Here is a 239,283-nt window from a genome sequence, read left to right as displayed (position 1 = left end):
AATTACTTTAAGAAAAATCGGGGTCCCTGGGTGGCTCAGTTGGTTAAGTGTCCACCTTCAACTCAGGTCATTATCTCGCAGTTTGTGAGTTCGAGTCCTGCATCGGGCTCTGTGCTGACACCTCAGAGCCTGGCGCCTGCTTCGGATTCTGTGTCTCCCTCTTTCTTTGTCCCTCTTCTGCTCATGCTCTGTCTCTCTCTCTCTGTCTTTTAAAAATAAATAACTGGTAAAAAAAAGATAAGTAAAAAATTTTTAAAAAATCATTCATACCCTTTACTTTTCTACTGCAGAAAATCTCAAAATCGAGGGCATTTTTGTTTTTAATTCTTCTTTCTTCCCAGCCTTACTGTTTCTTATCTCATGTACTCTTTCAGACTTGATTTTGTGGGAGTCTCCCATTGTAAAGAGAAACAAACCACTAGTTTATGGATCTACTAGAAGCACCAACTATTGAAACAAACCTCATCTGTCTTGCTGTTTTAAAATTGGTTAATCTGATATAGGAGGTATTTTTCCACCACCAAAAATCTAATGCAGGCCTATACTTGATCTATTGTTGTCCTGTCTGGCTCCCTTTTATCTTGCTTCATCTTGGTTGTGTTTTTTTTTCCTTAAGAGTCCCAAATTCCATGCGTTTCTTGGCATGTCCCCACAGGGCATAGCTAATGCTTGCATTGTCCACTTACAATAAACTTCATGTTACTTTGAAACTCACCCAATAATTCTTTGAATATTTTACTCTATTCTTGGTTCCCCCCCAATCTGTCCAAAAATTTTATTCAGCAATTTTGCATACTTCTCCCAATCTTCAAGGGTAATTCTCCCAGCTGATCCTACTATGCCCTCTTTGCACCTTTAACTCTGTCTCTAGTGGAGGACACAGGGTGGGTCTTTCCAGATGACTGTCTGAGACCTCACCTCTCTTCCTTTGTCAGATTTATTTGGGCTCCAATCACTATTTACGCTTTGTTGTAAAACACTTTCCCTTTTGTGTCTCTCTAGTTTGCCCTCTATCTTCTTAAAAAATCTTCCTTCAGTTTAATTAACTTGCTTTCCTTTATTTTATTCTCCTTCTTATTATTTTATTTATTTTTTTTAATTTAAATCCAAGTTCACATATAGTGCAATAATGATTTCAAGAATAGAATTTAGTGATTCATCACTTCCATACAACACCCAGTGCTCATCCCAACAAGTGCCCTCCTTTTTTTAAAAAAAAATTATGTTTGTTTATTTCTGAGACTGAGACAGAGCATGAGTGGGGGAGGGGCAGAGAGAGAGGGAGACACAGAATCAGAAGCAGGTTCTAGGCTGTGAGTTGTCAGCACAGAGCCTGATGGGGGGCTCAAACTCACAAACCATGAGATCATGACCTGAGCCGAGGTTGGTCACTCAACCGACTGAGCCACCCAGGTGCCCCACCCATTTAGCCCATCTTCCCACCCAATACCCCTCCAGCAACCCTCAGTTTGTTTTCTGTACTTAAGAGTCTCTTATGGTTTGTCTCCCTCTGTTTTTATATTATTTTGCTTCTCTTCCCCTATGTTCATCTGTTTTATTTCTTAAATTCCACATATGAGTGAAATCATATATTTGTCTCTCTCTGACTCACTTATTTTGCTCAGCATAATACACTCTAGTTCCATCCACATTGTTGCAAATGGCAAGATTTCATTCTTTTTGATCACTGAGTAATAGTCCATTGAATACACATACCACATCGTCTTTATTCATTTGTCAGTGGATATTTGGGCTCTTTCCATAATTCATTTTTCTGCTGATTTCTGTTCTGATAGCAAGTTAGTCAGACTACTGGTCTGAAATCTGTGTGTGGTGTTTATGTTAAAGACATATCCATAAATTCTTATTTTGTTGCACTCCTATTGGTGCATTTTAAAACTCAGGATTAGATAGTACATTTTTCTACTCTGCCTTGCTTTCTGAAAATGTATAGTTCCTGTTATTTTATGTTTGCTTCTATTATTTGTAAAGATATTCCCAATTTTCCCCACTTAGTACCTTCTTTTCCTAACTCCTTTCACTTCTTTTCTTTTTCTTTCACTATATTATTGTACACTTCCTCTCCATTTTCAGTAGACAGTTTTACTTTCTTTGTCATCTATTTCAATTATGACTTATTAATTGTACCTTGACTCAGCTGAAATGATATTTCTTTATTTCCAAACATGAAATATTTATTTCCCTGTTACATTTTTGTTATTGACTTCCAGGGTAATTGAATTATGATTGTAGTATATTATTATTAAAAAAAATTGTGTTTAAAAAATTTTAAGAAATCTTTATTTTTGAGAGATAGAGAGAGAGAGAGAGACAGACAGACAGAGTGTGGGTAGAGAGGAACAGAGAGAGAGGGAGACATAGAATCCAAAGCAGACTCCAGGCTCTGAGCTGTTAGCACAGAACCCAACATGGGGCTCAAACTCGTGAGCTGTGAGATCATGACCTGAGCCAAAGTCTGACATTTAATCGACTCAGTCACCCAGGCATCCCTGATCATAGTATATTATTTATATGACTTCAAACTTTTGCAATTATCTGAGAGTTATTTGAAGGCCAAGTCATAGAAGTTTATGTAAATGACTGATGTATTTGAGAGAATGTAGTTTGCAGTGTTTGTGCAGTGTTCGATATTCCTCCATTAGGTCAGGTTTGTAGGGTGTGCTATTCAGTATTTTATTTTATTTTATTTTATTTTATTTTATTTTGTTATGTTTACATTTATTTATTTTGAGAGAGAGAGAGAGAGAGCACAAGCAGGGAAGGGGCAGAGAGAGAGAGTGAGGGAGAGAGAGAATCCCAAGCAAGCTCTGCACAACCAGTGCAGACCCCAACGTGGGGCTCGAACTCACCAACCATGAGATCATGACCTGAGCAGAAGTCAGATGCTTAACTGACTGAGACACCCAGGAGTCCCTATTCGGTGTTTTATAGTCTCTTTTCTTTTTATCTGTATTCTATCAGATACTGAAAAAAGTGTGTTAAAAATTTTTCCATTTTGATTATGGATGGTTAACTCTCTCTTATAGTTGTGTACAACTTTCCTGTCTCTAGTTTGTGGTTATATTAATAGAAAAATATTTAAAATTGTTTTTGATATTTTGATATATGAATTGTATTTGATATTTTTGATATATGACATATTAAACCTTTTATTTTTATAAATAAAATTCTTCTCCAGAATCTTCAGTGTAATTTTATATAGAAGTGGTAAAAGTGGACATCCTTTTCTTTTTAATGATCTTAGGGAGAAGGTATTCTTTTACCATTAATTATATTAGCTATTTTTTTAACTCTTTTTAAAGTTCATTTATTTATTTTGAGAGCGAGAGCACAAGCAGGGTAGGGGCAGAGAGAGAGGGGAGAGAGAGAATCCCAAGCAGGTATGGAGCCCAATGCAGGGCTCGAACTCATGAACTATGAGGTCATGACCTAAGCTGAAGGCAGATGCTTAACCAACTGAGCCACCCAGGTGTCCCCAGCTGTGTGGTTTTGTAGATGACTTATCAGGTTGAGAATGTTGCTTTTATTTCTGATTTACTGAGTGTTTCATTATGAGAGAGTATTGGATTTTAGCAAATGATTTGTCTATTCTGTGTGTGTCTATTGACATGATTGTGTAGGTTTGGCCCTGCTAGTCCATAATACGGTGTTTCATGTTGATTGATTTTCATGTTAAATGAACCTTGAATTCCTCAGATAAATCTCATTTGGTCGTGTTGTATAATCTTTATGAATTTCTGGATTATTTGGTAATTTTTTTTGAGGATTTTTGCATCTATATTCATTTTGATATATTAATATGTAGTCTTTTTTCTTGTGATGTGTCTGAGTTTTGTTATTAGGGTAATACTGGCCTCACGGAATGAATGACTTGAAAAGTGTTCCCTCCTGTTCTATTCTTCGGAAGAGTTTGTGAAGGATTGGTGTTAATTCTTTAGATGCTTGGTAGAATTCGCCAATGAATCTATTTAATTTCTGGCTTGTGTGTAGTGTGTGTGTGTGTGTGTGTGTGTGTGTGAGTTAGTGTTGGGGGAAGTTTTTTTTTTTAATTACCTATTAAATATTTTTACTTGTGATATGACTATTCAGAGCTTCTTTTCTTCTTGAATCTGTTTTAATAGCTCATGTGTTTCTGGAAATTCATCCACCTCATTTAGATTATCTAATTTTTTGGCAAGTAATTGTTATAGCATTTTGAGGGGAAATTCTTTTTATTTCTGTAAGATCAGTAGTGATGTTCTTAATCTCATTCTTTATTTTAGTAAATTGAGTATTTTCTCTTTTTTTCTTTGTCAATCTACTTAAAGGTGTGTCAATTTTGTTGATCTTTTCAAAGAATCAACTTTTGGTTTATTGGTATTCTCTGTTGTTTTTCTTTTCTTTTTTATTTAATATTTATTTTTGAGAAAGAGAAAAGAGTTTGTGTGCACACATGCGAGTGGGGGAGAGACAGAGAGAGAGAGAGAGAGAGAGAATCGCAAGAAGGCTCCATGCTGCCAGCACAGAGCCCTATGTGGGGCTTGATCCCATGAACCATGAGATTATGACCCGAGCTGAAATTAAGAATTGGACACTTAACTGACTGAGCCACTCAGGCACCCCTCTTCTGTTTTTCTGTTGTCTATTTCATTTGTTTCCACACTAAGTTTTCTTGCTTCCTTCCTTTTGCTTATGTTTTTTTGGTTTATTCTCCTTTCCTAGTTTCTTAAGGTGGAAGATTAGGTTCTTAATTTGAGTTTTTTCTTCTTTCTTAAATGTAGATGTCTATAGCTAATAATTTCTCTGTAGGCATTGCTTTAACTGTATTGCATGATTTTTGGTGCAATGTATTTTTGTATTGATCTATCTCTCCGGGGCAAAGATGATCTGCCTTTTCATGAGGCTAATCAAAATTACAGATGGTTTCTGACTTATTATGACTCGACTTAGGATTTTTTGGCTTTATGATGGTGTGAAAGTGATATACATTCAGTAGAAACTGTACTTCAAATTTTGAATTTGAATCTTTTCCTGGGATAGCGATATGTGGTATGATCCTCTCTGGTGATGCCAGGCAGCAGCCTCAGCAGCTCCTGGTCAGCCACGTGACCATGAGGGAAACAACTGGTACACCGGCCAACCACTCTGTAGCCGCACAACCATTCTGTTGTTCACTGTTAGTACCGCATTCAATAAATTGCATGAGATATTCAATACTCGCTTTTAAAATAGGCTTTGTGTTAGGTGATTTTGCCCAACTGTAGGCGAATGTAAGCGTTCTGATCACATTTAAGGTAGGCTAGGTAAGTTGTGATGTGTTCAGTAGGGTAGGAGTATTAAATGCATTTTGACTTATGATATTTTTCACTTATGATGAGTTCGTCAGGATGTAAGCCCATTGTAAGTAAAGGAAGAGCTGTACTCATTCTAGCCTGCATCTGCCTCTCACTCTCGGGTGATGCTCTCTTTCTCCAGTTTTTTTCTGACATTCTCTTTTTAAATTGGTCCTGTCAGCTTGGGTGTGTCCAGGCTCTACATGTGCAGGGATGGGAAAAACTTGTCTTGCTTGAGTTTGAACACCACACATCAGCTTTCAGTTTGAGGACCACCCTCTTACCTTAACACTTCTTTTTCCAGGTTCCTGGTGTATGAATTTCTGATGCATTGACTAACTCCAAAACATTTTTTTTCTTTGATTAGTATCATCCATTTAACATTCCTCTCTCCTTTTATGAAAGAATGTAGGAAAAGAGTAATTCAAACCTCAACTTCTTTTCTAAACAATTCAGAAGCCACAGAAGCTGTGGCCTCCAGGCAAGGTCTCAAACTAACCCAAACCATATTATTTTTAACCCCATTGCTTGAAATATCAGTGAAGTCTGGATATGATGCCAGATTGTTTCTATCATAGTTTATGAAGATCATCCTTAATAGAAAAGTAATGGAATATAAATATTTTAAATAATTAAAGAGTAAAATAATAGAAAGTCTTAACATTCCAACTGCTGTTTTTCAGTGCCATTTTCAAATTCAGTAAAATAGATCTCCCTGCAAATGGTGAAGCTTATACATGTCTCAAAGACATTTAATCCAAATAATATTCTGTTTCACTTGGCCTTGTATAAACAAAGGTTTAAAAAGATATGATGTTATGTATACTTTGGCAATGAAATTTTCAGGAATCTATTTAATATCTGATTCAAATAGAGAAGCATTTCTTAGGCTCTGTCTTTAAACAAAAGATTTTTTTCTTTTTTAAAATTATTATTATTATTTTGAGAGAAAGAGAGAGAGAATGGGGGAGGGGCAGAGGGAGAGAGGGAATCTCAAGCAGGCTCCACTGCCAGCATGGAGCCTGACGCAGGGCTCAATCTCACGGCCATGAGATTATGACCTGAGCTGAAATCAAGAGTTGGACACTCAACTGACTGAGCCACCCAGGCGCCCCCAATAGATTTTTGTATCTAATTTGTATAAATCTCAGTTACCTGGGCCAGGATTGTCACAAAGGAAAATGATTTTAGTATACGTTTAAAAAGAGTTCATTGAAAATATGAATTTATGAACCAGTATTGGAATTAACTTATTTTCCCCATAATTAGCCCTTTTTTCATTATTCTCAAATATACAATAGGTATTATTTAATATTTCAAAGTGGAGAGACTAGAGACTATTTCTTTAATAGTAAGAAGCAGTATACTCCTTAGATGCAGTTTGCATGGTGTGACCTGACCCCTTTCCTCACCTGACATGTGTACACCTTGGGTAACTCACTTAGCTTTCCTGTGCCTAGGTTTCCTTGTTAACAAATTGGGTAAGTGAACTGTAATCCACTTTATAGTGTTGATGTGAGTGTTAAGAGAGTTAATACACATTAAGCATTTAGAACAGCTCTTTGTGCATAGTAAGCATTAAGTATTACCTGTTATGGTGATTAATGGAAAGAACATTTTATTAACCTTATTGTTTCATACAAGCAAGTAATTATTACTGTAATAAAAGTAAGTAAAAAACGGTTATGTTCCCAGAGCCATAGGTCTCAGACTTTTTTGGTGTAGTGACTTTTCTGCCACTCACCACCCCTCCCAACCTGGTAAGCTACTAAAGCTTTCACTGTGTTAGCTTTTCCATTCACAAAAGTGGATGTCACTTCTAAGTAGTGTCCACATAGAAGGCTGTTTGGGGGACCAGTTAAGTGGATATGTCAAACTCTCAGGAGAGGCTATGGTGTACCTTAAGCATACAAATATGAATCATCCCACATCTCTGTCACCATCATTGTAAAAGTCCTTATGTCTCTTTTCATCTGAATTTTGTCTCTTTTGGATCCATTTCAATATGAAACAGAACTCAGGGATATATCTTATGCTTTCTTCCCAACTCTATAAATTTTTTGCACTAATATGACAGAATACTTTATTAAAAGTAACTGAACTTTTTTTTTTCTCTTTTACAGTTTGGTGAAGTCAAAGGTAAAATTCAAAAATTTTTGGCCAATACTCCTTCTGATTTTCAAGATTGGGTCTCTAAAATGTATAAACAAACAAACAAACAAACAAACCATTAAGTATGGAGAACAAACTGATGGTTACCAGAGGGAAGGTGGGTGGGAGGTTGGGTGAAATAGGTGATGGGGATTAAGGAGGGCACTTGTGATGAGCACCAGGTGTTGTATGGAAGTGTTGAATCACTATATTATATACCTGAAACTAATATTACACTGTATGTTAACTCACTGGAACTTGAATACAAACTTAAAAAAATATTTTTAAATGTAAAACAACTAAAACCAAACCAAACCAACAACAACAACAAACTTCTGCCTATTCTAGGACATAAGAGAAGGGTTTCAGAGTTTAGAGTAATATAATAATGTTATCCATCTTTCACATATTATGCCAAGTCCTTTAAAATGTTGTTTCATTTAATCCTTATAGCAATCTTATGGAGTAGGTTCTATTATTCCCATGTATTAATGAATATACTGAGTCAGAGAATGATTAAATAAGTAAGATAATTTGCCCAAAGTGACACCACTATTAAAAGAATGTTTTTTTTATTTATTTTTGAGAGAAAGAGAGAGACAAAGCATGAGCAGGGAGAGGCAGAGAGAGAGGGAGACACAGAATCCAAAGCAGGCTCCAGGCTCTGAGCTATCAGCACAGAGCCTGATGCGGGGCTCAAACCCATAAAACGTGAGATCATGACCTGAGCCGAAGTCAGTTGCTTAACTGACTGAGCCACCCAGGTGCCCCCAGAGTGACACCATTATTAAATGCTTGAGCCACAGAACTCGAAACCAGGAAGTCTGGTTCTCAAACATGGACTCAAAATGCTATGATTTGGAGGGAGAAGGATTTAATTTATTTATTTTTAAAGAATTCAATGTTTTATATATCCATATATTTAATTTTTTAAAAAGTAATCTCTCCACCTAACATGGGGCTTGAACTCACTACCCTGAGATCAAGAGTCACATGCCTTCCCAGCTGAGCCTGCCAGGCACCCTGGGAAAAAGGATTTTAAAATCCTCCTTTGATCTTTTCTGATAATTGCTTTTTCTCTATGCATTCTTCCTTTTCTTAGGACAATATAATCAGATAGCCCTAAAGTAGGGGCAGACACCATGTGATATTTTGTAAAACAAGCAGTTTTCTGGAATTTTTATGTGTGTAGAGGAATTTGTATGTCAATTAATGTCTTTTTAATCCTGCATACAATTTTTTTTCAAATATTCCCACATTCTTTATACAACTATAAATAGAAATTTATTTATGTAGTCAATTAAAATTTCCAAATATTTTAACATAGACTGTAATCATAATGTTTTCGTAAGTCTAACACAGCAAATTTTCTTAAATGTTTTAAAGTCTTTTTAAAATGAGCATAAAGCAACACAGTGATTATAAACAAATTGTTTCTTTATTCTTATATACAAACCAGTTTTTAAATTATTAATATCATGACTCAGAATTGAGCATTATCTTTTTTCTCTTACAGAAAGGATCTGGTCTGTGCAAGCTAGAGAATTCTTCAGTTTCAACCTTTCTCCCTCATCCATTTGAACACTTTTGTCAGAATAAGAGTTTTGCTCCTTCAGATTTTCTCAACTTTAAAAAATAGAGTTTTCTCTGATAAATTATCTGTCCACTTAACAAGGTAAACCTAAGTTTTATACTTTCAGTGCCTCTCAGAGGTGAACAATATTACCTGAGTCTAAAGATCCATTTAAAAGTAAATTCAATTTAATGGGGATCCTGGGTGGCTCTGTTGGTTAAGCATCCGACTCTTGGTTTCAGCTCAGGTCATGATCTCAGTTTGTGGCTTCACAAACCCTGCGTCAGGCTCTGTGCTGACAGTGTGGAACCTGCTTGGGATTCTCCCTCTGTCTCTGCCCCTCCTTTGTTCACACACCGGCATGCTCTCCCTCTCTCTCAAAATAAATAAACATTAAAAAAAAGTAAATTCAATTTACAACTTACTGTTATTGCAGGTAAAGAAGTACCAACTTTCCACATATTTGAAAATATAATTCTGTTGGCATTCCATACTTAAAGCTGTTTCCCCCCTTTCTTTTGCTATTCTTTTTAATAAGTGCCACAGGTCTCCTGTGGAGACCACATGTGCAATCCTCAGAACTGTGGAAGTTTCCATTCCCAGTCACAGGGTCTGTTCCTTTTCAGAGTTTATGTGGCTACATAAACCAGTCAGAAGCTGACTGCAATGCTCAAGATTACTGAAAACATCTTTTCTCGGTCTCTGAAGAGTCTGCTAATGGGTTCTGTGGTCTCTTATACAGAACCAAGTGTAGTTATCAGGAAATGCCAATGATCAAAACTACAGAAACAAGCAGAGACCCCAAATAAGTACTTGATATAAAAATAGATACAGATAAGGATGTACATGTTGATAGTTATGGATCACAGCTTTCCAACCTTGGCACTCTTGATACTTTGGACTGGACAATTCTTCATTGTGAAGGTCAGTCTTGTGCACCATAGATGTACAGAGGCATCCCTGGCCCTGGCCTCTACCTACTAGATGCTGGTAGCACCCTTCCCACATTATCACGGCCAAAAATGTCTCCATCCCAACATTGCCAAGGGTCACCTGGAGAACAAAATCTCCTTGGTTGAAAGCCCCTGATATATCATAATCCAAATGTATGTTACTGTGCAGAGAATCAGACCCAAGTAGAAGCTTTTTAAAAAGCTCGTCTTACCTTGACATGGCTGACTGGAAATGGAAAGTAGAGGATTTTCCATGCACTTCTTGCCATTTTGCCTACTTTTGCAATTCACTACCACATCTAGTGGTATTTCACTCTTATTGCTGTTTTTTGTTTGTTTGGTTTTTCAACAGGTGACTGTTAAACGTAGAAAATGGCTAGCATATAAATTTTATTAGCCTGGATGTTTTCCATTAAATTTGGCAGAATTCTAACTCAAATGGTCTAATAAACAGTGAATTAATTTGCTCAAAAACGGAAAAGTTCAAAGGTAGATCTACAGAAATAGATCCAGAGACTTACATGATCCCATTAGGACACAGTCTCTAAAACATTTCTGAGTTCTGCTTTCTCTGTGTTAGTTCTTTCTCAACTCTGTCCCTGTGGTAGTAAGATGGACACTAATATCTTTAGAGGTACACTCTACTAGTTCAAGTTTGGTACAAAAACATCTTCCATTTCCTAATAATTAAAAAAAATCCTAAAATAGAATCTTATTGGCTCTGATTGGCTTGGGTTGGGCCAGGTGCCTATTCCTGAATCAATCACTGTAGTAAGGGAGCCACAGTGTTCTGATTGCCCATGCTTAGTCCATGAGCTTAATCCTGGAATGGGGTGGAGTCAGCTTCATCTGAGTTACATGGACAGATACTAAAGGAGGGTTGGCTCTCACTATGCCAGGACCAGAAGAAGGGGAATTAGAGGCTGGGACAGAAAAAAAAAAAAACAAAACAAAAACAACCCACATGTCCATTCTAAGTGTGCTCATTGGGAATGCCAACAAGAAGATTCTGTCATGTTTTGGTTCATAGGTTGGAAAATATGATGTATAGTTCAAGACTATTCTTATCAGTTCATCCCAATAGACAGTGCAAGTCGTGGAAATTCTCAGATTTTGATATATTGTCCTCTCTTAGCTTTAATTTATAGTGTACTTGGAAGTCTCTATCTATGTATTTTCATTGGCATCTTAATAAGTACAATTTGAGGGGCGCCTGGGTGGCTTGGTCGGTTAAGCGTCCGACTTCGGCTCAGGTCATGATCTCACGGTCTGTGAGTTCGAGCCCCGCGTCAGGCTCTGTGCTGACAGCTCAGAGCCTGGAGCCTGTTTCGGATTCTGTGCCTCCCTCTCTCTCTGCCCCTCCCCTGTTCATGCTCTGTCTCTCTCTGTCTCAAAAATAAATAAATGTTAAAAAAAAATTAAAAAAAAATAAGTACAATTTGATTAGAAGGGTTGGATGTTTTCTTTGAAAGAAAGATGTTATTTCTTTATGCCATGAAGATATCTATGGCACATTGTACTGTTGTAAATGTTAAAGCACCACATAGTTTATTGATAACTTGATAACTTTTATCTGACTGATAAAGTTGATTTCAATGTTGTTTTAAGCTTAATATGTGTAACTACTTTCTCAGTAGTTTCCCTACATTTAAAGGATATGAGAATCAGCGTTAGACATATTCAGAAGAGAACATTTTGATAATTTTATTTTCTGAGATAGTTGATGATATTTTATATGCCAGCTCTAAGGGGAAATAATTGACAATACTTTTGTAAGGAAGAAGACTTTAAAAAATCTGCTTCATTGTGTGAGAAAGTTAATTCAACTTAGGAAAAGGCAGAGGCGCCTGGGTGGCTGGTCGGTTAAGCGTCCGACTTTGGCTCAGGTCATGATCTCACGGTCCGTGAGTTCGAGCCCCGTTCGAGCCCCGTTCGAGCCCCGTTCGAGCCCCGTTCGAGCCCCGTTCGAGCCCCGTGTCGGGCTCTGTGCTGACAGCTCAGAGCCTGGAGCCTGTTTCAGAATCTGTGTCTCCCTCTCTCTCTGCTCCTCCCCTGTTCATGCTCTGTCTCTCTCTGTCACAAAAATAAATAAACATTAAAAAAAAAACTTAGTAAAAGTAACATTTAGTACCCAGTTGTATATGCTTTTGCTTTTATATCTACATAACGGGAAATGCATGCTGCATGAGAAAGATAAAAAAATTGTATATACTATTTCTTCCATTGTATTTTTTCCCCTCTTTATCATTTTGGGGGGAGAAAAACAAGTGAGCAAGGGGCAGAGACAGAGAAAGAGAGAGGGAGAAGCGGGGCTCACCTGAAGTGGGGCTCAAGCTCACCAGAAATGGGGCTTGAGCTCACCTGATATGGAATTTGAATTCACAAACCAAACCATGAGATCATGACCTGAGCCAGGTACTTAAACAACGATTGAGCCACCCAGGCACCTTCCCTCTTTATCCTGTCTTTCCTTTTCAACTCTATTTCCTCTCACTTTTTACACTATATTATACTTTTATCCTAAGTTGTACTTTTCCTCTCTTTTCAGTCTGGTCCCTTTGGGTTAGTTTCTTTAGCTCTTAATAGTTATTGAACAGCCTGCAATGATTTTACCTAGTTTTTATATAGATGAGAAATCACTATAGTTTTTAAAATTCTATCACTTACAAAATTTTAATCTTCTCATCATTTCTCTTTATAAGCCTATAGAGAAAGGTTTTTCACTAGCAAATAATCTCATGCAGAATTAAGCTTTCTCTGGTGGAGACTACTAATTGTCTACAAGAGTCTGTTCTGTTCTTTATAACAATTATTGCTGGATACAAGGCTAGAGCACTCTGGCATAATAAAAAGCACATGGAGATAGGATCTAAAACAAAGTTTTATTTTAAAATTTATTTTTGTTATAACAATTAAATTTTACATACAGTAAATTTTACACTTCTGGGTGTATAGTTCTATGAGTTGTGAAATACACGTAGAATCATATAATCACCACAATTACGGTCAAGATACATAACATTTTCATCATCCAAAAAAAGTTTCTCATGCTACTCTTCTATATTCAACCCATTTCTTGTCCCAACTCTGGCAACCACTGATAGGTTCTCTACTCCTGTAGCTCTGGCTTTCCCACCATGTCATGTATTTGGAATTACTTGGTATGCAACTTCTTGAGTATGGCTTTTTAAACTTAGCATGATAGGGGCACCTAGGTGGTTTAATTGGTTAAATGTCTGACTTCAGCTCAGGTCATGATCTCGTGGTTTGTGGGTTTGAGCCTCTCATAGGGCTCTGTGCTGACAGCTCAGAGCCGGGAGCCTGCTTTGAATTCTGTGTCTCCCTTTCTGTGTGCCCCTCCCTTGCTTGTGTGCTCTCTCTCTCTCTCTCTCAAAAATAAATAAACTTAAAAAAAATTAAAAAAGATAACCTTAGCATGATACATTTGAGATACATTTCTGTTGTGTATCAGTGGCTCTTTTTTTAAAAAAAAGTTGCTGAGCAATATTCCCTTTTATGGATGTATGAGAGTTTATCACTCACCAGTTAAAAGATATTTGGATTGTTTCTAGTTTGGGGCAATTATAAGTTAAGCTGTTATAAATATGGAGGTACACATTTTTGACTGAACATAAGTTTTTATTTTTCTTGAGTAACTACCTAGAAATGGGATTGCTGATTCATATAATAATTGGATATTTAGCTTTATAAGAAATTGCAAACTGCTTTCCCAAGTGACGTTTTGTGTTCCCATCAGTCATGTATGAAAGCTTTATTTGCTTTGCATCCTCACCAGCATTTAGAGTTGTTAATGGCTTTAAATTTAATTATGCTATTTCAATAGTTGTGTAGTGATATTCACTATAGTTTTAAATAATTACTCATTATTCATGATGAATATAGATGAAAAGCATCTATTTAGGTAGTTATTTTTCATTTGTGTATCTATTTTGTTCAAGTGTCTGTTGAAGTCTTTCATGCTTTTTTTTTTTACTGAGAGATTAATTTTCTTATTGTTGAGTTGAAAGTTTTTTATTCTAGATACAAGTCCTTTGTCATACAAATGTGATTTGTAAATATTTTCATCAAGTCTGTGGTTTCCAATTTCATTCTCTTAATGTGTCTTTCAGACCAAAATATTTTAAATTCAATGAAATCCAATTCATCAATTAAAAAAAACTTTTTTTTTAATTGCTTGTGCTTTTAGTGTCATATCTAAGAAATCTTTGCCTAACTTGAGGTCATAAAGGTTTCCCCCTATGTTATATTTTAAATTTTGTATACTTTTATGTTTTATCTTTAGGATTAATTTGAGCTAATTTTTGTCTTAGGTATAACGTATGTGTTGAGGTTTTTTTTTTTTTTGCATACGGAAATACAATTTTTCCAGTACCATTTGTTGGAACCTCCATTTTTGCTCCACTAAATTGACATTACATCTTTGTAAAACATTATTGTTTATATTTTTGTGGGTCTATTTGTGGGCTCCCTATCCTATTTCCACTAATATATAGGCCTATCCTTTAATAACTGTAGCTTTCATAACTGTAGCTTTATATTAGGTTTTGGAATCAGGTAATATGATCCTTAATATTTTGTCTTTTTTTTTTTCAAATTGTTTGACTATTCTAGTTCCTTTGCCTTTCTATATACATTTCAGAATCAATTTGTTTATATTTATATAAAATGGTCCTGGGAATTTTTGAGAGGGAATTACTTTAAATTTGTAGATAAATTTTGGGAGAATTAGCAATTTAACAATGTTGATTCCTACAGTCTATGGACATAGTATATCTCTATACCACAGTAAACCAACATTTATTTAGGTCTTTTTTAATTTCTTTCATCAATATTTAATATTTTTCAGTATACTGATCCTGCACATATCTTACTAGGTTTATATTTACTTCATTTATTTTTTGGTGTTATTTTATTTTTTTAAAGTTTATTTATTTATTTTAAGAGAGAGAGAGAGAGATATTGAGAGAGACCAAGTATGAGTGGGGGAGGGGCAGAAAGAGAGGGAAAGTGGGAGAGAGAGAATCCCAAGCAGACACCACATTGTCAGTGCTGGGCTCAATCCCATTAACTGAGATCATAATAACCTAAGCCAAAATCAAGAGTCAGACACTTAACCAACTGAGCCACCCAGGCACCTCTTAGTGTTATTTTAAATGACACGTTTTCCTCTCAATCTTGATTTCTAATTGTTTATTGCTAGTATACAGAAATATAGAGCATTTTTATAGTTTCCTTTGTTTTTTTTTTTTCATAGATAGTACATGTCATCCGGAAATAGAGACAGTTTTATTTGTTTGTTTCCAATCTGTAGGCTGCTTATTCTTTTCTTCCTTTATTACACTAGCTAAGACTTCTAGTATGATACTGAGTAGGAGGGGTGGAAGCAGACATTCTTGCCTGATTACTGATTTCAGCAGCAAAATTTTTGATTTTTTATTAGTAAGTCTTATGTGGGATGTAGGGTTTGGGGAAGTATTTTTGTAGATTTTATTATCATGGGAAAAGCATTCAATCTTTCATCTTAAATGTGATGTGATTTTTTGTAGATGCCTTTTATTAGGCTACCTAAGTTTGTATTTCTAATTTGCTATAAGATTTGTATCATGAGTAGCTATTGAATTTTGTAAGTTGTTTTTTATTCATCTATTGAGATGACTATGTAGTTTTTCTTCTGTTAATATTGTGCAGTACGTTAATTGATTTTACATTAAAACAGCACAGAATTTGTAGAAAAATACCCACTTGATTATGATTATTATGATCCTTTTAACGTGTTGCAGATTCTATTTGCTAATATTTTGTTGAAAAAATATGTTAATATTCATGAAGAATAGTTTTCTATTCTTTTTAGTTTTTATAGCATCTGTGTCTGGTTTTGGTATTAGAATAATGCTGCTCTCATAAAATAAGGTGAGAAGTGTTCCTTCCTATTCTATTTTCTTGAAGAGATTATGTAGAATTGGTATTATTTATTCTTTGAATGTTGGTACAATTTGCCCAACACTCTGGGCATGGAGTTTTTATTTGATCTCTGTGTTCTTAAGTGAATTTTGGCAGTTCCTTCAAAGAATTATTCAGATTAATTTAAAGAATTATTCTATTTTATCCACATTTTCGTATTAAAGGCATAGAGAAATTGGTAGCATTCTTATTATCTTTTCAATGTTTATATGGTCTGTAGTGATAGCCCTTAATTCTTTTGGATATAGTAATGTGTGTCTTCTGTCTTTTTATCCTTACCAATCTGTGAGAGTTTTATCAATTTTATTAACCTATTCAAATAATGGCTTTTGGTTTAATTTATTTTCACCATTTTTAAAATTTCAGTGTCATTGATTTTATTCTTATTTTTGTTAACTTCCTTCCTTTCACTCACTTTGGTTTCAATTTACTCTTCATTTTCTAGTTTCTTAAGATAGAGTCACAAATGGTTGATTTGAGATCTTTTTTTCTTTTCTAGTACAACTTTTTAAAAATGTTTACTTATTTAGAGAGACACACAGAGAGAGAGAATGCATGGGGGAGGGGAGCAGAGGGAAACGGAGAGAGAGAATCCCAAGCAGGCTCTCAGCTGTCAGTACAGAGCCTGACACTGGGCACGATCCCATAAACTGTGAGACCCCGACTTAAGCTGAAATCAAGATTTGGATGTTTAACCTACTGAGCTACCCAGGAACCCCATCGGATACAACTTTTTAATGATATCTTTATCTCTCTATATCTATATCTATATCTATATCATCTATATCTATATCTATATCATCTATATCTATATCTACATCATCTATATCTATATATCTCCATATCCCCTAGTCACTGATTTAGCTTCCTGCTACAAATTTTGATATATTACTTTAATTTTTATTCAGTTTAAATGAGTGTCTGACTTTCCCACTACTTCCTGTTTGATCCATGTGGCATTTAGAAGCAAGTTGCTTAATTTTCACTTATTTGGATATTTTCCATATATATCTTTCTATTATTGACTTACAACTTAATTCTGATATAGCCAGAGAAATAATTTGGATAATATAATTTCTTCCAAGTATTTTAAGGTTTGTTTTATGGCCAAATACATGGTTTGTCTTGGTGAATGTTCCTGTAAACTGGAAACAAATGTGTACTCTGTTTGTTGGGTAGGATATTCTATATTCTATAAATATCTATAAATGTCAACTAGGTCATTAGTTCCTAGTGTTGCTCACATCTTCTATATCCTTGTGGTTTGATGGTCTTCTTGTTCTGTCAGTTACTAAGAGGACTCTAAGTCTCCAGGTATTGTGGATTTATTTCTCTTTAAGCTGTATTAGTATTTGATTCATATATTTTGAAATTCTACTGTAGAGTGCACACAAATTTAAGATTGTTATATATTTTTGGAGAACTAATCTTTTATAATTATCTATGGATAGAAATCCACACTTCTAATATATTTCATAATATCTTCTTTATTATGAAATATACTTTATCCCATATTAATATAATAACTCCAGTTTTTTTATTGATTAATAATTGCATGGCATATTTTTCCCCTCCTCTACTTTTCACATATCTATACTGTTGTAGTTAAAGTGAATTTCTTGTAGATGGCATATACTTGGGCCTCATTTTTTAATTTAATCTGAAATTCCTTGTTTTCTTAATTAATGTGATTAGGTTATTTATATTTGATACAAATATTAATCTGCCTGGGGTTCAATCTATCATTTTATTATTTTTTCTCTCTGTTTCTAATTTTTTGCCTTTGTTTGGATTGTTTGATTTTTTAAAATATTTCATGCATTTCATATTATTGGTTTATTGACTATATATATATATATATATATATACTGTGTGTGTGTGTGTGTGTGTGTGTGTGTATACATGTGCACACATGCTGTAGGGATTACAATATACTAACCTTTCAGAATCTACTTAGAGTTAATATTTTGCTACTTCGAACAAAATTTAGAAACCTCTTTATCTTCTTCCTTTTGTGTTATAGTTGTCATATTTTAAATATAAATAACTGAAAACCCACATCAGAGAATGTTATAATTTTCACTTTCTTTTTTTTAAATTAAAAAAAATGTGTATTCATTTTTCAGAGAGAGAGAGAGAGAGAGAGAGAGAGAGAATGAGTGGGGCAGGGGCAGAGAGAGAGGAAGACAGAATCCAAAGCAGCTTCAGGCTCTGAGCTGTCAGCACGGAGCCTCACGTGGGGTTTGAAACCACAGACTGTGAGATCATGACCTGAGCCTCAGTTGGCTGCTTAACCAACTGAGCCACCCAGGCACCTCTATAATTTTCACTTTCAATGACTGTACATATTTAAAGAACTTAGGAGAAGACTCTAGATAATTAGGCACATTTTCTTGGATCTGGGTATTTCAAGTAATTTTAGATTGTATCCTGGACATTTTGATAGAATGATATGAACACTGAGTTCTGTTAAAATTCTCTGGAGAAAGTTTATTGTTTTGTTTTGAAAGACAGGGTTTCTTTGGTTATAAGACAAGATGGAGTAGACAAACTTTTCCTTAGTTTTTCCAATAAGTACAGCTAAAAATCCTGGACAAAATATATAAAGCAAACTTAGAATACTTTAGAAGGTAGAGAGAAGGTGAAAAATTAGGGACTTGGAACATATCGAAAATCTGGCAGGGTTCCTCTTTGCTGATTTTGTTGCTGTTGAGGATTTATATACCCTGAACTGGATGCTGAAGAGGCAAACTGGAAACACTAATGGGCATAGACAAAAAAAAAAAAAAAAAAAAAAGCCCCAAGGAAAACTGTCTCTCTAGCTAAAGGAACAGAAAAGTGGCAGATTAGCAAGAAAGAAATCTTTTAGATGTTAACCACACTAATTCAACCATTACAACCTGGAATAAATAGTGGTTACATCCTCTTTAGCAAAGGCGGAGTGAAGCGGCTAGATTTTCCCTTCATCCAGCTGTGATGACACCCTTCCCGTACCCTCTGTTTTGGTGTCAATGGAGAACACTAGGGGAGCCTGACTTCCATCTCCGCCTGGGGGGTTGTGGAAAAGTTCTTCTTCTCATCCACTAGCACGGTGTCAGAAAAGATCTCCTAATTCAGAAGATTTAGACAAGAGTCTCATAACAATACTCAAAATGTCCAGGATACTGTCAAAATCACTCATCATACCAAGAATCAGGAAAATCTTAACTTGAATGAGAAAAGACAATTAATCAATGCCAATACTCAGGTGATACAGATGTTGGAATTATCTGACAAGGAATTTAAAGCAGTCATCATAAAAAGCCTTCAACAAACAATTATAAGCATATTTGAAATAAATGAAAAAAAAAGAAAATCTCAGAGAAATACAACATTTAAATAATGATCTATTTTTCTGGTCCTCTGGCAAGACAAAGAGGATTTCTCTTTGAGTTTTTGTTACTTGTGCCTACTGTGCAGTAGGTCACCCTTGGGTTAAAGTAGGGTGACAAAAGAGGGAGAAAGATCAGAAAACTCACTGCATTACTGGTCATCATAAAAGTTTTAATTTCTTTTCCTAATCTGCCTGCTGTTATTTAATTTTCAGACCTCTCAGGTGGTGCTTTTTGTATCATCCAGAGTTGTAATTAGGTAATAGTAGACTGACTCCATCTTGACCAGCATGAAAATCTAACAGAATTTTGGAGTTAGGGTAGTTGCCAACCCACCCTGGGTTCAAAGTAGTGAAAGGTCTGTGACAGACTACCAGGGACAATTCTTATCAATGGGATTTGGATGTTAAAACTTTGACTCTTAAGGGATTGGGAAAATTCATGAAGAAGGAAAAACAAAATAAGGAAGAAATGGCCAGAAATACAATCCCTTGGTTATAATAAGCTGCCTTAGTAAAAGTGAAGTTACTGATGGGGCCAGGGAAAAATAACATCAGACCACTTAAAGTTAAAACAGGCATTTTGAAACAAAAGGAAACTGTGTTCACTTTGCACATTGCTAGCTGGAAGGAAGAAAAACTTCAGCACAAGTGACCACCTGGCCTAAAGGGTCTTGTTAAATTCACTTTATTTACTTTGGCATGAATAAATTTAAATTCCATAATACTGATAAGGAGTGGAAGAAGAATGAGGTAGAGCAGAGTGCTGAGTTTATTCCATTTGTTAAGGTGGTGAAGGAAAAGATGATCAACTTGTATCCCCCAAGGGGATACAACGATATATGCTATGTTTAAATTGAATAGCCTTGGAGTGATGGAATTGTAACATCTGGGTGCACAATGTACTTCAATACCTGCTATCTAGTGGAGGATAATGTCAGGAGACCAAAAGCGAGTCTTTAGAGGTATGGTAAAGTTGCGATGTTAAGTACTAGGGTTACGGCAAAACCATTGTTTGGAGAGTGAGAAAAGTAAACAACAACCACAACAAAACTAATAAAAAAAAAAACCCAAATGCAAAAACTTGCAATGGCATTTTCTATACCCAAGTGCATAGGTGAAATAAATGTGATTATGAATGGAAGGCTTTGCCATTACTGGCAATCCTACCTCTTGCTTGATTTTAATTGGTTATATTAATTAGGAATTTTTAGATTTGCCTAAACTCTCCTCCATCTCTGGCCTGTGAAAAAAAAGTGGGTGACTCATGGAAACTAGCTGCTGTTTGTTGTGCTTCCATCAAGTAATTCTACTGATAATTCCCAACATGTCAGATGTGGGGAGAGTTGTTCAAGAAATCCAATAAGCTAAGATGACTGGCATGCTATGATAGTCTTGGTTAATGCTTTCTTTTATGTCCCAGTCTTAGAAGCAACTCAGGCAAAATTCCCTTTTTCATGAGAATGACTGATATACATTCACCATCCTTTCCTAAGGGTAGCTGAATTCTCCCGTGTATGTTGACAACCTGGCAAGGTGAGGTTTAAACTCAGTCACAGTCAAATGCAAGTTAATATAAGCATCAATGATAGCATAGAAGTTTTCCTCTCAGAGAAGGAAGCCCAGATTTGAGAATAACACTGGTACGTGTGACTAGTTGAAGTTGGTTAATCTGTCTGGCTAAAATACAGGGCTAATCAATTGGCTAAACATTTGAGAATGACTTGGGTTGGAGGCCATGAGAGACAGTCCACACGAGGCAGGAATTACACGGATATATTTGCGAAGCCCTGCTAATAAGAAAGAGACACAATAATTTGTGGAGAATTTTGGCTATGGGGAACACATACACTGTTTCTGGGAATCTTGTTAGCCCTAATACATTGGCAAGAAAAAAAAATCTGAATTTGAATGAGATCAAAACAACAACAAGAAACAGGCTTTGAGAAGCTTGCAGAAGCTGTAGCCCAAAACAGTACCATTTGGGTTGGCCTTATGCACAAATTATTTTGGAGGTTTTTACTATCTAGACACATGCAGACTGGAGTCTCTTGCAGAATTCCTTAACGCTATCCTCTCCTCCCAAATGGTAATTTTGGAATATTGGATTTATAGTTACATGATGCCAAGAAGAGATTTAGCCCCTTTGATAAATAATTACTGGCCTCTTACTGGGATTTAGTGGAGATGCTCCCATTAATCAGGGCTTTAAAATGACTCTGAGAGGTCCCTGGATGGTTCAGTTGGTTAAGCATTCTACTTTTGGTTTAGGCTCAGGTCATGATCTCACATCTTTGTGAGTTCTATCCCTGCACTGGGCTCTGCACTGGTGGTGTGGAGCCTGCTTGAGATTCTCTCTCTCTCTCTCTCTCTCTCTCTCTCTCTCTCCCCCTGCCTCTCCCCCACTCATGCTGTCTTTGTCTCTCTCAAAATAGGTAAATAAATACATTTAAAAAATTACAAAAAAAAAAAGATTCTGAGATTCAAAGCACCTTTATGTCTTGGGTAATGTCAGATTCATTTCCCATAAGGAAGGAGTATTTCAGAAGAGTTCAGTGTTAAAATGGAAATGGTATATAGATATGGGAGCACCCCACTGTCTGTGGCCCTGAAGATGTATAGTGTATCCATATCTATATTGCTGCCCTGCCCTTAGAACTAACAATAGGAGCTTCCAAAAGTGGCAACTCTTAGTGTTGAATGGTTTGAATGATAGGTTTTTCTCCTTGGTAAAGCAGAATTAATTTCCTGGTTTACTGATGAAAGTTCCCAAATTGAGAATGAAATACAGTCTAAAAGTTTGCCCCATTTAATCACTGGGTCATAAAACCTTGGCTGAAGAAGCAACAGTAAGTTTGAATAGTGGTCAAAATGTAGGATGGCGTATCCATAGTACTGCAAGAATTTGACCTTGCCAAGGTCTTGACAACACTTTATGCAGAATGCACTCATGAAAATACCTGTAGGAATTCCAGTGGTGAATTGAAGTGGGCTATGTAGATGCCAACCAGAAAGGCTCAGCTGATGGCTCACAAGGGGACCAGAATGTAGAGGTTGTCCCTGTCCAGCCCCTGGAAATAACTACCCAGTTACTTGAACTGAGCAGCATGAAAATGCTTACACTATGAAATACTGGGTGGAAAAAATGGCACATTCCTTTGCTTCCTGTTGAAGCTTCTAATGAGGTAAAAGATGGTACAGATGTCAACAAGGAAAGAACCATCTGAAGATAGCTTTGGGTAAGAGTTTCTGAAGAGTCAGCATTTAGCTGGCAAGTGAATACATAGGGCTCTCACTAGTAGTCCCAGCTGGTTTCAAATGGGTCCTGCCTCGAGTAGACATGTAATCTACTTTGGTCTGTGCTTACCTGGTGACCTAAGCCGTGAGAATACCATTTATGGTATGGACCATCAGGTGGTACATTAATTGGTTCCCCAGGTTTCATTGGATCAAGGTGTGCACTGGGCTGCTAGCAATGTACAAAACTGGACTACAAAGAGTAATAATGAATGAATGGACAGATACCATTGACCACACACAAAGTAAAATTTTGTTGAGAACTGGAATGAGCAATTAAAACATCTATCAGTACCCTGGGGAATGATACGGCAGGAAAAATGGCTGACTCACTTTGGTGAATGTATCTTTCATCTGCCAATATGGGTAGTAACGGGTGACACTTTTGGACAGGTTCTGGAATGTGGAATCGGCAACAAAGGAGTGGAGTTTGATGCAATCGTAATAATCCTGCATTCTTCCTGTCTCACAAAGTTTTTCTTTGTTTTTCTATATTCTGATTTGCTGGCTCTGGGACTGCCCTTGTGTGTCTGGAGAAAGATACAGTATTCAGAACACTATTTTAATTTCTCTGAATTTGACTCAGTGCTGTCTCACTGGTTAGTAGTAGAAATAGTCTCATCATCCTTAACCTTGCTAACCCTAGTCCTGTTTTCTGGGCAGACTCTGGTAAAGCTATGCCTACTCTGTGGTTGGGCAGAGACTCTGACCTGGGAAGGCTGAAACAAGGTAATAAACGGAAACTGTGGGAAAGGAGTGTGTAACTGGGTAATGATGCTAGGAAAGGGCACCATCACTGCTTGAGAGACTCTCTGCACCAGAGAATCATACTTTTAGCTGTTTCAGATGTGGTGTTGAATCATAGCCAATGTGGGGTAAAGCCCCCGATTTTTCCCTTGGAAAGGGGAACTGGATTAAAGCCATACTACAAGATTCACCCAAAGAATATACTTGGGAAATTTAGAGAAAAGATATTAATCAGCATCTCGTGATGACTCATTTGAATAAGAGCAGGTTGCAATTGCCATTATGGGTAATGTTATGTCAGTTGTGTTAATTGTGCTGGTTCTTTTGCAGCTTCTAGAGAAAACCTATCATTGAACTGGAGCATACATTACAGATTTGGCATCTGTAGCTGATTTGGTGCCTTGCTGTGAACTAAGATGACAGCCTGTTAAGGCAATTGGGCATGATGGGAGATAATTTGCAGCATCACTGCCTTCCTTGCATGTCAGGGTCTACTTTGCTCTTCTGACAATACCAGATGTGAATGCAGATAGAGTGCTATACAGGTTTGTTTTGATGGAATCAGGATGGTGCCCCAAAAAGTGAATATTGGCTTGATCAGATGATCAGACCGTTCATTCCTTGAACTTCAAGAAGAAAAATTGCACACAATGGCAACATTTGTTGTGCCTTAAGTAATATTGGCCACAATGTACTAAGAGGGACTTGTGGGTCTTGGGAGTTGCACTTGGCTTGTGAAGGCAAGTGGAGGTAGTTCTTGTGGAGGCTTATCATCATGATAGGACAGACCTGTTAAGCCAGAAAAGGTAAGTAGTGGGACTACTGCAGGCTTGGCAGTTGGTCTGAAAGGATGAAGCAATATGAGAATGGACTTTACTTATTGCTAAATCGATGGGGGATCAGTCTTGTTACCAGCTCTGTGGGAAGGCATGAACCTTGACATGTTGCTTTCAGTAGAATCTGATATACATAAAAGGATAGTGTCCAGGTGCAATGGAGGCTTTGTCTTAAAGAGTTCATGTCTGGGAAAACTATGGTCAGCCTGAACTGGCAAGATGTCACTAGTAAGTGTGATCTTTATTTTGGTTCCGTCACACCTACATTGCCACCGATTAAAAGAGGTGTTTATATTCCCCATAATTGGTTGGGTTTGACAAATTAAGGATCACTGCTTACCAAGCAGAAAAGCCTAAATCTTTTGAATCAGAATCTGCATTTTAAGAGACCCCTAGATGAATCACATGTACATCAAAATTTGAGAGACACTGAAATGGGCTTTCTCTATCCTTCTCATGTTGTAGGATTGCCTATTTCTTTCAGTGGATCTGGAAGAATAATTAGGAACCTTACCCGGTTTTAGTATTTTCAGATATATAATCTTGCATTAAAGAGATTTTTCAAATGCCATGTTTTATCCAGAACTGCTAGGCTAAGTTTTCGTTGCTCCATTTGCACTCAAACATTTCTATCATTAGGTGGTAGGGTGTTTGTTTTAATAAGTACAGTAGGAGGTACATCTAGATCCCCATTCTAGCCTCTTTGGCCTCACCTTTCTCAATCTCATTGTCATTTTGCAATTTGTATAAGAGTTCTACTGCAAAGCAGAACCAGTAGTGTGAGTGTGTGAGTATGTACATGTGTATGTTTATACACATACATACATATCTATATGTATACACACACTCCATACATACACACACACACATATATATATCTATTATGAGGAATTGGCTCAAGTCATTATGGAGCTGAGAAGTTCACTATCTGTAGTCTGGGGAGCCAGGAAAGCCAGTGGTTATAATTCTAGTCCAAGTCTAAAGCCTTGAGAATGAGGGGAGATGAAGGTATAAATTCCAGTCCAAGGCAGGAGAAGACCAATGTTTCAGCTTAAGCAGACATGCAGGGAGAAAAGAGAGGCAAGTTCCTCCTTCCTCTGTTTTTTGTTCTGTTGAGGCCCCAGGATGATTGCATGATACCTACACACTTTGGGGACGACTATATACTGAGTTGGATGCTAATCTCATCCTGAAACACCCTCACGGACACACCCAGAAATAATGTTTAATCTGGGAATCCTGGGGTACAGTCAAGTTGACAAATAAAATTAATCATTACCTGTGTAAAGAAATTTTTTCTTTGTTTCTTGTCTTTACTATGTTTACCACTCTGATTCTAAGTCCAGGTGGTATGTATATAATTGTAGAATTCTATAACTAGAAAGACCTTTAAAATTCTCAAGCATTAATTCTTTGATTTCAGAAGAGAGAAACGTGTGGCCCAGAAAGATTTGGTGAGTTTGTGATCACGGTGGGTAGAATTTGGTATAGTGTATATAATGACATTAAGAAAAAAATGAATGTATTACGCCAGATGAAGCGGGCATTTAGTCTCCACTGGGTCCCATAAAATAGATTAATTTACAAAATGCATAAAGAATTTATTTGAACATGGCCCAGTGGTAAAACCACACCCACAGGATTCAGTCCAAGTTTGCTTCTTTATATTTCTACGGATAAGAACAAAGATATATGGGTATGGAAGAGCAGTGAATTTCTTGGCTTTAGACTGTGAATTTGGGAATACAGACTTGTCTTGATAAATTTTTTTTTCATGTTCCACTGGCACTTTGTATAATGTAAAAGTCTGTTTCATGATACACTAGTAGCGTATGGATAGGCATAGTCACGAAATACAGCTTTATCTCCACTAACACACAAAAGACTGGCTGGTGCTAAAAAGGATGGAGCCTATAAACACTGTGCGAACAGGGACTGTGTCTGTCTTGTTTCATAGCTTTATTTTTATATCTGCCATAGTGGTTTGGCTGTAAAAGATGGCCTTCTATTTGTATTTGATTGGTGTCTGCTCTTAAGCAGTTTAAAATCTAATGAAAAGGCAAATCATATAAATTTCATAGGCTGATAAGAAAAAAAGTGAAAATTCAAGCCAGCTTGCTATAGTTCTTGAAGCAATGCTAAATGAAGTTTGTAGATATTGGCGTAAAAGCATAAAGGGAAAGATGACTATGACCTGGAATGTTGTGGAGGAAAAATAAACATTTATGAAAAGGATGAAATTTCGAAGATGGGTGAGATCTGGATAGGCAGAGGACGTGACATAGAATTTCAAACAAAGGGGCTCACATGAATGAAGCCAGCACAAGAAAGGTAAGGGACATGGAGCAGAATGACTTGGTGGGAGGCGATCATTTAAATGGGGATATAAGTCTGAAAATAAATGTTGTGGTGAGACTATGGTGCATCCTGCCTGCTAGGCTATGGATTTTAGACACATATGTATGTAACCGGGAGTCCTTTTTTCACTGCAGGATGATACAATTAAGTTTTGTAGAGAGGTTAATATGGCATGATGCACAAGATGGATGAGTGAGAGGATTGCAGGCAGAGAATGATAGGACACACACACAAAAAAAATCAGAAGCAGAATTGAGATGGTAGCAAAAAGGGAAATTGGATTCTAAAGACACACAAAGAAAAAATTGGCAGAATTTAGTACTAATTAGTTGGCATAAATTCTCTAATACTTCATTCTTTCTATCTATAAGCTAGAATTTTCTTAATTTAAAGATGGATGTTTACCATGCATAAATTTAATCAATAATTATTCTTTTCAGTGTAAAAATGTTAACTCACTTTTATTAAGAAATTTCTGAATATATATGGGAAGAATAATACCTCAAGTCCCTTCAGTTCTGTTGCATAGGGTTACTCCCCATAAAAAAAAACCCCTATGTTTAAAAAGTTTGGTAAGATATTTTCTAGGCAGATCTTGAATGAGAATAAAATGATGTAAGTTGTTTAACTTCTACATGCTTCAAATAGCTATTTTGAAAGATGGGAATAGAGATATGTAATAGACCAGAGAATTGTTTTAAGGATTACATGAGTTAAAATGTGTTAAGTGCCATACGTAGTATCTCAGTAAATGCTAGGTCACCTTCTCCTACTTGTTTTCCTCCTTATATTTAATGCATCTGAAATGCTTTGTTTTGAAATCATGGAAACTGTTGCTATATGTTAATATGGCCATTTCTCCCTAGAACTATAGTTTACTAAACCTATATTTTTTGAAATGATTAAATATCAGCCACTGATATTTTGATATTCCAAACAGGCCATGACCAATCCTCCTTGGATCACCTCAAAAACATGTTCCATATGAGGGAAGAGACATTCTTATGCACCATCGATCATGTCTTTAGTCAATACTTTATTCCTTTGCCTTCAGTGACACTCTACTCTACTCTGGATTTTCATTCCACCTCTTGGGGCCAAGCCTTTTCCAGCCCTTTTACATACTCATCCTCTTTTATTTGCCTACCTGTAGTTAGTATTCATAGCTCACTCCTAGGCACTATTTTCTCCTTCCTGTGTTTTTCTCTACTAAGCAATTTCATCTATGTCACCATCTATAGGTCTGTGACTTCCAAATATATATCATGCTCAAATCTCTCCACTTAGTTCTGGATACAAATAGATCCCTGTCTTGATGATGTCTGAAAGGCACCTCAAATCCACATGTCTAACACAAAATGCAGGTCCTCAGACCCAAATTTTTCCTCTTCTACTGTTTGCTGTCTTTAGGAATAGCACCTCCTATAATTTAGCCAGAATCTATGAGTTACCCTCAATACGTACATTTCCTTCATGTCTTTTTTCAAATTCATCTCCAACTCCTATAAACTTTATCCCCTAAGTGTTTATTTAATCAAATTTTTTATTTTCTTATTTTTTTTAAAGTTTATTTATTTATTTTGAGAAAGAGAGAGAACATGAGTAAAGGAGAGGCAGAGAGAGGGAGAGACAGAATCCCAAGCAGGCTCTGCGCTGTCAGTGAAGAGCTAGACTCAGGGTTTGAACTCACAAACTGTGAGATTATGATCTGAGCCAAGATCAAGAGTTGGACACTTAACCAACGGAGCCACCCAGGCACCCCAATCAATTTTCTTTTCTTAATCTCTACTGGAAGCATCCTAGACTTAATCATCTTGCTGAATGTCCTTTGGCTCCCTCCTATTTGTTTTCTTTCTTTTTAAAAAAAATTATTTTTCATTTTAAAAAATAAATAAGCACATTTAAAAAAGTCAGGTAGTAGCTTAAAACAGTAAGCAAATAAATAGATACATAAATAAACAGGTAAATAGTGTTCCCTGCTCCATCTTTTATTCCCTATTCCATAGAGGCAATAACTTTCAGTTCTTTTTGTTGTTTCTTTAGGTTGTTACTCCATAATTCGTTGTTAATGTTTATTTATTATTACTTAATAATTATTAAAAATAATAATTATTATTTTTGAGAGAGAGAGAGAGAGAAAGAGAGCATGCACGCATGCTCGCATGAATGGGGGAGGGGCAGAGGAGAGAGGGAGAGAGAATCCCAAGCAGGCTTTGTGAGCTGTCAGCACAGAGCACTATGTGGGCTCAATTCCACAAACCATGAGATCATGACCTGAATCAAAATCAACAGTCAGACACTTAACCGACTGAGCTACCCGGGCGCCCCACTCTATAATTCTAAATACTGTGCTTATGTTGCCTTTTCTTAATCTTAAAAAAAAAGTTATGTGTTGTATTCTTTCTAAGGAAAATGAAGACTTTGTTATCTTATATGCCCCCCCCATCTTACCCCATCTTACTCAGTATCATTGTATCACGTTTTTGTTAAATTAGTATATATTATTTATGTTATTAAGAATATGGATTGAATGTATCAGAATATTTCTTTCCTTGCACAACTTTTTGTTTTATTTGGAGTTAGTTATTGCCTCAGTTTTACTTTGGTTTAGTCTTCTATATTCCTATTAATATTTCATCTGCAAACTAAAATAAGTGTCTATTTTCAACACATTCACACATACTGGGTGGTCTCTTGGTTTCATTCTGGGAGAACTCCTTTCTCAGGTCCTCTGTTTTCCTGCTCCAATATAGATTTGTTCCTCTTTTTTCTCCTCTTTTTCAGCAATTTATATGGCTTCATTTTTTTCTCCCCTCTTTTCCACTCTTAGCATATCAATTATACTTATTTCTAACAATTCTTAATGGCTACTGCAAAGATTACAGTATACATTTTTAGTTTAAGTCCACCTTCAGATAATGCTATACTGCTTCATGTGTAGTGCAGGTAACTTATAGCAGAGTATTTATAATTCCTCCTTCCTGACCCTTACAGTATTTCAGTCACTTATTTCACTTATCTATAAGCTATAATCACTCTCTATATTATTACTATTATTTTAAGCAATTATCTCTTAGATGCATTAAGAATAAGAAAAATAAAAGATTTTTATTGTACCTTCATTAATTCCTTTTCTGATGCTGTTCCTTTATTTAGCCCTGAGTTTTTTATCTAAACCATTTCTGTCTCTCAAAAAACTTCTTTTAACATTTTTTTGTAGGGTAGATATGCTGTTGATAGATTCTCCCAGTTTTGCCTGGGAAAGTCTCTATTTCTCCTTCACTTTTGAGAGATATTTTCACTGGACATAGAATTTTAAGTTGGTGATTTCTTTTCTCTCAGCACTTTAAATATTTCACTCCACTATCTTCTTGCTGAAATGGCTTCTGATGAGAAGTCAGTTATAATTCATTTTTTTTCTCTCTGTGAATAAGGTGATTTCACTCCCTGCCTCGCCCCAGCTTCTTTCAAGATTTTCTCTTTGTCTTTGGTTTCTGTTGTTTGTGACATGCCCAAGTATCATTTTTGGTATTTATCTTTCTTGGTGTCCTCTGAGATTCCTAGATTTGTAGTTTGGTGTCTGTCATTATTTTTGGAAAATTCTCAACTATTATTCTTTAAATATTTTTTGTTCCTTTCTCTCTTTTTTTCTTTCTGTTATTCCAATTACATGTATGTTACACCTTTTGAAATTGTCCCACAAGTTAACTTGGGGAATTTCTATTGACATATATTCAAGCTTGCTGATTCTTTCTCAGCAATACCCTGTCACTGATGAATTCTTCAAAGTGATTCTTCATTTTTATTGTAGTAATTTTATTTCTCACACTTTAATTTGATTTTTTATTAGATTTGATTTATTAGATTTGATTTTATTTATCTCTCTACTTATTAACACTCTGTTCTTGCATATAGTCTATTTTTTCATTAGAGCCTTTATACCTTAATCATAGTGATTTTAATTTCCCTGTCTAATAATTCCAACACCTGGATCATTGTTCTATGCTGTGTCTGGTTCTGATGCTTGCTTTGTCTCTTTATGCTGTTTGACTTTTTTTTCTTGTCTTGTAGCATGCCTTATCATTTTTATGTTGAAAGCCAGATGTGATGTATTAGATAATAGAAACAGAGATAAATAAGCCTTTAGTATGAATTTTTGTGCTAATTTGGCTAGGAGTTTGGCTGTGTTTAATGTTTTCATATCTAAAAGCTCTGGAGGCTTCAAAATTCTCTAATATCATTGATTTTGTCTTATTATTGACTTTGAGCTTCCATAAGTACTTCTCAGAGAGAATCTGTGTCTTGTAACTCTTTTAGATGTAATCTACTAATGTTCTATTGGAGCCCTATTAATGTGGTGGTAAGATATGGGACAGGGAAAGTGTTCTATTATCTTATGAAATTTCAGTCTTTCAGAGGCCCTGTGTCCCTAGGCTGTGCACTTCGCAAGTATACCATCGGTTTTGTTTTTGTTTTTGTTTTCCCCACGTTAGGTGAGACAGGAAGACCATTGGGGATTGAAGTGAGAGAAATACCCTTCTTTCAGATAGGATAAGGCTATCATAAGGTCTTTTTCCTTGGAAAGTAGGAATTTATTATGGAGAATCCTTTTTTTTTTGACTGCCAAAGACTTATTTGTAGTGTTTTCTCCATTTAAGTGCATTTAGCATTAAATTAATTACCAATGACTATCTCTGATTCATGTAAGAGAATTCCAAAACACACTTTGCTACAAATCCTAGGATAGCACATACAATTTCTACCTGAAGAATAAAATTCTGCTGACAGATTAAGGGAAGAAGCAGGAAAGACTGCATATAATGCATAAGGACCCTAAAGATGTGTAGAAGTACATCTGGTGGATGAAGGGAAAATATATCCTAGGCATTGCAAAGGCCCAGGGCCCATTAAGAGGTTTCAAGGAAGTTGGTTTTGCTGGAGCTTAAAAGGCAAGACTGTTAACAGCTAAGGGCTTAGATCCTGGTGATTGTGGTAAAAATATATAATAAATGATAAGTTGCTTCTTAGAGAATTTAAATGAAATTATCTATGTCAAATGCTTAATAACTTCCCTGGCACAGCTTAGACTCTCAATATATTGTAGCTCCTTTCCTCTATCTTCCAATTCATACCTAATTCTTTTAAAATATACATGGGTTTGAATAAACATACTTATCTTTTAATTCACTCATGTCACAACTCAAAAATGGCAGAGGTGACTGGGGCCAAATATTATAGCAGCCTCTTAAAAATGTCTACTAAGATCTAAACCCTCAAGTGTACATTAAGCAGCTCTGGAATTTATTCTGAAATTTAGATTTCAAGATCACCCCCTCCAAGAGTCAGAATTTCTGGGGGTAAGTCAGCCCCAGGAACTGGCAGAATACAAGCTCCCCAATAAATTGCTAACATGTGGCCAGGTCTGAGAATCACAGCTGCTGCAGCACCAGGGTTTATAAAAGAGCCCCCGGTTGTGGGACACTGCACCCACATTGGCTACAAATTAAAAATATATATATTTGTTAAGGTTATTTTTTAATTTTTTTTTTTACATTTATTTATTTTTGAGAGACAGGGAGAGACAGAGCACAAGTGGGAGAGGGGCAGAGACAGAAGGAGACACAGAATCCGAAGCAGGCTTCAGGCTCTGAGCAGACAGCACAGAGCCCGATGTGGGGCTTGAACTCACAAACTGTGAGATCATGACCTGATCTGCCGAAGTCAGACGCTTAACCGACTGAGCCACCCAGGCACCCTTATTTTTTATTTTGAGTTAAAATTTACATTCCATAAAATCAGAATGAAGTTTTAAGTTCACCCAGTTTTGGCAAACAAATCCTGTGTTACCTGTACTCCATCAACATAGGGGACAGCTCCATTACCCTAGAAATATTCTGATGCTGCTTCCTAGTCGACCCCTACGCGCTGGTCCCCAACGAGTGATAAAAATCTCTTCTGATTTTTATCACTAATGATTAGTTTTGCCTGTTTTAGAACTTTGCATAAAGGAAATCACACAATACATACTATTTTGTGTGTGTTTTCTTTCACACAATGTGATTTCTGTAAGAGTTATTCATGTTACTTAATATATCTATAGTTTATTCCTTTTTATTGTTGAGTAAGATTTCATTATACAAAGATACTGTAATTTGTTTATTCATTTTCTCATTGATGGACATTTGGACATTTCCAGTCTTGTGTTTTTATGAATAAAGTTACTACAGACATTCTTGTAAAAGTATTTTGTTGACCTATGTTTTTGTTTCTCTTGAGTAAATATTTTTGAGTGGGTTTGGTGAGCCATAGGGTAAGTATAGGTTTGACTTCATAAGAAACTGCCAAACCTCTTGCTATTGACTTTTTTTCCCTTAAATTTTTATTTAAATTCTAGTTAGTTAACATATAGTGTAATGTTGGTTTCAGGAGTATTGAGATGAATTTAGTGATTCATCACTTACATATAACACCCAGTACTCAACACGACAAGTGCCCTTCTTAATAATATGGAGAATCTTTGGCCATATTTCACAACGGTTACTCTTTCTCTATCCCTGCTAGAGCACCAAGAGGATCTTTCTCAGCTTTTCACCCTGAAAACCTGGTGGGATTCCTGGAGATAAAACTCATGAAAATATGGATGCCTACTTGACTCCCAGGAGTTTCTCATCCCTATGCCAGTTCACACTCAGCCTCCAGCAATTCCATTGTTACCAATTCCAAATCATCATTGAGCTGTTCCCGCCAATTTATGGCTCCAGCAGGGTGTAGAAATGCCAGTTTGGGAAAATTTTTCATTAAAAATTTTGATGGCCTAACTCCATTTTCTTATAGTTTCCAGTGTTGCTTTTGATCCATCTAACATCATTATTATTTCTACTTCTTTGTAGGTGTGTGTTTTTAAATCTTTCACAAGTTTTTCTTTTTTTTTCTCTAAAATTTCTCTGTTGTATACTTTGGTATCAGTCTTTTTTATTCACTTTATTGAGCCCTTAATGGATTCATTAATTTTAGGATTGTTTTTTAGCATGGCTTTGAAAATTTTCCTCTTTCTGTTGTTTTCCCCTATTGGATTCCTATTAGTTGGATGTTTATTTTTCTGTTTGAGTCTGTAATTTATTATCTTAAAAACACCCTCTTTTATCTTATTGACCTACTTTCTGGGGTACTTCCTCAACTATATATTTCAACTCTTCCATGAATTGTGAATTTGTGTGTTTACTATATTTTTAATTTTAAAGGACTTTATTTTTGGTTGTCTGAATATTCCTTGTGTTCTTGGTTCACGGATTACCTCTTATTTCTGTAAAAGTATTCATCACATCTTTTAATGAAGATTTCTTGTGTTTTCTGCATTATTCCCCCCACACCACGCTGCCCTCCCAGTTTTCCTGTGTGTGTTTCTTGTTTGCTTGTTTTGTCTCTGTGTTCCTGTTGGAGATTCTCTTCAAATGCATGGGGATCCTGACTCTTATATCTAAGAATGAAGCTAAAAAAGAGGATAGAAGTTCTGTGTGAATAGAGCTTATCAATTGGTGGGCTTCCTCGTAGGGTATTGGTCAAGGATATTGCTGTCTGATTGGAGACCTGCAAATATCAAAATCTGTAGGTCATCTTACTAGTACTGTCCAATTTCTCTAGAGAAGTAACCTTGTGTTTTAAGCCAATTTGGAGACAAGATCTAGAGGCTTCACTGCTCCTTTTCTTTTTAGTTTATTTATTTTTTGAGAGAGAGAGTCCACGCATGTGAGTGGGAGAGGGGCAGAGAGATAGGGAGAAAGAAAATCCCAAGCAGGCTCTGCGTTATTAGTGCAGAGCCTGACAAGGGGCTTGATCCCACGAACCATGAGATCATCACCTGAGCTTAAATCAAGGGTCAATGCTTAACCAACTGAGCCACCCAGGTGCCTTTCACTGCTCTTTTTAAAGACTTTCAAACAAACCTCTTATTTGGTTTCACCTATCACTTCCGCCTCCAGGAGTACCAGGTGCCTCTAATTTCTGAGCCTTTCAAGATTACGATAGTGCAATTTAGCTTGAATCTTGTTGGCTTCTGTCTATACACCCCACCCTGTGCCAACACACACACACACACACACACACACACACACACACACACACACACAGTCACTTGAAGGTTCAGAGCTTCCTACATTCTGATTCATCAGTTATCACTTGTTCAATTGTTTACCTGATTGTAAACTTTTTGACATCATTTGTCTGCTTTTGTATCTCTTCCTATTCTGTCATTCTTTTGAGTTTATGCCTCTTTTATTCCTTTACTATTCTTTTAGTGGGGTCACAAAAGGGAGTGGAAATAAGCAAATACATTTATTTAAACAAACTATATTTATAGCTCTTTTCATTCTACAAGCCTATTTGCTTTGGTGTTGTAACTGGCTATGAAAAAGCCATGTTTTTATGCTTTTGTACCTCCATTCCAAGCCATTCTGACAAGAAAAACTTGAGAGGGTCAGAAGAAAGGATGACATTAATTTTTTTAAATTGTCCAATCATTGACAATTCTTTAATTGACAATATTTAATCTTTTAATGAGAGATTTCTACGTGACTCTTGATATTCGTCTTCATACCCGTTAGCATCCAAGCTGACTTGTAAATTGGTTGTGTCCCAATCACTCTGATCATCTTCCCACATCTTGGTGTCTCTTGACTTCTCAATGAGAGTTTCTCTTTTTCCTCTTTTCTCCATGGCTTCAATTCTGTGGTGGTTTTTATCACTTATACTGGCTTCCACTACAATGCTGATGTCACAAAAGTGCCTCCCATCATGTTTACTTATGGCATAAAATAGCTTTACACATCATGTTTACTGGTTCAGTAAATAAACATTTATAGAATTTTAAAAGTAGTTTAGGTCCTGAGTAGACCCTGTTGTGTACTCAGATGCAGACATAGAAAATAATACATAAGCTACCTACTAAAAGTCATTTGGATCAAGAGCACAGGCTTATCGTTTGATATACAAGGCCAAATACTCTTACTGCCCAGTTGTTGGGACAAAGTTACATATGAAAAATGCTAGTGGTACAACATATCTAAATGTCTTATTACTTTTTGGAGCCAGCAAATACTATAGATGTTCAGAGCAGTAGGTCAAAGGGAATAGGAGAAGAAGCCACAAACATTTACTGAATTCCTATCCCAGGAAGTGTATATTTTAGGTGGTCTGGGAACACATATTGAGGGCAAAATTTTTAGCCATTTCGGTTGGCTTTTAATGATGCATTGGATTTGTATGAAAGGAGAAAAAAGACATCCCATGCAAGAAGGAGGTGGACCCTACAATACAGTGCTGAAGTGATCCCTGTGTGACTTGGAAGGGTGAGGGCTAAGCCTGTCTAGATTTGGTGGTCATGTTAAGGAAAAACAGGGAATGAGGTTGGATTGTAGGGTTAGGCAAGAGACAACAAAGGTAAGAGAATCTTGGTTTTCAGAAGAAGGAAAAAGAGCACATTGCATCACAGAAGTCTCTCAATATGACAGAACTTTGATGCATTTCCATGATGTTGAATGAGGAAACATTTACATAGCCCCTTCATAACTGCAGTGTCTTAGTTTGGGTAGTTGGCTTATTTATTTGCTATTTGCTCTGCAAGTATCTCTTTTACTTGGGATTGGTTGTGTTCTATTTACATTGTAGGAAAAAAGACGGCAAGTGATTTATCCATAGTTACGGCAACTCTGGGAAAGATCCCTCGCCTTTTCAGAACAGAAGAAGGTGGGTTGGTTACTTTGCAGGACTTCAGGTGATCTTCATTTCAAACAATCTTTATTAGGCTCCACTATGGTAAGATATAACGTTGGAATTTCGTAGCTCCCGTCGCTAATGATTTACCTAAATAACAGAGATTCCTGGGGTATGCCCGGTCGTGGAGGGTAATTCTCCTAAGAGGCCTTAGTCGTGTTGGAATATTGAGACTATAGTGGTTGTTTGGTCATTTTTGGTAAATAACTTTACATCAACTTCTCAACTTTCAGCTCTCAGTGGAGAAAGATGCTGGAGAAAGATACCGGGTCACTTAGCAGCCCTGGAGATTGTGCTGGGGTGCTGCAACCTGGTCAGCTGAGCAAACGGTGCTTTAGCCCTAGATTCTGGTTTCCTGATGACTAAGCTGACCCGGTTAGTAGGCTGCTGGGTTTCTTTGTCCCTGCACACTTTCTGCTTGATGAGATGCCTAAGCAAATGGAATCGGCAACCGCTAGGAGGTACCCGAGCTGTGCGTCGGCCGCCAAGGCGAGCTGAAATGGCTAACCGTGGGTCCCTCAGCTAGTGGCGCTTGTCCAAGGTCGGGCTTGCGATTAGCTTATGGGTGGAGAGAGGAAGAGGTCTAAGAACAAACGGCCCTTTAATCTAAATGGCAGAGGAGATGAACGCGCCTCCGAGGCATTATCAAGTCCCGAGGTCTGCGAGCTTGGGCACCAGCTGCCTGCACATCTGGATGCAGCATTGCCTTTCCCTGCAGGGCGGAGTCGAGGCGGAGGATCCCGGTGTGCACGCACCTCCCCGTGCGCGCGCGTGCGGGTCCGTGAGCATCGGAGTGAGTGTATCTGAGTGTGTGCGTGTGTGTGTGTGTGTGTGCGCGCGCGCGCGTGCGCCGGCTGGAGCCGGGGCGCCGGAATCGGGTAATGGGGGTGGGGGCCCAGGAAGGAATAAATCTCCGCCGGCCTCCTCGCGCCTCACTGCGGGTTAATAACCAACCGGTTGTAGAGAGACTAGGGTGACGGTGGCGGAGTGATAGCCCCGGCGCGCCGGCCGCGTGCAGAAGGGTCAGGTTATCAGCCAGTCTCTGCCACACTCAAATATATACATACATTGGGAGTGGGAGGTTATTTTTTATTGTTTGCCTCTATCTCCAGAGAACAAGGGAGGGAGGGAGAGGCGCGCGCTCCAGGCGAGCGTCGCGGATCTGAACGGGTCGAAGGAGGCAAATTTGCGGGTGGGGGAGGGCGGGGGAGACCTTGATTTCCACCAATCCCCGGGCGTTTGTCTGCGAAGTCCGGGGCGCAGCGGAAGGCTGCGGCGCGCCGCTGAATTAACTGATGAGAGCGAGTTCTTTTCTTCTCCGGGAGGGGTGGGGAGCGAGGGTCCTGGCGGGCAAGGCGGAGAAGCCCGGGGCAGGATAGCGGTCCCGGGCCGCGGTGGAAATTTCCAAGGACTTGGCGCGGCGCGGGGAGCGTGTCTGGGGGGTGCCTGGCGGTGAAGCAGCACGGGAGGCGGGGAGAGGCGGCGAAGGGCGCCAGAGCATCTCTCAGAAGCGGACGACGCGGGCCAGTAGTCTGGGAGGGAGCCGAGCCTCTCCCCGGACCCGCGCCGAGGGCGACAGTGATGCTGCAGAACCGGCGGGAGCGACTCGCCGCGGCCGCTCTCTGCGCTCTCCGAGACCCCAGCGCCCGCCTTCTGCAGGGGAAGCGACCATGACCGTAGCTCGTGATTCGCCCCCCGGCCACTTCCCCTAGAAAGAAACCATTGAAAAAGTTGCATTTAAAAAAATCCTTGCGCTGACCTGTGGGGCCGTGGGGGCCGAAGAAACGTGCGTGCCAGTGCAAGCCAGAAAGCGGAAGGTGTGTGTGCATGGGGGGCCGGCGGTGGGGGGACCCTCCGCTGCCACTTTGCCTAACGCTGTGCTGAAGCCGCCCCCTCGGGACCCCGGGGCTGCGATGAGCCCCTGCGGGCGGGCCCGGCGACACACGTCCAGAGGGGCCATGGCAGTACTGGCGTGGAAGTTCCCGAGGACCCGGCTGCCGGTGGGAGCCAGTGCCCTTTGCGTCGTGGTCCTCTGTTGGCTCTACGTCTTCCCAGTCTACCGACTGCCCAACGAGAAGGAGATCGTACAAGGGGTGCTGCAACAGGGCACGGCGTGGAGAAGGAACCAGACAGCAGCGAGAGTCTTCAGGTACTCCTCCCCTTGCAGCTCCTCCCCGCTCGTGTCCTTTACTCCCGGTGCGCCGAGGACAGGGTCACTGGCTAGGAGTGCCTTGCAGAGGCAACTCTTTCATCCAGTCCTTCTTATCCTACCTCCTTTCTTTGCCATTTCTAAACCTGAAGACTTTAGTCAGGGGTCCTTACACCCCTGACCCCAAGAGATGTGCAGACACCTGCTTTGCCCATGTAAAGCCTGAAGCGTTTCTTCCCCAGCCTGAGTTATAGTCAACGATTTGCAGATAACTGGTGGGAAGGAGAATCCAGGCTAACTTTGTCCTTTGTACTTAATGAGAATTTAGCTCTTGGGCGCTGCAGATGTTTGAAACTATAGATAACTAGAAGCAGCTAAGAGGCATCTTCCTGAGGTTAGGTGAGTGGTTGGTAACAAATCACTAATGAGGGAGTGATGGACAAATCTTGGGCAGGAAAAACATGGACACCTAGCCAGGATCCCGCTGCTTTGTGCAGTGTGCCAGTGACAAAACAGAGAGCCCTTACTGATGCCCTATTAAGAGCTGGGTACTGTGCAATTTTTATTGAAACCTCAACAACTTTCTAATAACAGATATTATTATTCCCATCTTACAAACCACAAACTGAGTCTTCAGAAGGAGGAGTTACTTCCCCAAGGTCATGTCCCTTTGATGTGTGGGAGCTGGAATTTTCATCACATAAGGCTCTACAGCTCTCAGCTCTATTTTTTTTTTTTTTCTTTTTCTTGTGACTTAGACATCTTGTGGATGCCTTCTGGAGGATGGGAGTTGGGCGTTAGGTAGAGACTTGAAGTCAGAAAACAAACAAAAAAAATGCAAGCCAGGTTGGAAATCAGAACTCTGAAGATCGCTCAGAGGTTGTAGTTTCCCTTCCTTTCTGGGAATTTCAGCTGAAGTGTCTAAAAATAAGTCCTTGGCAGCAGGGGTTGTGTAGTTAGATTGGAGGGAAGGCAGTGCGGCTTCCTCTTCCTCTCCACATTTCTGGGTGTGTTGAGGGGACACACCACTGTCAAGAGCCCCTTTCCCCTTCAGCCCCCAGGGCTGAGAAGGCTGAAGCTCTTCCTGAGAGTGTAGTGGTCTGGCTGGAGAGTACTTTCCTTTGACCTGCCTAAGATTTTTCCAAAGCAGTATATGGGCAGCCTAGAGCCAACTGAAACATTTTCACTACCGTTGGTTACAAATGTTCAGAAACATCTATAAATTTCAAAAAACTTTTTAAACATATGGTTTCTTTCTTCTCTGGCCTGCTTCTGGAAAGAAGGTCAAAGAGATAATAGCCAATTCTTTTAGAGGAAGGCAGCTGAATTCTTTAAACTGGGAGGGAAGACTTTCCTTCCCTCTCTTTAGAATTCAGCTATCATTAAGTTTAAAAATAACCTTACACCCCTGAAAAGTTTATAAGGGCTAATTTTCTCTTGCCTTCACAGTATTGATTGTTCGACTCAAAGGCACCCAAAGGGTATAGCATCCGGCAACTCTTTTCTCCAAAGACAGAAAGCACTTTCATTCCAAGAAATATAAGGAAATGAGTTAAGAACTTCCCATTGGTTTGCAATGAAAGAGTCCATTTTTTTGGATAGGAGGAGGAATAATGAAGCTCTTTTAGAGAATACATTTCTTTTGCAGGACATACTCAAGTGGAAAATGCTTCATATTCTGAGAAACACAGGCTGATCGTTTCTGAGACGCATTTGTCCCTTGCTGTCAGTAGCCTGGGGTAATCAGTGTGTTTAGCTGTCATTGAGTCTAGCCTCTGTGTGCTGAGAATTACTAATTGAAGTCCATACACTGTAAAAAACTGCTTTACCACATATCCCTCAAGATGAATGTCTGTAAAACTGTGTAAGAGGCCCCGTTGCTTATTGAAAAGAGTTTGGGCTTTGGAGTAGAATTCTAGACTAGTAGAATTTCTAGACTGAGTATGCCATGACTAGATAGATAAGCAGCAGAGTATCCTTGGCAAGCTGCTCTCTTTGAGTCTTAGTTTCCTTATTTATAAAAGGGGATAATAACATTTACTCTGCAGGGTTGGTATAGGTTTAAATAAAAAAAAACCTGACGCACATTTACCCAGTCAATGGAATTATTATAATTGTCATGAATTACACCTTTTTGTATATGTTACAAGTTAAATAAAGACTGCTGGGAAGCTCATAAGAATTTGAAGCGTTTCACCTGCCAAATTTGCAGAGAAACATTACTGGTCAATATTTTGCTCCTACTGCCCTCTTCTTTACACTGAAGCTAATAATTAGGGACAAGGAGTTTTGAAAGATAAAGGTATCCTGGTTTGTTAGGTCAAAAATTTTTTTGTACTCTGCATGCTTAATAAAATCCATTAAAAAAATGGGTGGTTAGTATGTGGGCAGTACTGTATGTTTTTAAAATATTAGATAGGTAAGCCAGAGGCCTTTATGATGTTAAGAGGACACAATTTTTGCAAACAGGTGTCTGTGTTTTCCAGTCTAAAACATCTTCTGCATGGATAGAAATATATGTACACAAATGTACTGTATGCACTTAAGTATGGAGATAGTATATTTATTTATGAACCGTGGAATGATGTTATGTATATGTATAAAGTCATACACATATTCATATATACATCATATATACATACATACAAATCATTGCAATCAGTCAGTTGACCAACATTTAATGAATGACTACTGTGCACCAGATATCAGGCCCTGGAGGATAGCAGTGAACAGGATTGCTTTCTCTGAGACAGCTTACCTCCTACTAGGGGTTGATTGACAAAAACGAATGAGTAAAGCAATAGGATGATTTAAAGTTCTGTTAAATGCTATGAGGACAAAGGAAAGTGTTTCATTATGCTCTAATTAGAGCATTTCATTAAGCATTAGAATTTCACATTACATTTTGTCCTCTGCGCTTTCATTTACTTTTGTGATTTTCTTCTCTTGGCTCAGACTTCAAGTATGACTTCTTAGCGGGTGGGGGTGGGGGGGAACCTTGGCAGATCGCATAGGTCAAGGCAGGAAGAAAGTAACAAAGCTGCAAGAGTTTTGAACTAGATGGGACGTTTTTGTAACCTCCACATGGTAACAGAAAGTTTAAGGGATCAATTGGCCCTATCATAGAAATATTGGAGACTTTCTTTGCAACTCTTGTTGCTTCAGGATGAGTAGCCAAGTAGTAGCCAAAGTGGCATTTGTCTCTTCCATCAGGGCCTTACCCACTTGATTTGCTTCTCAGAAAGAAACTTCAGCTCACAATTTACGTGACAGACTTTATCCTTGGCATCAGACATGGTAACGACGACAACAACAGTAAAACCAACAAATTATTAAGAGCTTATAATGTGCATTGCACTGTGCAATGTGCTTTAAATGTACTGTCTCATTTAATTCTCCTAACAATCTTGTATAAATGGATACATTATCATCCACATTTATAAAGAGGAACATGCCCATGTCCCTGGCATCAAGGAATTTGCCATAATCCTAGGGACAGGCATATTTGTGTATAATTAATTAACCAACTGGACATAGGGACATCAAAGAGAGGCAGCACAGTGGAGAGAAAAATTTACGGATTCGGGAGCTGAAAGAACGTGGTTGGAATTTCAGCTGATTTCCTTTTTGGTTGTTCGATCATTGGTAAATTCAACTTAAAGAGCTTCAGACTCCCCATTGTAAAATAGGTTTGTAATACTTTCTTACAAGTTTGCAGTGAAAATTACATGGTCGCATTTAGAAAGTACCTAGAATGCTGCTTGCCACATACCTCTGTTTGTACATGGTTGTTATAACAATCAAGCAAAGTACTGGGGAAGTTCATGGAAACATGGCTTTTAATTCTGCTGGAAGGAGGGAAATCAGAGAAGAGATGGTGTTTGCACTAAGCCTTGAAGGATGGTGAAATAGGGTAAGAGTAAGAGGTGAGGGCAGAAGGATATTCTAGGCAGGGAAGCAGCAAAGGCCGAAGCAGGAGGTGTGGAAATGCTTGCTGTGCTTCCTGTATAAAAAGGTATTAATTTTCCCACAGAGAATGTAGTAGGAAGGTAGACTGGGAGGTGGGTGGAAGCCAGGTCACAATCTCTGAATGGGCTTAAGGTGTGGTTTATGAAAAATGAACAAACATCCGGTATCCAAGAGCATTGGATGTGTCAGCTCTGAGCAGAGTTGGCACATCGCTGTTACTGGTGGATTGGGGGATAGAGGATAATACACGCATGTGCCTTGAACATTCTGTATATTCACTGGGTGCTAACCATTACTCTAAGCCATGATGTTCCTCTTTCCTTTCCCAAATTCTGAACCAAATACTACTCTAAGCACGTCTAGCTTTGTGTGCCAACTTTTCTGTCTGTATTTTTGAATCTGTGTATCCCAGAAGCTTCAGATATTTCTACAGCTGCTCTGGTGGCCACAGAACAGCACTGGGGGTGGAGGGGGTGGGAGGCAGGTACAGCCATCTGTATATATGGGATGTAAGGTTTATGTTTGCTAAATGGGACATTTATGGAATTCACTTTATTTTTTAAAAAAAATTTTAATGTTTATATTTAAGAGAAAGAGAGAAAGAGAGAGAATGTGTGTGTGAGCAGGAGAGGGGCAGAGAGAGAGAAAGAGAGAGAGAGAATCCGAAGTAGGTTTCATGCTGTCAATGCAAAGCCCAACACCGAACATGGGGCTTGAACCTACCAACCATGAAATCATGACCTTAGCCAAAGTCGGACACTCAACTGACTGAGCCACCCAGGTGCCCTGGGATTCACTTTAAAAGTAGTTTAAGAAAAAATAGTTTGGGGCACCAACTTCGGCTCATGTAATGATCTCACGGTTTGTGAGTTCAAGTCCTGCTCTGTACTGACAGCTTCAAGCCTGGAGCCTCCTTTGGATTCTGTGTCTCCCTCTCTCTCTGCCCCTCCCCTGCTCAGGCTCTGTCTCTCTCAGTCTCTCTCTCTGTCTCTGTCTCTCAAAAATAAATAAAACACTAAAAATAAAAAGAAAGAAAAAGATAGTTTAATAAATTTTGGTGCTTAAAATAAACTTCAATTATGTTGTGGATTTACAAATGTGAAAAAAAGTCATTAGCAATAACTTGCAATAGCAAAAATAAATCATGAGCTCTGACTGGATGCATACAATATACCAGGCCCAGTTCTCAGGGCTTATATTTCTTATCTTTTGTTCTCGTAGCTACTTTACAAAGTAGGTATTTGTATGTTCTTTGTGCTATGGATGAGGAAACACAGATTCAGATAGGTCCATTCACAAAATGATGGGTCAGTTTTCCAACCCAGAGCTATCTGACTCTAAGCCTTATGCTCGTTCCCTGACAATGTTAGATAAATGGGGCACTGCAACCCATATCCCTTATGATCTGGCCATGCTTACTTCTCCAACATCATGTTTCATCAACGTTCCTCTTATAGTATAGTAATGCTGGTAAGGGGTATGGTTCCTTGTAACAAGTCAGGCTATGTTGATCTTACTGGTGTCATTCACTCTGACTGGAATGCCTTTCCTTCAAGGCCACAACTCCTTGTCCTTCATCTGGCCAATCCTTACTCACTTCTTGACAGTGCATTTACTGGTTAACAGCAAAGGTCCCAAAGTGACCTTTGTGCTGAAATTCTGATTCCACCATTTGCCGTGTTCCTGAGCAAGTCCACCCTCACTGTTCGTTTCCTTATCTGTACAGTGTGGCTTCTTGTAAAATTGCTGTGAGCATTAGGATAGATAATGCATTGAAAAATGCTTTTGGCATATAATTAGTGCTTAGTCCATATCCGCTCTCATCAAGGTAGCCTCTCTTGCTCCTTTTTTCCTCTCCAGGTTGCGTTAAAAGCTTCTCATTTCTGTTTTTTTTTTAAATGCCTTGTACATATTATTGCATTTCTTTCATTTTTCAAAAAATATTTACTACGATGTGTCTACCATTATTACCATATAAGATGCTGGAACTATAACTATAGTTCTATAGGTATAGAACTATAAGAATTTCAAGAAATACTTTCTTGAAGCTTATGAGCTACTGAGGGGAGACATAATTAATACATAGATATACAAGTATCTGGTAGTGACAGGGTGCATTTTAGTGGTGCTGTATTAGAAGTATCAGTTTATTTGTCTTCCATTTCTGCTTGCTCATTGATATTTGCATTCCTAGAGCTGAACACAGTTCCTGGCTCACTAATTTTCATTGAGTTATTGTGTGAATGAACGTTTCAGCAAGGTGTGAGACCCGGTAGCTAATCAGTCAGTCAGTTAACAAATACTTAATGAGGTCCAATATTCTGCTTGGCTGTGTGGGGATCAAAGGAGGAAATGACATCCTCTCTATTCTGAAAGAGTTCTTACTCTAGAGTAGAGTTTTCTAGTCTCAGCACTACTCACATTTTGGGCTAGATAATTCTTTGTTGCAGAGGGCTGTCCTGTACATTGCAGAGCACATAGCAACATCCATGGCCTCTGTCCACTAAATGAAACAACTAGATATGTCTCCAGATTTAGCAAAATGTCTCTTGGGGGGAGAAATTGCCCCTGTGTGAGAATTACTGCTTTAGAGAAACAAAACCAACCTAGTTCATAGGACTTTTAAAAATCCCAGAAAACATGCAACGAATAGCTAAATCTGGAAACTGCAAACCATAAACACTTTGGCTACTGGAAAAGGAGTGGATGAATTGTACTTTGGTGGATGTCTAGGTCTTGGTTAAAGGAGGGGAGTGAGGGGATGCCTTTGGGGAAGCTTACTTTAAGTAGCTGTCTCTATTGAAAGCTTATGTGAGAGCTGGCTAGGGTTCTCACTAGTGCCTCGCTTAGACTCTGGCAGGAGGAGCCACGGGGGTCTCACTCTGTTCCTCCTTTGGTCTCAGCCCTTTGCAAAGGGGCAAGGCCAGAGGGGGACTTTGTCGACCCCGTGATTTACATTTGAGGCAGGAATTCCCTGCCCAAATGACCGAAGCCCACTTCCACAGCCTACCTGCCTGCTTGGGTTGTTTCTCCATCCCTCATCCTCAGGGTGGCTTTTTCCATTGCTGTGTGCACTCCTAGGCCCAAGGGATGGCCAAGGAGCAGCTCCTTGTGGGAGGCAGAGGCTGTGGAAGGAACTTGGAAATGGGACTGGGGGTTTGCATGTCCCAGTATCAAACTTGCTGGAGTTTGAGAAGCCTAAATTTACACCTGGCATTCCAGTTGGTTATGCGGGTATATTTGTTCAGGGCAAAGGATAGGAGGATAGAACATATTTTTTATCTGTTGATTTTATTATAGCTTTTAAATATTTAGATACATTTGTGCTTTTGTCCTCTGCCTTGCAAACTGATGTGTTTTTTTGCAACTTGGAAGTCTATTAGTCTTCATTTCAGAGAGAGTATCTAGAGAGCTAGTTGGATCAATTGAATAGTTGTATATGTTAGTGTAGGCTGTGGCCAGTTTGTCTTTTGACAAAGTTGGGTTAGGAAGCCAGAGCTGGTGTATTGAATTAAGAACATACAGATTCTAACCTACTGAATGAGAAGGTACAAGCCACCCATGTGGGGGGCGGAGGGCAGCAGGTAGTTCCCTTGGCATCCCAGCTCCCACTCTGGGAAAAGGAAACCCATTCAGGGTCATTTTGATTGAGTATGCAGTTTCAACCCCCCCCCCCCCCCCCGCAAAGGAAGTAGAGTCACAATATTGACCAGATCCTAGAATGGAGGGGGTAGAATGAGCTGGGGGAAGGGCAGTCCTCTGTCCCAGGGCATGAATGAGCCGGAGATTTTGAGTAGGATAGCGAGCACGTGTTACTTGTAAGGTGGCTGGAACAGAAGTCACTAACATTTTCTGGGCTTAACTCTAAGTGGTTATTTTTAAAGGTTCCCCAGGAAAAAGTAAAGCAGGAACTTATGGCGGGAATTCTAAACTTAAGTTCTTATCTAAATGTCCAGACTGTGGGTGTTAAGCAGGGTTATCGTACTGTAAAATGCTCAGGCAGGAACTCTGAAAAACAATTTTTTTTTCTCATCATAGTTGTAAGTCATCTTGGAAATGATGTTGACTATGTATAATTAATCCATTTTCTCTGAGTTGATAGATTCCTAGTAAACTATAGTACTTTTTAGTTCTTCATTCTATTTTGGCTCTATCAGGAGTTGTGTGACCTTGTGCAAGCTGCTTAACCTCTCTGTCCCTTTGTTTTGTTATCTGAAAAGTGGTATAGGATGTGCTCATCTACTTCATAGGTTTATGAGGATAATTGAAGTAATGAGTGTAGAATCCATAACCCTCCTCACCTGCCTGGGTGAGATGACAGGATGCTTATTCCCACCTAGAAAGAGTCCAGACTTTGGGGCCCCAGAGAATCAGGATTTGATCCTAGTTCTGTCATTTATTTCTTAGCTTTGTGACCTTGAAAAATTTACCTGGCCTCTCTCAGCCTTAGCTGTGGATGGCAGTACTTACCTTAAGAGGATTAGGTGTTGAATTATTGCTAATTATTAAGCCATAATAATGAGAAAAGCTGCTTCCTGGGACATATCTTATGCCTATTACTTGCACTTTCAGTAATGGAATATCTAATGAAATGTGACCCTATGACACAGCGTCTTCTTTCATAGAATTAGCGCTAAGGATGCTGTAACATGGCCAGTAGAATTTTAAGGAAGAGCACAGAGCCCAGCCATAAATCCCCTATTCATTCATTCATTCATTCATTCACTCATCCACATTTACTAAATGCCTGTTGTGCACCACATTGGTGTTGAGAAACAGTGGTTAAAGTTAAGACATGGTTCCTGATTTTATAAAATTTAGTCTGGTCTAGTGTCATTAGTCAAGTTAGTAAGAAATTGAGTAATGTGGTGTTCCAAGGGTTGTGGTTGGTCTGTTTCAGATATTTATGCTGAGTTTCAAAGTGATTGATTTTTCTCCCTTTCTGTTGGACTGTCTTCTAGCTATGGCATTGTGTGAAAGGGAAGCAGCCAAGACCAGGGGAGCTGTGTCACTCCTTTAATTAGGTGCCAGGAGGAAGCTGCAGTGAATTCAGAGTTACACATTCTTTATTGTTCAGGGCTTACGTAGCAGAGTACCAGAGCTTTCCAAGTGAGTGTAATGAGAACAGGCTTTTTGGGAACAAATTACTTATTTCAATTATTGGTACAGCAAATATATACAGGACTTTATGTACTCTGTGCTTATTTAAAAAACTTATAGTGTTCCTTATTTGTCTGATTTTGGAAGTAATAGATACGTACTGTAGAAAAACTTTAAGTGTAGTAAAAAGGAGAAAAAAAACCACTCACAATTCCCTCCCTCAGAAGTACTTCATTATGAACCCGGTTTCTTTTGTGCATAGTTGTTTGCATATGTGTATTACATAATTGTGTATGCTTTGTATATTTAGTTTTATATTCCCCTTTATCCACTCAGTGTTATATCTTTGACATTTTCTCATATAATTAAAAGCTTGTGAGAAAATTGCTTTATGATTTTCATTTTGGGCAAACATTATTTACTGTGAGTTTCTTATTTTTTAAATTAATTAATTAATTTTTGGAAAGAGAATTCATGCACACGCTGAGGAGGGACAGAGATGGAGAGAGAAAATTTTTTTTTAATTAAAAATATATTTGTTTTAACGTTTATTAATTTTTGAGAGGCAGAGAGAGAGGGGGACACAGAATCCAAAGCACGCCCCAGGTTCTGAGCGGTCAGCACAGAGCCTGACGCAAGGCTCGAACCCACTAATGCGGCCCGAACCCACTAACCGCGAGATCATGACCTGAGCTGAAGTCAGACACTCAACCCACTGAGCCACCCAGGTGCTTCCAGAGAGACAAAAATTTTAAGCAGGTGCCATGCTGGGCATGGAGCCCAACGTGGGCTCCTCACAACTGTGAGGTCATGACCTGAGCCATGACCTGAGCTGAAATCAAGTCAGATACTTAAGGAGCTGAACCACCCAGGCGCCCCTGCTGTGAGCTTTTTAAATGTTACCATATCGGAAGAAATTACTTTCTTCAAAAGGATCCTTTTCAAGGATATCAAATTTGCATATTAGATTTTTTCTTTAAATATTTCTTCATATAGATTTGGTAAATCCTGAGCATGTGAAATGAAAAAGCTTCTTTAAACAGTTCTGCTTTCTCAAGTTTGACATTTAAATGATAAAAGCAACAATATTTTCATTTGTAAAAGTGATTGACATTTAATCACCTAGGGACACACATTGCTAATATTTTCGTGTATATTTTCCTAGACTATTCAATGCTTCTCTGTGTGTTTATAAAACAGGAATATAATGAGGGTACCTGGTTGGCTCAGTTGGTTAAGCATCCAACGTCAGTTCAGGTCATGATCTCATGGTTTGTAGATTCAAGCCCTGCATTGGGCTCTGTACTGACTGCTCGGAGCCTGGAGCCTGCTTTGGATTCTGTGTTCTCTCCCTCTCTCTCTCTCTGCTCCTCCCCAGCTTGGACTCTGTCTCTCTTTCTCAAAAATAAATAAAAACATTAAAAAATATATAATGAATCTGACAGTGTGTTGTGAATTTTTTAAATAGCAATATATGTAGAGCTACAGCATCTCTTTTTGATGGCTGAGATTTTCTTTTGTTCGGATAGTTAAGATTTATTTAATCCACTGTTGCTGTATATTTATGTTGTTGCAATTTCTCACCTTTGTATATAATGCTGTAAGGAACATTCTTGTGTATACATCTTAAACATTTAATGTTTATTTTCTTAGTATAAATTTCTGAAAGTAGTTTCTTGACTTCCCCCCACCACCCCGACATCAATTCTTATAACTGGCTTCTTTGGTTGTTCATAGAAAATCTTCAACTTCGGCTAAGGGCAGATTTGAGTTTTCCTCCATTTCAATGTGGACGGTTATTGCATCAATAGAAAGCGTACAATGATTGTGAACATTTAGTGATGCAGTTCTCCTTAGGGAATTTTCAAGAGGTGAAGGCAACTAGGAAGGGTTCCCATAGAACCGGGTATGAATGGTGGCAGTCCACTCATCGAGCACTATGGAGACCGCTCTATGAGGAATCATTTAGTGCACTGGAACATGTGCCTTCCTCCATCACAGTTATTCTCTTCATGACCATACAGTTGATAACTAGCTCTGTGTTTCATTTTTGTTTAAAAAATGCCTTTATGGGACAATTTATACTATTTTTCTAGGATTTAAGCAGTTAAAAACTATAATTGAGAAAGGAAAATTAATTTTTCCTTATGATGAGGTAGAGATTTCAAGGAAAAGGATTGATGTCTTAAATAAAAAAATAAAACAGATGTTATGACTTATTTTAAGAGTCATTTTCCTATTTACTAAAATTAAAGTCTTGGGCTTGAAATTGGAGCAGATTGTATCCCCCTGGGATATGAGGAATAAGGGTGCAGTAAAAAGGCACAAAAACCCCATGATGATATTTTGTTGGGTTGGTTTTGGAAGTTGAGTGTTGGCAATCGATTGTGTTGACATTGGACTAAATCATCTCTGTCCTCTGTCCTTCTCCTCTCTTGCACCTATTTGAAGCGGCTATACATACTGTTGCTTTGGTGCTTTAGGGTCAGAGACAGAGTCTTGTTTATATTCGTTGGTCTCTGATCCTTCCTCACATTCTTTACTGTCTAACCAGTATTTCTTTTATGAATGAAAACGTTAGATTGCTTGCAAGGCCTGTAGGTGGCTGTATGAATACCTTTAAAAGGAGTTTCATTTATTGCCTAATATTGAGACTCCATGCTGTCAATATTCACTACCAATCATTAATTAACTCCTTACTCATTCCTTTGTTCAACAAATAACTATTTAGTGCCTTCTTTATGCCTGGCACTGCAGCTAGATGCTGAGAATAAAGTAGTTAGCCAGGAAGACAGGGGCCTTCCCCTCCTAGAATGTGTAAGCACACAGCATACATTATAGAAAGAACAATGATATTCTCCAAAAAATCTCTCAACTCCTTTTTATGGAGGAAAAACAAGCCCAGGTTTAACTTCACTTGCAGAATTTAGCTGTGTCTGTATTTGGGCCAAAGTCCCTCTTCTCATCCACTCTGGCTTTGGCCTGCATCGTGATTGTGAGGTCAGAGGCCTCTGTACAGTTATAATATCTGTATAATATCTTTTGAATCTGGTTAACCTATGCAGCATGTGACATGTAAAGAGAGAAAAAGCCCTTTAAAAAATTGCTAAAAGATACACAAGTCTATGGGGGAAAGCAAAACTCAATTACTGGGAGAATGAGGCTGGCTGACTTGGCTGGGGATTGTTCACTTTGTTAGCAACTGATCTTGACTAAGGAGCCACCCTACCATAACAAAGAAGAAGAGAGGGAGTTTGACAGGAAGGGGAGGGGCTGGAAATAGAATTTGGGGTAAAAACACGGTCATTTTATTTTTTCCTAATAACTGCTCCAACCATGCCGTGGTAGGCCTAACTCCTGACCCCACTCCCTGCTCCGCTTAGCTGGCTCTAATGAGTCTTTGGCCAACATGGCCAAATTTTATCAATTTTTATTCATCCTGACTATTGGGACAGTCAATTCTGGTACTTAGCTCAGTTTTGCTTAGTTTAAAGCACAATGAAAACTCTTGTGTCTGCCATCTTTGCCTGCTTTGGCTTTTCCTGAACCTGGAGCAGGTGTAGTAGAAGCATGAAGGGCATTTTCTGAAGCAGAGTCCCACTCTTCCCCATTGGGCAGGGAGGACATGAATAGTCACAGTCCTTTTTCTGTTGATTATTGTGGCTTCTCAGGTGAACCCTGACAGGCTGCCCACATCTCTTCTAAGGGCAAACTGGCCTGGTTCCTTCACCTGGTGTGCAGCCTTCATAGGTGAAATACTGGTAAACACTCCATCCTCTAGCAGCTCCCCATTCTTGCCACACCAAAGGGATTTTTACAGCCCACCGCCTCTCAGCCTAACCATCTCTTTCCATTTCTGTTTCCTTTTTTCCAGCATTGATCTTTTTTTAAATTTATTTTTTTTATGTTTTATTTATTTTTGAGACAAAGAGAGACAGAGCATGAATGGGGAGAGGCAGAGAGAGAGGGAGACACAGAATCTGAAGCAGACTCCAGCCTCTGAGCTGTCAGCACAGAGCCTGACGCGGGGCTTGAACCCACGAACCGTGAGATCATGACCTGAGCTGAAGTCAGGCGCTCAACTAACCGAGCCACCCAGGTGCCCCTCCAGCATTGATCTTAAAAATAAAAGTTATTTTACTAGCAAAAATGGGTTTATTCAGGAATAACGAAGAATTGCAATTTGGGGAAAGAAAGGTGTGGCTAAAACCATAGGCTAGGCCAACCAAGGAGAGGAACATTATTTTATGGAGAAGGAGAAAGTTGAGAGGGTTGTTCTGAAGGAAAGCCCATTGGAGAAAGGCAGGCAATCAGGGTGATGATGATTTCTCATTGGTTGAGTTGCAAGGGTAGTTGATTTCTTGTAAGAGATGCAATGTACATCTTTTCTTGTTGGGGACTGTCATTGATGATTCTTCCCTCTTGATCATTCTTCTGTTTGGGCTTGGGGGGGGATAGGGGGTGGGGGGTGGGGGGGTGGGGAGGGGGAGGGTGGTCTGTAGTTGATAATTCCTGAGGTAGAGTAGTATGGTGTGAGGGCTCCCCCTTCTGGCCCCTCGACTCCATTGTAGTGAGGTTTCCCTTTGTTAATTTTCACACTAATAGTGCAGGGTGAGGACAGCATGAGAGCAAGGGTGCAGTAATCAATTCAAGAGTAAAATGCCTGTTTCTCTTTATTGCATATTCTCATTATCTTTACAAGTGATTATTTTTGAGCTCCTCACCCCTCTTCTTCCTTTGTTGGCAGGGAGGGAAAGCACATCCACAAGGGTGGAGAGGCAATAGTGGCATGAAAAAACATGGCCCATACTCCCAAGTTTGTGCCTTTCTCCTGGTCTTTCCCCAGTTTGAGTCAGCTGTGTGCTTCTTGGTCTGGTATCATTTAGAAAACCTGTAGAGAGGTGGCTGGCTTCAACTTCTGACAGTTTTCTGAACCTAAAACATAGAATAATTAGCACATGTTGGTCTTAGTTTTGGCTTCTGACCATAATCCCCAGATAAGAAAGAAAAAGCTCATATTTTGTTTTACTTATTTCCTGGATAAGTTTTCGTGTCCTCACAAAATTCAATCATGCAGTTTCTTAAAGGATCCCTGTGGGCTCCAGAAATAGGGAAATGCTCGGTTGGGTCAGGTCTTTCATCTTGAGCAGGTGATCAAGGTTTCTTATCACAAACAAGGCGCTCAAGACCCTCCAACCCCCGGTTTTGGGGTCTTGCCACAAATGTCTCCAATTGTCACCATGCCATTTAGAGTCACTCTTCTACTGCCAATTCTTCCTCATTTCATTTTCTCTCTGCTCAGAAAGCTTGGGGGGCAGAATGCCCAGTATGCTGGCTAAGCAGACTCCAGCTGGGGATGGTCAGGTACTCCCAGTCTTGATTTTCTTGGGTGCTTCCTCCTCTTTAGAAAAGGGGAGAAGCCCCACTCCTCAACAGATTCCTCTCACTCCCAGTTTCTCTCTCTGTTGACCAGGGTTGGGGTGTGGTTGTGGTGGTGGGGCTGGATTCAAATCACCACCCCCCCCCACCCAAACTCTGCTAGGGGGCAGACCACGACCACGTTTCCAGTGGCCCTCTAAACTCAAGGCGGGGTTCTTAGCAGCTGTGTCTCAAGTTTTGGACTTCAACTATGATTGCAGCACACAATCCCACTGAACATTCTGTTACAAAATGAAAGAACCAATAAGGAAGCCAGGAGATTGCTCCTAGTGTATCAGATTTCAAGATTTGTAACTTTTAAGCAGTCTAAAACAATTCTCTGGGCTTTAGAATAGAGATGAACTATGGAAACTTAAGTTCATATTTAATGAACATTTGTCAAGCACCAATGATGTGCAAGTACAATGCTAGATGCTTTCATGTACAATATAGCAGTCCATCTAACTCTGGATTTTAAAATCAGATCCATTTTTTTTAGGCAATAATGATGATATTTTTAATGGTACAGTTGTTATTTGTTTTGTATCTGCCATATGCCAGGCACTATTTTAAGCATTTTACAGTCTTATCGTTTAGCTTCACAAATACTCTGAGGGAGATATTATTATCCTGATTTTACAAAGAATCAGTCTGTGAGTAATTATTTCCTTAAGGCCATTTAGATTGTAGGTGGTGCTGACAGCTAGCATTTAATGAGTGCTTTCTATGTGTCAGACCCTCTTTTAAGTACTTTATGTATGTTAACATCATGATAGTAGCCCTGTAAGATAATCCTTTCCCCCCAAAACCACACAAATTTATTATCTTATATTTCTGTAGGATTGAAGTTTGCCATAAGTCTCAGAGGGTTAAAATCAAAGTATAAGCAAGCTTCATTCCTTTCTGGAGGCTCTAGAAGAGGATCCATTTCCTTCGTCATCCAGCTTATTGGCAGAATTCACTTCCTTGGGATTGTATGACAGAGGTGGCCGTCTTCTGGCCAGCTGCTAATTGAAGGCTGGCCTCAGCTTCTAGAGGCCACCCTCATTTCTTGTCTCATGTTTCCTTTCCTCCTCCTTATATGCCTTCAAGAGCAAGTTGGGTCTTTTTTTTTTCTTTTTTTTAAAGACTTAATTTTTCTAGAGGAGTTTTAGGTTCACAGAAAAATTAAGAAGAAGATATGGGGATTTCTTGTATACTCCTAGTCCCACGCATGCGTGGCCACCCCCATTATCAACACCTCCTCCAGAATGCTACCTTTGATACATTTGATGAACCTACATTGACACATTGTAATCACCCAAAGTCTATAGTTCATCTTAGTGTTCACTCTTTCTTTGTGTTGTTCATTCTGAGGGTTTGAACAAATGTGTAATGACATGTATCCATAATTACAGTAACATACAAAGTGGTTGCATTGCCCTAAAAATCCACTGTGCCCCACCTTTTTATTCCTCCTTTCTCTCTCAACTCTGGCAACTACTGATCTTTTTACTGTTGCCATGGTTTTGCCTTTTCCAGAACATCATATAGTATGTAGCCTTTTCAGATTGGCTTTTTTCTCTTAGACTGGCTTTTTTTCTCTTAGCATTTATATTTCCTCCATGTTTTCTCATGGTTTGATAACTTACTTCTTTTTAGTGATGAATAATAATCCATTGTTTGTATGTACCACAGTTTCTTTATCCATTCAACTACTGAAGGGTGTGTTGGTTGCTTCCAAGTTTTGGAAGTTATGAATTACAAAAACAACCACAAATGGTTTGGCTCCACAGACTTACAGCATTGGCACACTGACTCAATAAATGTTAAATAGCTGGATACATGTCTGAGTGAATATATAGCTGAATAAACAGTTGAGGTTGGTTCCTTGGAGGAGGGAAAATAGATGGTAATAATCTTTGTGTCAGTGGTGTGATACTTGGCCCAACTGAATTCCTTACAGAAAGAGTAGGAATGTCTACCCCTAGGCCTCAAGAGTTTCTGACAAGTCTTTTGTATGTGTGCTTCCAATGGATGGTTCAGAAGAATCATTGAAATAGATTAGGTATGGAAAGGAAGGAGGAAGGAAATAAGTAATGGGGGAGAAGAAGGAAAGGGTGAAGGTGAAGGAAAAGGTTTAGAAAAGGAAGGAAAAGCAATTCACATTCTATTGATGGTAAAGTCTTCCACTTGTCTGTGATATTTTCTGTGATCTGTTTCTGATATGTGGTATCTGTTAGGCAATCACTGATATTTATGATTAAAAAAAAGCTACTATGGGGGCACCTGGGTGGCTCAGTCCATTAAGTGCCCGACTCTTGGTTTTGGCTCAGTTCATGGTCTCATAGTTTGTGAGTTTGACCCTGTATCTGGGCTGTGTCAGTGCAGAGCCCGCTTGGGATTCTCTCTCTCTCTCCTTCTCTCCTCCTCCCCTGCTCACTTTCTCTCTCCCTCTTTCTCTCTCAAAATAAATAAATAAACTTAAAAAAAGTTACTCTGAACCTGCGTGTGCATGTTTTTTATGGACATGTTTTCAACTCCTTTAGGTAAATACCATAGAGCATGACTGTGGATTGTATGATAACAGTATGTTTAATTTTGTAAGCAATTGCCAAACTGTCTTCCAGAGTAGCATACCATTTTGCATTCCCACCAGCAATGAATGAGAGTTCTTGTTGCTCCTTGCCAGCATTTAGTGTTGTCAGTGTTCTGGATTCTGGCCATTCTAATAGATGTGTAGTTGTATCTTATTGTTTTAATTTGCATTTCCCTGATGACATATGATGTGGAGCATCTTTTCATATGCTTATTTGCCCTCTGGTGAGGTGTCTGTTAAGGCCTTTAGCCAATTTAAATAAAATGAGATATAGTTGACATACAATGTTATATTATTTTCAGGTGTACAACATAATGATTTGATATTTGTATATTTTGCAAAATGATCACTAAGGTTAAGTCCAGTTAATATCCGTCACCACACAGTTACAAAAAATTTTTTTTTTTTACTTGTAATGAAACCTTTAAGATTTACTCTCTTAGCAACTTTTCAACATACAATGCAGTATTAGGAACTACAGTCATGGTGTTGTATGTCACATCCCCAGACTTATTTATTTTATGACTGCAGGTTTGTACCTTTTGAACATGTCCACTCATTTTGCATACCCCTCACTTCTGTTCTTTGTATATATGATTTTGGTGGGGTTTTTTTGGGGGAGGGCCATTTTTAAACTGGATTGTTTGTTTTCTTATTGTTGAATTTTAAGTGTTCTTTGTATATTTTGAATAACAATCCTTTATCTCCTGTGTCTTTGCAGATATTTTCTCCCAGTCTGTGGCTTGTCCTCTCATCCTCTTAACATTGTCTTTCATAGAGCAGAAGTTACACATTTTAATGGAGTCCAGTTTAGCACTTAGTTCTTTCATAGATTGTGCCTTTGCTATTGCATCTAAAATGTCATTGCCATACCTGAGGTCATTTAGGTTTTCTCCTATGTTGTCTTTTAGGAGTTTTATAGTTTCTGTATTTTACATTTAGGTCTATGATCCATTTTGAGTTAATTCTTGTGAAGGGTGTAAGATCTGTGTCTAGATTAATTTTTTTTTTTTTTTTGCATGTGGATGTCCAGTTGTTCTAGCACCATTTGTTGAAAAGACTGAAGTAGTCCTATTTTATTGATGGAGAAATGGAAACAAAAAGAACTCAAGGACGTCACTAAAGATTATGCAGTTAGGAAATGGTCTTTCTGGCTCTTGGGCTCATGGGCTTTAAGTAAGGCTCCAGGGCTTCTTACTACACCAGACTGTCCCTTTGCAGTCACACCAACATTGACATGCAGGGCTTCAGGTTAAAGCCTGATGCCTCCTTATATTGCAGTGTCTTAATACAAAGGAAAGAATCCCAAATAGGAAAATTTCAGTTTATGAAGGTGAATTAATGCTTTGTTTGACTATTGTTAATATCCAAGACTGTTTTTTCTACTCCTCAAGGATCCTGCAAATAAAGCAGTGGGCTCAAGTCATGGGCAAGGTGTTTCTTTCTTCTTCTCTCTACCTGGCATCTCTGATTCATCCCAGTGGCTTAATTGTAGAATTTTTTTTTCTTTTTTCTTTTTTGGCTCTCCTGTCTAGCTGTCATAGCCTACTTGGTTATCTCCCATTTATATCTGTGAGATGGATGCCAAGAAACATATCAACTATGCCGTTGTTGGGGGGACTAAAACCTATTCAACTGTGAGAAACAGGAGTGGAATAGCCACTGTGTGGAGACTTATCTGTGTCACCTAAAAAAGGAAGTATTCTTTCTTTTCTCTCCATTGCTGAAATCCCCAGAGACTTTTCTTTTGAACTTAGTCACTGTCACTGAAATGGAATTTATGTGACAATATTTTGAGTTATTATGAAAAATAATCTAGAGGTCTAATTTCTGTTTTTTGAAAATTCTTTATAAGGTAATGCGTTTTTATTGTCAACATTGAAACTTTATATAAGTATATATTAAACAAGCATAAAAGTCTTCTCAATCCCATTCCCTATAGGTAAACAGTGTTAATGTTTTGATACTGTCATTATTCCAGGACAATAGGCATAAGCTAGGACTATTTCAAACAAACCAGGGCATATAATTCCCCTCCTGCATATGAGTTTTTATATCTTTATCTATAGAAACATCTGGTTACACTCCATGTATGTATTACATAGAGTGATAGCTTCTAATATGGCTCCTAACAATCCCCACCTCCTGGTATTCACGTGTCATCCTCTTCCCTTTGAGTGTAAGCTAGGTTTAGTGACTTCTAGAATAGAATAGAATACTGTGGAAGTGATGGTATGTCACTTCTGAGATTAGATTATAAAGATGGTGGCTTCCATTTTGGGTGCTCTCTTTCTCTGTTGGGTCATTTGTTCTGGCCTGCTGCCATGTTGTGAGGACACTCAGGCAATATATGGAACTGAGGCAAGGCACTGGTAAGGAACATGTGGTAAGGAACTGAGGTATTTGGTCAATAGCCAACAAGGAACCAAGGCCATAACCAACCACATCAATGAACTGAGAAGTGGATCGTTCAGCTTTAGTTGACTCTAGCCCCCAATCAACAGCCTGACTACAAGTTTATGACAGACCCTGAGCCAGAACCACCTAGCTAAGACACTCCTGATCCTTAGAAACTGTTTTAAAAAGTAAGTGTTGCTTGAAGCTGCTGAATTTTGGAGTAATTTATTAGATAGTAATAGATAACTAACATTTATTAAGTAATAAATCACATAAAAATCATTTGTGACAATATTCTCTTTTTCCTACCCACAACATATGGGTCAATGGATACCTCCTTTAGTATGTGTGGTACAAAGTAAAATTATTTCATTTAAAAAATGTGGAGAAAATATGAAATTCCAGTTTAGGGTTGACCATCATATATTTTTTTTCCTTTTCTTTAAATGAAAAATGACTTAACAAACATCCTGGAAGTATGTTTTTCTGCTTCTGCAATTATCTCTACAGGATAGCTTCTTAAAGGGAAAACTTCAGGGTCATGAAGCAACACATTTAATTTTAAATTGATATTTATGAATTGTCTTTTATTTGAAGTCATCTGTTTTGTGACTAAGAGCCTACTGGCCTTTCCAGTACTGAGTATAATTAACCTTAAAATGTTTTGTTAATGTATAGGTGAAAAATTATAATTTTAATTTGTGAGACTGAGATTCATTTTACTTTTTTATTATTATTCCTGACAGTTTCCTCTCCTATGAAGGGTACCTCTAGGTCTTTTGCCTGTTTTCTTCTTGACTTGCTCATCTCATCCTTTTTGGGTTTCAACCCAATGTGTCTTTATTAAAACACTGTAGCTCTTTGCCATATCTGTTGCACATATTTTTCCCAGTTTGTCTTTTGAATTACTTATGTTTATGTTTAAAATTTTTTCCTGTGGAAATTTTAAAAATAATCAGGTAATCAACTTCATCAGTTTTTTTTTCTTTTTTGGCTTTTGAACCTTTATGTCATGATTCCTGTAGCCCAAGGTATTTTCATCTAGTATTTTTATGATTTAGCTTTTTTGTGTGTGTGTTAAAATTTCTGACCTATCTTTGATTTATTTTAGTATAATCAAGTAGAGATCAAGTATTTTCCCTATATGTTCTAGCCTCATTACCCAACAACAAAAACAAAAATCTTACCTCCTTCCACCGATTTGAAATGTCAAGTTTATCCATTCTAGATAATCCTATCTGTTTGGGTCTGTTTTGGAAATCCCACTTTTCTTCCATAGCTTTATCTGATTAGTTTTGTTCTACAGCCATACTGTGTCAATTACTGTAGCTTTATGGTATATTTTAACATCTCATAAATCATTTTTTTTTGCCAGAGTTTTCTTTGTACTTCTTTCATATTTTTCTCCTAGGAACAATTGAGATTGCTCTTCAAGTTAAAATGATTTCTGTTGATATTTTTATTTGAATTTCATTAATTGATACATTATTACAAAATTAAAACTTTCTATCCAAGAACAAGATATATTTACTTATATGTTCAATCCTTATTTTATTTCCCTAAACAGAGTATATAGTTTTTTCTTTTAGATTCTGCACATTTCTTTTATTTACTTATTTGTTTATTTATTTACATCCAAGTTAGTTAGCGTATAGTGCCGTAATGATTTCAGGAGTAGATTCCAGTGATTCATCCCCTGTGTATAATACCCAGTGTTCATCCCAACAAGTGTCTTCCTTAATGCCCCTTACCCATTTAACCCATCCCCCTACCCATAGCCCCTCCAGGAATCTTCAGTTTGTTCTCTGTACTTAAGAGTCTCTTATGTTTTGTCCCCCTCCCTATTTTTATATTATTTTTGCTTCCCTTCCCTTATCATCTGTTTTATATCTTAAATTCCACATATGAGTGAAGTCTTTCTTCATATGATATTTGTCTTTCTCTGGCTGATTTCACTTAGCATAATACCCTCTAGTTCCATCCATATAGTATTCTGCACATTTCTTATTGCAATTACTCCTAGATATTTTGTTTTTGATGCTTCTATTTTTGTACCAAGAAGCATCTTGTTTTCAGAATTATTTTTGTGATTATTGTTTATATATAGGAATATTACTAATTTTTGTTCATAGCAACTCATCTTATTTAAGTTTCTTAGTGTGTTTTTTTCCAGTTTGTTCTCTTGGGTTTTCCAAATATGCACTTTCATATTTATGTATCTTACACATAACAATAATCTGTTCTGTTTTCTAGTATTTACTTCTTGCGTCTTGTAGTCTTTAATGGGCATGATTTCAGTGTTTCCTCAATGAATTCAATACTGGGTTTCTTTTGCCTTCCTCTTCTCTGTCTCTCTTCTGTTGAATCTTCTCTTCAGTTTCTGGTTCTGTGTCTTGGGCAAGTTACTGACATGAAGAAAAGTGGAGCTTGGAAAGGTAGAGAGTGACTGAGCCAGTATGCAAACTTAGGAGTCACTAACTTCAGGGCTCATACTCATCTATTTTCTTTCCTTCCTTCCTTCCTTCCTTCCTTCCTTCCTTCCTTCCTTCCTTCCTTCCCTTTCCCCTCCTTCCTTTTCTCCTCCCTACCTTTTCCCTTCTTTCTTTCTTCCTTCCTTCCATCCTTTTCTCCTCCCTACCTCTTTCTTTCTTTCTTTCTTTCTTTCTTTCTTTCTTTCTTTCTTCCCCTTTTCCTTCGCACTCCTTCCTTTTATTCTTCCTTCTCTTTCTCCTTCCCTCCTTATTCCCTCCCTCTCTTCATTTCTCTCCTTGCTTATTATTTATGGATCCTCTAAATCTAGTCACCAAATCTCATCCCAGAGTTTTAGTAGTTGTGATAGAAATCCCATCCTATTTTAGTAGTTGTGGTAGAAATCTGCAATTGATATAATAAACATTCAGATATACCATTTTGGCGATTGGAAACAAGGTATGATGGATGTCTGACTTTAAGAACAATGGATTCCATTATATAACTGCCTGTCTGTGAGAGAATTTTTTTTGTGGAGGTGAGGGTCTTCTTGAATTGGTTTGTTTGTTTGCCCTAACTGCTTTCATGTTTTCCACATTGTTCAGACTTCTTAATTTCTCTCATTGCTTCAAGAACTCTTGCTGCATATTCTCTTGTCCTTCACTACTGTAAGGTCCTCAGTTTGACAGGAAACACAGCTCACTGTGAGAGGCTTAAGTCAAATGAAATAGTTTCTGGAAATGTCATTATTTTAGGAAGGAGCACAGGAGGAAGGGAAGGAAAATAGTTTAGATTCTTGTGGGGAAAAAAAGAAAGCAAAAGTTAAAGGAAAAGTTCTCTTCACAAGAGAGGAAACGGTGATAGGTTTAAAAAACTGGTATGTGTTAATTTTGTTATATTTTCTTTGCATGAATCTTTCTTCAGAGAAAGATTGGCTATTCTAAACTAAGTCTTGTTAGTGGGGCATAGGTCTTTCTTGAGTGGTTGGGATGGGGATATACAAAAAGTAAGAAAAATGACAAAAATAGAAACCTCTTACTTGCAAGTGATAGAATTTACAACTCTGCTTAGCACATCTTTTTTTATTCAAGAAAGCATTGTTAAGTTCCTACTGTGTTGATAGCTTTGAGAAGAGGATACAAAGAAAGGGTAAGGCATTGTCTCTGACCTTCAGGTGCTTTTAGCCAGTGGGTCAGATGAGTAATGGTACTTGGGAGTAGAGAAGAGCTCTCTGCTTGTTCCTGAGGGATGGGTGGGGTTTGAATCAGCTAAGAAACAATGATGGCACATTCTGAGCCTGGGAAAGAGAGCATGAGAAATGGTTTTGTTTGTATGTTGGCGCAGAATGGCTGGCTTCAGCAGATTTATGCCAGTGTGAGAACGAAAGAAAAGATTGAGCAGTTAGGATGAGGTTCAGTGATAGTTCGCGAACTACTGGAAGTTCTTTTGCATGGAAGTAACTGTGATTGGGGCACAGATCTGATAGTGGCGTGGGGCAGATTGGCAGAGGCAGAAAAGGGGGTTGGGACACAGTCATGCCAAGAGTCCCATCTAAGCACAGACAATGGGACTCGCATACACCGGGCAGATCTAAGAGACTCAACAGAAAACCCTCCAGACTAAAAATGAGTTAGTAGAGTTAATGGTAAAGAAGGAAGATACATAATAAATACGGTTTGAGCCTCAAGTGCTACTATTCAAAACTGGACTGATGGGCAAATTTGACATTATCTATGTATTCTCGTCCTGAGTCATAGAATCTGGGCTGAATTTTTTTTTTCCTGCCAGTTGAGAAAGTTACCATTTTATTTTTTATCCTTAAAGTTTTTTTCCAGTTGCTAGATGGGATTCTTGATGTGTTCCCATAGCACTTTTGTCTCTTATGTGTTGAGTTATCTTCAAGTGATCCCTCCGGTAAGATGGTCCAGTGAGTGAAAAGCCAAAGCTATCACCATGATGGCATAAACTGTGGAAGAGGTTAAAAGCCGGTCAGAAGACATACTGGCTGGCTTCCTTCTCTCTCTTTGATAAATGGGATAACCCTATTTGAGGGTTCTTTGATGACTGAAGATCTATAATGAATGCTAGTAGGAATGAGCATGGAGGAGGGAAAGGCAGGGTGTAAGGCTAGGCTACTTTGTCAGTTCCTCTGTTCTGGCCCGTTTTGCAGTGGATGTTTGTGCACCTGGTGGGATTGAGCTAGTAGGCGTCTGGTTAGATGGCAGAGGCATACTCCCTAACATACATATTCTCTTCCTTTATTCTTTCTCAGATAAACTAACTCAGTGCTGTGAGGACCACAAAGTGCCCTGCAATGAACTCAAACACAGACACATAGACACATGGAGCAAATACAACCAGAATTTATTTTCAATAGAAAAACATTAAAAAAAATGAAAATCTCTAAATTTGCATTCTAAGCAAATACTAAGATGTACACAGAGCATATCTGCTTATGCCATGTTATCTGCTTGCCAACTGATCAGCCCATATGGCCCAGGACACCTTCCCACTGGCACCACATGCCTTTGGCTCCGTGGACATCCTAACATATTCTAGATATAAAAGCACCTGTGTGAGAGCTCAAAGTATACTTACCATAAAAATGGTCAAATTGAGCTTATGCATAAATTAATTAATTTTGGTACAAAACTGGTATAATTTTGTGTATATTCCAGTGATTCTATTTTGTTGTTGAACGTTAAGGGTATTTATTTGGCTTAGTTGTCTAAGTTCACTGAAATAGGATGACATTTATGGACAAGTGGTTACTCAAACCCTTTGGCACAGGCTGGAATTCTCTTCTTATTTTCAGCTTCCTTGGATATTATCCCATTTCTATCCTGATGCTTTCTGTGTAGAAATAACTCCCCCAGCATGTGTTCTGTGCTTTGCCTATTTTCTTTGTGGACAACCTCAAGCATGTTTACTTGATGGCTTTAATGCACTGAGTTTTCTTGTCCTTCTGTATCACCTAGTGTTACTTTATGTTGGAAAATGAATTCCAATAAAATAATAATAATAATAATAATAATAATAATAATAATGGCTAACTTTGAGCAATGTGACAGGTTCTATACAAAGGGACTTGTATACATGGTTTTATTTAATTTTCTCTGCTAACCTATGAGACAGATACTATCTCACTCTTATTTCCAGTTGAGAAAACTGAAGCTTAAAGAGTTTATGGGAACCTACCCAAGGTCTCTTATGTATTAAGAGATAGGACCAGAATTCAAAATCAGGGTAGCGTGCTTCCAAAGCTTACTAACCACGGGCTATTACTCTACCAGCACATTTATGTATGACTCATATTTTAACTGTAATTAATGCAGCTAGGTCTCAAATATAATAGTTGTTTGAAATTTATAGCATAAAAAATTGTCAATGTAAATACTCATCTCTACATGCCAAATGATTCGTCCAGTGATGCACAGGAAACTAAAGCTGTTTGCTAAATCAATTAAAAGTTGTGAGTAAAACTCTTAGAGAACCTAAGCAGTGCAAAGAATATGGGATGCTCGGTTTAGCAGTTTTTTGAATTTGCCCATATTGACTACAGCGCTTTTGAGAAATTCAAGTATCAGGGGTGCCTGGGTGGCTCAGTCGGTTAAGCTTCTGACTGTTTTGGCTCAGGTCATGTCACCATTCCTGAGTTTGACTCCCACATCAGGGTCTGTGCTGACAGTGCGGAGGCTGCTTGGCATTTTCTCTCTCTCACTCTCTGTCTCTCTGCCGCTCCCGTGTTCTGTCTCTGTCTCTCTGTCTCTGTCTCTCAAAATAAATAAATAAATAAACTTAAAAAAGGAAAATCAAATATCAAAAAATTTTCTTTTTTAATTTGCTTTTTTTCCTCCCATTTCCATGATGCCCTTACACCAGATACAAACATAGTCTGCTTTTTGGTTAATTCCACAATGACTAAGGTAATTTATATTTACAAACAAGAGCAGTAGCAATTGAAAATTACAGCCAATTCCCCACAACACTGATGATGTACTGATAAAACATGTCCTTCCTAACAATTGTGGGAATTTCAAAACTGCATGTGTCAGGCACAAAGGAAGCATTGTTACACAGCCAAGTGTTGCACTGCGGCCAGGCTTCTTTGTAGAATGTTGAATGACATCCTTGGTAAACTCTAAAAGTGTGGTGATTCTGGTTCTTGAATACTAAGTTTTAATAGCTCTTAAAAATGAATGTAGTAGATTGTTGGTAGTCAGCCTTTTGTCACAAATAAACATCAAATCTGAGAGCCGTGCCATTCATCGATTATAACTCAAGAAGTGTCTGACTGTCTTCATCCCTTCATGCCCTGTCAGTAGGACCTGTTGGTCCAGTATCCTGGCCAGAAGCAATCAGGAAAATAGAGCAGGATGGGGGCTTTTAAACTGATTGGTTATATTTATTTAGAGGAAAAGGAGGATCTTATTAACATTCACCCATTACCTTTAGAGTGTACATTGTAATTTATGGAGTATTTCCTCAACTGATCTTGATTTTTATTTAAGGACTTAAAAGTAGGTGTCAGGTGGTTACCTGCATCAGCATTTTACAAACAAGCACCAGAGAAAGAGGGTAAGTGACTTGCCTGGCATCACATTTGCTAACTCCTCACTCTTTTGAATGTCACTCTCTGCCATTTTGCCTATGGGATAAAGTCTAACCTTCTTAACTAGCCATATAAAGCCCTTCATAATCTGTTCCTTGCCTACTTTCTAAATTTAATCTCTTGTGCAAACTATGGCGTATTTATTTTCCACATGTATTCTGCATTTCTAATCATGCCAAGTACTTGTGGCTCTGTCAATTGTGTTCGGGATTTCCCACATTTAGGATTTAATGGGCTAGAAAATCACCAAATGAATTAATAAATAAATGGACAGTTCTGATAATTTGATATTTGGCAATTAAGGAAATTATAAAATACCACAGTTTCATTAAAGACTTTACGTGTTAACCTCAAGATATAGAAAGCACACAATCCCAGGGAAATGAAAGGGCTGCTAATTAAAAATAAAATATACAAGCCTCACTGACTGCTTACATTTTCCCCTTTTTGCCAGAGACTACTGAAAAAATTGTTCGGGACTGGCACTGGCCTGTGGTGTTTGGGAACTTTGTGCCTTTGTACATACAAGCTGTTTTCTCTGTCAGGAATTCTCTACTTTTCCCACGCCACTAGCCTTTGGCCTGTCTGACTAAATCCTCTTAGGCCTTCAATTCTCAGTTTACATGTTGACCTTAGAAAATCTTTTCCCATCTCCCTCCACCTGTTCTCTCCCACCCCACCCCACCCACCCCTCCAGTTATCTCTTCGTAGTGGCATTCTCTGCATCTTCTTCCATGCCCTGAGAAACTGTGCTGGGTTTATTTACTGCTCTTTTGCCATAAGACATGAGATTCTAGAAGGCAGAGACTGCATCTTATTCAACCCCATTCCTAAAGTTTAGCACATGGTCTTTTGTACACATTCAGTGTGTAGTAAGTACTTAACAGATGAATTAATGAATGAGGGAATGAATGAATAACACCTGTGTACCCTTCATGCCATTTGTTTGTGTCTTGTACATCTCCTGTGGCCTGCAGTTTTAAGTGTAGAGGATTTCTTCAAACAAACACAAACACTCATTGAATTGAATTAATTTATGGGTTTTGACCTCACCAGTTCTTTTATTTTTCTTTGTCAAGGAAAACTAATTATGTTCTCCATTATCAGAGTGTCTGGGAACAGTCTGCAGCTGCTGTCTGAAATATCTTCATGGGCATTAATGCTTCTCTCAGCTCTTCTGGTCAGTTTGTGTTTTTCTTTTCATCTGTTCACTTCTGCTTCATGATGTTGATGATCACATTTAAATTTATTATTATGGCAAAGGAATGTTGTGTCATGCTATAAAGTATATATGGAGAATATTCAGCATTTTTTGTAGTCTGATTTTTCTAGATCTACAGAGGTTTAGATGCTTTGCCTTGTCATTGTTGTTGTTTTTATCCTTCTCCTTCTCCATAATCTATACACCCAACATGGGGCTTGAACTCACCAACCTGAGATCAAGAGTCACATGCTCTACGGACTGAGCCAGCCGGACACCCCTTTATTATTGTTATTTAAAAAAATTGTTTCAAAACAGCTTTGTTTTTGCCTTTTAAAAAGTTTTGTCAAAACAACTTACCCAGAAAAGATAGCAATAGCTTATCGTAAGATTCAGTAGTGATACGAGCACTCTCATTTGAGGGCATGTGATCTCTAAGCAATATAAGTTACCAGGTTGAGCATTTTCCAGCTCACAAGATAACTGTGATTTACATTATTTCACTGACCCTTGCTCAGTCACAAGGGAACTACTTTTTTGCCTTTCTCACAGAGATGCCTCCTGTAGACAGGGAAGGGCTGAGATCTCTTCTCTAAGGTTGTACAGCCAACCTTAGAAGCCTAAGCTTCAGTCTGGGCTTGGATCTATACCTTGGAAGAAATATTAGCTTCTCTTCTTGAGGCTTACTGTTCCTTTGCCTTCCCTAACATTCCCTTTTTTAAATGAAAATAACTCATGTTTATAATAATAATAATAATAACCACAACTACTTATGAACACTTCTATGTACGAGGTACTTTATACACTTTATTTACAACACTTTCAACTTATTTTGTCCCCATTTTATAAATGAGAAAGCTTAAAACCAAAAGGTTAAGAGGTTTGGCCTAAGCCATACAGCATTAAGTGGCAGAGTTAAAGCTGTGTGACCCTAAAGTCTCTGGTCTTTCTGTTATACCATGCTGCCTTACTCATCAGGTGACCTGGATCATAGCTATATGGTTTTGTGCTGCTGCTTAACTCCTGTAAAGAGAAATAAAATACCTGACTCATGGGACTGTTTTGAGAACTAAATGGGATAGCATATATATGAAAGGTCCTGGGATAGTGTCTTGTGTATTATACGAACTAAGTATTTTTCTTAATTTTTTCTTTTTCCTCTGTGTTGTTCTTTCTCCATTGACCCAACCCTATTCTCCAACCCCAAATTTAGCTATCTCCTGATGGTCCATCGTACATCTATTCTCTTTTGTATTTCTCTGGAGATGTTAGTTCTCTTGGGTTGAGTATAAGGAATGTGGCTGTGACTCAATCTTTCATTATTATTAGAATAAAAAATGTTGGGAACTAAAGTTTGAGCCTTGGCACATAACCACATTTAGGCAAGGGGAAGAAGTGCTGTTTTGTTAGGAAAGAGAGAAAAGGCAAATGGAGAGGAGGTGGCTGGGTATGTTGATACATTGCCATAGATATCCAGGGAGGAAAAGTTTGTAGGAAGGAAGGATTTGATCAACAATGTCAAATGCCAGAGTGTTCAGGATGAATAAGAAGTGAGGAAAGGCCATTTGATTTGATTTGGTCATTTGGATGTATTTGAAGTCCTTGGAAAGGGCAATTTCAGGATGGGAGATAGGAAAATGAAAATGTTGATGAAGAAATACAGGCAGTAGTGTTTTGATGTGTTTGGTTTGTAAGAATTCTCAGAGAAAATGTAGCATGTTTAAAGATGTAGCATATTTGAGGGGATTTTCCTTTAACTTAGGATAAATATAAGTATTTTTATGAACAGAAGTTAAGGATTCAGTTAAGAAGGAGACTTGGAAGACTCCATCTCCTCCTGAGGCACTGCTTCTAGTAATTCATTTAAACTGCCTTTCTGCTTCTGGGAAACCCTGCCCAAGATAATTGATGATGCAAAAGGATCTTTCTTTTCATTCTGGCTTTTCCGTGTCCAAAGATGGCAGTGTATGAACTTGCCTCCTCTCATGGACACACCAAATCTACAGATATATATGGATCATTTCTCTCTGAAAAAGATCTGAAAAGAGATGAACTGTTTCTCCATAACGAAAATAAAAAGACCAGTAAGACAGGTCTTGGAACACCCTTAAAATGGGGATATATCAAGAATGTCAGGTGGTTTAGACAATCACAAAGGTTTGAGAGACAAGTAGGAGCTAGGGCAAGGTTGAATGAGAAAGTTCATCACCTACACAGGTCCACTTCAAGAATGAGAGAGGTAGCTGTTTTACTTAATACATAGAAGAAAACACAGAGAATCGAGTAGAATGAGGAAAAAGAGAAGTATGTTCCCAATGAAAGAATAAGATCAAAACTTCAGAAAAATACCTTAATGATGTGGAGATAAGTAGATAATTCAAAGTAATAGTGATAAAGATGCTCACCAACCTCAAGAGAATGGATACACATGGTGAAAATTTCAACACACATAGAAAATATAAGAAAGTATCAAGCAGAAGTCACAGAGCATAAGAATAAAGTAACTAAACTAAAAAAATACACTCAAAGGGTTCAATTGCAGACTGGACAAGAAGAATGGATAAGTTAGCTAGAAGACAAAGCAATGGAACTTATCCAGAGGGAGCAGCAAAAAGAAAAAGAATTTTAAAAAATGACACTAACTTAAGGGACCTCTGAGATAATATCAAGTGGAATAACATTCACATTATAGGGGTCCCTGAAGGAGAAGAAAGAGAAAGAGGAGAAAACTTATCTGAAGAAACAATGGATGAAAACATCTCTAATCTAAGAAAGGAAACAGATGTGTAGGCCCAGGAATACCAGAGAATTCCAAATAAGATGAACTCAAAGAGATCCATATCAAGACACATTATAATTAATGTGTCAGACATTAAAGATAGAGAATCTTAAAAACAGCAAGAGAAAAATAAGTTGTTACTTATAAGGGGAACTCCATAAGGCTATCAGCACATTATTTAGCAGAAATTTTGCAGGCTAGAAGGGAGTGGCATGACATATTCAAAGTGCTGAAAGGAAAACAACCCTTCTAACCAAGAATACTCTACCCAGCTGTATTATTATTCATAATTGAAGGAGAAATAGTGTTTCAGACAGGTAAAAGCTAAAGTCGTTCATAACTGCTTTGGTTCATAAACCAACCTTACAGGAAATGTTAACACACCCACAACTAGCATCATACTCAATGGTGAAAAGCCAAAAGATTTTCTAAGATCAGAAACAGACAAGGATGCCCATGTTTGTCACTTATATTCAACATAGTATTGGAAGTCCTAGCTGCAGCAATTAGGCAAGAAAAGGAAAAGTCAACCAAAAAAAAAAAAAAAAGGAAAAGAAAAGAAAACAGCATCCAATTTTGAGAGGAAGTAAAACTGTCACTATTTGCAGATGACATGATACTATATACAGAGAACCCTAAAGACTTCATGAAAAACTGTTAGAGCTAATAAATGAAAGTCAGGATAAAAGATTACTATATGAAAGTCTGTTGTATTTGTGTACACAAATAATGAACTATCAGAAAGAGAAATTAAGGAAACAAATCCATTTACAATCACTTAAAAAAGAATAAAATACCTAAGAATAAAATTTAACCAAGGAGGTGAAAGAACTGTGTATTGAAAACTATAAGACAGTGATGAAGGAAGTAGAAGACACATCTAAATGAAAATATATTTCATGCTAATGCATTTTAAGAGTTACTATTATTAAAATGTCCATATTATTCAAAGCAAGCTACAGATTCAGTGCAATCCCTATCAACATTACAGTGGCATTTTTTTTCACAGAAGTAGAACAAAGAATTCTGAAATTTACATGGAACCGCTAAACACTCTGAACAGCCAAAACAATCTTGAGAAAGAAGAACAAAACCAAAAGTATCATGCTCCCTGATTTCAAACTATATTACACAGCTCTGATATTAGCATAAAAAGAGACACATAAATCAATGGAACAGAATAGAGAACTCAGAAATAAACCACACATTTTTGTTCAAGTAATTTAAGACAAAGGAGGCAAGAATTATACAATGGGGAAAGGACAATCTCTCCAATAAATGGTGCTGGAAAAACTGAACAGCTACATGCAAAAGAATGAAACTGGACTACTGTCTTGCACCACACACAAAAATTAACTTGAAATGGGTTAAAAATTTGAATATAAGACCTGAAACCATAAAATTCTTACCCAAAAACCATAGGCAGTGAGCTCCTTGACATCAGTCTTAGTAGTGCTTTTTGGATCTGACTCCAAAGGCAAGGGAAACGAAAGCAAAAATAAGCAAATAGAACTACATCAAACTAAAAAGCTTCTGCACAGTGAAGGAAACCATCAAGAAAATGAAAAGGCAGTCTACTGAATAGGAGAAGATATTTGCAAATCACATATCCAACAAGTGGTTAATATCCAAAATATATTAAGAATGCATACAACTCAGTAAAGAAAAAACTGATGAAAAAAAGGGCAGAGAACCTGAATATACATTTTTCCAAAGAATACACACAGATGGCTAACAGGCCCTTGAAAAGATGTTCAACATCACTAATCATCAGGGAAATGCTAATCAAACAGTAATCAGGTATCACCTTACACTTGTCAGAACGGCTGTTGTCAACAAGACAAGAAATAACAAGTGTTGGTGAAGATGTAGAGAAAAGAGAACCTTCATGCACTGTTAATGGAATGTAAATTGGTACAGCCACTGTGGAAAACAGTCTGGAGGTTCCTCAGAAAGTTAAAAGTAGAACTATACTATGATCTAGCAGTTTCCCTACTGGGTGTCTATCAGAAGAAATGAAAACACTAATTCAAAAAGGTATATGCACTCCTTTGTTCATTGCAGCATTTTCACAACAGCCAAGATATGGAAATAACCTGTGTCCATTGATGGATGAGTGGATAAAGAAGATATGGTATATATTTATGACAGAATAAAACTCAGACATAAAAAAAATGATATCTTTCCATTTGTGACAACATGGATAGACCTTGAGGGTATATGCTAAGTGACATGTCAGAGAAAAAGAAATACTGCATGATTTCACTTGTATGTAGAAATAAAGAACCAAAACAAACAAGCAAAACAAAACAAAACCCAGACTTGTAGATGCAGAGAACAGATTGGTGGTTGCTAAAATGTAGGGTGGTTGGAGGTGGGAGGGCAAAATGGATGAAGGGGATCAAGAGGTCTGAATTTACAGGGATGCCTGGGTGGCTCAGTTGGTTAAGTGTCCGACTTCAGCTCAGGTCATGATGTCATGGTTTGTGAGTTTGAGCCCCACGTTGGGCTCTGTGCTAACAGCTCAGAGCCTGGAGCCTGCTGCGGATTCTGTGTCTCCTCCTTTCTCTGCCCTTCCCATGCTCATGTTCTGTCTCTGTCTCTCAATAATAAATAAATGTTAAAAAAAAAATTAAAGAAAAAGAAGTCCAAATTTACAGATACAAAATAATAAGCCATGGGGCTCTAATGTACAGCATGGGGAATATGGTCAATAATCTCGTATTAACTTTGTATGCTGACAGATGGTAACTAGACTTACTATGCTGATCATTTCACAGTGTATACGAATGTCAAATTACTCTGTTATACAACTGAAACTAATATAATATTGTATGTAATTATACCTCAGTAAAAGAGAAGAAAAAGGAGACTCAAAGGTGGTGGAAAGGAGGGATAATTTTAATGTATATAAATTTTGAAGAAATCCTGAGAATATAACATCAAGATCACAAGGAGAAAAATCACTAATTACATTTTTCTCTATGTGGTTTTATTTTTTGTTAAGTTTTAATTTCATCTTTATGCTTTTTAATATTTTTCAAATTTTCTATACCAAGTATCTATTACTTTTTATTTTTAATAGCTCTTAAATGTCAGATTTAAAATGATAAAGTAAAATAAGTTCACAGCACTAAAAAGTTATAGAAATACATAAGATGAAAAAATAAGATGAAAATAAAAGTCCCCACATACCCTAATTCTCCATTTCCATTCTTTAAAGCAACCATCATCAAAATGACTCTTGGTAGTACAAGTATGTTTTAAAATCAGAAAACATTATCAAACAATCAGTTAAAGAAGTTAAATTTGAAAAAAAAAAATAATACTGCCTGGCTTCTGATTTCCTAACCCCTCTTGAAAAACTAATAAAATTGTGAGAGAGGACTATAAATAAGAATAAGCTTGTAAAAATGAAGAGAGTGGAAGAGAAGACAATAGCAGAGAAAAGACATCAACAAAATTTTAGGAGATGAAAAGCAGATGTCTCAGTGATATCTGACCAGGAGAGTGCTGAAATCTAAAACTTGAGTGCCTGCAGCTGGGGAAGGCAGCAAGAAGGAAGCCAGTTCATGTTGCAGGATTCCCGAAAGACTCAGCAATTACAGGTGAGTGCTGATGACACTAAAAATGGGAGGATTGGTTGGAAGTGTTCCAGATCTCCTTTTAACCCCAAACACAAGAAGTTGCCCTTGCCCATCTGTGAGAAGACTGGGGATGAAACAGAGACTCTGGACTTGGGACATTGGATGAAAACAAGGGAATTAAGAGAAAGGTTGTGTTACGAAGAGTGAGATCTCAGCTGTACCTTTTCACTTAGCTCCCAGAATGTTATCACCTCAGCTTATACCTAAGCAAGAAATTGGCAAGTTCCTCTCTAGGGAAACAGAAAAAGCTGGATACTGACATTTGGGGTTCCTCCCATGAAGTGTCTAGGTCGCAGCCGGATCACACTCTGATGAGGCCTAGCAGTTGGTAATCACTACCCAAGTATAAAGAACTTTCATTCAGTTGAATGTACCTCATTCTTAAATGTAACCAGGCAGCTATGGATCTGTATATATTTCTAGAAAGCCTCTAACATGAAAGAGAGCAAAATAAACCAATAGAAAAAACATACACCAAAAGATGATTGCAGGAAGCAAATAAACACATAACAAATGTTCTAGCTTTGACTCCCACAAAAAAATACATTGCATTTACAAAGATTAAAAAGCTATGAAATAAAACTTTTTGAAGATAAAAAAGAACTTTTTTATATTAAAAATGTGGTGATTAAAAGATCAGTAGATGAATTTGTAATACAGTGTTTAGGAAATCATTCCCCCAAAAGTAGAAAAGAAAAATAAGGAAGTGAAAAATGGAAAAAAAAAAAAACATGAGAAGTCTGGATAATAGGAATTCCAGGAAGAGAAGTATAAAAGAAAGGGAGGGTAGACGTTATTAAAGAAATAACAGAAGGCTGTTTCCAGAACTGAAGGATCTATTCATGGTTGCAAGGGACCACCAAGTGTCTGGCAAAATAAATGCAAAAAGACCTATCTAAATGCATATCATTGTGAAATTTCAGAATCCCTCATTTAAGGTCTTAAAATCTTTCAAAGACGAGAAATGATTACAATAAAATGATTAGATATGAATGATACTAGATTTCTCAACTAAAATAGTGGAAGCTAGGAAACAATGGGTAACACCTTCAAATCTGAAAAAAAAATTATTTCTGAACTATGATTTTGTACCCAGCCAAACTAAGAATTGTTTTCAATATTCAAAGGCTCATAAAATGTATTTTGCTTTCACATTTTCTCAAGAGGGAAAAAGAGTATATGCTACACTACAATGAGGAAGTAACAAAGGGAAAAAATGGATAAAGAAAACTGGGTAATAGAAGGCAGAGAAGAGGTGAATGCAATTCCCAAGATGACCAGTGTTTATCCATGCTGGAGAGGAAATGGCACAAGGCTCTGGAAGAGATGTTTCCAAGAAAAAAAATGGAACAGATTGATTTCCTGATGTATTTGACCACGCTGAGAAAATGTTATAGTTCTTTGAAGAATTAGAAGGGGAATTATTGGAAGGTACATGATACATGAAGCAAATGAAAAAAGTTAGGCAATAACTAGCTCCAGGAAGAGCAAATTTTAAAAAGCCTGCAAGAAAGAAAATTGAGTGATCGTATACTGCAGGACTCAGCTCTTAAATTATACTTAGAGATTCATAATGCTATAATAATACTGCTTTAACTGAAAATTTTTATGTAATTCTGTAAGGAATGTGGGGTGAAGAAAAGTCTGCGTATGTCCATTTGGGGTAGGATTAGAAAGTGATATCTTCATCTTCCCTAGTAGTAAGCCATATGAGAGTATAAAAAATTGGAAAATAAAAATAGTATTTGAATAATCAAAATATGAAAACTATAGCCTTTTTGGTCTAGATATGGGGGTGGGGAATATGAAAGAGAACTCTTGTTTTTGTTGCCTTAGAGTACTTTAAACTCTGTACATACTTTGCTTTGCTAAAAATAAAGATTTTTAAAAAGATGGTGTGTAACATCTTTTTTGAGCAAGAGAACGCTATTAGTATATACCCTTTAATTCAGGAAATACTTTAAAAAATTTATCCCAGGAAAACAATTGTGGGTGTGTCCACAAATCTAAGCATGAGAATATTTACCACAGAGTTGTTTGTAGCATCAATAAACTATAAATAGATTAAATTCCCACTTTAAGAGGGTGAGCACTGAACCCATCTTGTTTAGTGCTGTATCTTGTTTAGTATCTTGGGTTTCTGGGATTGTATCTGACATATACTAGGTACTCAATAAATATTTGTTGAATATTTACTAAGGAAATAGTTGAATTAATTCATAGGAAAAATGCACAAAAAACAATCTGTTAACACTGGTTACCTCTGTGTGGAGGAATTATCTGTTATATTTATTTTTGCCTATTTTTCTAATTTGTATTTTTGAAAATTTCTAAAATAACATTTTAAAGTTATAAATTTCTAAAATAAAAAAAAGATACACTAAAATTTTAAAAGTAACCATTTATAAAGAGGAGAAGGTTGACAGTCCATGGAGTTCAGGCTGAGATTGTCTTAAAACTGAACATTCTGATGATTCAGACCAAAGTACCTCTTAATGGGTCAAAATAACTCTCATTCTTTGGTAAGTGGAAGCATACATTTAAAAATTTTTTTTAATGTTTATTTATTTTTGACAGAGAGAGAGAGACAGAGCATAAGCTGGGGAGGGGCAGAGAGAGAGGGAGACAAAGAATCTGAAGCAGGCTCCAGACTCTGAGCGGTCATCACAGAGTCCGACGTGAGTCAAACTCTGTCGACTTTGTGAGAGTCAAACTCACAAACTGCAAGATCATGACCCGAGCTGAAGTCGGACATTGAACCAACTGAACCACCCAGGCGCCCCCAATTTACTTTAATTTTAATTTTATTATTTATTTGATTGAGAGAGAGAGAGAGGGAGAGAGAGAGAATCCTAAGCAAGCCCTGCACTGTCAGAGCAGAGCCCGATGTGGGGCTCGAACTCTGGAACCACGAGATCATGACCTGAGCTGAAATCAAGAGTCAGATGCTCAACTGACTGAGCCACCCACGCACCCCTGGAAACATACATTTTTATGTAATTAGAAAAAAAATCTTCCTGACACTAAATTCAAGGAAGAAGTTATGTAGATGAACAAGATCATAGGAACATAATAGACGTTATCTTCAACTTCAGTTTTACAGAAAATCGAATGTTATTCTTGATGTAGCTCTTTCTTACATTGACCCTCGAAAAAAAGCATAACTTTGTAATGTAACTTGGTGAAGGTATTTCTGCAGAATGGTTAATTAAGTGAGAGATGTCTCAATTTTCACATGGATTACAGTTCCAAAAGTGTTTTTAAGTCCAAAATGACCAGTTTTTAACCCTTTGTTCCCCAGTACATTTCTACCAAATACAGTGTTGGTCTGTCCCTCTGCTTTTTGTTTTATAGCCAATTCAGTACATTTTCTCCAAATGTATTGAAGAAATTTGTATTCATTGAAGGATTTTGAGGCCCCAAGCACTTTCCTTCACGATCTCCTCAGACATTGTGAAGGAGTCCTTAGTAGGTCATCCCTAAACACTTGCCCTGGTACCCTCTAATGGGTAGGTTCAGAGTGGTCTTGAACGAAGGCAAGCATCCCTGGCTTGCGGCACATTTTCATCAGCAGCAGTTGAACATCTCCTTTAAATTTTTTTCAGAATGCCTTACTATTACCCTAAACTATCATGGGGTTAGTAGACATTTGACATCTGTGCTTCTTCTTTGGCATTGAGTCACACATTTCTGACTTTGCCAGTTGGATGCACTCTTGTTAACCCCTAAGCCCTGAATATATCATAGTAGGTTTATTTGGTCTCTACTTTTCAGCCCCTGCTTATCCTTTATCCACAAACTAAAAAAAATTCCATTTCATCTATTATTTTCTTTCTCTTTTGCCAATTGTTGTTTCTTTCTTTATTCGCTCTTTGTCAAATGACTCCTCTCATCTATACTTGTAATATCCTTTATTCTCTCATTGCTTTCAGTTTTAAAAAATCATCTCTACTTTTGTTTCCATTTCCAAGCCTACGCTTCTCCTGAATTGTTGCTGTCACCTCTCTCAATACCTCTGTACTTTTCTGTCCTGATGGGGGTCAATGATATTCACAAAACAATAGAAAACTAAATACAAATGTAGTGAACATAGCAACAAGGTGAGGAGTAATGGATGGATGCGATGAAAATGCCTGCCTGATTGTTTTCACAATATGCTGGTGGTGAGGAGACAACGTTTGATCTGGAAAATCTCTTTGTCCTCATTTATGAAAGGTTATAGGATATTTGAAAATAGTTACTTTATGTAATGCGAATAGCTGACTTTCTCGTCACTTGACTTGATATAGAGAAAGAATATAAAGAATCTAGCTCCTTGTAGAAAATCAGTTAACAAACATATCCTTTCATCTCTCCCAAATACTCATTCTTTTTACAGCATAGTTGATGGGAACTAGATGACAGTCAAAGGTTGTTGACAACCTGAAATGCTTATATTCTGTGCTGAGCAAAGTAAGACCCATATGTTTTAGAGAAGGAGGTGGCACCATTAATATTCTGTTAAGAAAATTGAGAATCCCTGGCTTGTGTTGTTACACAAACTTCCATCCTGTGGAAATGGGTCATAGCACAAAGCCAAAATTTTTCTCAGAAAATAAATTTGAATCTGTTCAAATACTGGCACAGTTACTCAGAGAAATAACAGAAGTGTGTGCCATAAGTCATAAGAAGAGACAATTACAGTCTAGAAAAATGTCAGGACAAATGCTCCAGTCCTGCATCTAGTAGGCAAGCAGAGCTGAGGTGAATTCAGGGAATTTGACTCCTGAACTTCACCCTCTAGAGTTTACTGTTCCCCTGGTTATCTTAACATTTGTTGATTTCGTTCCCAAGTTTAGAAAACTCTATATAATTTGGTAAACTTATAAGCAGTTTCTGTTGCCTGTGTCTCCTTTTCATTTGCTTTGCCTTCCAATAATGTCTGCTCATCTTTCACAGAAATAATGACTTAGGTGTCATTAGAACAAGAAAAGATGTTTCTGAATAGAGTTCTTATATTTAATACATAATGTCTGGCTTCCTAGTGCAGTTGAGGAGCACCATTGACCATGATTACATAAAGAAATCCCTGCTGCATTCCACCCTGCTGTGTAAACCTGTACATTAGAGATACAGACCAATTATAAATCAGTTTAATCTGTAATTTGGGGCATTTGCTCCTTGCGCAAGTTTAAAACTCAGTGAGTATAGAGGTTTATATGTGAACTGGCATCTCTGATCTGAACCTCATTTTCAGAACCCTGTGTTCTTCTGGACAACTGCCCAGCTACCATCCTGAGTGGACACACACCTGTCCCTTCCTATGCTCCTTCCCAGCCCCCCAAAAGTGAATCATTATATTTCTCCTTTTAGACTTCAGGCCACTGAAAACATACCATCCAAATTTGGTGCATATTCACTTAGCTATTTTGCTGTGATCCTGTTAATAGAGTAAGAGAGAAATAATTTTATTCATAAAGATTAAACATATATAACAAGAAAATATCTTTGTCTTTCAAATCTCTACATTTTTCAAAAGAGGAAAAATATCTGAAAAGGGTATGTATAATGGTTTGTGTAGTGTATAATGTATAATGATTAGAGGGGAGTGAAAACTGAAGAGCCCACGGGTGAAATTGCTCTGGGTAAGAGAGAGATGTGATGGAGAGAGGGTGGCTGGGGCATGGTGAGAGGGAGGGATAGGATTGTGTCTGGGGAGAGACAGGCATCCACTGGAAAATATATGAAGTTTCTGTGGTGTGGTGACCCTGCCCCCTCCATGACAACTTCAGTAAAATCCAAATGTCTTTGTATGGTTTTGGAATTGGATTTATTCTCAAGGATCTGTGCTCGGTGCCACAAGAAGGTTGGTGGTGTGGGTAAAAACCACAGAGATACAACCATTCATGATCCCCTCCCCCTGACATGTCAGCCCCATGCTCTCTTCCAGCTTCACTGGTTTCCTCCATGTTGTTTGAATATACCAAGTACTCCTGCCTGAAGACCTTTGTGCTTGCTGTTGGCTCTACCTGAATGCTCTTTCCCCACATATCCACATGGTTTACATCCTCACCTCCTTCTGGTCTTTACTCAGTTGTCACCTAGTGAGGACTTACTCGGCCTCCTGTTGATAAGACATATTTTATCTTGTTTGTCTGACTTCTTCATTAGAATTTGAGAGGGCAAGGTATTCCCTGTCCCCACTCCCCAATCTGTCCTTAGTGCCTAGAATAACACTGGACAAATAGAAAGTACTCAGTAAATATTTGTTGAGTAAATCAAATAATGCCTGCTATCCAAAGGAGCCCAGTTACTTCAGTAAGCAGCAAACAGCTGATTCTCAAAATATATTAGAATCTTTTTAGCTATATAGACAAGTAAGCATAAGTAGGAAGACTGACGAAAAGCATTTATTGAAATCTTCCTGGAAAAAATTGATGTTTTTTAAATTCAAATAATGATGTGTACATGTTAAGTACATTACAAAACAAACATATTAGGGAAAACCAGATCATCTTTGAAATATTTGTTTTAAAAGTTCTTCCTTTAAGTGTGCTCTTCCTGTTTTAGAGAAATGCAAATTACACATGGCAGTAATCTGACTTTCTTTGGAACACTTTTCTTTTATTACGCAGTCATTTCAAATGTGAAGAATAAAATGCTGCTAAATAAAAGATTATTTGCTGTCTTAAGTGGTACACAAGAGCTGTTTTTCTCTGTTTTTGTCACCCTGGCAAATTATCTACAAGATTGGTCTTTGAAGAGACTTTTTATTATATCGGTAGAAAGCATTATTTTAAGCAATAACCTAATGAAAGTATTTCTCCTCCACACCATTCAAGACAATTTTTACAGAAAAATAAGATGAATACAAATCTCTACCATATATTGAGGGTGTTTTTTGAATCTCTTAGGTCAATGATAACAGCTGTTGCAGGGACCATGTTGTGAACATGCCTTTGTCCCAGAGAGGGGGCTGTCCACACTTGCTTCCCCCCTCCTGATGTGGGCAAGGCTCTGCTGCTTGTCCACTTCAGAGCAACTGACTGCTACAGGTTCTTGTTCTGTGTCCTGAACCCTTCCGTCACAGTGACTCCTGACTTTTAAATTTGGTTCAAAACATATAATTTAAGACAAAGATTCCTTTAATTTGAGGGGTGGGGGATAGTTTTATGATGGCTCAATAATAATCGTTTCCATAATCGTTGTGAAATCTGCCATTTACTTACTTAGAATGCCAGATTTCTGTAGGTCACCAGATTTTTCACTTAAAGAAAAGCTCTGTTTTTATTTGATGCTGTTTAGCTTCTAGACTTTAAAATTTTTTTTTAATGTTTATCTATTTTTGAGAGAGAGAGAGAGGGAGAGAGCACAAGTTGGGGAGAGGCAGAGAGAGAGGGAGACACAGAATCTGAAGCAGGCTCCAGGCTCTGAGCTGTCAGCACAGAGCCTGACACGAGGCTCAGATCCACGAACTGTGAGATCATGACCTGAGCCGAAGTTGGACACTTAACCGACTGAGCCACCCAGGCACCCCTAGCTTCTAGTCTTAATAGAGTGAACATATAACTTATCATCCAAATATGGACATGCTTAGGAATGGAAGGGAGGTAACCATAAATAATTATATCTGGAAAACAATCAACCTAAGATTGTGTGAGGCAAGCTGAGTATTATGGTTCCTAACTATGAAGGATAATAAAATGAATACTTATTGAAACCATGAAATGTGCTAAGTGCTATATACATTTAAGTATATGAAATATATATATATATATACACAAAAATGTATATAATCTCAATTTTTGTTTTTGAGAGAGAGAGAGGAGAGAGTGTGAGCAGGGCAGTAACAGACGGAGAGGGAGCAAGAACATTTTAAGCTGGCTCCACACCCAGTGCAGAGCCCAATGTGGGGCTCTATCTCACGACCTTGAGATCATGAGCTTGATATACCAAAATGAAGAGTCGGTTGCTTAATCAACTGAGCCACCCAGCTGCCCCTATAATCTCAATTTCAAAACCATCCTGTGATGTGGAACTTGAGCACATACTCAACCAAGAATCTGAGGCTCTGTGACACTAACGCCAAGAGTTAACATATAATAGTCTAAAAGGAATTTTAGGAACCCGACTCAGGACAGTTTACAATAAGGACTATTGATTTAGCTGTCTGGAGAAAATGCATTGGATACATTTTTGGCCAAAAGCCAGATGTTAAAATCAATAATTGGCTGAAATCAGATAGCACTAGAACAGAAGGCACTTTCTGAAGACAAGATTAAATCGGAAGCCTTATCAAATATTTTAAAAGTCAAATTTTGAAAGTTTGACACTATCATGAAGGAAAACAGAATTTATCAGCACCATCAACTGGTGTGCTGCTCTTGTGGTCCCTGTGTGGCAGGTCAGCAATCCTAAAGGGACACTTAATTTAATCAGACTAACATTTAGTGCACAGTGTAAGGAACTTGGGATTCACCACTCAGTACATCTCAGAAATATTGGACCTGTTATTATTGAGAAATGTTTACTAGTCTATAGCAATTATTTTGACAAGCTTTTGTTTTTTTGGTCTCCATAGACTAAAACCATAAGGAATTGATTTCAATTTGAATTTTGGCTAGTGAGAACAAAACGTGCATTGAGATTCTCTAGTTTCTCTAACATTTTCTTCTTCTCCCCCTACTTTTTTTTATTCATTCAATCAACATTTATTAAGCATCTTTTCAGTGTATTAGCCATCATTTCGGGAGATGGGGATACAACATCATGAAGATGATAGTCTCCCCCCACCTCCCCCATGGAGTTTACATTCTGGGACTTGGGGAGACAGACAATCAAAACTTTAAACATATAACATATAAATAGTGTTATGTATTTATATGTAATAGAAGAAAACGGTAAGAGGGATATGAAGAATTCTCTGTCATGACTGGGTCATGATGATTTCTCATGATGTTAGTTTGGACTTTTTCTTTCTCATGGAATTTTATAGGGGCAGATTTGACATTTAATACCTCATAATAAGATACAAAGAGTTCCCAACTAGGATTTTTTTCTTGAATAACTCATTTTTGAAGTGGAATTAACTGAAAATTACATGTAGCTCTTAAAGATTAGTTTAATATTTTGAATGTTAGCACATCAACTATTCTACAAAGATTTGAATTATCATATAATATCAACTGTTACTCTGCATTACATTATTATTTAAAATTTCATCAAGATTTGTTGGCTGAAAAATGGTATAGTATTTTTCCTGAAGTTATCTTCCAAACATACTTTCTCTTAACATATCCTTTCACTGACAGTTTGCTCTCCTATGTAGTCAATAATCCTTCATAATTTCAAGGTGCATAAATTAATAACTTTCACAATTAATTTATTATCACAGCATTTTATTCTTACAGTAATAAAGATACATTTAAATTTCACCTGACTGATAGAATTTCAACTTTTAAAGCAAATAAAGAGGGGTGCCTGGGCGGCTCATTTGGTTAAGCATCTGACTTCGGTTCGGTAATGATCTCATGGTTTGTGAGTTTGAGCTCTGCATCAGGCTCTGTGCTGACAACTCAGAGCCTGGAGCCTGCTTCGGATTCTGTGTCTCCCTCTCTCTCTCTGACCCTCCCCCCTACATGCTCTGTCTCTCTCTGTCTGTCAAAAAATAAATAAATGTTAAAAAAAATTTTAAAACAAATAGAGATTTTCACTCTGGTTACTACTAAGTTGCTCATCAGAATTTTATTTACTATATTTTTTTTATTTTTATTTTTTTTAGAGAGAGGGGGAGAGAGCATGACCGGGGGAAGAGCAGAGGGAGAAGGGAAGAGAGAATCTTAGGTAGGCTCCATGCCCATCTTGGAGCCTGAAGTGGAGCTTGATCTCACGATTGTGACATCATGACATGAGCTGAAATCAAGAGTTGGACACTTAACTCACTGAGCCACCCAGGGGCCCCTTGTTTTTATTTTTTTATTTCAGTATAATTGACATGCAACGTTACATTAGTTTTGGGTGTACAACGTGGCGATTCAGCAACTCTGTATGTTATGGTATGATCACCACAAGTGTAGCTACCATCTCTTGTCAATTGTATGCTATTATACCATTGACTGTATTCCCTCAGCTGTACCTTTTGCTTATCAGAATTTTAAATTGCATATTTATTTATAAACAATAAACTCTAATGACACTTCTGTGTGTGTTGCTCACATCAATACCCTGTTTAGGTACGATGGTGATGCCACACACACACATTCAGGGATGCCGAAATGGCATTGAATTGGATGCTTGACTACTTGACTATTCAGCCTTTGAATAGCTAGCTGAATATAAAGCTGAAGTGTAGCAGCAGATTTTAGCCAAACAGTGAAACAGTAGTAGAACTCTCATCCCTACTTTCTCAAATGCAGTCACTCTTTGGAAGGGGCCTAGTAGGGACAGTCATTGGAGTGACAGCTTCCCAGCCTTCTTATCTCTGGTGACTAAAGTGTTAAATGTGGAATCTGAGAGAGTCTCAGCAAGGTTCATTTTGGTACTGGGCATTATTAACTGAGTGGGTGGGTTTTCACCCTTATTCTTCTGTTGAGTTTCCCCAGAACCTCAGTCTTCCTGCTCGATAGACACAATAAGTGAATGTGGTCTTCTTGGTGTAGTTGATATGCATGGCTTTCATGAGGAGGCATGAGAACCTGAGTGAGTTTTTAGCAGGTGGTTCCCGGGCTTCATATTTACCTTCATGGTGCAACTTGGAATCATTTGCTATGAACTCAGCTGAAGCTTGAGCTAGAATAATAAAAAGCATTTAAATTTTGGCTGCACTACTCAACTTACACTCAACCAAAACTTAATAATCTGCAAATTTAAACTTGAACATAAAAATGGATTTACTTTTGCTTTTTTGTCCCTGTGACTTTATTGTCTGTGGCAAAACAGAAGCAAATACTAAGGAGCATCCATGCAAAACATGAGAAAGGGGATGGGAACCAAATTTGCTAAAAATTCTAAAAGCTGGTGTATGTCTTCTTTCCAGGATCACCTGCAGGTTGGATGGAGGTAAAATTCAATATTCAACTGTCAACAATTTCTTAGAGGTAGTGGAGTTAATGTTTGTGTTGTATACTCTGATGAAGGAATGCATCTTGCTGTCTCATATCTCTATAGCAGCTCCCCTGCTCAGACGAGTTGCTTCCTTCTTCTTCCTGCCAGCTCCTCCAGTGCTGGAAATCTCAGAGTAGGAAATTCGTTCTGGAACTCTGAGTGTGACTTCATGCTCTTCTCTTTTTTTATTAAAATTTTTTTTTATGTTTATTTATTTGTTTATTTAGAGAGAGACAGAAAGAGAGAAAGAGAGAGAGAGAGAGAGAGAGAGAGGAGGGGCAGAGAGAGAAAAGGAGAGAGAATCCCAAGCAGGCTCCATGCTGTTAGCACAGAGCCTGACACAAGGATTGAACTCACGAACTGCGAGATCATGACCTGCAGTGGAATCAAGAGTCAGATGCTTAACTGACTGAGCCACCCAGGTGCCCCCAGGTCCTCCTCCTTTTGAACAGCCTCAGCCATCTGTGCACATCTGTAGTGGTGCCAGTTACACCCACCTGCCTTCATAAGTAGTGACTTGCTTGTTGGTTGCCACCTCTTGTGCATGTTCTCTGAAGACGGGTCTGATTTTTAATTCAATTTTATATCCCGAGCACTCAGCACAGTGTTACGTGAGAACTCGGTAAAAGTCATTACTACTGTGGCTACTATTACTATTGCTGGTTGTACTTACTGTTTCTACCACTGTTGTTGCTGCAGCTGCTGTTATAACCAGTGTTAGCTGGTGAGCTAGCGGCACCCTCTCAGGCCTGGAGAGTGCATGCACTTTCACATTTTGATCGCTTTTTGTCCACCCTCCAGAGACAGGCATGGCAAGGGAGGAAGATAGGGAGGCTTTCTGCATGAAGGGAAAAGTCTGAAAGTTCATGATAGGAAAAGCACTCCCATATTGCAAATGGCAATATGAATATTACAAATTTACTATAGCTCTTGGATTTTTAAAAATATTTGTGCACTTGTGACACTTTCATTTTCTGTTGAGTATTTGGTTCTCCCACGGAAGGTATGATTGCTCTGACCATGGTGATGCTGTAGGAGGAGATGTAAATTTGAGCCCATCTAACACACGTTTTATCAACAATGAAGCAAACATTTATTCACCTGATGAACTTGAACAAGTCTTTTGGCCTGAGCTTCAGTTTCATTAGAAATTTAAGATAATGTAATCAACTCTGTCTTGGTGTTTTTGAGGATGAAAAGAGGAAACCAATGTGAAAGGGAAATATAAACTGCCAGGTTCTAGACATAATGAGGTGTTATTATATGGCTGTGGCTGATCTTTCCTCTGAATTTCCAGTAGCACTTTGTACTGAATGGCAAGTTTAGTTGGTTTGGAGGGGAGAGCTATGGTCTGGTTGGACGTACCAGATATGAGGTTAAAACAAAACAAAACAAAACAAAACAGGGAGCAAACCATCCCCACCATTCCACTAGTTATGTGACCCAGGATAGATTTCTGAAAAAAGGATCTTAAGGCTATTTAGCTCAAGGTCATTCACTGTGAGGATGAAGTGGAAAAATACCTCTAAAGACACTGAGTACATTGAAGGTGGTTGGCTGGTGTTTACAAAGTATTCCTTCAGGGCAGCGAAAAGTAAAGGTGAATCAAAAAGGTTCTGAGCAGACAGCACACAGAGGGAAAAGCCTAACTCGGACTACTGGTGTGACCTGAGCAAGTTCTGTTCTGGCCATAATCCCATTTCCTCAGATATGAATTGGGTGTAATAATAATAGTTTCCTTAATTATCTCTTAGGGTTATTGTAAAAACTAAAAGTGGCAATATAACACTAGACTCAAAGGTTTAGTTTATTCACCCCACAAAGTTTAGAGTTATGCCTATGATAATTCTCCTTATTTCCAAAAATAATCTTAACCCGTCTAGTTTATGTTGACTGAATATAATGCCTAGGATGCTCTTTTGACAAAATGCTGGCAAGTCATCATGCACTTGACTGCCTCCATTCAGGCCACCTTTTGGGTGGTGAAACATTGATAAAAATTAATGATGATGGAGGAGGAAAGGAAAGAGGCACAGCTGGTGAGACAAATTCTAGCAACTTTGCTAAGATGAAGGCTTTGTTCCTGAGCCCCTCTCCATTGTCTTTTCTATGGAAACCTTGGTGAGGAGGAAGCCAACCAGAGTGCTGGAGAAAACACCATGTGGTAGGGAGAGCATCATGGCCCTGGCTGAGGAGGCCGGCCACGGACACCGACTCTGTGTATTCATTTCTACAATGAAGTTGGGACCGTGTAATAACAACATGTATTGAAATTGTACTGTGTGTGCCACAGGGACATTCTCAGTGAATTCTCAGAAACAATCTCTGAGGCCGGTTGCGAATCCCAGGATGTTCTCCAGTTACGGACTAAGTACGTGGCAGAGCCAGGATTTGAACCCAAGTACTCCACATTACCTTCCCCTTTCAGCTGTAAGCTTCTATACGGTGGTGCCAAAGATGTTTGAGCAAGCAGGTCTGTGTGGGAGCACCACTCAGAAGTGGTTTATGTTAGCAGTTTGTTTTACTGGTCCTTCCAAAGGTAGGGCTGGGGAATAAGCTCTTTTCTCCTGAGAGCTCAGGGAGTAAACGGAGTTGGTTTCTGTCAGGTTTTTAAGCAGAGGGAAGTAAATATTGGCTTGTAGAGTGGTAACAGGGCTTCCATCTGAGGGGCCAGCAGAGGAGCAGCCTGTGAACCAGCTCAGAAAAGTGAGGTGACCCAGGAGACCCTGGTGTTGCAGATGCTAAGGGAGTAGGGATCCCTTCCCAAAGGCCACAGTGCTCCACTGTGTCCAGTACTGCTAAGCTGTCAGACCAGACAAGAGCTGAAACGACCAACAAGATTTTCTGGTTAGAACACAGGTGGCTTTGCCAGCATTTGAAACACATCTTTCATCTCATTCTGTTTCTATTTAGAAGGGTTTTTCCTGCAGAGGTTGTTCTTTTATTTTGTCTCCAGTTTTGGGGAGTGTACCCTCTTTGGGGCCACTGTGTGCATCCCCTACTTCATATAGCACACGTAAAGTCCCTTGTTGCTGAACTCAATCCCCCGAATGTCAAGTCACCATAAAGATGCATTTCTGCTCCAGATCCATAGCCCAACAGTCTCCAAAAGACCATCCAGATCTTTTCTGGACCTGGATGTTTAAGTCAGTCAACAAATCTGCAATTACAATGATCATTTTTGCCTTTAGACATATTTTAGCTGCATCTGAAAGCTAATGGATTTTCTTTCTTAAACTTTTTTTTTTTTTTTGTATTTTGAAATATTCCAGTCATGCATTTTGATGGCTGGAAGAGTGAAGTAATAGTAATCTAATCACCCTGGAGACACAGATGCTTTTGTGAGCTGGCACCGAGGTAAGGCTGCACATCTCTGTGGGAATGACAAGTGAATGAGTCTGCCGCTCACTGAACCTGCTGTTCTTTTCTCTCTCTGTTTTCTCTCCTAGGAAACAGATGGAAGACTGCTGTGACCCCGCCCATCTCTTTGCTATGACTAAAATGAATTCCCCCATGGGGAAGAGCATGTGGTATGATGGGGAGTTTTTATACTCATTCACCATTGACAATTCAACTTATTCTCTCTTCCCCCAGGTTAGTATAGAGTTTGTTGCCTTTTAATATAGTTTCCTGTATGTCTTGATATCATAGGGAAAAGATCGTTGAGTTTGCCTCACTTATCGGATCTCCTTCTTTTCAGCCCCTTTCTTCTCTTCTTCATTATAAATGTTTTTCTTTATAGCTGTCACATTTTTGGTGAAGAAATCACAAAACATTTTCATGGAAAGGCAGAAGTAGGCTATTACAGAGTAATAGTTTTCCTAGCCCTTCTGATTTGGGTCATATGAGACTGAAGAAAGCAAGCAGAGAAGGAAGCAAAGTCAGGAATTGTGGAATTCTAGTGTTTTGAGGTTGGCTGTGGAATGATCTTGAAGATTTGCAATATTGGAATGTTTTCTTAGGACTGGCATTATTCTCAGGGACTGGGGACCATATGCTCCCCAGCAGAAGGAGTCTGCTTCTTAGAGCTCTTGGATCTTAACCCTGTGGTCAGACACTGCTCTGAAGTGGAGGTGGTGGAAATGGAGAGAAGGAATTCAACCACGTTTGAAGTGGTCTAAATGAAGCCTTGTTTATGTAAGGTTTTTCTTCTTTGTTTCCTGAGCATTCCAATCAAATGCTTTACTAAAATGTATCAGTGAAAGGGAAAAATAGAGAAATCTTTATTTCTAGAGAGCCCTAGTTGGAGGAGGGGGGCGGTGGTTCTTAGGTGAAACCACCATTAGGGAGAAATCGAGAAATGAAGCTTGCCCCCCCCCCAAGTCTTCAATCTATTCTTGGTTTGGCCAGATGATTATGCAGAAAGGGAATTCACCATGAGAATTGGAAAACAGGGCTGAAACTTTCATGTATCTGTATTAATAGCAAAGAGTCTTCAAAGGAGGGATCCCATAAAGCTGAGGCACAGGCTCTACCAGACCCAAAGACACACTCTGTATGAAATAGCCCATCTCTGCTAGCTCATCTGTAAGTGTTTTAGTCTAACTTAATGGTTTTAGTGTCTAATGATAAGTTTTTTTAAAATGTTTTTTTAAAGTAGGAAATAGAAAGTTGAATATATTGCCATCATCCATGTGCTTTCTTTCTCTTCTTTATTTGCTCTTGGGAGTCTTCTTAGTGTCAAAGGAAATGACTAAGAGTCGTAAAATGTGATATTGAATTTCTTCTCCATTTCTAACTACCTAAAGGCCTTGCTAAGTCACCTAACTCTTCTGAGACTCAGCTTTCTCATCTGTACAGTGGGAAGAGCAGTACCTATCCTAACACCTCAGAGTTGGGGTCAGGATCAGTTTAGATAATGCATGTCCATGTACTTGGAAACCACAAAGCACATGTAAACATTAGGTGTTAATGTTGTCCTGGTTCATATCATTGCATCTTCAGACTGCGAAATGAAGGATATAATTGCATTAGTCAGCGTTTAAGGCAGGGAATGGAAATCTTCCTAGGTATTTTTAGCAGAAAGATATTTCTTATTGGAAATTAGGTGCTTAAAAAAGCATCAGAAGAATGGAGAAGTGGGAGTCAAGAGGTGGGTCCTGGAATTACTTAGTTCAAGAATTTACCACCATAACTGTGGTTTAGAGATTAGAAGGTCCCAGCTGCCGCTGCCATTGCCATTAACATGGTCACAACTGTCTGTGACAGAAACAGTAAGATGGGTTCTGATTCATCTTCTCTTTCCAAATATCCCTCAAGTGCATCTAGTGGGTAAGATTAGTTTGCATCTGGAACATTAATTGCAACAAAGTCCAGGAGAGGCAGTTTTTAAAACAATCAAGCTTCAGCCAGAAGCTAGAAGAAAGATGGAAGAGGGGTGAAGAAGCCAATCCACAGTATCCTTTATGTACAAAACCTGATATCAGCTTGCCATGAATTGAAAAAGATAAGGAAGCAATCTTCTTTAACAGCTCATCAAATAGAAAAATTTTAAAAGAAATCCAAAATAGTCTTTTTATACATGAGGGCTTTCAGTCATCCCAACTGACTTCTAACTTTGTGCTAGCAAATAGATTAGAAGAAAGGAGATGATTAAAGAAATACAAACTAGCCTCCCATCTTATCTGTCAATTGCAGCAGGAAGATAGCAGGAAACATTTGCTTTTTAAAGTGTGTGCACATGAATTCTGTGCCTCTTTATGCTGGTTGCAAGACCAAGAAACCATCCCTGAATAATAAGGAAAAATGCTTTTTTTTTTAGGAAGCAGACGTCATTACATCATTGTGTGTTTGCACAGTCATTACAAGGGCTAAACTAATTCAACGAGAAGATTTTTTTTAAGTTACTGAGATTCTCAAATTACTAATTTATAGAAATCCTGGAAGATCAGTTTGCATCAATAAAAAGGATGATGTATATCCCTGTGCCCTCACTCCATTATTATTTCTTAGTGAAATTGTTCTACTTTGTTGAAGCTAAGTTACCAGTTAATTGATAAGCTTCATTCATATTCCAGTGGGAAGAAAGTTGCGTGTGCTGGTTAAGCAGAAATGCAGCTGAGTGGGCTCAGCTCGATTTGTCAGTTGAACGAAGCATTGCTTCTTTCCCTGAATTTCAGCAAAATAATGCCAAATCACTCACTCTCTAACTCAGATGTATAATTTTATATCAATATGCTAATTTTTTAAAAAGTTTATTTATTTTGAGAGAGAGAGAACAAGCAGGGGAGGGGCAGAGAGAGAGAGAGAGAGAAAGAGGAAGAGAGAGAGTCCCAAGCAGGCTCTGTACCATCAGCGCAGAGCCCAGTGCTGGGCTCGAACTCACAAACCATGAGATCATGACCTGAGCCAAAATCAAGAGTCAGACCCTTAACTGACTGAGCCACCTCTGCTCCCCTTAATGTGCTAATTTCAATTATATATTATACTTTTCTCCTAAATGCACATATGTATTATCCATCATAATTGTTATTATTCCTTCGCCTACCTTTATCCACTGTTTTTTTGCTGTTGCTGTGGTTGTTGCCAAGATGCACTACAAGATCTTATGTGTGGTATGCAAAGTTAGCAGGTCCTGAATCAAGGCTGGAGGATCCAGGCAGCGTCTTATTGAGATCCAGTGTGCTTTGAGACGCCATATTGAATCTTCTTGATTACAATTAGTTGTTTCTTTTTTAAAAATTTTATTTATTTATTTATTTATTTATTTATTTATTTATTTATTTTGAAAGGGAGAGAGAGAGAGCAAGCAGGAGAGGGGCAGAGAGAGGGAGGGACAACCCAAGCAGGGTTCGCACTGTCAGTGCAGAGCCCAATGTGGGCTCGATCTCTTGAACTGTGAGATCATGACCTGAGCCAAAATCTAGAGTTGGATTCTTAACCAACTGAGACACCCAGGTGCCCCATACAATTAGTTGTTTCTTATTTGGACCTCCCACAACTTCCTGTAGTTTTATTATCAAATTCATTCAAATCCACCTCATACTTATCTACATAACTATATATCTACATATTACAGTTTTCTAAAAGCCCTTATCTGCTGATTTCAATACCATTTTGTGAGCTTTTGAGTAGCAAGAGTAGTTTTTTAGTTTTGGGCCTAGTGTGGTGCTTCCCACTTGATATAGATACTCATTTCCAGCTCCTCGTGTTTGCCTAGGACTCTTTGCCTTTGTCTCACTTGGGGTGATTCACTGCAGTGCCCTTGTTTGAACAATTGGAGACCAAGCAGGACATTTTGATGCAGCTATTTCCAAATGACTCTATAAATGTATTTTGGTGAAATGTTTGTTGAATATTATTAGGCTTAAAGGGCTTAATTTTAACCCTTACATAGGTTTTTCTAGAATATTCTGTGTCTTTGTGTATGTGTGTGTGTGTGCGTGTGTGTGTTTGGAGGGGACAGTGTGATGGTAAGTGTTCCCACTTTGAGAATACCCATATCCCTTGGGTCCCCATTTCCTTCCTGCTTTGCCAAACACTGTCTCTTTTAAGCATGCATGGTCCCATGTGTGTAAATATTGCCTAAATAAATACTATTTTGACCTAAAACATATTTATGCCCAGAAAAAAGCATAAATTTCCTTGGAAATGAGCAAAGGAGCAGCAGGAATGTTAGAAACCACAACTGTGCAGTTATAATCTGAAAAATATTTCCTTTTGGTATAATAAAAACATGGTCAGCTCACCATTCTCTTATATCGTGCTGAATAGTCATGTGATATAAATCACAAACCAGACTGGCCATTTTTTCTTAGAATATCCACCCAAAGCCATTTGTAAAGAATCACAAAGCATCATTAATACACCCCAGCCAGACACTCATTTCCAGCTCTTCTGGTTGCCATAAGCTCTCTGACATGTTCCATTCAGCCTGGACCCACATTGCCCTTGGCCCGTGGGAAACTCAGCAGGACATTCTGAATTAGTTTTGTCCAAATGGCTTTGTATTTGTTAAAATGAAAATACACATTTCCCCCCTCTTCACAGTAATGTGCTTAATAGAATCATCTAAGCTCTTGGATATCCCTGACTCTCACAGTAATATTTTTTCCTCCTAATGAAATTTGGATTATACTGTATAATCTACAGCATTTAGTAACTTGACTTTTCTACTTATCAATATTATTGTGATAATTTTCCAAACACATACCTTTTTGACTGGAAGGAAACTAAGGAGACTAATGTTTGGTGGGCATAGATCTTTGCCAAGTCTGTGTTGGGTTCCTGTTGTCAGGCTTACTTTTGGCTCCTTTATAACAGAAATCTGACACAGAGGCTTAATTGAATAGGTGTTCATTTATCTCCAAAAATAAGGAATTAGCAGATGAGTAGTTGAGGGCCAAGTGATGGCTGTATGATGCCATTGAGCTCCCAGGCTCCTATCTTGATGCTTGAACATCCTTAGCTGATAGCCAAGGGACCTTCCAGTTTTGGTCCAGGATCCCAGTAGGAAGAAGGAGGAAAGAGAAGAGGAAATATGGACATACCCTGCTGATGTGTCAGTGGTCAGGATTAAATCATGTGGGCATGTCTAGTTGCAAGAGAGGCTGCTGGGAATTTCAGTATTTCAGCTCTAGGCAAATGCACTACATGTGCTGACCTATCCTGTCTCATGTTATCTCATGCTATCCTAATAGAAGCTCTGTATGGATGTTATTATTATCTGCATTTCATGGGTGAAACAGACTGAAAAGGGTTAATAAGCTTACTGAAGTTTCCAGACCTGGTAGGTGGAAAAACCAGGATCTGGAACCTGGCCTATATGATCTCAAACCTTTCATCATTTATTATCTTGCTTGTTTGTTTTTATTTTCTTAAAAAGACATCGGTTCTAGTGAATTAGTTGTTCATTTTTATCACCCAGCCACCTTGAAACCATTTAATGGTTTTTCACTTCTGTTGTATGAACACTCTTAGAGGAAATGGAGAAATTTCTTTTGCGGGTATTTGAGAGAAGAAAATAGAGTGTAGATATGCAGACTGCGAGGTCCTATATGGTACTCTAGCTTCCCTCTGAAACTAGTTTCCACTCTAGAACTGTAGTTTCCTTTTGACTTTGAGCTCCCTAGTGCTCTACAAAGAAAGGAGAAATAAGACCAGTTACATTATTTTTATTTCTATGAAGTGGAAACTCCAACATGTGTATGTGGAGGCTTCCCACATTACCAGGCAATTCTCAGACACCAGCTGGGTGTCTTCCAATTTGGATCAATTCTGACATGATCTGCCCAGACATAACATCACGTTCCACAGACAAAGGTCTCAGTCCCACAAGACCAGCCTGTCCTTCAGACCCCAATTTCCAAGTCCAAATTGTTACCTGTGCTTCTGACTGAATGGCTACAAATCACATTTTCCCACGACCCCCTCCCTGAGTTTGATTAATTTGCCAGAACAGCTCACAGAACTCAGAAAATCAGTTTACTCACTAGATTACCTGTTTACTACAAAGGATATTAAAGGGTACGAATCAACTAACTGCCATATGAAGAGATACATAGGGTGATGTCTCCAACAAAGGAGCTTCTGTTCTTGTGACACTTGGGGCCCTGCCTGGTGGCAGGTGGAGGAGTTCTACTTCATCAACCAGAAGCTCTCTGAACCCCATCCTTTTGGGGTTTAGTAGAGGCTTCATTACATAGACGTGATTGATGAAATGATTGACCATTGGTGACTGATCCAACCTCTAGCCTCTCTCCCTTCCCCAGAAATCTGGGCGTGGGTCTGAAAGTTCCACTCCTCTATTCATGGTTGGTTCTCTGGCAGCCATCCCTCATCCTTAGGTGCTTTCTAAAAGTCACCTCATTAACATAAACACAGTTGTGGTGGAAAGGGGCTTGTTATGAGTAACAAGCAATCCATTCATCTTTATGGCTCTGAAAGGATTTCGGGAACTGAGGGCAAGAGACCAAATATTAGGGTAACAGGTGCTGCCAATGCTCTTACCACTCAGGAGATTCCAAGCTTTTTGGGAACTGTGAGTTAGGACCTGTAGATGAAGAAATATGTATGAGAAATATTTTTGGTCATCTGAATGATGAAATATATATATTTCTCATAAATCACAATATTGCATCTGTAATAGAGAAATCCAGGTTCTCAAAGGGAAGCAAGTTATTCCTTGAACAATCCTGCTTTATTACAGGAATCCAGAACTTGATCCCACTACCATTAAATAGTTCAGATCATTTATTCTGTTGCTCCTGGCCGAGTGCCAGCATTACAGAACTGTGTAAGGGAATGGAATTCAAAGATCTGGGTTCTAGACCTGGCTTTTATATGATATTTATGATTCCAGACAAGTCATGTAACTGTTGCCAGCCTCCATTTTGTTCAGTTCAAGACATAAATAATACCTGGTCTTCATACATCAGTGTTATTACGAAAAGGTTAAAATGAGATTATGGCTGTAAAAGTGCTTTGTAATGAGGGCTCTCTACAAACATATGATAATGTTACTGTTACTGTCTGCTAGAGCATTTATGGCATGCAAGCATTTCTTTGGCATTTTGGTAATACTGGAAACGAATGAAAGGACAAAACACAACTAGAAAAGGAGTCGAGTTAATTTTCCAGTCTGGTGAGTAGTTAGATAAATCTGTTGCATTGGGGATTTAGAGATATACAAAGTAGTAATGGAGATTGCTACAGACTCTACCTGTTGTACATCTGCATCATTATATTTGGATACTAATTATGATAAGCAGTGTGAGATAAATCATTACTTTTTAGTGAGTTAAGGTTGGATATCTAAACAATGGGTTCATATCCAGTGTTCCTCCAATTGCTCTGTAATTGAAGAGATAAGGAGAGTGAAGAGTCACGGGACTTCCGAGTAGCTCTTATCTTTGTAGGGAAGGAAAGCAAATGATTAGAAGTGAGGTCATGGAGTTGCCCCACAGCGTAGCTTGAAGGTAAACTCTAAGTTTCCTTGTTTTTCAAATGTAGAAATAATTACAAATTTAGACCTTTATTCAATGACAATTCACAGGCTGTCTATGGTTGAGAACAAAATGAAAATTAAATGTCAGGAATGGTCTATTGTGCCAGGGTGCAGGCCTTTCTAAAATATTTGCCAGTGTGCACAGTTTAGCACAGTGACTGATTATGGCTCAGTCTTCTAGCTTCCTGGGAACAACTGAAAAGGATGCATGACACCAATTACCACTGAGTCAAATCTCATTCAGTAGGTCTGATGGGAATGATAACTTTTTTCAGGAGGTGTTAATATTCCCTATAACATTTTCTTCTTAGGTTTGGTGACGTGACAGAGTGTTTTCCTGCAGAAAAAGCTTGTATATCCTTTTTTTTTTCCAGTTGGTTTCTTCATCTTGGTCCTTCTTATAGGCAAAGGTCCAGCTGTAGAAGGGAAAACCATCCTATTTTGGTTTAGTTCTGAGCATCTGCATACCAGTAGGCCTCTGTTTCATTTCTACTATTGATATGTTTATTTGTGCTTCTTAATTATATTTAAGTCATCTCTTAAATGCATAAAGATACATTTGATTAACTTATCAAGAGGTATTATATCAACACTGACCTTCTCTGGCTTAATTAATTTGGTCAGGGAATGACAAGACACCAGTGAGTACAGAGAACATTTTATTAATGTTTATATCTGTTCAATTCGCTCTCTCTTTTGCTAATTGGCCTGTAATTTTCACATGGGAGATAGCACAATATTGTCATCATCCCTCATGGCCTGACTAATAATATTCTGTGATCTGCATGGTTCTGGACTTCTGGGTAGACTTGCTAACCAGGATGGGAGAAGAGGTGGGGGTGAGGATAGCAATGGACTTGAAGTTCCCACCTTCTAGGCTGGAGGTTTAGGTAACTGGCAGCTTCTAAGAGGTAATCGCCAGAAGAAGGCAGGACCCACCCTTCTAGAGGCTTTGGAATGGATCACTTAGTCAAGGCAGCCACTCAAGGGAATAAGCTGGGGATCCCCAGCATTGGGGTCAAAATTAGGGACTATTTTTTGAGAACAGGCTGAAACATGGTTCTGGGACTGCACATGAGCTGGGCCCTGATAATCTGGAAAGGCAACCTGAGGCAGTGTTTTGAAAATAAGACAGAAGCCAAGTTCCCAGAGCCACACCTCAAAGTCTAGGTTTGAAGACCACAAGCATAACTTGATGGAGATTTCCACAGCTGTGTCTGACCACTTTGCCAAACCATTCCCCTAATGGCCAGGATTGACCCGCATTTCCCTGGGCTCAGGCTAAATCTACAGATTTGCTGTTTTCTGATTTTCTGTCTGTTTTCAGACAGAAACATTAAATTGTCTCCCATGCTTAGCTCTTTGGAAACTGCAGAATGGAGGGAGCAGAAGCTAAGTGAAGGAGAGAATCTGGGCAGATTGTCAATTAAGACATTCTGTCCGCAGGCTTGTTAGAAAAATAGGTGGGCAGATAAGCGTGGTGGAGACATGTAGTAGGTGAGATGGGGTGTGGCTCACTTATGCTTTCTGTAAAGGAAACGGTGTGCTTTTGGGGGATAACCAACATTTTATACCTGAAAACTATTATGTCTAGGACTATTCCCCCTAAATATTTTTTTCTATCTACCCAGCCTTGGGAGTTTTAGCTCTTTGCTAAGAAAAAAAGAAAAGGTGCTGAGAAAAAGCCAATTGCAAATCAAATGTATTTAAAAATCCTTTTTAAAAAAAGTTTTTATTTATTTATTTTGTGAGAAACAGAGACAGTGTGAGTGGGGCAGAGAGAGAGAGAGAGGGAGAGAATCCTAGGCCGATGCCACACTGTCAGTGCAGAGCCTGATGTGGGGTTCAAACTCATGAAACCATGAGATCATGACCTGAGCAGAAACCAAGAGTTGGACACTTAGCCCACTGAGCCACCCAGGCACCCCTAAAAATCTTTTTGTCTGAGGTGTTTTGCTACTACTAAAGCACTGGCTAACAGTTTCTTATAAAATATGCATAATCTAATTATTTTGCTTAAATTTTTCTTTCCCTAGGGTTCAGTCTAATCCGATTTTATATACATTTTGCATCTAATCACCTGTTAAAATGATAACTTATTCACAAAGTATTGGAATTCTGAAATCATAATTTAAATTTACCAATTGTTTCTTTTTGTTATAGCCCGACTTAAACTTTGAGGGCAACACACAAGGTCAATAGGAGCTGAAATAACTACAGTTGTCAGGTACTTCCAGATACCTGAAATGAGGATTGTTGGAGGGTTTCTTCAAATACAAAGGCCTGTGATATTAAGGGACCTAGGAAAAAATATAGTACTTCTGTATGACCCATTAAATGTAGAACAAATCAGGAATCTACAAAATAAGTCAGAGTTGAAATTTTATGTAAAATAAGGCTTTGATGCATCAGAAATTTCCTTTCACAATGGACTTACCACCTTCATGAAAATGGAGACCAGCAAAACTATGCTTTCCTAAAATTTTGATAATTCTCTATAAAATAAATTTTCAACCATTCCTTCAGGTATTTATTGAGCAACTACTGCTGGGTGCTAAGGGCTGTGCTAGTTCCTGAGGAAATAATGGTAAAATGGAGTAAAAACAGACTCAATTCCTTCTCCCACTGGGTATTATCTTCAGTGGCCTAGAGCGTCCCTACCTGTCACATGGTCAGAATTCAACTCCAGCCCTCCCCATCCTGCTTTTTTTCTCTATTGTCTGTCCCAGATAGTGACACTATAACCCACTCAGTCACTTAAGCTGGACACCTGGGGCTTAAGTTTGAATCTATCCTCTGTACTAAACCACCATTCAGATCCAATTTTATTTTATAAATATTTCATGAATTTTCTCCTTCTTTTCTTATCTCTCTACCACCATGTTTGAGGTTTATCAACATTATATGGACTAATTCAAGAACTCTCTAATAGTTTCACTGTTACGAACTTGCCTCACTGCAACATCCTTCACCCTACTGCCAACACTGTGGTTATAAAATGTAAGTCTGTTTACCTCTGTTGTGTCACTCCTCACTGTCCACCATGGATGCAAGAGCACGTGGCCGAACAACACGCTCCCCAAACCTGCCGGAACAGTCTTTACTGGAGAAAACTCATGGAGAAGGTGAAGTAGCAACTAGCAGATACTCTGTTGCCTTTTTATGATCAGAAATGATGAAATTCTAGGTGTTCTAGACTCCAGGAAAGGGAAACTGAAACAGGGTTGGGCTTTTTAGTTGTCCAATTAAGAATGGATGCACTAACCCCTCCACTGGTGTAATTCAAAGACTGGTGTGATATAATAGTATTGAGATATGGTGGAACCTTGGCTTTAACCTGATTTATCAGCTCAGTGTCCATGGGTAATGAATGGAAAGCTGTCTGGAGCCATGACTGGCAGTATGGGAACAAACCTTGCAGATGCAGCTTGACCAGAAGAGGATGTATCAATCAGCTCATGGTTGGATAAGATCTATCCTCTTTCCTGGCATGATAGGAATACTGAGATCCCAGCCTTGCTGTTGGCCAGGATTGTGGGACTTCAGCACCGGGCCACTGCTGGTTTCCATAGAATTTTACTGGAGGCCACTTCCTTTTCTGGACTGTAGCCAATCAGTCTTGGGCAAGTTAACCTTCTTGTTTAGCACATATAGCACGAAGTTCAAACTTTGTAGGATGGCACATAGGACCTTCACGATCTGAACTCTCAGAGAATGTAAGATAATTTAAATTTATTAATTGCCGCCACCTTCTTTCTCCTGCTCCTCATTACTTTATACTCTGTAATTACCAAGTGACTTACATTTCCCAGAACAAGTTGTGCTTTTTCAATTCCTTTTCACATTTGCACATGCTGTTTCCCCCGTGCAGAATGCCCTTCCTTTCCTTGTCTATCTGATGAATTCTTATTTATCTTCTAAGATCCAGCTAAAGCATCTTAATGTACATAAAACCTTCCAAGTTCTCTCTCCTAAATCTCTCATGCCTTGCCATGTTGATTAAAAATCTGTTCTTTTTAACCCCCATAATTTGTATATATCTCTGTGACTGTACTACCAAATAACAATTATTTGTTCACATTCTTTCTGCTCAGCCGACTGTGAGCCCCTTGAGGACAGAACATTGACAGTGCCTGGCACATAGTATAGCAGGTGATAAACGAAAACGTGCTGAATGAACAATAGAATGGATGGCTAATCTTTCAAAACTTTTTCTACCACACGCATCAGTCTATTTCTTTGGGAGGGAGGTGCTCCTGGCCAAAATGACCCAGGACCAGTTGCTCACAGGCAACAGCATTAGAAGAGGGGGAGGGTCTGGTATTAATAGTAATGCAGGGTGTTGGATGGCGTGTCAAAATGACAGTTCTGTTGGTGCTCAGAACTTCATCCTAATCTTGATATGACAAGTTCATACAGTTTTAAAGTTAAGCTACAGCTTTGGTGTTAGATATGTAGTTACTTTGTTTTTGTTTTGTTATTCTTATACACTGTAAAAACATATATATTTTTTATTATTTATTTTTATGATGAGGTTTTGTCTCTATCATCTGTCTATCTATCTATCTATTTATCTATCTATCTATCTATCTATCTATCATCTATCTGTCTATTTTGAGAAAGAGAACACCAGCAGGGTAGGGACAGAAAGAGAGGGAGAGAGAATTCCAAACAGGCTCCACACTGTCAACACAGAGCCTGCCTGACGCAGGGCTTGAACTCATGAACAGTGAGATCATGACCTAAGCCGAGATTGAGATCAAGAGTCAGACACTTAACTGACTGAGCCACCCACGCGCCCCTATTTTATCTCTCTATCTCTCTATCTATCTATCTATCTATCTATCTATCTATTTAGGTGGTTTCAAGTTTTTATTTAAATTCCAGTTAGTTAACATATAGTGTATTATTGGTTTCAGGAGTAGAATTTACTGATTCATTACTTATCATATAATGCCTAGTGCTCATCACAAGTGCTCTCCTTAATAGTCATCACCTATTTCAGCCATCTCCCACCCACCTCCCCTCTGTCAACCCTCAGTTCTCTATAGTTAAGAGTCTGTTTTATGGCTTTCCCCCCTTTATGTTCATCTGTTTTATTTCTTAAATTCCACATATGAGTGAAATCATTTGGTATTTGTCTTCCTCTGACTGACTTATTTTACTTAGAATAATACTCTAGCTCAATCCACATCATTGCAAATGGCAAGATTTCTTTTTTTATGGCTAATATTTCATTATATAAATATACCACATTTTCTTTATCCATTCATCAGTTGATAGACATTTGGGCTCTTTTCCATAATTTTGCTACTGTTGATAATGCTACGATCAACACTGGGGTGCATGTATCCCTTCGAATTAGTATTTTTGTATCCTTTGGGTAAATATCTAGTAGTGTAATTGCTGGATCATCGGGAAAACATATATTATTAAGAAATTGTTATTGAATAAAGCTGAAGGACATTTTGAAGTTTGTGAAGATCATTTCTTTCTCTTTCTTGTATCTATTATTTTCCCCCATTGCCTCTACCATCCTATTTTAGGTGACAATGACCTCTTATAATTTTGCAATAGACTCTTATTGGCCTTCTTGTATCTAATCTGGCTTCCTCTCCAGTCCATTTCCACACTGTAGCCTTTGCATTTTAAAATACAAATCAGATAATGCCATCACTTTGCTCAAAACCCTTGATTAGCTTCCCATTGATTTCAGAATGAGACTATCTCCTCAAGGCCCACGAGGCTCTTCCTGATCTGGTCCCTGCCTGCAGCTCCAGCATGCAATTCCACAGTGTACCCTGTCACTCTTTACACTTTGTCTTGATTCAGCTCCTTATAAACACTAGACTCTTTTTCTCTAGAGCTTTTCAACACACTGTCTCTTTTTCTGGGAGATGCTTGTCTCCTTCTACCTGGTTCACTTATGTTAATCCCTTAGATCTCTTTGAGTATAATTTTCTCAGAGGGACCTTCCTCCTAAGCACCAGATACCTCTCATTTGCAACTTTATATTCAGTTTAAGTATTTGATTCAAGGTTCTCTCTTTCTTTCCCTCTCTCACTAGCTGGGAAGCTCCCCAAGAACAGTGTTTAATTTGGGGGGATAGGGAGCTGTCGGATTTCAATTATTAACCTAATACCTGGGGCATAATGGAGATTGTAAATTTTAGTGGAATGAATGAATGAATTATTGAATGGGATGATTGGTTTTGCTATATAAAATCCCTAGCTGTAATTCTGATAGATGTTTTGGTATAAGTATAGAGGCTTGGAGTGCATTATCGGAGAGTGGAGTGGAAAATCCCACATTGTAAGCAATCTGCTCTGGGAAAACTTAGAATAACTGTCTTAGACTGGACCTTAAGAGAAGACTGTGGAGATGGTCCAACAGGGTTACAGTGAGCCCCTTTTATTACTGCAGTTGTTTGCCCTTGTGTAGTTATTTATCAATGCAGGGTCCCAGGTATGAGACACCACAGCGGAGAAATTGCTGCTCTTTCTGGAGATTTAAAATCACTATCAGAGATTTCAACTTGGCTAGTCTCTGCCCTGTCTAGTTGGAACTAAATGGTGGAAGCAGTGATGGAGCTGAGAGCTAGGGTGACTTCTGGGTCTCCTCCCTGTCATGAGTTGGCACCCCCAGACTCCAGGCCCTGTATTGAAGCCATGGTGCTCTCTGTATTCCTCAGTCTTTTACCCATCAGATATCCCTGCACTAATTTCCCCACAAAATGAATGTGTGGGATTTGTATTTTGAAATCATGGCTATTATAATACCACCATCTTTTAAATTAAAATACTGCTTCCCTGCTTGTTTTTAAGTTATCTTGGCTCAGCTACCAAAGGAAAACATTTTTTAGTCTTTGTAGCACTATGGGAGCCAATAGGTTTAGGAAACAGGCCAATTAATATGGCTTCCAAACAACCTCTTGCCAGAGGCAGTAATAGTTCTTTAACCTCTTAGAAATCTAAAGAAGAAAAAAATTTCAGTCAGATTATAGTTGCTAGATTACTATGCAGTGTAGGCAGTTGGAACAATCATCCTTTGACTTAAAAACTCCGTGACTTTTCTGGAAATTAGTAAAGGATATAAATTAATTCTCTAAGACTTCTTTTTTTCACATCATAATCACATTTCATGGAAATGGCCTTGTAATAACAGAAGTAGTGAAATGCTGTGCAATATTCAGAAGGAAGAATGGAACAGGTCAAAAATTAAAAGTAAATGACAATCATAAATTATTTATTTATTTATTTATTTATTTATTTATTTATTTAAAAAAAAGAGAGCACAAATAGGGGAGGGGCAGAGGGAGAGGGAGAGAGAGAGAATCTTAAGCAGTCTCCATGCCCAATGCAGAGCCTAACTTGGGGCTCGATCTCACAACTATAAGATTGTGACCTGAGTCAAAATCAAGAGTCTGATGCTTAACCAACTGACTCACCCTGGAGCACAGATAATCATTACATTCTTAAGACATTTTGTAACTTTATTGCTGACCATTTCCATAATGGACAAGTAAAGGCAAGGAAAGAATTAGAAGATTAAAATGATTTATGTTTAGGGAAATAAATAGTGGTAAGGATTTTTAAGATGTGAGATGCATGAAGTAAGGGCTGGGAAATTTTGTTGGAAAAAGGCAAACTATTAACATATTAATAAAAATAATTGTAATAAAGTGTCATAGATAGTGTCATGTCCTTAAAAAAAGTGTCTGAAGGAAACACAAATTTTGTGTTTTAAGTTGTGTTGAATCATGGGAATCTTGGTGAATCACGTTTCCATAGGATTGAGAGCAGCTGTGAGTGGAACGGTGGAGGTGGGTATATAGTGAATGGGGGCAGGATGGGCAGATGTGGGAAGAGGGAACTGGAAAAATAACAGAAAACAAGGAAGAGAGTAGAGCAATCTGGTTATTGGAGTTTTCATGCTTTAAAGTATACTGGTTAGCTATGTCAGTAGCTAATATTTACTGAATGATTTCTAAATGCCGGGCTTGACATTTTTTATAATTATCCCTTATTTAATTCTCTTAATACCTCCATGGAGGTAGTTTCTTGTATTTACCCTCATTATAATGAAGAGAAATCTGAGGCTAAAAGAGGTTCAGTAACCATCTTAAGGTCACCTGGTTAGTAAGTGGCAGAATCTCTGACTATATAATTTGTATGCTTCACTGATATGTCCTCCATGACTTGAGAGCTCTTTTCACGACCTGGGCACTTAGAGGATGACTGACAAATGATTTGGTGTATTATGTTATGTGTATAAATATGGAGTCTATATTGTTATTGTTCCATCTGCAAAGTGCTTGAGAAGTGTTGAGGATTAAATTGGCCAACCCCGAACTTTCTATTGCCAGTTCCTCCTTGGGGCTTGGCATTACACTTAGTACACTTGAAAGGAAATCATTCCAGCCTCCAAAATCACCCTGTGAATGTACATTTTTTTTCTCACTGCGTCAGTTATGGGATATGTGAGCCAAATGGTCCGTCAAAGCTACTGCCGTCAGAACAATGAAAGCTTCATTTACTTGAGAATCCTACTGGTAAGTGCAAAAGAGAAAAAAGAAATCTATGTATCTATGGGAAATGTAGACATCATGGACTTACGTCCATGTGAAAGGCTACCAAAATTCCAAGACAGACAGGGTGGCTACAAAGAATGGATGCAAATGAATATGGCCAAATAAATAGAAAAAAAGATATTTAAAAAATTTTAATTAGGCTTTTAATTTTAATTCCAGTATAGGTAACATACAGTGTTATATTGGTCTCAGATATGCAACAATTCTTACTCAGTGCTCATCAAGCTAAGAGTACTGTTAACCCCCTTCACCTATTTTACCCCTCCCCCCAACCCACCTGCTCTCTGGTAATTCTATAATTAAGTCTGTTTTCTGTTCTTTTTTTTTTTTTCCTTTTTTTTGGTTTGTTTCTTAAATTCCACATATTAGTGAAATCATATGGTATTTGTGGGTTTTTTTGACTAGCTTACTTCACTTAACATTATATTCTCTAGCTCCATCCATGTTATTTCAAATGGCAAGATTTCATTCTCTTTTATGGATGAATAATATTCCCTTACATATATATATACCACATGTTCTTTATCTATTCATCTGCTGCTAGACACTTGGGCTGCTTCCATAATTTGCCTACTGTAAATAATGCACAATATATGTAGGGGTGTATATATCCTTTTGAATTAGTGTTTTTGTATTCTTTGGTAAATACTCAGTAGTGCAATTACTGGATCTAGGGTAGTTTTATTTTTACTTTAATTTATTTTAGAAACCTCCATACTGTTTTCAAGAGTGGGTGCACCAGTTTGCATTTCCACCAACAGTGCATGAGGAGTGTTCCTTTTTCTCCACATCATTGTCAACATTTGCTGTTTCTTGTGTGTGTGTGTGTGTGTGTGTGTGTGTGTGTGTGTGTGTGTGTTTTATTTTAGACATTCTGACAGGTGTGAGGTGATATCTCATTGTAGTTGTGATTTGTATTTCCCTGATGATGAGTGATGTTGAGCATCTTTTCATGTGTCTGTTGGCCATCTGTATATCTTCTTTGGAAATATATGTATTCCTGTCTTCTATTTTTCAATTGGATCATTTGTTTTTCGGTGTTAAGTTTTATAAGATTTTTTTATATATTTTGGATACTAACTCTTTATTGGATATGTCATTTCCAAATATCTTCTCCTGTTCCATAGCTTGTCTGTTAGTTTTGTTGATTGTTCCCTTCACTGTGCAGAAGCTTTTTATTTTGATGTAGTCCCAATAGTTTATTTTTGCTTTTATTTCCCTTACCTCAGGAGACACATTTAGAGAAATATTACTATGGCCAATGTCATAGAAATTACTGCCTGTGCTCTTTTCTAGAATTTTTATGGTTTCAGGTCTCACATTTAGGTTCTTAATCTATTTTGAGTTTATTTTTGTGTATGGTGTAAGAAAGTGGTCCCATTTCATTCTTTTGCATGTAGCTCTCCAGTTTTCCCAACACCATTTGTTGAAGAGACAGTCTTTTATCTATTGCATATTCCTTCCTGTTTTGTCAAAGGAAAGAGATATTTTAATGACCTTTCAAAGATGTTTCAATTCACTAATTATTGTCTTATGACAAGCACATATATGAATGGATATAAACTGCTTGAAACTATTATGCTAAGCAAAGTCAGTCAGTCAGAGAAAGACAAGTACCATATAATTTCCCTCATATGTAGAATTCAAGAAACAAAGCATTTTATTTATTTATTATTTTATATTTTATTTTATTTTTATTTTTAGAGAGAGAGAGGGAGAGAGCATGAGTGGAGGAGGGACAGAGGGAGAGGGAGAGAGAATCCCAAATAAGCTCCACACTCAGTGTGGAGCCCGACACTGGGCCAGATCCCATGACCCTGGGATCATGACCTGAGCTGAAATCAAGAATCAGATGCTCAACCAACTGAACCACCCAGGCACCCCAAAGCATTTTTATTTTAAGTTAGAAATAATAAAGTTCATTTAATAGTTAATTCAGTTTCTAAATATGTAACATTATAGGTAAGATGTCTAAGAAATATTAATAAAAATCAAATATATCAGAGAAAATTAAATTAAAGAGGGGGTTCATTACATTTTTGTAATTTGATTAGGTTGTGTGGGTATACTCTAAAGCTATAGTTTTTCTATAGTTTGCCAAGGACTTACTATGTGCCAGAATTTTTGCTATATGTTGTGCATGCATTATCATAGAAGGCTTGTATTATTGCCCCCATTTTACATGTAGAAACTGAGTCTGTGACGTGTTAAGTGACTTGTTCATATCTCCTAGCTAAAAATTGGTTCTAAACTGTGATTCCAAGCTGAGTCAGAATTTGTGCTCAGACCTGTTGAAGCCAAACTCTGTGAATTTACCCATTGAAACCACACTGCTTTTCCTCTCAGATTAAATAATACATCATAGAATGATTACAACACAATAAAGTTTCTCCCCTGTATGTCTGAAATAGCTGTGTGAGTATATAAGGAGATTTCCATTGTTTTTCTTATGTACTCACCTGCTAACTTTTATTGATATGACCCAGGTTGTTCAAGGTAGCCAGATATAGAGGTTGAGACAAACATGCTCTCAGGCACAGTGGGGCCAGTGAACCTGGTACAGTTTTTCTGGTAAGTAATTTAGTTAGGTGTATCAAAGGACTTAAATATGTGCTTATTATCTGACCCAGCAATTCTACATTTAAGGATTTATCTTAAGGATATAATTGGACAAGTGCTCAAGGTTATATGTGTCAGGTCAGTGACAGCATGAGGAATCCTATGTGGAATGGGCTAGGAAAAAACAATTTCATTGAAAGGTGGACTTGAAGAGGCTTCTTGCACGATGCTTTACATAAAATTAAGCAAGCTTTACTGTCCCGACCAAAGGAAAAAATAGAGTGGGCTGGTCCTGCCTTCCATCTTCACCCTCCTGGATTTGCCACAATTCAAAGACGTTTATAGCAGCATTATTTAACATGGTGAAAAATTGGAAACAACCTAAACTTTTTACAGTAAGGAATTGGTTAAGTTTTGAACCATCTATCCAGTCAAATAGTACACTGGCATTAAAATAAGAATAATGGAAAGATGTCCATAATACTTTATTAAACAGCATAAGTAAGATGATCCCATTTTGGCTAAAAAACAACTGTTGTGGCGTCTGGGTGACTTGGTCGGTCAACTGTCTGACTCTTGATTTCGTCTCAGGTCGTGATGTCTCGGTTTGTGAGCTCGACCCCCACATCCGGCTCTGTGCTGACAGCAGGGAGCCTGCTTGGGATTCTCTGTCTTTCTCTCTGTCCCTCCCCCATTTGTGCGTGCGCTCTCTCTCTCTCTTGCTCGCTCTCTCTCTCAATATAAATAAATAAACTTAAAAAAAAAAGGAAAACAAACAACTGTTTAGGATGAGAGGTCTCAGTCATAGAGGGCTGAGAAATCACTGTGGGTAATATCTGAGTCTCAATGATATTTTGAATGGAGATTAGGGGACTTCAAAAACCTGTGGTTTGCCTTCTGTCTCTTGGAATCATGAATTTTCACAAACTGCCTTAAAAAAGGACCTGTTATTTCATGTGGACCTGGCAAGAAGAGAATCTTTCACCATCTTGGGCTAAAAATTCCTTAAAAGGTGCATTTTCCTACATCTTTCTTAATAATTTAAGATTTACACTCATCTCTAACCTCCCACTCTGAATACATGTAAGATGGCTAGGACCCTGCCTGGGTTCTAGAGTTTAAAATACTAGAGTCAAGTGTGGCTCTCAAATGTATTTTGTTCAGCTTTTATGGTTTAAAAAATTATTAGAAGCATATTGCCAACATTAAAAATGAGGTTTCACATAGAATTTAGTATTACTTAGAGAAAAAAAATTAGAATATCTAGCAGCACTAGGTCCTATGCCCATCAACAGACTATGAGCTATGATCTTTTTGGTTTTGTCACATGTCCTTTGTTTGCCCCAGTCCCTAGCACTCCCTGTTGTATTCCTTCTGCTCCACTTATGCTCCCTGTTTGCATTCTGTAGGCATTTGATTTTGGAACTCCGTGTGACAGACTCTATTAGCTCAGCTGTGTATCCTTAACCTTTATACCAGTGGTCTGAAAAAGTTAACAGATTTGCTTCATTGGCTTATATTCCTGGCATTTCTGGGTGAATCAATCAATTAATCAAAACACCTGTGGACTTACTGTGTCCAGCACATAATGTTGGAGCTTTAGATTTTATAAGACATGATTTATACCCTTGAGGGGCTTATTCTCCACTTCTGGAGGGTGAGCATATATACAAAATGGGTAGCAAATAGTACTAAATGCCAAGTGTCTAGAGTGTTGGGTTAAAGGGAGTGACATTGGTGTAGGGTTTTTTGTTTTTCTTTTTTTTTTTTGTGGCAGTGGGTAGGATTGTGGATGTTGATCCCAGAAGATAAGGAAATAAGGTAGGTCAGGGAAAGTTCTGGAGAAGGAAGACTTCAGGTTGTATTTGAGACTTGGTAGGATCTGGCGGGTCACAGACCTTATTGTGCACACAAATTGTGTAGGGCAACTTCAGCCTCCCACGGTCTACTCACAGTTGAAGTAGAACCAAGGATATGCATCTTTACTATGCATTTTAGGGTGATTCTGATATACGTGGGTAACACTATAAAAAAGGGGAGAAGATGACTCAAGCAGATAGGGTAAAATAAGCAGAGGTAAGAGTATGAGTGGAGAACTTAGAGGCTATGAAATACAGCTGATTGGAGGCTTATCTGGGCTAGTTCTGGGATATGATTAAGGGAGAGATGCCAGGAAAGAAGGAATGATTTAGAAACAGCTTCTTTTCCTTTTTCTCACAAGAAAGAATGACAGATACTTTTTCTTATAAAGTTGGGAGGGGAGAAAGCAGAAGGAGCCAGTTATTCTCAAAGAAAATATTCTCTGGTTGATTGCTTCATTTTTCCCCCCATGGAATAGTTATATATGAGACAATGCTAGGTTTGTTTGTTTTTTTAATTAATACTTTAATAGTTAATTAGCCAGCAACTGATCCTGGTCCTGTTGTTCAGGTACTTTATCGAATTGGATTAACAGTTTAACACTCTGCTGCATTACTGAGTAATTGTAGACTATTTATAGTTGAAAACAAAATAGATGTCTTAATTCAAACCATCTTTTAGTGTAACAAACACTAAGCTGGGGGTCAGAGTTTTTGCCCCAGTACTTCATAGTGACTAGTATATGGCTGGTTGGAGCTCAGTAAATACTAGCCACATGTCCTTACCTGAAATGTGCTTGATATTTGTAGTTCTTCATTTTGGGGGCAGGGATAGGGAGAAAGAGTTTGATTAGGTTAGTAGTTTTCTGCACCATCAAATTCCTTCGGGTGTCTAAGTGTCACTTTCAGAAATAAGAGAAAAACCAAGAAGGATGCCCACCTCAACCTCAAAAGGTCTTCTATTTTATTTTTCTATTTTTGTTTTTTAATGGAGATTTTCTGCATAAGATCTTATTTAAAAAACAGCAGAAGACTTCCACTGTGAAACAGACAAAATAACATCAACAATAAGTTTGAAAGTCTCTGAAGTATTAAAGAAATGATTTGATTCAATTTCATATATATTTATAAGCTGCTGTGCACAGCTTTAACATATAATTCTCATGACTCATTGAGCATAAATGAATTCTAATGTTCCTCCGATCTGTTTCAATTTTTGAGCAATCCTTGAACTTACAGGGGATCTTATTGGACATAATACCTGCAGTCACTTCATAGGTCTTAAGGGTGAAAAATGACTTGGCAGGTAGATAGTAGGGTAGGGAGAGTGGGGGGAAGAAGGGGAGGAGGCATTGTAGCAGCCTCAACCAACAGAGGGAGACAGGAAATTCAGGCTGTGTTGGAAGAGAACCACAGTAAGTAAAGTGATGTGGAGGGAATATGGAGTGTGAATATAGATGACGTGGTGAGAAAAAAGAAAGAACAGGGAGTTTGGGTTGTTTGTTGGTGGGTCCTGAGTGCCTCAGTGAAGATCTCAAATGTTTTGGTGTGTGGTTGAGGGGCAAACATAGTACATTTTGTACATTTTTCTTTTGTAGGGGAGCGACTTGCATTAGATTTTGTTTATTTAAAGATTTATTGAGGGATAACTGATACAGAAAGGACTGCACATAGTTAATGTGTATAATTTCATGTGTGTGAAGATGTACAAACACCTGTGACACCATCACTTTTGTTTTGGAGAAAAACTAGCATGTAAGAGGAAAGGATAGATGATGGGCCAGAACTAGAAGCTGACTGACAGTCATGAGCCATTTAAACAATTTTGCAATGAAGGTGTAAGGAGAACAGAATAGTCTCTGCAGAGGTAAGTGATAGGGTGATGATATTGAGAGAGGAGCAACAGTGAGTTCAAGATTTCTAGGCTGTCTTGCTGAGAAAATGTTGGTCCATTAAAAATAAAATAACAGTATCGATCACTTACTTTGTGCCAGACATAACTCATTTAATCCTCACAACAACTGTCTGGGGTGGGTACCATTATTACGAATGAGAACGCCAAGGCACCGAGGTTAAGTAAGTCACCAGTGGTGCTAGAAGGAACATTAAGTCAGGGCTTGGATGCAGGCAGGTAGACTCGAGGGCAATGCTCGTCCACAGGAAGATGCACTGTATTTACAGAGAAAGATTCTTGAGGTGGTACCTCTACATCGGGATTTGAGAATGCAAGGTGCGGTAACGGCATGAAGCTTGAAGGTTCCTGCTGCTGCTGCTGCTGCTGCTGCCATTTTTTGCTCTTCTTAGAATCACTGGCCGCTACCTTTGAAATATTGGCCTTGCCCTTCATAGTCCTTTCCTTTCCACCACAAAAAAATCTCCCAGGTCTGAGAACTTTTGAAATGTGGCCAACCTCTGGCCTAAAGGAGAGGTACGGCCTTCCTCACTGCTTTGGCATTCATGGGTCAGAAACAACGTTGGTAACAAATTTCAATTAACTGGGAGTTGATTATGAATCATTTAATAAATCTACCGAATGGTCCCATGAACTGATGTAATATTTGACTCCAAGAGGTTGTATCCCGACTACAGATTATATGTGAAAAATGCATAATACTCTCTGAAATGCGTGTTATTCTTTATAATGGATTGAATCAAAAATTTTACTGGAGAAATAGTACCCAACATATAAATATATCACGTCATTCAATTTCCAGAGATGCATCCTGTGTAGAAAGAATATTAACACTGAGTTTATCTTTTTTAAAATCACAATTTTATTAATGGAATAAGGAATACAAATCTTAGCGGCAGCTTTCTGGAAATTCACTTTCATGTAATTGAAGGATGATGAATCTTCTTTGTGTGGCGTGGATATGGAAATATTCTATAATTAGTACTTATATGTCCCCAGGCAAGGTTTTGGATAATGGTTTTAAAGGGTTCAATAATTAAATGTCTGTAATGAGAAGAATTAGTCTCTGAAATAAATTGACTAATCACTAGATATTTTCATCATAAAAAAATGCTTACACATGCAAAGTAAGAAAACAAAAGAAATTTTAATTTGGACTTCCAAGGGGCTGGTTAAATGACTGAAAAAACAAATACATATTTGTTTTTTTGCTGGAAAGGAACAAAGCTGCTTTTGATTCAGCTGCATCTTGTAATTATTTTGCTTGTTAGTTGGGTACTATGCTTACTAGGAATTCACTTATGGGAAGTTGTCAATCCTTAGTTGAAATAATAAAGTGGGGTACAGATAGATGTGCATCTGAAGAATATTGTTGGAGGGTTGGGGGCTTAATTGATGCACTGGTTAGAATGTAATTAGGTCCTTGAGCGGGCAGTGCAATTAAATATGTCAAGGAGGGCATAATTAGATGGGTGGCTGAATGGTGTAATTACATTCATAAGAGGGGGGCTGTAATTAGATGTAAGACAGGGGGTGTATTTAGATGCCTAAGTTGAGGATATAATTAACATATGGGTGAGAAATTAAATTATGTGTGTGGGTGAAGCATAATTATGTGTGGGAGTCCATGTGGGTATGTGGGTGAGGGTACATAGAAATGAATGGGTTGGGCTACAATTAGAAGTGCAAGTTCATGTTCTAATGGACAAAACCTTGAGATTTTCATCAATAAGGCAAGCATATGTTTTGACATCATGACTAATAGCAGCTGGCATATAGTGACAGCCTTTCAGGCCTCTTTGAAGGCTTGCAAATCAGAATCTATGCTTTTCTATTAAGACTTGAGACCCACATCTAACACTGACAGTGATTCCTCTTCTTAATAGTGGCACTTGGTGGTGTTCTGAATACTAAATGGTCTGGTAATTTTTCTAGCTTTAAAACACAACTGCAGACATGGGAGACTTGCTCCCCCTTCCTATCAAAGACAAGAGTTTGGAGGGAGTAGCAGCACAAAACAAACAGGCAAAAAATTTTCCTTTGAATTATGAAGTACGAAAATAAAAGTCCAGCTCTTTTAGCTAAGAGTATCAGCATACAGTTACATGTGTAACAAAATAAGCAAAATTTAGCTTGATAGCCTCACTTTTTTGTTATAAAATATTTATTCAGAAATATTTATGGAATTCTCCCCTCCCAACCCTGCCCCCCAAGTGTAAGCAACCAAGCAAGCAATGTCGGTTACAGGTGAAACAGGATCAGGAAGTGGTAGACAGAAGACAGAGGAGGAAGAATCTAGAGGAAGGTAGGTACAAAAGTTATTTGGCTTGTCTGGAAACTAACACTGAAGCAGTGAGTTATGGTGAGAATTATAATAGTAATCTGATATATTTTGTATTACATTTAAAACAATGGAGTATTTTGTTGCCATCTTCAAAAGCAAGAGAGTATTTAAAAATACTAGCTTGTTGCTTAGATAAATTCTTGAAATTAAAGCTATTTAATTGACCATTAGTTTGCTTAATGTGGTTCAATCTGTTACTCAATTCTCATAATTCTGGGTACTGCACAGCCTCCTCTTGTTTGTTCAGAGCTTAGGTTGTGTCTAGCAGAGCTCCTCTATGGACAGAATTGTCAACCTTAAAAATAAAGTAGCCAGTTATTTTATAAACAAAATGAGTCTATTTGGGAACAGCAGAGCAACTGCAGTTTGGGACATGCAAACTTTAATGAACTATAGACAGGTCTGGAGAACAAAGAGGGTTTTGCTTTTAGAGAGATAAGGGAGGAGTTGAGCCGGGGGGGGGGGGGGGGGGGGCGGTGGTTGGTTTTGAATGAGAGTTCATTGGAGGAAAAGGAGAGTGTTCATGGTTGTGGTGACTTCTCATTGGCTAAGATGTAGCAGTTCTCATTGGCTGGGCTGTTGCTGGGCTAGAACAAAATCTTCTTCCTCCTGCTGGGGTAGTAACATAAGCTTTCTCCTGCCAAGATATGTAAAGTAAGCTGCAATTAGTGGTACATGCTTGAGAGCTCTTTCTTCAGGACTTCTGGACTCTGTTTTGAAGGAGGTTTTCCTTTATTTATTTTCACAGAATCCAAGTGGGTCCACTACGGGCTTTTAAACTTTTTGGCCCCCTGGTGCTCCCAAGAAGCAGATTTAAGGTTAGTTAGTTATTATAACTTGGATGTAGGGACATTACAGCCTGCCCCCAATATCTGATCTTGCCCTACAGTGGTTCTATGGAACAATTTTTATTCTTTGATTTTTATTTTGTATCTATGCAGGATGCTAATTTTTTACATTGTAGACATGCCTCAAAGATAGCCTCTCTCAAAGACCATTGTAACAATTTGTATCAGAGGTGTTCTTGCCAAAATGTTGCATATTCCTGTAAAAATAGTTACTGCAGCATTGTTTAATCCAGTTCTCTATCTACTAAGTGCTTTACATTTTTTTTTTCCTCTGAGTACCTCCTACCTCATCCCCTCCCAGCAAGACAAGCTCAGACTCTAACATGGTTAGTGACTGATGGTGATTAACTCAGTTCCTCATAGAGATAGTGTAATTATCATTCAAGACATCTAGTGGGATATAAGATGAGTAGGCACAGAGTGTCCTCATGTTAGTGATTAAAGTCACTGGCCCTTACTGCTTTGTTGTCTTGTGTGGATTGCACATGAAGAGGAAGAAGTGAGGCATCTGGCTTTGGAAATGACTCTGGTAAATAATGCTTCATTCACTTAATTATAAAAACCATTCTGGGATGCTCTAGAGCTATTTACATAAGGCACAAAAAAACATGGTTTAAATTCTTCAGATCTTAACAGCATTCTTCCAGAAGTCATATTGTAAGCCAGGAATAATTTAGCAGGTAGCATTTGTAATTTGTTTCTGAAAAAGTCTTTGAGCCTGTAACAAATCTTTTCACCTTCATTCATGCCATAAAACATTAAAGACCTAATTTTTGCCCTTTTTTTTTCTTTCAACTTTCCTAAGATTATCTAATAGGCCAGAAATTTGAACTACTTTTCTTTTTTTTAAATTTAATTTTATTTTTTATTTTTTTAAAATTTACATCCCAATTAGTTAGTATATAGTGAAGCAATGATTTCAGTAGATTCCTTAATGCCCCTTACCCATTTAGTCCATCCCCCCTCTCACAACCCCTCTAGTAACCCTCAGTTTGTTCTCCATTTATGAGTCTCTTTTGTTTTGTCCCCCTCCCTGTTTTTATATTATTTTTGTTTCCCTTCCCTTATGTTCATCTGTTTTGTCTCTTAAAGTCCTCATATGAGTGAAGTCATGATTTTTGTCTTTCTCTGAATGACTAATTTCACTTAGCATAATATCCTCCAGTTCCATCCACGTGGTTGCAAATGGCAAGATTTCATTCTTTTTGTTTGCTGGGTAATACTCCATTGTATATATATACCGCTTCTTCTTTATCCATTCATCTATCAGTGGACATTTGGGCTCTTTCCATACTTTGGCTATTGTTGATGGTGCTGCTATAAACATGGGGGTGCATGTGTCCCTTCGAAACAGCACACCTGTATCCCGTGGATAAATGCCTAGTAGTGCAATTGCTAGGTTGTAGAGTAGTTCTATTTTTCGTTTTTTAAGGAACCTCCATACTGTTTTCCAGAGTGACTACACCAGCTTGCATTCCCACCAGCAATGCAAAAGAGATCCTCTTTCTCTACATCCTCGCCAACCTCTGTTGTTGCTGAGTTGTTAATGTTAGCCATTCTGACAAGTGTAAGGTGGTATCTCTTTGTGGTTTTGATTTGTATTTCCCTGATGATGAGTGATGTTGAGCATTTTTTCATGTGTCGGTTGGCAATCTGGATGTCTTCTTTGGAGAAGTGTCTATTCATGTCTTTTGCCCATTTCTTCACTGGATTATTTCTTTTTTGGGTGTTGAGTTTGGTAAGTTCTTTGTAGATTTTGGATACTAACCCTTTATCTGATATGTCATTTGCAAATATCTTCTCCCATTCTGTCGGTTGCCTTTTAGTTTTGCTGATTGTTTCCTTCGCTGTGCAGAAGGTTTTTATTTTGATGAGGTCCCAGTAGTTCATTTTTGCTTTTGTTTCCCTTGCTTCTGGGGACGTGTTGAGTAAGAAGTTGCTGAGGCCAAGATCAAAGAGGTTTTTGCCTGCTTTCTCCTCGAGGATATTGATGGCTTCCTGTCTTACATTGAGGTCTTTCATCCATTTTGAGTTTATTTTTGTGTATGGTGTAAGAAAGTGGTCCAGGTTCATTCTTCTGCATGTTGCTGTCCAGTTTTCCCGGCACCACTTGCTGAAGAGACTGTCTTTATTCCATTGGGTATTCTTTCCTGCTTTGTCAAAGATTAGTTGCCCATACGTTTGTGGGTCCATTTCTGGGTTCTTTATTCTATTCTATTGATCTGAGTGTCTATTCTTGTGCCAATACCATACTGTCTTGATGATTATAGCTTTGTAGTATAGCTTGAAGTCTGGGATTGTGATGCCTCCTGCTTTGGTTTTCTTTTTCAAGATTGCTTTGGCTATTCAGGGTCTTTTCTGGTTCCATACAAATTTTAAGATTATTTGTTCTAGCTCTGTGAAGAATGCTGGTGTTACTTTGATAAGGATCGCATTGAATATGTAGATTGCTTTGGGTGGTATCAACATTTTAATGATATTTGTTCTTCCAATCCAGGAGCATGGAACGTTTTTCCATTTTGTGTCTTCTTCAATTTCTTTCATAAGCTTTCTATAGTTTTCAGCGTATAGATTTTTCACATCTTTGGTTAGATTTATTCCTAGGTATTTTATGGTTTTTGGTGCAACTGTAAATGGGATCAATTCCTTGATTTCTTGATTCCTTCATTGTTGGTGTATAGGAATGCAACCAATTTCTGTGTGTTGATTTTATATCCTGCAGCTTTGCTGAATTCATGAACCAGTTCTAGCAGTTTTTTGGTGGAATCTTTTGGGTTTTCCGTATAGAGTATCATGTCATCTGTGAAGAGTGAAAGTTTGGCCTCCTCCTGGCTGATTTGGACACCTTTTATTTCTTCGTGTTGTCTGATTGCAGAGGCTAGATTTGAAGTCTCAGTGTCACTTCCTCATAAACATTTCCTGTAACCTTATAGCACTCTGTGCTTTCCTATCATACTTGTTAAATTCTGTTTTTCCCATTAGCATGTTAGCTCCATGAGTGGGGTATATGTCTGTTTTGCTCACCAGCACATTCTCAGCATTCACAACAGCTTCTGGTTCATAGTATTTGTTCAACAAATAGTTGTTGAGTGAAAAGACAAGTTAGATATCAGGTCTATTTAAGAAGAGATACAGGGTCGCCTGGGTGTCTCAGTCAGTTGAGCGTCTGACTCTTGATTTCACTGAGGTCATTATCTTGTGATTCTTGGGATCAAGTTCCATGTTGTGCTCTGCGCTGAGAGTGCAGAGCTTTCTTGGGATTCTCCTACTCCCTCTCTCTCTCCGCTCCTCCCCCACTCACGTTCGCTGTCATGTATGCTCTCTCTGTCTTTCTAAATAAATAAATAAATAAATAAACATGTAAAAAAAAAAAAAAAGAAGAGGCACAGGTAATGTAGGCCATGGGCCATAATAAAGGTAAGAGATATCTCAAAAAACAAAATTTGGAATGTCTTTATTAATTGACTCTTAGAAAATTGCAGATCCATGTTCTTGAAGTTTGGAGATTAAATTATATATCCATTATGACATTAAGAAAGTTCCATTTTAGGCGAGGTACTGCTGAAATAGATTAGGTGTTCAACAAAAATCTGATTAAATAATCAACATACTAAATGAATTGTTGATTATCTGCTCCATGCTTGGTTGGGATATAAAGTGTTGAGCAAAAAAGATTGCTAACTTGTAACAATTCACACACAAAAATGTACATTTAAAAGCTCATTGATTGATAGAAGTAGTACATATATTCAAAGGCCAATCAAAAAATATTTTGTTCAAGTCTATATAACTCTTTGAAATTGAAGGTATTTCATACAAAGATAAACTATATATTATAGTGGTCTAGCAATATAATGGTACATTTTTTCCCCAGAGCATTTAATTTTTTTAGTATACAATAATGTACTAAGGCTATGTATAGGACTTCAGAGTTTCCTGATGATGTTCAATGCCTCACATTATTTTAATTCTCACAGTCATACTGGGAGAGAAATGGGATTGGTATGACCATGCCTGACTTACAGTGAGGCACTGGGAATTTGAGGGGACGGGCAATCCAGAATCTGAATTCCAGACAGTTAATATAATATAGTCATTAAGAAGATGGCCATTAATTGATGGTACAGTGATAAGCAAAAAGCTTTGGACAAAGATCCTTCAGGTGAATTAGTGGTCCAGCAATATTTTGAACTCATCCATGTGGTTGATCTGCCTAATCCATCCTTTCATTTAGAGTAGTATTTTGTTGTTGTTGTTGTTTGTTTTTTTAATTGATGTACAGTTGACACACAGTGTTACATTAGTTTCAAGGACATAACATAGTGATTCCACAAGTCTAAACATTATGCTATGATCACTGTGAGTCCCTCTACAATGCTATTGCCATCTGTCCCTAATCAACGCTATTACAGTACCATTCACTATATTCCCTATGTTGGATCTTTTATTCCTATGACTTATTCATCCCATAACTGGAAGCCTGTATCTCCCAGTCTTCTTCACCAATTTTGCTTATCCCCCAACCTTCCTTCCCTTTGGCAACCATCACTTTCTTGTCTGTATTTATGGATCTGTTTCTGCTTTTTGTTTGTTGGTTTATGTAGTTTGTTTTGTTTTTTAGATTTCGCATATAAGTGAAATCATATGATATTTGTCTTTCTCCATCTGACTTATTTCATTTAACATACACTTTCTAAGTCCATCCATATTGTCACAAATGGCAAGATCTCATTCTTTTTTTATGGCTGAGTAATACTCTGTTGTGTATATATATATATATATGTACATATATATATATACACACACACACACACATACATACATATACATATATACATACATACATATACACACACACATATATATACATACATATATATATATATATACATATATATATGTATGTATATATATATATATACATACACCATGACTTTTTTATCCATTCATATATTGCTGGAAATGGAGTAGTATTTTTTAAGGTTAGCAGGAGGAGCCGTATACTATATTCTCAGATCCAGTGGACATTTTATGTCAGGGATGCAAGGAGATAACGTTTGAAAAGAAAGGAGGAAATGCCGTAATAAAAAAAATACTTGCCAAAATAGTAATATTCATCTTGAAATGTATGACCAAAAGTTCTTTCTATGTACCGTACTCCAAAAGGAGTACATCGTGTTCACATATCCTTCTGGTAAGCACTGACCATTGCCAAAGTTTAGATATTCTGTACCTAAAATAGCATAATGACATTATTATCTCAGTTAAAAAAAATTCCACAGTATTTTCTCAATTAAGTTTTTCCTTTCTGTAAAGTTTTGGTGAGCTGTTACTGTTCACTCATGTATTACCAGTGCCCAGAAGAGTATGCACTTAGGCACTTGAGAAATATTTATTGAAATGAAATTGCTGGTGTGAGGGCTAGTAGTTGACCAAATGAAGAAGTGGCAAGCAAATATTAACAGAAACAAATAAACGGCTCCCCCCATCCCTGGGCTTCTGTTCAAGAACTTTGAAAATTTTTTTTATAGTACACGAATATAATAGTTACATTTTCTAATTGTTAAGATAGAGTTCGATAAAGAACTATTTTCTTGTGTTCCCCCAAACCCATGGAATCTCAGTATTCTGTGGCTTGGACAAATCAGTGAACTGTGCTGGGAGGAGGAATGGGATGGAAGAAGAAGGGGAGGAAGATGAGTGGGTCACCGAACCAGTAGTTTGATGAGATGCTTCATGTACATCATCTCACCTACTCCCGTGCAATATTATCCCTCTTCTCTGAAGAGGGAACACTGAGGGGTTGGACAGCCTGCCCTACCATCGCACAATCCCACAAACTGGAAGTGAGGAGGTTGGTGGCACCTAACTTTATGCTGTGGCAACTATTGCTGCTGCTTCTGTGCCCACATTCTTAACCGGAAGCCTGGAGTTGCCAGTTGATCTGGTTCAAAAACTCTAACAACAATGAGGGGGGTTTAAGCTGGTTTTTGCAGGCAAACTAAATATTAGCTGAGCATGAATGAGCTCACACTTTTCAAATAAACTATGTACAAATAGATATGCAAATAAACATGTATAACCCTCTGAACTCAGATCAGGCTTTCTATCTACACTGCTGAACCAAATCTATCCTTGTTAAGGTTACCAAGTGACCTCCATGTTGCTAAATCCAGAGGGCAACTTTCAGCTGTTGTCTTACTTTATCTATTTGTTAATCTACCTATTTATTATCAGAGATCTATTGCAAGATCTATCTTACATTATCTTACTTTTTTTTTGTTAATCTACCTATTTATTATTACAAATCTATTGCATTTGCTGCAATTTTTTCCTTTTATTTTTTGACACTTTTTTTTTACTTGTCTTCCAAGATACCACACTTTTCCTGTGTTTTTTTTTCCTCCCATTTTATTGGCTACTCCTTAGTCTCCTTTACTGATTTCTCTTCAGTCTCCTGACTTCTTGTTGGAATGTCCCAGGATTCAGGTCTTTGACCTTTTCTATCTTCTGTCTACACTTCTTCACCATCTAGTCTCCTACCTTTAGCTACATACTGTATGCTGAGCGCTCCCGGCTGTCTTTGTCCAGGAAAGACCAGTTCCCTGACTGTACTCTCATATTTCAATTGCCTACTTGACACTGCCATTTAAATGCCTAAAGGGGGTGGCGCATGGGTGGCTCAGTCAGTTTAGTATCTGACTCCCCATCTCGGTTCAGGTCATGATCCCAGGGTCATGGGATCGAGCCCTACATCCAACTCTATGGTGACCATGGAGTGTGCTTAAGATTCTCTCTCTCTCTGCTCCTGCCCCCACTCTAAAATTAAAAACAAATTCCTAAAGGGGATTTCATACTTGACATATTTAAAATTGAACTCCAGATCATTCTCCTCAAAACCTGCTCCTTTGTAATCTTCTATACCTCAACAAATGGCAAGTCCTTCTTTACAGCTGTTCTAGCCAAAACCCTTGGCATCATTCTTGATCCCTCTTTTTCTGTTACTCTAATTCTGTTACATCAGCAAATTCTGTCAGCTCTCCCTCCAAAATATCTTCAGAATCTGCTCACTTCTCATCATCCCTACTGCCATCACCCTAGTCCAAGCTACCAGAATCTCTAGTCTACTGTTACAGGAGACTCCTGACTGGTCCCTTTCTTTCTGCTCATGACATCTCATAGTCTGTTCATGCAGAGGCAGAGTGGTTGTTCCAAAATATGGCCTAGCATCATTTCTTTGCTTGCCCTGCATTGACTTGATTTTCATCTTAGAATAAAACCTAGTCTTTGTCATACCCTTCAAAACCCTACAGAAGTTATTCCCTAACCTCCCCATGAGTTAACTCTCTGATTTCCTTTCCCACTTCTTTGTCCCTTGCTTACTCATCTCCAGACAATGGGGTCTTTGCTCTTCCTTTTGTACTCCAGGAGGGGTACAAATAGATATGCAAATAATAATATACATATTATATATGTATATTATGTATATTATGATGGCAGAACTCAGTTTTTCTGGGGGATGATAGGACATGTAGACCTTCCTCAAGGTCTACATCAGCGGTTCCCTCCAGATATATCTGTAATGCTCACTACCTCATCTTCAGGGATTTGCTTACATGTCTCCTTTGAGTTCTTCCCCAACCACCCTATTTAAATTGCAGTTCTTCAAAAGCATTTCTTGATTGTCTCATGCCAATGATTTGTTTCTCTCCACAGTCCGTGTCACCGTCTGACATACTGTTCATTTTACTCGTTTGACTTCACTTATTATCTGTTTACCCTCTAGAATGTAAGCTCCATAGGAACAGAGGTTATTACTTATGTCCTGTCACCCAGAATAGTGCCTGGAACATACATAGTAGGTACTCAGTAAATACTTGTGGAATAAATGAATACCTGATTTGAGCATAATTGCTTAAATCTACTCCCAACATATTATAGATCTAACCAATGTATTTCTAATGTTGACTTCAAATGCTCCTCAGGAATGACTGAGAAAAATTGCACGTATCATCCTGGAACAATCTGGAAGTGTTAGAGTTCTGGTCTTTGTCTGTCCTTCCTCTCTGTATCCTGCTCTGGGGTTCTGTGGACTGTTCTCTGTTGCAGTCATGTAGCGAGTTCTTAATTGTGTGCTGGCAAATACTTGGACTTTACAGTTTAAGTACTGTATCTTTATGAACTATATTTTCATAGCTCTGGCTGTTCCTTTTACATACCAGAAATAGAGGAAGTAAATTTTTTTCTTGTGCTGCATGAAGTGCCTACCTCAGTTTCACATAGACGCCTGGGATTTTATTTTTCTGACTTAATTACTTTATGCCTATGTGAAGCCCTTTTATATTCATGTATTTATTCCACTTACTCTCTTGGTATAGTCCATATTATTTGCTTTGAATTCACCCAAAATGGCCTACTTAATATCAGAATAGTTATTTTATGCACCAGTTATGTAGATGTGAGGTCTTCCCCCAAAGAACTCCAACCACTAGGCATTGTTTTAGTAAGCAGGAGATCATTTTCCTGGGGCTTCTTCCTGACCCAGCTAAAAGACACTGGATGACGCATTTCACTTTCAGGGGCTATTGCTAGGTTTTGAAAGTCCCTCATACTATAAATAGCATGTCAGGGAACACTCAGGTACACTGAACATTTTCTTTACATTCTACTTCAATGTTTGCAGGAGGAAAGTCACATGCCGTCTGGTTTGCACAGTCATTTGTCCCTTAGTGCCTCCCAGGTTCTAGACAGACCCACCCAAAGTGTACATTTTCTCATAAACACAGCATGTGCTTTCAGCATACTTTGTGCCTTTGTTTATACTGCTTTCTCTGCCTGGCAAAATCCTATTCATCCTGTAAGATTCATCTCAAGTGAGAAAGCCTTCCCTGAGTTGGCTTGGCAGAAATTTGCCTTTTTCCTCCTGTGTGGGATTCTCCATAGCATTTAGAGCATACTTCTTCTACAACAATTTCAGCATTACGTTAGGGTCTGTTACATAATTTTTTATGTTCACAGTCTCCCTACATCCCAGGCTGTGAGTCTGAGGCCTGTGATTTTTTGTATCTTTGTATTTACCCTGGACAGTTAGCATAAGAAGCACTGAGCAACATTTGTGGAGGGAATTGAGGATTGTAGGAATTAATGAAATTGCACTCAGATAGGGGGATAGAATTCATTTGAGTTTGTTCCCAGTTTAATGCCATTAAAAATAGACCTGGATTTTTCTATTTTCCCTAGGAAACACGATGTACATGGTCAATTTGATACAAAATATGTTATATTTAAAAACACTTCAGGGAATCAAAGTTCCTTTTTCTTTCTTTCTTTCTTTCTTTCTTTCTTTCTTCTTTCTTTCTTTCTTTCTTTCCTTTCTTTCTTTTAGTTTCAAAGGAACAGGCTAGTGGATTCTTTACAAACTTCTTGGCATCTTTCTTTCCACATGCTCTTTTGCTCTGCCCAGTCTTCAATCAAATTCCTCCAATGGATCTGCTGTAAACAATGATTTTGTGAGCAGTTGTGTGTTCTCTGCAGTGAAAACCCGCCTTGTTTTCTGTTGCTAGGCAACCCCATTCCAGCTGCCCTTGAAGAAATGCGCGGTGGTGGGAAATGGTGGGATTCTGAAGAAGAGTGGCTGTGGCCGTCAAATAGATGAAGCAAATTTTGTCATGCGGTAAGAGAGAGCACCCACAGCGCGGCCTCTGCCTTCTCCCCTTTTCCCCACACCTCCCACAAGCCCTGGGGCCTTTCAAAACTAGTCACTTGTGATTAATCAATTGTAACTGCTCTTTAGCTTCCCTTCAAGTTCATGTACAAGTGAATTTAGGAGAGGGCTGGGGAGCAGGGGAACATGCCCCAAGAAAGTACAAAGCCAAGAAGGGTTCAGAGGTCATGGGGAAACCCAAAAGTAGAAACACTGAGCTTTTGTGTTAGATTATACAGTCAGGTGACAAAAACTTTAAAAATTGATTTAAAAATTGACTGTGAATATACATTTTCATTTATTCATTACACTCTACACCATTTTCTTCTCTGTTTTTCACAAAAAATGTAAGTAGCCAGTGGGATTTGAAGAGGGATCTGATGATGTGTGTTTGGCTAGGAACACTGGAAGGAAGGAGGGGTCATAACTTTTGTGCAGGGAGGAAGCTTGGTAAAGGGACTGAGTGGTGACATGTCACTTCGAGGGGAAAATAGGAGGCTTCTACAGGGCCATGTAAAAGAATTGCTAAGATGCAGCCAGCCAGGGCTAGAGACCATCAACCTGTAGTGGTGCCAACCTGCACTTGTGGGTGATTTTGACCAGGAGTGAAGACAGCAAGTGATTGGATTAACATGAGTTTGCAATTGTGTGGTTGAGAGGGAGGAAGAATGGGGAGTGACAACATGGAGGATCCTGGCTAGAGAAAGTGTGAGGTGACACACCTTGAAGTCTGGGCTGGTTAGCAAGTGGGCTTTGAGGAGCATGATCAAGAGACGAAAGGCACCAAACGGGGCCAAAGGACAGGGTCATTCAGAGCCCCAAGGGAGTGGGTGGTGGCAAAGATGAAGGAGAGATGGAATCATAAGAACCGATGTCAAAGAGTGGCCCACTGGAGTATATGATGGCAGAACTCAGTTTGTCTGGGGGATGATAGGACATGTGGCAGAAAAAGAAGACACATGTAACTGCAGACGTGTAGGAACTTTGAAGCTGTATTGTGGAGATTCTTTCAGGTGGACCCCAAAGCCCAAAGTCTCCCTGAAGTAGGAATAACTATGACCCATGTGCCAGAGGGCTCCAGGGCCAGGAAGATGGAGGCCTACAGCAACACAGAGGGAAGGAAGAAGCTGAGTAAAGGAAGGGGAACAGTGGCATGGGATTTGGTTTTTGTGTTCATGTTTAAGGGTAAATAAATAATGGTCTAGAAATGGTCAAAGGTGGCTAAGAGTACACTAAACCACCTCTGAGCTCAATGGAATAGGGGAGAGTGAAAGCACTCCTTGTGAGTATTTCAGGGGAAGCCATGTACCTGGGGGAGGGCCAAGCTCCCACTCAGAGAACGAGAGTTGGGCTTCTTAGAAGAACTTTTTATCTTTGGTGAAGCCTGTAGCACAGTGGGGAGATTCTTCTATATCTGTCTTTCCTTCATGGATGTGCCCTGCCATAGTTTTTCCAGTGTAGGACTATGTTTTCCTCTCCATTGCAATTATTATTATTATTGCAATATATATAAACAATAAGAAAATGTAGAAAATAATAATGTAGTTCTCATAATTCAAGTCAATACAGCATCTATTTATTGAGCTCCTGCTTTGTTTGGGCCTTAGCTGGGTCTAGAAACAGTACGTTAAACAATTCTGCCTTGGGGGCACCGGGGTGGCTCCATTGTGTAAGTATCCAACTCTTGATTTCAGCTCAGGTCTTGATCTCACGGTTTGTGGGTTCCAGCCCCACATTGTGGCATGGAGCCTGCTTGGAATTCTCTCTCTCCCTCTCTCTCTGCCTCTCCCCTACTCTCTCTCTCCCTCTCTCTCAAAATAAAGAAATACTCATTAAAAACATTAAAAACAAAACCAAAACTATTCTGTCTTTTATTTAGAACCTAGAGATGTGCTAGGGCTCTGATAGGGGTAATTCAGAGACAGAGGGTGAGGGATCAGGAACCTTCTGGTAAGTGGTGTGTGGAGTGAGCCCTCTCTCCATTTCACCCTGGGGACAGGAAGAGCCTTTCTGAGGCTTTAATGTGGAAAAGATGCCAAATGCTGCCACAGTGCAGTGAGATGAGGCTGGAGAGATATTTATGCTATGGGAGTGGCCACTGTTTAGGTTGATGGGAAGAGCAAAGGCCCTGGGGCCAAACTCAGGTACCCACTTCAATGCACTGGCATTCGGGAGAGGCTGAGGAGCCAGCAAAGAGCACAGTGGGGAAGAGGGAGGACAAGCCCTTGCCACAAACTAGCTCTGTGACCTACTGCACATCATTTTTCCTTGCTGGGGCTCAGTTTGCCAGTCTTTATGAGGGAGTTGGAGTGGACAATTCCTCAAGCCTTTCCACTGTGGAAACTGGTTCTATCTGTGATTATATGAATAGCATGTAATTGTAACAGTTTGTGTAGTCTAGTTTAGATTTTCAGCTTCCTCTTGAGTATGTTTATTTGCTCTTTCCAAAAACTATGTAAGGAACAAGGAGGAGTGGTTATTATACTCACAGATTCAGGGAATTTAAGTGATTTCAAGAGGACTTAGTATAATCTGGCAGGAGGCAGTAACATAAATTTATTTTTATATTATTCCTAAGTGTGTATATGTGTGTGTCACTACATTTAGGAAGATGCATATTTTAAACTTAACGTGTTGAAGACTAGACCTAAGCATTTTAGGAGGTTATCTATATTTATTTATTGTAAATAAACAAGACTAAGACTGCATTATAGGCCATCAACATTGCTGTATTCAAATTCAGAATTAATGAGTGTTTGTGGTTAGGGTGCATAGCCCAGCATTAAGCATAATGTTCATAGAGTAATGGGAGAGGTGAGGACTAAGAATTCAAAGAGTTAGAGTGATGTGTGCATGTGCCTTTGATTTAATTTCAAGAATAGCACCATTTTCTTTTTTTAAATTGAACTATAATTAACATTAGTTTTAGGTGTACAACATAATGATTTGTTATTTGTATGCGCTGAAACAATCACCACAATAAGTCTCATTTCCCCATTACCATATAAAATTACATAATATGCAATAGGGTAATTATTGACTATAGTCATCATGCTCTATGTTACTCCCATGACTTATTTATTTTCTGACTGGAGATTTGTATTTCCTGACCCCCTGTTCCCATTTCTCCCACTCCCATCCCTGTCCCCTCTAATAACACCAATCTGTTTTCTCCATCTATGAATTTTGTTTTGTTTTGTTTGTTTTGTGTTTTTGATTCCACATATAAGTGAAATCACAAAGCATTTGTCTTTCTCTGTGACTTAGTTCACTTATGGTAATACTCTCAAGGTCTATCTGTGTTTTGACAAATGGCAAGATTTCATTCTTTTTTATAACTGAGTAGTATTCCATTGTATGTATATACCTCATCATCTTTATCCTTTCATCCATTTTTTAAAGTTTTTATGTACTTATTTTTGTGAGAGAGGGAGAGACAGAGAGTGAGAGAGAACAGGGAAGGCGCAGAGAGAGAGAGGGAGAGAGAGAATCTCAAGCAGGCTCCATGTTGTCAGCGCAGATCCCACAAACTGTGAGATCATCACTTGAGCCAAGATCAAGAGTCAGATGCTTAACCAACTGAGCACCCAGGCGTCGCTATCCTTTCATCCACTGATGGACACTCTATGTCTTTTGATTGGAGAATTTAGTCCACTTATATTTAAACTAAGTATAGGTAGGTATGTACTTTTGTCATTTAGTTCATTGTTTTCTGGCTTTTTCTAGTTCCTCTTTGTTTCTTCTTTTGTACTCTCCCCCATATGGTTTGATACCTTTCTTCAGTGTTATGTTCCAATTCCATTCTTATTATCTTTTGTATATCTACTGTAAGTTTTTGCTTTGTGGCTACCATGAGGCTTACATATATCAGCCTATATATTTAGACTAGCCTATTTTAAGTTGATAGTAAGTTAAGTTTGAATACATACTAAAACCATACATTTTTAGTCCTCTGTCCGTGTTTTGTTTTTGATGTCATGTTTTACATCCTTTTATTTTGTGTATCCTTTAACTAATTATTGTAATTATAATTATTTTTACTCGTTTTATATTTTAACCTTCATGGTAACTTTGTAAATGATTAGTCCATTACCTTTATTATATATTTGCCTTTACCAATGAAAATTTCACTTTCATATGTTTTCTTGTTATTAATAAGTGCCCTTTCTCTTCAGTTTAAAGAAGTTCCTTAAATTTTTTTTAATGTTTATTCATTTTTGAGAGATACAGAGATACAGGGCATGAGCAGGGGAGGAGCAGAGAGAGAGGGAGACACAGAATCCGAAGCAGGTTCCAGGCTCTGAGCTGTCAGCACAGAGCGTGAGGTGGGGATCGAACCCATGAACCATGAGATCATGACCTGAGCCAACGTCAGACACTTAACTGAGCCATACAGGTGCCCTAAAGAAGTTCCTTTAATGTTTCTTGTAAGGCCAGTTTGGTGGTGTTCCTTTAGTTTTTGCTTGTCTGGAAAGCCCTCTATCTCTCCTTCAATTGAATGATAACCTTGCCAGGTACAGTCTTCCTGATTGGCAGTTTTTTGCTTTCCATACCTAGAATATATCATGCCATTTCCTTCTGATCTGCAAGGTTTCTGCTAAAGTCTGAATATAGTCTTAAGAGGGTTTCCTTATATATATTAAGTTGTTTTTCTCTTGCTGCTTTAAGATTCTATCTTTAACTTTGATATTTTTTAAACGTTTATTTATTTATTTTGAAAGAGAGAGAGAGAGAGAGAGACCAGGGAAAGGACACAGGAAGAGAGAGAGAGGGAATCCCAAGCAGGCTCTGCTCTGTTAGCATAGAGCCCAAAACAAGGCTCGATCCCACAAACCATGAGATCATGACCTGAGCCAAAATCAAGAGTTGGGTGCTTAACTGACTGAGCCACCCAGCACTCCTAACTTTTGACATTTTAACTATAATGTGTCCTCGTGTGGGTCTCTAGATGTATCTTTTTTTTTTTTTTTAAACTCTCTGGACTTTCTAAATCTGAATGTCTATTTCATTCCCCAGGTTAGGGAAGTTTTCAGTAATCATTTCTTCAAGTAAATTTTCTGTCCCTTTCTCTTCTCCTCCTGGTATCCCCCATATTATGCAAATGTTGATCTACTTGATGTTGTCCCAGAGGTTCTTAAACTATCTTCACTTCAAAGTTCTTTTTTTCTTTTTTTCTTTTTGCTGCTTTGTTTGGGTGAGTTCCAATGTCCTGCCTTCCAGATGACTGATACTTTCTTCTATTTCATCTACTCTGCTGTTGAAACCCTCTAGTGTATTTTTCAGTTCAGTTATTGTATTTTTCTACTCTATGACTTCTGTTTGGTATTTTCTTTTTTAAAAATTTTTAAATGTTTATTTATTTTGTGAGAGAGATAGAGAGAGAGAGAGAGAGAGAGAGAGAGAGAGAGAGAGCAAGTGGGGCAGGGGCAGAGAGAGAGGGAGAGAGTGAATCCCAAGCAGGTTCCATGCTGCCAGCGCAGAGCCCGGACATGGGGCTCAGTCCAACAGATGGTGAGATCATGACCTGAGCCAATATCAAGAGTCAGATGCTTAACTGACTGAGCCACCCAGGTGCCCCTGTTTGGTACTTTCTTATATTTTATATCTGTTTGTTGAAATTCTTTCTGTGTTCATCCACTCTCCTGAGATTGGTGAGCATCTTTGTGATCATTACTTTGAACTCTATCAGGTAAATTACTTATCTCCATTTCATTAAGATTTTGTTCTGGGGTTTTATCTTGTTCTTTCAACTGAAGAATATACCGCTTTTCCTCATTTTGCTTGACACTCTGTGTTTGTGTCTATGTATTATGTCAAACAGTTATGTGTCCCGGTCCTCAAAGAATGGTTACAGGAAGATGGGGATCTGTTTTAGTTTGCTGTCTGTTCAGTGACCTGGGGTTGGTTGCCTGCCAGGAACTGTTTCTCTAATTGTTTAAGACCTGTGGGGCCCAGATACACAAGTTCCCCTTGGCCCAGAGCCAGGTGTTTGAGGGGCATCCTTTGTGTGTCCTGCATGCAGCTGCTGACTTTGGAGACACGGGTCTACAAGACAGCGCCAGACTGGAGCATGTCCTTCCACAGGCTTTGGCAGGGCAGAGAACAATAGGATTCATGCCTGCTAAGTTTGGAATTTTATATCAAAGGAGGGAATTGGAGCACCAGTTCAGGGAAAGTGGTGCCGGCAAGGTAGGAGAGTGCAAAAATAACCCGTGGAATCACCTCCATTTCTAGAGAGAGTTCCAACAGACCCTTGCCCTTCTGGCAGATGCTTTAAGATTAGCCCGTGCATTTCATTCACATATGGTCAAGGTGCTTTTCAACTTGCCATTTTCATGCTGATTCCCAGGGTAAATGAGTCTGTGCACGAGCCCTTTTAAGATGGGAGTCTTAGTTTCCTATAGTCCTTTGGGTCTTCTGGGTATAAGCCATGCTTGTTTTCAAAGCCAGACATTTTGGGGCCTCGTCTCTCTGATGCAGGTCCCAGGGGTTGGGGTGCATGATCTGGGGCTCAAGTACTTTTCTCCTTAGGGATATGCTCTATAATTGCTATAATGCTATAGCAATTGGTGTGCCCAGGGGAGGAGATGAGTATGGGGTCTTCCTATGACACCGTCTTGAACACCTGCAAAGAATAGGGCCATTTTCATAATGCACTTAAATTCTTTAAAAGCCTCATTTATGGTTTATAATATGAGAGTAATTAAAGGTTGACAATCTGTTTATAAATTATTCTTATTTGACCATTTATGGATCTACTTAGAAATGGTTGCTTCACGCACAATTTTTGGGCACCCTGAGAAAATTGAGGTAGTATCATACATTCAAAATTAAATATTTAGTGAGTACATGTGATTAGAAAGCATGTAGTATGTCCGGTATTAGACTATAGGGTGCAGGGACAGTTACAGTGAGAGAACAGATCCAAAAACAGCCTTACCTGCACACAGGGATATACCACATTACTTCAAAGTGTTTTTTCAGTATTAGGATATAACAATATCACACTTTTCTTCGCTTAGGTATTTTCAAGTGCATTTTTAAAATTTTACTTTATTTGTTACTTTTTAACGTTTGAATTTAAATTCTGGTTAGTTAACATATAGTGTAATATTGGATTCAGGAGTAGAATTTAGTTATTCATTACTTATATGTATCACCCAGTGCTTATCACAAGTGCCCTCTTCAAGTACATTTTCTAATGCTAAAAATTTATTTCTTGTTTTTCTTTTTTTTTTTAATTTTTTTTAAACGTTTATTTATTTTTGAGACAGAGAGAGACAGAGCATGAGCAGGGGACGGGCAGAGAGAGAGGGAGACACAGAATCTGAAACAGGCTCCAGGCTCTGAGCAGTCAGCACAGAGCCCGACGCGGGGATCAAACTCATGGACCACGAGATCATGACCTGAGCCCAAGTTGGACGCTTAACCGACTGAGCCACCCAGGCGCCCCTATTTCTTGTTTTTCAAAGTAAATGTTTGCTCTATAACCCAATACAACACTTAAAAAATAATATTGTTGAATAAAATTTATCTGGAAGGTCTGGAAGCCAGAGGTAATGGTAATTGCATCTTGGAGATGATTTGGGTGGCTCAGAGATACAAGTGAGGGTAACATAATTTTGGTACCTTGGAATTAGGCTCAAATGTGTATTTTGCATACTTAATTATGTATAACATTTTTTAAAGTTTTTATTTAAACTCCAGTTAGTTAACATACATTATAATACTAGTTTCAGGTGTACAATATAGTGATTCAATACTTCCTCACAATACCTGGTGCTCATCACAACAAGTGCCTTCCTTAATCCCCATGGCCTATTCAGCCCATTCCCACACACACTTCTCTAGTAACCATCAGTTTGTTCGATGTAGTTAAGAGTCTGTTTCCTGGTTTGTGTCTCTCTCTTTTCCCCCTATGCTCGATTGTTTTGTTTCCTAAATTCCACATATGAGTGAAATCATATGGTATTTCTCTTTATTTGACTCACTTATTTCATCAGCACAATACTCTTTAGCTCCATCCTCATCACTGCAAATGGCAAGATTTCATTCTTTTTTATGGCTGAGTAATATTCCATTATGTATATGATTACCACTTCTTTATCTGATCATCAGTTGATGGACACTTGGGTTGTTTTCATAGTTTGGCTATTGTTGTAGATAATGCATAACAAACATCAGGGTGTATCCCTTTGAACTAGTGTGTTTGTATTCTTTGAGTAAGTACCTTGCAGTTCAATTGCTGGATGATAGGGTAGTTCAATTTTTAACTTTTTAAGGTAACTCCATATTGTTTTCCAGAGTGACTGTACCAGTTTGCATTCCTACAAACAGTGCAAGAGAGTTCCCCTTTTTCCTCATCCTCGCCAACACCTGTTATTTCTTGTGTTGTTTTTAGCCATTCTCACAGGTGTCAGGTGATATCTCATTGTAGTTTTGATTTTTATTTCCCTGATGATGAATGATATGTATGAAATTTTAAAAGTACTTTTATGATTTTTTTCTGTTTAAAGATTCCTCTTCACCAAACCCAACCACTTTACTCCCCAATTCAAAGAATATTCATTTCTCATCAATTCTGTGGTCAATCTTTCAGGATCATGAGCACGGTTACCAAGACACATTAGCCATTAATATCTGTTAATTGTGCCAACAAACAATAATACAAATTTTGAAACACTTTTACACAATTAAGCCTTATTAGAAACAATTTGTATTAAATATGCCTTCTTTGTAAATCTATGTAATTATCAATTTAGGAATTGAGGAGCTAAAGTTACAGTGTGCTTTTTCTAAGAAAAGAGCTATAAGGAAGTGCCACAGACATTTGCACTTGAAGAGGAAGTTTACCCAGAAGAACTTAAGGCAGATACTTACACCAAAATACAGTGTCATTATTTTCCAGAAATGCATGTTAAAAGGTTATCTTAATTGTTTTAAGCATTTCCCTGTGTGGTAGGATTTGACAATCAGTATCCGGGAGTTTTTCTTGAGCTTTTACTATGTGACAGAAGGTATAAAGGAACCCAGACATAGGAGCCATGGGTCAACCTACGGGAATTAAATACTGCTATGTGTCATTAATAATGTCAAAACAAGTTGGCTGAACTCCCCAGCGGTATTCAGAGGTTACAGTTTTTCTATAACATGTTTGATTCTAAAATGTTATCAAGATCAAATCTTCCTTACGAGATAAATGCCCAAATTCTAGCTTATGTTTTATCCTTGAAATCACCTTCATCTTTGCAAAGGTCAGTTAAATCTCAAGATCATAGCACCATTGCTGGATGAGCCTGGTTGGTAATGCTTAAGCTCATTCCCCCACAAGGGTTCTCAGAAACCACACGAGATGTGGTATGACCACTAGGCTCTAGACATCTCAAGAGGAGGCCCTGTGACTTGGCTTCCCCTTCACCCGCTTACAGTGACCATTGTGTTTGTTCTCAGTGGGCACTCAGCAAAAGTCACCAACTGCCTGACCAATTAATCTGTGGGTAGCTGCCTGAAAACCCAATATCTCATTACTGCAGAGCAGATGAAAGGAACATTCCAAATCAACTGAGACAAGTTCCACCCAGGATGCCCTGATGTGGTAGGAGTCACAGAGCAAATACAAGATAACATCAAGGAACTTGAGCTGATCAGCTGAGTGGGTGCATGGACAATTCCATGCCCTGGGGAAATTTGTAGGGCAAATTTAGTAGTTGGGGGAATGGCAGAGCTCTTGTTCACTACAAACACATGAAGTTTTAGTTTGTTGAAATAGTGACAAGTTAGACATGCCCTGATGTGGTAGGAGTCAAGTTAGAGCCATGGGTGGAGAGGAGAAAGTAGGACGAGTAATAAAAGAAATGTAAAGTACAGATTCATTTAGGGTCTTCATAAATAATATGTATATATTTAGTTATATGTATATATACTTCTGATACATGATATTTTTTAGTTTTTACAATGTGTGAGGTATCAAGCTAGGGACTTCTTACACATTTTTTACTGTAATCCTTAGAACAGCCTCATTAGAAAGGAAAAGCCATTATCCTCATTTTGTGTAATGGGGAAACTGAGGCCAGGCAGATGAATTAACTTGCCTAATGTTCCCCTGGTAGAAAGCCATGGAATTTGGATATGCAGTTGCCATATTTTCCATTGTAAACATTCATAAGACATTGTGGCCAAGGAAAGCAGCCAGCGCTGCTGGGGTGGTGTGTGTGTGTGTGTGTGTGTGTGTGTGTGTGTGTGGTGAGGAAGGGGAGTTATTTTTGTCACCAGGAAACCGTCACCTGTACTCTTTCCCTTGGCTGAACTGGGACAGTGGAGAATCAGTGCATTTCTTTAGATAACAAATCACTATGTGTTCACCAGTAGTCAACACATGCGTTGGGCGTATATTGATTTAGATGGCAGAGTTTGCTCTGAATGTACATTGTAAAATTTAGAATTTGGGAAAATAAAGAAAAACCATAAGCAAATACAATTCTTACCTGTGTCTTGAGGTTTTGGGGTATACAGAGAACACTGTAGTCCTGTGTCCTTCATGTACCACACCCTCTTGAGTTCCAGTTTCAAGCCTAATAATTCCTGTCCTACCGCCTCAAAAATATTTTGAATGGAATAGTTAATGTCTCTTTTTTAATAGATCACTTAACTCTCTAGCTGACATTTTCTTTCTTCTAAACAGGACTAGTTTTTATGACTGCACTTTGAAGATGGTTATAGTTAGTCATCTAATGACTATTAAAAGGGAGAGGTGATAAAAATGATTATTTTTGAACTGAGCTAGACCTAGTAAAATTCCCATTTGTCATGAAAACAGACTTGATTTAAAAGTTTGTAAATCATTCTAAAATGTTTTTGTTTCTCTAGATGCAATCTTCCTCCTTTGTCAAGTGAATACACTAAAGATGTTGGATCCAAAAGTCATTTAGTGACAGCTAACCCCAGCATAATTCGGCAAAGGTAAGAGTTTATGACTTTTGTTTGTGAGGAACTAAAGAGGAAGGCCTTTGAAGTATTTAACATCTTAAAGACAGTGAACATAATTTAGTTTGAGAAATAAAGAAGAAACCCATCTGGACAGGCAGGAAAAATGAAGGAGAGAATTGTAAATAAACTAAGCAGGATTATGGGAATCTAAACACTATTTTATGCTTCTTCTGGGACTCCGTTTCTTTCCTTTAGAGGTGGTAGAAATAACATGAAAATTCATTGTTTTGCTCAAAAGAAGCAGTAGCCTGCTTACTCATTCCTACTACTCTCCAACTTCTTGGCTTTTGTCCCAACTCGTTGATTGGCATTGATTGGTGAACTGAGTTAATATTGGTTTTGTTAAAGAATAAAAACAAAAAATGACCAACCTACTGTACATGTATGCATGAACATAATAATATTGTTAGAATGCACAGGAATTTTTAATCATGTGATGATCTTATACTATGTTACAATCAATCAGATTTAGGAACTCAGATGGAAAATTCTTGCTCCCAAATCAATTCTAGAGATCTTGACAGCTGCTGTGGAAGCTTCGGTGGGTTGGTCTCTAGTTGATGAAGCCGGTCAGTACACTATGGGCTGTTTCTCCAAGGATTATTCATTATAGAGAATGACTCAATCCCTGTGAAAAGAGGAATCCAACATTGCCTCATATTCTCCCATACAGAAAACTAGCAATTAGGACTGAAATACCCAGATGTTGTGGGCTCAGCCAGTTGTAATCTAAAGGAGTCCTATCCAAGTGACTAGCACCTGTGTGTCACTTTATAAGCAATGCTGCACCTGCTTGTTTGGGTTTAACAGTAAGCATTCTCACACAATAGATCTTTAGAAATACAACCCAACAATTTTTAATTTTGACAGATACTGTGAAATCACCCTTCTAAAATGTACCATTTACTTTCTCTTTTGTAAACGATAAGACTACCTGTTTCCCAATACTAAAAACGACATTATGTACTATTCATCTTCTAAGTTTTTGGCAGTTTGTTAGGTGGGAGATGATATATTACTTTTTACTTAATATGCATTTTTCTGAATACAACAAAGGCTGAGTGGGTATTGATTATTAGTATTTCCTCTGTGAATTGCCTGCTTGTATTTTTTGCTCGTTTTGTGTGATTTTTCTTTTAAAAAATATTTTCCTGTTGATTTATAGGAATGGTTTGTATGATCGATATTAACTATTTATATTATAGATATGTTTGCCGTATATGTAGCAAATATTTCCTTCTAGCGTATCATAGATCTTTTAACTTATGTCCTTTCAAAATTTACCACGTTTTATGCAATGAAATTTCCTTTTCCTTTATGGCTTTATTTTTAAATCTTTCTTTGGATGATCCTCCTTATCCACATCCCCTCCATAAAAAAATATTATCTTGTATTTTTCTAGTGCATTTATAGTTTCATTTTTCATATTTAAGAAATTCAATCCATGTGAATATTTATTTTTATAACAATACTTTTATTGTCTTTCAATAAAATAAATATATGTATAGGAGGACACATAATTATGGTAGCAAAAATAAGGTTAGAGAAGATAGCATTATTGATTTCTTTAAAAGAAATTCTCAGCAAGGAACTCTGCTGTAGCCTTTGTTAGGATATATTGTTTAGAGTGCATTCTTATCTTTTAAAAAACAGTTTTATTGAGGTATAATTGCAGGTATAACGCATGGTTAATGTATATAATTTGATGATTTTGGGCATATGCATACACTAATGATACTTACTACCACACTCAAGGTACTAAACATATCTATCACCTCCAAAAGTTTCCTTGGGCTTCTGTTTTGTGTGTGTGTGTGTGTGGTAAGAATGCATAACATGAGATTTGACTTCTTCACAAATTGTTGTTCAGTGGATATAAAGTGCATTCTTCTTGACTGCACCCAGAACAAAGAGATTAGTTAGGACAGTTGAGACGCGAGGTTAGAAAGGGCTTTGCAGGAAGTCACGCTTACCTTCTGAGTGCTTTGTTATGGGCTCAGAGAAGAGAAGTTGTTCTAATATGGCAGCAGAGTGTATTGGATGTTCAAATTCACTGCTATTGTTCGCTTCCTTTCTTTGCTGAGTTTTGTAGGTAGATGACAGCAAGGATCTGTTCATGGGGTTACCCCTTCATCAACATACTGCTTCTAATTCCTTGGGCCTCAAATAGTTTTGTTTAAATATCCTTTAAAAGTATTTTAAAAATCCATCATTGTTTCCTTGATCATTTTTAAGTTATCTAATTTTTTGGCATAAGGTTATATTTCACCAAGTATGTACTTTCAGTGTATTCTATATTGTGCATATGCTTTAAATATATATTGCCAAGTCTCAGAAATGCAGATACAGCTCTTTGGATGTTACCTGCCCTTCTAACAAAGTCAGTGTTCTTTGTTGAAGTAATTCAGAAGTCAAATTGTCTTTCTGTAAGAAAAAGGCTGACCACCTTTTAATTCAAGTAGGTGTTAAAATGTAACCCATATAATCATCTTACTTCTGAATTCTAATTACTCAACATAGAAGTAAGGTATGGGGATTGCCAGTAGTTTATCCTCTGGATAAGATGAAGTATAGCTTCTTTGTATTTCTTATAAGGATCTTTTTGTTCTTTCTCAAGGGACACTCCCTCAGAAACTGTATCTTGGAAATGTTTCTTTGTTTGCCTGCCTGAGTGGTTTTTACCCTCTGAGACAATGCATCATTGTAATATTTGGGTGATAGGAGGTGTGCCTTTTGTGAAGTGGAGAAGGGAGAATTATGAAAGTAGAGCCTGGAAAAAAGATTGTTGCCTAGGCTGTTGGATTTGTCTCGAGCAAATAAGTTTTAGGAAAGGATATATGTGGAAGTGGAACTTGGAAATTCACAGGGGAAGAGGAGATAAAAATGCAAGCTTCACAAGAACAATGCTGCCAGGGTGTTCATTCAACAAATACTATCTAACTTGAATGACACATGGCTGAAGTTCCCACCCTGGAGTTGCTGACAGTCAGCAGATATTCCCATGATCCTATTGAATGGTCTGTTGAAGAGTTTTAGGGGTTCCCTGAACCCCTTCTGAAATTTATACAAAACTTTCATGTATGTGCACATATTTTTTTTATCAGATTTTCCATAGTTTCCATTACTCACAAATATTTAAAATTTACTTGGCCTAGCCTGAGTCATTCTACAGTAACATGATGTAAAAATAGAGATGAGACTTCTCAAAGCTTGTTTCAATACAGTTTGTTCAGTAGAGTTGAAAACTCAATTAGCCATTTACCTGCAACAGGAGTTCAGTATGTATTTGGGAAAATGATTATTATACATAAAAACTGGAACTTAATTGATTGTCTTATTATGACATTAAGAATTCATTTGTAAACTTTGAAGCTCTAACTTGGGAAATGATTATTTGCAGCCACTAACAAAGAGCATCAGGATCCTGAGTGTGTGTGTGTTTCCAGGTAGGCATATGAGAGGCGGTAGTACAGGTGTGAGCAGCTTGGAGTCAAGAATCTTTCACCTTGCTCTTTAGACCCTCGCATGTTGTTTAGCATTCAAGACATGCAGAGTAAATGTTTGTGGAATGAATGAATAAGTGAATATATTTTAAAAATCTCGTGAAACCAAATTTTACAAATCAAATTTGAATGTGGTTTGATTTATCTTATAAAAAGAGATTTTGGGGGGACACCTGGGTGGCTCAGTTGGTTAAGTGTCTGACTCTAGATTTCTGTGAAGGTCATGATTTCATGGTTGGTGAGATTGAGCCCCGCATTGGGCTCTGTACTAACAACAGGCTAAAGGAGCCTGCTTGGGATTCTCTCCCTCCCTCTCTCTCTCTCCTCCTCCCTGGCTCTCTCTCTCTCTTTCTCTCTCTCAAAATAAATAAGCTTATTTTTAAAGAAAATATTTTGTTTTGGTGTCGGTTAAAATATTTATGATCTTAAGATGAGGAGATGAATTTTTTAGTAACAGATATTTCAAAATAGTATTAGTGGAATACTTAACTGGGAAGACTTATTTACTCTTTTTTTAAAAAAGTTGACATGAATTAGGAAATAAAATCTTTAGAACAAATGGAGTATAACTGAATGGTGGAATTAGCTTTTTAAAATTTGTACATGCTTAACTTTTAATTCATTAGGAGGACTTGATATGAGACCCCAATATTTATTGTGAGGTTCTTAATATCATATAAAGCCTGGGTAATCTCTTTCCATACAAGTGGAAGAGACTTCATCCAATGGTTATTGCCTCTGCTTTTGCTAAAGACAATTGGGAGTGTAGCAATATTAGCAGGGAGAACAATTCTTGTTTTATTTCTGTACTTTTAAAAAATAATTTGAGCATAGAGGAAAATAACTTTGCTCTAAAGAAGATTATAGCAGTTTCTCTTTAAAATTCTATATGACTCATGTCTCAGATTGTGTTCCTGAAACTTCCATATCTGTTCTGCCGGATGACTTCTTTTTTCTTTTCTCTCCAAACTCAGAGCAGCTTATCAGTGTTTGCATCAAGGCTTGGCAGTCACTGATAGCCGCTCAGTCTAACGTCTGTCATGATAGAAGAGCATTAAAAAGCAGATACTAAAACTGGAACTAGAGAGAGTAGAAGACACAGCAGAGATGCTTCTAAAAGGGTAGAGATCTTTATGAAGTTTGTGTCTGGGAGGCAATATTACATACATAATGGCGAGGAACACAAGTTTGGCTTTCAACCGATCTGTGTTCAAATTCTGGTGCCAGTACTGACGAGTGCTTCTACTTGCTGGCTATGTAACGTTAGTTCCTTAACCTCCCATCTGTCAAGTGAGAATAAAATTGTCTTGACGATAGTGAGAGATACAAATGAGGTAATAAAACTGTGTCCGGTAGAAGCTGTTCTGGCTGATAGCCACTATAGCTATTCGGGAGGACTCTCCTGATGGAATACATTTTGTTCTTGGATAAAACATTTTCAAATGTATTATTGGGTTCATCAAATTTAGGGACTCTCCAAGGGTATCTGCACACCTCTCCCCAAACAAACAAACAAACAAAACCCCACAAAATAGAAAATTAGGGAACTAAAACTAACTATGAGATATAAAATTCTGATCTCAATGCTGAGAGCTGGAGATCAAGCCCAGGACCTACTATGCTCCTGTGTGTCCCACATTAAAGCCCTGTTAAGGGATTTAATGTGATCCCATGTCCTTAGCAGCCCCTAGCTTCCAACAGAAGCACATATTTCTTCTGGAAGAAAACTCTTGGAATTCCCATATATCACTTTCAAATAAATATAAGCTCATGTAGCAAACACTGAAATGCACACAGGCCATTAAAATTGAGAGTCCTCAGAGGCAAAGAGCAAATGACAAATTACAAATACAAATGCCTGAGAATATACTGGAATTGTCGAATGCAGTATATAACTAAGAATGAAATTTTTATAGAACAAAAGGAATAAGCCAATAAGAGAATATCAAAATTAACTACGTAACCCTGAACAAGAGCCAAGTAGAACATTTAGAAATGAAAAGTATGATTGTTGAAATGAATACACATCAGATTAGACATAGCTGAAGGAGAATTGGTGAGCTGGAGTCTAGGATGGAGAAAATATGGAGGCAGGATAACCAAATGTGGAGAATAGAATGAGAAGGGACTACATTAGAGTTGTGGAATTATAAAATAGAGGTAAAGATTGAGACTTTTTTAGAATTAAAAAATAATGTAATCCATAAATACAGGAAACACGAAGCATCAAACACAGTCAATTAACTTTTTTAAAAAATGCAAACCTAGACCATTTTAGTAAAACTGAACTAAAGGTAACAAGAAACTGTAAAAAGCTGCCAGGTAGAAAAGACAGATAACCTGTAAAAGAATGGTAATCAATTAAAAAGCAAACGTCCTCAAATAGTAGAAATGGAAGTGAGAAAGCACTGGAAAAGTACCTTCAAAGCACTGAAAGGAGAAACGATCAACATAGAGATGAGTACTCAGCAAATTATTTTTCAAAAGAAAAAAAGCATTTTCTGAAAAACCGACAAGGAGAGTATTTATCACCAGTACACTTTCACTAAAAGAAATTCTAAAGAATGTATCTCAGGAAAAAAAGAATGTTCCTTCAGAAGAAAAAGCTGGTATGCAAAGAAATCGGTAAGCATATGAAAACGAATCTAAACAAACCTCATGTGCATAAAATAATAATTATACATTGTCTTTGCATACAATTTTGGTTGATGGTGTCAAAACAAAAGATACAACAAAAGTACTGGAAAATAACATCACATAAATTGGGAATGTGAGATCACAGTTGAAGTGTTTTAAAACTCTTGTTTCAGTTTTACTGCACAATAACACATCGCTTTTCATAGCTTAAACAGCAACAATCATTTTCAGTGTGTTTCACAGTTTCTGTGGGTCAGGAGTTTGGGAAGGACTAGGCTGTGCAGATCTGGCTCATGGCCTCTCACCCAGTGGCTGGAGTTGAAATGGCAAAGGATTGGGGAGCAGCTGGGACATCTCTCTTTCTCCCTATAGTCTTAGGGCTCACTATGGGGTCTCTCTTCATGGGCTAATTTGGACTCCCTCACAGCATGACAGCCTCAGGACAGATGGACTGTTTACATGGTAGCTGGCTTCCCCCAAAGCTAGTATCCAAAGAGAACAAAGTGGAAACGCGTGGCATTTTAAAAATTTAAATTAAAAAAAATTTTTTTTAATGTTTATTATTTTTGAGAGAGAGAGAGAGAGAGAGAGAGAGAGAGAGAGAGACAGAGAGCAAGCAGGGAAAGGGCAGAGAGAGAAGGAGACACAGAAACGGAAGCAAGCTCCAGGCTCTGAGCTGTCAGCACACAGCCCGATGCGGGGCTCGAACTCACAGACCACGAGATCATGACCTGAGCTGTAGTTGGCTGCCCAACCGTCTGAGCCACCCAGGCGCCCCTAAATTTAAATTTAAATTTATTTTTAAATGTTTATTTATTTTGGGGGGGAGAGGCAGGAAGAGAGGGAGACAGAGGATCCAAAGTAGGCTCTGTGCTGACAGCAGTGAGCCTGATGAGGGGCTCAAACTCACAAACTGTGCGACCATGACCTGAGCTGAAGTCAGACACTTAACCGACTGAGCCACACAGACCCCCAGAAGCACATGACATTTTTATAACCTCACATCAGAAGTGGCTTCTTAGTTCCCTTAGTGTCAATTCTATCATACTCTTGTTTGAAGCAATAACAGGCCCACCAGGTTCAAGGGGGAGGAGTCCTAGCACAGATCCACCTCTTGTTAGCAGGAATATCAAAGTCACATTGTTAGAAGAGTATGTATGATAGGAGACATTGTCATGATCACCTTTAGAAAATATAATCTGCTACAATCTTCCCTTACGCCTAACAATTCATATCCTTCGAACTTTCAAAATAAACTCAGCTCCCCCGGAGGATCCCCCAAGACTCATCCCATGACAGTATCGACTTAAAGTCCCAGGATCTCCGTAGAAGTAGCAACAAGAACAGGAACCAGAAAAGCATAACCTAAAACCAAAAAATACAGCAGAGGGGATTAAAAAGGCGAATGCAGATTTTTTTGAAATGTCTGAAGTGAATTTTTGAAAAGGTGGTAAATGAAAATTATTTTAAAATAGCCTTTTCATTATTTTTCTACAAACCCATTCTAAAAACAAAGGGAAAACTCCTGCTGTATACAAATATACATATCATGCTATGGATAATTTGAAAACAATGACACTCTTTAAACATACAAAAATTCACCAGTGTTTCTGTAACTTACCATATGTCTGTACTGATGGAATAGTATGCAAGGAAATTTAGAAATAACATTCATGAATCATTTTTTTTGCTGACTTTAAAAAATGTTAATTCTTTTAAGAATTAGTTGCTTTTTATACAGTTATACAAAGTTCCTAATGTTTCTTTGGCAATGGGATGTAATGGAATTTTACAACTATATAAAAAATTACCTTTGCTTAAGAAACAGTATTTGCTGTGTGCACATAGTTGACTGACAAAATTATCTACCATCCAGTTCATGAATAATTTTAATAAATAGCAAATGCTCATGTTAGAGTATTAGGTGAAAAAATAAGTATATAAACATGTATATGCTTTAATTATATAAAGTTATATGCATAGAAAATCTCTAAGGAATAAGTCAACATTTTCAAAATTTGCTGCAAGAGTTGATAATAGGAAAGAATCATTAAAAAAGCAGGCTTTGTGGGGCACCTGGATGGCTCAGTCGGTTAAGCATCCGACTTTGGCTCAGGTCATGATCTCAGGGCTCCTAAGTTTGAGGCCCATGTTGTGTTGGGCTCTGTGCTGAAGGCTCGGAGCCTGCAGTCTGCTTCGGATTCTGTGATTGTGTCTCCTCTCTCTCTGCCCCTCTCCCATTCACACTCTGTCTCTCTCTCAAGAATAAATAAACATTTAAAAAATTTTTAAAAACAAGCTTTGTTATTTTATATTTTCTCTTAATAAGAACTCATTTTGATGATACAGCCTCCCTGTGAGTTAGAAGGGCAGACTATATGAATAAAACCCCGATTTGTGTGTATGTGTTCTTGTCCCTCCAGATCCAAGTGATATTAGCTTGGACCTCACATTTTGTGTGCTGAATTTAGAAAGTCAGAACGTTCTCTGGTCTTTCTAGTAACATTTTCCTGGGGGCAGTGGAAGTGAGCATGGCACCAGGAACCCAACCCCTGAGGCAGAGTAGTTATTATGTCAGTGTCCATTTATTTCCTCCCTTCCCTCCCACTCTGTGATCTTCCAATCCTTTAGCATTAAATAGCAGGTCAGAGCAAATGTTACTCTAAAAGCATTAATTCATCATTAGTAAATAGATTTTAGAGTAGCCTAAATTCTCCTGGCAATTTCATGCAGGTCCATGGAGAGAGAATAGGTTGCATGCCAGTGATGAAACATTAGGGGGTGCCTCAGCAAAAGTAGCAGTTTAAGAATCTTTACACTGGATCTATATTGACATGTAACATATTGAGACTACTGTACCAAAAATTTGTACCCCTCCCAACCTTCTTTTTAATATTTACTTCAGTTGCATATTTTTGGTGTTCAGCAGAATGTCAGTGAGTTTCAGTTGGAGTGGAAGGAAAGGAGAAATTGAAGGCAGATTACTGGAAAGACAGCGTTGGCCGTATGGTCTGAGATAAGTTACTTAACCACTTTGCATATAGCATGGCAGGAAAAATGTTAACAGCACCAGAATTTTGTTTAGAAAGTGTGTTGTGTATGAAACTCTTTATTGCTAATTTCTGGGAGTTAGGGAGGATGTGGTATTGATTCCAGAGTTGAATATGAGTAGTAGAAAAGTATAGAGCCATTGGGATGAGCCAGAAGAGAGGAGAAAAAGAAATAAAGAAGGGCTAGAAAAAGGAGAGGTGGTAAGGAGCAGGAGAGAAATCTTTGGGAACCTTAGGCACGTTGTCTAGGAAAGAACTGAAATATCTAAAACCAATTATAAATTGTTTTTCAGAAACTATGTGTCCTGATATTATTTCCCCGTGACCTTCCCTCTCACCTTCTTTTACTCTTCAGATTTCTGATACACCTATGCATTTGTGTGTGTATAAATGGTGGAGGCACTGTTTCATCTGGAATCAACATGATTTGTGCTCTGAATAATGGCACTTAGGGGCAGAAAATGTAACTTGAAAATGTGACTTTACTAGGAATATTCAGATTGAAATTCTGGGAAGTGCTACACTTTTATTGACTGCATGCCCCCTTTGAAATGTAGAGACACCCTCTTGACTCACAAAGGTATTTCCTTAGAGCTAAGGTATTTGTGCCCCAGCTTAATTGTGGGAGGCAACCTTAAATGTAAAGTCTGAAACTGGCTAATTACCTTACCAAACTCCATACGTGCTAAGAGCTTCTTTGGACAAGACGGTGGGGGTCCATCTGTGAAGAATTCTATTTCATGGAGTTGATTATATATTCAGTGATTTAAGATTTTTCAGCTATTAATGAATTTTACTAATTAACCTCACCAAAAAAGGGTAAAATAGTAATAATTATTAGTATGTATATGAATATTTCTATAGTCTCTGTGAAAATTACTTTATTGTTAAATTTATATTTGTAATTAATTTTACTGGAGCATATGAACTACGTGGGTTAAATAGAATATAGTTTTGGAAATTATTAATTATAATTGTATCTGATTATATATTGGTTAAAATCAGTTACATATTCTTATTGAAAAATGCTTACTTCTTAACTTGAATTATAAAAACATGTCTCTTTAAGTTTCTATTATTAAATTGCTTTAATTTTTCAATAGAAAGATTTTTTTAAGATTTAATTTTTTTAAGTGTTTATTATTTTTTTTATGTTTATTTTTATTTATTTATTTATTTTTTGAGAGACAGAGTGCAAGGAGGGGAGGAGAAGAGAGAGAGGGAGACACAGAATCAGAAGCAGGCTCCAAGCTCCAAGCTGTCAGCATGTTAAGTGTTTATTTTTGAGAGAAAGAGAGAGCATGTGAACAGGGGAGGGGCAGAGAGTGCGGGATACAGAGACTCTGAAGCAGGCTCCACACTGATAGCAGAGAGCCCAATGTGGGGCTCAAACCCACAAACTGCAGGATTATGACCTGAGCCAAAGTCAGATACTTAACCAACTAAGCCACCCAGGCACTCCTAGAAAGACTTTTTTTAAATCAGAGTTTTACTGTTTGGCTAGATCTCTAAGTCATGATATGCACTTTGACTTAAGTTTCCATTATTAACTTTCCTATCTGGCTCTCTATATGACACAGTGACACACGTCTGCACACATAGCAACAACCAAGGAGGAGAGCATCTTAGAACTCAGAGTTGTGGTATAAATAATGGACAGAAGCAGAATATAAATTGACAGGACAGATGGCATATTTGATAAATACTATTGTTAAGTACTAATGAAGGGAAAGGCAGAAGGAAGGGATACCATACCCACAAAATACAATTACATATTTTATTGATTATGAGACGTACAATTTTTTTATATTTTAGTATTTGTGAGGCAGAGCTGCCTTTTATAGCCTCTGTTGACCTGGCAGAAGCTGAAACATAGTTGATGCTACCTGAGCAAGGAGGACCTTGGTCATAGATGCTCTCATTCTGTCATCTCATTGATGTCTGTGCATTGTTAGTACTGTATATATAGAGTTTGTTTGGCATTTAAAATATCTCTATTTTGTATTTAAAAAAACATGGAGGGGCGCCTGGGTGGCTCTGTCGGTTGAGTGTCCAACTTTGGCTCAGGTCATGATCTCACGGTTCGTGATTTCAGCCGCACCTGGGGCTCTGCACTGTGAGGAACCTGCTTGGGATTCTCTCCCTCTCTCTCTGCCCCTCCCCCACTCATGCTTTCTCATCTCTCTCTCTCAAAATAAATAAGTAAACTTAAAAAAAAGACATAGAAACAGAACAGAAGGGTGCCAGTTTGATTTGTAACTGAATTATTATTTCAGAGAAATCATGGAGGCAATTCTATATTTTCTTATAAAGCAGCAGAATAAGAGGGGAGAAAATACCCACAAGTAGATGCAAGTGTATTAGAAGCAGTTACTAAGATGGATGTAAAATGATCTTGTGTGTCACACGCCAAAGGGTGCAAGTGAACGCAGGAAAAATCTTTCAGTTCCTTAGAATCCACGATGGAGGTCAAAACACGTACAGGCTGGTACAGGACTATCTGTAGCACTATTGGAAAAAACATTGAGTCCTAGTTTTACGGGCAGTGTTCTTCTTTTCTGTATCATCGGTAAATAATATGACTGCATCTTATATGGGATGAAATAAAATTTCTTTTAAATATACACGACCTGCCTGTTACTCAGAAATTAAGGTGATCAGTTAGAAAAGAAAAGGGCACCTCTTTGGAGGAAGAGGCCATGTGAAAGGGAGAATAGCAAGTGGTGTGTAAATGTTAGGTACATACAACTGGTGAAGGAGAGGCAAGTGACATAGGTAGTCACACCGCTCTGATTTTTCGGCGAGAACGTTTGTGACAGACAAGTTAAGTGATGTGCTTCGGTCAGATATTAAGTGGCAGAACTGGCTTGGAGGTAGGGCTTTGGATTCTCTTTTCTTGGGAAGTCTTTGGAGAGACACCACCTAGGGGTTTATAGTTGGTATCGCAGCTTAGATAGTTCTGAATATGCGACAAGAGAAAACTCTACGAGGTCCATAAATGACTTTACCATTTATTAAAAAGAAAAGGGAGGATTTATTGATTTAGAAATAATTGGGTGAAACTCCTGAGAAGGCAAAAAAAAAAAAGAATGATTTCTGACTTCATAACACTATATCACAAAGCTTCTTCCTGCAACAGGAGATATGAAACAGTAAAAGAATACATGTTCAATAAATGTTTCAAAAAAACACCACAGGAAGCCACAAGATTACTACTTAAACATGATGAACCAGCAGGAAAAAGACCACAGGCCACTACAAGTTAATACAGGAAGCTTTTTGATGAAGGCATAATTCACAATATCTCCTATTTCCAGTTGTTTTTTGGAGCTATGTAAAACAGAAGCACCTCCTCGCAAAATAACTGCTTGTAGTGGTAGCTTTAACCCCTAACCATTTCCCATCTGGATAAAAGGCAAGTACTTGTTTCCAGGATAAATTGTGGTTACCCCTTACCAGGTTCTCTGCTTCTGTAACCTTCCACGCTTTTATAATCAATTCTCACAGCTAAATTATCTTGTGATATTTTAACTGTGAGATATTCTTTAAATTCTTCAAATTACACTCCTTCAAAGGGGCTGAGTCATCGTCCTCTCTTTCAAGCCACCTCTCCAATGTCATGGGGCCCCTCCTCCTATAGACTACTCCTGCCATTTCTCCACTGGTGTGGACCTCCACTCTTCTTCATAAGCTTCCACATGAGGCTTATGACCCACACTCTCAGCTTGGTGGCTTTTTTTCTTCATATTGGAATAGTTTCTGCTCTTTATTGCTGCCGTCACCTGCTGTTAGATGTGTTTACAATCCAAAGAGATGGCAATCTGCTGGCTCTTTCATATACCACCGAGAATTGCCCACCAATGGATAGGCAATCCCATAGCATTTCTCAACTCCATTTACTTGCCCACTTCCAGACGACTGTACCATATCTTCCCCTTCCTCAGACTCCCAACACCTCCTCCTCATCCATCTCTTCCAGGTTCTAACCTTGCTTTCTACTTCCCTGAGAAAACAGAAGTGATAAGAAGGAAGCCTGCTCTCACCCCAGCATCCTGGTTCCCCGTATGAATGCAAGACAGTTACTACATGTCTTGTTTCTTCTCCTTTTAAATGTACCTCTTTGTAGTAAAACTTCTAAAATCTTACCCAGTTGTTTAAATGGCATTCAGCAGTATCAACAATGAATTCCAGTCCTGGAATCTTCTTATATGTTCTAATATCTACCTGATGCAAGGTTGTTATCCTAGAATCTTCCTTTACCATCATACTAGGGATTCCTTTCACTTTTACCCGTTTTGGATCTCCTAATTCACAAAACCTGTGTCATCTTCTTTCTTGGATTATGGTTTTCATCTTGGTGGTGCCAATTCTCTGATAGCTTCCCAGGAAGGTATAAGGAAATTAAAAATTGGGGCACCTTGAATGTCTGAAATTATCTTTATTCTACTCATACTTGATTGGTATTTTTAGTAGGATTTTATTTTTAGTTTGGAAATCCTTTTCCTTTAGCATTTTGAAGACATTTCTCCAGTGTTTTCTAGATTCCAGTGTTGTTTTTGAGAAAACAGATGTCATTTTGATCCCTGATGTTTTGGATATGACCTGGATTTCTGTTTCTTCCTGCATTCCAAACTGGTCTTCTCTTTACTCCCACCCACATACCCTTCCCCTTAACCATCCATCTCAGTATTTTGAAATTTTATAATGGTGTGCCTTATTATTGGCCTGATTTATTCATTGTGCTGGTACTCACTGGATCTTTTCAATCTGCAAGTTCATGTCCTCCCACTTCAGAAAAAAAACGTAAGTTATTTCTTTAACTCCACATTGTCAACTGCAATGGTCAATTTTCAGTTCTCACCGTACTTTACCTGTTAGCTCCACATGATACATTTGATCCTTCTCTCTTTCTTGATTCACTTTTCTAACTTAGCCTCCAAGTCAATACTCCTGATTCTCCTGCTGTTTCAAAAACCATTACCCCTTGGTAGATTTGCTGGCTTCTTCTCATCTCTTAAACCTGTAAACATTGGAGTGATCCAGGAATCTATCCTCTTAACTTCTCTTTTTCTCTGTTTATTCATTTTCTACAGGATTTCTTCTGGTCTCACGGCTTCAAATGCTATCTATTATCTGATGACTCCTAAATTTGTACTGCATCTAGGATCTGTGTAATTATTCTCCAGACTCATATGCCCAACTCTAAGCATGGCTAATCCATTCGGATATCTAATATGAATATGAAACTATCAGTGCAGAACTCCTAAATCCCCCCCTCTAAAGCCCATGTGTTCTGTCATTTTCCCCATCTCAAAAAGTGGAAAGTCTATTTTTCCAGTTTCTCAGTTCAAACACCCTGGAGTCCTCCTTGGCTTATCTTTTTTCTCACACCTCGCATTTGATTAAATCCACTGCCAGATTATGAGGAAACTACTTTCAAGCATTGTAGCCATTCCTTCACCTTCTCCACTGCCACTACCCTGGTCCAAGCCTCCATCATTTCTCTCCTGAATTATTGCATTAGTCACCCAACAAATTTTTATGCCTCCACCCTTAGTACTTGTGCCATTTAGTAGCTTATCTCTCAGCTACATCCCACTTTTCTATAATCTGGTGATGCTAGAACCAAGACTCTATGATTCACACTTTTCCTTTGCCAGCTGATTCCCTATGAAGCTTCACAATAGGAGGCACTAGACAGAGGCTGGAGAAGGAAGAGGGCCCTTTGTCCTCCCTGTTGGCATCCTGTGGGTTTCCGGTCTCCTTGTGGCTCCTGTGACTGTCGCCCTAGCAGCAGCTCTTTTCCAGAGCAGTAGCTGATTCCAGTTGGCTGTTTTTTTCCAACACTTTCAAACCAGTCGACACACAGATAAAACTCTTACTTTGACTTTTAATCATTTGGCATTTGTAGTACCACAGCAACCCAATCTGAACATTATAGCCTGTTACATTAGCACAAAGTGGAAGAATTAGTTTATATGTGGCCATCTCAAACCCTTATGCTTCCTTCCTCTTTTTTCAGGCATTCTCTTCCCACATGAGCTTGGTTTTCTCCCTTGAATTTTTGGTTTAGACCATAACAATTATTTTTTGTGATACTCTGCAGCTCAGGGGGAAAAATGGCAAATATTAATTAATGTGATCAATTGTTTATCTCTTACCTGTCCAGGTGTGAATGTGTTAATGACAGGGCTGGTGATGGACCAGTTGGAATGTCAGGTCACATCCCCAGCAGGGCATGGGGTCTTTGGAAAAGCATATGCAGTATTATAGTCTAATTATATATTTAAATATTTATATTTGAAAAATTTAAGACATTTCCCTATTACTTTTGCAATTCAAATTATAGGAAGCCCAACCTCAGCAACATTTTTTTTTCAGTTGTTTGGGATTTGTAGGAGATCTGTGATTCTTTTTTTTTTTAATGTTTTATTTATTTTTGAGAGACACATACACACACAGAGTGTGAGAAGGGGAGGGGGCACACAGAGGGAAACACAGAATATGAAGCAGGCTCCAGGTTTTGAATGGTCAGCACAGAGCCCAATGTGGGGCTCGAACTCACGAACCCATGAATTCATGACCTGAGCAGAAGTCAGACGCTTGACCGACTGAACCACCCAGGCACCCTGAAGATCTGTGATTCTTAAGAGGGGTCACACACACCTTGGGAAGAACATGAGAATCTGGAAAGGCAGTGACGCAAGGGATCTTAATGCTTGTTAAAGAGAAATTTGGGTTAAAAAAATTGAGAAATTCTGCTTTGCAATGGCCTTCTCCCCTACTTTGGTACCCTTCCTCCTGTTTCAGGTGATGTGATGTTCATTGGTTGCAAGAGTCCAATTCAGATCTTCTCAGTGCCCAGTCCTTATCTTTTCTGCTTAAGATGATAACAAATCACTTGATGAGCAGATCTTTTTTAAAGTATTCATTGGTGATAATGTGCTATTGCCCCCCCCCCCCAACAGTGGTTTTACTGGGACTACCTGGAGGAAACTAAGTGCATTAGCAAATTAGAAAAATTATTTACCTAAGGAACTGCAGACACACTGACTATCTTGGGGAGTGGGTGTTGGGAGGCATTTTAGGCAAAGACTTAGAAAGGAATCTTTCAGTGTTGCTTCTGCCACAACATTTGTATGGCTGGTTATTCCTAGGGCTTATCCTGCTGCCACAAGATTAATGACAGCTTTCAGAAAACTAATGGGAAACAGACTCTATTTTTCAGAATTGCAAGTCCCACCTACTTCTGTCCGCTAACACCAGAGGCTCTTAGAAGGTTGTCTGCTTCTTGGGATTCCGTCTCAGCTCATCGTCCCAGCAAATTTTGTGAAGTAAATAGGCTGCATTTTTTCAAATATTTGCTGGCTAATACCTGTGCCTAATATCAGTAAAAAGTCAGGAAGGCAGAAGAATTTCCATAACACAAATTCTCATTAGATGGAAAAGTTTTCTGATTAGCAGCATTGTGTTACTGTGCAAGAGCTTTCAGTTATTGTTTAAACACATTTCTTCTTATTAACCAAATGTTTGCATATAGAGATTTAAAGCCCTAGCAGATTGAAACTAGGGGTTATTAGTATTTATACTTCTTGAACTCTGCCGCATTTAACACTGCTGTTTTTGGCTTCCTTGAAAGTCTTTTCTCCCTTGCTTCCCAACATACCTCTTTTGTTAGCTTCCTTTGCTGGTTTTTCTTTCATCTATCCCCTTAATGTTGGTGTTCCCCACTGTTACTTCTCAGCTCTCTTTTTTCTTGTGTTGGCTTTCCCTTGGGGAAAACAAGCATGGCCTTTATCCTCAGTCATAACCACCAGTAGTGCAGATCTGTCCTGGGCCTTGGTTCACCTCTGTGCTTCAGATAGCCTTGTGTCTACCGGGTGTCTCCATTTAGAAGCTCCTCAGTTCCAGTATGTCCCCAAAGTGAAATAATTATCATTCTCATCGAATCTCCCTTGTCCTCTAACGGTGATTAGCACCATCCATCCAGTCAGAGGCAACTGACTTTCAAGTCACCCTCGCACCTCTTCATTCCATCATCTGTATCTACTCAACTGTCAATATAACGTTGACATTATTCATTCCCTTTTGTACTGTCTCTTTATTTCCACTGTCATGCCCTTGCCCTTCTTCAGGCCATAACTTAACAATTCTTTGCCAGAGGTCAAATGGTGTCCTAGGATCTTCCTTCAATGTATTTTCCCCCTACAGTACAGATTTGTCTTCTCAAATCCAAAATTAAAATTTTGCCTGGCTCCCCATTACTTTCTAAATAAGTGTCAGTTCATCACCATCACCACCATCCCTGCTGCCCTCTCGTTTGCCTCAAACTCCAGCATCACTCACCACTCCCCAAAGATTGTGCTCACCATGACCTCTGCATATATGTGATACCTTCTGCCTAAATTGCCCTCTTCATTGTCCCTTATTAGGCTTAGCTCTCAAAATGCTAGACTCTACCTTTTTTATTTTTATGTTTGACACTGAGTCAGCCTTCAGCAAGTAACTGGGTTAATATGTCCCATTCTGGTGAAATGCTCTATCCCAACTTTTAAATTAAATCACCATAAAAAAATGACCAAAAAATCACAAGAGGACTAACAAATAAGGATAAGAGAAAATCAGACGCTAGAATCTGCAGGGAATTTCCACTAACTGCAGTGAGGAGGGAGTTGAGTTGAGAGTCATAATCCTAAACTAAGACTGCTGAACCAGAATAGCACAGAAATCTGGGAAGAAGATGGGAAAAGACTATGAGTCAACCCCACTCTATCCACTGGCAAAGAAACACAGAAAATCCCAAAGCCATGTCAACTCTTCTTAGCTTGATAGTGTCATGCCTTTCCTTCTCCCCATCAGCTCTTCTCTGTCTTCATCCACTTGGGTACCCTACTTCACAATATATACAACTGCCATGGGTAGAGAGTGACAGAGAGAGGCAGTGGTACTTTGCATACTAAGATGTGTAAGAACTTCAGGAAGATGTTCAAGGAGGAAAGATGTGAGGAAGAGCCCTAAGAATAGTCTAGCTGGCGGTGCAATTTTTACCTCCATCACTGGCTGAAGAAGAACTGAAGCCTACGTATGATTCCCCAGGAATCAGACCAGTTGGAGTAAAAGATCCTCCCTCGATCCAGCAGAAACATGAAATGAATGCTTGTAAGACACTGGAAATCAGGCTCAGAGCTCAGCACTTCAGTGTTCTTTGTAGGTCTAGATCCAAGAGAGAAAATGTAGAATCCCCTACCTGATCAGTAACTGCAGGGTAGAGGACACCATGCATCCATTCTGTAGCCAAATATTATTATTATTCTGGATCAGCTTTTATGGTTGTGTGTGTGTGTGTGTGTGTGTGTGTTGTGTGTGTGTGTGTTTGGGGGTAGGTGGGTGTGGATGTGTGTTTACTGTTTAAGAAAAATAATTTTAAAAATTTCGTATAGATCACCCAAACACTTTGCATCACAAGGGAAAGCAATTTAAAGACCCAGAGGAAAAAATACACAAATAAAAATTCTTTTCCAGAGGGAATAAAAGAAAAACTTCCAAAGTCTTAGCTTGATATATTCAATATGAATTGACCTATTCAGGGCAAGTATGTTGAGGAGAAGAGAGAATGAGCTGAAAGTGGCGATGAAGAGGGAGATGACTGGAAGCAGGCAGAATTGCAAAGAAAACACTCAATGTCACACTGGACACAGAAAAGAGCAGAATTAGAGTGCAGAAAGTGAAGTTTGCAATATTTCAACTTTAAGAATGTAGAGGGAAAAAAACGCAAAAATGGATATAACAAGACATAAGATTGAGAAAAAGAAAGGAGATCCAACCTATGGGTTACAGGTTTTCCTAAGAAAAATCAAGAAGGAAAAATTAAGCACTCATGAGACCCAATTTAAAAGAATATTAAAAAACTTAAAAAAATTTTTGAAACAGGATCTGAAACAGGTCCATAGATTAAAATCACCTGTCACATTCCAGGTCAGATTAATGGGAAAAAGACCCCCACTAGACATATTCTAACAACATTTTTACATTTAAAGTATAACAAGAAAAAATTCTACAGGTATTCTGTTAGAAAAACATGGTTTACTTATAAAGGAGTAAGAATCAAAGTGGCTTCAGACTTTTCACATCATTAAATTTCAACAGAAATGTCACAGTAGCTATAAAGATTTGAGGAGCCAAATTCTCTATTGAGCCAAGTTGTCATTTATATACAATACAAGGGTTCACAAAATACATTTCTCAAATACCCTTCTTGAATTACTTGGATATTAAAATGCTTTAATATATTAAAGTACAGCTATACTATATAGCTAAGAGGCAACTATTCAAGAATAAGAAATTTGCAGTATAAGATACTAATAGTAATATTTAGAAGTGATTAAAAATGCAGAAACTGAAACAGTGATGTGCTGGTAAATGTTTTAAAACCAGCTCTAGGGGTGGAGAAGAAAGACCTGATTTGTAGTTTGATGACATCTATGGAGTGAGTACTGCCATCAGGGCTGACTTCAGACTACCAACGTGATGTCAGCGTGGAGTTGGGAAGAAATGTGCACAATGGACTTTCACGTGCCTTTAGGAGCCGGCTTCAGTTGGACCAGTTTCACAATTTTGGGGAAAACACTTTTAAATTTCATCTCCGACCATATACCAAAATCAATTATAAACTCATTGTATTAGCTTCTTGGGGCTGCTACAACATATTCCTGGGTGGTTTAAATCAACAGAGATTTGCTGTTTTAGAGCTCTGGAGGTTCAGCCTGGAATCAAGGTATTGGTAAGGGCATGCTCTTTCTGTGTCTCTAGGGAAATGTCCTTCCTTGCCTCTTCCTAGCATCTGGTGGTAGCCAGCCATCCTTGGTATTTCTTGGTTTATAGACTCATTACTTCAACCTCTGACCCCATTGTTTTTTATTTTTATTTTATTATGTAAATCCAAGTTAGTTAACATATAGTGTAATTATGATTTCAGGAATGGGATTTAGTGATTCATCACTTACATATAACACCCAGTGCTCATCCCAACAAGTGTCTCCTTAATGCTCCTCACCCATTTAGCCCATCCCTCCACCCAACACCCACCCCATCAGCAGCTCTCTGTTCTCTGTGTTTAAGAGTCTCTTATGGTTTGTCTCCCTCTCTGTTTATATCTTATTTTTGCTTCCCTTCTCCTATGTTCATGTGTTTCGTTTCTTAAATTCCATATATGAGTGAAATCATATATTTGTCTTTCTCTGACTGACTTATTTTGCTCAGCTAACACACTCTATTCCATCCATGTTGTTGCAAATTCTGCCTCCATTGTTACATGGCGTTCTGTCTCTCTGTGTCTGTATGTGCCTGTTTTCTCTTCTTATGAGGATACCAATCAATGGATTAGGCCACATCCTAATATGCTATGACCTAATTTCAGTCTAACTAATTGCATCACAAAAACCCTATTTCCAAAGAAGGTCACATTCTAAAGTTGTGAGTGGACATGTATTTGGGAGTGTGGGGGTGGGGGTGGGGTTACACACTTTTCAACCCAGTATAAGGATTAACACAAAATGTAAGAAACCACACAAAAAATAGCATTGATTGAATACTTATTTTTTTATGAGGATGCACTACTTTCTCCTGGAAGAAATCATAGGAAGATGTTTCATACATTTGAGTCCAGAAATTTTTAATTTCTTCTTGTCAAAAACATGAACAAAAGTGAAAATCCAACAGTTATTTGGGAAAAACTCATCAGATATAAAACTAAAAGGGTAAATGTCTTTCATATATAAAGATAGTATATAAATAGATATAAAATTACAGTCTCAGGAGATAATTGGATATAAAGGTGGAAAAGTCACAAAGAAAAAATACAGATGGCTCCTGAAATTAGTAAGTGTTCAACCGTATTAATAACTAAATACATTTACATTAAAACAGCAGCACACTATCTATTTTTAACTATTGAAGTGGCAAAAATAAAGAGAAAAGATAATAATGATGGTGTATAGTCTCACGGGGGAATAATGGGGGAATGAATTAGTGCAACCTTTCTTCTAGAAAAAGAAAAGAATTGACATGTATCAAGAACCTTAATAATGTTCCTGCCTTTTGAATTAGTAATAACATCTCTAAAAGTCAGTCTGAAAGTAATAATCTTCAAATGTATAAAGCATAATGAAGTAGAAGTCAAACAAAGTATCAAAGAATTCAGTATCATCTTGAACAATTACAAGTGCTCTATTGTTGAGGATTTATTGCAGAGAATGTAATCCATTCTAGCTGGTTTAAGCATTAAGGGATTTATTTGAATAGATTTTGAGTTGTCAGGGAGGGTGATGAAACATGAGGGAATGGAGAACAACTCCAAAGCCCCCTGCAACAGAACTGGCTGCAGTGGAGAGAGTGCAGAATCAGGAAGCCCCTGTCACCCTGGGGGGCCCCACTCCAGCGGCTGGCCCCAGACTTCTGCTACTTTAGTCAGAATCTGACTTCACAAATGGACCCCATCTCTGTCTTCACTTAACTCCGTTCAGAATTCAAGACACATAGGTATCTCATTGGCCGAACCTACATCAAAGCTGGAACCCTAGCTGTAAAGAAGTCTGGGAAATGCAGTTTTAGCTTTCCAGCTTCTGAATAGAGGAAGATACAGAAGGGGGTTGGAATGGATATTGTGTGGTCCAATCCACATATTTGCCGCACTCTAAACCCTCAAAATAAAGGAAGTGCATTCAATGGCTTTAGATGACTTTGGAAATACTCTGCTTAATTTTTTTATTAAAAAACCCCCAGGAAATAGAAGCATATATAATGTACGATCTTAATTATGTGAAAAGTATTTGGAGACAGAACACTAGAGAAATATGCCAATGTGTTAAAATGTGCATGAGACTATGGGAGATTTTCTTTTACTTAAGTGTACCTTTTACTTTTTCTACAGTGATCATAAAATAATTTTATAATCCTCATCCTCCATTGAAACAAGCAGACAAATGTTTGTTAACTAAATGCAGGAGTTAGTGACACAAATGGACAAAAAATAAATATCCATTGTTATTTAGTTTGTGGTTTGAGTGTTTATAAAGAAATCCAGAAAAAGCTTGTTAATTTCCCTTTAAACTTGGCTTTTTTACAGCAGTCATGAGTTGTGGCTGCTTATAGAATAGTACAGATAACACAGTTTAGCCATTTAGGTATAAATTTAGGTGTGTATATATTTGTCTTATGTAATAAATAAGTAAATAAATATTTATATATAATATTTAAATATTTATGTTCAAGTACATAACTTTTGGTGATGAATCACTAAGTTCTAGTCCTGAAATCATTATTATACTATATGTTATCTAACTTGGATTTAAATAAATTAAAAAAAAAACCCTGAAGTATATAACTTTTGTATTTGGTTCATTAGAGAAACAGGACAATAGGAGATACAGACCTATCTATCTAAATTTTTATATAAAGAGGTTTACTATAAGGAATTGGCTCGTGCAATTAGGGAAAGTGGGAAGTCCCAGCATCTTTTGTCTGCAAGCTGGAGGAGACCCAGGAAGGCTGGTAGTGTAGTTCCAGTCCGTGTCTGAAGGGCTAAGAACCAGGAAAACTCATGGTATAAGGTCAAATCCAAATTCAAAGGCCTGAGAACTGATGGTGTAAATCCTGGTCTGAAAGTGAAGACTGATATCTCTTCTCAAGCAGTCAGGCAGAGCCAAAATTCTCCCTTCTTCTGAATTTTTGTTCTACTCAGACCCTCAAGGGTGGATAATACCAACCCACTTTGGAGCTGTCTATCTGCTTTATTTAGTCTATCATTCCAGATGCTAATCTCATCTGGAAACACCCTCACAGATACACCCAGAAGTAATATTTAAACAAATATCCAGGCATCCTGTGACCCAGTCAAGTTGACCCATACAATGAACCATCAAAATATACAGAACCTTTTTTCATATTAATATATAAACTAATTTATCAATAATAAATACATAAATAAGTATAATAATTGCTTGCAAAAATATTAGGCTCAGAAATACAATGTGTATGGTCTTTTCCTAGTTAACTAGCAGTAGTATTATTTTTCTTTCAAAAGTGCTGCCTTTAATTAAAATTCTATTGGTATTTTGAATGGATAATTTTTACTATTTATCAACTGTAACAAAAATCGTAAGTTCTTCAGTGTCTTTTCTTTCTCTTCCTTTGAATATTAGAGGTTTTGTTTTTGGAAAATTAAAGCTTTTCTAATGTAAATCAGTTCCTGGAATAAAACTATCCAAGTAGAACAAAAAGGGTTGTTTTTTTTTTTGTACAATTCTCCTTTGTACAGAGGAAGCTTCTGTTACTAAACATCTATCTTTATCCTGCTTTCCAGCTCAGCATACGATGTAGAGTAAGACTTACCTCAGAGATTCTGACTTAACTGCCTTACCTCATTACAGGAGACCTCTTTCAGGGAGATGCTAAAAGGTATAGACTAACATATGAAAATAAAATGAACCCAATAACAGATATAAATTAAACTAACTTTTTCCTCCAAATTCATTCTTAATATAAATATATTTGGTCTCTTATCCTCGCACATTGAGATTATAGGGCAGACTGTTAATGATTACAATTATGCGATGTTCTGGTTTTTTTTTAACTTTCTCATTTTTTGAACAGTGGGTGAAGAATGGTGGTATTAACCATATTTTAGAGAGATAGAAGAATTATTGGTAAAACTTGTTACTCAAAATTCTTGATTAGCACAGGCAGTGACAAAAGACAAAAATGGAAGAAACTGCTATTTGCCCTGCATCTAATATAGGTGTAAATAGTGAAAATGGTTTACTTTAAAGCTGTCATAATTCACTAACACGTGAATCACAACATGAAATGAAAATAGATGTTCTCTTTGCAACAACTTGTAATATAATTAACTCTTAGGCTCTGTTTTTACCTCGCCACAGAATCAACTGTTTTTGCAGCTTACTGAGGTTTTGTTTGAGGCTGTTTGCAGTTCATGATTTGAAAGAACTGGAGGTGAGATGAAATGAGTGTATAATTAGTTCTTGAAGTTGAAGACAAAGTGTGAGACACACCTTCTCACCTCCTCTTCTTTGTTATTTTATTCATCTTGCTATTTCTCTCCATCTTTGTTCAACATGGCAGATAAATAATGGGATCAGTACTAGGGAAGGAAGTGATTTTTGTTCTTTTCTCTCTTTGTATCTCAAACTCTATGTCACACAAGCTTTTGATTGCCTGATGTTGTCTTTCCATTTTTTTTTGGCAATATTTTTTTTATTCCCCTCCTCTTCTTCTTGCCTTCCCCCCCCCCCCATTCTTCTGTCCTCTGTGTCTTTTTCCTTTATTCCCCCATTTGCCCTCATTCTTTTTCTTCTTTTTTCTAAGTGATGGTATAAAGTGACCATATTAATAGCATGGATTAGCAGCGTGTGTGTCTGAAAGGACTGTGTACTTCTCCAGGAAGACTGGCATCTTGAGTAAAATCCAGTTTGATGCTGAGAGGTAAATTAAAAAGGGCTGAAGATAGTTGTGCCCAGGGGCGGGCTTGAGATAATATCTCCTCTCCAGTTCTCCATAGCCTGCATGTGATATTTTGGGAATCATGCCATTTCCATATTTCCAGTAGGATGATACAAAAACACTAGAAGTACTAAGAGAAGCCCAAGGTTGCAAAAAGGCAAGTATGGATTATTAGGACACCAGAAAGAACCACAGACTTGAGTAGTGGACACCAGCTTGGTGTCCAAAAGAACCAAAAGTACCAGCTACACCTCACAAACATCAGCTCTATACCCCAAGGACCAGATAAAGATCACACCTTAGAGACAGCTGAAGGATCCACCATTTCTGAGGATCTAGAAGGGGGAGCAGCAGGGAGAGACCTTCTGGGAGGGGAAAACCAGCTCTGAAGGAATTTTGCGTTTTATTTTATTATTTTTTTTTAAAATGTTTGTTTATTTATTTTGAGAGAGAGAGCACAAGTGGAGGAGAGGTAGAGAAAGAGGGAGAGAGAGAATCCCAAGCAATCCCACAACCCATGAGACCATGATCTGAGCTGAAATTGAAAATCAGACACCTAACCAACTGAGCCACCCAGGGGCCCTGGAATTTTGCATTTTAAATGGATAGAGTATTTACCCAAAGACTGATTTACTTCCAGAGACACTGAGTTACTTTTAATTGATAAATCTAAGGTAATTGATAAATCTTACTAAGCCATTAGTAAGAATGGGAGCCTCAGAACAAAGTGAAGGCAAGGCAGGGGGTGGGAGGAGCTAGACTTTCCTGAATTGTGTGCAGACTTCAATCCTGATGTTAGAGGTGTATGTTAAAGATGGAAATAATTGTGTTAATAAAGGTCAATTCTGAATGGTGAAATGGTTGTGTGATTATTGTTTCATTTTTTCTTCCCTATCTCTATCATTCGACATACATTTATTGAACATTTACTATGTGTCAAACACATAGTGCTCATCTTTGTGTTCATCTGTATTTCCTAATTTATGTACAATTATACAATTACTATGATTTGATTTTGTAAAGAGGAAAAAATAAAATTAAACATTATTTTAAAATAAGGTCTATCTGATTCTCCTATTGTGGCATTTGAATGATACATGTCCCACTATGTGAATTGTAAACCAGGTCTTGGAATTGACTTCTGTTTCTAAATATATGTTTCAAGATTGGTTAACTATAAAATCCAAGCTTTTCAGGAATCATTTTGTAGAGCTTATACAGAGCTTAGTTCCCATGTAAACCTTTCATTCACAATTTTAGACCTACCATGTTGTGAATATATACAAACCTGCATTCTGTTTGGATCTTCAGAAGTAGAACAAGCTTGCCAGTAGCATCATACCCTAGGATACCAAATGATCATTCCCAAAATGGATTAGCCCAAAATGGATTAGAAGGGTTCATGTGGAAGTCAAATCTGGTAGTTGATTCTGTTTTTGAAAAAAATAATCTCTGTCTATAGGAGAGAGATTTACCACGCCAAAAACAATGTATCCATGCAGATGGATCACAGACACCCTGACATGGCTGTGACAGCCTGCAAAAGTAGACTTTGCCATTTAGAAGTGGCACATAGTATGAGATATTTCCCTTTGCTTTCCCACAGCTATCAAATACATTCTCTAGTAGCTCTTGCTCTTTGTAAACGATTGATTAATGATGATTTCATTTTTAAAATTTCTCATTAAGAAGCTCCCCAGATTAGTTGCATCTTTTGGCTTGAAATAGCAAGCATTCAGTTTGCCAAATCATCCAGCTAAAGGTTGGGTGGGTGAAACATTGTCTTCTTTTATTTCTTCAGATTTAGTCACGGGCTGTACAGTGATATCAAATGTCCTTGCCCTCAATGCTGTGCTGACTCTTTTGTGTAGCTGACCACCTCCTCACTCCTATAGATACTGAGGGGAGAAGGATCCCTGCCTTCACACTCTTCCTGCATTTCCATTTTGAGATGAGTTTATGTCACAAAAAAGTAATTCAGCTTATTTTCTAATATTTGAATTGAGAAATAATCAAGGAAATAGACTCTAACTCTACAAATACAATAAAATGAATATGCTATGTTATTTAGATTTATGACAAAGATTTTATTGGCAAAAATTTTTAATTAAATATGAATTGAATAATGGAATCTATCATTAATTACATGCGATAACTAAAACAAATGTGAAATATATTTAAAATGTTCATGCAAATGCAAATGGTTCCATTAATTACTTTAACAATTACGTTATGGAGGACAAATTCTTTATGGTAAAATAGAGATGATGCATTTTATACTATTTTGGAGAGATCTCATTCTCTTATATTTAGCTTTTTTCTTTTTGACTATGGAAAAGAGAGATTCTTTGATATTCTTCCTACTCTAAATAAATCTCTGATAAACTATGTGAAATTGACCATTTTCACTGACCCCACATTTATTCTTTCTTTGTTATTTCTAAGTGTTCAGTGACAGTTTGGAATATCAGTAATATATTTAGATTTTTCCACAAAAGAATGAAAAATGACAAGTGAACATATGATTACATGTACCTCAGTATTCCAAAAATGTCTGTGCACACACATACTAGCCATATCCTGCCTAGGAAGTGGCTAACTTGCTTGCTTGGAGCTGGTGTTTATTTTTCTAGAGGTTTTTTAAAGCATAGTTTTCTCATCACTTGTCCTTGCAAAGAGAAGAGGAATAATGATGATGATTATGTGATGGTGATGTTAGTGATGATGATGGTGATAGTGATGGTGATGATGATCATGATGAAAGCTAAAAATTAAAAGAATTTTTGTGTGCCAGGCACTATTCTAAGTGCATCACACATAAGAACTCACATAGTCCTCACAGTGACCCTGTAACTAGGTGTTCTTATTATCTCTATATTTTCAGATGAGAAAATTGAGTCATAAAAAGATGGAGTATCTTGCTTAAGATTGCACAGTTTTCCTGTGGAAGAGACTGAATATTCTTTTCAAAGTACCTTCTCTATAATTGGAAGGTTACATGTGAGACCATCATCTATATTAGAAATTTTTTTAAAGATACAATTATGTAAAAACCAATGGGCTTCTAAAATCATTCTATTTTTTTAAAATATAAGATTATTGCTTTGTGCCAACATTGTCATAATTGTTTTTACTTAAATGGTGATATTCCGCCAATTAGAATATAACTCACGTAATTTTATATGTCTCAAAATGAATCAATAGCTGCTTTTAAAGTTCAGTGTGGCTTTTATTTTATACTAATATTTACAGAAATAAATATAATTGCTATTATAAGAAGAACTACAAAGGGTGAAATCATAAAAGAACACTTATGGTCAGAAAAACAGCAAGCACAATTTTATTTGTTCTAGAAAAAAATGAGATTTTTCTAAATGATTCCTGAGATTAAAAATGATTATATGATTCTAGGAGGGTTGATGTTTGTCAGAAATACCATATTCTGTTTACAGGAAGATGAACTGGTGTCTAATGAGAGATGTGTATTTAAGAATGCTATTCAGTTTCTAATTATCCATTTTCTGGTTTAAGGCAAGGGAATAATTTGCATAAAAACCAGTGAAAGAAAATGTTGACGGATATGAATGCAATCAAAAGTATCTTTTATATTATCTTTGTATTCTTGATGGAGAGAATTTTGTGCTTTTTTCTATTGCATATTTTGGAATGAATTAAATGCATTTTGTGACAAAGATGCAAAAATGCTTAGAACTTCATTCATTCCTGTATGTATTTATTCATTACACAATGAATGGCTACACTATGTCAGGCATAATATTAGGGAACACAAAAATAAAGAACATTAGCCTTTTCTGAAGGAATTCAGTAAAGGAGCCAAGATAATTAAAGAGATGATTTCATAACAAGGTGATAAGTACCTTGATAAAAATGAAATGCTAAAACAATACAAGTTAGGTACCTAACCCAGGCGTGGTGCCATGGAAAACTTTCTGAAACAGATGCCATGAGCTGAGTCCTGAAAGATTACTGACTTAGCGGGGCAAAGGTGGTGTTCACACCAGACAGAAAAAGTAGCATGTACAATGGCTTAGAGGCATGAGTGGGCATGACCTGTTTGAGGAACATCAAGTAATTAGGTGTGGCAAGGGTAGAGAGTACTGATGAGCAATCAAAAAGAGAGGCTGGGGTTGTAGGCAGGATTATGTCACGAAAGGTTTTGAGTATCCAGATTGCTCAGACAAGCTGAGGACAAGCCATAGAAAAACTGCCTTTTAATGGGTAGTGATGCAATCAAATTGGGACTTGAAACAATTACGTGGGAGCCTTGAGAAGTATGTTTTAGAAACTGAGAGATTAGTTTGGATGCTGTTGTTATGACACACAGGAAGGTTGATGATCTGAAATAAAACCGTGGCACTGAAGATATGTATTAGTTAGGGTGGGCTAACTGCTGTAACAAACTACCCCAAACCATCATGGCTAAATACAATGAAGTATTCTCATTCACATACAGTGAGGGTGTATGGGCAAGGGAAAGAGTTTTGCTTCATGCTGTTATTTACAAACTCAGACTTCTTCCATCTTGTGGTTCCACCATTTTTCTAGGACTGTAGAATCCTTGACTGTACCCTCTTTATTTTGTGTTGCTGACAGAGGAAGGACTAGAGCAAATATTGAATATCAGGGGGAAATTGTAGGGTCCAGGCTGGAAGTGTCCTACAGTGACTGTCCAGAACTTAGTCACATGGCTCTACCTAACCACAAGGGAATCTGGGAAGTAGTCCTTGTGCATGCCTTGGAAGAAAACAAACTGGGTTTGGTGAGCACGTGCCAATATTTAACTGTTTTTGACCTGTAGAATTGCCATTTCGTGTGGTTCAGTCTGTAAGTACTAGGACTGAGAAATGGGAAAGTAGAATCAAGATGTTATAACAGGGAAACTTAGTAATGAACTGGGTGTACAAACTTCAGGAAAGGGAAGACTCGTAGCTGGGTTGAATCATTGGTGGATGGTTGTTCTATTTGTTCAGACTGTGGTTGTTACAAAAGATACTGGAGGGAAGAGGATGAGTTTAAGATACTTCCCACTGTTCTCCCTAGCACCTGCTCGCTTATTTTTGTAAGACTTCTGCTAAAATATAACTCTGAATAGCAGTATCCCCCACCCTCTCGTTTCCTATCACTCTGTTTGATTTTCTTCATGGCATTCCCCACATATTGTCCTTTTTGTTGTTGTTGTTTATTGGCTGTCTGTTATTACCCAAATGAAAGCTATAAGAGAACAGAGACTGTATCTGTATTTTTCACTGCTACTTCCCACAGTGTGTAGAACAATGCCTGGCACATGATTGGTATAAAATAAATCGTTATTGAGTGTGTCATTGAATCAAAATGGAAATGGCCAGAAGTCTGTTGTCATAATAAGTGTTAATATTTTTTGAGTGCTTACAAAGGGACAGATACTGTTCTAAATACTATTCAAGTACCAATTCAATTCCCATGAACTAGATACAACTAGTGTCTCCTCTATTTTACAGATGAGGAAACTGAGTACATCCAGCCTAAGAAACTTGACCAAACTCATATTAGTAAATATCAGAGATGAGATTCAAATCTGGGTAGGTGTTAGGGCTTCAGAATTTTAACCATGATGCTATTCTGCCATGAACGTTAAATAGCTAGACTGGACATGGAAATTAGGAAGCCATTAGTATGAATTTAGATGTGAATAGAGATCAGCCTGTCCTTGAGATTTTTTAAAAAATTGACTTGGAACTCTTATTCTGTGTCTGCCAAAACATTCAATGTTCTCTGTAATATTTCAGGAATTTTCATTAGCTTATATTTACATCATCATTGTTTATTCCAGTTACTGTTTCTTTGAATTGCCTTCAGCTTACTTGTCTCCTCATCTCATCTCCTGTGACTGTTCCCCTCTGTCTGCTCCACACCAAGGCAGACATAGATTAAAACTCCCTCTCCTTGATTTACCCAGAATACCATTTCTAAAGGCATTATGGATATGTAGCAAACTTTATAGAAGGTTTGAGGTAAGAGGGGAGTCACTGAAAAACATCAAGCAAAGAATATAAAAAGTGCACATCAGGCATCCCTGTTCTTAAAAATGTTTACCACCCTGTCACTGAGAATGTCCCACTTGTGTGCCATCTAAGTCTAACTTCCCAGGGTGTCATTACTCCTCATTCTTTTCTCTCCTTCTCCCTTCATCTCACCCTTCAGTTCTCCCTGCCTCCAAATTCCTGTTAACAACTTATGCAGAAGAGGTTGCTTATCACTTATTTCCTTTTCTGCTCCCAGGATGTGCTCTTAGGATTTCACCATCAACACATCAAGCAACATCTACACCTAAACAAAGAGAATTCTTTTTCCCCAAGGAACTCTGGTATTTGTTGTTAAAATATTGTCCACCCCACTACCAGTATGAGTCCCAGTGTAGGTAATGAAAGTGAACAAATCTCGCAGAGGGTACGGGACAATTAAGAGAAGAAGAATTCAGCTATGAATGGAAAGAAAGAAGTCAGGAAGTAGCTATAAAAAGGAGTACTTTTAAGGAAATTTTTGTCTGTTGCTAGTTTTTTATTTCTGGTTAGGGAGACTTGGGCAAGTGCCCATGTTGGGGAAAGGGCCAAGGAGAGGGAGTGGATGAAGGTACAGGGAATAAAAAAGGATAAAGTGATCTCTGAAGGTGCGAAGGGGTGAATCCCAGATCACAGGTAAATGAATTTATACAAGACAGGAGAGGTCTGTCTTCCCATCAGAGAAAAGCTACACAGTACAATTGAAAGAGTGTTGAATAGAGACTCAGATTGAGCTGAGCTGGAATCCAGAATCTACATTCTGCATTGGAGCTATGAAACTTTGCTAGAGTACTTAACCACTCTTACCCTAAATTTCCTCAACAGCAGAAAAGGGATAATACCCTCTTCACAGAGTCACACAAAGCTTAAATAACATGCTAAACAAGAATCTTATAATAGAATTTATTGATTATTTCTGTAATTTGATTATAGGTCTTCTTGTTCTTATCCCATACTATTGCTAATGTCATAAATCAACAAGAGGTCATGTATTTTTTGGTCTGCCTCAAAGGGATTTGTGATTCCATGGTCTCATCCTCATTTGGAATTTTGAAAAATTTTTGAGAGTTGACATCAAACTTGTTGCCAACAGGACAAACCTGGCGGCCATAACTGTTTTACCTGGCTGTTACTTTTTTTTTTCCTTTTTAATTGAAAATCCTTTAGATAAGACATCTATATTCCATTTTCAGATCCACATTTTTATATCTCATACCTGGCCCCTTCACATATTTTCCCAGTCTGGTTGGCCCCTACACACAATTGAGTTTTCAACCCATGATCTAGATTGATTTCTACTAAAATAGCTCATGCCACAGGATACTTCCATATTACTAAATGTTCCAGGTCACATTTTCTGTCTTTACCTCACTTGGTGTCTTCTTGTCTTTGATCACTGTTTATAAACTTCTATAACGTTTTTCTCCTTCTGTTATTGAAGATTCTTCTGGTTTCCTCTCACCTCTCTGCCAGCCTACCCTTTGCTACATCCTTTGCCTACCATTTAGATGATACAATTTTTCAGTGTTTTGCATGTTGTCGCATTGCTTTTCTGGGTGATCTCATGGTTCAACATGTCCAATATTGGGTAATAATAGGTAATAATTACCTTTAAAGCTACCTTCTCCTATGTGTTACATATCATCATGAAAGGAGCTACCAGAAGTCCAACCCACCCAACCCCCAAAACTAAAACCACTCTCACACCTAGTTGGGATACATATTTAACAACTGGTACAGAAGAATTCACACCAAATCAGAATGGGCACTGCTTTATATATCTCACCATTGCTTTCCAGCCAAAGATCAGCCCTGCTTGTCCCAGTCACCAAAGCCAACATTTCCTTCCTTCCCTAAAGCTGAGTGGTAAGACCCTCCCTCACGATTTCCGCCATGGACTAATTACACTCCCTTTTCCCATATGGGTAAAATCTCAACCTTGATCAACTGTAGGTCATTCTTTTATCCTGTCCTGTGCCTCATCTCTAGCCGTTCCTAAGGCTATAAAGCTTCACCAGAAGCTTGTTTACATTTCCCATCTTTCTCACCTATGTGCCTTTGCATACACCACCACGTCAGACAAAAATACTCTATCTTCCTCAACTTTGTTTACATAGCTAACTTCCACTCATTCTTCAAAATTCAGTTCAGATATATCCATCTCTGAAAGGCCTATCCTAAATTACTCTCTTCTTAGCAACATCCCCAGTCTAGGTTGGGAACCCTAACTCGGCAAATATTTTAAAAGTTTGCATTCCTAGAGCATATTTTAGTATGTACTATGAGAGAATGGAATAGCTGGGTATGATGCATTGTTTGCAATCTGGTAAAATATTTTCCTGTAGAAGAGCCACCCCCATAGGATGAGAAGGTACACAGGAGAAAAGTATTGTGGATCAACACAAAATTAACATTCATTGACAAAGGAAAAGGAAGCAACAGCTGGGTAAACAAACAGCTGCACAAAGAGAGAGAAAAATGACAGTGAATAACCACGAACATGGCAAATGGTCCAAAATATTAGAAAAGCAAGTAAATAATATGAGGAAATGAGTTAACTTACTGGAAAATCGCTGAAACATTTCAACAGGAAGTAAATAATAAGGAAAGTGTTCAAATAAAATTATTATACAGAGAAAAATTGGAACAAATATTCTGTGTAAAAGAAGTGGACTTTTAATGAAAGAAGCTCAAGTGAAATTAATCTGAACATTTGTGACTTTTTCTACAAATGTGTTTTGTACTGCACAGGGCACATTATAATAATATTAAAAACTTAATGAATAAAATTACCACACTCCTAACTTTTTGTTGTGTTGAAAAGAGTGAACTAGCAATTCATGATTGTTTTACTTTACATTTATGTGATCACTAAGGAGACTGACCTTTTCAAAGGAAATGTTTAATAACACAAGTAACACATAAATATTTCGCCTTCTAAAGAATGAAAGCATTCCAGACAAAGCTAAAGTTTCCCTTGACCCTCTACCTGCACCCCCATAGCCACTACCTTCCCTAGAGATAACCACTGTTTCCGGCTTAATGTGTATCTGTCCAACATTTTCCCATGCCCTTACACACATAGATTGAAGCATAGAAAATATATATCTTTATCTTGTGTGATAATCCACGATACAAATTACAGTAGTAATTCTGAAACTTTTCTGTTTTTTGTATAACATTTTATTTTGGAAATATTTCTATTTCAATACAAATGAAGCTATGTCATTAAAAGAATTCCCATATATTATAGTACAGATATAACATTATTTGTGGTGGACATTTAGGTTTTTCTTAATTTCCTGCATACTTCAGCAAACATTCATGAATATTTACTTGGTGCCATATGCCAGGGACCATGCTTGGTGTTGTGAATTTAGCAATAAACAAAACCAAATCCTCCTTGTGGGCATTCAAGAAGACACAAATAATTTAAAAAGACATGCATATATAATAAAATGTCATATAGTGATAGCTAGGATGAAGAAAGGCAACAAAGGTGGCATATGAGATGGTCAGGAAAGGCTTTTCTGAGGTGCAGTTATTTAAACCAAGATTTAAGAGATTGTTTGGCAAATACCAAAGGCACCAGCTGAGAAATGAAAGTGCTGAGTCAGAAGGTATCCATATTGAAAATGCCAAAACATTTTCTGAACTGTTTGTAATAACTCTTGCTCCCATTTGAAGCATAAAAGTACCTATTTCTCATACTCTTTCTACTATTTATTCTCATGTTCCTTAATTTTTACCAATCACACATTGTTACCAATGTGGAAAACTGTTATTTTGCTGTAGCTTTTATTGGTGTAGTTTTAAAAATTAGCATAAATTTATAACTCAATGCTGGTGAGATTGTACACATTTTCATATGTATATTGACCCTTTGAATTTCTTCTTCTCAGACTTGACAGTTCTGTGGCATTGTCCATTTTTCTCTTGTGTTATTTGTCTATTATTAATTTTTTCAGTGTTATTATTTAACTGTGCCAGAAAAGAGAGTCAAGGGACTGGTTCTTTTTTTTTTTTTTTTTTTAATCTTTATTTTTGAGAGAGAGAGAGAGAGACGGAGTGTGAGTGGGGGAGGGGCACAGAGAGAGGGAGACACAGAATCTGAAGCAGGCTCCAGGCTCTGAGCTGTCAGCACAGAGCCCGATGCAGGGCTTGAACCCACAAACCGTGAGATCATGACCTGAGCCAAAGTTGGACACCCAACCGACTGTGCCACCCAGGCACCCCAAGAGACTGGTTCTTAATAACCATCTCACTTTTGTGTGTGTGTGTGTGTGTGTGTGTGTGTGTATTAGACATAACTGACTTTTAAAAAATTTTTTATTTATTTTTACTTTTGTCCAAATTGTTTATTTAAATTCCAGTTAGTCAGCATGCAATGTAACATCAGTTTCTGCTGTAGAATTTAGTGATTCGTCACGAACATCACCTGGTGTTCATCGCAAGTGCCCTCCTTGGTACCAATCACCCGTTTAACCCATCCCCCTGCCACCTCCCATCTCACTTTCCAACTCACTTTCTTTATCAGTACTTTCTTTACATTGATTTTAAGACATACATATGTGTTCTCTAAATATTGACTTTCTCCCATTTATTCTCTTCTTTTAGGAACTCTTAATACACATGTTTTGAAATTTTTCATACTGTCTTCTCTGTCTCTTCATATTTTCCATCCAGGTCATTATGGGTAGTGTCTTTAGATTTATCTTTCAATGCATTAATTCTTTTTTTAAAAAAATTTTTATCCTTTATTTATTTTTGAGAGACAGAGAGAGGCACAGAGTGTGAGCGGGGTAGGGGCAGAGACAGGGGGAGACAGAATCTGAAGCAGGCTCCAGGCTCTGAGCTGTCAGCACACAGCCTGATGTGGGGCTCAAACCCATGAATAGTAAGATCATGAGCTGAGCAGAAGTCGGATGCTTAACTAACTGAGCCACCCAGGTGTCCCATCTCTTTTTGATTCTATAATATCTACTGTTTAATCTTTTCATAAAATGTTTATTTTCAAAGGCTGTCTTTTTCAGTTTCAGAATTTCCACTTGGTTCTTTATTAAATCTGCCTGTTCTTTTTGTGTATATTTTGTTTCATGACTCTGGTTTATGTTGTCAATCTTTAAAAAATTTTATTCAATGTATTTAAACTAAACACAAACAAACCAACAAACAACGAGTGCATCCATTTCTCCCATCCCTGACCCTTCACCTCTTGTAACCACCAGTCCATTCCCTATATCTATGAGCTTGGGTTTTTTGTATTTTGTTTTTCTTAGGTTCCACATATAAGGTCTCTGTTTGACTTACTTCACGTAGGGTAATGCCCTGGGGATCTCTCCATGTTGTCTCAAATAGCAAGGTTTCATTTTTTATGACTAAATTATATATTATTATGTGTGTGCATGCGTGTGTGTGTGTGTGTGTGTGTGTGTGTGTGTGTGTCTCAATTACTTTATCCAGTTATCCATTGATATACACTTGAGGTTGTTTTCATACCTTAGCTACTATAAATAATGCTGCAAAGAACATGGAGGTGCATATATCTTTTTGAATTAGTGTTTTTGTTTTCTTTGGATAAATACCCAAAGGCAAATTGCTGGGTAGTTCTATTTTTATTTTTATTTATTTATTTTTTTTGAGGAAGCTCTATACTGTCTTCCATAGTGGTTTCACCAATTTATATTTCCACCAACAGTACACAAGAATTTTATTTTCTCCACATTCTCATTAACACTTGTTATTTCTTATCTTTTTGATAATGGCCATTCTAACAGATGTGAAGTGATTTCTTATTCTCGTTTTGATTTCATTTCCCTGACAATTAATGATGTTGAGTATCTTTTCATGTACCTGTTGGCCATCTGTAAGTCTCCTTTGAAAAAATGTATATTCAGATCTGCACATTTTTTAATCAGAAGTTTTTTGTGCTGAGTTTATAAGTTCTTTATATATTTTGGATATTAGCCTCATATTGGATAAATGACTTGCGGATATGCTTTCCCATTTAGTAAATTGCTTTTCATTTTGTTGATGGCTTCCTTTGTTGTACAGAAGCTTTTTAGTTTGATGTAGTCCCACCAGTTTATTTTTGCTTTTGTTGCTTTAGCTTTAGGTGACAGATTGAAAAAATCATCACCACGACCTATGTCAAGAAGCTTATTGCCTGGTTTCTTCTAGGAGTTTCATGGTTTAAATGCAAGTCTTTAATTCGTTATCTGTTATTTTTACGTATGGTGTAACATAGTGGTCCAATTTTATTTTTTTGCATATAGCTGTTCAATTTTCCCAACACTATTTATTGAAGCGACTGTTCTTTCACCACTATATATTCTTCCTTCCTTTGTTGTAAATTGAACATTTATGCATGGGTTTATTTTTGAGATCTTTATTCTGTTTCTTTGATCTAGGTACTTATTTTCATGCTAATACTATATTGTTTTAATTACTCTGTAATATATTTTGAAATCAGAGCGTGATGCATCCAGCTTTATTCGTCTTTCTCAAGATTTCCCTGGCTTCTTGGGGTCTTTGATGCTTCTATACAAATTTTAGGATTATTTGTCCTATTCCTGTGAAAAATACCATTAGAATTTGATAGGGATTGCATTGAATCTGTATGTTGTTTGGGGGTAGTATAGACATTGTAACTATTATTTCTTTTAATCGACGAGCACAGAATATCTTTCCAATTATTTGTGTCTTCTTCAGTTTCTTTCATAAATGTCTTGTAGTTTTCAATATCGGGTCTTTCACCTTTTTGGTTAAATTTATTCCTAGATACTCCCTTCATTTTGATACAATTTTAAATAAGATTGTTTTTAACATTTTTCTAATAGTTTGTTATTAGTGTAAAGAAATGCAACAGATTTTTGTATATTGATTTTGTGTCCTGCAACTTCACTGATTTTATTTATTATTTCTAACAGTTATTTGATGGAGTCTTTAGGGTTTATGTAATATCATGTCATATGCAAATAGTGATAGTTTTTCTTCTTCCATTCCAATTAGGATGCCTTTTATTTCTTTTTCTTACCTAATTGCTCTAGCCAGGACTTCCAATACTAAATTGAATAAAGCTGGTAAGATTGGGCATCCCTGTTTTATTCCTGATGTTAGAGGAAAATCTTTCATCTTTTCACCATTGAGAATGATATTGGCTGTGGGGTTCTCATATATGGCCTTTATTATGTTGAAGTACATTCCCTCTTTACCTGCTTTTTGAGAGTTTTTATCATAAATGGATGTTGAATTGTGTTAAATATTTTTTCTGCATCTGTTGAGATGATCGTATGGTTTTTATTCTTCATTTGGTTAATGTGGTGTATCATATTGATTGATTTACAAATGTTGAATTATTCTTGCATCTTCCACCCAGTGATATGCACTTAAGGTTCCTTTGTGTCTTTTCATGACTTGATAAGTCACTTCCTTTTAGTGCTGAATAATATTCCATTATATGGATATAATACAGTTTCTTTATCCACTCACCTTAGCAATTCACCTTGATTGCTTCCAAATTTTGACAGTTATGAAAGCTGCTGTAAGCAGGCCTGTGCAGGTTTCTGTGTGGACATGAGTTTTCAGTGCCTTTGGGAAAAACGAAGGAACATGATAACTGGATCTTATCAGAGTATGTTTAATTTTGTAAGAAACCACTAAACTGTCTTCCATAGTGGCTGTACCATTTTGCATTCCTACCAGCAGTGAATGAGAGTATCTGTTGCTCCATATCCTCACAGGCAGTGTTGTCAGGTTCTGGATTTTGGCCATTCTTGTAGATACCTAGTGGTACTTCACTGCTGTTTTAATATGCATTCCCTAAGGATACACAATGCAAAGCATCTTTTCATATGCTTACCTGCCATCTGTTGAAGTCTTTGGCCCATTTTTTAATCAAGTTGTTCGTTTTCTTATTGAATTTAAAGAGTTCTTTGTATAGTTTCGATAACAGTTCTTTATCAGCTGTGTCTTTTGGGCACTTGTTTCTCCCAGGATATGGTTTGTCTTCTCATTCTCGTGACACTGTCTTTCACAGAGATGTTTTTAGTTTTAATGAATTCCAGCTTATGAATTATATCTTTCATATATATTTAATTATATGCCTTTGTTTTTATATCTAAAATGTTATTGCTATAGCCAAGGTCTCCTAAGTTTTCTCATTTATATTATAGGAGTTTTATAGTTTTGCATTTTACATTTAAGTTTATGATCCATTTTGAGTTAATTTTTGTGAGGGCCATAAAGTCTGTGTCTAGATTCAACTTTTTACGTGTGGATAGTCACTTGTTTCAGCACCCATTTGTTGAAAATGTTATCTTTGTTATATTGTATTGCCTTCGCTCCTTTGTCAAAGATCAATTGATTGTATTTATGGGGTCTGTTTCTGGGTTCTCTGTTCTGTTCCATTGATCTGTCTATTCTTTTGCCAGAACCACATTGTCTTGATTATTGTAGCTTTATAGGGAAGCTTGAAGTTGGGTAGCGTCAGTCCTCCAAGTTTGTTATTCTCCTTCAGTATTTAAGAGCGCCTCGGTAGCTCAGTCAGTTAAACATCTGACTTCTGCTCAGCTCATGATCTCACAGTTCACGGATTTGAGCCCCACATTGGGCTTTGTGCTGACAGATCAGAGCCTGGAGCCTTTTTCGGATTCTGTCTCCCCTTCTCTCTGCCCCTCTCCTGCTCATGCCCTGTCTCTCTCTGTCTCTCAAAAAAGAATAAATGTTAAAAAAATTTTAATTCCCATTTTTACCAAAATTATACATGTACATAGTTTTAAAATCAATTAGTGTGGCAAAACTTAACATAGAAAGAAGGAAACTCTTGTCTCACATTTTCTCAAGTAATGTTCTAAGAGATTCATATTCTCTAGTTGATTTTTCTCCTGTTGTGTTTTACTTTTTTTTTTTTTGAGCACAAGTGAAAGATAATAATTTATTGATATATATTTTAAATTTATGCTTCAAAGTACTGTAGAAAAATGTAATTAGTTTAAAATTCCAAGAGAAAGTATGAAATATATGAAAGTCGACTGTCTCTTGTATGAAGTCAGCATTGTTTCAAAAACTTAGAGCATTTTGACTTTCATATGTTTCTTGTTGGACTTTAAAGCAATGTGCTTAACTACAATTTTTAACTTTTCAGTTTATCTATTGATTTCTTATGGAAAAATAAACATTTCTCTCTCTTAAAGTGCCATTCACAGCATTTTCCTCCATTCATACTTACACTTTCCTAACCTCTCAATTAAGATTTATCACAGTTAATTTAATAGTCAGTGCTTACTTTACTTTACTGTTCACATCTGAGACAAAAAGTTTATTTTATGAGTATTTGATATCCTGCTCAATTCCTAATTTTTTCCTGTTAAGTTTTCTCCAAAGCAAAGAAAGGCTTTCCACTCAACAGTCACTAATTCATCTCCAGACTCCCATTAGAGCTATAAATCTTCTTTCATTACTCTCAACATGTAAGTCTATCAGAGGCACTTTTTTGTTGTTGACACATTCTTTCAGGAAGTGCCTTTTTCCTTCCACTAGAATCTGATTGATAGGCTTCTGGGCTGCTCTGTAGCTGTTTTCCTGAAGATTTCCTTTACCAGAATTCATTAATTATCTTTTTAAGTTGCCAATAGCTGTTTCTTGTTACCTAAATATTGTTTTTCGTTTTGTAGCATCCTAGTCTTAATGAATGCAGTAAGTGATTAATATTACTAAACAAACCATTACAGATCTTAAGAGTTTTCTTCTGTCCCTTGAATGATACTGGTTTCCTGTGAGTTCTTTTATTCTTCCATTTTGTTCTCTGTCATAGTGGAGTCTTTCCTTCAGTATCTTCTGATCTTAGCTATCTGTTCTTGTTTAACAACTGGAAGCTCTATGCAGAGACTGAACCTATCACAGGTAGGCTTTACCCTTGGTTGAGAGGGTAGCAAGGTGGTTTTCTTCTGGGTGATGCCCAAATGTCATTATATGTCTTTTCTCTTGGACCAGTGTCAATATTCTACTTAGGAACTATAAGCTTGACTACCAATATTGTATGAGTTGAAAAGAATCTTCAGTTTCCCCTGGGCTGGGCCAGCTCTGGGCACAGAGTCACTGTTTCTCCCAAGAGGCTCATATTCTCTTCATGCTACCCACAGTGATAGTTGACCAGTGCAAGATTTTAGGGTTCAATCTACTTGAATGTGCTAGTGCGCATAATCTCAATAATAACCTTGTTGATTTTTCCAAGACACTCAACTTCTCAGTATTTTCTGCCTTTAGGCATGGGGCACTGCTACCTTTTAGAGCAATGCTCAGCAAATTAGCTTATGCCCTGGTTTCTTTCTATAAGCACTTTGTTTTTCAGAGGTAACTCAGATTTGGGGATTCATTGAAGGTTTTCCTTTTTTGTTTTCAAGGTGGATACAGATCTTTAAAAATATATTTTCTTTCATGTCTAGAGATTTGCTGTAAGAGGCAAGAACTGGACCCTTAGCTTTCCTTATTCTATTCAGTTTAAAACTGAAGCTGCAAATTTAACCCTTTTCATTACCTGCAATTCCCTTTGGATTACTTATCTATGCTTTTGTCCATTTTCATGTCAGTATATCAATATCATCAGACTCTATAGTAGTATCAGTATTGAGCTTCTATATTTCTATTTGTTGAAAATATTTTTCAGAGTCATTCCCTTTTTTAAAGTTTATTTATTTATTTTTGAGGTGGTGGGGGAGAGAGAGAGGGAGAGAAAATTCCAAGCAGGCTCCGTGCTGTCAGCACAGAGCCTGATGTGGGGCTTGATCTCACAAACCATGAGATCATGACCTGAGCTGAAATCAAGGGTCAGATGCTAACTGACTGAGCCACCCAAGTGCCCCAGTGTCATCATTCCCTTTTTATTTTAGTTATCTTATTTTCATGGTGATGAAATTTCACATCTTGACATAATCAATTTTGTCAATATTTTCCTTTGTAGAAAGATATTTTGCAAATGGCTGATAAATTCACAGTTGTGAATAAACTTTAAATGTTTATCTTACTTATCTTGAATTTTCTTGTCAAATATGAACCTATTCCCCCTTAAAATTTCAAATTGTTAAGTAGTTAGTTGATATTAATTGCTTAAAATTTCAATGATTTTTGCTTTATTATCATGTATTAAATTTATTTATAAAATGCTGTATTTTTGTTGATACATTTTTCTATTTCATGCCCATATTCATTATATATTTAATCATTTCTATTTTTAATAATTCATTGGCCAATCTCACTTCATTTTCTTCTTTTTTTCAATTTAACAGTTTTCCATTTATATAGTACACAACTTTGTGAGCTAAGTTGTAAAAATCAAAAGATGAATAGGATTTTCACTTGTCTTCAAGGAGGACACAGTCTTGGAGGGTAGAATCAGTCCATACTAGAAGTTCCAAGAAGACTCCTTTGAAAGCTTAACTTGGAAGGAAGGAATGAATAATTTTTAGAAGGAGAAGTCTGAGTCTTGATGCTTAAGCAGAACTTCACCAAGGCAATGAATGGATGAGCCAAAAGGAAACTGTCATTGTAAAAAATGAGGACAGGTGCACGTACAAGGATGGCTGGAGCATAGGGTGAGGGTATAGAGAGAATCTGAGTATGAGGCTGGAAAGATAAGCTGGAGCACTACTCTTTATAATTCTAGTTGCATTTTTTAATGTTAGTAAAATTCAAGCCACCCTTATTAAGCTCTTGATCAGGATAGCATTAAATATATTAAGTGTACCATAAATTAGTATTGAGTTGAATTAAGTTCTTAGATAATGTCATTTGTGGAAGAATGGGGCAGGTAAAAATAATAAAATGGTACATGTAGGCTGGTTCTTTAACATTGACAAAAAATTAAGCCTATAGTAAATTCAAGATGTGTGTTCTTTTTCAAAGTTAAAACTCAAGGAAGACTGCCCTCTTCAAGAATAATCAGTCAGCTTTAAGGCAGGGAACACAAAATCAATTTCCCTGATTTTATTGGAGCTGTCTGTAATTCTCATTAGTGTGTAGTCCACTACAAAGATAGGGATAAGTTCTATTAGCCAGCAGAGTGATGTGGAATAGGACCCATTCTGCACAGCAATAAGGAGGAAATGGAAGCAAGAAAGGGAACCGATAGAAGTAGACTAATTGCTCTAGAATGTTGATATGATGAAATGAAAATCTAGAATCTAGCTTGGGAACCAGTACAAGCATATGGCGAAGTGTCTCATACTAAGTTCTAACCATGTTTAGAAGATAGAAGGGAATAATTCGGTGGAGACAGAAAGATTAAATGTTTTAAAGAGGGGAGATCCACTTTAGAACATGAGTTCTTTAGAAAGTATGAAACGGTTTGTCCCAAGACACAGAAAGGAAGAGGGAGCTCTTCTCCCTGTTAGAATTGCAATAAGGATAAAATTAGAAGATGTAAAGAAAGACATGTTGAAGATAGATGCAGAGAGCCAGACAGCTTACCCGGATGGCTTTGGTCTAAGTCTATCCACAGGACACCTGCATCAGAATCACCAGGGAGTGAGCATCCTGGGTCACTCTCATCAGAATTACTAAGCACAACTTAGTAGAGTTGGGAGGGAGGAATTTGTGTTGGTCAGGCTGGTCCAGCTCCAGGATATGTTTAAATGTGCTTCCATGGTTTCTTCTAGGATAGAGTGATTCCACTTACAAACCCTGTTACCTCTTTTCTGTTTGTCAGGGCCTAGACAAATTTGCTAAAACATGCTGCTGAATCAAGGACATGAGGAAAACTTGGGCAATTTTCCTCCTTTGGGAAAATTGCTTAAGGAATACTCCTTTCTTGGCAGGCAGAGTTAATGACACTGATTGCACATAAAATCCTGTGGATTTATTTACTCAGAATTTTAATGTCACGTGTTTATGATGAAGCCTGCCAACATGTTATGGTTCCATTCTATTCTTAGATGCTTCTGCTCTACCTGCACATAACGTGAGATGGGTGACTGCCCTGTGTGAAAGAAAACAAAAGTGGCAAGACCCTAGTGTAGTTCATTGTCTTTTTTCTCTTTTTATACTTGATCTATGTCAACAACCTCCTAACTGCTCTCCAAGTCACCAGCCTCTTCCTTACCCAGATCACCAGAGTTACCTTTTTTAACACAGACTGACAACTACACAAATGATGAAATGTTTGTAATGCAAATAGTAAGTGCTGTGAGTACTCACTGCTGTAAAGTTTCCCCATCGCTGCAGAATGAAGTCCAAACAAATTAGAGACACATGAGGTTTTTTGCAACATGTCTTATCTTCAACCACTACCTCTACCATTCCCATCTCCCACCTTCCAGGGAAACAGAATCCTCATTATTGTGTCAGTACACTTTTACCCTTGCCTGTGACCAAAGTGTTTCTTCTAGTTTAGTTGCTATTCTTCATGTTGTTCCCCACAGGAGGTGTGGGACTCAGTGTCATCCCCTGTCTGTAGCTTTCTCAGGCTCCACTCCTCTTCCAAGGCAGAATTAATTATTTTTTCATCTGTATTCCACAGTACTTTATACAAATATCAACTGTTCCATTTAGCACATTATGTTGCACTCATTTATATTTTTGTTCCTGCAATTGGACTTGAATTTTTTGAGAACAAAAATTGGGTCATTAAATTTTTAACTCCCCAGTACCTGACCCATAGGATGTATACCATCAATTTTAGTTGAATGCACTTGAACCAGAGGTCCTCTCTTTATTGAACCCAAACTGAAAGAACATAGGAAAAAAGAGTTCTTTGGAGCAAGCAATGTGGTCAACTCTGTCAGCATCATTTGATAGTAGTAACGAGTCTTTTTTCAGTGTAAAATTATAGTTATAATATTTCAGTTAATCTGAATAATTCTACTATCATAGAATTTCAATGGGAAGAAGTATCTTCAAGGTGGTTCCTTTGATTTGCAGATGAGGAAACCAGTCCTGTGCTTATATCAGATTGGACAAGTAGTTTTTATCCAAATCCTATCCAATAACCAAAACCCTTTGTGAATTTATGAGTATTAAACCATTTTTACATTCCAGGCAAAAAATTCTGGGAGAACAAAATATACAGTGCATTTTAGTTCAGAGGGAATTCTGGTAAGGAATCTTAATCAGAATTTAAGATGTTAGGTTTGGCAGAAGCCAAGCAACTTGATGAGAGATAATTGGTAAGATGAAGGAAGATTTTAATTTTTTTAAATTTTTTATTTATTTTTGAGAGAGAGAGAGAGAGAGAGACAGAATGTGAGTGGGGGAGGGGCAGAGAGAGGGGGGGACACAGAATTCAAAGCAGGCTCCAAGCTCCATCCACACTGTCAGCACAGAGCCCAACCTGGAGCTCGAACTGTGAGATCATGACCTGAGCTGAAGTCAGATGGTTAACCGATTAAGCCACCCAGGCACCCAGATCAAGGAGGATTTTAAATACAAGTGAAGCATTTTTCATCGTTTTCATGTCCTCTGCCTCCCTCCTGCCGAGATAATGTGAACTATCAGGGCCATCAGAAGAATAGAGTGGGTTTTGATGAGTTCCTTTTCTTCAGGTTTAATTGACTTCTTCTCTTTAATAGGTTTCAGAATCTGCTGTGGTCCAGGAAGACATTTGTGGACAACATGAAAATCTATAACCACAGTTACATCTACATGCCTGCTTTTTCTATGAAAACAGGAACAGAGCCATCCCTCCGGGTTTATTATACACTGTCAGATGTTGGTGCCAATCAAACAGTGCTCTTTGCCAACCCCAACTTTCTGCGTAGCATTGGAAAGTTCTGGAAGAGTAGGGGAATCCATGCCAAGCGCCTGTCCACAGGACTTTTTTTGGTGAGTGCAGCTCTGGGCCTCTGTGAAGAGGTAGCCATCTATGGTTTCTGGCCCTTCTCTGTGAATATGCATGAACAGCCCATCAGCCACCACTACTATGATAATGTCTTGCCCTTTTCTGGCTTCCATGCCATGCCAGAAGAATTTCTCCAGCTCTGGTATCTTCATAAAATTGGTGCACTGAGAATGCAGCTAGACCCATGTGAAGACACTCCACTCCAGCCCACTTCCTAGGGACCATGGGAAAAGAAAGAACTGAGCCAGGGTATTTTTGTTAGATTTTTTACATGACTCCAAAAGGAAATGGTCAAGTCGTTTCATGGATTCACATGGGCCACTTGGAAAAACAAAACAAAACAACTACAAACCCCCAAGAGAAACTCTACTTTGATGATGGCTTGGAAGACAAACAAGAAATGAAACATCCTATGAAATATTTTGTAGCAGATTGTGGATTTGCAACTAGTAACACGCTGATGGAGTATGGAGTAATGTTGGTGAAACACATTTACATGGTTCTGATCTAGAAGGTGCAGTTCACAAACAAAACAGAACTCTAGCTGCTGAGGCTGAGCAATTAATCAAGGTAGAGTAAAGGAAATGCCAGGGCAAAGTGTTACTGATTATCAACACAATCTGGATTAAAAAAACCTATCATATATTATAGAACATAGGTTTTTAAAAAATTAATATTTATTTTTGCCCTATTGAGGGGCAGTGAGTGGGTGATGAGGTAGATTAAAAAAAAAAACCTTACTGAGTAATAAAGATACGAAACACTACAGCTAATTATTGTGATTTGTTGAACCAAGTCTATGTTAACTTTAGTCTCCTTCCATTTAAAAAATGTTAAATAAGAATTGCTTCCTCTCCTTTTGTCAAATCTACTTAGACAATGTGAATGAAGCATTGTAGAATTTAGACTGTGTTGGTTCATAGTCTGGATAATGTGAGATACTTTCTCTCCTCAGAATTGAGGGCATAAACTCCATTTTAGGCCTGCGTTATTTAAGCCTATTTGTATTATTATGTTATTTCAGTGCAAAAAGGCTGCAAATATGAGTGCATTATTTATTTGCAAATTGGCATAATCGTCTTCCTAATTTAATGCTCAGAGATGAAGTAAAGCACAATGATGTAAGGTTTAGTCTGGAAACAGACTGGAGGGCACATCCCTTTTCTATCTACCATTGTATATTATTCACTCCAAGATACATGCAAACAAAACATGCATATATTTATGTACACACACACACACACATACACACAGGTAAACAAAGCTCATTCCCATACAAGTAGGAAAGCTGAACCCACATGACCTAGTATGGCAAAATCTGTCCCATTGTCAAAGAGCTACAAATGTATATTATGAACTACCCACCTCACCTTGATAAAAGACAGGCCGGCTTACTGCTGCTTCTCATAGTGCTCACACCAGCGTCACCCCCAAATGCTTACCCCAAATGAGCAGAATTGTTTTACTCATTCTGACTCTCCCTAACATCTCATGAATGAACCTTGTGTTGAGGGTGGTGACACAAGGCATGATTCATACAAGTAAAGGGATGTGAATTTGTAGATGTTGATTCCCCTGGTAGTAGCAGGTAAGGCTACTCCGAAAGCTTTTTACATCAGCTTTCACACTGCAAACAAACTCTACTGACAGATTACAAGCAGCCAAATGTGTTTACATGTAAGAGGAAGATAAAAGAGGCCTCTCGTTGTCTTTGTGCTTTGGAATGCCTTAATCTAAAGGGAGACACTAGAAATCACTCTTTTCATTCTTTTAAATGTCACCAGAATGTAAGCAAACTACGCCAAAAAGTTCTGCTTCATTTTTAATGGTAGAGACTTAGTATACTACATAAATTAAAACAGGTGACAGTTTTTGGTGGGTTAATTTAAAAGATACTGAGTCAATGAAGCCCTTGGAAAAATTCAACATCATTGGAATAGGCAATTTCTAAATAAGAGTAAATATTGAGGTTATTATAGAAATCAGCTGTTAAAAAATGACTGGTTGACATAACACAGATTATACTGATATTTGGAAAGTTAAGAATTTGAGAGTATTGATATCTTGTAGAACTGATTTCCTATTTTGATTCTATATTGCTGCAAAGAGGTAATGAGACTGTACTATGAGTGAGTTGTAGTAAATATGCACTATATGTGAAACCCTACACCTATTTCTTCTTTAGACCTATTATTATTTGATAATTACCGTAGAAAGGAATACATTTGTACCTATACACTTCATCAAAGGTAAAAGGGCTAATGAAAAACATATATGTCACACGAATTAGTACTTTAACTGATGAAATTGTTAAAATGTAATTAATGAGCTCCCTAAAACCCATACGTCATAGTTCCACTGAAACTGCTATTTGGAAATTTCACATCTTGTTATGATTTCTGGGATAGATTTATATAATATAGTGTGCAATTTTTAGTCTATACATTTGTGGCTTTGGAAAGGCAAACAGAAATGGCCTGAGATGATAATGTTTATTTAGACCAGTACTTCTCAACTGGGATAATTCCCCTCCCCTATCTGGTGACATTTGGCAAGGTCTAAAAACATTTTTGATTCTCATGATTTAGAAGGTGCTACTGGCATCTACTGGACAGAGGCCAGGGATCCCACTAAACATTCTACAGTGCAGAGGTCAGCCCCCCACAGTAAAAATTACCCATTCTAGAACATTAATAGTGTCAATGTTGAAAATGCTGGATTAGACCAAAAGAATACTTTGACTGCCCCAACTTTTCTTCACTTAAGGATACATATACATGCTCACATCATTCAAAGTATGACTACCATTGAACGAGAATGTTTTCTTAGAGCAGATTGCAGTTGGCATTATTTTATACTGACAATGCATAGGTATGCCATCCATATTCCCTTTCTTGTGGTTAGATAGATGTATCTAAACTTAGAAATGTGTGTGTGTGTGTGTGGATAGGGGCATTATAGCATAGGCTATACATATCTGTCCTTCTTGAAATACATGTGTCCCTAAGTGAGGATCTCTCCAGAATTATCTTTCAGAATAGTCTGGAATACTCTATTACTATTAAGAAGTTGAATTCTAAGCACCTATTATTTTATCTGAAACTGAGAACTTCGGAATTGGACCTCATACTTTGCCAAATTTGGTCAATGACATTTTAATACTGCTGACCCTTAAGGTTAGCTGAGAAGATATTCAGGTTATAGTAGACACAGTCAGTAAGAAAATATTTCATCACTTTCAACGCATCTGCCAAAAGAGGGAGTCAACCTCTCTAATCTTTAAATTGCTTTTTATTGACGAAAACTAGGTTGCTCCATGGGGGCAAGAGAGGGGGTGAAGAGACTGAAAATGGGTACCTGATACTAGTTTTTAACTTTTATCAGCTCCAGTTTGAGAATTACACTGATGCTAAGGATCATGAGTAAGTGTGACCTCCGTTTAATTTTAATCACACGTTAGCAAAATTAAGATGGGTGAAGGATTAAGTCATTCTCCAAGATAGAAAAGTGATTTTTATATGAAATATTTTTATATGGAAGAGGACAGTGGATACATATGCTTTATATAGAGTATTTGACCAACAGTTTATATAACATTGTGCATCTGAACTGCAACTAACACATGAAGTTAAGGAGTGCCCCTGGGATTTTGCTTCCATGTAGTTCACTGTTATTTTAACAAGGTAGTATTCCAAAATGATACAAATGACCCCAAAAGGCAGATGTTCAGACAATACTTATTGGAGTTTTTGATGTCTCATGACCTTCTCTTGGCTACAAACTTTCTTTAGGATACATATAACTTATACCTGGAGCAATGGGCAACACAGTTTAACAATCTACATGGAAAATAATGGAAGAAATCCCAGGATTCTGAATTTGACAAAAACATTCTCAGAAGCTCTACAGAAGTGTTATAAACTATCCCAAATAGAAAAAAAAATCAATGACGTTTCTTCTTGTTACCTACTATCATAGTTTTGTAATTTTATTATAGATAGCTTTCCATTTCTTTCTTTGAAAAATCAGCCATCTGTAATTTTAATTTTTATATTTAAAAATGTTGACTTTGTGAAAATTTTAACCGACAAATCCTTGTTAGGTGAGACCTAAAAGGTCACAGTCCACCAAAAACTTTAGGGAATTCTTATTCCTATGAAAATTTTCCCACCAGAACCAGGTAATAATATCTGCTCTGTTTAGAGTTCCAGAGATCAAGAGCTGTAAAGACTTTTGCGAAAACCTGAGGGAAAATATGGGGAGGAGTAAGGACTGAGAGCAGTACTGTGCTTTTTATTTCCTCATCTTCCCAGGGTAGAGGCTGACTCTCAGACTCTGACTTTTAGTGAGCACGCATCAAGAAACAGCTACAAGACACCTGAAACTTAGATCAAGCCCCCAGCAAAGTGTGTAGTAACTATAACTAAGCATGACCAGCAATTTTAGCAGTTTCAATCCACCGTGTGCCAGGGAGAGGATGAGGCAAGTGGAGAGGAGGAGACAACCCTACTCCCAAGCTTTCAGTACGTAAGTCAGAGAAGTCTCTGCCCTTGACCTTGGCTTTCCAGCACTATTTATTTCTGCTGACTACCAGGGAAGCTGGCTTGTCTCTGGGGTCAAGCTTGTAGTCTTGTGACTGGAGAATTGGTGTGGAAATTTGCTAAGATGCTTGAAATTTTACACTGCTGTAAACAGTTTTTTTTTCCTCTTAAACTTGTGCTTTCTAAATTTGGGTGTCCTGTGACAGAATTCTAGTCACCCTGACCTAATTATGGCCCTGTCAGTGATTATTAAAAATGGAGCTTTTTTTTCTCCATGCAGATGAATTTTCTAAGTTCTTGAAGCCAGGGAGATATCAAGTATAGCTGACCCTTGAATAACACAGGTGTGAACTGCATGGGTCTGCTTATACATGGATTTTTTCCAATATAGTACAGTACTGTAAATGTATTTTCCTTATGATTTTCTTAATATTTTCTTTTCTGTAGCTTACTTTATTGTAAGAAAACAGTATATCATGCAAATAACATAAAATATGTGTTAATCGACTGTTAATGTTGTTGGTAAGGCTTCTGGTCAATAATAGGCTATTAGTAGTTATGTTTTGGGGCAGTCAAAAGCTGTATGCAGGTTTTTGACTGCACGGCAGGGTTGGGACCCCAATCCCACATTGTTCAGGGGTCAACTATTTTCCACCGGTTCTTGTATAGTTTCTTTAAAAGCCCTGGACACTGATCCAAAAGAATCCAGAAGCTTAGAATGTTTGTTTGCGACTCCTAACCGTGAAGGCAGAATATTTAGGTTGAACACTATAAGAGTCCTATGTTGTAAGAAGAAAGACACTTAACATGAAGCTACAGTTGCTGTAGCCTTTTTCCTTCCTATCGTAAGAAAATGGATACTACTGGCTTACCCTCAGCCAAGAATTTACCCTCATTCTCTTGCAGTTTTTACATACATCCTAGAGGTGAGGGATCGAAAGAGACGTGTGGAAGGAAGGCTCATTCAAACATAACTTGGCCTCTGCTCATCATCACAATACGGAAGAAGTACATATTTCTGTTAAAGCCCATGGCTATAACTTTTTTAAAGCACAAGAGAGGAATTATATTTTATGGTCACTTGTTTGCCCACCTCCTGTGTATTCTTATTGATCCCTACATTGTGCTAAAATCCCTTCTAACTTTGCTTTTCTGTTAAAGCTGTAGGATATAATCAATGATGCAAAGCTGCCTGGGAGTTTTATAGAGTAATATCCAAATATATTGATCATGTCTCTTTCTGCTTCTACATAATTAGATTTTCTCCAGTTATTTGTCATTTTAAAAGTGTATGTGTCACATGATACCAGTAAACATCTAAGAAATGTGATTTTTATCCAGGGCAGAGAAATTGGGAGTCAGATGTGTCTGTTTTTCTCTGCATAGGAAGCGAAATGGAAAATTGTAATAAAGAAGGGTTTAACCAAAATGAAAAAGAGAAAGAGGAAATCGGGATTTTAATTGTGAAGGACCACTGACAGGGATCTTAGTCTGAAGCTAAGCCCAGAGCACAGAGGCTGTTGTCCTTGAGCGCAGTCCCAAGAATAGAACGTTCCAAAACCTTTTAAAGGAAATATATTGTTATGTGGTAGTTATGGCTCATGATGAAAAGACTCTAGAAGAAGCAGTGTGAGAACCAGGTTGTGAGACACTTAGGGAAGAAGATGGAAGAGTGGCACCTGTTTACCTACTTGGACCCTTCTGCCCCTCTTCGAGTTACGCTTTCCTTGGTGTCTATGTTGGGATATACAAAGGCTGCCATTTTCATATCCCCTTTGACACATATGCAAGATTATTATTTAGGTCTCCTGTCATGATGAGGCAGCAATGGTAGGAAGTGAAGGTGACCCTTTGAAACATGGTCACCATATGCATGATGAGAGTTAGAAAGATTTAGATGCATTTTCTCCTCTCTGTTTTAGTGTAAACACACACACACACACACACACACACATACACACACACGCACACACACACCTTGCATTATTTATGCCCATTGAAAAGAGAAAAATGTCTGGCTAGGTGGCAGAGGGTGCCTTAACTTTTTCTGCTTGGCTCCCACTTCCTTTTGTATTTCCTTCATGTACCTGTCTCTTTAGAGGTGTAGCTATGTCTGTTCCAAGTTGTATCTTTACCATCAGCAAGAACTCTTATAACTGTAGTGATTGTGACTATTTTATATAAATGCACAATAGTATATAGGCCTTGGAGATGTCTGATAACTGTATGTAAATATCTTTTGTTGAAGTAGTAGAGCCTTCTCATAAAGAGCTCCTTAGGTGATAGCTACAGGAGAACTAAGATGATTAGATTCAAATATGTGTTTCTCCAGCAAATACTAGCTTTCATGGAAGCAAGGAAACAATTTGTTTCTGTTTCTCATTCACTCTTAAGCACCAATTCTTTGGGCTTTCTTGTCCGTAAGTTACTATAGATATCCCTCTCATACAGGATTCACAATTTGTAGTGATTGATGGTCACAGGGGTACATCAGAGTCAGACACTAGAGGGAAGGGGAGAGAACAGACAAGTAGAAGCTCCATTGAAAAGCTTGTTTAATTTTTTAAAAGTCTAGAACATTATTAGAATTCTACCACACAGCATAGTTGGTCTAAAAAGTTTTGAAAAAGTTTCTTGCTGGTCTCTTTAAGTTGACTATTGCACCTTATATATTCTTCCACATATGTGAAAACTGTTTTTCAAGAGCAAATTTGCAGGGGCGCCTAAGTAGTTCAGTCAGTTAAGTGTCCGACTCTTGATTTCGGCTCAGGTCATGATCTCACAGTTCGTGAGTTCGAGCCATACATCAGGCTCTGTACTGATGGCACAGAGCCTGCTTGGGATTCTCTCTCTCTCTCTCTCTCTCTCTCTCTCTCTCTTTCTGCCCTTTCTCCTTCTCTCTTTCTCTATCTCTCTAAAAATAAATAAATAAACTTAAAAAACTAGCATATTTGCAAATTGGAAGTAAGAGAAAAATAGAAATTCAAATATTCTTTCTCATACAGTGTAGCTTGATTACTGGTCCATGGGGGCAATAATTCTGGAAAAGATCTTAGATTAGACTATAAAACTGAAATAATCTTTGAAGTATACATGGAATTACTTTTTCCTAATGAAGCTAAATTCTGTTGGCAGGAGGTGTGGGGAAAATCAATGCTCTTCATTTCTTCTTTAAGTTTAATATAAAATGTAGCAGGTAAGAAAAAACTTTAACTTGTACTTTTTATAGTGTGACTTGAAAAAAAAGTATCTATCTCAGTTGGTTCTACTGAGCGGTTTCCACAGAATCTAAATGTAATGTCATAGGAGGAGGTTTGCTGTAAAAACATGTCTTTTTCTTTGGTGTGTTCATTGTAATTATGGCTGGTAGTGAGAAGATTCAGTAAGTCTCAATTTCTCTACCTCCCTTACTTGGAGAAAATTTGGAAATGTACCCTGTGAATAAAATGATTTTTTTTATAGTGTGTGAAATCTTTTTATTTCCCAGAAGCGTATGGGTAATTCTGTTTCCTTTCTCTTCCTTCTATTTTGTATCTATATCAGCTACACTGATTTTTTTCCTTCTAGATGAAAACTCATGCTGCTTGGTGAGAAAATTATTTTAGAAATACAGAATTATAAACGCTATGAATAGAATTTAGAACGCATTGTTACTCTTATGCAGGTGAAAGGCATTCTCTGTTGGGCACAGTAGAAAGAAAATTGAGCATTTATTTAATGTGATATATGTACATGAGCCTATTTTTTTCCAGTGATAAGATTTTCCCTTTATGTGATGAATCAATATCAGTATGTGTGTCCTAGAGTTCTTTAATAAATTTCTAACAAGATTCAAAATATTTAGATTCCCCTTCTGCTCATATGGGTGACCTTGAAACACCTGGGTATGACTTCTTCTCTGAATTATTTAGATAATTGCTTCAAACTCCCATTTCCCTTGGGATCTAGTGGGTTCTGCCAGACACTCTCAACAAGATGGACATCAGGAAAAGTGACCTTGGTCCATCCTTTATCATACATTCACCTCAGAAATTGATCAAGGTGCTTTGTACAGATCTCCTTATTAACTCTCTTGAGTTCAAGGCACACAACAGACTTTTGGGCTACAGCTATTTTAAGAAGGTCATTCTATTACCTAATGTTAAAACTTCATGGTGTTTAGCTGAATCATTCAGGGGTAAAAAAGGCAGGCCTCTGAAATAAATGTGGGTTACCCTAACCTATTCTCAGACCATATGAGGAAAACAGATTTAACTTGTTTTTACCAACTATCATTAAGTAAAGGAAAATCTAGATATTACTGAGTTCAAGAACATTCAAAAACAGATATTAAGAAATCCAAAGCATTAATTACTCAAGAATCTCTAAACCTAAAAAGAAGGTAATTACAAGTCACAGACTAGATTTTTGCTTGAAAACTTGTTATTTTGGAGATACAGATTCTTGTTGATATAAAGATGTAGGATTATTGAATCGAATCTTGTGATGTTCATTGTGAATGATCTGGAGAACATGGGATGAAGTTGAGAACATATCTAATTATACTTAACATGTATAATTCTAGGTTTGTTATCTAGTTTCTAAGATTTTGAGAATATGGGAAAACAAGTCTTTTGTTATTTCTTTTATATAGAATTAAAGTTGTTTCTTTCCCCCACAAAGTCATGGTCTCCAGGCATGAATTAAAAAATCAGTATTTGGGAACATTTTTGTGGTAAATAATGCAATCAAAAGTTAGATTAAAAGGCAATCAAGAGCTTATTGATCTCAAGACAAACTTTAATCAGGAAGATTCCAACCTTTGGGTGTGGAGGAAGAGTAGACAGTAAGAATAGAACATGAGTGTTCATTTCGTGGGTCACTTTCATCAACTTCCCATCAGGTGGATTCCTGATCTCGTGGGAAATGGTGTTCTACTGAGTGCTCAATGTCAGCCTTTGCTATTACTGGCAGGGTGCTCAGCAGTGGTGGAAGCCAGGTTATTGATTCCATGCATAACTTCTGTACCTGCTACCAAACCTGCTTTGTATAGCAGCCCATTGACAAAGTAGTTGGGTAACTGAGAGAAGAGATGAACTGGTATCCATTTAGCATACCATTTTGTCTGCACTTTTTATAAAGGTAGGGCAGTTAATGCCTTGAAAGGCCAAGAGTGATTATCAGTGCTTCCCATCATGGTACATGCAGCAACCTTTGTTCTCACTGAAATAGATATTTATTTTGGATTTGCCTTTCCTTTCCTCGATGTTTCTGCCAGTACCACCATCTATGAACCTACCAAATGAATTATTTATCATATTGGTATTATATACAACATGACCAGGAAGCACATTTGCCAACAAAGAAGTATAGAAAGGAACTTATGTATATGGAATTAATGAGTATTACTCTTTACCATATCATGAAGAACATTCATTCTCAATGGGAGCAATATTGCCTCCACAAGAAGCAAAAGTTGTTCTAAGGGACAAAAAGACGTTAGATATTATAATGATTCAGAGGAAAAAAACTTAAAAGTTTCTTTGGGGGCAGGGTTTGGGGGGGTTAATGAGAAAAGTTAGAGAAATGCTGATCTACAAGCAGTTGCTTAACACAACATTGGCAAGGCCTGACAGAGACTTATTTTAAGTATCATCTGAGAGACAATATCTTAGGGGGTTGTGGTACCATCTTATAAGATGTGATGTGTGTTTTGGACAGTAACCAGTTTTTCCCATATTTAGATACTTGGATCACATTTAGACTATTTGGATCTGGGGACCAAAGAAGGGAAGTAGGAGTGACTCCCACAAGCTGTGATATGTTGTGCTTCTGTGATGGTTTAATTCAAAATACTTTCTAATTACCTTGTGATTCTTCTTTCACCCATGTGTTTTTAGAAGTATATATTCTAATTTCCAAATATATGGGGGGGGTGCTTAATGGTATCTTTTGTTGTCTTTTTTGCATTTAATCTTGTCATGCTCAGAAAATATACTATGCATGATTTTAACTTCTTGAAACATACTGAGACTTGTTTTATGGCTCAGCTTCCATGGTTACCTTAAAAGGAGGTACATTCTACAGTTGTTATCAAGAGTATACTAAAAATGTTCATTAGGTCAAGTATATCTTCACTGACATTTTATCTATTTGCTCTATCAGTTATGGAAAAAGAAGTTTTAAAGTCTCCATATGTGATATGTCCACTTCTCCTTTAGTTCTATAAATTTTAGCTTTATGTACTTTGCAATTCTTTGCAATATACACTGAGGAATGTAACTCCAGGCCAAACAACTATGCTGATCATACCAAACCATACATGGCAAGGCTTTGCCCAGCAGGCCTGGGGAGCAGCTGTCCTGCCCACACTGCATTTCTAGCCTAACACCTCAGTTTGAAGACCTCATCTGGGGTCTACACTAAGGAATGTTTCTCCACTCTGACGCAAAACTTTTCCACGCCTAGTTCCTCCCTCCCTCGCATCTGGCCCTCAGGTTTCCTTGGCAGTGAGACAATCCCCCCACTTGCACTGCATCTCCCTATCTCTCCACCAGTGCTACTCCACGAGAAAAAATGAAATCCTTAGGAACCGGTGCCTGTTTTTGCCTCTTGTTTGCAATGTCCTAGTAAGTGAATAAAGGCTTGATTGTTACTTTCAATTTGCCTCATTGTCCTAATTGACCACCTTGATATCTGATTGCTTGAAAGATGCATTCATGACCATTACATTTTGATCATGAGTTAACCCTTTATTATTACATTTGTAACAATATAAATATTATGATATAAATAAATATAAAGATAAATATTTAAGTAATATCTTTATTTCTGGAATATTCCTTGTTTTGAAGTCTACTTTGTCTGACATTAACAAAGCCTTACAAGATTTCTTATGCTTAATATTTTTATAGTATATCTTTTTCTGTCCTTTTACTTTCATCCTACTGTATTTATTAATTTTTTTTAATGTTTATTTATTTTTGAGAGAGAGCGAGAGAGACAGAGTGCATGTGGGGGAGGGGAAGAGAGAGAGGAAGACACAGAATCCGGACCAGGCTCCAGGCCCCAAGCTGTCAGCACAGAGCCTGACGTGGAGCTTGAACCCACAGACTGCAAGATCACGACCCAAGCCAAAGTCGGACACCAACTGAGCCACCCAGGCTCCCCTCTACTGTATTTATTTTTAAAGCGCATCTCTTGTAAACAACATATATTGGCTCTTGGTTAGCTTTGTGTCTATTTTGACCATCTCTACCCTGTAATTGGAATGTCTAACCCCTTTATATTTAACACAGTTGCTGATATAGCTGGCTTTAGGTCTATCATCATGCTGTTTTCTCTTTACTCATTGTGTTCCTTTTTCTTTTCATGCCACTGTCTTGCTTTCTTTTAGATTAATCATGTATTTTATTAGTATTTCATCTGTTAGCTTTTAATCTATGCTTTCATTGCAGTTCTTGCTCTAGGGATTATATAATACGCATTTTTAATCACCGTATAACTTGAATTAATATTATACCACCCCCCATAAAAGTTTATAATAGGATAAGCCACTTTACCCCTCCTTTCCTTTTCTCCTATTATCCAGTGTTATGAACAAAATGTTTGTGTCCCCTGCCCCAATGTTCATAGGTTGAGAGCCTACCCCCCAATGTGATGGTACTGAAAGGTGAGGCTTTTGAGAGATAATCAGGATTAGATGAGGGTCATGAAGGTAGCGCCCCCATGAATGGGATAAATGCACTGCTGAGTGACCAGAGAGCTTGTTTCCTCTCTCTACTCCCTACCATGTGAGTATACAACAAGAATTTGGAAGTTTGAAACCTGGAGGAGAGTCTTCACCAGACTTGACTGTGCTGGTACCCTGATCTTGGACTTCAGACCTACAGAAAGGTGGGATATAAATTTCTGTTGTTTATAAGCCACCCAGTCTATGAAACTTTGCTATAGCTGCCCAAACTGACATGAAGACATCCTGTATATTACTACCATGTATTTTATAAACCCGAAAATATACCATTGTTTTTACTTTAAGTAGGCAGGTATCTTACAAAATACAGGATATTAAAAATGTACTTTGTCATATTTACCCCAGGTACTAATTCCATGCGGAACTGGTATCATCTCTTGACAGCCTGATAAAATTCCTTTAGCTTTCTTTGTCGCGCTGATAGTAAATTCTCTCACGTTTTGTTTACCTGAAAATTTCTATAATTCGTCTTTAGTTTCGAAGTATATTTTACCAGATATAGACTTTTAGCTTGACAGTTTTTTACTGTTAGCATTTTAAATATGTCATTTCATTTTCTCCTAGTTTGTCTTGTGTTTGACAAAAATTTTGCTAAAGCTATGATTGTATTAAATGTTTGTTTGTTTTCACCCGATAACTTCTTTTAGGTTTTTTTTTTTATCTTTGGCTTTCAGCACTTTGACAGAGGTTTCTGCTTTGGACTTAGCAGTAGCAGGGTCCCTAGTTCTAGCTATCACCAGAATATGTAAACTTTTGTGAGTTCCTGTGTTTTAAGTCCTTCTTAAGTAACCTTTTCACATCAAAATCATTACTGGTGGTGGTTTAGTAGAGAGGGTGATTTCAGGTCAAGTAAATTACTGTCGCACCTGAGGATTTTTCCAGTCCCTTCTGCTCCCATTGCCAATAGCTTGACCTCTTCTTCTTTTTCTCCTCCCCCTCCTGCTCCTCCTGCCCCTCCCTTCCCCCTCCTCCTCCTCCTCCTTCTTTTTCTCCTTCAATAAATAAGCTACCCAATATCTGTGTAGGAGATGAGCATCATACTTTAATTAAAGTGGAATTGGGGTGATAACAAAATTTTAACAACTTTATTTAGGGATAGTTTATGTTCCACACAATTCACCTATCACCTATTGTAAACGTACAGTTTGCTTATTTTTAGTAAAATTTATGGTTGTGAATCCATTACTGGAGTCCAGTTTTATAAAAGTTCTATAATCCCCCAAAAGTTCCCTAGTTCCATTGTATAGTCAATCTCTGCTCTCAGCCCAACATTCTGGATCTGCTTTCATTCTCTATAGCTGTGTCTTTTCTGGAAACTTTATGTAAGTGGAATAATACAATATATAGTCATTTATCTCTGGTTTCTTTCATTTAGCAAATGTTTTTGAAGTTAATCTAATGTTTTGAAGTTAATCTAAATCTAATGTTTTGAAGTTCATCTACGTGAAGTTTGCATGTATCAGTAGTTTGTTCCCTTTTATTTATGAATAGTATTCCATTGTATGCAGTTAACACATTTAGCTTATTAATTCAACTGTTAATGTTAATGTGCGTTTGGGTTTATTTAAATGCTTGCTGTTTTGAATAATGCTGCTTTAAAAATTTGTGTGCAGATTGATGATTCACATGGCAAGATTTTCCTTTTAAGGAGCTAGTAAATTGTTTTGCAAAGAAACCATACCATTTTGCACCACTTGCCTTGAATGTATGTATGATTGTTTCTTCACATTCTCAACAACACTGGTATTGATGGTCTTTTAAAAAATAACCATCTTAGAGAGGATATAATGATGTCTCTAGTTTTAATGTTCATTTCCTTAATGACTAATGATGTTGAGTATGTTTTTGGTGCCCTTATATATCTCCTTTGGTAAAATATCTATTAAAATCTTTTGCATTATACATTTGGTGGAGTTCCTCTTATTACTGAGTTCTTAAATTTTAAACAATACATTTTGTATACATGTCTCTTCCCAGGTATAATATTTACAAATATTTTTTGCTGTCTATGAATTGTTTCTTCCTTTTTTTAATGGTATCTCTTAAAAATCAAGTTTTTCATTTTAATGAAGTTCATTTCATGTTTTTCCATGAAGATAGTGCTTTTGATGTCATCTAAAAATGAAGACACATAATTTTCTTTCTTTTAAATAAGTATGCCTTTCACTTCTTATTCTTACCTTACTAAAATGGCTAAAACTGCAAACACAATGTTAAATAGAAATGCTGAGAATGAACATCTTTGCCTTGTTCCTGATCTTAAGTAAAAATGTTTTATCTTTCTGGATTAGTAGAATGCTAGCTGTAGTTTTTTTGTGTATGCCCTTTATCCAAAGGAGAAATTTGGTTTCTATTCCTAGTTTATTGGGAGTTGTTATCATGAATGACCGTTATTCACTAATGCATTTCTGTGAACTTTTTGAATTGATCATCTTTATTTTCTTTATTATGTTAATGTGGTGTATTAAAATAATCAATTTTGGGGCGCCTGGGTGGCTCAGTTGGTTAAGCGTCTGACTTCAGCCTAGGTCATGATCTCGCTGTTTCCGAGTTGGAGCCCCATGTCGGGCTCTGTGCTGACAGCTCAGAGCCTGGAGCCTGTTTCAGATTCTGTGTCTCTCTTTCTGCCCCTCTCCCACTCATGCTCTGTCTCTCTTTCTCAAAAATAAATAGACATTAGAAAAATAAAATAATCAAGTTTAAGGTATTAAACCAATCTTGCATTATTATAATAAACTCCACTTTCTCATGTTGTTTAAAGCTTTTATGTGCTTCAAGATTTGGTTTGCTAATATTTCAGAGAGGGTTTTGTTTCTGTGCTCATGAGGGATAACATTATAATGGTATTTACCTTAAAAAAAGCATAGCAAAAGCCATTCTTAGAGGTAAACCATTAGAAACATGCCTTTAAAAATAAAGAGCAAGAGTAGGATGTGATATTACTCAACAATTGTCCTTAGGGATCTAGATGGCACAATAAGAAACTAAAAGGAAACAAACATAAAAGAATTTGAAAGAGAAATTCAAAACTCTTCTTTTTGAAAATTGAAAATTGTCATCTAGTTCATATACCAAAATTTGACAAATCTGTAAAGTTGATGCACAAATTTATCAAGGCTACCAGACATAAGATCAACATATGAAAGTCTAGTTCATTTTATATCACCAATAATAAAGGGAAAATACAATTTGAAAAACAAAACTATTTACCACAGCAACAAAAATAATGAAATGCCAATCCATAATAAACACAATAAAAGATGCACAGATATTTTATGGAATAATTATAAAATTTATTGAAAGAGTAAAAAACATGTACATCAGTGAAGAGATGCACTATATTCGTGAGCAGAAAAATTCAATATCTTAAAGATTTCATTATTTCTAACATTGATCTAGACCTATAGAGTTTGTTGTATAACTCAACTTGTAATTTATATGGAAAAGGATAGCCAAGACACCCCAAGTTGCTATAGTATCAGTGAGCTTCTCCTTTAATTGTTAAGGTACATGGGCATGAGATGTGTTGAAAATCAAATTACAATGTGGGTTATGTGAAGTTGTTGGCTACCAATTCCAAGTGACTTTAATCCAGTACATCATTAACTCAACCTTGATCATCCAGCTATTTTGCCATTTATAAAGAATGGGAGTTTTAGAAAAGATCTCATTCTTAGGTTTCATATTGTAGCTTAAAATTAAATATATAGAGATATTTTTCAGTCATCAGTAATTATATGAATTATCAGAGGGGCACCTGCAAAATTTCCCATCTCTGGTTTCATTTCTTGGTACCTGATAAGCAATCGTTTTGCATGAATCTCAATAATAGAATATAATATAGCTCTATCGACCTTCTCAGGTCTTGTAGAAAACTCAGTTGTTTTGTAGCACAGTCTAGGAATATGATCATCATTCCAAAAAATATTCAATTCACACTAATCAATTTACAACCCACTGCATGATTTTCCTGCCATTTGGCATACATAATAGCTTTATGTTTTTATGCCAAATTATGGCTTTCTCCATATACATTTATATGTATAGATATGTAGTTGTTAGTGTATCTTAATATAGATTTTTTTTAAGTATTGAAATGGCAGTTAAACTTAACAAAAACGGTACAAGCAAAGCCTGTAATTCAGCTGATGTGGAATTGAGAAGTGCTATAACCAAGTTTGCACATGTGTGGGCAATGACAACGATGCCATGAGTACCACATAACTAAGAGTGATAGGGAGAGGCATCAAGTGTAAGATGTGGTTTGATTTCAGAAATGTTAAAATGTGAAAAGGTGTCTCTTGGAATCAATAAGACACTTTATCCTCCATTGCTGGGGTGAAAGAAAAGGCAATTTGGAAGCAGGCTGAAGCACAGGTCAGTGCTGCAGCAATGGAGAATTAATGAGTTCTAATATTCTGCAACTGGTCTTTCCCCTCAGAAGAATAAATCAGAGATATAAGAAAAGGACCATGAATTAAAGGAGTCAAAGATCATTCCCTTGAAAACTTGTTCACATTCCTGTTCATCTGGGCTCCTTCAGACAGTGGTTTTTGCACACTAGGGGGCTCTAATGTACAATATGTCAAATAAAAACATTGATAGCCTGTTTAAAAAAAAAAGTTTTCTCAACAAATATTTACTGAGCATAAATTGTTAGGGTAAGAGTGAGGAATATAAAAATGAGCCTGTTCTGTACTCATCCTACAGGAGATTTACAATTTGGTAAAGGAAATAAAGCATGCATAAAAGTTAAAATAAAGGGAGGCATGAAAGTGTTGGAAAACAAAAACAAAGAATTGTAAAAAGTCAAAGGAGTAGTGAATTCTCACTTGTATCAGTTTAAATTTTTTTGACGTGGTAAAAAATTTAAACATCTCCCTAATGAAGTGGCCACACCCTGTATTTCAAGGGATCCTCCTGAACGGGGTTTGTGGGAGAACACAGGCAGCCACACCTTGCAAGTGCCCTCTAGGTGGCGCATGCGTGTTGACGCTGCGGGCACCGACTTTTCTCTTCCTCTCCTTCCTTCCCTTTTCTTCATAGACTTCCCTTCTTTTTTTGTCTTCTTTCTTGGAATATTCCAGACTATAATGACCTGACAGCTACTCTAATATATAGCCTTAACCTTGCAGACAAGGTAAATTCTGGGATATCTTTTTTCCCCCGGAAAATTTTGTGGCCATCAAGACTGCTCACTAATATTGCTGCATTTTCTAAAGTTGAGCAGATTGCAATAGGATGTTCATAACTGTCTGAATTATTGAGGCAAATTAGTAGAGCAGGAGCAGAAGCAGGGCTGTAGAAATACTGGCCTCCAACCTTTACCATCACACTCACTCACTGTTGCCCACTTCCTACCCAGACCACATTATGGTCTCACTTTCTGAACTCGTAGACCACCCAAAGTTATAGCCTTGGGGATATTTTAAAGTTTCTTTCAACAATTCAAGAGGTTTACTCAGTTCTAGGAGCCCAAGGCAAAAAAAATGATTTGATTTCTCATTTTGGCTTACCTTCTTAATGGAGAAACAGCTATTTACAGCTGTCTTATTTATTTATTCAAAAATTTTACCTTAAAAGAACCATCAAATTTAAAAAGTTGTAAACATTGGAGCACCTGGGTGGCTCAGTTGGTTGAGTGTCCAGCTCTTGATTTCAGCTCAGGTCATGATCCCCGGGTTGTGGGTTTGAGCCCACGTGTGGCCCTGTGCTGAGTGTGGAGCCTGCTTAAGATTCAATCTCTCTCTCCCCCTACCCCTCTCCACTGCTCAAGCTTCCTCTCTCTAAAAAATACAAAAAATAAAAAATAAAGTTGATAAAGTATGTAGTTGGCATATGGACACATTTGAAAAGTCATCACTACAGTCAACATAATGAGCCTATCAATCACACCCAAAAGATTTCTTGTATTTCTCCTTCCTGCCCCTTCCCACCTTCTTCTGAACCTCAGGCAACCGTTGATCTGTAATTCTGTCATCATAGACACATTTACATTGTTCAGAATTTTGTATAAATAAAATCACACAGAATATACTCTGTTTTCTGGATTTTTTTATCTAGCAAAACTATTTTGAGATGCATGCATGTAGTGGCATGTTCATTACATTTTACTGAGTAGTATTCTACCACGTGGATATACCATAAATTGTTTATCCATTTACATGCTGATGGATATTTGTTGCTGTTGTTTTTATTTTTGGCCATTATAAATCAAATTGCTATGAGCTGTTGCTTTTCACACGGGGAAATATTTCTCTATCCCCATCTCTCTCTCAAGAATAAGAAAATGAAAGCCTGAAAAGCTACATATTTAAATTATGAATGAAAGACAACATATTTGCTTTGGAAAGCCAAGATAATTTCTAAGTGTTTAATATTAAAAAAAAAAAAGTATATGTCTGTCTCTTTCACTTGGCCCTCTTCACTTATTTACATTACCTCCCCGGCCTCTGTGGATGTGACCTGACCCTGTAATATTCCAGACTGAGAACAGACCCTTCACTCTGGCATCCAGAACACTCCACAGCAGAGACCCACTCTGATCTTTTAGCCTCACCTTCTTGTATTCTATCTTCAACCAAAGTTGCAGCTGAACTTTCAAGCACTGTCCGTGAGGCCTAAAATCTCTCTCCTACAGCACCCCCACACAATTTTCAGAAATCATGGCCCACCTACGCTTCGTCTGTGAAAATCTTCCTATCTTCAAATCCTTTGTCAAAGGCCACCTTTCCTAAGAGCCATTACTAATCTGTTCATCAGATGTGCTCTTTCTCTCCTCAACTCCCATAGCACTGTGTTTCCACCTCACTCGGCTTTTGTTGTTTCCCACTGGGGATTCTGCCTAGGTTTCTGGAAGGCCTCAAAGGTGCAAATAACATGTTTAGAAAAGGAGGCGAGTGAAGAAGATTTCTTTATTAGGACTAGACAGCAGATATAAAATTCTCATACTTAAAGATTTATTACTGAGGACATTTTACTCATACATGTGTGCACACACATACACGCGCAAACATGGCCTTGTACAGAGACAGCCAGGAGGATGGCACATAGTGACCACGAACGTAGGCTTTCAAGTTAATATTTGCCACTGACTATGGTGGTCTGGCTAATTGTATTCTTAAGTAGATTACTTAATCCTACTGAGTCTGTGTGTATCACTAAAAAATATGAGCTTAATAGTATTTCTTATATAGTGTTGAGAGTATTAAATAAAGACGGGCACATAGAACACTACAATACCTGGCTTGTAACAAGTTCACTACAATTAGTACCTGTTGTGAGAGGGGTAATATTTTTAACATAATATACTGTCCTCTTTTGACTTTCCAAGCACAGGAACTTTACCTCAAAACTGCTAGAGGTGGAGAAAGGGAATTAGCAATTATACAACAGAAAAGGAATAAAAGATCATTTTCTATATTGAAAGTAGAATTATGCATCAAGACATATCCTAGTAAACCAGATTATCATTTTGAGAGAGGATTTAAATACTTCTTTGGGGTACTGGGTGGCTCAGGCCCTTAGCCTCCAACTCTTGATTTCGGCTCAGGTCATGATCTGAGTTTGTGAGTTCGAGGCCTGCATTGTGCTCTGTGCTGACAGCATGGAGCCTGTGTGGGATTCTGTTTCTTTCCCTCTCTCTGCCCCTCCCCTGTTCTCTCTCTCAAAAATGAATAAATAAAAATTGAAAATAAATACTTCCTTAATATTCACTCCCCTACCTTTTTAATTTTTTTTTAACACATCAAGGTTAGCATTTAAACCTCCTAACCAGGCCTTCAATGTTAGTTATTTTTATGGGGGTCCAGACAGTAAGATCAAGGTGACGAGTCTGCCCCTTCTGGCCCCAGAGGATTGTGGGAAGAAAGTGAAAAAGAGAGGGAGGAGTTCTTCATTTGCATTACTTGCTGATGGCAGTTGTCATTTCTCAGTCATCACTGTCACACATGCTGAAACCCTCCACACATGCTGGTACTTCTATTGGCTCAGTTGCCACACCCATGGGGGTCCCCACATCTCTTTCAGAGAGGAGAAAAGCACTCCTAGGAAGGGGTGCTGGAAGGGGTTTCCTTTCCATACCATTAGAGCTAGTTTGGCAACCTTTTGGATTCTTGAGCTACCAAGTCTCTCTCACAGGGCCATCCAGTGTTGCTTCTACGTTTCTTTCTTTCTCGATGGTCAACCAGGCATCACTTCAGCCCTCTTCCATCTCAAGAGGTGTTCACTCAAAGTTTATCTAGCCCTCATCTCCCGTCTCCATTTTTTACAATGAAACTAATTTCATAATTGAGGAAAAATATATGTTCCCAGTAAAAAAAATTCAAGCAATCATTAACATGTGTACAAGCAAGAAACAGACACTTGAAATCCCACCATCCTGAGACAACCACCATTAAAATATAATGCTTCTTCTCTCTTGTGACTCTTTATGCATATAGACATGCATATGCATATATTATTCGTATATATAATTTTGCCTAGTTTATATCATATCATGCTTGCTATTTTGTCAGGAATAATCATCTTGTTCTCTGTTTTTATTGCCTTTTTCTTCCTTTCTTTGTTTGCACACATCTATAATATTCACGTGTCACAAATATTCATATCTTTTTCTTGCTCTATTATCATTTGCACATGTGCACATAGTGTGCCATACACACACATATATAAAGACTTTGGGGGTACTGTTTGCTTTATAAAAACAGGATCATGGGGTGCCTGGGTGGCTCAGTTGGTTAAGCGTCCAACTTCGGCTCAGGTCATGATCTCGCAGTTCATGAGTTCGAGCCCCACGTCAGGCTCTGTGCTGACAGCTCGGAGCCTGGAGCCTGCTTCGGATTCTGTGTCTCCCTCTCTCTCTGACCCTCCCCTGCTCATGTTCTGTCTCTGTCTCTCAATAATAAATAAATGTTAAAAAAATTATAAAAACAGGATCATATCATGTACACTTTCTTTGTATGCTGCTTATACCTTCAATGCATCTTTTCAATGGTAATATAATACTTCACCGTATGCCTGCATCCAAATTTATACAACCATTTCTTTATTGATAGAAGTAAGACATCTTTTACAGATGATCTCCAATTTATTTATGATGGTTCAACTTATGATTTTTCGACTTTATGATGGTATGAAAGCAATATGCATTTAATACAAACCATACTTCAAATTTAAAAATTTGGTCTTTTCCATGGCTAGCAACATGTAGTACATTTCTCTCTCGTGATGTGGGCAGTGGCAGCGAGAGGTAGCTCCTGGTCAGCCACGCCATCACGAGGGTAAACAACCAGTACTGATAACCATTCTGTACGCATACAACCATTCTGTGTTCTTGTTCAGTATAGTATTTGACAAGTTACATGGCATATTCAACACTTTATTATAAATTAGGTTTTGTGTTACATGATTTTGCCCAAGTATAGGCTAATGTAAAGGTTCTGAACATGTTTAAGAGAGGCTAGGCTAAGCTGTGATGCTTGGTAGGTTACACATATTAAGTGCATTTTCAGCTTACAATATTTTCAACTTATGGTGAGTTAATTGGGGCATAGTCATTGTAAAATGAGGAAAATCGTATATAGTTAAACCTTGGTATTTGAGCATAAGTCAGTCTGGAAACATGCTTGTAATCCAAAGCACTTGTATATCAAAGTGAGTTTCAAGAACCATTGTCTCAGTTGTGATCATGTGACATTTGGCACCACGTACTACTCGTGTTACAAGGCATCGCTCCTTTATCAAGTTAAAACTTATTAGAAATGTTTGCGTGTCTTGTGGAACACACGCAGAACAAGTTACTCACAATCCAAGGTGTTATTGTATATTTATTTTCCATTTGGACATGTAGTTGGTCTCAAAACCTTTTATCATTTTTTATTTTTAAAATCAGTTTTTAAATCTTTTTATTATAAATAATAACACTACCTGTCATAGTGTCTGCAAATATTTTTCACAATTTTCATTTACCTTTTGATTTGTGATATCTATTCCCATTAAACTCTTATTTTCTATCCAGTTAAATATGTCTTTTTCTATGTCTTATATTCAAACGTTAAACCTCCTCGATCTGTCTTCCATTTATATTATTTTTACCTTATTTCTTTAATTTTTGCTCTGTGTTTTGTGATTTTTCTTTCAGTAGTTCTTATAGGCTACCTATTGTATATTCCATCACCAAACTCTCCTTTGATTCACTCTCTGAATTTTGTAATTCTAAATCTTTTGTTTTAAAAGGTTTTTTAAAAGGTTTTAATAGATATTCTTAAATATTAATAGAATCTCTTTAAATGTTATTATTTATTTTCTTTTTTTAAATGTTTATTTATTTATTTTGAGAGGTAGAGAGAGAGAGACAGAGAGGGTGAGACAGAATCCCCAGCAGGCTCCATGTTCAGTGCAGAGCTCAACACAGGGCTTGATCTCAAGAGTGCAAGATCATGACATGAGCTGATATCAAGAGTCAGACGCTTAACTGACTGAGCCACCATTTTATTTTATAGTGAATAAAATATAAATTTGTCCTTTATGTGAGGTGTTTTTGTAACAAAGGCCTACACATGTAACATTGACTTTGGGATTAGACAATGAGGAGAAGCTTGACAAGCCATCAGGAAACTGTTTCCAAATTCTTGAAGGACAATGAGGAAGTGATTATTGGAGGCTCAATGAGAAGAATGTCAGTCATATATGGAAGAATCATTAGCAATACTATCCCCAGAGTATGTGTTGAAAATAGAAAGAGTCCTTAAGAAACAAGTTACTTTGCTAAGGAGATTTCCAGGAAGAATGTTCAAAGTGATAACTGCCATCTTTTACTGCCTAAAATAAAAATAGAAAGAGTTGAAACAAACAAACAAACAAACAAACAAAAAACCTGTCCAGTTTTTAATTGGAATCTAGTGAAAATAGAATGCATGATGGTTTCCAGCTAGCAAAATTGTCTCAAAGTAAGAGATGACCCCAGAACAAAGACCATACCCATGAGAAGACCAGCAAAACATGGTCTCAGGGTAAAATGAAGTCAAGGATGTGGCCATAAAATCCTTTTTAGATACCTCAGAAAGATTAAAACTTATTTATGCCTCATGGATTTCCAAGGTAGGCAAAAGGTTTTTAAAATGTTTATTTATTTATTTTCAGAGACAGAAACAGAGAGAACACATGGAAGGAAAGGGCAAAGAGAGAGACAGAGACAGAGAGACAGAGAGAAAGAGAGAGAATCCCAAACAGGCTCCACACCATCAGCGGGGAGCTCGATGTGGGGCTCTATCCCAGGACTGTGAGACTGTGACCTGAGCTGCAGTCAAGAGTCAGATGTTTCATTGACTGAGACATTGAAGTTCCACAGCAATAGGTTTTTCAGAAAATTAAGGGACAAAGAAATCTTAAGGGCACATGTCTCAAACCTTATTTGCTAGAAAAATGGTTTCCAAGAAACTTAGAGGCATCATCTCCAAGCACTCTGATGACCATCGCAAAGGAAAAAGTAGCCTATCTTAGCGATATTTATGGGTGTGGCCTTTATGTCATAGTTGGAGCACCAGTCATAATCACAGAAAACCTATATACTGTTTTTTAAACAAGCAGACCAACAAATAAATACACCCATGTGCTAGGACTTCAAGGGAAAGAGGCAATTTAACAGGAAAAGAGCAATGAGGCCATGAGTCAACCTTCTATGGCCATGAGTTAGTCTTAGAAATCAGCTCAGCTCATAAAGTGTTATTTCTGAATGGAGAGGAAAGATGGCCCAGAGTGCAGAACCAAGAGCCTAGATCACAGAGCTTAGAGACATAGAGAATCACTTGTAGACAAGAGGTGTAGACAGCTATGTGCTATGTGTCCTATCCTTTGCCTTTTTAAGTGAAAATGTCTGGTACCTTGTTTTGGTCTTACCATTGTATGTTGGATGTGTTTGAGAAGGAAACTTGTCGCTTTAACTCACATGTATATAGATTGGGAGAATCGTAGCCTAGAAGCTGTTCTCAAGGATTTTCAGCAGAGGGACAGGCCCCAAGGACCTCCACGATATCTGGACCTGATTTAGATAGTGAGAACAAAGACTTCAAGCTTGACCCTGACAATTGATAGAGTGACACCTTGTAGGTCTTGTGAAGGTTGCAAGAGCATTTTACTGCAAGGAGGGAAATGAAACATGGGAAGTCAGAAAAGACTATAAGAGCTAGTTTTGAACAATGGCCCTCAGTCAACTACACTTGCCAGGATTCGTGCTTTGCATGGTCCTCTCCCACACCGAGTCTGGGCTGACCCTGTATAACTCGGGTATATAGAATGTCACTGATGTCACATGACTACCGACACTAGGTCATAAGAAACAAATAATTTCTGCTTTGGTCTCCTGGAATCCTCACTCTTGGAATGCTCCCTTCAAATAGCTGCCGTACTGTAAAAAGATCAAACCACATGGAAAGGCCACATGTATAAGCACTCTGAAAGATAACCCAATCTAAGCTCATAGTAAACAGCCGGAATCAACTTCCAGCCTTATGATCAAGCTCTCTTCCATGGAAGACCCAGTCAAGTCTTCAGAAAAATCCAACACTTACTACCATTTGACAGCAACTGCCTGTCAAATCAAACTTTTGTGTGCCTCACACACATCAAATGTAGACAACAGGTTTTCTTTTTTAAAATTTTTATTCATTTATTTAGAGAGAGAGAAAGAGAGAGAGCACATGCAGGTAAGCGACAAAGAGAGAGAGAGAATCACAAGCAGGCTCCACACCATCAGTGGGAAGCCTGACGCAGGGCACGATTTGATGACCCTGAGACTGTGACCTGAGTTGAAATCAAGACTCAGATGCTGAACTGACTGAGCCACTGAGACTCTGCAGGAATAGGCTTTTCAGAATCTTAAGGGACAAAGAAATCTTAAGGACACATGTCTCAAACCTTATCTGCTAGAAAAAAGGTCTCCAAGAACCTTAGCAGCATTATCTCCAAGCAACTTGATGCCCATCCCAAAGGAAAAGGTAGCCATTCCTAGAGATATTTATGAGTATGGCCTTTATGTCATAGAGGGAGCACCAGTTATAATCACAGAAAACCTATATACTATTTTTTAAGCAAGCAGAACAAGAAATAAACAAACACACCCACATGCTTGCTCTTCAAGGGAGAAGCAGATCAACAGGACAAAAGCTATAAGGCGATGAGTCAACCTTCTACAGCCATGAGTCAGTCTTAGGAATCAGATCAGTGCTAAAGTGTTATTTCTGAATGGAGACAAAAGATGGCTCATCATGCAGAATCAAGTGCCTAGATCACAGAGCCTAGAGCCAGAGAATCACCTGTAAGGAGAAGGTGTAGACTCAATAAGTTAATATTGTCCCCAACACTCTTCTGCTTCCTGTACTTTCCCTTTTTAAATGAAAATGTCGTGTACCCTTAGTCCTGTCTTACCATTGTTTTTGGGTGTGTATGAGAAGGAAACTTGTCACTTTAACTAGCAAGTCTTTAGGTTGGGAGAATGGTAATCTAGAAGCTGTGGTAAAGGAGCTTCAGCAGAGGTTCAGGACCCAAGCAGCTCCACTGATATCTGGACCTGATTTAGAAAGGGAGATCACAGACTTCGAGCTTGACCCTGAAAACTAGTAGAGTGAGATCTGGAGGTCTTGAGAAGTTTGCAAGAGCAATTTGGAGCTAGGAGCGAAATGAAACATTGGAAGTCAAAAAAGACTATAAGAGCTAGTTTCAAACAATGGCCTCCAGTCAACTACACTTCCCAGGATTCATGCCCTGTGTAGTCCTATCTCACACTGAGTATGGGCTGACCCTGTATAACTTGGGTATATAGAATGTTACTGATGTCACATGACAACCAACACTAGGTGCATAAGAAACAAACAGTTTCTGCTTTGGTCTTTTGGAACACTCACACTTGTAATGCTCTCTTTCAATAGTCAACTGCCGTACTGCAAAAAGATTAAGCCACATGGAAAGGCCACGTGTATAAGCATTCTGAACAATGGCCCTCATTGAGTGCTTACACACGTGAGCTCACATGTAAACATCGAAGCTCACAGTAAACAGCCGGAATCAACTGCCAGCCATGTGGTCAAGCTCTCTTCCATGTCAGGCCCAGTCAAGTCTTCAGAAAAATCCAGTGCTTACTACCATTGGACAACAACTGCCTGTCAAATCAAACTTGTGTGTGCCTCACAGAGTTCATATTTAGGCAAAAGAATATTTTTTTTAATGTTTATTCATTTATTTTGAGAGACAGAAAGAGGTAGAGTGCCTTCAGAGAAGGGGCAGAGAGAGAGAGAGAGAAGAAACCCAAACAGGTTACACACCATCAGTGGGGAGCCTGACACAATGCATGATCTGATGACCCTAAGACTGTGACCTAAGCTGAAATCAAGACATGGAAGCTTAACTGACTGAGCCACTGAGGATTCCCAGCAACAGGCCTTTAAGAATCTAAAAGGACAAAGAAATCTTAAGGGCACGTCTCAAACCTTATCTTCTAGAAAAAAGGTTTCCAAGAAACTTAGAGGCATTAATCTCTGAGCACCATGATGCTGATCCCAAAGGAGAAAGTACCCTATCATAGACATTTATGGGTGTGGCCTTTATGTCATAGAGGGAGCACCAGTCATAATCACAAAAAAACCTATACACTGTTTTTTAAGCAAGCAGAGCAAATAAACAAATACACCCACGTGCTTGGACTTCAAGAGACAGATCAACAGGAAAAAAACTATAACTCCATGAGTCAACCGTTTACAGCCATGACTCAGTCTTAGAAATATATTTAGCTCCTGAAGCTTAATTTCTGAATGGATAGGAAAGATGGCTCATCGTCAGAACCAAGATCCTAGATCATAGAGACCAGAGCCATAGAGAATCACTTGTAGGGAGGAGGAGTAGAATCAATAAACTTACTATTGTCCCCTGACAGCCATGTGCTTCCTGTCCTTTGCCTTTTTAAATGAAAATGTCTTATACCTTGTTCCTGTCTTACCACTGTATGTTGGTTGTCTATGAGAAGAAAACTTGCCCTTTAACTCACAAGTCTAAAGACTGGGAGAATCATACTCTAGAAGTTGTGCTCAAGGAGCTTCAGCTAAGGATGGGCCCCAAGGAGCTCTAGTGATATCTGAGACTGAATTAGATATTGAGATCACAGACTACAAGCTTGACCTAGACACTAAGAGAGTCAGACTTTGGAGGTCTTGTGAAGGTTGTAAGAGTATTTTGTTTCTAGAAGAGAAATGAAACACTGGAAATCAGAAAAGTTATAAGAGCGAGTTTCAAACTTGGCTTCTAGTCAACTGCACTTCCCAGGATTCATGCCCTGTGTAGTCCTCTGCACCCTGAGTGTGGGCTGACCAGTATAACTAGATATATAGAATTTCTCTGATGTCATATGACCTTCAACACCAGGTTATAAGACACAAACAGTTTCTGCTTTGGTGTCTTGGAACCTTCACTTTTGGAATTCTACTTTCAATAGTCAGCTTCCATACTGTCAAAAGATCAAGCCATGTGTACACATGGAAAGGCCATGTGTATAAGCACTCTGAAAGAGAGCCCCATCTGACCTCATAGTAAATAGCCAGAATCAACTGCCAACCATGTGATAAAGCTCTCTTCCATGTCAAGCCCAGTCAAGTCTTCAGAAAAATCCAGTACTTACTACCATTTGAAAGCAACAGCCTGTCAAACCAAACTTGTGTGTGCCTCAAATACCTCATAGGTAGGCAACAGGTTTTGTTTTTTTCCAAAAATGTCTTCATTTATTTTGAGAGAGAGAAAGAGAGCACATCCAAGGGAGGGGCAGAGAAAAAGAGAGACAGACAGAGAGAGAGAGAGAGAGAATCTCAAGCAGGTTCCACACCATCAGCGGGGAGCCTGACGTGGGGCATGATCTGACAACTGTGAGACACGGACGGACCTGAGCCAAAATCAAGAGTCAGATGCTTAACTGACTGAGCCACTGAGGATATGTAGCAATAGGCTTTTAAGATCTTAAGGGACAAAGAAATCTCAAGGGCACCTGTCTCAAACTTTATCTGCTAGAAAAAAGGTTTCCAAGAACCTTAGAGGCATCATCTCCAAGCACCTTGATGCCCATCCCAAAGGAGAAGGCAGCCTATTCTAGAGATATTTATGGGTGTGGCCTCTATGTCATAGAGGGAGCACCAGTCATAATCACAGGAAACCTAATACTGTTTTTTAAACAAGCAGAGAAACAAGTAAACAAATACACCCATGTGCTTGGACTTCAAAGGAAAGAGGCAGATCAACAGGAAAAAAGCTATAAGGCCATGAGTCAACCTTCTACAGTCATGACTCAGTCTTAGAAATCAATTTGCTCCTGAAGCATTATTTCTGAAAGGAGAGGAAAGATGGCTCAGAGTGCAGAACCAAGAGCCTAGATCACAGAGACTAGAGCCATAGAGAATCACTTGTAGATAAGAGGTGTAGACTCAATAAAATTTCTATTGTTCTCTGACAGACATGTTCTTCCTGTCTGTTGCCTTTTTAAATGAAAATGTCTTGTACCCTTGTTCCTGTCTTACTATTGTTTGTTGGGTGTGTATGAGAAGGTAACTTGTCACTTTAACTCACAAGTCTATAGATTGGGAAAATTGTAGTCTAGAAGCTGTTCTCAAGGAGCTTCAGCAGAGGCATAGGTCCCAAGGAACTCCACTGATATCTGGGCATGATTTAGATAGCAGGATCACAGACTTCAAGCTTGACCCTGACAACTAATAGAGTGAGAACTTGGAGCTCTTGGGAAGGTTGCAAGAGCATTTTGCTTCTAAGAGAGAAATGAAATGTTGCAAGTCAGAAAAGACTATAACAGCTACTTTTGAACAAAGGCCCCCAGTCAACTACACTTCCCAGAATTCATGCCCTGTGTAGTCCTCTCCCACACTGAGTCTGAGCTGATCCAGGATAACCAAATATACAGAATGCCATTGATGTCACATGACTCCCAACACAAGGTCATAAGAAGCAAACAGTTTCTGCTTTGATCTCTTGGAACCGTCTCTCTTTGAATGCTACCTTTCAGTAGTCAGCCGTCATACTATAAGGGCATGTGTATAAGCACTCTGAGAGCCCCATCTAAGCTCACAGTAAATAGCCAGAATCAACTTCCAGCCTTGTGAGCAAGCTCTCTTCCATGTCAGACCCATCAAGCCTTCAGAAAAGTCCAGTATTCCCTACCTTGGATAGTAATGGCCTGTTAAAACAAACTTGTGTGTGCCTCACATATCTCACATAGGCAACAGGATTTGTTTTTTTGTTTTTATTTTTATTTTGTTTTTGTTTTTTTAAAAAAAGTTTATTGATTTATTTTGAGAGAGACAAAGAGAGAAACCACATGCAGGGGAAAGGGCAGAGAGAAAAACAGAGAGACAGAGAGAGAGAATCCCAAGCAGGCTCCACACCATCAGCGGGGAGCCTACCACAGGGCACGATCTGATGATCCTGTGACTGTGACTTGAGCCGAAATCAACACTCAGATGCTTAACTGACTGAGCCACTAAGGGTCCCCAGCAATAGGTCTTTAAGAATCTTAAGGGACAAAGAAATCTTAAGGGCACATGTCTCAAACCTTATCTGCTAGAAAAAAGTTCTCCAAGAACCTTGGAGGCATTATCTCCAAGTACCTTGATGCCCATCCCAAAGGAAAGGGTATCCATTCCTAGAGACATGTATGGGTGTGGCCTTTATGTCATAGAGGGAGCACCAGTCGTAATCACAGAAAACCTAAATACTGTTTTTTAAGCAGACCAACAAATAAACAAATACACCCACGTTCTTGGACTTCTAGGGAAAAAGGCAGATTAACAGGACGAAAGCTATAGGGCCATGAGTCACCTTTAAGCCATGAGTCAGTCTTGGAAATCAGTTTAGCTTCTAAAGCATTATTACTGAATGGAGAGGAAACATGGCTCAGAATGCAGAACTGAGAGCCTAGATCACAGAGACTAGAGCCATAGAGAATCACTTGTAGGGAGGAGGAGTAGACTCAATAAAATTTCTATTGTCCCCTGACAGTCATGTGCTCCCTGTCCATTGTCTTTTTATTTTATTTTTTAAAATGTTTTCTTTTAAATTTCTGAGTGAGAGAGAAACAGAATGTGAGTGGAGGAGGGTCAGAGAGAGAGGGAGACATAGAGTCCAAAGCAGGCTCCAGGCTCCATGCTGTCAGCACAGAGCCTGACGTAGGGTTTGAAACCATGAACCGGGAGATCATGACCTGAACCAAAGTTGGACACTTAACTGACTGAACCAACAGGCTCCACAGTCCTTTGTTTTTTTTTTTTTTAATTTTTTTTTTTAACGTTTATTTATTTTCAAGACAGAGAGAGAGCATGAACAGGGGAGGGTCAGAGAAAGAGGAAGACACAGAATCTGAAACAGGCTCCAGGCTCTGAGCTGTCAGCACAGAGCCCGACGCGGGGCTCCAACATGACCGCGAGATCATGACCTGAGCCGAAGTCGGACGCTTAACCGACTGAGCCACCCAGGCGCCCCAGTCCTTTGCTTTTTTAAGTGAAAATGTCTTCTACTCTTGTCCTGTCTTACATTGTATGTTGGTTGTATATGAGAAGGAAACTTGTTGCTTTAACTCACAAGTCTATAGATTGGGAGAATCATAGTCTAGAAGCTGTTCTCAAGGAGTTTCAGCAGAGGGACAGGCCCCAAGGACCTCCACTGATATCTGGACCTGATTTAGATAGTGAGAACACAGACTTCAAGCTTGACCCTGACAACTAATACAGTGAGACCTTGGATGTCCTGTGAAGGTTGAAAGAGCATTTTGCTGATAGGGAGGAAATGAAACATTGGAAGTCAGAAAAGTCTATAAGAGCTACTTTTGAAAAATGGCCCCCAGTCAATAAAATTTCCCAGAACTCATGCCCTGTGTGGTCCTCTCCCACACTGAGTCTGGGCTGACCCTGAATAACTGGGTGTATAGAATGTCACTGATGTCACATAACTCTTAACACTAGGTCATAAGAAACAGTTTCTGCTTTGGTCTCCTGGGACCCTCACTCTTGGCATGCTCCCTTGAAATAGGCAGCTGCAAAAAGATCAAGCCACATGGAAAGGCCACATGTATAAGCTCTCTGATAGAACACCCCATCTAAGCCCACAGTAAACAGCTGGAATCAACTGCCAGCCATGTGATCAAGCTCTCTTCCATGTCAGGCCCAGTAAAGTTTTCAGAAAAATCCAGTGCTTACTACCATTGGACAGCAACTGCCTGTCAAATCAAACTTTTGTGTGCCTCACAGATCTCATACATAGGCAACAGGACTTGTAGTTTGCAAAAATGTCTTCATTTATTTTGAGAGAGTGAGAGAGAGCATGTGGAGAGGAGGACAGAGAGAAACAGAGAGAGGGAGAATCTCAAGCAGGTTCTACACCATCAGTAGGGAGTCTGATGTGAGGCACAATCTGATGACCATTAGACCATGACCTGAGCCAAAATCAAGAGTCAGGTGCTTAACTGACTGAGCCACTGAGGCTCCCCACCAATAGGCCTTTAAAAATCTTAAGGGACAAAGAAATCTTAAGGGCACATGTCACAGACCTTATCTGCTAGAAAAAAGTTCTCCAAGAACCTTAGACACATTAATCTCTGAGCACCATGATGCTGATCCCAAAGGAGAAGGTACCCTATCATAGATATTTATGGGTGTGGCCTTTATGTCATAGAGAGAGCACCAATCATAATCACAGAAAACCTAATACTGTTTTTTAAACAAGCAGACCAATGAATAAACAAATACACCCAAGTGCTTGGACTTCTAGGGAAAGAGGCAGATCAACAGGAAAAAAGCTATAAGGTCATGAGTCAGTCATAGGAATCAGGTTAGTACCTGAAGCATTATTTCTGAATGAAGAGGAAAGATGGCTCAGAGTGCAGAACCAAGAGCTTAGATCACAGAGACTAGAGCCATAGTAGGGAGGAGGAATAGACTCAATAAAATTTCTGTTGTTCTCTGACAGCCATGTGCTTCCTGTCCATTGTCTTTTAAATTAAAATGTCTTGTACCTTGTTCCTGTCCTACTATTGTATGTTGGTTGTTTGTATATGAGAAGGAAACTTGTCACTTTAACTCACAAGTCTATAGGTTGGGAGAATCGTAGTCTAGTAGCTGTGCTCGAGGAGCTTCAGCAGAGGGACAGGACCCAAGGACCTCCACTGATATCTGGACCTGGTTTAGAAAAGGAGATCACAGACTTCAAGCTTGACCCTGACAACAAATGGAGTGAGACCTGAAGGTCTTGGGAAGGTTGCAAGAGCATTTTATTTCTAGGAGGAAAATGAAACACTGGAAATCAGAAAAGACTACAAGAGCTACTTTTGCACAATGGCCCCCAGTCAGCTACAGTTCCCAGGACTCATGCCCTGTGTGGTCCTTTCCCCCACTGAGTCTTGGCTAACCCTGTATAACTGAGTATATAGACTGTCACTGATGTCACATGACTCCCAACACTAGGTTGTAAGAAACAGTTTCTGCTTAGGTCTCTTGAACCCTTACTCTCAGAATACTCCCTTTCAATAGTCACCAGACGACTGTAAGACCACATGTATAAGCACTCTGATAGAGAGCTCCATCTCAGCTCAGTGTAAAAACCCATAATCAACACTAGCCATGTGATCAAGCTCTCTTGCATGTCAGGCCCAGTCAGGTCTTCAGAAAAATCCACTACTTCCTACCACTGGTCAGCAATGGCCTGTCAAACCAAACTTGTGTGTGCCTCACAGACCTCATACGTAGGCAACAGGATTTTTTTTAACAAAATGTTTATTCCTTTATTTTGAGAGAGAGAAAGAGATAGAGCACATGCAGTGTGGGGCAGAGAGAGAGAGAGAATCCCAAGCAGGCTCCACACCATCAGTGGGGTGATGAGCATAATGCCTGAGAGGTTGAAGCAAAAACTGCTGAAGGGAGCACAGTCAACCCACAGGACTGTGAAAGAAAGCAAATTGTTGCTTTCACATCACTACATTTTATAATGGTTTATAACCAGCAATAGACAAATAGGATACTGTCAAACAGTTTTTCCAGTATGCTTGTAGCCAATTTATATACTCTTACCAGTAAACTATGATGATACCATATGTTGGCAAAGTTATGAATCAACTGTAATTCCTATATTTTGCTGGTCAGAAATTCTGGTGAATATACCTCTGAATCTATCATAAAATTAAATGAAGGTTATAAAAAAAGTCAAATGGCTTCAGAAAAGAATGAGGCCATGGTTTATGATCTTTTTTTTTTTTTAAAGAAACTTCAATGCAGTATTCTAAAGCATATTGGCAACCTGTCCTACATAAACTGCCTCAGTTTACTCATATGTACAGCAAAAGTAATCCTACATTCCAGCCATGTTGCAATGAGGATTAGATCTGACATGGAATTTAGTAGATATATAACATAGCTTCTCAATGTTTTCAAGGCATCTATGAGAGGAAAAGTCTAGATTCTTCCTCTCTTCTTGATTTTCCTGCAGAAAAACCAATAAAAGTCAGTTGAAAGCTTGGGGAAGGCAGTGGGTGTGATTGGAGGCTGGGAACAGTGGCAGAGTCAGTGTCAGAGGAGAGGAATGAAGTCACCCACCCCACAGTTCCTTTGTCCTTCTTCATCTGATGTGTCTCCTAACAGCCCCAGAGTAAACAAACATTAAAAAAAAAAAAAAAAAAAAAAGGACTGTCTAGGAAAGTCATTACTTCAGGAACCAGGCGGGTAAAGTCCAGCAGGGTCGTGGAGAACAGGGAGTGGTGAGGACTGAAGCAAACAGGATTGAACAAGCCACCACAGTTCAAATGTAACTTTGTAAATGGCAAAATAAACACAAAATCTGCAAACTGAAGCTGGCCTGTGGGATTGCCACATTTGTGATTTTACTCACTCCCTCATCCATTCTATCTAATTGGCCACTAATTCCTAGAGATTCTACCTGGGAAGCACTGTCGCATCTGCTCTTATTTTCTCATCTCCATTTGCTTCTCCTTCAGTTTCTGCCTTCGGTGTGGATCAGCTGCAGCCCACCTCCATATTGTTATCAGATGAGTCTTTCTAATATGGAATCTGATCTCCTCACTCAATGCTTAAGACCTCTGATCGTTCCCATAGCTCTCTGGACAATGTTCAGACTTCTTAGTTCAGTGCAAAGGCCTTCCAAGATGCAGCCTGTTCCTTTACCTTTACTTTTCAGCCTTTCTCTGTAAGCCTCTCCCAGGGCCTGTGTTATACTCATACTTAACAGTGTAGACTTTACACATTTTTTTATAAGGCTGTTGTATTATGGACTTGTTAGTGTTCTCTACATATTCTAGAGACAAGTCCCTTACCAGATATATGATTTGCAAATATTTTCCTGAATAGATGTTTCTTCATTTGCTTCCTGATTTTGAACCATTTTTAGAGATTTTAATTTTTTTTAATGTTTATTTATTTTTGAGAGAGAGACAGAGAGAGAGTATGAGTGGGGGAGGGGCAGAGAGAGAGGGAGACACAGAATCCAAAGCAGGCTCCGGGCTCTGAGCTGTCAGCACAGAGCCCGACACAGGGCTTGAACCCACAAGCAATGAGATCATGACCTGAGCCGAAGTCAGATGCTTAACTGACTGAGTAACTAGGCACCCCCATTTCTACAGATTTTAAATGTTTATTTTACTTTTAAAAGAACTGTCATCATTTCTGGTTGTTTCTTCAGGGAGAGGGTCCACAGAGCTTCTCATGCCAACAGTGTGAGAGTGGATCTTCCCATAATGCTAATTTTAATTTCCATTTCCCCAGGCAACTAATGATGTGGAACACTTTTCCAAAGGTTTACTCAGGGGTATGCTTTTTTTATGTTGTTGAGTTGTTTGATTTTTTGTTATTGATTACTAAGAGTTCTTTAAGGAGTCTGGAAATGAGTACAATGTTGAATATATGTAATTACACTATTTTCTTCCAGTTCTGTGGTTTGCTTTTTTACTTTCTTAATAGTGACCTTTAATTGATAGAGGCTCTTAATTTAATCAATCACAAGGATAACTTTTTCTTTAATGGTTAGCACTTTTGTGTATCATATTTAAGAACCTTTATATGCCTAAAGATCATGAAAATATACCTCATATTTTCATCTAGAAGCTTTTTTTCCCCATTTAATTCTGTGATATATCTTGAATTTTTCTTTAATATGGTGTATGGTAAGATTTTTTCTTCCCCCATATTGATCCAAATGAACAAACACTATTCATTAAAAAGACCATCTTTTTCTGACTGAATTATACTTTTGTTATGAATCCAGTGACAATTTATGTGTGGGTCTTTTTCTGTACTCTTCATTCTGTTCCATTTATCTGTTATGTATCCTTGGGCTCAGGCCACACTGTTTTAGTTACTGTTGCTTTATGGTAAGCTTAAAATATGATAATTTAAGTCTTACAGATTTGTTTAAGATTTCATTGGCTATTCTTCTGCTTTTGTATTTCCATATAAATGTTTGTCAATTTACACACATGCACACACACACATACTTGTTGGGATTTTGATCGAGCTGAATTGACTTTATAGATCCATAAGGAGAATTTGACATTTAAATAATATTGAGTCTTCTGGTCCATGGACAAGGTATATCTCTCCTTTTACTTAGGTTTTCTTTAACCAGTTTCAGTAATTATAGTTTTCAGTGATTTGCACATCTTTTATTAGATTTATTTCTAGAGATTTGAGGTTTTTTTCATATTATTATAAATAGTGGTGTTTTTCAAATTTCATTTTTCAGTTGGTTTTGCTAGAATATAAAAATACAATTTAGTTTCAAGTATTGACCTCATAATCCAGCAACCATGCTCAATTTACATATTCATTCTAATTGTTTGCAGATTCTTTGGAATTTTCTATGTGTATGATTATTCTGAATTTCATTTCTGCCACTATCATAAATATCTTTCTTCTTCAATTATTTCTTCACAGTAGACCTCTACTTTTTTATGCTCAATTAAAATGCTGGTCATTTCCTTGTTGATATACATTTCTTTTGATGATTAGAAAAGTAAACAAAAAAGATTCAACTGTGGGTCACAGAAGTAATTGGGCACTTTGTTGCCATATCTAATCTAATCCAGAATATAACAATATTAGTGACAAAAGCAAAGAATGACTCAGACAAAAATTTGTTTATTTCAGCATGTATACATCAAAGCTCAAGATGTCTTTTTTCTGGATTGGGTTTCCTGATTTCTGTGTTATCTTTCCTAAAGTGTTTCCTGCAAGGTTTATTTTTAGCCACAGATTTATCTGCCAATTCTAAGAAAAATTTATATTTTCTTGCACCACTCCTCTCCTCTTCCTGCAGCGCAATACATATTAGCTACTTCCTCTACTATGTGTTAATGTTAACACGAAGTTCAACTTTTCTAGTCCTTTCCACAGTGACGTAATCCATGATAGCCACTATAAGTCTTTCCTTATTAAAGCAAAAGGATTTGAATAACTCTAGTCTGTTTAATAATTACATTCTGAGATCTTGATAGCTTTGTTTGTAAACTATTCTGAATGTCAAGTTGGGAGGCAATATTTTGTAACATGTGTTATCAAGAAAATATTTTGTAACATGTGTTATCAAGAAAAATATTATTTTCGCAGTAGACTTTGGCTTAGTTATGGTTTAAAAATTACTCTTGTGAAGAGCTGCAAAGCGTATATATAGATTCCTCTAGCTTAGTAATTCTAGGATTACACTGCCACTGAGCTAGGATTGACATCAAGGACCATCCTTGTTCTGTGCCTTGTGTGAAGTTAGTGTTTAGTAAATACTTTTTGATTGACTTGAAGAAAGATGCCATTCCAGAAGCAGTCAAGTGTTCTTCATAAATTCAAGGGGATCCTCTATTCTACTATGTGTTCAGAAGAACTTCTAAATTCCCTGGATTTTTTCAATGCAAGAGAAGATGATGTGTTTCTGGTGTCCTACCCAAAATCAGGTAAAATTTATTTTAATGTATTTTAAATGTATAAATACATTTTTAAATATGTGAAATGTAAGAAATAAGAAGAAATATAATAATATTTTTATAAAGCATTTATTTTTCAGAATTGTTTCATAGGACATTTAAGTATCCTAAATGCTTACTTTATTTTATTTATTTATTTTATTAAATGTCTATTTGTTTATTTTTGAGGAGAGAGGGAAAGAGAGAGAGAGAGAACAAGCAGGGGAGGGGTGGAAAGAGAGGGAGACACAGGATCTGAAGCAGGCTCCAGGCTCTGCACAGGGCTTGAACCCACAAACTGTAAGATCATGACCTGAGCTGAAGTCAGATGTTTAACCAACTGAGTCACCCAAGAGACCCTAAATGCTTATTTTAATGAAAAAGTTTGACATTAGAACATTGAGAACTATGTTTTGAGAAAATTCAACTGGAGGAATTAGAGCTTTTACTATGATCTTGTTTCTATTTGATAAAGCGTACAGATATTGACATATATAATAAGCATAATATCTGTAACATTATAAAGTTCTCTTCATATTTGTACCAGGCATGGTGACAAATAGTATTAGTTCAATTCATATTTAATCATTGGTTTATAAATGAATAATTTTTTCTCCTGGGCTAATAAAAACAAATGTAAGTGTTTTTAGTGTTAAATTTTATGCCTGATTCTTCAAAGTTTATTTCCACATATTACACACATGAAAGAAAGGACCATAATGAATAATGTCATCCTGGGAATAGTCAAAATTAATTCGATATTATTTTTAATGTTGAGAGGTGACCAGGATATATAATATCCAACTGCTAGCTGCGATTTCCAGACATGTGCAGAGGGGCATACACCTGCTGGCATGGGTCAGCAACTAAGAGCTTAAACCCTTTCCAATTATGTTTGCATTTAGTTCACGTACCTCTGTCAGGCCCAAGAGGCCCTCACAGAGTTCACATAGGGCCAGATCTTCCAGGCGTGTTTTTTGAGAATAAACATAAATCACATACATAACTCTTTTATTGGAAAATACTGCTGCAAATGGAAATTAAATGATTGCCTCCAGAAAATCTCAGTATTCTATGTAGCAGGTCACTCTGTGAATAAATATACCTTACCCTAAGTTGATATGTTAGTTCAGAAAGTAATTTATGAGACTTTTAAAGTTCTTTGAGCAAGTGGCTAGTTTATACTCTGTATAAACAACCATATATAAAGCTTCCACTGTACGTGTTGGTGCCTGTAAATGGGCATCATTCACTAGGTCCGGAGGTCTCTTCGGCAGCACAAAACTGTATTCTCTCTCCTTCGCCAGAATATATCAATACACTTTTTGAAAATGATAGAAATATCATTACTATATTAGTCATGTTTATATGAATATTATAAATATTTGACCTATTAACATTATAATCTAAAATAGTCTTTAATTTAAAACATATCGTGCAAATGAGAACCACGTTTAAGTTCTAAATATTTATTCAACTATAGATTAGTTAATGTCGTAACAAATTTGGAGCTGGAATTACAGTGGGATAAGTGGACACTGGCTTGATTTAAACTTTTTAGAAACATTGGTTTCAAATTAGCTAAGCATCCTCCCTACCAAACTTCTACTTCTGGGCTCCAGCTTACTGTTGTCCACAATGTTGGAGCACATCCATATTTGCTTCACATAAACATAAAGTGATATTCCTTCTAGACTTCATGGTAGCATAGGATTGTGTCTTTATGATATTTGAATATAGCATTTGCTCCTTGTTCAAATGCTTTGTCTACACCACTACTCTGTGTTTGCACACAAACAAAAATAAGATCCAGTGTCTATCTTCCAGGGGGGAGTGGGGAGATGGACATGAATATAAGCAATGACATTTCTACTCTGGTAAGTGCTACTTTGGAGGGATAGAGAGAGTAAACAATTGTGCCAGGGGAGCAGGGACTCAGAAGACAGTATATAAAACAGCAAGATGATGAGCTTGCAGGACCAGTAGGAACTGTATATGGAAAGACCTGTGTATTTGCAAATTGGAGAAGGCGCTAGAGGTAGGGTAGCATGGAAGAGTATTTCAAGCTGAGGAAATGGCTTATGCAGTTTTAAGGTTTCTTCGTGCTCTTTAAAGTGTGATTCTTCCTGAAAAGTGAATTATCGTCTCAAGCGTTCAAACAGGTTTCAGTGAGTGTCAAGAAACAATAATAACTATTTATAGGAAAATTAATGCACTCATAGCTCTTATAAAATCATGCTAATTTTCTATATTTATTTCATCAAGAGTATCACTTAATTTAAAAATGCATTTTGTTTTATTTTTGTGTGAAGGTACTCACTGGGTTGCAGAGGTCATTGAGAACATTCCCAATGTTAGCATGAGTCTAACATCTCCTATTGAGTTGGGAGATATTTCTAAATTTGAAGAGCTAAACATGTATTGTAAGAGAAGAGTTATTCCAACACATTTGAGCTACAACATGCTACCTATGAATATCAAACAAAAACAATGCAAGGTAAGATCAGTGGGTAAGGGCAAAGGCTTGAGAGTACCATAGAATTGGGCTTGGCTTCTTGATCTGTCACTTTCATCCCTAATGGGAAGTGAGAGTCTCTGTTTGCACCTGGTTTCCCAAGATGATTACCTGTCCTCTGTTGCCACCTCCCTAGCCTTGAGAGCTTAGGGTTGATGCTGACTTTCCGTGCTCCTGCAGGGTCTGTCAGATAGTCAATTCTTCTTGCCATGTTTCTCTACTCTCAATCTTACTTAGACTCCTATGTTTTGTTCCTTATCTTTGTCTCCCCCCTTTTTTTGTTTCCAATCTCTCTTACATGAAATTTATGCTTTTAGTTCATATCATGATATTAATTAATATTTAATTTTTTTCAGAGAACGATTCTACCTTCCCTTCATATCTTTTAGCCACCCCCTAATATTTCTTAGAATATTGTGTATTTATTGAGTATAACTGACATATAACATTGTATTAGTTTCAGATGTACCACTTAATGACCTGATATTACTACATATTGTGAAATCATTGCCACAATAATTCTACTTAACATGTGTCACTACACATAATTACAGAATACATTCTTTTTTAAAAATATTTTTTAATGTTTAATTATTTTTGAGAGAGAGACAGAGCATGAGTGGGGGAGGGGAAGAGAGAGAGGGAGACACAGAATCCAAAGCAGGCTCCAGGCTCTGAACTGTCAGCAAAGAACCTGACACGGGGCTCATGACCCGTGTCATGACCTGAGCTGAAGTCAGATACTTAACTGACTGAGCCACCCAAGTGACCCCAGAATACATTATTTTAAAATATGTATTATGTATTAATAGCTTGCATGCCTTTCCCACTGATAATACTGACATGTAACTTTGGGTATTCTCCAAAGACCCTAAAATACTCTTCTCTCTACCAAAACAAACAAACAAAAAATTCCAACCGGATGGCTAAGGCTTAAGATTCTGCCACTTTATCTCTTTTTGTTAAGGCAGTGAATGGATTTTTAAACTGCTTTCAGAGCCTTGGGTTTCTGTGAATCTGCTCAGGATGCAGAGAGCAATTAAAGAAAGCCTGAAGTGTTGAGTTACTCCTCAATTATCTCTTGAGATGAAGAGAGGATAATGGGGGCAAAGGGGAGGTAAAGGTGGCTTTTCATCTCTGTGCACGGTGGCCTTTGCACATCTCTCATGTAAAGAGGAGCAGGTGTTCTTCATGTGGATCTTACACGACACCTGGACTATGAACACATTACAGAAAGAAAGATAGCTACATAATACCTGGACTATGGACACAGTACAGAAAGATAGCTACATTCAGCATAACTCAGTAAACACTTCATAACCTACATAAAATGTATACACCTGATTATGAATTTAAGAGCAAGTGGGACATCTGATACTCATAACTATGATCGAAGATAGTCCTATTATAGCCAGTGTCTCGCACTGGTTTCCTGAGGTTTTTCAGAAGCTCTTACTGCACTCTGTATGTCCCTATTATATCTTTCATAACACTGCATTCCTTCACCTCACTGCAAGTTTTGAGAAAGCTGGTAGTGTTTCTGTCTTACTAGTCATATTTCTCAGACCTTGAACTTTCCACTCCGCCTGGTCTACTGGAGGTACCAAACAAATATTTATCAAATTGAATTAGATTGCAGTTGCAGCATTTCTGTCAACTAGGAGGGTAGCTCAGATTCCTTACTCTGTGGGGGATTAAATTGTAGAAATATGCAATTCCAAAACATCATTCTTCTTATAAATAAGAATAGACAATCTATAAGAAATCTTAGTGTATTTAAGTCATGTTACAAAACTACTAAAAATTCTTTCTGTTAGAAGTTTTTTATATTAAAAAAGTAATCTTGTCCTACAAATTAATAGAGGGTGTCTCATGTCCGTTGCTAAAAAGATAAGGCCACATGTAGCACATAAATTGGGAAAGTGTGGTCGGTGGCTGGCAGCACCAATGTCATCTGGGAGCTTGTTAGAAATGCAGAATGCCGGGTCTCATCCTGGATCCCCTGAATCAGAATCTGCTTTTTCGCAAGATTCCCAGATGATTGGTACACACATTAAGTTAGAAACACTGGCCTGAATCTATGTTTAATAATCTGAGTAAACTAGCAAAAAATTGTGGTTTGTACAGGTAGATTTGGTTGCTTTCATTTAGAAAATGCTTTGTTTTGGGGCTATTCCATCTAAAAATAAACTAATTTGTTTTAACAGATTATCTACATTGTCAGGAATCCAAAGGATACAGCCGTTTCTTTATTCCACTACTACAGAGATAATCCCAATCTCCCTGGCATTGAAACCTGGGCTGGATTTCTAGAGCTTTTCCTAAGAGGAGATGGTAAATATAACAATGATTTTCTATTCAAAATATACAGTTCCACTCAACACAAAAGCATTTTCCAAAAGTTTAAATGGACCCTAATGGCCTGCTTTCAGAAATACACTTGAATAGATAATTCTTTTGCTTCTAAGCCATTCTTTCTCACTTTGCTTCCTCAGTCTTTGTTATCACCCATGGGTGGTACGTATTTGCAATTACTTATTGAGCTGGTTGAAATGTTTTGAAAACAGATTAATTCTGATCAAGTATCACTCTTTTTGCATATACCGTCAGTCTTGTCAGTGAAATAATTATGCATTAATTGGAGTTTAGCAAGATACAGCTGAAGCCTAGACATGCAGTCTGAAACATGCCTTATGTATACACACATGGAAAATAAGACAACACAAATAGGGGCACCAGGGTGGCTTGGGGACTCTGACTCTTGATTTTGGCTCAGGTCATGATCTCAGGGTTGCGGGAATGAGCCCTGCATCGAGCCCAATGTCAGGCTCCATGCTGAATGTGGAGCCTACTTAAGATTCTCAGTCTCCCTGTGCCCTCTCCCCCTCTTGCGCTCTATCCAAAAAAAAAAAAAAAAAAAAATCCAAAACAACAGAAGCAACACGCAAAAAATCCTAAACTCCCCCTTCCCCGCAAAAGGGAAAAAACATTCCCCAAATAAAACAAATGAATTAGCCATCTTGATACTTGTCTTTATAAAGATGAACAGGAAGCAATTTCTCCTGAAAATACTACAATGATACGTCATTTGATTGAGCTCTGCAGTACATGTCGGTTCTGCATGACCATGAATGACCTTTGAATTTATTCCTTTTTCCCTGACTCATTGGTGTCTAGAGCACTTACACACACGCACGCACGCATGCGCGCGCACACATTAGTTTCTAAGCCTGACTTCCGAAACCTTTCATTAAACCAAAATAATATACCAAGACAGTGCAGAATGTAGAAGAGGCATGATTTAGAAACGGTGTGTGCCCACAGGGTCTTACCTCTCTAGGGGGTTGGAGGTAAATCTTCTTAATTGTTAGTTTCACTATTTCACTTGCAAATTGTTAAGCATTTACTTGTTAATTTAAGAGAGTCCACAGAAAGTATAACCTTAACATGAGGACTTAGGGAACTCACTAGCAACAGAGTGTAACACTCCTTTTGCTGTATTCTCTATGGAAGAATATGCTATGCTCACAATATTTCAGCTCCTCTTTTGCAAACATTTAGTAGAATCATAAAGTTTTGGGAATGACAGGTCTATTAAAGGTCATTTGATTGAAACACCCACCTGATGTTTGAATCACCTTTGTAGTATCCCCAAGAATATTGCAGGCTAAACTTGAACTTCTTAACTTGGACAACGGGTTCACACCCCCAGCTCCTGCCCCCAAACAACACACTCCATCTCAATACTGTTAAAAATTTTTAAAAATCTTACTACGTGATCTAGACACTTAGCTAAGTGCAGTGCAACACGATTTCATATCATCCTCACAAGGACACAGGAGCTAGATGTGACCTTCATTTTACAGGTGAGGAAAGTACAGATGTTGGGAAGCCAGATAACTTGTCCAGATCCATATCTACTAAGGAGCAGAGCCCAGATTTAAATTCAGGTGTCAGCTCCAAAATCTTTGCTCTTAGCGCTGTGGCATAACTCATCAAGCAAGAAAGCTGTTGCCCTCATCATTAATTCTTCTTCCACATGATAGCCTTTTAAATATTTGAAGATAGTTAGCATGCCTCACTCTGCCTCAATTCCATTTTTGGAATAAGCAGAGTTTAAATACATAAATTATTTAAAAAAAAACAGATCTTGAGTCTGCTTTTTCTCGAGAAAAGAAAAGCCATGTTTGTCTCCAGTTATTATGAACTGGGGCTCACTACGTCTCTCACTGCTGCATGAGCTCTAATATGGCCACATCTCTATTGTTTTGCAGCACCTAGAAGACAAAAAGCATCCTCTGGGTATGGCCTCACTAGGGCAGGAAAAAGCAGGCCTATTAGTGCTCCTGTTGTAGAGATTATTTTTCTGTGAGTGTAGCCACAAAGAGGGCAATCCCATCCATATGCAAGGAAGCAAACTAGCTGTCATAGGGCATCTACCTTTGCTATAACATTATCCAGAGTCATAGCTGAGTACACTGGGAAGGGCAGTGCAGATGGAAAAAAGGTTCCAGATGATTCTTGTATGCCTTATTAGGTATGTTAATAGATTTTTAAGATTTTTAATTGCAAAGGGATCTGCCATGTAAGTATTATACAATCGGATAATCTAGCCTGGGCAAATCCTGTTGACACTTGGGGATAGTCACTGAATCACTAAAGCTTTTATTTATTTACTTGGGTGGGAAGAGTAGCCTCACTTTTTACTATTTATAAGATAAGGTTGTCTGTTTTTCTGTTAAATATATGTGACTGTATTTCAGGAATTTTCTTCAGGGACTTTAAAAAAATGTTTATTTGTTTATTTAAAGAGAGAGAGAGAGAGCAAGCAGGGAGGGACAGAGAGAAAGAGGGAGAGAAAGAATCCCAAGCAGGCTCTGCATTGTCAGTGCAGATCCAGACATGGGGCTTGATCTCACAAACCATGAGATCATAAACTGAACCAAAATTAAGAGACTGGATGCTGAATGCCTAAGGACAGGAGGTGGTATAATTCTGTAATTAAGTGGAGGATGTGGAGAAAAACATTTCCCATAAAAGAAATACTTTACATCTCTGTTTCAGAAGTTATTTTTTCTTTAGGGCCATAGGTCTGGATAATAAGGATTCTGATTAAAGAATTAATGAAAAGTGTAATTCTCTATATTAGTAAGGAAGGCATGACAGCTTACTTCTTTAAGACAATTTTGGCTGGCTTAAGTCTTTCTGGAACAAGATGGAGTATAAATTAATTAGTTAATAATAGCATAGCTGCTCTCAAACAATGATCAGGCTATGATCCAACAGATTATTCTTCAATCTATTTGGCGTATGTTGGAATGCATTTCCTGCTGAAAAGCCATAATGGGCCAAGTCAATTACACATAACCACCAGATGTGACACCAGGCCTCTTTTCCTGTCCAGCCTGCAAGTCACACAAGCCTAGGTTCCCCCTGACAGCATTGAGGGCTTCCATAGCATCAGCAACTCTAGGTGGTGATGTCATCCACCAGGGCTGGGATGGGCTGCAGCTGCTGAGAGGAGGCGGTGAGGCAGGTTGAGTCTGTGAGTGTAGTCTGGGGTACTAGAAAGTAGTTAACTTCTTAAATTTGAATAAGAGAAGAATCAATCTTATCCCACCATGTGTTTCTTCCTGGGTAAATGTTGGCCATCCTTAGAAGATAAACTCCTTGGGGCACCTGGGGGTCTCAGTAGGTTGAGCATCTGACTCTTGATCTCACCTCAGGGTCTTGACCTCAGGTCGTGAGTTCAAGCCCCACCTTGGGCCTTGGACTCTGCACTGGGTATAAAGCCTACTTTATAGAAGAAGAAAAAGAAGAAGAAGAAGGGAAAGGGGAAGGGGAAGGGAAGGGAGGGGGAGGGGGAGGGGGAGGAGGAGAAGAAAAGAAAACTCCTTAAAACTGATATGGTAATTTGAGTAATTCTAAGATCAAGTATTGCGCAAGTCCCTGAAATAGCAGTGAGAATGCTGATAACTGATGTATCAGGACAGTCCTTCTAAACACCCATTCTTATTGTACAGCCTTCTGGGCCAATGGGGTAGTAAACTGGGCTGACACTGTAATGACACTATTGCAGTCCCAGAAGTTCTTGTTTTAAGAATGCCTTATGGTTATTTTCTTGCCCTTAACTTTCTTGGGAACTGAGGCCATGAAAAATTGCAGTTAGTTTGGAGTTAATTAGACTTCAATTTATGCAAAACTTTAATGTTCAAAATGTATATACTGCAATATCTGGCAGACACTAATGGCTTAATAAATCCTTATTAAATGAATCAATAGTCATCAGATCTTCAGAAAATTGCTAGTAGAGTGGCTCTTTTATAATTTGGGCATTAACTAGTGTTAAATCTTTGGATAATAAGGATGCATGGAAAGATGTATATGTAATATTTTAGGTTACAATGTTTCACACTTTAGATTGTCAAGCTAGTCAACTTTCTGTGGTGACAACAAGGTGCTCACGTTTTGTTTTTTATCATCACTGCTTCTGATCATTTATTTTGCATGGTAATATTTTAGTCTCAAGCCCTGGAGATATTTTTAGGACTGTAAAATTAGCAAAGCAGTAAAGAGATAGTATCAACTACTGATAAATCCCTAACACTGTATTTTTTAGCCTTAAACTCAGACGAGTAAATAGAACTCTTTTCTCCCTCCCCCTTTTTTTGAGGAAGTGTATAAACGTTTTATGCTAAGAACTTATAAAAAGCCTGTGACATTACAGGAATAAAATAATAAATTCTCAATGTTTCTTTATTTTCCTCAAGATCCAAAGTAGTTATCAGAACACAATTATTGGGAAAATGTGTATTTCTGCATTTCTGCTGTCATTTTTTCTGATTATAAAAAGATGTTTACCAAAAATAAGAAAAAACACCACAACCGTATTAAAAGATATAGCAACCCAGCTTCATTTCACAATATTGTATTTAGTTGAAATAGTATTTCTGTTTAATTTGAGCTCTTCTAAGGAAAACTTTTTAAAAAATATTTAAGATCTTATTTAATTTTTAATTATTGAGTTAATGTTATTAAACCTAATTGTAAGTTTCTTCATAGATAATGAATGACACATTGTTACTGAAGAAGACATGGTATTAACATATATAACTAGCTTTTTTTTCATTTTAAATCCAGTGTAGTTAACATACAACATTATATTACATTCAGATGTACAATAGAGTGATTCAACAATTTTTTTAACATGTATTTATTTTGAGAGAGAGAGAGAGAGAGTATGTGTGTGCACAAGGTAGGGAGGGGCAAAGAGAGAAAGAGAGAGAATCCCAAGGAGGCTCCACACTGTCAGTACAGAGCCCAACGTGGGGCTCTATCCCACAAATCAAATTGTTAGATCATGACCTTAACCGAAATCAAGAGCTGGTCGCTTAACAAACTGAGCCACCCAGGTGCCCCCATTCAACAATTCTTCTTCTTTTTCTTTTTTTTTTTTTTAATGTTTATTTGTGTGTGTGGGAGAGAGACAGAGACAGAGGGAGACAGAGTGCAGGCAGGGGAGGGGCAGAGAGAGAGGGAGACACAGAATCAGAAGCAGGCTCCAGGCTCTGAGCTGTCAGCACAGAGCCTCACGCAGGGCTCAAACTCATGAACTGTGAGGTCATGACCTGAGCCAAAGTCAAATGCTTAACCGACTGAGCCACCCAGGCGACCACTGTTCAAAAATTCTTAAGTAAAATTCTTTCACCTGAAAGTTTGATACCTGTGTGCCTTACTTTGCATACTTTGCTGAAATGGGAAGACCCTGGGACACCAAGTCACGATGCTTAATATTAACACAATTCACTTTTTTTTTTCTAGTTGTATATGGATCCTGGTTTGATCATGTTTTAAGCTGGGAAGAACACAAAAATGACAAAAACATTCTAATTATATTCTATGAAGAAATGAAGAAAGTAAGTCCTTTCTAATATTTCAACAATCAAAATTTAAGTCAAGTAAAGTTAAAACAGGAAATCAGTAAATTCTGTTTTCAGCTTTCAGGGAATTAATTTGGTGTTTTGATGAGTTACACTTTCTAAAAAACTTTTTTTTCCGTATTGCTCAGGATCTTTCTAAAAGCATAAAGAAAATAATTAATTTCCTTGGTATAAATGTGAGTGACAGTGAAATTAATAAGATTACTCGGAAAACATCATTCAGTGAAATGAAAAATAATGCAGCCAAAGAAAACTGTGATCCAAATCATACCATCTGTGCCCTCACAACTAATAGGAACCTGGTATTTAGGAAAGGTAAGTCATAACGGGATGTGGTGCTTTGCCTGGGCTTATATTTGGAAGTAGTTCCATTTTACCATTTTAAAAAAATCTCTCATTTCACCATCGTGCACCCTATCTCTTGCACAATGGATTTGTGCATCGTTATCCCTCAGTGAACACTTAGTAAATGAAGTTCTCAAATTGCATTATTTCTAGACATTGAGATTTCCATGCCCAGTTAGGAACCAGTTGAGAGAGACACAGGTGTCAAACAGATGGAAATAATAAAGTTGCTTGAAGAATGTTCCTCAGGTCTGCAGCCTAGTGCATTTGTTAACAACTTATCCTAAGTTTTGCAAACATGCTTGCTTAGTCACAATCAAATGCAGTTCTGTCCTTGCACTGAAGCAGCCCATTTAGTGCATGGTAGAGAGCAGTATGTGACACATGTTTTCTTCAGAAGAGAGAAGGGAGCTAATGAGTTTTGACAGTGCATTTTTCCAAACTCACCAAATAACTTACCCTGCACCAGTCAGGGGTGTACAGAGAAGCTGGAAGTGTTATCTAAGGACATTCCCCTGCATGAAAACCCAAAGAGAAGGAAATGAATCTTCTCCACTAATTCCTAACATTTAACTTAAAAGTAGTTTGGGTACATCTGGATATAGAATTGTTTTGAAATCCATGAGTTTTTAAAAAATATTTTTTAATGTTTACTTATTTTTTTGAGAGAGAGAGAGCAGGGGCAGGGGAGGGGCAGAGAGAGAGAGAGAGGGAGAACTCACAGTGGGCTCCACTCTCGCTGTTAGCACAGAGCCTGGTGCAGGGCTTGAACTCGGAACTGTGAGATCATGACCTGAGCCAAAGTCAGACACTTACCCAACTGAGCCACCCAGGTGGACATGAAATCCATGTGAGTTTTAATCCAGATATGGGAGAAAAATGTTTTAACATTTTTCAAAATTTTCATAACTTATAATGGCAAAATTTTCTGTGTTTAGGTACTCAGATTTCCTACTAGAAAACACAAAGGTGTGTTTTCCATTTTCTGGTTCATCTGAATTTAATTCATTCTAAAGCAAATATTTGCTAACTCACATGGATCAGATATTGCCTTAAGTTTGCAAATTACTTTTGTCTTTTTTGGTGATTCATTTTTTATTTTCTTATAGTTACAAAACCAGGGCTGAGAGGGAGGAGAGAACTTAATTCAGCAAATATTTATTAATAAGTATTTTCTAAGTGCTAAGATTCAAAAATTGAATAAAATAGTCTTGTCCCTCAGAAAATCATAATCTAGACAGTAATACAAGGTTATAACAGCTATACCAGTAGTATAAACAAATATGAATAGCAACATGAGTAAGGGAGAGAGAATTTTTTCCTAGCAGAGTAGGTGAGGAGATGACATTGGATTGGGGACTGGAATCATGAGCAAAAATTTGCCAGGAAAATAACAGAGAAGAAATACATTCCAGCAAGAGCTAGCAGCAAGAAGGATATCTCAGAACCACTATGGAATTGCATTGTATTTTCTAGAAAGAGCAGGTAGTCTTCTGTGCGAGAGTGGTATATGATGTGTGGAGCAGAATGAGGGAGATAAAGATTGGGGCCAGAGAACGAAAGCTCTGATGGACATTATGAGGGGGTCCTTTACCCCCACCCCATTCCTGTCTATTTGCTGTTTTAAGAAGGGACCTGAAAATAATAGAGTCAGGTGGAAAGTTGATTAGAAGAGGGTGAAACCAGAGGCAGAAAGTCCAGTAAGAGGTTATTGTAATAATCCAGGTACAAAACACTGAGGGGCATAATTTGGCTAGTGGCAATGAGCCACGGTCAGATGGATCTTAACTCAGAAGTCAGTTTAGGAGCCATCAGCAGTTTGTGGAATTAGGTAAAATTATTCAGGGTGATTGGAAAGGATTGTGGAGAAAGGGTTAGAAGGGGGAGCCCTAGGGACGCTAACATCAATAGGAATGAAACAGCCCAAGACAAGCCAAGAAAGGAAATCAGCTAGAATTCCAAAGAAGGCCAGGATCAAACATGGCTGTTTGTTTATCATTCATGAATTCTGAGAGTGTCTTCCATAGTGGTGTCAGTGGAAGCCAGATTAAGGGAATTGAAGAGATGAGAACGAAAGGAAGCAGCAAATAAGGACCACTCTTCCAAGAAGTTTGAAAATGGAGGACAAGAGCAAGATGATATGGGAGGGTCAAGAAAAAGATTAGGAGGATTGGGAGAGAGAAGATAAAGGGAAGACAAAGAATTTAGAAAAGGATGTGTGAAGGAAGGTGAAACAAGCAGAGATGAGAGAAAGAGAGATTGGGAGGGATTATAATACAGAGAATGATGAGAAATGAGGAAGTTTTGATGCTCAGTGGAACCCAGTGGAGACCAATTAAGATGAAATAGGTGAAGGCAATTAAGAGTACACTTAATCGTCATGAACACTGAATAATGTATAGAGTTGTTGACTCAATATACTCTACACCAGAAGTCACTATCACATTGTATGTTAAGTGTACTTGAATTTAAAAGAGAGAGAGAGAGAGAGAGAGAGAGCAATTACGCGGACCTGTGGTATGTTAGCACAGTTACCGCTTCAGAGGTGCACAGGACAGGGAAAGAAGTGACATCATGTCCACTTTGTCGCTTTTATGTTTCAACTAAGTTTAGGCGAGACATTTCTTGGCTTGCTGTTGTAAAACCTAGGTTATTTATATATTTTAATCTTCTTTTCTTTTTAAGAAACAACTTTTTAAACTGTAAATATTAACATACAACCATTACTGTGGAAATTAAAAGCAACACATAACAAATGAAGAAAAGAATAACCCCCATCTTCTTATCACCAAGAAATGAAATCATTCGTATTTTATTATAAATCTGACAGATTGCTTTTGTGAATGCTGTACATTTACATTGGTTCTTCTCTGATACATTTCCAATTTTTTCCAGGAGCGGTGGGTGATTGGATAAACTACTTTACTTCAAAGCAGAAGAGAGTATTTGATGAACTATTCACAGAGAAAATGAAACACAGTGAACTAGCAAGACATTTTGAAGATTCCTCTTAATATAAATGGAAAATGAAGCCACTTTCCATTTTATGTGATGCAGTACTTGGGGAATACATAAATATATTTTACCAATGTGAAAAGCAGATATTTCTTTCAGTGAGAAACGGACACTTCATGAATGTGTCAAAGGTTTCATGTATGAGAGACTGTTATTAACATATTTGGTGATAGCAGAGAATTATTAACAAGAGGAAGTTTACAATCTTGGAATGGCTGAATTATATATCTGCTTTCACGATATTCACAAGGAAAGGAGATTATTTCTATTCAGGGAGAACATATTACTGTGGGTGTTCTATAAACTGCATTAATGTACAACAAAAGTGGAGAGGGATTGTGTAAAATAACAAATGTCTGAGAAGTATTTATTTTCTGCCTATTTGGACATTAGGACTTCTAAATAAACATTTTCATTTCAACATTACCTGGTGTCTGTGTAGAAATATTCTCCAGTGTCATAACAATGACAAACATAATCTTACTAAGATGGAATACCTACTAGGTAGATTATATCAAATGATCCCAATCTGGTACATGGTGGAAATGAAGAATGAAAAGATACTCTTTCACATTAAAGTAACACTGGCATGGCATTCCAGTATTTTCTTTATCTTTTATAAAGCCATTTAATTACATAATTTCTTGGGGTGCTGGGTGGCTCAGTCAGCTATACATGTGACTCAATTTCAGCTCGGGTCACGATCTCACAGTTTGTGACATCAAGCCCTGCGCAATGGACTCTGTGCTGACAGTGAGGAGGCTGCTTGGGATTCTCTCTCTCCCTCTATCTCTGCCCCTCCTCATTTGTGCACACACTCTCTCAAAAATAAATAAATAAACTTTAAAAAAGTTTTAAATTACAAATGTCTTATCTTGTAGTTTTGAAAAATATGAAGTGTTTATGATTTTTTCCAGTATTTTGAATATGTATTCTTTCTCCCAGTAGCATTTTTTAAAATGTACTTTTATTTTTTGAGACAGAGAGAGAAAGAGTGAAAATGGAGGAGGAACAGAGAGAGTGGGACAGAGAAGTTCAAGCAGGCTCCACACTCAGTGAGGAGCCCAACTTGGGCTTGATCTCATGACCCTGAGATCATGACCTGAGCCAAAATCAAGAGTCAGTTGCTTAGCAGACTGAGCCATCCAGGCATCCTGCTCTCCCAGTAGCATTTTAAGATTAATTCAATCTCTATTTTTGTCTCTCTCCTATGATAGTATTGTTCTGTAGCTTTAGCTTAGAAGACACTGTAATGAAATTTCAGTGAATTTAGTTCATAATTCTTACCTAAATGACAATACATCATTTATGAACATCTACATCATACTGTTTGTATACGTGCCATAATATCTAACTCGAGGCTTGGTGAGAAATCAAAACTGCATATTGTATATGACTCTGAGCTATGAACCCAAAGCGATGGATTGAGTGAGTTAACTCAGACAAACACATTGCTTTTGTACCTCAGTGTATTGTTAATCCTATATTTTAGTAACAAATCTATTGAAGTCTTTTGTATCAGGTTTATCACAATTCAGTAAGCATTAGATAATCATAAATCTCCTATATATACATATTTGTTACAAATAAAATGTATTCCAGAGAGGCAATCAGGTGTGATCTTGGTCAAGGGTTCATCTTCATGCTGGAGTTCAAATCACACGTAACTTTCCCTGTTGTTGATGTGCAGAGAATGACGAAATCATCAAAGCAAGACAAGAAGATCTGATGAGACAGCAAGGGCAGAAGACAATGACTGTGGTGGTAAATGCTCCAAATCCTATGAGGCTATAACATCTTTGCACAAGATTGAAATGACCATTGAGATGGAAAGAACTGACCTAGGACTTCGTTTGATTGTAGTATTTTAGATCTGTAGGGTAACTTCAGGATCGTTGTAATCCAGTTTGGTAGAAAACTGCTTAAAGTCAATCATCTAAGGGAGTAAACAAGAGCCTTAATTCCTGGATTATTATTAATCAGTCAAAATTATTTTTTGAGCACCTTCTATGTTCCAGGCCTTAGACTGTAGGGACACATGATGAACTTGAAAGAGTCCCTTCTCTCAAGATGCTTACATTATATATATAATGTGTATATATATATATATATATATATATATAATATATACATTGTATATATACATTATATATACATATATATGTATATATACTATATATGTATATATACATTATATATGTATATATAATGTATTTATATATTATATATATTGCATATTATATGTAATATATTATATATTTATATATAAATAATTTATATGTTATATATTATATATAACATATATTATTTATATATAAATATACATGTTTACATGTAGATATGTGTGTGTGTGTATATATATATATATATATATATTTTTTTTTTTTTTAAAGAAAGGAAACCTTTGAGATCTGGCAAGACCAATAGGTGCCATAAAAAAGATAACATAAGGCGTGTAGGAGACAGTGACTGCAGAGCTTCCCTAGCCGGGGTGTTGGGCCAGGGATTCTGAGGTGGTGACATAGGGGTTTCAGCACGAATGAGGAGTGGGCTCCCTGGGCTTGGAGGCATGGCAAAGGGTTTAGATTTTGTGCTAGCTGGGGGATTTTCTACAGAGCTGAGACCTCCTTACAGACACTTTGACAAGATCATTCGGACCACTAGATAGGGGTGGACCCAGGGGTCAAAGAAGGAGGCAGGGAGAAATGGCTATTACAGTGGCATAGGTGAGAGAAGAGGGGCATGCAGGCAGTGGCTGTAGAAGATGCAATGGAGAGATGGACAATTTCAGGATATAATATGAATATTGAGCCAGTTAACCTAATAATACAAGCATGCAAGACAGAAAAATAGAAGATGAAGCTTAGATTTTTGGCTACTCAACTGAATATCTGAGGGTAGCATTTATTCAGATGCAAGGCTTGACAGCAGAATGATTTTGTTGGGGGGATTGTTGGGGGACTACGGATCAAGACTTCTGCTAAGGCTATATGAAATGTCTATCGGACCCTAGGTAATTTATTGGGGAGAAGAATCTCTGATGACCATTGTGCTGTTCCCTGGGACCCAGTGGGGGGTGGGGTGGGAGGTAGAGCCAGTTCAGGAGGGTTACAGAGCACTATGGAGAGGAGTATCTGCATAGTGATAGCAATAGCTGAGGATGTGCTGGGGACTAATTGCCCTGATACCCATGCCCCCAAGGTTTTCACTTTTTCTTTCTTCATTTTTATGTTAGTTAGCATAACCTGCACCAAAATATAGAGTCGGATGCTTAACCAACAGAGCCACCCAGGCGCGCCCCATCCCTTTTTCAAAAGTAAATCCTGGATCTCTCCCCCTGAACTCTGACCTCCCCACTTTGTTTTTTCACTTCCTTGGAGCAGACAAAATAACTTATACACATTTCCTCATCCAAATGCCTCTCACTATCCCTCAGTTGATTCATCTGTCATTGATTTTTCATTCTTCTTCCTCCTCTTTTTCTCTGCCCCTCTTCTCTAGTCAGTAAGTAACTGCTAACTAAATCCAGTGATTCTAAGATTTCACTAGATGGCATTTTCCTTCACTGGCCCTCCAGAGACCCTTCCCTTCCCATTCATAATCATTCGAGCTTTGTCTTATGAGGTAAATGTCTGTCTCCTATTCCAGTTTGTAAGGTTCTTGCCAGTTAAAGCCCATGTTCTGTTCATTTTGGTTTCCTCCACTGCACCCAGCCTGGTACAGCACTCATAGTGGGTGCTTCACAAATGTTCACTGGGAATTGAGTTCACAGATCAGTTTAATTATACACCTTCCAAAAACCTCAGTTCCGGTACGGCCACCCATTTTGATCTTATTTTTGTATTCCCCTATTAATTCATGTCTGCATTAGTCAGTTCTTTTTTTCAACTCGATCATACATTCTCTTCTATTATTACTTAACTATTCACAGTATGTGAGTCTTTCCCTTCCAATTTTATCATACCCTTCCAGAGAGGCCATAGGTAGCTTCTTTGGTGACTGATGCAGCATATTGCCCTCAGAAATTGTTCAACAAAGATGTGCTGAATGGAATAATAAATGAATGAATGATTTATTTATTTAATATAATTTATTGTCAGATTGGTTTCCATACAACACCTAGTGCTCGTCCCAACAAGTGCCCTCCTCAATGCCCATCACCCACTTTCCCCTCTCCCCCACTCCACATCAACCCTCAGTTTGTTCTCAGTATCCAAGAGTCTCTTATAGTTTGCCTCCCTCCCTTTCTGTAACTTTTTCTTCCTTTCCTTCCCCTCCCCCATGGTCTTCTGTTAAGTTTCTCAAGATCCACATATGAGTGAAAACATATGGTATCTGTCTTTCTCTGACTGACTTATTTCACTTAGCATAATACCCTCCAGTTCCATCCACGTTGCTGCAAATGGCCAGATTTCATTCTTTCTCATTGCCAAGTAGTATTCCATTATGAATGAATGATTTAAAGAATGAATGGACACTTTTCTGTCTCTCTACCTGCTCATCTGCTTGAGTGTGAATGCTTACAGTCATATTTAATTCTTTGTTTTCCCTCCATTTTCCAAATCAAACCAGTTATGAAATACTATTGATTCTTGCTTTTTAATATCTCTTAATCCATTTGGTGTGTAATGAAAGACCTTATCCATCTTCCTTCAAAAGTAAAGGTAAGCAACGACGAATTATAAATGAGAAAGATAGCCTGTAGCTGTCACCCTTCTACAGGGTAAATAAATCTGGTGGAGACCTTTGTGGGCATTTGCATAATGTATGTGTGTTTTTAACCTTACTTTTTAATAGTTGTTTCCTTATAATGTGTACAATCGTAAAATAGAGATACTTTCTTGTTTTCTAACAGCTCATCCACACATTTATAAAATATTAATTATCAGCGTCAAAGAGGAATAATGTAGCATTTAAATAACATTCATGTGAGTTTTATTTATTTTTAATTCAGTTTAATAAAATAATTATTGATCCTCTTTCTAAATATACAGACCTAGATGGAATTTTCTTTTAATTTTTTTTTTAACGTTTATATATTTTTGAGATAGAGAGAGACAGAGCATGAACGGGGAGGGTCAGAGACAGGGAGACACAGAATCGGAAGCAGGCTCCAGGCTCTGAGCTGTCAGCACAGAGCCTGACGCGGGGCTAGAACTCACGGACCGTGAGATCATGACCTGAGCCGAAGTCGGATGCTCAACCAACTGAGCCACCCAGGCACCCCTAGATGGAATTTTCTAAGAGGTTAGCAGGGGAAGATGTGGGAAATGGCCCTTATGGCTATTTTAGAGGTCATTTTTATGGTCTGAGATAACCAGATGACCCAATTGGGTAGATTTCAGAACATGTCTCCATTAGTTATCTCTTGTTCTCTAATACAGCAATAATTCAACCCTTTCCATATCTTCATTAGGCCTTCCTGCCCCATTTCCCCATTTACTCAAGATACCCAGAACATTGTTAGAAGAAACTTTATTTCTATATGATTTGCTGAGAAGAAAGACTAAAAAATACCGAAATTGTACTTTCATATTGTCTAGAAGGGTCTCAGTCTAACTTAATTTTTTTTCCCTTGGGCTTATTATCCCTGCCCTACCTTCATATTATTTAAGACAGTTTCTCAAAGAGTATTCTACAGAATTTGATGAGCATCACCTCTAAGTTACTTGCTCAAGATTTTATTTGAGAACTATTGCTCACAAACAAGAATTATCAACTCTGTCTGCACAGGAGAATAACTTGAAAAAAAAACCCTTAAAAAAAATCTCTTCTCTGGACCCCATACCTAGAACTTCTGATTTGATTGGTCTAGGTTAGTTCCAGACACCTGTTTGATTTTAAAGCCTCTCTCAGTGACTTGAGTCTGTAGTTAGGGTTGAGAACCCTGGAGTTAGCAGATTACTGAATTCTGTGCCTGATTCACATCAAGCGCTTGCATGTGGCTGGAATATATTTGTTAACAATTATTATATTTAGTGATTGTTATACAGAATTTTGATGAAGGTGGTCAAGGGGCCACCACACTTTGATAACACTGTCTAGGCCTTCACTGAAGGTTTAATCGGCCACCTTGTATCTGACCTTAGGTAGTTCTTAACTTCTCTGTGCCTTAGTTTCTCCATCTGTAAAATGGAGTAAGTAAAAGTCCTTGCTCTATAAAGGTTTTTAGGGTGAACAACAATAATAAAAATAAGTAAAATAAAAGAAGTTAAAACAGAGGTCTTTTATGGCTTGAGGTAATCAGATGACCAAATTGAGTAGCTTTGGGTTTATGACTCTCTATTTAGTTAGCTCTGGTTCTCTAAGACAGCAGTAATTCAACCATTTCCATATCTTCATTAGACCTTAGCCTTCCTGCCCCATTTCCCCATTCACTCAAGACATGCCAAAACACTGTTAGAAGAAACTTTATTTCTGTATGGTTTATTGTGAAGAAAGACTAGAAAATAGAGAAATTGTACTTTGCAAAGAACTTCCTCCAGTGGGTATTAATGTTCAATGTATGAAGGTTGAACAATGAAAGTATGTTATTAAATCTTACTAGACTCAGGTACTTCCAATCAGCTGGTTAAAAATGCCATCTTTTTTTAAGCTAGCTCTGTGATGACACCCAGTGGCCAAAATGTTAACCACTGAGATTTTTTAAAATGAAGTATTTTTTCTCAGCATAACAAATACTGAACACTGCATCTAATTGGTCTTTAAACATTTCAAAAACATGAAATAATCCTGCATTAGGAATACCATCAATGAAGTGTGAGCAAGCCAAAATTCTTTAGTACTATTCTGGTAGTAGAACTTTCCCAGCCAGTTCAGAAGGACAAGCATACCAGGTCATTGAAGGTGACATTCCTAACCATTACTTTCATGCTTGGATAAAGGGATTCGTATCAGTACATAGTAAACAAACAAGACCAGACACAGGAGAATTTAAGAGACTATTAAGACTTCACAATAGTCATACCAGGCACTTTAAAATTAGGAAATAATGAACAACAGTAATTACTTTACCTAGTTATCATCCCAAATTGGTATAAGGTGTATTCCGTTTACTCATTTACTCATTCAGGAAACATTTCAAGAGAAGCAGACTCTAAGAGGGAGATTAGTACACTGGGGATTGTGAGTGGGAGCTTTTGGAGCGATGTTTGTAGAGGGAAAGGAAGAAAGGAGGATCAGGCAGAGGGAAGAGATGGGAGCCTCAGCTGACCCCACAGGGAGCTCTGAAGCTAACATGGCCCTTCAGTGTTGTCTTGGGACAAAAAGGCAGGATCTTTATCCTCTGTCTATCCAGTCTTTGGATGAGGGTTATCCTTGGGAATGCAGTGCCCATGGATGAAACAACTGTCTTTTAGATGAAGCAGCTCTGCAGAGGGCTGACCGGCTGAGGCTTGTCTGCTGACAATACTCCCCACAGAGGAATAAGTCCTCCAATCTCGATGGTGATCTGCATGGCCCATCACAACACCCGCTACACTGAAACTGCATGATGCTCACAAAACAGGCAGGCTTTCTGACTTTGGGGAACTTAAAGATACACATTAAACAAATGAACGCCCAAAAACTCAGGACTATGAAGGAAGACTGGGCTTCAAGAGAATAATTAGCAAGGATGGAATAAAGAGAGGAAGGCTAATGCTTAGCTCTCTGCTAGTCTCCTCATCACAGTAGAAGGGCAAGGAGGATAAAAAGGAAAGTGGTAACACTTGGGCTGGGAAGCGTTTACCTTATTCTGTGAGCAGTTTGGCATCACTATAAGTTTTTACGAAGGGAAGAGCAAGCACAAAGTAGGCAGTTAACACTGTTAATATAATAGATGGAATTGGAAAGACATTGGGTATTTCTTTCTTTTTTAAAATGTGTATTTATTTTGAGAGGGCAAGAGAGCGTGCTCAAGGGAGAGACAGAGAGGGAGAGGGAGAGAGAAAATCCCAAGTAGGCTCAGTGCTGTCAGCACAGAGCCCGACTTGGGGTTCAGTCCCTCAAACTGTGAAATCATGATCTGAGCCCAAATCAAGAGTCAAATGCTTAGCTGACTGAGCCACCCAGACTCCCTGACACTGGGTATTTTAATGTCAACACAGGAATCAAGCATTTTCTTTCAAAGGTACCCCTAATTTGGTCCTAAATTTCTGGTCTCATTTCTGACCATTTCCCTCTAGATCCTGTAGGTCCTGTGTATAATGGACATCTCCCACTCTCTGAACACAGTATGTGAACCCCACTTCTCTGCTATTATTCTTTGACATCAATGAAATTTTCTGAAGTCTTTAATGCCCACCTCAAGTTTCACTTCCTCTTGAAAAACTGTTCCTGTTTCCAGCCCTTTAAAAGTCCCTGTACCTTTATTCTGAGACTAGAGTAAAAAAAATACTTAATGTAACTCACAAGACCCTAGATGACCTGATTTCTGTTGACTCATCTCTCATCCTATCCCCTATATTTGTCTGCCAGCTTAGGTGGTGAACTTGTGTCTTGTTTACCTTTTTTTTCTTCACTATATCTTTAATATGATAGATCCTTCATTATTGAATGAAAACAATGTAAATAGCCCTCACAGATAAAATTTCTTTATTGATAGCTTTTCTCCTTCAAAGAGCTATAGAGTCTAATCAAGAGTATTTACTTTTGGGGGCACCTGGTGACTCAGTCGGCTAAGTGTCCAACTCTCGATTTTGGCTCAGGTCATGATCTTACAGTTCAAGGAGTCGAGCCCCATGTTGGGCTCTGCGCTGACAGCATGGAGGCTGCTTGGGCTTCTTTCCCTCCCTCTCTCTCTGCCCCCTCCCCATCTCTCTCTCTTTTTTTCTCTCTCAAAATATATAAATAAATAACTGTAACAAAAAGTAAAAAGAGTATGTTCTTTTCAGTTCATTGATGTAATAAGAAATTAGAAGATTTCTGCCTTATGATTTTGTAACCAATTGTTCCCAGAGCCCTAAATACCTAAATATATCATAAATATGGCATACGTTTCTCCTACGTAAAATATTTCTTCTTCTAAGCTAAACATCAGTGCATTTGGCAACTATAGAATCAGAAACACCATAGAGGCAGTGTATTATAAACCCCTCAGCTCACAGTCAAATAAACC

General features: G+C 37.9%; 2 protein-coding genes across 3 annotated transcripts; both read left to right on the top strand.

Moving 5' to 3' along the window:
* Nucleotides 1–38,281: 38,281 nt before the first annotated feature.
* Nucleotides 38,282–179,454, top strand: ST8SIA1 (ST8 alpha-N-acetyl-neuraminide alpha-2,8-sialyltransferase 1). Of its 2 annotated transcripts, XM_027035712.2 has the most exons (5): nt 38,282–38,517; nt 87,219–87,363; nt 122,390–122,499; nt 133,396–133,488; nt 178,842–179,454. In XM_027035712.2, exons 1-5 carry the CDS (start codon nt 38,282–38,284, stop codon nt 179,326–179,328), a joined length of 1,071 nt encoding a protein of 356 aa, XP_026891513.1. In that variant the 3' UTR covers nt 179,329–179,454. The 2 variants fall into 2 exon arrangements, with proteins under 2 accessions (XP_026891513.1, XP_026891514.1); XM_027035713.2 differs by lacking the exons at nt 87,219–87,363; nt 122,390–122,499.
* A 36,643-nt stretch (nt 179,455–216,097) lies between these two features.
* On the top strand, nt 216,098–230,612 carry LOC106967977 (sulfotransferase 6B1-like). The gene is made up of 6 exons (XM_015064314.3): nt 216,098–216,362; nt 218,684–218,868; nt 221,094–221,220; nt 226,708–226,802; nt 226,955–227,141; nt 230,067–230,612. The coding sequence occupies exons 1-6, from the start codon at nt 216,218–216,220 to the stop codon at nt 230,183–230,185; spliced, it is 858 nt and encodes a 285-aa protein (XP_014919800.1). The 5' UTR covers nt 216,098–216,217; the 3' UTR covers nt 230,186–230,612.
* The last annotated feature ends 8,671 nt before the right edge of the window (nt 230,613–239,283 follow it).

This window comes from Acinonyx jubatus, chromosome B4 (genome assembly GCF_027475565.1).
Source record: "Acinonyx jubatus isolate Ajub_Pintada_27869175 chromosome B4, VMU_Ajub_asm_v1.0, whole genome shotgun sequence".
NCBI lineage: Eukaryota > Metazoa > Chordata > Mammalia > Carnivora > Felidae > Acinonyx > Acinonyx jubatus.
This window is presented reverse-complemented; position numbering and strand designations above follow the sequence as displayed.

Excerpts from the sequence above, each read along its gene's own strand:
- ST8SIA1 (XM_027035712.2), top strand. The coding sequence starts at position 38,282 with ATGAGCCCCTGCGGGCGGGCCCGGCGACACACGTCCAGAGGGGCCATG. Across the intron at positions 38,518-87,218 it reads ACAGCAGCGAGAGTCTTCAG|GAAACAGATGGAAGACTGCT; the intron begins GTACTCCTCCCC and ends TTTCTCTCCTAG. Across the intron at positions 87,364-122,389 it reads CTTATTCTCTCTTCCCCCAG|GCAACCCCATTCCAGCTGCC; the intron begins GTTAGTATAGAG and ends TTCTGTTGCTAG.
- LOC106967977 (XM_015064314.3), top strand. The coding sequence starts at position 216,218 with ATGCCATTCCAGAAGCAGTCAAGTGTTCTTCATAAATTCAAGGGGATC. Across the intron at positions 218,869-221,093 it reads TCAAACAAAAACAATGCAAG|ATTATCTACATTGTCAGGAA; the intron begins GTAAGATCAGTG and ends TTGTTTTAACAG. Across the intron at positions 221,221-226,707 it reads GCTTTTCCTAAGAGGAGATG|TTGTATATGGATCCTGGTTT; the intron begins GTAAATATAACA and ends TTTTTTTTCTAG.